Source organism: Bos javanicus, chromosome 17, assembly GCF_032452875.1.
Source record: "Bos javanicus breed banteng chromosome 17, ARS-OSU_banteng_1.0, whole genome shotgun sequence".
Lineage (NCBI taxonomy): Eukaryota > Metazoa > Chordata > Mammalia > Artiodactyla > Bovidae > Bos > Bos javanicus.
In genome coordinates, this window is record NC_083884.1 from 69397651 (window position 1) to 69686008 (window position 288358).

Here is a 288358-nt window from a genome sequence, read left to right on the forward strand (position 1 = left end):
ACAACAGGAGAAACAGGTGGGAAAAGCAGTTTTTTGTTTGTTCATTAGTTCTTTGTACTTACTATTTCCTCTCTCATTCCTTAAAGGCTATATAGTCATATAACAGGAAAGGGAAAACTGGATAGCAGAAATATAAGTAAAGTTACAGAGTTGAGGCAGGAGGAAAAGTCACTATTAATACATGGATCTGAGGGGCCAACAATAGGCCACCATTGAAGTTCACAATTAGCACTGGGCTTTCTGAAAGCCAAGATAAAAAGATACAGGATCATCTGCCTAATACTAATTATCAGAAATGAAGGGCACCTGTATCTGTGAGTCTTGTAGGCAGAGAATATCCTGCTATATCAGTAACAAAGGATATTGTGACCGGCTGCTGCTGCTGTTGCTGCTGCTGCTGCTGCTGCTAAGACGCTTCAGTCGTGTCCGACCCTGTGCGACCCCATAGACGGCAGCCCACCAGGCTCCCCCGTCCCTAGGATTCTCCAGGCAAGAACACGGGAGTGGGTTGCCATTTCCTTCTCCAATGCATGAAAGTGAAAAGTGAAAGGGAAGTCGCTCAGTCGCATCGGACTCTGTGCGACCCCATGGACTGCAGCCTAGCAGGCTCCTTCATCCATGGGATTTTCCAGGCAAGAGTACTGGAGTGGGGTGCCATTGCCTTCTCCTTGTGACCGTCTAGGCATCAACAATTGGCAGCTGCTTCCCCTAAGCTGCACCTTGATGGGATTCAGGGGGCAAAATCCACAATACTAGCGCCAAAAGTTATGGTGCGTTTTGAGGGAATGATTTCAATGAGCCCAGATGGCTTGCATCTTCCCATACATAAAAAAGTGCTAAATTCATTAACTTGAGATGTCTGCTTTTTTCTTAAATTAACAGTGATCTTACGATGTTCTGACTACCTGATTTTTGGTGTAAAAATTCCTATATATTCGGCTCCTCCCTTACCTCTTTGGAACAGTCCCTCAGAACTATCAGAGAGGTTGACTCTCGGGCTTAAGTCCTCCGTATGTTGGCCAAATGAAGCATAATTCTCAGTTTTAAGGTTGTGCAAAGTTTTTTCTTTTAGCTGACAGAGTAAAGCAAAGCCTTTCCTAGCTTTGAACTCTTAAATTTCTTACCTGGGATTTTATTTCAGGCAATGATGCCACAAAGTTGGCAGTACAGCTTGGTGGGGAGAGGAGTTTTTGTTATTAGTAGGATTGTTTGCTTTTTAAAAATTTTTTAGTGTATCTTATCCTAGACTGCAATTTCTTCAGCTGCAAAATGGTGATAATAACAGTATCTACCCATTTAAGCTGTGAAGATTAAATTGGATGTGTTGTATTGAAATTAGCTATTAATCTGAGAAAATTTCCCGCTGTTTGTCATGACCAGTTCTAGGTGCTGGGGATAAAGTGATGAACAAAACAAAGAAGATCCTTATCTTCAAGTAGCTTTTACTTAAGAATAGGACAGAAAGACAACAAACATTTAAAAAAAAAGGATAAATAATTGCAGAGTGCTGTGGAAAAAACAATACAACAAATGCAAGGATAGATTTCATTTGACGGGATTCAGCCATTTTCCAGAAAAGTCAAAGACAAAACGTTAAAATGCTAATCTTACAGGTGAATCTGTTAGGGCCTGAGGGAACTCGGTCCTGGTTTGTAGATTTGTTCTACAAGCTATTGTGTACGCAGAGTCGGACAGGACTGAGCGACTGAACTGAACGTGTTACAAATTTTTCTTTCTTTTTTGCTTGTTTGTTTGAAAAGACTTCTTTTACCTGAGCTTTGGTGGAAGCAGTGTGAAATTGTAGAACCTTGAGCACGCTATATTTACTTGCATCACATTAAATTAGTTTTATTCTGAGCACAATTACAGGTGAAAGATACTACCATTGTTCGAGCATTGTCTTGCCCCTGGCCGTAGAGCTAGGAAAAGATGCCTTGCCCAAAGGTTGACTTCCTCGCCCATTCCCAGATCCTGTTCTGTCTTTTCCAGCTGGAGCGCCCCACCTAATCCCTCGCCCGCCGCGGACGTACGGCTGATGTGTAGCCCCGCCCACCACCGGGGCGTGTCTACCGCCCAGACCACGCCCCTTGCTCCGACCGCCGGCAGAAGGCCGGAGCGTGCGCGCGCGTCCCCGCTCGCGGCCCGGCTCGGCGTCGGGAGCGCGCTCTGTGTGGCTGGTGCCGCCATGTTGTTGTGGTTGTGAGAAGGCGGTGGCGGAGGCGCAGGCGGTCGAGACGCTCCAGCGGCCCAGGCGCTGCCCCCCGCCGGCCCTGGCTGGGCGCCTCGAGGGGTGGCGGAGGCCGTGCTGTGACGGGCCTCGCCATGTTCTGCAGCCCGGTAAGGAAGCCCACCCCCCACACCGCCCCCCCCCCCCCCGTCTGCTCCGGGGGTGAGGAGGAGCTGGAGGAGGGGCCGTCCTCGGCCCCGGCGCCGCGGCTGTCACCCTCTGAGGAGGCGGCGACCCGCGGGGGGCTGGGGATGGCGTGCGTGGCCCGAGGAGGGTGGCCGGACGGCGGCCACGGCCGCCAGAGGGAGGCACGGGGAGCGGGAGCGCCGCGGCAGGGCTCGGCCCGGACCCTCGGCGCGGGGGAGGCGGGGTCCGGCCGGGGCGGCCTTTCCGGACCCGGTGGGGAAGGGCCCACGGGGACGAGGGGTGTGAGGCGCTACCCGGTAGCGTCCGGGGAGATGCCCGCTGACTTCAGGAGGTGAGCGTGCGGCCCTCACCCCGACCGGGTCCGTGGGCGTCCTCTGTGGCGGGAGGCCGGAGGTCGGGGGCCACGGAGCCCCCGGGGCGAGCGGAGCGGGCCCGGGACTTGTGGGAAGGAGGAGTGGCCGCCTGACTGGAGCAGGGCATCCTCCTGAGCTGGTGGTCCTGGCGTGGGAAGGATGGCTCGGAGGTGCTTGAGAGAACTCAGCACTGGTCAGACTGCCTCACGAAAGGTTAGAGTGATTTCTCAGGCGAAAAATCCTGCCGCTTAGGACCCCTAGGATAGTATTGTTGGTTGTACTTTGGGCTGGAAAACTTGCCTCAGAACAGTAAGGGTGAATTTTATGGCCATTTTAATAAACTCCTCCGGGGTCTGATAACCTTACTTGTGAGTTTTGCACAGGAGCTACTGTGGGGGGTAATGATATCCAGGTGTTGTCTCCAGACTGAGGCCTAAATTCTTACCCGTTTTAGTATCTTGACATACACTTTGTTGTATGACAGTGTCTGCCTTTTTTTCCCCCCCCCCACAGCGAGGGAAAAAAGTGGGCTTGCTCTTCCAGTTGAGCTTCACCTTTCGTTTCTCATAATGTGGGCGACGGTGCCATCAAGGCCTGCGTTGAACTGTGCGGGATGATTTTTGTTTTTAGTATAAAATAGTTGGGATTTATAGGTGTAGAGGTGTTGGGGACCTCCCTCTTTCACATCTAAGGCTGTTCCAGTAGGGCCAGAGACAGGATGCATGTTTTTTTTTTTTTTTTGCTCAGAGACCAAGTGAGGGGCACCAGCGTGTGTTGGTGTCACAGTCTTCCCTTCTAAGGCTTGTGACCTGGGTGGGAAGAAGAGCTTAGAGAATGTTTGGAGTAAACCCAGTACAGTTTGTGATATTTAACTAAATTTGGAGGGTTCCAGAATTGTAGATTGGCTCCGTATGAAGGCTTCTTTCAGCTCTAATTAACTCCCTTATTTTCAGGTGGCCCAGAGCTGTTCACGTGACCAGTATGCTTCTGTGGCCCCACTTGAAGTTAGTTAATAGCAAGCCATAGGAGAACCCAAGTTTTCCCAGTTTGTAAACCAGGTTTTTCAGTTTGGTGGTTAACTAATTAAATACCAGTTGTCAGAAATAGTATGGACTGCCTGAAATGCTTATTCCAGGCCTCACGCGGGACCTGGTGAATAAAAATCTCTGAGCCTTACAAAGCTCCCTGAGTGATTCTAGTCAGCCAGGTTTCTGAATGTCTGCTTTAAGTCACCTCTGGTATTCCAAAGGATTTCCAGTAATTACAACTCCTGAGAGTGTTTTTAATTGTTTATATAATTTGAGAGGTATGGAAAAGAGGGGAGCCTGAGCATCTCTTAAAATACAGTGCATTTATGTACGGGAAGCACATTGATTGCCAAAAATTATTTGTGCACATCTTAAGGGACATGCTTCATAAAATTAGAGGTATATCCAGAGATATAATGAGCAATCCAGAGGACAGAAGCAGAGAGGGAGAGGCAGAAAGTCTGCTTGTGGGCCACGAAGAGCTCCACTGAAGCTGCTTTCCAACATCACTGTTGCCCCTAAACTGTCTGATTCAGGTTTCTAGTGAAGTGGGGGTAGGGCAGGTGAATTAACAGTCACTTGAGACTAGGGTTGTGAACCAGGAAGGTTTACTGTGGATTGTGAAAAGTTCTTGAAATATGCCTAAGGCCTTGAGGAGTGGCAAAGTCAGTTCTAAAGTCTGATGTAGTTCTGGTTAACACTTTCGGTTGGTAAAGTGGAGTGCTGAGTTACCAAAGGAAGTATTCATATTTCAGAGGGGGTGTGGTAAGGTTTGTTATAAGTTTGGAGGAGTTGGAAGAAAATGTTACAGTCGTAGAGAGCAGTGAAGGAGTTTGGTCAACATCCTGTTAAATCGTAGTGTAGTACTGTTAGGGAAGCACACCCACCTGTCCACTGCAAGAGCTGGAGGCTTTGCATGGTTTTTTTCTTTGGTGTCTGGAGTAGTTATCATAGTTCTGAGCATATACTATGCCCTCAGGTATTTGTTGAGTAAATGGATAGTATTGAGGTGGGAAAAAGAACAGTTTTGGTGGTTGATGACAGTGTTTGTTATTAAAAGCTATTTGATAATTTGCATTGAGTTAGAGTCAGATGTTTTAGTCCTTGTGGTTTGCCTAAGAGATTCTGTTTTCTAAAGACTGTCATTGGACACTATCCTGTCCCTAGTTTTGGGGTCTTAAATGTGCCTTGGTTTTTTATTTTTTAGATTGTGTTGTTAATTGACTGCTGCTGGGAATGTCACTTCTCTAGACCTCCATTTTCTTATCCGTAAAATTAAAAGGTTTGTAATTATTGACCTAAAGTAGTTTCTCCAGCCTGATTTTGCAAATCTTTATTAATTTGTAATTGTTGTTTAGTATTAATCTCATAGGTAGATGAACCTTCTGTTTTGGATTCTGCTTTTGACTGATGGATTATAGACATTGTCCAAAACTGCTCTGGAAATTGCATGCATGTTGCAAGTGTTACGCAGAAACAACATGCTTATGCTGTTGTAATTCACTTAGTGTTGAAATCAAAACGGATTTCACATAGGGAACTTCATAATTGAGTGTGAAGCCACAAGAGTAAGAATGGTTTGGTGCAAGTTTGTGTAATTTCTGTGGTCAGTTGTTTCTTACAGACCACCCAATTCTGTAATTTTCTATGCTGAATTTATATGTAGTTTTATAATCAGTGAAACTTTAGACAAAATATGAGATCAAATCCATACCCGATTGAACTAGGATTCCCAATTTTAGAAGCTACCAGAATTGCTAACATTGTTATTTTTCATTTTAATTTTGTGCTTTTATCTTCACTTTTGCATCTAGAACCTTAACATAACTTTCAAGTTCATATCAGACATTTAAAGTGAAAACCGTTGTAGCATGACAGTGGTTGACTAGTAAGTCCTGAGTTCAAGTCCGGGTTGTGCTTCTCATTAGCTGTGTTTTCTGGCAAACCACATAAGCCTTCTGAGCTTCAGGTCCCTCATTAGTAAAAGGAAGAAGAGCAACTTCTCTGTGTATTTCACTGTGTCAGTGAGGATGAAATGGAATTGTGTATATGAAGCAGTCTAAAAATGTCAGTGGATGATGATGGAGCCCTATTGTATTAGAATCTTGTTTTCCTGGAAGAGTTGATTTGTGCAGCAGTGGTAAATCTGGTATTTGTTGTCAAGTGCGGAATTTAGTAATATCACTGATAAAGCAACAGAAAAGATTTCTTTTCTGTACTCTTTGCTTGGAAAAACCTTTGAGCAGCACTTGCATCCAGTCTGCCAATAGGAATAGTTAGTGTTTCAAGAAACTTCAGAGGGCCGAGATGTCTTAAATTTGTGCCAAGGTTTGCAGGCTACCCACGCCAGTATTCTGGCCTGGAGAATTCCGTGGACGGTATAGTCCATGGGGTCGAAGAGTCGGACACAACTGAGCGACTGTCACTTCACTTGCCCTTACAGTAGATTGCTGGATTTCACCCATTTTGTTATGTTGGCGTGGTGGTGGAAAGTGATAGGGTCAGGGACTTTGGCACATTCTGTGTAATGTTTTAGGGCTGTGTTTTCTAAATGGCAGGTGGCAACATAATGAAATCAATGTGGTTTCTAAAAGCACATAGAAAATGGTAAAAATAATTATTGATTTGTGAAACTTTTGTTTTATTATACATTACTTATGTTACTATATGTGTACTGTTGCCACATAAAATGTAATTTTATAATTACAGTCCCCCCACCCCGCCAGCGCCGCTCTGTGCAACTTTTGGGATCTTAGTTTCCAGACCAGGGATTGAACCAGACCCCTGCAATGAAAGCGCAGAATCCTAATCACTGGATCGCCAAGAAATTCCCAAATGTATTTTTTCTTGAGTTGTAAAACTTGGAAGCAATTGCTTAGGGACATAGTACCCGAGCTTTGCAGTTAGGATGACTATAAAATAGTGAGACATAAAACATATGAAAAATCACAAGAAAATTGTGAAGTTTGGTTAAATTTAAAGCTGTTTTGTTAAGGGTGAAATACTGTGTGTGTGTGTGTTTGCACACGCGTGCACACGCAGTTACATCCGACTCTGTGACCCTCTGGGCTGCAGCCCACCAGGCTCCTTTGTGGGATTTTTCCAGGCAAGAATACTGAAGTGGGTTGCTGTTTCCTCCTCCAGGGGATCTTCCGGACCCAGGGATCAAATCCACATCTTCTGCTTGGCAGGCGGATTCTTTACCACTAAGCCACCTGGGAATCCACAAAATACCTCATAGCTTTGTTATAAATTGTTGACTTAATGAACATAGTTAAGACATAAACTTACGCTAATATTCTAACTCTTTTCCCTTAAATGGACTGTCTGGTAATTACAAAGATACTGTCTCATGGTGCGGATTACTACATCCAGCATCATGTTGGTTATATGTCCAGACCTAGATCTGTTACATACCTATTTGTTTCTTCATATGTTTCAATTCAGTCGCACAGTCGTGTCCCGACTCTTTGTGACCCCATAAATCACAGCATGCCAGGCCTCCCTGTCCATCACCAACTCCCAGAGTTCACTCAGACTCACGTCCATCGAGTTGGTGATGCCATCCAGCCATCTCATCCTCTGTCGTCCCCTTTTCCTCCTGTCCCCAATCCCTCCCAGCATCAAAGTCTTTTCCAATGAGTCAGCCCTTCGCATGAGGTGGCCAAAGTACTGGAGTTTCAGCGTTAGCATCAGTCTTTCCAAAGAACACCCAGGAGTGATCTCCTTTAGAATGGACTGGTTGGATCTCCTTGCAGTCCAAGGAACTCTCAAGAGTCTTCTCCAACACCACAGGTCAAAAGCATCCATTCTTCAGCGCTCAGCTTTCTTCACAGTCCATCTCTTACATACATACATGACCACAGGAAAAACCATAGCCTTGACTAGACGGACCTTTGTTGGCAAAGTAATGTCTCTGCTTTTCAATATGCTATCTAGGTTGGTCATAACTTTCCTTCCAAGGAGTACGCGTCTTTTAATTTCATGGCTGCCGTCACCATCTGCAGTGATTTTGGAGCCCAGAAAAATAAAGTCTGATACTGTTTCCACTGTTTCCCCATCTATTTCCCATGAAGTGATGGGACCAGATGCCATGATCTTCGTTTTCTGAATATTGAGCTTTAAGCCAACTTTTTCACTCTCCTCTTTGACTTTCATCAAGAGGCTTTTGAGTTCCTCTTCACTTTGTGCCATAAGAGTGGTATCATCTGCATATCTGAGGTTATTGATATTTCTCCCAATAATCAATCTGGCAATCTTGATTCCAGCTTGTGCTTCTTCCAGCCCAGAGTTTCTCATGATGTACTCTGCATAAAAGTTAAATAAGCAGGGTGACAATATACAGCCTTGACGTACTCCCCTTCCTATTTGGAACCAGTCTGTTGTTTCCATGTCCAGTTCTAACTGTTGCTTCCTGACCTGCATACAAATTTCTCAAGAGGCAGATCAGGTGGTCTGGTATTCCCATCTCTTTCAGAATTTTCCACAGTTCATTGTGATCCACACAGTCAAAGGCGTTGACATAGTCAATAAAGCAGAAATAGATGTTTTTCTGGAACTCTCTTGCTTTTTCGATGATCCAGTGGATGTTGGCAATTTGATCTCTGGTTCCTCTGCCTTTTCTAAAAGCAGCTTGAACATCAGGAAGTTAACAGTTCACGTATTGCTGAAGCCTGGCTTGGAGAATTTTGAGCATTACTTTACTAGTGTGTGAGATGAGTGCAATTGTGCAGTAGTTTGAGCATTCTTTGGCATTGCCTTTCTTTGGGATTGGAATGAAAACTGACCTTTTCCAGTCCTGTGGCCACTGCTGAGTTTTCCAAATTTGCTGGCATATGTTTAGAATGATTTTATTATGAGAGATAGTAGGAAGCTTTCCTGATTTCATTTATGTTCTAAATTTATTTTCTTTAGCTAATGCTTCTGTAATTTAGTTGCAGAAGATACATAAAACTATTTTTCTGAAATATTCATAGATTGATAATGTGGCAAATGTAAGGAGTTATAAGTATATTGATAAATCCTAGCATTTGAAAGAATTGATATAAAGACAGGATGGTTTACTTGAAATAGGGTCATTCTTATTTTTTTGTTCACGCCTCTCATGTTTCTATAAGATAAAACAAATTTATAATTGTAAAGTATTTAGACTGATTACACAAACCACATGGGGCAAAGTAGTGTGTTTATAAAAAGCTTTAGAAGTCTACAGGGCAATAATAAGGAGTTTTAATTTCATTTTAAATTTCAAAATGAAGTTTTTATTTCTGATTATGAAAGCTACAGTACATATTTGTGTGAGTGTGTGTGAAACCTACAAAAAAATGGAGATAATGTAGGAAAATGAAAGAAAGTAGAGCTGATCCCTAATCTCATTTAGATGTAATGTTTGGTGTTTTTCTTTTTTACTTATCTACTGAAATACTTAAAGAAGAGCAACTTCCCATGTCCAGTTGATGTTCCCTTAATGGGTATTCAGTATTCTGTGATATGGGTGCAGCATAGTTTACAGCAATTCCCTGTTAATGGACATTTCAATTTTCCCTCATAAAATCATAAAACAGAGCTGTGATGAACTCCTTTGGACTTTTTTTTTTTGGCTGCACCAGATGGCTTGAAGAATCTTAGTTCCCTGACCAGGGATCAAACCCATGTCCCCCGCAGTGGAAGTGAGTAGCCCTAACCACTGTATTGCCAGGGAAGTCTCTTGTTTGAGCTTTTAAAAATACAATTATGCTGCTATTTTCTCAGGCTAAATTCCTAAAAGTGGGCTTATCTGGCAAAGGGTTGTTTTTTAAATTTCAGTATACTCAGGGTATCCTCTAAATAGGGTGCTATTTTAAAGTCTCGGCAACAGTAATATCATTGCTACTGCTGCTGCTGCTAAGTCGCGTCAGTCGTGTCCAACTCTTTGTGACCCCATAGACGTCAGCCCACCAGGCTCCCCCGTCCCTGGGATTCTCCAGGCAAGAACACGGGAGTGGGTTGCCATTTCCTTCTCCAATGCATGAAAGTGAAAAAGTGAAAGTGAAGTCGCTCAGTTGTGTCCGACTCTTAGCGACCCATGGACTGCAGCCTACCAGGCTCCTCCATCCATGGGATTTTCCAGGCAAGAGTACTGGAGTGGGGTGCCATTGCCTTCTTCAGTAATATCATTGTCCGGTTCCAAATATTCTTTCTAGTGATTTACTACCTTTTAGCTTGCCTGGACAATCCCATGGACAGAGGATCCTGGTGGGCTGCAGTCCATGGGGTCGCTAAGAGTCGGACACGACTGAGCAACTTCACTTTCACTTTTCACTTTCATGCATTGGAGAAGGAAATGGCGGCCCACTCCAGTGTTCTTGCCTGGAGAATCCCAGGGACGGGGAGCCTGGTGGGCTGCCGTCTACAGGGTCGCACAGAGTTGGACACAACTGAAACGACTTAGCAGCAGCAGCAGCTTGTTGGTGGGAATTTAAAACAGTTTGGAAATACCTTTTCCTTTGTTCTTTTTTCATCATCGGCCCTTACCCTCTACAGCTTAGCTGTGGAAGGAGCAGGTGAAAATGGAAGGGCAATGATAGAGACTACTTAAAAATTATTGAGCGTTAATCCTCAATCCTTAACTATTTAATTTACAAATAATATATATAGTAACTGGTTATTGTGTGTCTTATTAAATATAGAGAAAAAAATTAACGAGGATGAGAATTAAAGTTCAAGTATCTTTCTCCTTTACTGCAGTGGAGCATCTTGGGTACTCCTTGGGTGTACTGTGTTCTACTTTGGATATAACTGCTTTAGACACTTAAGATGTAATGTTGGGCTTTTATGGTCGACTATTTCAGAGCTTTCCCCCTAGTTCTGCAGGTGGTCCAGCCTAGTTGGATTATGATAGTCTTCACAGTGGCCTGTGCTATCGAGAGCCATGTCTGCAATAAGGGAAACGTAGACCTTGCGCATAAAGCACCAGCTGAGGCGCTTGTCTGTGTCTTTGTTGAGGTGCTTGATTTGAAAAGGGCCAATCATGGGATAGGAAGCAGTCTCAATAAGTAGCCTACTTCTCTTAAAGATGAAGAACTGATATTCTGTAGAGTATATTTTTTAAAGTCTCTGCTTTATGGAAAGCAGTTTGGTTGTAACATTTTTGTTTTCTAAGAGCTTAGGTCTTGGAGACTGAAAAAGATGAATAATTGCTATGTACTATCTTTCCTTTGCTTGCAAAATACCACAATTAACCTGTCACTCTTTAACTCCATTTGGAAGAGCCTGAGTCAGTAACTTAAAAAATGCTTTCTTGGGCCAAAACTTTCTCTGAGTCCTGGATTAAAAGGTGACTTTTTTTCTTAATGTTTGAATATGTTCCTGTTTTTAAAAAATTTAAACTTTTTATTTTGTGTTGGAAGATAGCCGATTAACAGTATCGTGGTAGTTTCAAGCGCACAGCACAGTGAGCCAGCCGTTCATATGCGTTCATATGCATGCACCTGTTCTCCCCCAAACGCCCCTCTCGTCCAGGCTGCCCTGTGACACTGGGCAGAATTCTTTGTGCTTAAGTTCATAAGTTACTTTTGATTTGCCCCTCTCCTCCCTGCTGCTTAGTTACGAAATCTGGAAATGGTGCTTTTACCCTACAAAAATGAGTCTCCCTCTCTCTTCCTATCATGGGGAGTTTAATTTCAGTAATTTTATATGGATCGGTCATTATTGGAGAAAGATGATATTGAAGTCTTTGAGATTGTGAAAAGAGCAACTTGTGATTATTTTTTGCCAGTTAAAAGATAATTTATATTGAAGGTGATTGCTGTATATAGTATTTTTGGAAAAAGGCCAGGTATTCCTTTTTACCTTAGGTAGCATGATTTATAAGGTGTTGTCACAGACATCTTAGATCCTCATAAGGGTTTGAGAGCATCATTTAATCACGGGTAGTATTGTGACTCCTTTGAGGCCACATGCCTCAAAGGAGTGTTTGACATCGTCTTTAAAGACTGTAAGCCTGAAGAAGTAGGTGGTATTTAGTCACTAAGTCATGTCCGACTCTTGCGACCCTGTGGACTGTAGTCTGCCAGGCTCTTCTGTCCATGGGGTTTTCCAGGCAAAAATACTGGAGTGGGTTGCCATTTCCTCCTCTAGGGAATCTTCCCCACACAGGGATGGAACCCTCATCTCCCGCATTGGCAGATGGATTCTTAACCACTGAGCCACCCAGGAAGCCTGCAGAAGTAGGTACTGATGGCTGTTCTCCTTCACTCCTCAGCACTTCATGTACTGCCTGGTATAAAGGAAGCTATCAATTTTATGGACTGTTTAAACTCTCACCTATATATTTACACGTGTAAATAAACTATAGTCTTGTGAAACCAACACATCACTTTCTGTAGTTAGATCGTTCCTTCATCTGATGTGCACAGAAAACATTTCTGGGGGAGAGGTCATTAATTTTACATCAGCCTTTCAGATATCCCCTTACTTTCTCTTCAGGATAGATGCATGGTGACAAAAAAGTCTTGATGTAATTCCTTTCATTGTGTGGGTTCCTCCTACTGGCAAGAGTCGTGTGTGTGTGTGTATATGTATGTGTATGTATCTGTATTTATATAGTAGCTTGCTATTTAAAAAGGAAACATACTCAGTTTTTGTGTGTATGATGGTTCTTCAAACATGGACTGCAGGGTTTGCCATAGTGTGAATGAAAAGGAGCAAATATAATTTCTGTCACTTATCTTATTCTCTCCAGTTCCCTGTACCTGTGGTTTGGTTTATTCCGAAAAGGCTGAAAAAAAATTAGTCTTCTGAAGAAGCTAGTATTTTATTTCCCCTTTGATCTGCTGAACTTAAAATCATGTTTCATAAGTGAACTAATATACTTTTATACATAAGAGAGACTCTATAAAGACAAGAATGGAAATACTAATAGTGATTAATTTCTGGCTGGAATAGTGACCATTTTCTGCCTTATGTTCTTCTGTAGTTTTCCAGTTTTCTGTAATGAACATGTGTTACTTTTTTTTTTACTATTATAATTAGGGAAAACCTGCTACTTTAAAGTACATTTTAATGTCCTTAGTTTTCATTGGCTGGCTTATGAAGATTTAAATCGTAGTCAGCATTAAAGGAATGGGTTGTGGACTTCCTTAGTGGTCCAGTGATTGAGACTCCACACTTCCACTGAAGGAAGTATGGTGAGGAAGTTCCACATGCCATGGGGTGTGACCCCCCCCCCCCCCCCCCGCCGCAAAAAAAACATTAATCGACTCCAATTCCTAAGGAGAGTGGCAGCTGTAGGAAGCAGTATGGGAAAATGGGGCAGGCAAGCGGATTTGAACTTTCTGACTGTAAATTCCACTGTGGCACTGAGGCAGTCTGGGCTTTGGTCACAGTTAAACACAAGACCTCCACCTGATATTTCCCTTCCTAATGAGCTGATTGAGAATTATGAATGACATCTTGAAAAGTCAGATACTGTGAACTTAAACACAGGACTCGGCCAGAATTCCTAGTTTTCCTGCTGACTTGCCATGTGGAGTAAGAACTGTAGCCCTGTGTGTATTTAAAAATATTAAATGGGAAAAAAAACCCAAATAGGATTATAGCAGCCCAGATGTGATACTGATTTTGCACATGTAATTTGAACTGGAAGATACTTAGATAAATGACTTTTATTTTGACAGTTGGGGTTTTGGTGTTAATGTATATAGCTGGGAGTTGAGCCACTGTAAATTTATTTACTCATTCATCTATTGATACTCTAGGAAGATCTATATAATATATCCAGAGTTTAAGTGATTAGGTAAAGCCTATCAGCTTTTGCTGTTTATTGAACATTATAGTAACTTCAGTGCTTGTGTAGATAGATGATATATCATTCAGAATGTTAGATTTCTGGGGTAGAACATTATTAACTGTCTGCCCTTTATTCTTTTAAAGAATAAGATTAAAGTTCAAGGGCAATCAAGGTAATAAAGGTAGATACTAATATAAATTTAAAGGCTTTTTTAGTTTAAAATTTTATAATAAAGATATATAGGTTTATTAAAAAAAATACCTTGTAGAAGTTGATTAAGCCCATTTTTCTGTTCCCAAATCCCACAATCTTGGCTTTCTTTTTTTAAAAGAAAATTTAAATATTTCAAAAATTCAGAAGAATATGGAGAATAATTTAACAGACACCATGTGCCTAAAAGTTGATTTAGATTTAATAGATGTTGATATCTTGTAAAATTTGCCTCAAAGAGGTATTTATATTTGTTTTTAAAAAGCAAAATATTACATAGTTGGAGTCCTTCCTGCATTCATCTTAAATCCTATTTCTATTATCCAGAGGTGGTTTTACCATTTTAGGCCATCCTGTGCTGTTTTATTCTTCCTACAGATGTCTGTGTGTGTTTGACATGTAGTATTATTGTGTTTCAAATCCATATAGTACCTTAGTGTATATATTCTGCTGTTTGAAAAAGCTTGAAATTTATCTGTTAATATATGTATGTTTTCTTAATAGCTATGTAGTACTCAGTTGTTTGAATAGAATGCAATTTTAGTCCCATATTGTTTGTTTTTGATTAATATACAGATCTTAAAATTTCCTTTTAATATGATCAAGCTGTACATGGCTGATTTACAATTTTTTTCTCAGTGTATTATAAACATCTTACTCTATCGCAAAATCAGTCAGTTCAGTTCAGTCGCTCAGTTGTGTCCGACTGTTTGCGACCCCATGAATTGCAGCACGCCAGGCCTCCCTGTCCATCACCAACTCCCGGAGTTCACCCAGACTCACGTCAGTGATGCCATCCAGCCATCTCATCCTCTCTCGTCCCCTTCTCCTCCTGCCCCCAATCCCTCCCAGCATCAGTCTTTTCCAATGAGTCAACTCTTCGCATGAGGTGGCCAGAGTACTGGAGTTTCAGCTTCAGCATCATTCCTTCCAAAGAAATCCCAGGGCTGATCTCCTTCAGAATGGACTGGTTGGATCTCCTTGCAGTCCAAGGAACTCTCAAGAGTCTTCTGCAACACCACAGGTCAAAAGCATCCATTCTTCGGCGCTCAGCCTTCTTCACAGTCCAACTCTCACATCCATACATGACCACAGGAAAAACCATAGCCTTGACTAGACGAACCTTTGTTGGCAAAGTAATGTCTCTGCTTTTCAATATGCTATCTAGGTTGGTCATAACTTTCCTTCCAAGGAGTAAGCGTCTTTTAATTTCATGGGTGCAGTCACCATCTGCAGTGATTTTGGAGCCCCCCAAAATAAAGTCTGATACTGTTTTCACTGTTTCCCCATCTATTTCCCATGAAGTGATGGGACCAGATGTCATGATCTTCGTTTTCTGAATGTTGAACTTTAAGCCAACTTTTTCACTCTCCACTTTCACTTTCATCAAGAGGCTTTTGAGTTCCTCTTTGCTTTCTGCCTTAAGAGTGGTGTCATCTGCATATCTGAGGTTATTGATATTTCTCCCGGCAATCTTGATTCCAGCTTGTGCTTCTTCCAGCCCAGCGTTTCTCATGATGTACTCTGCATAGAAGTTAAATAAGCAGGGTGATGATACACAGCCTTGACGTACTCCCCTTCCTATTTGGAACCAGTCTGTTATTCCATGTCCAGTTCTAACTGTTGCTTCCTGACCTGCATACAAATTTCTCAAGAGGCCGATCAGGTGGTCTGGTATTCCCATCTCTTTCAGAATATTCCACAGTTTATTGTGATCCACACAAAGGCTTTGGCATAGTCAATAAAGCAGAAATAGATGTTTTTCTGGAACTCTCTTGCTTTTTCGATGATCCAGCGGATGTTGGCAATTTGATCTCTGGTTCCTCTGCCTTTTCTAAAACCAGCTTGAACATCAGGAAGTTCACGGTTCACATATTGCTGAAGCCTGGCTTGGAGAATTTTGATCATTACTTTACTAGCGTGTGAGATGAGTGCAATTGTGCAGTAGTTTGAGCATTCTTTGGCATTGCCTTTCTTTGGGATTGGAATGAAAACTGACCTTTTCCAGTCCTGTGGCCACTGCTGAGTTTTCCAAATGTGCTGGCATATTGAGTGCAGCACTTTCACAGCATCATCTTTCAGGATTTGAAATAGCTCAACTCGAATTCCATCACCTCCACTGGCTTTGTTCGTAGTAATGCTTTCTAGGGCCCACTTGACTTCACATTCCAGGATGTCTGGCTCTAGGTCAGTGATCACACCATCGTGATTATCTGGGTCGTGAAGATCTTTTTTGTACAGTTCTTTGTATTCTTGCCACCTCTTAATATCTTCTGCTTCTGTTAGGTCCATAGCATTTCTGTCCTTTATCGAGCCCATCTTTGCATGAAATGTCCCCTTGGTAGCTCTAATTTTCTTGAAGAGATCTCTAGTCTTTCCCATTCTGTTGTTTTCCTCTATTTCTTTGCATTGGTCACTGAAGAAGGCTTTCTTATCTCTTCTTGCTATTCTTTGGAACTTTGCATTCAGGTGCTTATATCTTTCCTTTTCTCCTTTGCTTTTCGCTTCTCTTCTTTTCACAGCTATTTGTAAGGCCTCCTCAGACAGCCATTTTGCTTTTTTGCATTTCTTTTCCATGGGAATGGTCTTGATCCCTGTCTCCTGTACAATGTCATGAACGTCATTCCATAGTTCATCAGGCACTCTGTCTATCGGATCTAGTCCCTTAAATCTATTTCTCACTTCCACTGTATAATCATAAGGGATTTGATTTAGGTCATACCTGAATGGTCTAGTGGTTTTCCCTACTTTCTTCAGTTTCAGTCTGAATTTGGCAATAAGGAGTTCATGATCTGAGTCACAGTCAGCTCCCGGTCTTGTTTTTGCTGACTGTATAGAGCTTCTCCATCTTTGGCTGCAAAGAATATAATCAATCTGATTTCGGTGTTGACCACATTGTGATGTCCATGTGTAGAGTCTTCTCTTGTGTTGTTGGAAGAGGGTATTTGTTATGACCAGTGCATTATTAGTCTTTGCCCTGCTTCATTCCATATTCCAAGGCCAAATTTGCCTGTTATTCCAGGTGTTTCTTGACTTCCTACTTTTGCATTCCAGTCCCCTATAATGAAAAGGACATCTTTTTTGGGTGTTAGTTCTAAAAGGTCTTGTAGGTCTTCATAGAACCATTCAACTTCAGCTTCTTCAGCATTACTGGTTGGGGCATAGTTTGGATTACTGTGATATTGAATGGTTTGCCTTGGAAATGAACAGAGATCATTCTGTCGTTTTTGAGATTGCATTCAAGTACTGCATTTCGGACTCTTTTGTTGACCATGATGGCCACTCCATTTCTTCTGAGGGATTCCTGCCTGCAGTAGTAGATATAATGGTCCTCTGAGTTAAATTCACCCATTCCAGTCCATCTTAGTTCGCTGATTCCTAGAATGTCGACATTCACTCTTGCCATCTCTTGTTTGACCACTTCCAATTTGCCCTGATTCATGGACCTATTTACCTGTTTTTAAGGACTGTAGTTTTTTAAAACTTTTTATAGACACGAGAGTTATTTATCCAGTCCTTTACTGATGGACATCTAGGGATTTTTTTTTTTGGGGGGGGGTACTTTTCCCCGTATTACAAAAAGTGCTGTCTCTGATGGATATTCTTGCACTTTATACTTTTGAACAGCTGTAGGGTAATTTCTATAGAAATAATTCTGCAGAGTAAATTTTGGGGGAGTAGAACTGCATGCAATAAATATTGATGCTAAACCAGTATGTATATTCGTAACTTTCTTACTCCTGATCTGTTCACTTAGTTTCGTTCAAAATTGGGTGCTGTGTAAGAGGCGCTGAGCTGGGTAGTTTTGCCATATAAAACAGCTAACATGTTGAAGTTGCATAGTAGAAATGAGGAGTTCAAGCTTTACTTAGGTAAGGCACAAAGAGCTATGTTTGGGAAATAGTTTTTGTTTTGCTAGCACAGAATAGAAGATTCAGAAATAAGTTTGTAAAGTGCTAAAAATTGAAATAAAATATTAAAGTACTTAAAATTTCTTTTACTCTCTGTACTGAGCCCTTGCAGGGAAGAGATGTCTTGTGGCAGTGTGCATAATTGAGAACAGGCAAAGATTGGAAAGCAGTGAAAAATCTGTCCTGTACTCAGAATTAGGTAGTAAGGACCTGAATTAAGGTGGTGGCAGGGTGGTAATTTAGCTTGCTAACTTAAGCATTCTTAGTTGACAGCCTGAGGGAAATACACAAATACTTGAATGAAGTAGTTGAATGGGAAGTTTAGTGGCAGGGACTTAGAGTTGGTGGGTTTTGGGCCTCAGAGAATAGTGATGGTACAGAAATGTAGAACTGGGAGGGGGAGTTTGGAAAAGGACTGAAATGAAACCCTTGACACATTTAACGTTGAGACCAGGGAATATTCAAGTGAAAATGTCTCGGAGGAGCTCGGAGAGAAAAAATTTGAGGCAGGAAGAAAGGTAGGTCTTATCTGAATGAGATCTTGAACCTAGAAGAGCCAAAGATTGATCTTCTCCCACTCCCCTAAATGTGATCTCAAAATTTTAAAAAGCTGTTAAAATTAGGTTAATGAGGCCAAGGAGAAGAAATTTCCAAATGAGTGATAATTAAATTTGAGTGAGATGGGGAATAAGTTAGTGATCCATACTACTCATCCATCATCATTTTTTATTTATTTTTTTAAATTTCTCCTCTCCACCCCAAGGCCTTTTAAAAATTTATTTATTTGGCTGTGTTGGGTCTTAGATGCAGCATGTGGGATCGAGTTCCCTCACCAGGCATTGAACCCTGGTGCCCTGCATTGGTAGCATAGAGTCTTAGCCACTGAATTACCAAGTCCCCTTTTTCTTAGGATATGCATTCAGGATATTGTAAGAAACGAGGAGTGTGACACGAGACAGCATATATGAAACATGTTGTTCAATAGAAGTTTCTCTGATTCCTTCTGACATTTGATAACTGCTGTTCAGTACATATTGAGCACTTGAAATTTTGGCTAGTTTGAACAAGGAGCTAAATTGAGCATTTTCATTTTAAATAGCCACGTGGTTAGTGACTACATGTTGGACAGCACTGCTTATGGATTCTTAAAATGAGACAGTGATGTAGATTAGCAGAAGGAGAGCATCTCAGGATAAAATAGAAGCATTTACTTATCTAAAAATTTTGTTGCAGCGCTATCAAACTTGCATTGGAATTAAGTATTTTGGTGCAAACAAAATTTTGCAGTTTTGTATTGTTGGCTATAGTTGACAACTCATTTTTATATAAAAGAGCAAAATTATTTTTAAGAGACTTAGAGTCTGCAATTTCTTCATGATGTCCCCTCCCTTTTTTTCTTCTGTCTTGCTTTTTAAAGGTTATAATTCAATTTTATGGATGAAAGGATATTTATTGAGATATTTTGGATTTCTGTTTTCTCCTATTAAAAGTAACTGAAAGTTTCTTAGAACTCTCACTGGGGGGTGAGAGTACTAGTTATCCTTTAAATAAACCAATACCTTAGATATTTTATGGCTTGAGGAATGGTTTGCTTTCAGAATGATTGGTTTAAATTGAATATTTGACGGCAGTGAGAGAACCCTTTTTACTCCATGCTCTTCTATGCTCGGTTGAGTCTGACTCTCTGCAACCTGTGGACTGTAGCCTGCCAGGTTCCCCATCCACGGGATTTTCCACCAAGAATGCTGGAGTGGGTTGCCATTTCTTCCTCACTCCAGGACGGAACCTGTGTCTCTTGCGTCTCCTGCGTTGGTAGGCAGGTTCTTCACTGTTGTGCCACCTGGGAAGCCTAAGTGCACTCCGTCTGCAAGAAGAAAAATTAAGTGTATGTGGAAGAACCATTCACAAGGCGGTGCTAACTGTGTGATTTCACTTTTATAAAGTTACCAGAAAACTCCTGATAGATGGCGGCAGAAGTCAGAATAATGGTTATCTTTGGTAGTGAGCACAGGGAGACTGTGGGGTTGCAAGTTATGTTCTGTATCTTGATCTGGGTGGTAATTTCATGGTTTGCTTTATGAGAATCATTGAGTTGTGTACTTAGAATGTATATACTTTTTTTGTATGTATGTAACACTTCAGTTTTAAAACTTTTAGCACCTCACGTAATTTTAGTGAATATAGTTTTCTTCAGCTTTTTAAATTTTCTTCTACCTCTATTCATACATGAATACACTTAATGAAGAAACCTATTTTATCTTTTCAAATTACAACGTTAAACATGTGGAAGGGTGCATAAAACAAATGTATAGCTTAATGAATTTTTAAAATGAGTATATTGGAGGGACTTCCCTGGTGTTCCAGTGGTTAAGACTCCAGGCTTCCACTGCAGGGGGCAGAGGTTCAGTCCTTGGTCTGGGAACTAAGATCCTGTGTGCCTTCTTGCATGCTGTGTTGTGGGGCCAAAAAGTACATTGGAGGGTTTGGTTTTGTTTTTGAGTGTGTCATACCTGTGTCTCTGTAAGAAGGGGAGGGATTGGTAGAAGGCTAAAATGTTTGAAGAGAACAAAGTTTTGAGGACTCTCAGAATACCAGATCTGTGCCTTGGCTTTGTCTTCACTTTGCTATCTCTTTGGGCAAGTTACTTGACTTAATGTGGGCCTCAGATTTTTCTATACAGTAGGAATAATACCTAACCTTTGCAAGGTGACTGGTGCAATTGAGGTAAAATTAATAGGAACATAGAATAATATTATTAGGCATTTAGGCCATTGAATTTTGGTCTCTGACGTCACAGAACAGAATTGTGATGTGAAAAGAAAATGATTTGTACAAGGACACACAGTGACTAAGATCATTCATTTAGATTGGCTTAAAAATTTCTGAGACTTCTAAGTATGCCAGAGACTATTCTAAGCAATTTGTATGTATTAAGTCATTTAATTGTCTGGGATTATTCCCAGCATGTGTGTGTGCTAAGTCTTTTCAGTTGTGTCGGACTCGGGACTCCTGCCAGGTGGCTTTGTCCATGGAATTTTCCAGGCAAGAACACTGGAGTGGGTTGCCATGCCCTCCTGCAGGGGATCTTCCTGACCCAGAGGATGAACTTGAGTCTCTTTCCTGTATTGACTGGGGGTTCTTCACCAGTGGTGCCACCCGGGAAGCCCCAGTTATTATACTTAATTATAATTATTCCAGTTTTACTGACGAGGAAATCAAGGCAAAATGGGGTTAAGTAACTTGAGAGGTAGTTGAGTTCTTTGCTGTATTGCCCAGTTAAGTGAAAGCTCTTAAAGATTTTAGGCAAACGTTAAGATCTTTTAATAATCTTTTGCAGGTTTTGTAAAGTAAAATTTTGGGTTTTTGAACCGAAATTAGAAAAGGAACCTTATTTGTTGTGACTGTCGTGATTATGGAAAAGATTAATGTTAATATTTACTGTTTGAATTTTATTCCCTCCTTGACAAAGCTCATTTTCTTCTTAAAATGCCTAGGATGTGAACACTAGTTTTCTTTTAAAAATGGATTTGTTTTTTAATCCTCAGTTTGTTTCTGCCTGCAGATACCGTTTAGATTTGTAGGCAAAATGTTAATGGAAGGGAGCTATCAGACTCGGAGGCAGCTCTAACATGGTTTAGTGTTCTGCTGTTTTGGTATCTGGTCCCTGTTTTTCAGAACTATAATACAGATTCTGTCACATCTGTGGTTTGAAAAAATTTAAGCCATGGTTTTTTAGTATAATAATGAAATTTAAAGTATAATCTGTATACAGGAAAAGTCACCCTTTTTGAGTACTGTTCTGCAAGTTTTGGAAGCATGTGGTCAGTACTCTCATCAAGATATAGAAGAGTTCCACCATCTCAAAAATTCTCCTGGTCCTTCAGTTGGGGGAACTCCCACTTCTTGTCTTTGGCAGCTCCGGATGTGCTCTGTCACTACAGTTTTGTCTTTCCCAGAGTTTGATGTAAATGGAATCATGCGGCATGTAACTTTTTGAGGTTGGCTGCTTTTATTTAACATAATGCACTTGGAGACATTCGTAGTTTGTGTATCAGGGGGGGTTACTTTTTATTGCTGAAGCATCCCATTGTATGGATGTATCCCGGTTTTTATATTCACGTTCCAAGATCATTCAGGTTGTTTTCAGAGCTGGTATAAACATATTAACACACATGTATGTGTGTGCCCGTATTAATGTGTTTTCTCATGGTTAAAAAAAAAAAACCTGGTGCCTAGAGGTTTTTTAACTTTACTATGGAACCTTAAAAAGCTTGTAATATTCACAGAATTTTGTTATTTTCTTAGTAAATCCCTCCCAAAATTTCACTCTTAGAATGAGAGTAATTTGTTATATAAATAACCTTACAGTGTAAACTGTAAATAGTATTTTTAAAATTAAGGAAATAGGCACATGTACTTAATCAGTGGGTATATTTACTTATCAAACTCCTTAGTGCATAATTTTTTTTTTAAGTTTATTTTTAATTGGATAATTGCTTTACGATGTTGTGTTACTTTCTGCCATACAGCAATGTGAATCAGCCATAGGTATACCCATGTCCTCTCCCTCTTAAACATCCCTCCCACCTCCAACCCACTGCATAATTTTATATTTTGTTTTTAGTAGCTCTTGAATTGTGAGCCTTTGACTTTCTTTTGTTCCTCTAGCTAGCAGAATGGTTATATAATTGGTTGTGAAAAGTCTTAAGGAGAACAGGCTTAGCACTGTAGACTCCCCCAAGATGACTGGAAATACTAACATTGATGGCCTATTTCATGTGAACATGTCTTGACACTTAGTTTATGGTTGATTAGCTACTTGAATTAAATTATCCTCTTTGTGTAGTGACTGACCTTTCTTTTTCTAATGGTGTGAAGCCAAGAAAAAGAGGTAAGGCCTTTTTACCTTGGAAAAGAAATTGCAGGCAATTTTTGCAAATTACTATTGAGGTTCCAATTCTAACTCTTCAGAGGACTAGAGACCACAGGTGGTATGATTGAGCATAGTATGTGTGTATTTCTTTTGATTAGTCTCAGGGTCTCAGTTTGAGCCTTTCAGAGACTGACTGAGGTACTTGGTATACAGAGCTACAGAGCTTCTTTCAGCAATGTACATTTCTTCTGAGTTAGAAACTGAATGTTGTGTTTAGAACCAAGACTTACTGCACTTCAAATGTGAACCTTTGGTTAAGGGGATATCTCACTTGTGGGCTATCGTTTTCTAGCTATTTCCTGTGGAAATATCTACCTGGAGATGCCCAGTCTTGACAGTAATGGGGGTTGAAAGTAACCATTCCTCTTCTGTGTGTGGTGGTTAGATAGGGGCAAGACTTAGGCTCTTCACTTTTCCTGAGACTGCAATATTGGTGATTCATGTTGAGAATTCCAGAATAGGGTTGCCAGAATTAGAAACATGGGGATATGGAGGTAGCAACTGTTATGGAATCAGTATTACAAATAAAATTTTAATTAGTTGTATTAGTTGCACACTGAATTTTCACTGCTACCTTGTGAAGTAGTCAGGGCAGGTGATACTATTAACTCTCCCTTAACAGGTGAATAAATTGTGTGTAAAAGCTGTCATTACTTGTCTGAGATTGCACTGCTAGTGAGTAGCTGAACTAGAACTTCAACCCAGATCCTCTGATACCAAGTTGAATGCTCTTTTTACTTTTCCAGTTTAGTTTGATGAATAAGAGCTCAGGCTTAGGTTTGAGTCATGGTTCTACCACTAGTACTCTGTGATCTTAGACAAATTTAACTTCTTGCTTCAGATTTCTCCATTTTAAAACAAGGATAACAGTATTCTTGGGGCTTTTATTAGATTCAGCAAGTGCTTTTAACAGCTAGCACTCCATATAGGCCTATTGTGATTGTTGCTACTGTTACTACAGGAATAACACTGCTTCTTTCCCTGAAGGCATTATAACTGTCCAGCACTTTCTTTGGAGCTAGGAAGTTCTGCACTCCTGCTCTGTGGAAGTACTTCAGTTGCACTGCATACACCCTTCCCCCATTCCCAACAGTGTTTTACCTTCTTAAAACTAGAATTCCAAAAATTTATTAGTGAGTTCCTCTTAAAAGGTACAAAAATAGATTTTTCCCCTTAGAGATATTTGTTGAGCCTTCAGAGAATTCCTGGGTATCTCAAACTTTCCTTAACTTGATAATTCTTCAGCTAGCTTACCTGATACAGAGAAAAATAATTTTTCCTTCCTCAAGAGCATAAAAAACTTTAAAATATACCCATTTGCATAACACCTACTTAAACCAAGTTACCAGGAGATTTTACAGGACATTTTTGGACACTTGCACTTAAGAGAATCTTTTAACATGATACTGTATAAACCTGCTTGGGTTATTCCTTCTTTTACTGAGATATGTGAGTGGCTTGCTTGGATATGTATCTGTGTCCTTTCTTTGATAAATACTTGAGGGAGCCTTTTGAAATGCAGTGTTTTGGCCACCCTTGCAACTCTACAGAAATACGGTTTCATGATAAAGTTAACAAAAAGCACATTGGCAGCAGTCCAGAAGCTGACTCACCAAGGAGTAATGATAGACCCTTTGAAGGGAATGGCCTATCCCAGGGTCCTATTTCAAAGCTTCATACTAGGATACCATCAGTGAAAGTCAGCCAAGAAATCAAGATGAGATCTTACTTGTATCTACTGGGAATAATGATAGGAAAGATTTCCATAGTAGAATGCAAGTAAGATTTTTCCCTGATGTTGTAAAACTTGGGGATGGACAACAAGGTGAGGATACAGAATGGTGGTGACCTTTGTGGGGCTGTGGTGCTATTTCCTTTTCTGGGACTGGATGAGAATAGTCTTGTCATGACTTAAGGTTAACTCAAGAAGCTCAGTGCTGGATCAGTTTTCTAGAGCTCAGGGAATATACTTAGCTCAGTAGTAAGCACAAGTATCATGTTCATGTCAGACACTGTAGCTACTGTTTCCTACTTGAACAGACTCGAAGAAACTGAAGCAAGACCAGAGTCAATTCAGTTTAGAGGAGCAGACCCTTGGCCTACTAGCACTGCATATTTTAGGAGTAAAAATGCTCTGAAAGTGGACTTGCTTCAGAGGCATGAAGTATCTGAATTATCAGCTGTCTTTGTGACTTGGGCAAGGTGACTTATGTTCTTGTGCCTTAGTTCCCCCCTTTGTAAAAAGGGATAATACGTTGTAGGGTTGTTTTAAGATAAATGACTAATAAATGGTGAAGCATGTAGAAGAGTTCTCTTATGTGTTGGCTGCTAAAATTGTTATGAACAAGGACCTTCTCCCTTACACTATTTGCAGCTCTATGTTTTTGTAATTTTTCGTAAGCAGTATGACCAGTAGAACTTTGTATTAAGGAATTTCTTTATCATAAATAAATTTGCTACTTATTAAAAATAGAGTACCATTTTATTCCCTCAAATTGAGCCTGAAAGATAAGAATTAGTAGAGTGAGCCTTTTTCTATGTCTTATAGGTACTCAGATATTACTAAATGTAGGTCATCGTTTGAATTGAATTCTGAATGCACATGCAGTTATGTAGAACAGAAACAGCTTGAGTAGGACTGGAAATGCCGGAAAGATAAAAACTGTAGAAGGTAGCAAACTGTGTCGTTTAAACTGCATGGTGGATCAGCAAAGAATTTGGGGTTGCTGGGTTTTCTTTATAACAGTCAGTTGTTGTGAAATGATTAGCCCTGAAACAAAGTAATTTAAAACTTAGAATATGCTGCTGCTGCTGCTAAGTTGCTTCAGTCGTGTCCGACTCTGTGCGACCCCATAGATGGCAGCCCACCAGGCTCCCCTATCCCTGGGATTCTCTGGGCAGGAACACTGGAGTGGGTTGCCATTTCCTTCTCCAGTGCGTGAAAGTGAAGTCACTCAGTCATGTCCGACTAGTAGCGACCCCATGGACTGCAGCCCACCAGGCTCCTCCATCCCTGGGATTCTCCAGGCAAGAGTACTGGAGTGGGGTGCCAGTGCCTTCTCCGTAGAATATGCTAGGAAATTTGATTCCTTTTCACTTAAAAAATGTCTCTTTTAAGGAAGGAAGCTGGAATTCCCCAGCGGTCCAGTGGTTAGGAGTCCACTGCAGGGGGCCTGGGATGGATCCCTGGTTAGGGAACTGGGATCCTGTAGACTATATGACACAGCCAGAAAAGGAAGGACGCATTTCTCCAGAGATATTTAACTCCCCAAGTGTTGTATGATTCTTGGCCATTGCTGTGTTGACTATATGTGAAAAGTGAAATCGCTTAGTCGTGTCTGAGTCTTTGTGGGCCCCATGCACTGTAGCCTACCAGGCTCCTCCATCCATGGGATTCTCCAGGCAAGAATACTGGAGTGGGTTGCCATTTCCTTCTCCAGGGGATCTTCCTGACCCAGGGATCGAACATGGGTCTCCTGCATCGCAGGCAGATGCTTTACTTTCTAAGCCACCAGGGAAGTCCGGTTGACTATATCATCACCAAAGCGTCTCAGATTTGTGCCATCAGAGAGTGGATTTTTAAAATGAGATTGTTTTGTCTTTTGCTAAACTATCATATATATATATATATGTTTGCTCATTAAGTGGACCTTTTCCTTTCCCCTCTCTGTGTTTGGACTTTTTTGTAATTTTAGGTCAGTGATCTAGAGCCAAGGGTTAGATTTCCTTATTTTATACGTTTTGGGTTATATCTGGAGGATTATTGCTAATTCTTGCATTGTGTCCTTAAGCCAACACTTGATTATACTAGTAGTGAAAGGAGTGGGGTTTTCATTGGATTTTTGTTTTTGAGATCCTTGCATTTGAGTTGTGAAATCAAGATAACTTATAGAGGCAAGTTTCTGCTTTTGATTTATTCAGCAGGATTTCTCATTACTCATTTTCTGTTGCATTAAGAGTTGAGCACGTGTTAGACCTGGCCAATTTTGTGTCTGTATCACTTGTAGTACTGATTGGCATTTGACACAAAGGGCCAATAGGTGTTCTTTACTGGTATTGTTACACAGATGACAGGAGCAAGCTGTCAGTTTTCTGGATTTGTGAAGCTGGAACTGCCTCTAGTGGGAGGCAGGAGGTTTCCTTGCAGTGGGAGAGAATGAGAACAAATGAGTCAAGAGGAGCCTGAGATAAAAGAAACGGATCCGGTGGCATTGAGACTTTGAGGCCCTACTCCTGAAGTTCATTCTTTTTGTTTCTGTGCACCACTTTCATATCCTTCTGTGAGCCAGGCAGTTCTGACTTAAAAAAAAGAGAAAAGTTTATTTTTGGCTGTGCTGAGTCTGAGCTGGGTCTTTGTTGCTGTGCAAGGGCTTTCTTGAGGTGAGGCGCGCTGGGACCACTCTCCAGTTGTGGTGCTTGGGCCTGTTGCGGAGCACAGGCTCCAGGCATGAGGGCTTCGGCAGGCGTGGTACTTGGGCTCCGTAGTTGTGGCTCGCAGGCTCTAAAGCACAGGCTCAGTAGTCAGGCACAGGCTCAGTAGTTAGTTGCTCGGAGGCATGTGGGATCGTTCCAGATTAGCAATCAAACCCATGTCTCCTACTTGGCAGAGGGACTCTTTACTACTGAACCACCAGGGAAGCCCAGGCAGTTCTGATTTTAAGTTAGCTTGAGTTTCTTTCATTTAAAAATTCTGATCAATATATCTAATATTAGTCCAATAATGTTTAAAGATAGTTTGGACTTTAATCTCAGGGTGAGCATTTAATATTCATAGGTAAATTCAGTTTGTATATAAAACGATACTCAGAATCAGTGAAAATGATGACGTATTTTCAATTGTGTTAGGATGGGTATAGAATGGATCAGTGTTCTTTTCTGTTTATACCTGTACAATGTAGAGGTTTCCTTTAAAGAGATTATAACCATAAGTAGTAGAGCAAAGATAGAAATTAGATTATAATCATAATTTCACTCATCGTCATGAATATCCTCTGTTGTTTTCTTAAAAAGAGGCCATGGTAATTGTATAAAGATTGCAGAAAGAGGGAGGAGAGAAAAATGAAAAGTAGAACAGATAAAAGGAAGTGAAAGATAAGCTTCATATGCTGAGAATAGTGAACCACTAGTGATTGCTGTGGGTGCCGTGGACTGCCTACTTCTGAGTTCGATGTTAGACGCCTGTGAATGAATTGGTGACAGACATGAAAGGCTGAGGTTAGGATTCATGTGGTTGTTAAGTATCCAGAGCAATTTTCTTGTGTTTTAAAATAAGCTGTTGGCATTATGTTTCCTTACAAAACCTGGTTCTTTCATTACTTGGCCCTAATAGCTTGATTGTAACATATAAGGGGAGAATGAAAGATATAGTTACTCAAAACTTTGTTTGAGAATTGTTTTGGAAACCTTTGAATAATGGGATTAATGTGCAAGGCACTGCAGTGAACATGAAGAACTTTAAAATAATCTATTCCCAAAATAAACTTGACCACTGGTGAGAGCGTCCTAAGCCAAGTATTTGAGAAGTCTGTGCTACACCGTCCAACTTTTAGCCTATCTGTTTTAGCCAGCTTGCCCCAAGTAAACTGAAACTTCCTTTACTGTTCACTGTGGGTTAAATGCAGTTCCTGGAGCTTCATCGAAATGGTTTCAGTTATACAGATTCTCATGGTCATCCTAAATCCTACATTCTGTGTTTTAGATTTACAATAAAATGGTTTGTATCCCCAAACATGGTTTCACCAGTAATTGATAATATGATTTGGGGGCAAGACATTAACTTCTTAGAGCCCTATTCTGAGATTTAGGAAAAAAACTTGCCTTATCTAGAGCATATGTTTATACCTCTGACTTTTTGTTGCTGCTGAGTGGGGTCAGAGGGAGGCTTCAATGAGGTATAATGCACAAAATTCACTTTTTGTTTTTGCCCTGCTGCATGGCATGCAGTATCTTAGTTCCCTAACTTGGGATCAAACCTGCATCCCCTGCAGTGGAAGTATGGAGTTTTAACCAGTGGACTGGCAGGGAATTTCCAAAGTTGACTCATTTTTAACTATATAGTTTGAGTTTTGAAAATTGTATACAGTCATAAAAATACTCTTTCTTATTACTCCAGAAAGTTTGGATCACTGTCCTTTCCCATCTTCAATAACTATGGTTTTGCCATTTTTCTAAAATGTCGTATAAATGGAATAATATTAACGCAGTACATGCTATTTTGTGTCTGCCCTCTTTGATCTAACATAATGCTTTGAAATTCACTCCTGTTGTTAAAAGTAGTATTAGATTGTTCTATTTAATTGTTGTACAGTTGCTTAGTTGTCTTCAATTCTTTGTGACCTCATGGACTGCAGCACACCAGCATTCCCTATCTCTTGAGTTTGGTCCAATTCATGTCCACTGAGTTGGTGATGCCATCTAACCATCTCATCCTCTGACGCCCCTTTCTTCTTTTGCCTTCCATGTTTCCCAGCATCAGGGTCTTTTCCAATGAGTCAGCTCTTCACATCAGGTGGTCAGAGTACTGGAAATTCAGTATCCATCCTTCCAATGAATATTTAAGGTTGATTCCCTTTAGGAGTGACTGGTTTGATCTCCTTGCAGTCTAAGGACTCTCGAGTGTTCTCCAGCACCATAATTCAAAAGCATCAATTCTTCCATGCTTAGCCTTCTTTATGGTCCATCTCACATCCTGTACATGACCACTGGAAAAACCATAGCCTTGACGAGACGGACCTTTGTTGGCAAAGTAATGTCTCTGCTTTTTAATACGCTGTCTAGGTTTGTCATAGCTTTCCTTCCAAGGAGCAGATCAGATCAGTCGCTCAGTCGTGTCCGACTCTTTGCGACCCCATGAATCGCAGCACGCCAGGCCTCCCTGTCCATCAAGCGTCTTTTAATTCCATGGCTGCAGTCACCGTCCGCAGTAATTTTGGAGCCCAAGAAAATAAAATCTGTCACTGCTTCCATTTTTTCCCTTTCTGTTTGTTAATTGTAGTAGTATTCCATTATATGGATATTCCACAGTTTCTTTGTTCACTAGTTGTGGATATTTGAGTTTCTAGTTTTTAGTTAGATAATAAAGTTCCTTATGAATGTATGTATTATTTAGCTAGTAATAAATAAATTTCCTTATGAATGTATGTTATAGGTCTTTGGGCATTTGTTTCAGTTTCTCTCATTTAAATACCTAGAAGTGAACATTACAGAGTCACACAGTGAATGTATAACTTTATAAGAAACTGCCCAACTGTTTTCCAAAGTGACTACGCTGTTTTTTATTCCCACCAGCAGTGTATGAGAATTCTAGTTGTTCCACATTCTTTTTAACACTTGGTATTGTCAGTCTTTTGGAGAAGGAAATGGCAACCCACTCCTGTACTCTTGCCTGGAAAATTCCATGGATGGAGGAGCCTGGTAGGCTGTACAGTCCATGGGGTCGCAAAGAGTCAGACACGACTGAGCTACTTCACTTTCACTTTCATTGTCAGTCTTTTTTCAGCCATTCTTGTGGGTCTGTGGGCTTCCCAGGTGGCTCAGTGGTTAAGAATCTGCCTGCCAGTGCAAGAAATGACTTCGATTCCTAGGTCTAGAAGATGCCATGGAGGAGGAAATGGTAATCCACTCCAGTATTCTTGCCTGGGAAATCCCGTGGACATAGGAGCCTGGCGGGCTGCAGTATGTGGGGTCATAGAAAATCAGACATGACTTAGCACATGTGCATGTGGGTCTGTAGTGACATATTATTGTAGTTTTACTTTACAGTTTTCAGATGAGTAACACTGATCATCTTTCCATGTGCTTATTTGCTATTCATTTATCTTCTTTGAAGTATTCTTTAAAATCTTTTGCCCAGTTGAAAAATCAGGAGTTTTTTTTAAGTTGCAAGAGTCCTTCATCTTTTCTAGGTGGTTGTTGTTGTTCAGTTGCTCTAAGTCATGTCCGACTCTGCGACCCCGTGGACCGCGGCACTGCCAGACTGTCTCTTGGAGTTTGCTTGACTTCATGTCCATTGAGTTGATGATACTGTCTAGTCACTCTCATCCTCTGTCGTCACCTTCTCTTGCCTTCAATCTTTCCCAGCATCAGGATCGTTTCCAGTGAGTTGGCTCTTTGCATCAGGTGGCCAAAGTATTGTAGCTTCACCATCATTCCTTCCAGTGAATATACAGGATTGATTTACTTTGACATTCACCACCAGATACATCAATAACTGAGCATTGGTTCTGCTTTGGCCCCTGCGCTTCATTCTTTCTGGAGCCATTGGTGATTGCCCTCTGCTCTTCCCCAGTAGCATATCTTTTTGCCTTTTCATACTGTTCATAGGGTTCTCGAGGCAAGAATACTGGAGTGGTTTGCCATTCCCTCCTCCAGTGGACCACATTGTGTCAGAACTCTGCACTCTGACCTGTCCATCTTGGGTGGCCTGCACGGTATGGCTCATAGCTCCATTGAGTTACTCAAGCCCCTGCACCACCAAAAAGCTGTGCTCCGCGAAGGGGATTTTCTGGATATGAATCCTTTATTACAGATTTTGCAGATCATATTTTGTGGAATATGTTCTCATCATTTGTGGCTTTTCCCTTTTCATTTTCTTAATAGTATCTTTCAAAGATTGGAAATTTTAATTTTTAAGAAGTGTTATTTGCTGACCTATTATACTTGATATTCTTTACAGCCTATCTCAGGAATCTTCTGTAGGCCTAAAGTCACTAATATTTTCTTAAAACCACAAAACTTCCAGAAGGAAAATTTATGTTTTACATTTAGGTTTGTGAAACTGAAGTGTTTTACAACTTGAAGTAATTCTGTTTAATGAATGAGATAAGGGTTAAGGGTCATCATTTTGTATACAGATTTCTAAAATTTCCTCTAAGCAATGCTCCAGTTGCAACCCACAAATTGACGTACTATGTCAGATATTTTCGAATTTCTCTTGTAATGTCTTGTCTTTGCTATGGATTATTTAGAAGTGTGTTGTTACTGATTGCTAATTTAATACCCTTGTGATCAGAGAACATACTCTGTAGGATTTCAGTCTTTTGAATTTGAGATTTATTTTGTGGTGCATTATGCATACTCTGTGCATACTCTGTAGGATTTCAGTCTTTTGAATTTGAGATTTATTTTGTGGTGCATTTATTTTGAGGTGCATTATGGTGAATATGCTGTGTGTCCTTGAGAAGAATATGTATCCTGCAGGTAGACATCGGTTTTGGTTGATCGCATTGTTGGTCTTTGATATACTTACGTTTCTGGCCTGCTTGTACCGTCAGTTACTGAAAGAAGAGTGCTGAAGTCTCAGGCCACATCTGTAGGTTCAGGTCTGTCAGTTTCTGCTTCATGTTTTTTGAAGTTCTGTCTTCAGGTGCATATGTAGTTCACAGTTGGGATGTGTTCTTAGTAAGTTAACCCTTTTATCATAATGATTTGTCCTACTTTGGTATTATTTGCTCTCCCCAAGGCAGCTTGGGTAAGGAAAGCTATGACCAACCTAGACAGCGTATTAAAAAGCAGAGACATTACTTTGTCAACAAAGGTCCGTCTTGTCAAGGCTATGGTTTTTCCAGTAGTCACGTATGGATGTCAGAGTTGGACTATAAAGAAAGCTGAACACTGCAGAATTGATGCTTTTGACCTGTGGTGTTGGAAAGACTCTTGAGAGTCCCTTGGACTGCAAGGAGATCCAACCAGTCCATCCTAAAGGAGATCAGTCCTGGGTGTTCATTGGAAGGACTGATGTTGAAGCTGAAACTCCAGTACTTTGGCCAACTGATGTGAAAGGCTGACTCACTGGAAAAGACCCTGATGCTGGAAAAGATTGAGGGCAGGAGGAGAAGGGGATGACAGAGGATGAGATGGTTGGATGGCATCACCGACTCAATGGACATGAGTTTGGGTAAACTCCAGGAGTTGGTGATGGACAGGGAGGCCTGGCGTGCTGTGATTCATGGGGTCGCAAAGAGTCGGACACGACAGAGCGACTAAACTGAACTGAAAGGCAACTTTATCTGACATGAGTATGGATAGCTCTTGTAGCTTTCTTTGGACTAGACTAGAATTTGGATGGTCTTTTTCCATCCTTTTAATTTCAAGCTATCTGTGTCTTTTATTTACAGTGTGTTTCTTATAGTTATCATATAGATTTTCATTACTAAAGTTTAGTCTGACAATGTGTGCCTTTTAAATGGGATCTTTAAAAAAGCCAGTTAGCATTTAAGTATTGTTATTGTTGGACTTCCCAGGTGGTGAGAGTGGCAGTCCACTCCAGTATTCTTAGGGCAGAGGAGCGTGGGGGGCTGCAGTCCATGGGGTTGCAAAGAGTCAGACACACTTGAAGCAGTAGAGCACACATTGATCCTGGTTAGTTTAAGTTTTGCTTAAACTTGCTCCTTGTTTTCTGTTGTGGGGATCCGAGTGATACATGATTATTTTGAACTAAAGGCATTTGATATTCAACAATTCAGAAAGAAGCCTTCTTGGAGTTTCCTTTATCTCTAAACAGAAACTTCTGGATTGAGGCTCCCATAAATCCTCTCTCCAGAGAAATTTATGGCCATGAAGAAAAATGGGTAAGACCACCTTATACTTGCATAAACATTATCACAAACTTTCTTCTGTTTATTCCTCTAGAAATCTATATGTTGTTCCCCATGGAATTCTTTTCATCTCCTACATTTTCTTTTAAATTAAGTACATAAGCCTCTGTCTTTCACTGTTTAAAGAGTCACTTCTTTTGTGCACTTTTCATATTGTTGTTCAGTCGCTAAGTCATGTCTGACTCTTTGTGACCCCATGGGCTGCAGCATGCCAGGCTTCCCTGTCCTTTACTGTCTCCTTGAATTTGCTCAGACTCAAGTCCATTGAGTCAGCGATGCCATCCAACCATCCCATCCTCTCTCACTGCATTCTCGTCTTGCCCTTTGCAAGCATCAGAGTCTTTTCCAGTGAGCTGACTCTTCGCATCAGGTGGCCAAAGTATTGGAGCTTCAGCTTCAGCAACAGACCTTCCAATGAATATTCAGGATTGATTTCCTATAGCATTGACTGATTTGATCTTCTTGATGTCAAAGGGACTCTCAAGAGTCTCCTCCAGCAACCTGGGATCAGTTCTTAGGCGCTCAGCGTTTTTTATAGTCCAACTATCACATCTGTACATGACTGCTGGAAAAACTGCAGCTTTGACTATATAGACCTTTGTTGGCAAAGTGGTATCTCTGCTTTGTAATATGCTGTCTAGGTTTGTTATAGCTTTTCTTCCAAGGAGCAAGCGTCTTTTAATTTTATGGCTGCAGGCTCCATCCTCAATGATTCTGGAGCCAAGAAAATGAAATCTGTCACTGTTTCTGCTTTTCCCCATGTATTTGCCATGAAGTGATGGGACCAGATGCCATGATGTTAGTTTTCTGAATGTTGAGTTTTAAGCCAGCTTTTTCACTCTGCTCTTTCACCTTCATCAAGAGGTTTTTTTAGTTCCTCTTCAATTTCTGCCATTAATATGATATCATCTGTGTATCTGAAGTTGTTGATACTTCTCCCGGCAATCTTAATTCCAGTTTGTGCTTCAACCAGCCCTGCTTCGCATGATGTACTTAGCATATAAATTAAATAAGCAGGGTGACAATATACAGCCTTGATGTACTTATTTCCCAAGTTTGAACCTGTCCGTTGTTCCATGTCTGGTTCTTAACTGTTGCTTCTTGACCTTCATACAGGTTACTCAGGAGGCAGGTAAGGTAGTCTGGTATTCCCATCTCTTGAAGAATTTTTCACAGTTTGTTAGGATCTGCAAAGTCAAAAGGATTTAGCGTAGTCAGTGAAGCAGAAGTAGATGTTTTTCTGGAATTCCCTTGCTTTTTCTGTGATCCAGCAAATGTGGGTGATTTGATCTCTGATTACTCTGCCTTTCCTCAACCCAACTTGTACATCTGGTAGTTCTCAGTTCATGTACTGTTGAAGCCTAGCTTGAAAGATTTGGAGCATTACCTTGCTAGCGTGTGAATTGAGCACAGTTGACCATTCTTTGGCATTGCCCTTCTTTGGGATTGAAGTGAAAACTGAGTGTTTCCAGTCCTGTGGCCATTGCTGAATTTTCCAAATTTGCTAACATATTGAGTGCAGCACTTTAATTGTATCATCTTTTAGGATTTGAAATACCTGAGTTGGAATTCTATCACCTCCACTAGCTTTGTTCATAGTAACACTTCCTAAGGCCCACTTGACTTCACACTCTAAGATGTCTGGCTCTAGGTGAGTGACCACACACCATTGTGGTTATTGGGTCATGAAGACCTTTTTTGTACAGTTCTTCTGTGTATTCTTGCTACCTCTTCTTAATGTCTTCTGCTTCTGTTAGGTCCTTACTGTTTCTGTCCTTTGTCGTGCCCATCCTTGCATGAAATAGTCCCTTGATATCTCCAGTTTTCTTGAAGAGATCTCTAGTCTTTCCTATTGTTGTTTTCCTCTATTTCTTTGCATTGTTCATGTAAGACATTTTTTTCTCTCTCCTTGCTCTTCTCTGGAACTCTGCATTCAGTTGGGTATATCTTTTCCTTTTTGCCTTGCCTTTCCTTCTCTTCTTTTTACAGCTATTTATAAGGCCGCCTCAGACAACCACTTTGCCTTCCTGCATTTCTTTTTCCTTGGGATGGTTCTGGTCACCTCCTCCTATGCAGTGTTATGAACCTCTGTTCGTAGTTCTTCAGGCACTCTGTCTACCAGATCTAATCTATTGAGTCTATTTGTTACATCCACTTTATAATCGTAAGGGATTTGATTTAGGTCATACCTGAATGGCCTAGTGGTTTTCCTACTTTCGTCAATTTAAGACTGAATTTTGCTATAGGGAGCTCATGATCTAAGCCACAGTCAGCTCAAAGCCTTACTGTGTAGAGCTTCTCCATCTTCAGCTATAAAGAATATAATCAGTCTGATTTCAGTATTGACCATCTGATGATGTCCGTCTTTTGGATTGTTGGAAGAGGGTGTTTGCCACGATCAGTGCTATATCAGCTAATATCAGTAGCATATTGGACACCTACCAACTGGGGGGCAGGGGGGCTTATCTTCTGGTGTCATATCTTTTTTCCTTTACATACTGTTCATGGGGTTCTCAAGGCAAGATGTTGAGTGGTTTGCCCTTTCCCTTCTCCAGTGGACGACGTTTCTTCAGAATGCTCCCCCATGACCTGTCCTTCTTGGGTCACTGATTAGTGACTGCTCATTCTGTTCTTGTTCTATCAATATAATATCCCAACGCCTTTAGAAAAGGATTTTCTGTTGGTTTTCACCAGCTAGAATTCATTAGAATTCGGAAATAACTCAAGAGGACTAGCCTCTTAAAAGCCCACTTTAACCTTAGAAGAGGAAAGGTGATTCTAAGTGGATTTTTTTTCCCCTTCACTTGAGGGTGGCATTACGTTTTCTTATTTATTGCTTAGAGAAAAAATTGTGTGTCCAAAGGTATCTCTTGTGGCTGGGTCATTATTTAGGACTGCAGGCATCAATTTTGCTTTCTTAGTAGTAGTCTCTACTCCCTCAGCATGTGAGAAAAGACCATTCATATAAGATTTTAAAAGTTGTACTGGGATTTGCATTAAAAGTTGTAACACATAGCTAGTAGACTTTATAATTGTAATGTGTAATTTTCACCTAAGTAGGGACCATCTTTGTTCACCAGAACCGTTATTTCTCTGGAACAAATCTTGGTGTCAGTTTTAGCAATACTCAAGGACTAGTGCTAGCATGTAAATACTGACAGAAGATGTCATTTTGTCATCATTATTTCCTGTGATTTTGTCATCATTTTTTAGTTCAGTTGCTCAGTTGTGTCCGACTCTTTGCGACCCCACGCCAGGCCTCCCTGTCCTTGACCAACTCCCGGAGTTTACCCACACTCATGTCCATTGAGTCAGTGATGCCATCCAACCATCTCATCCTCTGTTGTCCCCTTCTCCTCCTGCCCTCAATCTTTCCCAGCATCAGGGACTTTTCCAGTGAGTCAGCTGTTCGCATCAGGTGGGTAAAGTATTGGAGTTTCAGCTTCAACATCAGTCCTTCCAGAGAACACCCAGGACTGATCTCCTTTAGGATGGATTGGTTGGATCTCCTCGCTATCCAAGGGACTCTCAAGAGTCTTCTCCAACACCACAGCTCAAAGACATCAATTCTTCAGCCCTCAGCTTTCTTTATAGTCCAACTCTCACATTCATACATGACTACTGGAAAAACCATAGCCTTGACGAGACGGACCTTTGTTGACAAAGTAACGTCTTTGCTTTTTAATATGCCGTCGAGGTTGGTCATAACTTTCCTTCCAAGGAGTAAGCGTCTTTTTAATTCCATGGCTGCAGTCACCATCTGCAGTGATTTTGGAGCCCCCCAAAATAAAGTCAGCCACCATTATTACTACTAGATAAAAGAAAGCTATAAAAATATTGTGTGTTATTTAATACTTTTTGCTTTTGTTTTACAATTTTTAAAGTCTCGGTAAAAAGTCATTTTATGGGTAAATTGACATATTGAGTCTCTGATAGGTGGATAGTGAGATCTTTGTGTAGCTTGAAGACAGCTTATGAGTAAGTAATAGTTGGTAACAATGGGATTTGAATAAGTGGCAGAGGATCATTTGATATGGAAATGTTGCTTACTTGAGATTGGAAAATACTTTTTCCCATCTGAAATCATCAGATGTCGTATGTGGCTAAAGCAGACGATTCAAGTGATTGATTTAGCAAAGATGAGTAAATACTGGTGTTATGTGGCATGAGATAAACCTTGAAGGAAGTGTTGAAAGTATGAACTGTATAGAGCTGTTGAGAACTTTCTTTAGAGCTCTCTATATAGCGCGCTCTCTCTATGTGTATATATATAGCTCTTTCTTACACTAACCTTCTGATGTATGCCAAGATAAGGTCTTACTTCTTTTTGTATTGAGAAATAAGTCCATGATGTTAAACAGGCATCTTTAAATTGATCATATAATTTAAAATAACTTCCATGTAGTCTAGGTAACTTTGAACTTTAAAGGTTTTCATTTTGATAGCAGTTTTGAGTTCTCTGAAGCATTTTCTCTGCCTTGAAACATCTTCCTCTTTATTATCCTTGCTTGTTTTCTCTACAGGATTTGAGTGAGTGAAGTCGCTCAGTCCTGTCCGACTCTTTGCGGCCCCAGGGACTGTAGCAGCCTACCATGCTCCTCTGTCCATGGGGCTTTCCAGGCAAGAGTACTGGAGTGGGTTGCCATTTCCTTCTCCAGAGGATCTTCCCAACCCAGGGATTGAACCCAGGTCTTCTGCATTGTAGGCAGACGCTTTACCATCTGAGCCACCAGGGAAGTCACGATTCCCTGATCAGGAATACAGGATTTGGCTTAGGTTTATTAATACAATAAACATTTACCAAATGCCACCTATGTACTGACACTGTTATGTCCTAGGCCTGTGGATACAGTGGGAACCAGAATGACCTCATTCAGTTTGTAGCCTGTAAAGGAAAGGAATAGGAGTTGGGGGATTATCTTTTTTGTTTGTTTTTTAATAAAGTCTTCAAACTGATGAGTGATTAGGACAAGTCTCCTGTCTTTTGTATACTAGGGGTTTCAGCAGAGTCAGTCTGGAAGTTCTCAGTCGGCTGTTAATTTAAAGGGACTATATCATGTCATACGTTAAGAGTGAAGGGAATTTTAACTAAAATGATGTTACTGGTTGTGGATACCAAAAGGTAGAGGTGCACAGTCATACTTGCTTTTAAGAATACAGAGAATGGATAGTTGCTTTGTACGGTTAGTTTTCTTATTTCTTCTCTTCCCATAAGAGAGAGTTTGTATCACGCTAAAATCTAGAATTATAGTTCTTGATGTTTGGGGAGATAGTGTCATATGGCTGCATAGTTTTGGTGGTAGTCTCTGGGCAGTTGATTGTTTCCTCAGTCTGTGTTTCCTGTCCTTTTTTCTTTTACCCTGGGCGTGAAAACAGTTTGCTCAAAGCCCCCCCCCTTCCTAATTCTTCTAGCATAGCACATTGTTATTCTTTATACTAAAGTGTGCATACTAGAAAGTGAATGACATTATCTTGCCATGGATTTCTCACTGACACATTTGGTTTGAAGTGGTTTAAACTGCTTGATTTTATGTGTGTTGACTGCAAAAGCTAGCCAAGAAAGGAGGAAGGAAAGTTTTTATCAAGAGGTTAATAAAATTATTGTTGTAAAACAGTGATATATGCCCAGTAAGAAATTTGGCTCTTGAAAAATAATAAGTGTTTCTGGACTACTAATTTATATTGGCCTTTGGATGTTTCCAATCTTGGTTTTAATTTGTAGGAAATATTTTTCTAGGTTAAATTCAACCCAGTATAATTAGGTTTATAATTTATTTCAGATATCTGACTTTATTAGGATACTGGTTGATGACTTTATGCTTGTAATTTATTTCACCTGTGCTTTTCTTATTCTTGAGGACAGGTAATTTGCTTTAAAATTGGAGAACTCGAGAAGTGGGGTCAGAGGGATGGACTGGGGGTTTGGGATTAGTAGTTTCAAACTATTATGTTTAGAATGGATAAACAACAAGGTCTTACCATATAGCTCAGGGAAATATATCCAATCTCCTGGAATAAGCCACAGTAGAAAAGAATATTAAAAAATGTATATATGTGTATAAATGAGCCACTTTGCTGTACAGCAGAAATTAGCACAACATTGTAAATTGACTATACTTCATTTAAAAACATTCAAAAAATGCATGAGAACACTAATAAAAAAAATTAACTCAGAAACTCAGTAGTTCAGTTTTTTAAAACATTATTAGGTTACATACTATGTTAATTTAGTGACGTATTTATGCTAATTAAACCATCTGTAATAGGCTAGAGAAAACATTTTGTTGGAGTCTTACTATGTAAAACTAAGCCCAGTAAGTTCAAGGCTAATCTTAAGACTTTAGGAGTACAAGGTTCTTAAGCTGAAGTCTGAATGTGGGAATTTAGTAAACTTAGTATTCATGCTGAATTTGTCTATTCATATACTTTTTTAAAAAGAAGCTGCAGGGTTTGTTTTTTTGTGGTGTGTGGGATTTTAGTTCTCTGACCAGAGATTGAACCCATGCCACCTGCATTGGGAGCTCAGAGTCTTAACCACTGGCCACTGGGGAAGTTAAAGTGGTCTATTCAGTGTTGATTCCTACTGGTATTTAGAATATTCTGGTATTTAGAATATCTGAATGTTGTGTTATATTCATTTGGATATTTATTTTTTCCATCTACATAACAAAAAGGAAATGGCTGTTATTTAAACTTTTTGAATGCTAGGAAAAGAATCCTAGAGGCAAAGGAAATCATGTCAAGACCAGTGTGGTACATGTATTAGGAATAAAGATTTTTTTTTTTAACCTCATGTGTAAATAATTCTCTAGCATAGGGATTGTTCAGACTTTGATTTAAAGCACAGATATGAAGTGCATTTGATCTAAAGATTGTTGCTTAACCCACGGAGCCAACTTTGGCTCATCAAAACAGTGTCAGAACTGTTCCAACAGGAGGCGTGTCTTCTCTGAAAGTATGAAGCCAGTGATTTGTATACACAAAGCAGCTTTTTGCCACCGTCATTGGGTGAGGATAGCAGTAGGTTCATATGAAATCATTATTTTTGTTAGAATGTGATGGCATGAACATAATTTCTACTAATTTTGTGATTTTTCAGCCACAGTACTGAGGTGAATGTCCTTGAAGTCCAGTTTCTTTATAAGTGTCTGTATGTAGTGATAATAATAATTTCCCTGGGAATTGGAGTTCTCTACTTTTAGCAGATCCTGGGCAAACCAAGTAATAACCTCACTGATCCTCACCTTCCTTGCTCTTGAAAGATGCACATCCGTACAGGTGGGAGAAGGAACCAAGCTGTGGGCAGAGGTGGTGGGCAGGGGTCACAAGTCCAGGCTCAGTTTTTCCCCTTGTTTCTTAATACACTGTACATTTCTCTCTACATCTTAAGCTTTCTTCAGTAATATGTCTTAGAGACATTTGCTTATTATAATGTTCCCTATATAAACTTTGTTTTGTTGTTACTGTCTGTCGCAGTGAAGGTTTTTCTATATCTCTCTCAGTGCATGCGTGACTACTTCTCAAATTTATCAAGAGAAATAGAGTTACTGGGTTGTATGTTATGCATGGCTATAGTTTTACCACACTGCCAAAATGGTGTTCAGAGGAGCTGTAACAGTTTTGTCCTACCAGAAGTGTATGCTAAAGTAGTCATTTTCCATGCTCATTTCAGAATTTGAAATTAAATAGTATCTTTTTGCCAGTCTTAGAGATGGAAAATAGTTATTGTCATTGTTTTCATTTGTATATTTCTGGTTATCTGAGGTTGACCATATTTTCATATTTGTTGAACATTTGCATTTTTCCTGTGATTTCCTGTTATCATTTGTCTAATTTTTTCAGTTGGATTATTTTCAATCCATATGGATTATAGGAGCTTTTAAAAAGAATATGCTCAACTATTTTCAGGGTATTATAATCTAATCTCTCTGTTAACCATAGATTAGTTTTATAGAATTTAATATAAATGATTATTCCCAGATCTTTTATGTGGATTTCTGAACTTATGATTGTATTCACTTTGTTATTAAGAAAGGGAACTTAGAAAATACTTGTTGGCTAAAAAAATTTTGAAGTAGAGTTGAGTGGTTTCTGAGTAGTTACTTGGCAACTTCACTGTTTAACTAGAAAAAAATTTTTTTGTTTTAAATTGTGCAGTGGAAACACTGACACAGCGAGGTTAACAGTACTTGAATCTCTGAAATGAGATATAGCCCAGTGGAAGGAAGATAGCAGTAGCTGGTCTCCCCTTATCTGTTTCCATACTTGCCTCTTAAATGTTAGTTTTCTGGTTCTCTTTACCATTACATACATTGATTTTGGTTTATATTGCCCTTACATGCAGATATTGTTTTGAATAAAGGACAACATCCAGAGTGTAGTGTTTTAGTTTTTGCCAAAGCTATATTAAAAAAAATTTTCTTATTCCCATAGTCCCCCCAAAAGGGGAAAAAAAACTTGCAAGTTTACTTTTTCAAGCAGGCTAAGACAGAATAGGGGAGGATGTCTAACCTGATTTCTAGCCTTTTTGTAGCATAGTTAATGTTACAGATTAGTCAAGATTAAATGTTATCTGGTAGGAGCTCCTGAGCCATCTCTTCCTTCTTCCTTGCACGTGCCTTGATCTCATTGTGCACCCTTTTCTTAAAAGTTGTGCAGTGTTTTTTTTCTTTTTCAAAGATATCCATCTCAGAGCTCCACTCATGTTAACAAAGATTACAGGGACTGGTTAACGAATCTGAATGCCAGTGCAATATAAGTTAGTCTGTTGCATTGTAGATTTCGTATTTGAGCCAAGAACTTCTCTGAAAGTACTTTTTGTTTTAATTAAAAAACAATTGAGATATGATATGCACGTAATGAAGTTTGTAACCCTAACTTTTGGCAACTTCTTAGCCTATGTAACTACACTCAGATTAAGATGAACATTTGCAGCTCTTTCATTAAGACTCCCTCCCACCCTTTCGCAGTCAGTTATGTACCCTAAAGAGATAACCAACAATTTTGACTTCTGTTACTGCACTGCCTTTACTTTTGTGTTTAATTCCTTGGTAAAAGTTCTTTTTAAATTGTTTCTTTTGTTTGGTTGTAAATTTAATAGAACATTGGCATGGTGGACCTAACTTGTCAGTAAAGTTATAATCAGAGATTGCTTGGAAGACATGGAAATGAGCAAGGCAGATTATGTGATTCACATGATTCATAACATCATTCTAGGGCAGTCTTATGCAGCCTTCCTTGTGTTCAGAATATACAACCTGTTTTCTTGTTTGGATTTTGTTTTTATCATAAGAGAAAGAATGACGAATGTTTGTGTACCTACAGACTATTTATTAATCTTCTTTCACATTTGTGGCAAAGTTAAAAATTTTTTGCTTTGATATTATTTCAGATTTAGTAAAATCTATGGAATTAATATGAGGAGCTTACCAGTGTCCTTCACCAATTGTTTACACTTTGTTTCATGTGTTTTATCATACTCTTTGTTTTTTCTTTTAACCATTTGAGAGTAAGATTGAGGCACTGTGTCGTTACGCTTCTTTAGAGTTTATTTCCTAAGAATAAGGTAGAGAATATATTCTTATATAACCACAGAGCAATCTTTTATGGGTTCTTTTTAAGTTTAATTTTGGGGACGATTTTATATCTGAGTTCCTGGATATACCTCGCAGTTGGCAAAATACTCATGTTACATCCAGTTCCTTTCAGTTCAGTTGCTCAGTCGTGTCCGACCCTTTGCGACCCCATGAATCGCAGCACGCCAGGGCTCCCTGTCTATCAGGGAGGCCTGATGGATGGCATAGGCCTCCCTATACCATCAGAATTTTTAGTATGTTTTAACGTGTCTTGTAGTTGTTGCTTGTTTTGCTGTTAGTCAAGACATTTTGACATTTGAGAATCAAAATCCGTCTCACTCACTTCTGCTTACATTTTATTGTGGTGTTGTCAGCAGGTGTAGTGCATTCCAGCATCTACATAATTTTTTAATTGAGAGGTGCTAATCAGACTTTCCACAGTTAATTGTGATCCATACAGTCAAAGGCTTTGGCGTAATCAGTAAAGCAGAAATAGGTGTCTTTCTGGAACTCTCTTGCTTTTTCCATGATCCAGCGGATGTTGGCAATTTGATTTCTGGTTCCTCTGCCTTTTCTAAAACTAGCTTGAACATCAGGAAGTTCACGGTTCACATATTGCTGAAGCCTGGCTTGGAGAATTTTGAGCATTACTTTACTAGCATGTGAGATGAGTGCAATTGTGCGGTAGTTTGAGCATTCTTTGGCATTGCCTTTCTTTGGGATTGGAATGAAAACTGACCTTTTCCAGTCCTGTGGCCACTGCTGAGTTTTCCAAATGTGCTGGCACATTGAGTGCAGCACTTTCACAGCCTCATTTTTCAGGATTTGAAATAGCTTAACTGGAATTCCATCACTTCCACTAGCTTTGTTCGTAGTGATGCTTTCTAAGGCCCACTTGACTTCACATTCCAGGATGTCTGGCTCTAGGTGAGTGATCACACCATTGTGATTATCTGGATTGTGAAGCTCTTTTTTGTACAGTTCTTCTGTGTATTCTTGCCACCTCTTCTTAATATCTTCTGCTTCTGTTAGGTCCATAGCATTTCTGTCCTTTATCGAGCCCATCTTTGCATGAAATGTTCCCTTAGTAGCTCTAATTTTCTTGAAGAGATCTCTAGACTTTCCCATTCTGTTGTTTTCCTCTGTTTCTTTGCACTGATCACTGAGGAAGGCTTTCTTATCTCTCCTTGCTATTCTTTGGAACTCTGCATTCAGATGCTTATATCTTTCCTTTTCTGCATTGCTTTGGCTTCTCTTCTTTTCACAGCTATTTATAAGGCCTCCTCAGACAGCCATTTTGCTTTTTTGCATTTCTTTTCCATGGGGATGGTCTTGATCCCTGTCTCCTGTACAATGTCACAAATCTCCGTTCATAGTTCATCAGGTACTCTATCAGATCTAGTCCCTTAAATCTATTTCTCACTTTTACTGTATAATCATAAGGGATTTGATTTAGCTCATACCTGAATGGTCTAATGGTTTTCCCTGCTTTCTTCCATTTAAGTCTGAATTTGGCAATAACGCCAACAGAACTGGACATGGAACAACAGACTGGTGCCAAATAGGAAACTGGTGCCAAATATACGTCAAGGCTGTATATTGTCACCCTGCTTATTTAACTTCTATGCAGAGTACATCATGAGAAACATTGGGCCGGAAGAAGCACAAGCTGGAATCAAGATTGCCGGGAGAAATATCAATAACCTCAGATATGCAGATGACACCACCCTTATGGCAGAAAGTGAAGAGAAACTCAAAAGCCTCTGATGAAAGTCAAAGAGGAGAGTGAAAAAGTTGGCTTAAAGCTCAACATTCAGAAAACGAAGATCATGGCATCCGGTCCCATCAGTTCATGGGAAATAGATGGGGAAACAGTGCAAACAGTGTCAGACTTTATTTTTCTGGGCTCCAAAATCACTGCAGATGGTGACTGCAGCCATGAAATTAAAAGACACTTGCTTCTTAGAAGAAAAGCTATGACCAACCTAGACAGCATATTAAAAAGCAGAGACATTACTTTGCCGACAAAGGTCTGTCTAGTCAAGGCTATGGTTTTTCCAGTGGTCATGTATGGATGTGAGAGTTGGACTATAAAGAAAGCTGAGTGCCAAAGAATTCATGCTTTTGAACTGTGGTGTTGGAGAAGACTCTTGAGAGTCCCTAGGACTGCAGGGAGATCCAGAGTCCATCTTAAAGGAAATCAGTCCTGAATATTCATTAGAACGACTGATGCTGAAGCTGAAGCTCCAATACTTTGGCCATCTGATGCGAAGAGCCGACTCATTGGAAAATACCCTGATGCTGGGAAAGATCGAAGGCAGGAAGAGAAGGGGGTGACAGGATGAGATGGTAGGATGGCATCACCAACTCGATGGACATGAGTTGGAGCAAGCTCCGGGAGTTGGTGGTGGACAGGGAGGCATGGTGTGCTGCAGTCCATGCGGTCGCAGAGTTGGACATGACTGAGCAGCTGAATTGAATTTTTTCTCTTAATGCCTAAGTTTCAGTGTTTTATTGTATGTTGTCATATTGGTAGAGTTGGAAAAATCTTACTGTTTTAGGGAAAAACTCTATTCAGGTGATCATTCACATCATGGTGAAGTGTCTATTCTGGTATTTTAGAATCTAGAAAGATACTAACTCTTTGATTTGGGGCAAATTACTTAGTCTTTTGGAGATTTGGAGTCCTCTCTCTGAAATAAGATCAGTTGTCCTACCTCAGCAACCCTATGAAGATTAACTAGGATAATGTATGAAAAGTCCACAGCTCAGTGATTGGCACATAGTTCAGTAAATGTGTGCATGCCAGTTCACTTCAGTTGTGTCTGACTTTTTGTGACCCCATGGATTGTAGCCTGCCAGACTCCTGTTCATGAGATTTTCCAGGGAAGAATTCTATAATGGGTTGCCATTTCCTTCTCCAGGGAATCTTCCCCATCTCTTACATCTCCTGCATTGCCAGGCAGGTTCTTTACCACTAGCTCCACGTGGGAAGCTCCCCAGTAAATACTGGCTCTTAAATATGAAGATAATGGTGTTTATTCACAATGTGGTTTTAACAAAATAATGAGATATTCCTTTAGACTAGTTTGACTAAGGCTATATTAGCTTATTATGATACTATTAAATCAGAGCTCTGTGTTCAACATTTTAACTGTAGTTCTGAACTGTATGATTGATACTTCTGTAATTAAGACCTTTTAAGAATTATTTATGTATATTAGTTTATTCTCCAGTAATTCATGTATTTGTTTGGTCAGGGGAGGTAATTAAATTTTGAGAGTTCAAGAAGGATCATTAGTGTGTGTGGTATAAGGAGTTATTGATACATACCAGGGCATTAGTATTAAGCTAATGTGTGTGATTACTAAGTGCCAGATACACTTCTAGTTGCTTCTGTGTATTAGATCATTTAATCCTTACAATAATACTTTGAGATATTGTTGCTGTCAGAAGCTTATAAATGAAGAGTGGCCTGTTCAAAATGACAGAACCAGTAAACGTCTGAGTTGGGTTTTGAGGCAAGGTTAGTTAGGTTGACTCTGAAGTTGTGTGGGAAGGCCTAAAAACTAACTTTATAATGCTAGTGTATGTTTTTAATTCTTAAACATTAAGAATTAAAAGTTCTGGAGGCTTTGTTTAAAACAGGAGATAATGCAGAGATACTACCCATTCAAGGGGGAACCATATTCCTTTGCTCTGCCAGAAGCTGTGGGGAGCAAACAGGAAAGCAGGAGAGGCAGTGTTAAATGTGGATTTTTGCAAAAAAAAAAAAAAAAAAGGAAAGATGCCTTTCTGGTTAGGTTTACTGTCTGGTTAAATAATCCTTTCTCTCCTGTACTCATTCCAGGGAAAGGCATAGAAGCAGAAGACAAAACTGTCTATCCACTCTGAAACCCTTTAAATGTATTTGTATCTCTTCTTCTTCTGTAGTCTGCAATAATAATTGGAACAAGATTAGATTTGAGAATAAAAGATTCTTTAACTTCTGTGGTTTTGTTATAGTACTCACCCTAACCCCCTGGTAAATCTTCTTTAAAAATCAAATAATTTGGGTATACTTGGGAACTTTTAGGTAATCATAGTCTCATTAATACACTGATCACACGGGCCAGACCCTCTAATCCGGTCACTTTTTGCTTCCTTGCCCTTACATTTGCGCTATTGTGCCGGTGTCCATAACAACACAGGCTTACAGCCCAGCAATGCAGGGCAGGCAGACTTCCTTCCTACCGTGCAGCTTTTTCCTGTACTAGATAGATGCTAGCCCACAGGTTGGTGAGCTCAGGAGTTTAATGGAAAGACCTGATTCCTGACTTTCTCCCGTTAGATTAGATTGCCTCAGTGCTGAAGTAGAAAGTTGGTAGAAAGCAGTGCTCGGCTTGAGGATATCTAACAAATGTTCAGCTTTAGAGTCAATGGGTTTCTTGTTTTAACATCTCAGAGACTGTTAATGGCTTCAGTGTTACTATTGAATAATAATCTGTAGTAGAACATTATTTAGTGACACAAAAATTTCAACTTAATAGCCATTTATTTGCCTTGGTAAATTCTCTGCATTTTCCCATAGTCTCCAATACCTGTTTCTATTCAGTTTTCTGAGTTAATTTCTTTAAATAGAATATAAAATTGTATTATTAAAAAATGGCCTCCTTCATCCTTTCCATTGGAGTTTTTAAATGCTTTTTTAAAATATATGTGTTACTGATGTGGCTGAAAGACATCCTGGATAATTTTTTTTTTTTTTAATTTAAAGACATATTTTATCCCCTTTCCAAAAACTTTTGTCAAGCATCCGTGTGTACAATGGAAAAAACAAAGCTACTTCTTGATAAGTATCGTAAGTAAGGATTAAGCTTCTTTATTATACACCTTCTTATTCTGTTACCTTTTTTCCTAATCATTTCTACTAATTTTTCAGCCTCACCCTATTTTGTCTTCCGTGGATTTGGAGTTTTAATATCCTTATCAGCAGGGCTGAATCTTTTTTTTCCTGAAGAGAGTGCTGACACTTTAAATGGTTGTAAACATTAGATGTTTGAGTGCCTACTGAGTGCCAGGATGCCTTTTCGGGAGACTTCTTTCTTTACCACACACTGTTTATCTTGCGGCTCAGGAGCTGTTTGCTCTCTTATTTGTTGTTTACTTTTGTTTGCTTGTTTACTTGTTCTTTCTTAAAACTTTAAAGACTTTTTAAAAATAAAATACTGGTTTTTAGAATATAAAATTTTGTGAATAATAGCACCGCATATATAAATTTTGGGTGTCAGTGAAAGTGAACATTGCTTAGTTGTGTCCGACTCTTTGTGACCCCATGGGCTACACAGTCCATGAACTTCTCCAGGCCAGAACACTGGAGTAGGTAGCCTTTCTCTTCTCCAGGGGATCTTCCCAACCCAGGGATCAAACCCAGGTCTCCTGCATTGCAGGTGGATTCTTTATCAGCTGAGCCACGGGGGAAGCCCATGTTAGTGAAGTACACATCAAAATGGATTTCATGAATGTGTATACAAGGGCTAACATCATTGACTGGTGGAATACATTAATCAGTTATGAGGCTTCAGTAGATATGGACTTTTTTTTGAAATCTAAGTCTCTGATTCGGAACCATGTGTATAGTTCTGGGCATAATAAGGAGGAAGAAAAATTTGTGTTAATTTGTGAGCCCAGAAGTAAATTTTTCTTGGTCACTGGAGTACTGTTGTTTGTAAATTCGTTTCCTCTTTTCCCATAGAATTGTGGCACAGGACAGAATTTCAGAAATTTAAGACCCCCACCCCAATTTTTTTTTCCCCCCAAAATTAAGAATCTCAGAATGGCTACAACGTAGCATTAAACCAAGTGTGTGTGGGTTGCAGACCCGTGAAGCTGGCCCTGGCCTGAGTAATATGTTCAGTTCTCCAACAGGTGACTTAGAACCTGAATCTTCTAGTTGGGAATACATAGTTGTATATTTTACTGTCTTTATTTGGTGGAAATATGTCTAGAATTTAAAATAGCCTTAAAATGGTTTACATTAGTTTTATTTTATAATGTCAGATCAGGTTAAGGAATGTCACAGTTCAAATGTTTAGTACAAGTTTAAACAAAAGCCTGCATCTAAAAGACAGGAAAGGGACTTTGGTCCTAAGTTGTGACTTAAAGTCACGTGCTTACCTCACTCCCGAGGTATAACCTTATAAATCTTTTTCAGGCATGCTATTTGAGGTTAGCAAAAGCCACATGATACTTTTCCTGTTGAACTACATAGCCTTAAAATCTAAGGATACAATTTTTAAATTAAAGTTTTCAAGGTAGACATTATTCTGGGATGATTATGTGTATGGAGGTATATCTTGGCTATTTTATTCAGAAGAATAACAGTTGATGTGGACTTTCAGATGGTGCTGTACTTTTGATAATACTGTATTTTTAATAGGTGAAAAATATTGATGGGAGTTGAAACTAGAACTCCCCTTTTTCTTCCAGATGGGAAATTGGAACTTTCTCAAAGATCCAACGTTTCTTTAATTGTTGCTTGTTGCCAATAGACTGCTGCTGCTGCTGCTAAGTCGCTTCAGTCGTGTCCAACTGTGCGACCCCATAGACGGTGGCCCACTAGGCTCCTCTGTCCCTGGGATTCTCCAGGCAAGAACACTGGAGTGGGTTGCCATTTCCTTCTCCAATGCATGAAAGGGAAAAGCGAAAGTGAAATCGCTCAGTCGTGCCTGACTCTTAGCAACCCCATGGACTGGAGCCCACCAGACTCCTCCGTCCATGGGATTTGCCAGGCAAGAGTACTGGAGTGGGGTGCCACTACCTTCTCCTGCCAATAGACTAGTGAGTGGTTAAACAATTTTCTTGATGAAAGATGCAGGGTAGCTGATGAAGCCATCACATAGCACATGCCTTTGATCATGTCGTGAACTTGATCTCCTTGGAGGCGAGTTAACGTCATGGAAATTTTAGTACCTTAGAGGAACCTCAGACTTGACCCAAAACACTAGTCACCTGTAAATGTATGCTCTTTGGTTATAGGGGAGGTCAGGAGTTCATATGCATAACCTCAGAAAGAGTCTGGGGACCTTGGGAAGATGGTGCATATGAGGTGGTTGGTTTTTATTTAAATGTTGTCAGGTTCAGCTTTTGTTAAACTTAGTTGTAAAGTCTTTTTCCTTTTAATTTACAAATTTTAAATTAATTTAAAAATTTTTTAAATTTTTAATTTAATTTTAAAAAATTTTAAATTTTAATTAAAATTTTTAATTCAATTTAATTTTTAAAAGTTACAGTTCACTGCTTTTGATGTACAGTTCTGTTAGTTTTGATAAATGCATACAGCAGTATAACCAGCACTACAATTCGGATACAGAACAGTTCTGTTGCCCCAGAAGTGTCCCTCATATTTATTCTTTTTATTTAAACCCTTCCTCCACCCCTCACCTCTGGCAGCCACTAATCTTTTCCCTGTTCTCATATTTTTGCCTTTTCCAGAATGTCCTGAAGGTGGGATCATAATCATGTAACCCATGGATGTACCTATTAGAAAGCTTTTAGAGATGCTTGAATAACTCAGGCATGTGTATTTACTTTTTCAACCACATATTTATGAAATCTAAATACAGATCATATATTTCTTATAAAAATACATAAATTGATTCTATTTGTCCACACTCACTTCAACCAACACAAAATTAAATAAGATACCATATACAATGGCAAAGATCTGTGTACATATTAAAATTACTTATAAATTAACCAAGTGTATGACCTTTGCTAAAGACACTACTGTTGGATGAGGATTAGAGCCTCTGCTTTAGGATACTATTTCAGGATCTTTTTTAACAGTTAAAATAGATTTTATTTAGTGAAATACACAGATGGAAGTGTGCAGTTTGAGTTTCAATAAATATTTGCAACTGTGAAGCCACTGCCTCAATCCTAAAATAGAATTTATGCATCGCATTATAAAGTTCCCTTTTGCCCCTTTCTGGTTATTTCTTCTGCCTAAACTACTGTTCTTGTTTGTCACTACAGATGAGTTTTATCTGCTTTTGAACTTCATTTAAATGGAATCGTATAGCATTCTTTTGTAACTTGCTGCTTTGAGTCAACATAATACTATTGAGTTCATCCATATTGTTGGAAATATCAGTAATTTATGAAGTGAAGTAAAGTTGCTCAGTCGTGGCCGACTCTTTGCGACCCCATGGATTGTAGCCTACCAGGCTCCTCCATCCATGGGATTTTCTAGGCAAGAATACTGGAGTGGGTTGCCATTTCCTTCTCCAGGAGGTCTTCCTGACCCAGGGATTGAACCTGGGTCTCCCGCGTTGTAGGCAGACGCTTTACCATCTGAGCCACCAGGGAAGTTTAAAATTCATTTATTGCTGAGTAGTATTCCAGCAATATTTCTATTCCAGTAGAAATATACCACAGTATATGTGATGACCTGTTACTGAACACAATTATGCGTTCTTTTCAGTTTGGGGCTATTGTGAGTAAAGCTTTGAACATCTGTGTCCAAGCCTTTCTGTGACCACGTGTTTTTCACTTCTCTTGGGTTGATACCAAGGAGTGAAATTGTTGGGTTATAGGATAAATGTACGTGTAACTTAATAAGCCGTTGCCAAACTGTTCTCCAAAGTGGTAATGCCAGTTTACATTTCCATGAGCTGTGTATGAGTTCCAGTTAACCAAAATTCTAGCCAGCATTTGCTCTTGTCAGTCTCTTTACTCACTCTATTGGGTATGAGAGATTATCTCATTGTGGTGTTTTTATGTGCTTTTTGCAGATGACTGACAATGCACATTTTTATCTGTTTATTGGCTTTTTATATATCTTCTGTGAAATTTCTGTTAAAATCTTTAACACATTGAAAATTTTTTCTGTTACTGATTTGTTAATTTTTTGAACACTTCTTAATTTTAAAAAATTTTTATATTTTGCCCACAGTGAGCAGTATGCAGGATGTTAGTTCCCTGACAGGGAATCGAATCCACGCCCTTTGATTGGGATTGTATTGGATTATCAGTTCAGACTGAGAGAATTGATAATCTAGGCTTTGTGATTTATTTTGGTCTTCTTTACTGTCTTTCACAACTTCCTTATAATCCATCTTTGATGGATTTAGTCCTGAGTGCTTGATGCTTGATATGTTTTGATGTTGTTATTTACATACATTATATCTTTAATTTCCCCCATTTTATATAAATTTTTCTTTCAGTCTTGCTAAATCTTTGTAATCCTATGCTTTATATATTTCTACATCAAACTTTAGGTTTATATAATACAGAATCATTGTTTTCTTAGCTTGAACGTATTATCTTTATGAAAGGTTCTATTTCTAGTAATGCTTCTTTCCTTAAGTGAAATTTGCTCAGTTGTGTCTGACTCTTTGCAACCTCATGGACTATACAGTCTGTGGAATTCTTCAGGGCAGAATACTGGAGTGGGTAGCCATTGCCTTCTCCAGGGCATCTTCCCAACCCAGGGATTGAACCCAGGTCTCCCACATTGCAGGTGGATTCTTTACCAGCTGAGCCACCAGGGAAACCCAAGAATACTGGAGTGGGTAGCATATCCCTTCTCCAGTGGATCTTCCCAACCCAGAAATTGAACCAGGGTCTCCTCCATTGCAGGCAGATTCTTTACCAGCTGAGCTACCAGGGAAGCACCCTTTCCTTAAAGTCTACTTTTTTTTTTTTTTGTATAACCCTAACCCTAACCCAGTTTTCCCTTTGTTAATACTTGCTTGACATCTTTCTTCATAATCTGTTTTCCAGATTTTTTGTTTCCTTAAATTTTCAGTTGTGTGTTTGTAACAGCATGTAGTTGAATTTTTTCTTCTGGCTGCGCTCTGTGGCTTGCAGGATAGTAGTTCCCCAACCAGGGATTGAATACAGGCCACTGAAGTGAAGGTGCTTAGTGCTAACCACTATACTACCAGGGAATTCTCTTGAGTTGGAATTTTAAATTTGGGGGCTGCTGAGTTGGTATAACTCAGTCACTCTTCAGTTTCACCAGATTACCCCCAGGACAGATGCCAACCCAAATATTGAACTGGACTCTGAATCTCAGTTTTCTTTTATGTCTCAGGGAATTTGATTTTGATAATAGCTCATTGTCTGTTTAGGTCTTTGCTTTGAAGAGAATTTTAAATATTTTATCTAGCTTTTTAAGTTGTCTTCAGTATGACTGGTGATTTGAAGTATTGGGTGGTGTTGAAAGTATTTTAACCTTTGAGTTTTCTGCTTAGGATTCTATGATAAAATTTTGTCTGTTCTCATTCTTTCCAGCTAAAAATTAGAATTAAATAGGTAGACTTTAGTGAGGGTTGCCTTGGGTTATGGAATTGGGGTTAGGGATGCAATATGAATCGATGTGTTAGAGGTGAAGATATAACTGTAAAATATTATGTGAAATTTGTCAGTCACATGCATTTTTGTGACTTCATCCTGGGATGAAAGCTGCTTTAACTTACCTGATACACTCCCATTGGTTTTATAGTGAGCTGCAAGAAGGCTTGTTCCTTCTGTTGCCAGGTTGAGAAGCATTTAGAATAAAGAATGGATGCAGGAGGGAGTTCTTTGGTGGTACAGTGGTTAGGACTTTGCAGTTTCACTGTTGAGGGCCTGCGTTGGATCCCTGGTTGCGGAACTACAGATCCCACAAGCTGTATGGCACAGCCAGTAAATAGATACATAAATTTTTAAAAAATGGATGCAAGAGAAACATGCAACAGTGTTGGAATGAAAACCAGGGATGAAGGATCCTCAACAAACTTTGAAGCTCCTTGAAACTGCCATTTCATCCCAGTGTGATAATCTGAAATATTTTATAATGTATTTTAAAAATCTTAGCTCTGTTCAAGGTTGGATGAAAATACAAGATGAATTAGAATTCTAAAGAAATCTTGAGTGACTCTTGGGCGAAGAGTTGACTCATTGGAAAAGACTGATGTTGGGAGGGATTGGGGGCAGGAGGAGAAGGGGATGACAGAGGATGAGATGGCTGGATGGCATCACCGACTCGATGGACGTGAGTTTGAGTGAACTCTGGGAGATGGTGATGGACAGGGAGACCTGGCGTGCTTTGATTCATGGGGTCGCAGAGTCGGACACGACTGAGCGACTGAACTGAACTGGATCTGCCCACTGGGTGACAAAAGGAATAATTTTAAAAACAGGCTGCCAAAACATTAGGATGAAAAGAATTCAGAAAAAAATTTCTAACTGATTTGAATGTATGGGAAAGGTTAAAATCAGAGACGTACTAGATAAATTAGGGGTTAACATATTTTTCATTGGGAGGAGGACATGATTAACCTAAATTTATGCATAGGTATCATGGTATAAAGATCACTTGATTCTTTTAATACACATTATCCCCTGGAGCCCAGTTTTCTTTCTCTCTTCATCTCCTGCTTCCATTCCTCCTTTTTCTTCTTGCTTGACTGATTCAGACACTGCTGGGGTGTTGCAAACGGGTGCTCAGACCTCAGTGGCTTGATGTTAAGTACAACGAGATTAATGAGTTCTATTTTTTCTTTAAATGTTTACTTAGGAAAAAGTATAATCTTTTTCTTTTCTCTCATTTCATCTCTAGGCCTCTGGGAATTTATACAACTCAGTAGTCCTCATAGTCCAAATGCTGTTTGTTGTTGTGAGTCACTCAGTCGTGTCCGACTGTTTGTAACCCCATGGACTGTAGCCGCCAGGTTCCTCTGTCCATGGAATTCTCCAGGCCAGAATACTGGAGTGGGTAACCTTTCCCTTCTCTAGGGGATCTTCCCAACCCAGGGATTGAACCCAGGACTCCCACATTGCAAGCAAATTCTTTACTAGCTGAGCCACCAGGGAAGTTGGTCTATATAAATGGTTTATCACAGGGCATAAAAATTCGCTGTAATTGCCCTTATTAATTGGTATAGTTCTGATTTAAGCTTTTCTCACTTTTGAAATGTTTACTTTTCTCTCAGTTGCAATGAATGAGGTGTAAATTGTTCTTATTGCTGAAGTCACTGCTGTCTTTGATTAATATTAAACAGATCCTCATAAAGTAAATATGAGTTCTATATGAATTTATTTCTGGAAATCAATTTATCTCTGGAAATGTATTTAAGAAAATATTTGACTTTTAGTGTTCATAAAATTGAGTGTTTTATTTATTCTTTGAAGCTGTAACTTGAGTATAGTAGAATTTGATTGCTTAGAAATTTTCTAATTTCTAATGTGAGTTTGAAAGAAAAAATGTGGTATGATTTTTACTGTCATCTCATGAAAAATTAATTCAAATGGGTATTTTTGTCAAGCAATGTGCAAAACGTTAAAACTAAATTTTAAGTATACAGAAATAGATGGGGAAACTGGAAACAGTGTCAGACTTTGTTGTTTTGGGCTGCAGAATCACTGCAGATGGTGATTGCTGCCATGAAATTAAAAAACGCTTACTCCTTGGATCCCCTGGAGGAGGAAATGGCAACCCACTCCAGTATTTTTGCCTAGAGAATCCCATGGACAGAGGAGCCTCGCGGGCTGCAGTCCATGGGGTCGCAAAAAGTCAGACACGACTGAGCGACTAATACTAATACTATACTCCTTGGAGGAAAAGTTAGACCAATCTAGATAGCATATTGAAAAGCAGAGACGTTACTTTGTCAACAAAGGTCCATCTAGTCAAGGCTATGGGTTTTCCAGTGGTCATGTATGTATGTGAGAGTTGGACTGTGAAGAAAGCTGAGCACCGAAGAATTGATGGTTTTGAACTGTGGTGTTGGAGAAGACTCTTGAGAGTCCCTTGGACTGCAAGGAGATCCGACCAGTCCATTCTAAAGGAGATCAGCCCTGGGTGTTCTTTGAAAGGACTGATGCTAAAGCTGAAACTCCAGTACTTTGGCCACCTGATGCGAAGAGTTGACTCATTGGAAAAGACTCTGATGCTGGGAGGGATTGGGGGCAGGAGGAAGAGGGGACGACAGAGGATGAGATGGCTGGATGGCATCACCAACTCAATGGACGTGAGTCTGAGTGAACTCCGGGAGTTGGTGATGGACAGGGAGGCCTGGCGTGCTGCAATTCATGGGGTTGCAAAGAGTCAGACACAACTGAGTGACTGAACTGAACTGATCTAACAACATTCTTTGTTCAGTTGATTCAGGAAATAGTAAACAGAATGATTTATATTTGAGTTAAAGTAATGCCCTAAATTGTGTAAAAAAAAAAAAAAAAAAAAACCACACACACAAAAACAAGCAAACCCTGATCTACATTAGTTAGTGATGATTTTGCTAAGAAAATCAGGCTGAATGTTTGAATCATCTGATTTTGTTATTTAGGACTTTGGGTTGCTGGTAATAGAAACTGAATTAGAGCTTAAATAACCCAGAAGAAAGGGATGGCTTTATTGGCAGAATAGTGGAGCGGCTCACATGACTGAAGAACTGTGGCAGGCAGCTTGGGGCCTCTGAGGACTGGGAGTTGGGGTAGAGTGTCTCAGATATTCTAGCTTTGCACCTCTCTAGGCACTGATGTGATTCTCCCAGGTTTCTCCTGGTTCATGGCTGCATAGTCCAAAGTCTCTTGTTAGCTGTCTCAGTAATATTTTCCATGGTGCCTGCCCATTGGCCAAAAAAACAGCTCCATTTGTTAAGTAGTTAAGACCAAGCAACCTAAGTATTTATTTCCTGACAGTTTAGTTATTTGAAAAATTGATTCATGCAATTTGAAGGAGAATATTTTGATTTTCCATGTATGTGGCTGTTGGATACTGCACAGATTCTCAAGCCTTAGAATCAGGTCAGACATTATACCTCTATTTCCTGTTCCACACTGATTGTTACATGGTGCTTGCTTTTTATCATAGCAGCTGCTAAATCTCCTGCTTCTTAAAGAAATGATGTCACTGAAAGGAATGTTTTGTGAGTTAATGTTGAAATTATGAATGACCTCAGATAGTCATTTGTGTGGTCTACTAGATGTCAGTTATTGCTGTTTCCTTAAAAACTCAAAACCGTCCTTACTGTTTTGAACTCACTGTGGTAGGTCCAGGGTGACTCGGTGAACTGATTGTCGTTGAAGAGGAGTCTCATGTTTGGATCATGTGGTTGATGGAATAGGCTATGACTAACCCTAACCCTGGGTTACTCGCCCAACTCCTGTGCTTAGAAGGGCATAATATTCCATTGTATGGTTATCAGTTTACGTATATCCAATTGTTTAAAAATTGTAAACCGGGCATAAATTAACATCTTCTGTATCATTGACGGTTTCTGTAGCATATAGATTCTGTAAGTCTCACAACACTTGAAAAAAGTTTTTATGAAATTAAAAACATGATTATTTGTGCTTTAAAATTATCTGAGTAATTGAGGATCAGAGACCTAAACCTGAGAGCTAGAACTATGGCACTTTTAGAAGAAAACATAGGGGAAAGGTTTCATGACATTGCATTTGGCACTGATTTCTCTGGTATGACATCAGAAACACAGGCAGCAAAAGAAAGAAATAGGAAACACTATCAAGAGAGGGAAAGACAACCCAAAGAATCAGAGAAATTATTGGTAAATTATGTCTGATAAAGGATTAATATCTAGGTTATATAGAGGATCACAACGCCATAAAACAACCCAACTAAAAATGGGCAAAGGATTTGAATAGACATTTTTCCAAACAGGTTACACAGATGGCCAGTAAGCACAGGAAAAGACATGAGTATAACTGATCATGAGGGAAGTGCGAATCCAAACTTCGGGAAACCACTTCATACCCACTATTAGGATAGCTGTCATCACAAATTGGAACAGTATTGATGCAGATTTGGAGAAATTAGAATCCTGGTGCATTGCTGATGGGAATGTGAAATAGTATAGCTGCTGTGGAGAACAATCTGGTGGTTCCTTAAAACATTAAACAATCATAATAGGATCCAGGAATTCCATTCCTTAGGCATCTAAGCAAAGAAGGTAAGTCAGGGACTCCTAAAGATATTTGCACATCAGTGTTCATAGCACTATTCATAGCAGCTGAAAGGCAGCGACAGCCTGAGTATTCATCAGTGGATGAGTGTATAAACAGAATGTGGTGTGTATGACACAGGGAAATGCTCAATATAAGTTGCTGCTGCTGCTGCATTGCTTTAGTCATGTCCGACTCTGTGCGACCCCATAGACGGCAGCCCACCAGGCTCCCCCGTCCCTGGGATTCTCCAGGCAAGAACACTGGAGTGGGTTGCCATTTCCTTCTCCAACGCATGAAAGTGAAAAGTGGAGGTGAAGTCACTCAGTCGTGTCCGACTCTAGCGACCCCATGGACTGCAGCCTACCAGGCTCCTCCGTCCATGGGATTTTCTAGGCAAAAGAACTGGAGTGGGGTGCCGTTGCCTTCTCCGAAATATGTTAGCTGCTAATAAAAAATGCTTAACAGCTGCCACAATTGATACATTAATGTGAAATTATATTTGTTTTGTTTGAGAGTATTTTCTCACCTTGTTCTTTCTGACACTTAAATTATTTTTTAAAAAAGTTGGACTTAATTGTTCCAGGTAGTATGCCAAATAGTACTTCTATGTTTTTTGACTCTGTAGAGTCAGCTGTGCATGTGGGTGCAGTACTGTGGAGGATCTTTGCCAATTATTATAAAGCATTAAATGTATATGATGAAAAAATTATCTTGGCTTCAAATTGGAAAAAACAGCTTTATAATCTCACCTCTGTAAAGAAAAAGTTGAGAAAAGGAAAGGGAGTCCAATTTTGGGGGTAGAAGCAGTTATTACACAAAGAATGGAACATGAAAAGGATGCATTAGGAGTGGCTTGATCAAAGAGTCCTACTTGTACAGTATTAGCAATGATACCTCAAACCTCTTTAGGAAGATTATTTGTGCTTTAAGAAGAGAAATTTCATTGATGGATCAGAACATTTTGAGTAGCTCTTGAGGGAACTTGCCTCTGTATTTGAGAGAGTGAGGGAGAAAGAGGAGGAGGAGGGTGAGAAAATTGGGGGAGGGAAAGTAGTAGACCTAGGCAAAAGAGAATAAACGTTAAATCATGTATACTTGGAAAAATGCAGTGAAAGGTCAGTGGTTTGGATTATTAGTGAAGCTCTAGGGATCTGGTTGGTGGAGAAAGGGCCAGTCTGGGTATAGGAAGTAACATAAACAATGGCAAGGAATTTGGAATGAACATAGAATGTCCTAGAGGGGAAGAATAGGATGTTCGTTTGGGGGAGACCTTGTCATTAAGAAGAAAGATCTTCATTTTGGGGAGGCCTTGTTGAGAGATATGCACTAGATCTTGACAAGTACTGTGAGAGTGTCCTGAGAGTTGAGAATGTGGAGAAAAACGGTTAATATTGCTTGGCTCAGTCAGTTATTTCTTCTTGGTTAGCCTCAAGTGCCTACAACTAAAATTTTTGCTTCAGCAAAATCACATTACTTTTTAAAAAAATTTTGGACTTAGAAAATTTATAATGAATAATGGAAACGTATGCATCTGTCAGTCCCAGGGGTTTCTTCTGTATGAAGAAAGGCAGGTAGAAATGTTGGATTTATGGTAAGAACTAGAATTAGAGGTTTTAAATGGGCATGGGTGTGCTTGAAACATTTATTCAGTGGCTAGTAATAGAAGGCTCTGGTTAATTTCTCGTATTGACTTAAATTGTGCTTTTTTTTTTTTCTAATCCAGAAAGCAGTCATTGAGCATCTTTCTTGTCCTCATCAGAATTAGTATTCATTGAACACTGATTAGAAAACATATTGATGTTATCTCCATTTTACAGATGAGGAGACTGAGTGAACTTCCCAAAGTGATTCAAATAAGTTTGCAGCCAAAATTCACATCCAAAATGGTCTGATTCCAGAACCTGTGTTCTTACCTAGTAATCTGTATTGTAATGCATCTTGTTAACAGGTTGTGTATGGCCCTTGAGTTCAGATGTTGAGTAGGAAAATTACCTATGTAGCTAATCATAGTCTAGACAAATAGAAATGTAAATAATTATAATGGCATGTAGTGAGCTCTGTTATAAAATAGAGCTATGTTGAAACTGTACATTGAACTCTGAAGGGAAAACTTTGATAGTGAAATTACTGTTTTCAAACCAAATATTGAAGGATATGTAGTAAAGTGAAAGTTGCTCAGTCATGTCCAACTTTGCAGCCCCATGGATCTACAGTCCATGGCATTCTCCAGGCCAGAATACTGGAGTGAGTAGCCTTTCCATACTTCTCCAGGGGATCTTCCCAACCCAGGGATCGAACCCAGATCTCCCACATTGCAGGCAGATTCTTTACCAGCTGAGCCACCAGGGAAGCCCAAGAATACTGGAGTAAGTAGCCTATCCCTTCTCCAGCAGATCTTCCTGACCCAGGAATCGAATCAGGGTCTCCTCCATTGCAGGTGGATTCTTTATCAGGTGAGCTACAAGGGAAGCCTGGAAAGATATGTAGGATTTATCCAAATGGATTAGGTGGTATGTGTAAACGAGGCAGTAGTAGTAGCAGTGATAGAAGCTCATGCATGAAGAATCTTAAAAAAGCCTCAAGTTGTTCATTCTGCGTGTGTGTGCCATAGGACATAATCTTTTTTGAGCAGGGACATTTTATTAAAATGTCTGTTGACAGGATGGTTATGCCAGGTAATGTTCGAAAGAGGAATTGACCAGAATCATTTCTTAGCTGGTGATTTTGTTTCTTCAATAATAAGGTCTAAATAAATTTAGTTCAACAAATGCTTGAGAACCAGTTTGCTAGACCAGTACTGGTGGTGTGAAATGGAAAGCTGAAAATGGTGCATTTCAGAGAAGGCAGTGGGAGATGGTGGCAGATGCTGTTGGAAATAGTGTCGGATAGTTTCCAGCCTTGAAGACCTAGGCTGACCAAGATTCCCAGTGGAATATTAAGAAAGAAGATACGGTGTGGAGAGGGAAGGGAGGCCAGTGGTGGCTTCTGTTTGGAACATGTGGAGCTGGAAGTGCTACACTGACAGTCCATAGTAGGTCTGGTATTCTGCTACTGTGCCAGCAGTTGCTGTCAGGATTGGGGAAGTGGTGGAAGTTTTCAGGTAGTAGTAGCAGAAACCTTGAGAGAGAGGCTGTCGTTTCTGTGGGGGAGAACCGGATGTTTGAGGCCCTGCTCAGGCCTGCTTTGAATGGATTCAGACTTTTAATGGACTGGAAAAGTAGGTCTTACGAAGCAAAATGAGAGAATAAAGCAACTCGAGGAGAGACAGGTAAGTAGCAGTTTGTATTATGAAGGATTTGAATTAGCATATAGTGAGATATGAGAGCTTCCCAGGTGGCTCATTGGTAAAGAATCTGCCTGCCAGTGCAGGAGACACAGGTTCAGTCCTTGGGTTGGGAAGATCCCCTGAACTAGGAAATGGCAACCCTCTCCAGTATTCTTGCCTAGAAAACTCCCTGAACAGAGGTGCCTGTGGGCCACAGCCCGTGGGCCGCACGGAGTCAGACACGATGGACACACATGCACGTTATTAGGACACGCATGCAGCGTCTCCCAAACATCTGCTTAATACATTACTTACGTGAGGTGTTTTTTTGCAGTATCTGTATACCAAATGGTAATTCATTTTAAGATCAAGTTTTTTTTTCCTTCTTTGGTGATGTGTAAGTTTAATTATGTACCTTGAATTCAATGGCATTTCAGAGTCAGAATGAAGAGTGGTTTTTCCAGTGTTCATTAGCACAAGTATATTTTTTTAAAAAGGCATTTATGTTACATTTAAATCATCTTCTCACATATCACCAATAGTATGTGTACTATACCATGGAAACAATTGAAAAAATACCTATATATTGTAGAATATAAGTTTTAGGTTAGATGTTGATGTTGTTCAGTCACTAAGTCATATCCGACTCTTTGCAACTCCAAGGACTGCATCACACCAGGCTTCCCTGTCCTTCACTGTGTCCCAGACTTTGCTCAGACTCATGTCCATTGAGTCAGTGATGCCATCCAACCATCTCATCCTCTGCTACCCCGTTCTCCTCCTGCCCTCAATCTTTTCCAGCATCAGGGTCTTTCTACTGAGTCAGCTCTTTGCATCAGGTGGCCAAAATATTAGAACTTCAACATCAGTCCTTCCAAGGAATATTCAAGGTTGATTTCCTTTCTGTTCAAGGGACTCTTGAGTCTTCTCTGGCACCACAGTTAAAAAGCATCAGTTCTTTGGTGCTCAGCCTTCTTGATGGTCCAACTCTCACATTCATACATGACTACTGGAAAAGCCATAGCTTGGACTATATGGACCTTTGTCGGCAGAGTGATGTCCTCTTTTAATACGCTGTCTAGGTTTGTCATAGCTTTTCTTCCAAGGAGCAAACATCTTTTAATATGGCTCCAGTTACCATCTGCAGTGGTTTTGAAGCCCAAGAAAATAAAATCAGTCACTGTTTCCACATTTCCCCCATCTATTTGCCATAAAAGATAGGACTGGAAGCCATGATCTTAGTTTTTTACAAGTTGAGTTTTAAGCCAGCTTTTTCACTCTCCTCTTTCACCTTCATCAAGAAACTCTTCAGTTCCTCTTCACTTTTTGCCAGTAGAGTGGTATCATCTGCATATCTGAGGTTGTTGATATTTTTCTTGGCAGTCTTGATTCCAGGTTGTGATTCATCAAGCCCGACATATTGCGTGATGTGTACTCAGCATATTAGTTAAGTAAGCAGGGTGACGATATACAGCCTTGATGTACTCCTTTCCCAGTTTGGAACCAGTCCGTTGTTCCATGTCCAGTTCTAACTGTTGATTCTTGACCTGCATACAGGTTTCTCAGGAGACAGGTAAGGTGGTCTGGAATTCCCATCTCTGAGAATTTTCCACAGCTTGTTGTGATCCACACAGTCAAAAGCTTTAGTGTAGTCAATGAAGCAGAAGTAGATTTTTTTGTGTGTGGAATTCCCTCGTTTTTTCTGTGATCCGGTGGATGTTGGCCATTTGATCTCTGGCTAGGTTAGATGTTGAAGAATAAATCGATAGAAAAGTGTAAACTCTTCCCAAGGTCTTTATATTTCTTTGCATTTTAGCATATGTGTGTCCTGGGTAAAAATGAAAGTAGTACAGGATATGTTGTCCATTCATTCATAGGCCTGATGCTTACCACAGAGCTTGGGTAACGCATTATTTCTTAGACCTTTTTTAGACTTTAGTTTCGTTGAACTTCAGTTCCTTTAGTTTCATGTTGGAAAACGCAAGAAACATGAGTGGCTCAGATTGATCTTGAAGGTGTGGTATTCTTAGTAGTTATGTTCACATGCTTATTGGAAACTTGAGAATTCCAGTTACTTGTCTGTGTGGATTTTTTTTTTTTTTTTTGCCCATGCCCATGCGGCATGCAGGAACTTAGTTTCCAGCCAGGGATGGATCCAAGTCCCTTGCGGTGGAAGCTTTGAGTCTTAACCGCTGGACCACCCGGGGAGTCCTAGTACTTACATTTTTTGATGTATAAGCAATATACTTAGACTGCCCAGTGTGTTTAGAATAGGTTGATATTAGGCTGTATGTTTCAGCAGTTTTTAATTTTATTTTAGATAACTATTTTACTAATACCTGTATTTTAATGTGTTTTGTATAAGTAATTTAGCCAATGTGCTGTTTTAAAAAGCCTGCATCCCCTTTTCTGATTAATGGCTTAAATGAAATGATAGCTTAAGAATTCTTAAAATTCATGGTTTGGTTTGTGTCTTCAGTTTGAACCTATGACTTGTCTAAGGTTTTTAGAGTGGTTAAGTGCAGTTATTTAAGGAGAATCCTCTTTACTTAATAAGACAACTTTATTTCTTATTAGCTTAGAACTTTTGCTCTCCTTTTAAGTAAAACATTTTCATGAATTCTACTTTTTGACTTTAGCTGAAAAAGTTTTTTCTCCCTATATATATTTCAATGGCAGTTACATGTTTTCCTCTGTTTACATGAAATAAATGTTACTAGTTTAAAAGGGTGGGTTGTTTTCTGGGCATCTGTTGAATTGTATTGGTCCTAAAAGGATTCTTAAGAAGATGGTGTTCTGGTCTTTTGGCTATTTAATAATTGAGGAGGACTGCTTCAGAAGAGTGGGTATTTGAGGTCACCATTTTAAATAGAGCCCACGTTGTCGTGTGTGGTTGGTTATGAGAGGTTATTTGGATCTTCACTGGCTTGTTTTCAAAAATATGAGTAGCCCCCTGCCTAATTGCCAGAATATCACTTGTAGCTCAGATGATAAAGAATCCGCCTGCAATACAGGAGACTTGGGTTCGATCCCTGGGTTGGGAAGATCCCCTGGAGGAGGGCATGGCAACCCAGTCCAGTATTCTTGCCTGGAGAATCCCTGTGGACAGAGGAGCCTGGTGAGCTCCAGTCCATGGGGTTGCAAAGAGTTGGACACAACTGAGCAGCTAAGCACAGCACACATATTTTAACTAGACCAGGGTAAGAGTGGATTCTTTTTGTTGCACATATAGCCTCCACTCTTGGAATTTTGTCTTCTCTGAATATGTCTGTTGGATATCTGGAGTTGGACAGTTTATAATTGAGATGACAGCAGTTAAAATTAAAATCTGTTTCTTCTCTTTATTATTAAGTTGTATGCTTGAAGGATGGATTCGCATTTTCATTCAGCTTTCTGGTCCTTGTCCCTTTTGTTGCCTATTACTCTGCATAAAGCTAAGTAGAGGAGACCGGAACTTTTCTGAAGAATCTGTTTGTAGATGGAGAGAAGACCATTAATATTCCTATATATTGATAAACTGATAAGCAGTATACAGATTAGCTAGGTTTGGAATGCTGATGGCTATTTTTTCAGTTCAGTCGCTCAGTTGTGTCCGACTCTTTGCGACCCCATGAATTGCAGCATGCCAGGCCTCCCTGTCCATCACCAACTCCCGGAGTTCACCCGAACTCACGTCCATCGAGTCGCTGATGCCATCCAGCCATCTCATCCTCTGTCGTCCCCTTCTCCTCCTGCCCCCAGTCCCTTCCAGCATCAGAGTCTTTTCCAATGAGTCAACCCTGTGCATGAGGTGGCCAAAGTACTGGAGTTTCAGCTTTAGCATCATTCCTTCCAAAGAAATCCCAGGGCTGATCTCCTTCAGAATGGACTGGTTGAATCTCCTTGCAGTCCAAGGGACCCTCAAGAGTCTTCTCCAACACCACAGTTCAAAAGCATCAATTCTTCGGCGCTCCACTTTCTTCACAGTCCAGCTCTCACATCCATACATGACTGCTGGAATAGCCATAGCCTTGACTAGATGGACCTTTGTTGGCAAAGTAATGTCTCTGCTTTTCAATATGCTATCTAGGTTGGTCATAACTTTCCTTCCAAGGAGTAAGCCTCTTTTAATTTCATGGCTGCAGTCACCATCTGCAGTGATTTTGGAGCCCAGAAAAATAAAGTCTGACACTGTTTCCATTGTTTCCCCATCTGTTTGCCATGAATTGATGGACCAGATGCCATGATCTTAGTTTTCTGAATGTTGAGCTTTAAGCCATCTTTTCACTCTCCTCTTTCACTTTCATCAAGAGGCTCTTTAGTTCCTCTTCACTTTCTGCCATAAGGGTGGTGTCATCTGCATATCTGAGGTTATTGATATTTCTCCCAGCAATCTTGATTCCAGCTTGTGCTTCATCCAGCCCAGCATTTCTCATGATGTACTCTGCATATAAGTTAAATAAACAGGGTGACAATATACAGCCTTGACGTACTCCTTTTCCTATTTGGAACCAGTCTGTTGTTCCATGTCCAGTTCTAACTGTTGCTTCCTGACTTGCATACAGGTTTCTCAAGAGGCAGGTCAGGTGGTCTGGTATTCCCATCTCTTTCAGAATTTTCCACAGTTTATTGTGATCCACACAGTCAAAGGCTTTGGCATAGTCAACAAAGCAGAAATATGTTTTTAATTCCAAATTTTTCTAGAATTGGTGTTGAACATCCCAAGTACCTAGGCCTAATAGGAAAATCATGTCATTTATACATGGGCAAACTCTTGACTTCCTATGGTAAGTTGACCTTCAAACTAAGTTGCTGTCTTCCTAGAAAAGAAACCTCTTATCCAGCTTAAGGGCAGAGGATTGGTATAAAAAGGGTGGGGTTTGGAGAGTGTTCTTGCCCTTTTAGGGCTGGGTCCAGAAGCAAAGCATATTGGAATAAACTGTGTGAATTTGCAAATTTCAAAATGACATTGGTAGTTGAATTTTGCATAATATTTTAGTTGCCTTTAACAAAAGTAAGTTTTTGTTCTTTGCTACCTATCTCATGATTAGTGGTCTTTTTCTGTTGGAGTACATAAGAAATTGGAGCTCATAATTTAAGCCTTATTAAAAAACCTTTTGAGAACCTATTGTAAAACTGCTCATCTTCATAGGTAGGAGTTGGTCATTTCGGTGTTTTGTCTAAGAAAATGTAGTTATAATTTTATTCTTTGACTTGTAGGAGGCATGGTCAGAGTCTGCAGGCTCTGTTGAGATAATCATATGATGTTTTAAGAGGGGCAGAAGTCATTATAAGGTTATAATTAGAAAATTTTAAGTTTCCATGAGGTATGAATTTCCTGAGTAGGAATCTTTTTTAAAAAATAGAACATTTGTCCTATGATTGCCCATGAGAACTTCATTTTGGGACAGTGTAGGGAGAAAGGGGGACTGGGGAAACAAAATTACTTCTTTCCTCTTCAGGAAAAGTTAACTGAGAGCAAGTGGCAGGACATAAATGACTGTGCAGGAATTTACCTTCTCTTATTAATTTCCCAAAGGTAGGCCTTGGAACTCAGAGAGGGCAATGGCACCCCACTCCAGTACTCTTGCCTGGAAAATCCCATGGACGGAGGAGCCTAGTCCGTGGGGTCGCTAAGAGTCAGACACGACTGAGCGACTTCACTTTGACTTTTCACTTTCATGCATTGGAGGAGGAAATGGCAACCCACTCCAGTGTTCTTGCCTGGAGAATCCCAGGGAAAGGGGAGCCTGGGCTGCCGTCTATGGGGTCGAACAGAGTCAGTCGGACACGGCTTAGCAGCAGCAGCAGCAGGCCTTGGAACCAGTCAAAGAAACAAAAGTCAAGAAACATTTTTCCAACACTGGAGCTGGTCTTTCTGATCTTTCCATAGCAGTTATAAATATTGAACTACCCCAGCACTTAGATAAAATGATCTTACGTGTCTTTTAATTAATTTCTAGTGATTTGAATGCCTGGACTTTCTCTGTCAATAACCAAAACTTAAGTATTTGTTTTCTGATAGTTTGTTTTTTCTTTCTTAGGTGTTAGGGAACATCTCTCCATTTACCATGGTGAATCTAAATGTTGCCTCACAAAGCTAAATTTAAAATTCTTAATTTCAGTAGTAAAATACCTACCTTGTGACTTTTGGTGGAGGATAGTGTCAGAAGATAACATTACAAATTACTCATAGAAGTTTATAATCCTATTAATAATTTAATATATCTGAGTAATATGAAGTGGATGTTTTCTTTATAGAAGTGATTGTAGAGCAAGTCAAAACATTAAAAAAAACTCTTGAAGTTATTTTTACCCTTTTTAGTAGATTGTATTGTATCTTCAGTTTTAATCTTTTCTGGTCACCACCAGAAAATGTCTTTACTGAACTTTTCAGGTCTACTATATCCTTCTACTTTTCTGTATATTTATTCTATTAATTTTTGAGAGTTTGATATTGAAACTCACACTAAAAGTCTTCTACTTAAAAATAATTGTAATAGTGGAACTATATGTAACTTTGTTCTGTATTTTCCAGGTTTCCTGTAAATGTGTTATCATACTTGCATAATTTAAAAAATAGAGGAAAAAAAGAAAATGTCTTCACCAAGACATCATGTATGAATTTAAAAAAGACATCATGTATGATTTATGCTTCCCCTCTTCCTAACTTTTGTGTAAGGAGTAAGTTTAAAAGGGAAACACTTATAAGAAATAGGTGATTTTAAAAGGTACAAATCAAATTGGCTAAAGTTGATTTGATCACAGTTGATCTTTCTGAGAAAGTGGTCAGGGCTTTTGCCTTCTTGAGATGTGAAAAGCAAAAAGGTACATCTGAAATGCAGTCAGATCTTAATATCTAAAAACACTAGAGGACAATTTCTTTGCTTTTGACTTCTCACATTTTGGGGTCCCATTTGGAAAAAGCAGCTGTCAATGTTTGTCATTTAAGTGAAGACAAATGATCTTAAGTATTGATCAGTAACTGAAATTCTGTGTGTTGCAGCACCTCCTTTGAGAAATGTATTCGGAACTTTTCCACATTTGAAAAAAAAAAACCCCAAAACTAACAGAATGAACCACACCCTTGTACTACTAATGTATTCACAGAATTATACAAGATTGATATTTGGTTATTATCTATTGAAACAGAACTTGTTAGAGTGAACATTGCCATAAATATTGCTGGTTCAAGAGACTTACTGCTCTTTGATACAGAAATTAGATTATAACAGAGTTCATCTGACCATTTCTGGACAACTTACTGGATTTTTGTTTTTCAAGAAGGTGGTTGTTTTTTTGCTTAGGGAATGATAATATTTTAACTGCTTATCTGCAGCCTACAGCTGGCAGAGGAATGCATGCTCTCATCACGAACTTGTGTCTGGATCCCTGAAAACACACAGATCTTAATTTTTTTGAAAGAGGTGGGAAAGACATATAGTATCTTTTAATTTTTTTTTAAAGTAAATTGATCTCGTTTGGAAGTGTCACTGCACCAGGACACTGACTCAATTTTACATTTAGTTATTTTTTTTCACTTTTTAAAAAACATGATCCTTATAAGTAGGGGGGAAAAGTCCAACTGAGAGCGTTCAGCCATGCCTTTTGAACTGTTTCTTGGTTTTTATTTTCATTTATAGTTGACTTCAGCAGCAAAAGTTTTAGAAAGCTTGAGGTTTGGGATATTGTACGAGGAGTAAGACCAAACCACAGTAGTTTTACTCAGCTGATAAGTTTTGGGATTTACTAGTGATTAAATCATCTCCCCACCATGGAATAATCTCCCCAACATGCCACGGAATCCTAGTTTGGGAAGGTCATGTCATCCATCAGATATCCAAAAAGTTACTAGGCATAAATGAGGAAACACTGAGAAACTGAAAAGCTTGCCCAAAGTGGTAGCAGTTGTAAAGTCACTTATTAAAAATTACATCTCTTAATTACTTTATTTTGCCTCCACACTCAAGTTTTACTGTCAGTGTTTCTTACTATGTAATACACGTGCAAGAAAAGCCATTTCTTTCACATATGGTGAAAATAAGAGTCTTTTAAAATTACTCAATGTTGTCTTCTTAAAGTTTTGAACTCTTAATTATTCTTGTATTTGAAAGTGAGACAGGTCTGTGGGGAAAAAAAAATGTTTCTTTTTTCTTTTGAAGTTAAAACATACTGTAGCCCAAAAAGTTCTGCTTTAGCTACCCTTTCTTCCCCTGAATCTCACCCCCCCCCACTTGACTTGAGTCTCTGTTTTCCTTGTGTATTTGGTTTAATCTAATTGGTTTTTGTAGTTTAGATTCCCTTATTTTATTACAGAAATGATCCAGATTGGTGTGCCTCTTTGCCCTCTTGAAGCTGATACAGTAGTGGCCTAAGATGATGACAGACTGTTCCATGTAGGTGTCCATTCCTTATTAGCCTTCTCGGGGCCTCCATGCCCTTCCTCTTAATAATTTTCTCATTATCTTCCTGAAGGACCTTGTGTACAGTAATATCTTATATTTTGGTATTTAATAATCAACTATGTCTATTTTTTGTTTAGTTTCCTCTTAAAATAGATAAAATTCAATCCATAGTATATTACATGGTTGTAAACAATTTACCCTCTTAGATCAGGTAACTTCAGAAAGTTCCCCACCCCTCCCTTTTAACACTACTCCCCAGGTGGAACGTAAAAGTGACCATCACCAGCTCTCACTCCACATTGCTGCCCAGGTTGTTCATCAGTGCTGTTCATCAGTGCTCAGTGTGCTTAAGAATCCATGTTCTTAGACGCATTAGGTTATTGCTTAGATTTAACATAACCACTTTACATTCTACCTCTTCAAATGCATGGCTGGTATCACGGGATACTGTCTGGCTTCATGAGACAGTAGCTTGTGGCACCAGAGGGCTTCCTTCAGACTTACTCTACATGGCCTTTTTCTGGCAGATAGTCTGAAGAGCCATGGGCAGTTTTTAAAATTTGGTTGGCAGCGTTTCACAGCGGCATACTTGTTTCCATCTAAGGGGGTGTTTGGCTGTGGTACGAGGAGTCGTTGCTGGCCGTGAAGCGGACCTGCCTGAGCCTTTTGTTGAGTCATCCTGTTGTTTAGTCCATGTCTTGGAGCTTTACACCTCTGGAACCTTTACACACTTTGGTATTAATGGACTTATCCTATCTTTGACAGAATACATTACCAAGTAATTTCTGAAATTGTCAGATGATTCTTGTAGTAGATAGTAATTTCTTGGAAATAAATGGAACACCATCAGTTCATTCTTACCCCTAGATTTGACCTGTCTCCTGAATCTAATCCCATTTTACCCCTAATTACTGGCTGGACATATATTTACTTGTGAGGCCACCTTTAAAGCCAGTATATCCTATCTGGTGTTGCTTCCTTGGAAGCTGCTCTTCGGTTCTTAACAAAACCATTCTTTTTCTACTCACCACAGGGCTTAGAATTTTGCAGTTATCTTTGCCAACTTGCTCTGCCTCCTTTTCTCATTCCTAATTAATTACCAAGCTTAAGCAATTAACGTTTTCCACTCACTTTGGTGGTGCCTCTGCATTTTTACTATCATTAAGATATTGGGCCCTTAGCAGTTCATATCTGATCCACTAGTCTGGAAACATCGTAAGTGACTTTTCCCCTCCAAACCATCCTGCTTGCTGCTTTCTCAAACGACCACTTTCATGTTGTTATTCTCCTGCTTATGAAGCTTTTGGTTTTATGCCATCGAGTGAAATCTAAACTCGTCAGCCTGGCATCAAGGCCCGCAGTGTGCGCTGTCTTTCTAGTCTCATTTCCCTGAAGGTGATTGGTATTCTCGCCTACTCTCTGTTGCTCAAAAATGTGTCCTCTTCCCCCTGTGGCATGAGTATCCATCCTCACTTGGCTTACCTCCCCTCTTTCTTTTTATTTAAATTCCACATAATCTGTAAGACTAAGTCGTTCTCCAGCTCCTGTGAAGCCTCCCTGATTGTCTCTTTCTCTGAACTCTGAGCACTTGCATATCATTGGAGTTACCCAAGAAGTATCAGAGTACTACAACATTTACAGTGAAATGTCTCATCGTTTCTTGCATTTAGTACTTACGTGGGATGTGCCATCATATACTAATACATTGTCTTATCTGGTTGTTTTTTAACAGCTAAGGACAAAGAGACCCAGCATCTGTTCTTTTTGACAAATGTTTTCTTATTATCCTAAATAAAGTTCATAGATGATACAGTGTACCTACAGACATAATTTTAAAAAATCAATAATAACCTTACTGTAGTATAAAGAAAAGAAAATAATTGTAATTTGTATTTCAATTTTCAAATACTAAGCAAAAATTATGCTTTAGCAAGAAAAGTTCCTGCAGATTTAAAACCTTTAAACTTTCCTGCTCTACTGTGTTGTACCTCATTAAACAACAGAACCAATATTGATAGTAGTACAATTTGTATCTCAAGTTGCATATTATGAATAGCCTTAATTGCTGTATAGCATGTTGTTAATATGGCCCAGCCTGAGTTATAAAATTTAAAAGTTACTGGGAGACAAAAATACTACTTGTAAAGTGGTTAGAACCTTTTATATTTACATATTTAGCCTCTTATATGGTTCTTGTATAAAGTGCTTTCAGAGGTTATGTGAATAATGCAAAATGTTGACTGACTCCTTGATTTTAGGACTTTGATATTTTGTGCAGTCTTGTTCATATATGTGACTTTATGTCACATAAACAGATCGAAAGGATAAGTTGTCTGCAAATACTGAGAGAAGTCTTTACAAAGGAAATCCGCCTGCAATGTGGAAGACCTGGGTTTGATTCCTAGATCAGAAGATTCCCCTGGAGGAGGAAATGGCCACCCACTCCAGTATTGTTGGCCTGGGAAATCCCATGGACAGAGGAGCCTGGGGGGCTACAGTCCAGGGGGTAGCTAGAGTCGGACATGACTTGATGATTAAACAGTAGATTGACCCTTTTATCTCTGTAAGGGTCAGATGTTGCCTCTTTGTGACAAGAGGTTTTTGTGTTTAGACTACACTTTCCCCTTCTGATCTTTTTTTCTTACACAAAAAGATCCCTTGGTAGAGAAGCCAATAATGTGTACAAATTACCTTCAACTACCAAGTCCAAGTCTAGATCTCCTGTGATTTTCTTAGTTTTTGAAAGTACTTGTTCCTTTAGTGGCAGAGATTTACCGGAGAAGCCATCAGAAAAGTACATACAAAGTACATACAAAGAGGAGTATTTGTAGGTTCTGGGAAAGTTCTGTCTGTATGGTTCCGCAGTTTCTAAAGGCATACTAAGGCCTGAATTGGCCCATTTTGCACAATTAAATATTCTAAAGCGTGGTTGACTAACTAGTTCACATTATAGCAATTTAAAAAATAATGTATTGTCATGGCATTCCAGCTTGTAGAGGAAAGTCTAGTGGGAAAATCTAAGTGGCTTAATTAACTTGATACTTAGGATATTTGTCATTGTTAAACTACTGGTTTTTCTTCTGCAGATTTTCTTGTGAAACCTTCAAATAGAAAAAGTTCTTCAGACAAATTTCATTTGGTAAGTTTGTTGCCCCTACCCTTCACCTTCTCCTACACTCGGCTGTTTTTAGGCAGCAAAAGACAATTGACAGATTAATTTTGGGGCCCTGTTTGTGAGCATTTAGGTGACCTCTTGTATATTCACTTTAATGTTAAATCTTAAAATTTGGTGGTCTCTCCCCACCATCAGGACTCAAGCAGATTACTTTCCCCATATGTAATTGTGCCATAGTATAATACACTATGCCTAGAAACTTGTATTAAAGTTGAAATTAAATGAGTTGTTGCCTTAATCATTTGTTTAAAATAGTTTTACACATGATCTTTTAAATTGCAACTTGATTCTTACTTTGAGTTTTCTTAAATTGTTATATCTGTTTGAAAATCAAGGCCTTGTTACTAGACTTCAGTTCAGTTCAGTCGCTCAGTTGTGTCCGACTCTTTGCTACCCCATGAACCGCAGCATGCCAGGCCTCCCTGTCCATCACCAACTCCCGGAGTTTACCCAAACTCATGTCGATTGAGTCGGTGATGCCATCTAACCATCTCATTCTCTGTTGTCCCCTTCTCCTCCTGCCCTCAATCTTTCCCAGCATCAGGGACTTTTCCAGTGAGTCACCTCTTCATATCAGGTGGCCAAAGTATTGGAGTTTCAGCTTCAACATCAGTCCTTCCATGAACACCCAGGACTGATCTCCTTCAGAATGGACTGGTTGGATCTCCTTGCAGTCCAAGGGACTCTCAAGAGTCTTCTCCAACACCACAGTTCAAAAGCATCAATTCTTTGGCGCTCCTCTTTCTTTATAGTCCAACTCTCACATCCATACATGACTACTGGAAAAACCATAGCCTTGATGAGATGGACCTTTGTTGACAAAGTAATGTCTCTGCTTTTTAATATGCTGTCTAGGTTGGTCATAACTTTCCTTCCAAGGAGTAAGCGTCTTTTAATTCCATGGCTGCAGTCACCATCCACAGTGATTTTGTAGCCTCTCAAAATAAAGTCAGCCACTGTTTCCACTGTTTCCCCATCTATTTGCCATGAAGTGATGGGACTGGATGCCATGATCGTTTTCTCAATGTTGAGCTTTAAGCCAACTTTTTCACTCTCCTCTTTCACTTTCATCAAGAGGCTCTTTAGTTCGTCTTCACTTTCTGCCGTAAGGGTGGTGTCATCTGCATATCTGAGGTTATTGATATTTCTCCCGGCAATCTTGAATTCAGCTTGTGATTCATCCAGCCCAGCGTTTCTCATAATGTACTCTGCATATAAGTTAAATAAGCAGGGTGACAATATACAGCCTTGATGTACTCCTTTTCCTATTTGGAACCAGTCTGTTGTTCCATGTCCAGTTCTGACTTGCTTCCTGACCTGCATACAGGTTTCTCAAGAGGCAGGTCAGGTGGTCTGGTATTCCCATCTCTTTCAGAATTTTCCACAGTTTGTTGTGGTCTACACAGTCAAAGGCCTTGGCATAGTCAATAAAGCAGAAATAGATGTTTTTCTGGAACTATCTTGCTTTTTCGATGATCCGGTGGATGTTGGCAATTTGATCTCTGGTTCCTCTGTCTTTTCTAAATCCAGCTTGAACATCTGAAAGTTCACGGTTTACATATTGTTGAAGCCTGGCTTGGAGAATTTTGAGCATTACTTTATTAGCGTGTGAGATGAGTTTTATTTCAATCTAGTCTGTTCCCACCCTACAGCCAGAGCCATCCTTTACGTCACCTCATACCACTCTTCCAGTAACAACTGTATAAGGCTATGGGCCCTGCTACTTTGATGGCCTCTGTTTTCTCACTTTCATTGATCATAAAGCATTTGCTTTGGATATCGAATCCCAGACTTCCAAAAATATGCTGTATTCATGGAAGTTTAGTGAACTAGAAATGCTGGCTTTGTGTGTAATGTATCTATTTTATATATATATATTTTTAGAAAGCTACTTATTAAAGTGATAGTGTTCTTAGTAGCCTGCGGCTCTTGTTCGGTATTCCTCCCCCACTATTACAGTTGTTTCTGAAAACGAGGTAAAGGTAGTAGCACAGTTTGAGTTTTCACTGAGCATAGGATATTGGGGTAAAAGACTTTTTTCTTTCATATTTTGTGTAGTAAATCAGTTTGGTTCCCACAGATGGGGAGATCCATTTTGAATTTATGGAATTTACAAAAACATGCTATATAATATTGTAAGAATTATATTGTTATTATACTGTATTTGCATTCACAGGTTGGTTTCGATTATTGCTTTATTATTTTCATCTAAGGTTTATAATATTTTTCATGTTGCTGTCAACTTTAGGAGCATAAGCTTTCGCAACTGTTTTTGCTCAAATAGGTTACGGCCAGGATGATTTTCACAGCCCTTTAAAGGAGTTTGGATTTGACTAGTGGGTTGGCTTGGAGAAGGCAATGGCACCCCACTCCAGTACTCTTGCCTGGAGAATCCCATGGATGGAGGAGCCTGGTAGGCTGCAGTCCATGGGGTTGCTGAGAGTCGGACACGACTGAGCGACTTCACTTTCACCTTCACTTTCATGCATTGGAGAAGGAAATGGCAACCCACTCCAGTGTTCTTGCCTGGAGAATCCCAGGGACGGGGAGCCTGGTGGGCTGCGTCTATGGGGTCGCACAGGGTCGGACACGACTGAAGCGACTTAGCGGCAGCAGCAGCAGTGGGTTGGCTGGGTGATTCTCAGCTTTTTCTTGGCTGACTCTGGTCAAGTCTTTTGGTCCTTGTATATGCAGTTCCTCTAATTAGGGTGCGGCCAAATGGGAAAGTGGGCTTCCCAGGTGGCGCTAGTGGCAAAGGACCCCCCACCAATGGAGGAGATGCACAGGATGCTGGCTCCGTCTCTGGGTTGGGACAATTCCCCTGGAGGAAGGCATGGCAACACACTCCAGTATTCTTGCCTGGAGAATCGCATGGACAGAGGAGCCTGGCAGGCTGTAGTCCACAGGGTCGCACAGTCAGACATGACTGAAGCAACTTAGCACACACATGGAAAATTACCAATTTTGTCCTTTTCCCCCCCAAGTTTCAGGCATAAAGGAAAGAAAAGGCTTGCCAGGATACTGAAGAAGGGACGGAGATCTCTCCTCCTAATCTGGGCCTCCTGTCATGGTAAGTACAAAGAAATAACAAGACAATTGGACTTGAACTCTGTCCTGACAGTTAAGTGAATACTAGTAAGTTTATAGTTACCTGTCCTCAGAACTCTTTTGTCTGTTTTCTTTTATTGTTTACTTAGTATCACTAGTAATCATTTCTAGTGTCTTAGAGCAGTTTTGCTTCTATTTACTTTAATCGTGTGAGTTAGATATTGTCTCTTTTCAGTCAGGTAGTATAAATAGATTCAAGACCAAATGTTTCTTGGGCTTCAGGTTTTTCTTTCCTTTCTGGGAAGGAAGATACAGTAAGAAGCTTTTCTCTGTGTGTATGTGTTGCGTTGTGGAGAATTAATATGGTCATACACATTCTTTATGAATTTTCCTTTCTGGATTAAAGCAGTTCCCTGTCTTCCCATTTTTTCCTCTTTAACATTGTTTTTATCCCAAAGAAGATGAAATAGCTCTGCACAACCCCTGCCTGTGTCTGTGTCTAAAATGAGTATATTTCAGTGACTTGTGAACCATTTAGGACCCACTTTAGGCAGAGAAGTGGGAGCAATGAGCCAGCTACATTTCTATCAGGCCCTAAAATATGTAAACAGTGCTTCAAGGCTTAAGAAAGAAATGGTCTGTAATATTGTCCTGCTTGTACCTTGGTGATGTTAGCTAGATCCAAACTCTGTCATGCTGGCACACAAAGAAGGAATTGAAAAGGCCATGTTAATTTCAAGCATCATTAGGAACATGGGTGGAAAATGCCTTTCAACATTAAAAACAAACTAAAACCAAAAAAACTAGTTGTATAGAAGTGTCATTAAAATGAGAAAGGTGACTGCTGTCATTTTTAATCTTTGCCAGTTTTTTCCTTAGTTTATGGGCACAACAGCTTTCTGATGTATCCTATACCCAAGTACTGATGAGCTTTTCTTTATAATGTATTATTTTATTGGTTTTCACGAGTTTTGAATGAATTGAAGAGGTGTTTGCCTAATATTTATATGATATGTATGCCAGTGCTAATGAGTCGCACGTGGCGGGCTTACGAAAGCAGCTCTGTTGTGTACTGAAGGGTTGTCCTTCGCTGTATCCCGCACAGCTGCAGCAGCGTGGTCCTTGCTCTGGTGCCCTGCAGACAGTCTTCCTGGTGTGCTCTGGAGATACGTGTGTGTGTGTGTGCGCATGTGTGCGTGCACGTGCAGTGTTCAGGGAGCCAGTGTGACCATGTGTTTAAAAAAAAACTCATTAAGCAGCTTTATAATAAGTTTTAGAAGTACTCATTTATAATTCTTGTATTCCTTCTAACTAGTTTATGTGCCTGTGTATAGTTTATGTAGTTGGCATTAAAACATAATTAAATTTCTGTTTTGTTTATTTCACTAAATGAATTAAATATTTTTCTTTGTTGACTTGTTGGACTTCTAATGATTTTTTACCAGCTAACTAACACTTTGCAAATTGTCGAACCATTGGTTTAAGTAGTATTAATTAATATTTTCTGTTTTAGCTATTTGGTTACGTGTTCTTAATCCTTATTTTTCTGTGTAGAGAATTCAGAAGCACTGATTTTTCTTGAATATCATCCTTTCATACTTCTAAAAAATTCTTGAATGAGATTGAGATCTTTTGGGGAGGTTAAGCATTAGGAAAATGTTTTTGTGTTTCATTATGGAAAATCTCAAGCCTATGCAAATTGAAAATAGTATGATGAACCCTCATAAGCCCCACATACGCATCAGCCAGATGCAGTAATCAGTTCATGACCACACTTGTTTCTTCTGACTCCCCACCCCCACCTCTTTGGATTATGTTGAAAGAAATCACAAATATTATATCAACAGAAATTTTTATTTTTGATGACTTTTAATGCCACTCTTAAGAGTGGTAACTAAAATTGACAATGAGACTGATAATCACTTTAAGCTTTTACATTTGTCAAATGTTTCTACACATATGTGACTCTAAAGAGTAGTTTTTTTTTTAAAAATCCTGCAACGTTTATATATAAATTTAGTTTATAGACATTTCCACTGGTTAGCTTCTACTCCCCATGTTCTTTAACTATTTATCTTTAATGTTGACTTCCCCCTGACTTATAGACTGACTTCTGTTACCTGCATAGTTTACCAAGTAGCAGAAGTTAGCCTGGAACTGTGGTGACTGATCTCCTTTCAAGATTTTATAGTGACTCCATACGGAGCTAGTAGGGATTAAAAAGTATGAGGTTCCACTATGCCCGGTGTTCCTCAGCGATATTAGGAAATTGACCATGTGGATTATATTCTGTTAAACTACTGCTTGTAGCTAGCCCAGGGGAAAATTGTTTTCCAGCCTCTTAACAGGTTAACACACCTGCCAGACTTTTGTCTTCCTCGCCTTCGTCTCCTTCCAGCTCTTCCCCCATCATCCATCTCAAGTTTGGCCTCCCTTTTACCTATGAAACTCAGTCGTGTCCGACTCTTTGCGACCCCGTGAATCGCAGCACGCCAGGCCTCCCTGTCCATCACCAACTCCCGGAGTTCACTCAGACTCACGTCCATCGAGTCAGTGATGCCATCCAACCATCTCATCCTCTGTCATCCCCTTCTCCTCCTGCCCCCAGTCCCTCCCACTGAGTCAACTCTTTGCGTGAGGTGGCCAAAGTATTGGAGTTTCAGCCTTAGCATCAGTCCTTCCAAAGAACACCCGGGACTGATCTTCAGAATGGACTGGTTGGATCTCCTTGCAGTCCAAGGGACTCTCAAGAGTCTTCTCCAACACCACAGTTCAAAAGCATCCATTCTTCGGCGCTCAGCCTTCTTCACAGTCCAACTCTCACATCCATACATGATCACTGGAAAAACCATAGCCTTGACTAGATGGACCTTTGTTGGCAAAGTAATGTCTCCGCTTTTTAATATGCTGTCTAGGTTGGTCATAACTTTTCATTGAAGGAGTAAGTGTCTTTTAATTTCGTGGCTGCAGTCACCATCTGCAGTGATTTTGGAGCTCAAGAAAATAAAATCTGTCACTGTTTTCCCATCTCTTTGCCAGGAAGTGATGGGACCAGATGCCATGACCTTAGTTTTTTGAATGTTGAGCTTTAAGCCAACTTTTTCACTCTCCTTTTTCACTTTCATCAAGAGGCTCTTTACTTCTTCACTTTGTGCCATAAGCATAGTGTCATCTGCATATCTGAGGTTATGATATCTCTCCTGGCAGTCTTGATTCCAACTTGTGTTTCCTCCAGCCCAGCATTTCTCATGATGTACTCTGTGTATAAGTTAAATAAGCAGGGTGACAGCATACAGCCTTGACGTACTCCTTTCTGGATTTGTAATCAGTCTGTTGTTCTATGTCTAGTTCTAACTGTCGCTTCTTGACATGTATACAGATTTCTCAGGAGGCAGGTAAGGTGGTCTGGTATTCACATCTCTTTCAGAGTTTTCTACAGTTTGATGTGATCCACACAGTCAAAGACTTTGGCATAGTCAATAAAGCAGAAGTAGATGTTTTTCTGGAACTCTGTTGCTTTTTCATTGTTGGCAATTTGATCTCTGGTTCCTCTGCCTTTTCTAAATCCAGCTTGAACATCTGGAAGTTCACGGTTCACATACTGCTGGAGCCTGACTTTGAGAATTTTGAGCATTACTTTACTAGTGTGTAAGATGAGTGCAGTTGTGCGATAGTTTGATCATTCTTTGGCATTGCCTTTCTTTGGGATTGGAATGAAAACTGACCTTTTCCAGTCCTGTGGCCGTTGCTGAGTTTTCCAAATTTGCTGGCATATTGAGTGCAGCACTTTCACAGCATCATCTTTTAGGGTTTGAAATAGCTCAGATGGAATTCCATCACCTCCACTAGCTTTGTTCGTAGTGATGCTTCCTAAGGCCCACTTGACTTTGCATTCCAGAATGTCTGGCTCTAGGGTTGTGATCACATAATCATGATTATCTGGGTCACGAAGATCTTTTTTGTACAGTACTTCTGTGTATTCTTGCCACCTCTTCTTAGTAGCTTCTGCTTCTGTTAGGTCCATACTATTTCTGTCCTTCGTTGTCCATTTCTGTCCTCTATTGCCTTTCTGTGTGAGCAAAATTCTCTTGGTAGCTCTCATTTTCTTGAAGAGATGTCTAGTTTTTCCCATTCTGTTGTTTTCATCTATTTCTTGGCATTGATCACTGAGGAAGGCTTTCTTATCTGTTTCCTTGCTGTTCTTTGGAACTCTGCATTCAAATGGGTATGTCTTTCCTTTTGTCCTTTGCCTTCACTTCTCTTCTTTTCACAGCTCTTTGTAAGGCCTCCTCAGACAGCCATTTGCCCTTTTGCATTTCTCTCTTGGGGATGGTCTTGGTCACTGTCTCCTGTACAGTGTCATGAACCTCCATCCTTAGTTCTTGCAGCACTCTCTCAGATCTCATTCCTTGAATCTGTTTGTTACTTCCACTGTATAATTGTAAGAGATTTGATTTAGAAGTCAAAGCTGAGAAACCCTTAAAATGTTCATAAATTCATTTTTATACAATACCAATTTCACATAACATTTTTAATGAAAAGTAATATTTTTCTCATCCAGCAATAATTAATGTAAAAGAGTGATGTTGTTTTACATTTTTACAGTTTTTAAAAAAATATTTGGCTTAATAGATGATAGCTGGGTTCTCATATCTACTTCTGCATCCATTTTGTTACAGTGTATTTTTTGAAATAAATGAAGTAAATCCAGCCTTCCTCAGTAGTTAGAAAATGAAAGAGTAATAGTTTTTCCAGGTAGTTGTGTTCTTCTGTTACACATCAAAACTTGACAAGTGTTAGTTCTTTGAAGGTTAGTTGCAGTGTGGAATTTTGAAGTCATGTCAGTGAACTTTTTGTATTATGTTAAAACCATCAGTTGTCTTGCACTTTAAATGGATCTTTTATCCATGCATGATTTTGTAACATCATGAACAGGTCATTTTGAAAATAATGACTAGTGAGAAAATGAGTAATGCACATCTCCCAAAGGTAGACATATTTTGCAATAAAATTTCTTTTAAAAAATCACACTTGGTAGTATTGCCACTGGGCATATCAGAAAAGTATTTGGTACTGGAAAGCTGTGAAGTCCCTTGTGGCAGATGATAGCCTCTCAAAATTCTAATTTTCTCATTAAAACTTCATCACTGGCAACTGATTGCACTTGAAGAAAAGATCTACTGAAGTCTGAATTACCATAGTTGGTCATTTGTTCTTTTCAGTTGCAAGTGGTGCTCATTCATTTGCAAAAGAAATTGCTAGTTCAGCTTGTAACTGAAACATTTGCACAAGTGCTTAACTTGAGACAACCGTAATACTTCACTGTGCAGCAAAAGGCTTTCATGTGTATTTCCTCTTTATTTATTTATTAATATTTTATTGTATATATTTGTTGGACATGCAGCATGTGGGATCTTAGTTCTCCAACCAGGGATTGAACCCATGCTCCCTCCATTGGGAGCTTAGAGTCTCAACCACTGGACCACCAGGGAAGTCTCTGTTTCCTCTTTAAAACAGAAAAAGACTTAAGGGTCAGAATGGAATAAAATTGATCATTTTTCTCCTACTTGTTACCAAGGACATTCAAAGTGCCACTGCTAGATTGTACTAAGGGGCCAGCAGGTTTACCCACTGAGTCTCTCTGTGCTGTTTGTACAAATCTCAGTGCAGAGAAAAAAGGCTTAGTATTATTACAGGCTTAGTATTAAAAAAAGTCTTAGTATTATTGTGACTGTGGTTTTGACCTCATAGAGGCCCTGAAAGGGTCTGGGAATCCGCAGATCACATTTTGAGAACCATTCTATTAGGGTTTATGTGTAAAATTGCTATTGCTCTTATAAAATTTGCTGTGTAAATAATTTCATCATAATTTACCCCTGGACTTCCCAGTAGATTGTTTTTCCCCCTGATCTTTGTATACCATACAAATTTATAATGTAAAAGACTTTTTATGTAAATTATGATTAGTTCAAGTGCCATTTAGATTATAATTTATTATCTTTTGAGATTGCCTTAATAGAAATAAATATGTAATACAAAGATTAAACTAGGGATATGGTTCACACACATGTTTTCAGTTTGAGGATTCAGTTCTTCAGTTTACATTGAGAAGAAAACAGCTTTGTTATGGAAAGTTCCCATATAACCAGAGTAGACACTGAGGTATAGTTAACTCTCACTTAAAGTTCCATGTATTAATCCCCTCATAGACAGTTGTTTCATTTATGCTCCATTCACTTCCTTGTTACCCTTCCCTCCAAATGTTCTGAGTCAAATTCCAGACATTGGTCACATCATTTCATTCTTAAATAATAATAATTCAGAATGCATCTTTAAAAAATAACGGTTATAACTTAGGAGAAAAAAGCCACTATATCTTAGTTTCTCCTAAAAGTAATATACTAACAACTTACTAGCGCTTAATAGAAATGTTCTTAACCTCTTTGACTTTCTTTGATATTGCTGTGTTTTCCATTTAGAGGCACCTGGATTTTCATTGTGATTATGCTATTAGATATGGCAGAAAAACCAAACATGGAGTAGGAGCTTTGAAATTATTTAAACATTTGGGTTTTTTCCAGGATGAAGAGACTCGGCACAGCCTTGAGTGCATCCAGGCCAATCAGATCTTTCCCAGGAAGCAGCTGATCCGGGAGGATGAGAATCTTCAGGTAATTCCAGGCCACTTTTATTTGTGAAACAAGTGTTAAGCATCATAGTAACAATGTAGCAGAGCCAGTGGATTGAAGTAATGGACTGCATATAGGAATACATATTAGAGAAATGTATTTTTTCCCTAAACCACACACATAATAGAAATGTATGCTGGAGAACATCTCTTTTAGAAAGACTTTCCCACTGAGGTGTGGTCATCTTTGTGTCATTCCTTCTTTAGTCTTAAATGTGAATAACTAGGTTTTTTGCATCTTGTGGGTGTAAACCCATCCTCTTTAGGTCCCGCACCCATTTATGTACGAGCGACAGTGTTTATAGTCCATTCACCTGAGCTGTGTTTAAAGGCTTTGCTTTACTACTTCAGGACTCTGAAGCGTTTCTTCTTCCACTTTGAAGGTCCCTTTTCTTGAACTTCATGGAGAAAGCACAGAGTACGTGGGCCGCGCTGAGGATGCCATCATTGCCCTTTCTAATTACAGACTTCACATCAAGTTCAAGGAGTCTCTTGTTAATGTAAGTGCTGTCAGCTGTTTTTCCACTAAAGTAGATGGAGAAGGGAAGTAAAAAACCTTAAGTTTCTCACAAGAGCAATGTGATATAGAGTTTAGCATGAAAACATTGTGTACTCTGCTTTTTTCTCAATTTAAGCACTGAGGACACTACGTTAGCAAGCAGCTCTTATGCTTGATTTAAAATGATAACGTGTAGTTGTCAGCTGAGGTGTCCATTGTTTAGTAACACTGCATGATTTGCAGTTGGTAATGCTGTATCATTAAGATTTGTAATGGTGCAGAAGCTGTGTAGGCTTTTATTTCTCAATATTTAGTAGTTACCAACTGCCTCAGTTGGAGAGAACTTCCTGGACCTTAATGTCAAATGCTAACAGAGTTTTGTCAGAAAAGTACAGTGGTGATAGCAAACATCCTTCACCAGCAACACAGGGAGATGACTCTACACGTGGACATAACCAGAGGGTCAGTACCAAAACTGGATCGATTATATTGTTTGTAGCCGAAGATGAAGAAGCTCTCTACAGTCAACAAAAACAAGACTTGGAGCTGACTGTGGCTCAAATCATGAGCTCCTTATTGCAAAATTCAGTCTTAAACTGAAGAAAGTAGGGAAAACCACTAGGCCATTTAGGTATGCATTAAGTCACTTCAGTCATGTCCGACTCTGAGCAACCCTGTGGTCTGTAGCCCACCAGGCTCCTCTGTCGAGGGGATTCTCCAGGCATGATTACTAGAGTGGGTTGCCATTTCCTTCTCCAGGGCATCTTCCCAACCCAGGGATCGAACCTGCATCTTTTACTTCTCCTGCATTGGCAGGTAGGTTCTTTACCACTAGCACCACCTCCTAAATCAAATCCCTTACAGTTATCCAGTGGAGGTGATGAATACTATAGGCAGAGGTTTATAACATTGTACAGGAGCCAGTGACCAAAACCACCCCAGAGAAAAAGATACGTAAGGAGGAAAAGTGGTTGTCTGAAGAAGCTTTACAAATAGCTGAGGAAAGAAGAGAAGCAAAAAGCAAAGGAGAAAGGGGAAAGATTTACCTAACTGAATGAAGAGTTCCAGAGAATAGCAAGGAGACACAGGACCTTCTTAAATGAACAATACAAAGAAGTAGAGGAAAACAACAGAATGGGAAAGACACGAGATCTCTTTAGGAAGATTGGAGATAGGAAGGGAACATGCGAAGATGGGCATGATAAAGGACGGAAATGGTAAGAACCTAACAGAAACAGAAGAGATTAAGAAGATGTGGCAAGAATACACAAAAGAACTATACATAAAAGTTCTTAATCACCCAGATGACTACAATGGTGTGGTCATATCACCTACAGCCAGACAGCCTGGAGTGTGAAGTCAAGTGGGCCTTAGGAAGCATCGCTATGAACAAAGGTAGTGGAGGTGATGGAATTCCAGCTGAGTTGTTTAAAATCCTAAAAGATGATGCAGTTAAAGTCCTGCACTCAGTATGTCAGCAAATTTGGAAAACTCAGCAGTGGCCACAGGACTGGAAAAGATCAGTTTTCATTCCAATCGCAAAGAAGGGCTGTGCCAAAGAATGGTCAAACTGTCGTACAGTTGTGCTCATTTCGCATACTGGTAAGGTTATGCTCAAAATTCTTCAAGGTAGGCTTTAGTACATGAACTGAGAACTTGCAGATGTACAGGTTGGGTTTAGAAAAGGCAGAGAACCAGAGGTCAAATTGTCAACATTTGTTGAATCATAGAGAAAGCAGGGCTTCTCTGGTGGCTCAGTCGGTAAAGAGTCCGCCTGCAATGTGGGAGACCTGGGTTCAATCCCTGGGTTGGGAAGATCGCCTGGAAGAGGGCATGGCAACCCACTCCAGTATTCTTGCCTGGGGAGTCCCCACGGACAGAGGAACCTGGCGGGCTGTAGTCCGTGGAGTTGCAAAGAGTTGGACATGACTGAGCAACTAAGCACACAGATAAAACAAGGGAAATTCTAGAAAAACATCTGCTTCATTGACTATGCTATAAAGCCTTTGACTGTGTGGATCGCAACAAACTGGAAAATTCTTAGAGATGTGAATACCAGACTGCCATAATCTATCTCCTGAGAAACCTGTCTATGGGTTAAGAAACAACAGTTAGAACCCTATATGGAACAGTTTACAGGTTCAAACTTGGGACAGGACTATGATAAGTCTGTATATTATCACCCTGTTCATTCAATTTGTATGCGGAGTAATCATGCGAAATGCCAAGGTGGGTTAATCACAAGCTGGAGTCAAGATCGCCAGGAGAAATATTAACAGTCTCAGAAATTCAGATGATACCACTCTAATGGCAGAAAGCAAAGAGGAACTGAAGAGCCTCTTGATGAAGGTGGAAAAGCTGGTTTAAAACTCAACGTAAGATCATGGCATCAGGTCCCATCATCTCATGGCAAACAGAAGGGGAAAAAGTGGAAACAGTGACAGACTTTATTTTTGTGGGTTCTAAAATCAATGTGGATGGTGACTGCAGCCATGAAATTAAAAGACGCTTGTTCCTTGCAAGGGAATGTATGACAAACCTAAGTAGCATGTTAAAAAGTGGGAACATCACTTTTCCAACAAAGGTCTGTATAGTGAAAGCTATGGTTTTTCCAGCAGTCACGTATGGATGTGAGAGTAGGACCATAACGAAGGCTGAGCACTGAAGAGTTGATGCTTTCGAATTGTGGTGTTGGAGAAGATTCTTGAGAGTCCTTTGGACTGCAAGGAGATCAAAACAGTCCATCCTAAAGGAAGTCAACCCTGACTATTGATTGGAAGGACTGATGCTGAAGTACTTTTGCCACCTGATGGCACAGAGCTGACTCATTGAAAAAGACCCTGATGCTGGGAAAGATTGAAAGCAAAAGGACAGGAGGGCGGTAGAGCACAAGATGGGTAGATAGTATCACCTACTCCGTGAACATGAACTTGAGCAAACTCCAGGAGATAGTGTACACTACTGTAGTGGCTCAGATGGTAAAGCATCTGTCTGCAGTGCGGGAGACCCGGGTTCCATCCCTGGGTTGGGAAGATCCCCTGGAGAACGAAATGGCAGCCCACTTCAGTATTCTTGCCTGGAAAATCCCATGGACTGCGGAGCCTAGTAGGCTACCATCCATGGTGTCGCAAAGAGTAGGACACGACTGAGCGACTTCACAGGAGATAGTGTAGAACAGGAAAGCCTGGCTTGCTGTAGTCTATGGGATCGCAAAGAATTGGACCCAACTTAGCGACTGAACAGCAACGTCAAATGATGAGATGTACTTGGAGTTCAGTGCAGGCTTCTGTTACAGGATGAAGTGACTCTCATGTCGTCTCAGTGGTACAAGGATAGATGTTAAATAAAATATTTATTTGCATAATATACTGTGTATTGCTGAAGAGAGGGAAAGCTCTCAACTTTTGAGTGCATTTACCCTTTTCAACTAAGAGAGTATCCTCAGTGAACTGGGTCTTCCAGCACTATTGCCATCCTTAATATTCTTCAGTAAACTTGTCTTTCAGCACAAAAATGCCAAAGTTCATGTATTCTAACCAAATGAACGCTGCCTTCTTTCCTCACTGAACAGTGTTGTGGCTCTTTGTGCTTTGGTTCTACCACAAAGAAGTGTACTATGACATCTTATAAAAGCTCATGACTGTCCCTTCATTCAGATAGTGTGTTTGGGAGCTCATTTTGGGATTCTTAGAAAGTTGTTTTACTCAGCCATCCAAAAGTTACCCAATTCCTTCATCATATTTTTCCTTGTCAAGACTCGAATGGCTGACATTTTCTTTGTGGTTGGCATTTATTGTTTTAGTGTTGATTACTGTTCTGTGCAGTTAAGCGTTTACATCTAGGAGTCACTATGGCCTGAATTCCTTCTGGCCTGTAGAATTGGGCTATGATCATAGCTCTTGTCTTAGTTTTCTGTCAGCTAAAAATACACACTGGATTCATCAAGGCAAGAGGCATATTGTGCTTTCATACCATGTACCACTGTTCAGAAGGGTCTGTTTGGAATTGAGTAGCCCTGATAAGAGGGGACAGGATGGAATCTCCTATAACATCCCAGCAACCAGACCCTACTAGCTCCTGTGGAAGTAATGACAGCAATATTTAGTAGAATCACCCAATTTAATTTTGTGTTTAAATGTCTAGAATTGGTGAAATTTAATTAAATTGCATGTGGAGATAATGTAGTTTTGTATCATTGCATTTTTTCACGCAGTCCTGTTTCTCAGCTTTTTGGTTTACGGCCAAGTATTTCAGAGACTGTTTTTAGATCTGTTGGGGTAAAGGATCTATTGGAGAGAAAGCATGGATTGGAGCATGTCATTCACCAACCTAAAGGCCTTCAGTCTTTCTTGATTACTTCTAAAATGAAATCACTTAACACGGTGTCACCCTAAGTGGTGTGATCCTTGGTCCTTCACAGCTTTTCTGTCTCCCTCTCTCTCCCCTTCTCCCCTTTGTATTAGTAAAACCACCCTCTTTGGACTCAGACACACCTTATACCTCTGAGTTCTCTCTTCTCCTACCCAAGGAACTTTTCTTCATCTGTCAGAACCCAGCTCAGGTGATGATATTCTTCTGTGAAGCCTTTCTCAGTCCCAGTTCCCTCCCTGACAGTTTATTACCCTCTCTTCTGGCTTTTTCTGGGTCTTGAACACAGTTTGACAACTTTTACCAGATATGTTGTAATTTTTTGTTTGTTCATCTTTGTATCTTTAGAATCCAATGTGTTTACTTGTGCCATAGTATTCAGTAAATATTAAGTGAATTGGAGTTAATAATGGGTTTGAAATAGATATTAGAGCATTTTAAAATCCTCTCCGGGTTTAAAGCTTGTTGTAAGTCATCTTTTTCTCTAAGCCTGCATCATCTTTTTCTCTGACAACAGCTGTATGAGTAGGCTGCTTAATGCAATTGTTGGTCCCCCAACTGTGATTGAGATACAGTGCTTAAGAAAACTTACCCTTGTTTTTACTTGGGACCCACTTCTTCACCGAAAAGTGTTTTCCATTTAGCATGATAACCCTCTAAGGCACAGAGTCTGCTTGTCACTTTTTTAAAAGCCCAAGATAATGGCTTTGCACCGAAAAATGGTTGTGCAAAAGTATTTTGTAGTTGCACTGATTTTAAGTAATTCAGATTGGGAGAGACTAGGACTTCTTTGTACAAATAAGTTAATGACATCACAGTTAGTGCTGGGCTCCTAAAACCTGTGGTTACTCCAGGAAACCATGGCTCCTCCTATTCTGGTCCTCCCTCAGCAGATGAGTATTTCAGTAAAATCTGTGATATTAAGAGACCCCTCCCGTAAAAGTTACTAAATCTAAATCAAACATGTATCAACCATCAAAACTCAGATGCGTCAGTATGTATTGTGGCATGCTGCAGTTTGCATCATTTTGTATGTTTTCAAATGAACACATGTAACTCTTAAATGACTTACACCATCAAGCTTGACATAGCTGTCTGATATCATATATTCTCTTAATCTCACAGCACATTGAAATACATCGTTATTGTAATGCACATACATTATATCAAGTTTCCAATTTCTAGGGTAAAGAACCTCTAGTACAGTTCAGTTGTAGCATTTAAGGTATGAATTGCTCCTATTCCGTGCTTTTCCCAAACTGTATTTTTACATATGTATAGGTATATTTCTTTGCTCAGCTAATTTACAAACAAATAAGTGTTCAAGTGAAGATAATGAAATTTTAAAACGATTTTTGTTGTGTAATTCAATAGACCGCCTCTCAGTCTGCTGCTTCTGAAATCCCAGTAAGTAGCATGAGAATTGTAGGCGGTTGTTGCACCTGTGCTTGAAACAAACTGGTTTGCGTGTCAGATGCTCCCCTTGCAAATCAGCAAGTGTGTCCTCTCTGCATGAGTCCCTTTCCTCCTATCAGAGACAGTTCTACTGGTTTTGTACATGAGGACAATTTGTGGAGTGCGGTAAAGCCCTATAGTCCCATGAGCAGATGGAATTGTGACTTTCAAAAAATGTCAACTGAATTTCAACCAGAAGTAAAGACAACATTAGTATTTAAAAGGACATTAAAACTCTCATTTCTAGACTGGTCTGTTAATGCTTCTTAGGAATAAGCTGGAAGTGTACCTGGAAACACCTTCCTTAGCATTTCCCACATTTTTTACATTGCCTAATTGTTGTACATTGAAAATCTTGGTTACTCTCCAAGCATCAGAAGTAGGTTATTGTTAACAATGCCCTTTGGTCTTAGCATTCATAAATCAGAGGAAGCTTCTGAAAACCCGTGTTGGAAGAGTACGTTGTAAATACCAGAAGTGAGCAATAAAGAATTTGAGTCTTTAACCTGTGACCATTTTCTTCCGACTGGTTTTTAAATCGTTAGAACCCAGATAATCCACAATGTGTTATATAGATTTTAGGTTAAGACTCATTAAATTATTTTTACTCTGTTACTGCCATTTTTACTTGCCATGTGTATGCAAGGTTAATACTTCCCCATTCAGTCTATAAAAAGGGCATTTGTTATTAAAAAGTATACATTATCCCACTTTTAAATTCTGGTACTTAGTAATTCACACACATACAGACCCAGAATGAATTATGGTAAATACAGTAGGAAATAACAAAATTCCCTCTGGAACGAGTACTGCGACTCTCTTATGCATGTCTATTATGTTTTTAAACTGCCGCTGTCCTGCTCTTTTGGATTGATGCTCTCGTGAGTTTTGGTGTATGTAATGTAACTTTTGACCTTTAGAGGAATTGTTTAACAGCACTGGAGTGTGTTTGATGTATTTTAAGCATGAGTTTGGTAGGTTTTATAAGAAGAAAAGCACTGTAATGGGAGAGAGAATTGCCTGGCAAGTAGAAGGCAGAGAAGAAAGGAGCAAAACAAGGATGAGTTGTTGCAAAGCACTGAGTCATTGGGTTAGGGAGGATATGATTGTGACTTCAAATTTCTTAGAATTGCCTCTGTAGAATCTTGGTTGGTTTACATTCTGTTTTCCTCTTAAGATCCCTGGTGAAGAGGCTGCTTAATAGTGAAAGAAGAACTAAGGTAGGGCTCACACAGAAGGGAATGGCATCCTAGAGGAAGAACGGAGCACCATGTATGTTGGAAGGGCCCTGAGCTGGAGGGCAGTCATGGATTCTGGTCCTGGCTCTGCCACTAGCTTTGGTGGAGTGTCTTAACCTTCCTGAGCTATCAAATGGTCTGCCTCATGAACCTGTATTTCTTTGCTTTGGGGTATGTCTAGTGACAGAAATGGTAAGGATCCTCCTCATATGTGATGAAAGTTGAGAAACCTGAATCCATGGACTTGCCTTTAAAGAAGTAGAGAAGCTTATTTTATATTTTGGTTGGCTGCATGAAGAGGAAAAGCCAGCTAGCTCCACCTTTTTCAAAGGAAGGCAATCTCGAGGTTGGCGTGGGTGCATTGAAGAGTATCATTGAGATGAAAGGGGAAGAAAAAAGAGAGCTGTTCATTTGATACAAAATCAAGTGTTTCTCTTTTATGTCCTTGTTCTTGCTGCATATTAAAGTTCCTTGCATGTGATAATCTGCATGATTATTAAAATCTGTATTCTGTATCTGTGACTTGAATACACATGGTTGTTTCTTGTGATTTGGTAGGATCTGTATACTAGCAACCAGTGTTTTTATCCTTCTTAAGTTTGCAGTATTAAAATATGTGAAAAATTATATATTGGAAGCATGTAGGTAGCAAATGTTTTGCATGCTCTGAAGGGTTGCATCTTTGTATTTTAGAAGTCTGAACCTAGCTAGGCTCTTGGGCTAGATCTAGTCCAAATAGTAGGGATATAAAAATTTATTCTTTGTAGCAAAATAGCACAGGCCAGCATCTGGTAATAATGTTAGTTGGTTTTCAGGTTTTCTGGCTATAAGGTAGGGTGTTGGAGGGGACATGGAGCAAGTGATTGCTGTGAGAGCCTGTGGATTTGTAAAACTCACTCTGACTCCACCCCAGGCTCTTCCCATTCCCTGTGCCTGGACCTTCCTAAGCTGGGACCACCAGAAAGCACAGGCTGGTGTGGTGGCATGTGGGAAGGTTAGAGGATTGTCCAAGGAAGTCGATAAGAAGGCAGAATTTTGGTTGATAAAGTTTTAGAAAATTGAAATTAGAACTCAGGCCTCTGAATTGCCAGTCTGGCACCTCTTTTTCTCTTTGTTTTGGGGGAGTATTGGGGGAGAATGGGGACTGCAGGTTTAAAAACAAAAAACCTAACATGAGTGCTACAGGATATGCAGAGGACTGGCCTGAGGAAAAATCAGTGTCCCCGTCTGATCTCTTAATCTCCTATTCCCCTTCACAGTTTATCCCTACTGATAGGTGGTTGTTTTTCCTTCTTAGATGTACAGGTCTTAAAAGAATTTTTAACTGCTTCAGCTCCAGTTTCTCACAGCACCTTGGGGTAAAGGACTTAAAAACAGAGGGCCAAAGATCCTTTTTCTTTCTCTGAACACAGGCAGAAATTCTGTGTCTTTCTCTTACTTCTGGTCCTATTATAAGGGAATTTTGTAGATAAATCTAGAAGGCTCTATTCTGAGGTAGAACTCTCAGCCATTACCTGAGTAACACTATTTTGTTTTCTTCTCTTTTTGAATCCCTGCCCCAGTTTCTTTTTGTTTGTCCGACATGTCCATCATACGGGCTTCTTTTCGATCTCCACATCCTTGTTCTGAGAGTTCCCAGCCTGCTCTGGTGACCACATGGTGGGGCAGGGTTTGCCGGAAGCCTGCTTCTGAAGCAGGCTCAGCTCGCAGCAGGCCGCCCTGTCAGGCAGTGTGCTCTTGTTTCTGTCTGTGTTGGAGGAGAGTGCCTCCTCTTTCTCATGCAAAACACGAATTGCCAGAATGCTCCTTGCAGCTCCCAGAGCCATATTTTGATTGGGCTTGATACAGCGTAAAAAGATCCTTTTTCAATGAGTAAGAGTATCCACTACAATTTTTACCAGGTTCTCTTTAGAAGTTTTGGAAATTGGAAGTTTTTGAGGTCAAGGGTTGAGTCAGGAAAAGTTGAGGGACAGAAGGAAGATTCTAACGACAGCTTGAGGATTTATCACCCTCTTCAGATGCTTTCCCTCCTATCTGCCTCCCTTCTCTGATCCCCGTCCACTGTCATACTGATCTTGTTTCAGTATCCGATGACCAGATTGGCAGGGAGAGAACCATCCCAGCTTACTCATACCTTGAGCCCTACTTGGCAAACAGGGCTCCTCAGCTTGTCTTTTGAAACACATTAAACCTACCCGATTAGGCCACTGTGAGAGCTGTCCCTCCTCTTCTGCTGAGCAGAGCGCCTGACCAGCAGCTCCGTCTGCTGTCTTGGGTTTTCTGTGCTACCGCAGGCAGTTCAGACCTCCAGTCTTTTTCATGTTGCTGCTTTGCTGACACAAAGGCCCAGGCCCACCTTGTCATTTGGGATAGGCGACAAGTATAGTCCCACTAGAATCTTGATCTGCAGCTCTTTTTTGTCAACAGGACAGGATTAACTGTTCTGATTCCCTTCAGCTTCTGTGTTACCACACATCACAGCTAGCTCTAGCATCGTAAAGTAGTACTTTGAGAAAAGGAGACTGTAAGTTTGTTGCCAGAGAGATGACACATTTCTGTATTTCCTTGTTCTTCTAGATGTGGTGCCTCTTTGTTTGTTGTCCTTGTGCTGTGAAGTGACTTGAGGGCATTGTTGAGAGACTGAGGAAGGGAAGCCTAAGTCACTGAGTCAATCACTTGAGTGCTGTTGGTTCAGATGAATGTGCAGTTCTGTGCTGCTTTCTCCTGTAGAGCTCGCTGATCACTCTTGGACACATTGCAGAACCGCAGGGGCAATGCCTTTTTGACTAAGGGAACTTCATCTTTTTTTAATTGCAGATTCCATTGCAGCTTATAGAAAGTGTTGAATGCCGAGATATATTTCAGCTTCATTTGACTTGCAAAGACTGCAAAGTTATCAGGTATGTGACGTGTTTATGCTGCTGTTTAGTGTGGAAAATACTTTTTAAAGGGTGGATTCATGACTTGATAACAAAAACTGCTTTTGAGGGTCAGCCTAGTTACAAACATTTTCTGAGTAGTTAGTCCCTGAAATATTTTATCTTCAGGCTGCTTTGCTACTGGAAAGATATGTTTTCTTTTTTATTTGGATATAACTGTAAATTTGCAAAATAAGTACAAACATAAAAATCGTAAAGAGCACTAGTACTGTTAACATTTTACCCCATTTGTGTTATTTTTTGTGTGTGTGAGAAATTCTTGTTCTGAACAATTTGAAAGTAAGTTATGTAATCATGGCTCTTTGCCCCAAAATACTTTAGTGTGCTTTCTTAAGAATAGGGGTATTTTCTTACATAACCACAGTATCATTATCAGCTTCACAGTTTTACACTCGTGATACTTTTATCCAGTCTGCTACACATGTTCTAATTCTGTCAGTTGGCCAGATAATGCCCTTCATAGCATTGCCCCTACCTCATTCAGAACAAGATTCAGTCAAGGTCACGTACTATATTTAGTTGCCATGATTCTATACCTTTCTTTAATCTGGAATGTTTTCCATCACCTTTCTTTATCTTTTTGGCATTAGCACTTTGAAGAAAACAATCTTTTATTATAATAGAATGCTTATTTTGTGTCCAGTGTTTCCTCAGGAATAAATTGAGGTTGTACATTTTCAGCTGGAATACTGTAACGTGAGGTTGTGTCCTCTTCAGGATATTGTATTACAGCTGGAGGCAAACAGTGCCCACCTGTTCCTTACTAGTGATGTTAGTTTTGATCATTCTTTCAAGGAATCACCCACTTTCTGTGTAATTCCTGTATTTTCTCCATTGCAACTGATAGCCGTCTGGGAGGCACTTTAAGACTCTACAAATGTCCTGCTGCTCATCAAATTTCTTTAGTGTTGGCTTTATCTGATCTAATCTTCATTATAAGGGTTGGAAAGGGATGACTGAAATGCATTTTAAATTTAGTAGCTCTCCCAGTTTTTAGCTCCCTGAGCTTTTGTTCTATTTGTATGACCTAGAGTGCCAGTAAACATCGTGTGTGGGCGTGTTGATAAGTCACACTAGTTGGGGTAAGAGAGAGGTTTAAGTGACCTCCTTGTTTGTTTTTTTCAAATTTTTATTGGAGTATAGTTGATTCCTCCTTGGTTTTAAGGTAAATATTTAAGTTGCTTTTTAGCCATTGAGATTTGGCTTGCTTTTGATAGATACTGGTTATAACTTACAGTTTAAAAAGCTTGTATATTAATTACTCAATTTTAAATACTGCATTTGAAAAGATTAAGTATTTTTTTTTACACTTTTAATTATTTCAAATTATTTTAATCTCCTAGTTATATATATGCACTGAAAATTGCACTTGATAATAGAATTGTTTGGTCTCTACATGGTCACAGCTGAGAGTTTCAGTGTAATGTATCTTATTTTCAATCTAAAGTTGCTGAGTTATTTTAATTGCTAAGTAGATTAATTTTGAAATTATTCCCTAATTGGCTAAAAGTAGTACTGTGAACTGTTTCTGAGTTTGGCGTGATATGTCATAACAAAACAAAAACTGAACATATTTCTTGAGAGGGACAACCATAAAGCTTTGGTAGGAGATGTGGAATGAAACCCCATTCCTGGAAGAGGGACTCCTATTTTACTTTAATAATTTTCACTTGTCAGTCTCAGAAGAGATTTTATTAGTCTTAAAAACTTTAGTCTTAAAAAAAAAGATTTTATTGGTCCACATGTCTAGCTTTCTTCTTCTCGACATTTTGCATCATTGACTAAAATTTGTTTGATGTGTTTTTTCAAATTATAAATCATAAACATTAGACCACCTCTATCTAGACTAATGCTTTTAACTGTAATTATCATTTCACTGTGAGTAGGCACTCTTGAAATGGTGGCTTCCCTTAGGTTTCATTGTCAGCTGTCTTCTGATTACATTTGTACTTGTTTGGCTTTACAAAGGTGTCAGTTCTCAACCTTTGAGCAGTGTCAAGAGTGGCTTAAGAGACTGAACAATGCAATACGACCACCTGCTAAAATAGAAGACCTCTTCTCATTTGCATACCATGCTTGGTGCATGGAGGTCTACGCCAGTGAAAAAGAGCAACACGGAGACCTGTGCAGGCCAGGTAGGCCTTTCTAAATGTGCAGATGGTGGCTTTACTGAATTACTGCTTGAGACACCCTTACATGAAATGAGACTCCTAAAATTGACCTATTTATTAAGCAGTGTACTTTTCACGGTGCACCTAGCTTGTGCTCATCGCTCTTCTAAGCTCATTATAAGATGTTTTCTACTTTTCACGGGGAAGAATTGACATCCCAATTTACTGAGCCTGACTAAAAATACTGAGGGTATGGGTGTTATGGAAACCCACTGGAAAAGAGCCATGAGTGTTTGTGAAGACTTCACGTTAGAAGTGGCATTTGAGTAGGCTTTGAAGATTGGAAAACTGTTATTGATAATAGAATGGGGAAAAGAATTTTAGAGCAAGTAGATTAACGAAGGTAGAGGTGTGAGGTTAGGCCACAGAATAATGGATTACAAAGTGACCTTTTGCTGTCTTTGAATTTTCAAGACCTAGATTACCTTTTGTAGGTAATCTAGGAGTCTGGGTTCCAGACTTCCTGACTCCTTATGAAATTTCTGTCATATTCACCATGTTTCTCTCTCAAAAATGGCTCTGACCAAGTTTATGTCATTTCTCTGTGTGTAATTTTCTAGAAATTGTGTGTTGCCATAAATAGAAGTTTGCTGATCTAGCACTGAGTCTTAAAAGATATGTTCAGCTTGAAAACAATGACTTGAATTGCTAGGCTGTGAAACGATGTGAGTTTCCTTCTAATACAGTTTACTTTAGAGATTTTTTTTCCTTTAAACCTCAATTTTCAATCCTGAACCTTTGATCTTAACACTCCTGCTCTGGGTTGTGTTAAACATGGGAGGCTAATCTAACTAAGCCTGTCTCCTTTTGTTTCCTGTCTCATTTACTGGTCAAAGCTTTTGGTTCATATGTTTAATTAAATCATAGCAAACATATATATTTTTAAAGGTTCTTTACGATATACTTTTGTTTGACCCTCATGACCTTGTCAAACGGTCAGAGTAGCCTGGTGTTTCTGTTTTGGGAGCCAAAGAAATGAAGACCAGAGGCAAAGCCTATTGCACAGTCCCACTCAATGAAACTATGAGCCGCGCCTTGTAGGGCCACCCAAGACGAATGGGTCACGTTGGAGAGTTCTGACAAAACGTGGTCTACTGGAGAAGGGAATGGCAAACCACTTTGGTATTCTTGCCTTGAGAACCCTATGAACAGTATGAAAAGGTACAAAGATGTGATACTGAAAGATGAACTCACTGGGTTGGTAGGTGCCTGATATGCTACTGGAGAAGAGTGGAGAAATAGTTCCAGAAGGAATGAAGAGGCTGAGCCAAAGTGAAAACAACGCCCAATTGTGGATGTGGCTGGTGATGGAAGTAAAGTCTGATGCTATGAAGAACTGTATTACACAGGAACCTGGAATGTCAGGTCCATGAATCAAGATAAATTGGAAGTGGTCAAACAGGAGATGGCAGTAGTGAACATCGACATTCAGGGTTCAGTGAACTAAAATGGACTGAAATGGGTGGATTCAATTCAGATGACCATTATATGTACTACTGTGGGCAAGAATCCCTTAGGAGAAATGGAGCAATCCTCATAGTCAACAAAAAGAGTCTGAAATGCAGTACTTGGGTGCAATCTCAAAATGACAGAATGATCTCTGTCTGTTGCCAAGGCAAACCATTGAATATCACAGTAATCCAAGTCTGTGCCCCAACCACTAATGCCAAAGAAGCTGAAGATGAATGGTTCTATGAAGACCTAAAAGACCTTCTACAACTAACACCAAAAAGAGATGTTCTTTTCATCATAGGGAACTGAAATGCAAAAGTAGGAAGTCAGGAGCTACCTGGAGTAACAGGCAAGTTTGGCCTTGAGGTACAAAATGAAGCAGGTAAAAGGCTAACAGAGTTTTGCCAAGAGAATGCACTGGTCATAGCAAACACCCTCTTCTAACAACACATGGCCATCAGCAGATGGTCAACACCGAAATCAGATTGATTTTATTCTTTGTAGCCAAAGATGGAGAAGCTCTATACAGTCAGCAAAAACAAGACCAGGAGCCGACTGTGGCTCAGATCATGAACTCCTTATTGCAAAATGCAGACTTAAATTGAATAAAGTAGAGAAATCCACTAGGCCATTCAGGTATGACCTAAATCACATTCCTTACGGTTATACAGTGGAAGTGACTAATAGATTCAGGGATTAAATGTGATAGACAGAATGCCTGAAGAACTATGGATGGAGGTTCCTGACATTGTATAGGAGGCCATGATCAAAACCATCCCCAAGAAACAGAAATGCAAACAGGAAAAATGGTTGTCTGAGGAGGCCTTACAAATAGCTGAGAAAAGATGAGAAGCAAAAGGCAAAGAAGAAAGGGAAAGATATAAGCATGTGAATGCAGGGTTCCAAAGAATAGCAAGGAGAAAGATAAGGAAGCCTTCTTAAGTGATCAGTGCAAAGAAATAGGGGAAAACAATAGAATGGGAAAGACTAGAGATCTCTTCAAGAAAATTAGAGATACCAAGGAAACATTTCATGCAAAGATGGGCACAATAAAGGACAGAAACAGTATGGACCTAACAGAAGCAGAGGATATTAAGAAGAGGTGGCAAGAATATACAGAAGAACTACACAAAAAAGGTCTTCATGACCCAGATAACCACGATGGTGTGATCAGGCACTTAGAGCCAGACATCCTGGCGTGCGAGATCAAGTGACCCTTAAGAAGCATCACTACAAACAAAGCCTAGTGGAGGTGATGGAATTCCAGCTGAGCTATTTCAAATCCTCAAAGATGATGCTGTGAAGGTGCTGCACTCAATATTCGAGCAAATTGGGAAAACTCAGCAGTGGCCACAGGACTGGAAAAGGTCAGTTTTCAGTCTAATTGTAAAGAAAGGCAATGCCAAAGAATATTCAGACTACCACACAATTGTACTCATCTCACATGCTAGCAAAGTAATGCTCAAAATTCTCCATGCTAGGCTTCAACAGTACATGAACCAAGAACTTCCAGATGTTTAAGCTAGATTTAGAAAAGGCAGAGGAACCAGAGATCAAATTGCCAACATCTGTTTGATCATAGAAAAAGCAAGAGAATTCCAGAAAAACATCTTCATTGACTACGATAAAGCCTTTGACTGTGTGGATCACAGCAAACAGTGGAAAATTCTTCAAGAGATGGGAATACCAGACCACCATACCTGCCTGAGAAATCTGTATGCAGGTCAAGAAGCAACAGTTAGAACCAGACATAGAACAATGGACTGGTTCAAAATTGGGAAAGGAGTACGTCAAGGCTGTATACTGTCACGCTGCTTATTTAACTTATATGCAGAGTACATCATGCAAAACATGGGGCTGGATGAAGCACAAGCTGGAATCAAGATTACAAGGAGAAACATCATAACCTTAGATATGCAAATGACACCACCCTTATGGCAGAAAGCGAAGAACTAGAGAGCCTCTTGATAAAAGTAAAAGAGGAGAGTGAAAAAGCTGGTTCAACATTCAAAAAACGAAGATCATGGCATCCAGTCCCATCACTTCATGGCAAATAGATGGGGAAACAATGACAGACTTTATTTTTTGGGGCTCCAGAATCACTGCAGATGGTGACTGCAGCCATGAAATTAAAAGATGCTTGCTCCTTGGAAGAAAAGCTATGACCAACCTCAACAGCATATTAAAAAGCCAGAGACATTACTTTACTGACAAAGGTCCATATAGCCAAAGTTATGGTCTTTCCACTAGTCATGTGTACGGACGTGAGAGTTGGACCATGAAGAAAGCTGAGCACTGCAGAATTGATGCTTTTGAACTGTGGTGGGAGAATCTTGAGATTCCTTTGGACTGCAAGGAGATCAAACCAGTCAATCCTAAAAGAAATCAGTTCTTCATATTCATTGGAAGGACTCAAGCTGAAGCTCCAATACTTCGGCCACCTCACTTGAAGAACTGACTCATTGGAGATGACCCTGATGCTGGAAAGATTGAAAAGGCTGGAGGAGAAGGGGACGACAGAGCATGAGATGGTTGGATGGCATCACTGACTCGATGGACAAGAGTCTGAGTAAGCTCCAGGAGTTGGTGAGGGACAGGGAGGCCTGGCGTGCTGCAGTCCATTGGGTTGCAAAGAGTTGGACACGACTGAGCAGTTGAACTGAACTGCAGGGCATCGACAGAGCCAGAACTTGAAAGCAGTTCTTGGTTATTGGGAACTGATTGTAAGATGTGCTGTGGATATGAGGTGAAAAACAGGCAGCTGCCCTTGGGGAGCCTCAGGGAAAGTCTTAGGAATCTGAGCTTCCCGCAAGCCTGGTCAGCTAGGGGAATCCACAGTGGTTCCCACAAATCACCAACAAGTGGCCTTGGAAGGTGATGAAAATGTGCCTAAGCACTCTCTCACTTCACTTCTTTATCTGTTCCATCTTTCTTTTTCCTTCTTTATATGCCATTGGGGTTTTTTTTGTTTGTTTATGGGTCTTTTCAGGTTTTTTTTTTTTTTTTTTGAGTTTTTAAAGTTATTTTAAATCCAATTAATTTGTGAATTTTACATGTATATTTGCTAAATTTTTAGCCATTACATCTTTTTTTTTTAAGTTTTTATTTGGCCACATCACACGGCATATGGGATCTTAATTCCCTGTGAAAAAGTCATGTCTGACTCTGCGACCCCATGGACTATACAGTCCATGGACTGAATTTTCCAGGCCAGAGTACTGGAATGGGTAGCCTTTCCCTTCTCCAGGGGATCTTCCCAACCCAGGAATCGAACCCAGGTCTCCCTCATTGCTCTGACCAGGGATCAAATCTGTGCTTCCTGCAGTAGAAGCATGGAATCTTAACCACTGGACAACCAGAGAAGTCCCCATTACATCTTTTCCTTTTTTTTAAATGCACATTTCTCAGACTTTATTTTTTGGCTGTGGTGGGTTTTCATGATTGTGCATGGGCTTCCTCTAGTTGACTGCTCTTCATTTCAGGGCACGGCTTCTCCTTGCAGTGGCTTCTTTCGTTGTGGAGCATGGGCTCCAGGCGTGTGGGCTTCAGTAGGTGTGGCTCGTGGGCTCTAGAGCACAGGCTCAGTAGTTGTGGTGCACGGGCCGAGTTGCTCTGTGGCATATGAGATCTTCCCAGACCAGGGAATCTGGATGCAAGGCGGAGTCTTTTTTTTTTTTCTTTTAATATTTATTTATTTTTGGCTGTACAGGGTGCTTGTTGCTGTGCAGTCTTTCCTCTAGTAGTGGCCAGTGGGGGCTACTCTGTTGCAGCGTGCAGGCTTCTCATTGCTGTGGCTTCTCTCGTTGTGGAGCGTGGGCTTCAAGAATTCCAGCACCTGGACTCGATAGTTGCGGCTCCTGGGGCCTGGAGCCCAGGCTCATTAAATGTGGTGCTGTGGGGTCAGCTGTTGCATGGCATGTGGCATCTTCCCAGATCAGGGATCGAACCTGGGTCTGCGGCATTGGCAGGTGGATTCTTTAATCACTGAGTCACCAGGGAAGCCCCCAAGTACGTCTTAAGTATTAGATTGTTTAATCTCTGCCATCTCCTTGGATAATGAAGTTACCGGGTGCACCTCATTGTATCATGTTAAGTTATTGTGTGTACCTTGTATTATGTTATATAAGAACTTTGATTTGTTTAAGGCTCTTAATTCCAAAAGGCATTCCCTAGTTTTGGGCTTTAGTTAACAGTATTTAGTTTTAGTTAACAGTGTTTAGTTAACAAGGCTTGAATTTCTCCTAACCTGTTTCTCTCACAACCACAGACTGCAAATCCTCATCGTTAGGTGATTCCTTATTTCCTTGATAATTTAGTTTCTTTAGGATTTGAGTCAACTCTTAGAATATTCCTAAGATGTACCAGGTCAGAACTTAATTCCTGTTTATTAATTATAGATGGCTTTGTCCTGAGGTGAGATGATTTTAGTTCCCAAACCTTTCTTTCCTTGAAGATATTTGGTATTCGTTGGCCACCAGGACATCCACAGTTTCCTGTTTTTTTCATGGGTTTGTGGATGGAGGCATTTGGGGGGCAAAATACTGATTTAGGGACTAGAAAACCAGAATTCAAACCTATACTCTACCATTTAATTTTTAAAACGGCGCCGGGCAAGCCATGTGTCCTCTCTTTACTTCAGTTTCCTGTGTTCTTCAAAGTGTGGGACATATTTCTTCTTCCTCCCCAAGCTGATCTGTATATTCTGAAAATCAGCTCTGTTTCAGTTCAGTGAATGCTTGAGTGCCTCCTAAGTGTCATGCTTATGAAAACATTTTGAAAAGTATGAATATATAAAATGATACCATTGTAACTGATTGGAACTGACTCTATGACTAAAGGTTGTATTTTGTTTTTAATATGTATGTTCCACACTGAAGTCAACCTGCTGCAGGTCATATGCAGTCTTACTGAACTTCAGTGACTTGGTTTGAATACATATGTATGCCTTTTTCCTTTCATATATTTTCACTGTGAAGTACAGAGGAAAACTCGTCCTCGAAAAATACTATGGTGGCATTTTTAGAGCCAGTCAACCTAGTTCTTCTGTCTCTACCCAATATTGTTGAGTATTGGTAGTGGCTACAGCATTACTCACCAGTTAGGAGCAGACCAGACAACCACATTCTTTTAAGTCATCTTTAGGTGAGACGGCGCCTGAGATGTTTCAAAGTCATGCTATTTTTTAACCTGCCCCAGCACATGAGATTACAGGCATAGATTCTGAAGGGTAAAAGTTGAGTCTTTCAGAAGTTATTAAAACCTTTTATGGACTCTTCTCTGCCTAGCCTATTAAGAGTAGAATGTGTCAGAGAGGAGGGAAATGGGAAAATTATATCATTACCTTGTATTCGTGTGAATCTTAGTTTCTGGCTGTTGAACCTGTCATAGTTAGCCAGCCATCCTGTGGCCACATTGCTCTAAGTCTTAATCTGTTTTGGAGGAAGTCTCCATAATGCTGTTGGAGTTCATTGCAAAACTCCTGACTCTGCTGTTAGCCCCATTTCAAAGTCTAAATAAGAATGGACTCAAGCTGTATGCTCAACATCCTTCTCGTTTTAGCTGTCTTCTTGGCGGTAGTTCTGTATGTGAGCTTTAATCTGGAGTCTGACAGATGACTGGGCAATTGAGTTGCTAGTTTAGTAGCATCAGACCCGCCTCTCTGACCTCTTCTCTGTGAATTGCCTGATAAGCACCTTTTGATTAACCACGAACAGCATGACTCTGGGCCATATACTGTTGTGCAGCTGCCTGTTTAGATGAAGTAAAAGCCCTTGTCAGCAGTCTGCTTTCCGAGTTTGATCGCAGTCCAGTAATTGTACATCTAGACAACTGAACTGGGCCCTTAGTTCACAGAAAAGAAGGGTTCTTCTCTCCATATTTGAAAATCTGGAGGCTGTTTCTCACCTTCTCTGACTCTGGTACTGATCTTCCTCACGTCCTCGGTACGGGCCTGGCCCTTCTGCCCCAGGCCTTTAGGTTACATATGACTGTAGGTGTGAGTGAGTACTCAGAATCACCCCGGGAGCTAGACTTTTGGGGGGAAATTTTTGTAGACTGCTGGTTGATAACTCTATTTATGGTAGAGGAACTTACTGCTTTAAAGAAAAGTTTTTATTATTAAAATAATTGCTGGACTGTATGTAGTATAAGAAATACAAAACGTTAAAGAGGTACAGACCTCATTTGGGGATGGGGAAGGCCCATAGGAAGGGTCGAAATGGAAATAAAAAGCAACAAATAAATTGGGGTATTACAGCATATCTGATGTTGAATTGGTGGAGATAGGAGAATTCTAAGAGGGGAGGGAGTTCTTAAGGAAAACCCAGCAATATTTGTGCTTGGCTTGCACTTTTCTGGCAGGATGAGCACAAGTGAACTTCTCACAGTTTAGCAAAAGCCAGTTGAATTACTCTGTGTATGTAAAGTATGCTGCTCAGTTTTTTTTCAAGCAATGGTTTTCAAACTGCAGGTTGTGATCCACCAGTGGGTCATGAAATTGAAGTTTTAAGAAATGAAGTATGAAATGAAACACTTAGGATAGAAAACATCAATGAGTCGCACACATAGCGAGGGTCAGTATTGTTTTATGAAACTCTTAAAAAATACATTGTGTTGAATTGTGGTGTAAAACATTCTTACTGTAGGTTGTGATGGTCGGATTCAAAGTTGATGAAGTCACTGCTTTAGAGAATACAAAGAATTTAAACTCATTCTTTGTTCTCAAGGAACTTGAAATAACAGATTTTTTTAAATGATGGCTACTCAGTATATGTTTGTTTGTAGCTCAGTTTCATGCTGGGAATGGGAATTCTAAACCCATTCTTGAGCAGTGGTTCTATGTAGAAAACTGCCCGAGGAGAAAGGGAGGGAGGTGGAGATGGTTACTCTTGAATTTATAGGGTTCTATTGAGGGTGTCTGGGTGTCCATTAAGATAGGGGTACTAATGTAAATGACCACTAAGTAAATACCTTTTTACATTTTTCAGAGACTTGGAACTATATTCCAAGTTGGGAGAAAACTTGTCATTAGTTAATGAACTTAGAAGTTGCTATAGTTTTACAGCTTTTGTATTGTGATTATAAGTGAAAAGACTCCCTGTCTAGAATTCTTGATGGTCACCATTCCTTACAGTTTGTAGACAGATGGCACTCCCAATTCAGATAGCTTTTTCCTGTTTGAAAGATTATATCACTTTTAAAACTTTGCCAGAATGGAATAGATTCAGTTGATTATTTCCTCTTGCATCTCTGAACCTCATCTTTTTATAGCTCTCCTTCAGGAAGCATACAATACCTAGTTTAAGCTCAAGAAGAGCAGTTTAAATGGGAAGTAGTTTGATAGACTTGTCCGTCGTTCGGGTAGTTGCTGTTTCCTGCTCTGAAGCTCTTTTCCCGGGGAGAGCAAAGCTTTGGTCACCGTGCGGCTCTTCTGTGCTTTTGCCACGTAGTTTCTCCCGGCCCCGCCAGTGTTTACTTCTCAGGCTGTAAGCTGTAAATGTTAGAGGGACTGCCGAGTGGTTTGTTGTTGTTTGTTCTTCATAAAATTACTGTTCTAGGCCTCTGTTCTCATGGAAGGAAATATTTCAGATTTAATGACTTTTATATTTAGTTCATTTCTGCCTTTGTAGCTCGCTGTCTTTAAGGAAGAAGGAGCCAAATCCACTAGGGCAAATGTAGGCAGATTATACTTGTTTTGGGTGGATGTTCTTTTATGCTCGGCGTTCTGATTAGAAGTATGGTAGTTTCTTGAGATTCATGGATACAGGCAGTTAAAGTCTTATGATCTATTATTTATTTATTGGCTGTGCTGGGTTTTTGTTATTGCTTGGCTTTTCATGGGGGCTATTCTCTAGCTATGGTGCACGGGCTTGTCATTGCGGTGGCCTCTCTCGTTGCAGAGCATGGGCTGTAGAAGTGCAGGCTTCAGTAGTTGGCAGCTTGTGGGTTCAGTAGTTGCGACTCTGGGCTCTGGAGCACAGGCTTCATAGCTGTGGCACAGAGGCCTGGCTGTTCCAAGGCATGTGGGATCTTCCTAGACCACGGATTGAATTCATATCTCCTGCATGGACAAGCAGATTCCTTATCACTGAGCCACCAGGGAACCCCATGATCTTTTAACTGCAATTCTGTAATCTATAAGGTTCTGAAAATCAAAGATTTTAATTTTATTTGGTGATTTGACTTCATCTGAGCTAGCTATTTGCTGCTTTATTTAACCCACTTAGTTTGAGTTATCCATGTTTTGCACTGTAAAGATGTTAATGTTTGTTTAATGCTTTTGAGATCATTAACCCAGCATTGCCACCAAAGATCTGTCTAGTCAAAGCTATGGTTTTTCCAGTAGTCATGTATGGATGTGAGAGTTGGACTATAAAGAAAGCTGAGAGCCGAAGAATTGATGCTTTTGAAGTGTGTGTTGGAGAAGACTTGAGAGTCCCTTGGACTGCAAGGACATCCAACCAGTCCATCCTAAAGGAGATCAGTCCTGGGTGTTCATTGAAAGGCCTGATGCGGAAGCTGAAACTCCCAATATTTTGGCCACTTGATGCCAAGAACTGACTCATTTGAAAAGATGCTGATGCTGGGAAAGATTGAAGGCAGGAGGAGAAGAGGGGACGACAGAGGATGAGATGGTTGGATGACTTCACCAACTCGATGGACATTGAGTTTGAGCAAACTCCAGGAGTTGGTGAGGGACAGGGAAGCCTGGTGTGCTGCAGTCCATGGGGTTTCAAAGAATCGGACATGACTGAGCAACTGAACTGATAATACATATACCACCTTAAAATCCAGAAAGCTCAGTTTCTGAAATCTGGCCCAGAGGGTTTCTCCTGAGGAGTTACAGATCCATATTACTCGTCTTGGTGAACTTACTGATTTTATTTCTTATGTATACCATCAGTCTGAGTGTGGAAATAGGAAGCTAGCCAGTATAGTGACAAGAACATGGGTTTTGGGATCAGACAGAGCTGCTGTAATAATCTCCCCAGTCTGTTTTATCCTCTGTAACATGCGCTCAGTGATACTGCCCTTAAATTTGATAGTAGTGATTAGATGAGATAATATAAATTCCTTTTTAATTTTTTAAATTTATTTTTAATTGAAGAGATAATATTCTTGATCAGAATTAATTTCCTCATTTTTTAAATAATCTTAGCCCAGCAGGAGATTTTTTTTAAAACTAAATATGGTATTTATTATAATACTTAAAAAAAAAAAAACTAAGGATACCAGTGCTTTTATTCCACCTGTTTTGCAAAATCGTACTCATTTCTTCCTTTCTCCTGTCTGCCTTTGGTCCCTAGGGGAACATGTAACGTCAAGGTTTAAAAATGAGGTGGAGCGGATGGGTTTTGATATGAACAACGCCTGGAGGATTTCTAACATCAATGAGAAGTACAAGTGAGTTGTATTTGGTCCCTGTGGCCTGTGTTCCATGACCGCTGCCTTGTCAAGAAACCCCAATTCTCATGTGGCAGAACATTTGAATTTAAAATTTTTCTTCAAAACAGTTTTATTTATTAAATATAAGTGCATGATTTTCAGAGTACTTGTTGAGCCTTCTGTTTCCATTGCTATCACTGGAGTGGAAAGAGATTCTTACTTAGTAGGATCCTGGAGTTTTCCTTCCATTCCCCTCCAGGCCTCTCTTCTGGCACGTGTACGTCTAAATACCTATAGGCAGGCAGTTTCTGTTGTCCTTATCACTACTCGATAAAACACTTAGGAGCTGGTTTTTACGTACTTTTACCACAGATCGTATGAAAAGGCTTAAGTCTTATTCTGTTCTTTAATTCATTGATCTAAAACTAATGTCATAGCTATGATTGTGTAACCTTTAAATACTAGTGTAACCATTATTAAATATTTCCTTGGAACGTATAAGAACTTCGATAGGGAAGGGCAGTTAATTAACTATGATTTTGGTGATTCAGATTTCTATAAAATGAAAGAAAACTGTCCAGAATTTTTAAATTAACGTATCCCTCTCCTCTTAAGTTCCCCTGCAGCAGTTGGAGACATTAATCACTCTCTTATCTTTCCAACTGCCTCAGATTATGATAGCTATTTTCTTGGACTGTTTGTGGGTAGCCATCAGAGCATTTCATTTTTTGCTGGAAAAACTACAGCTAATTACTATATACAGCTCTTAACATGGACCTTGGCCAAGGAGGTGTTGCCAAGAATCAGGAGCTACAGATGAGTCATACCTTGGCCTGTTCTCAGCTGACAAGTCAAAGGAGAGAATGACGGTGGGAGGGGGTCCTCAGGGAGCCTGAGGCTGCAACAGGCTTTGCTCACATATAACCCACCTTTCCTATACTGGAGACTGCTTATCTGCCAAGTGAGCAGCTCTCACTTGGTGAAGAGCTGACTACTGGATAATGTAATACTTAGAGGACAGGAGTATAGTGATCCGAATATTGAGTGAAGTAAGACAAACAAAACACCTACTAATATTTTCCCTAATGAAAGCAGCTTTTTTAAACACAACACTGTAAGTCAACTGTAAGATAAAATAAAAATTAAATTAAAAAAAAACTGGCTTCCCCCCCCGCCGCCCTCCAAGTGTAGTTCTGAAGTGTGTTTTATAGAAATGATGATTAATAGCATACTCACATCACTGACTTGGCTTAATGGGGCTGTGATTGTGTATGCATATGGGGCTGACCCGCCGTGCTGCATCTGTATACCCATAGCTGCACCTGTTACCTACAATTAGGACACCTTGTCTGGTTCACATCAAACAGCATGTTAGTAATCCTATGAGGTCTCTGGGAAGTCGAAACTGTGGGCTCTTGCACTTCTTATGTTTCCCTGAAAAACTGAGGGCCTGGTAGAGTAACAGACTTCCACCTCTGCAGTTGAACTGGGTACCTGTGTAGTTAGAAATGATCCATGTATTGGTTACAATGGTTACAGTAGAGTGAGTGCCTCTCAACTCCCTTTTTTTTTATTGATTGTTAAGATGGCCAGATTTCCAAAAGGCAGCATCAAGTGGAACAATCCAAGATAGTATCACTTGACGTGTATAACACTTAGGGCAACCCACTCCACTAAGCAGGGCGGAACTTCAAGTCTTGCTCCTTGCTGCCTTTTTAACTGGCTCTGGGGTAGCTTGATGCACACCCTTACCCTGGCTCACTCGAGTCTCTCCTCCTCTTTCCCTTCTCCCTCTTCCTCACCAACCCTGTTAGGCTGTGTGGGAGCTATCCACAGGAGCTCATAGTGCCTGCCTGGATCACTGACAAAGAACTGGAAAGTGTTGCAGGCTTCCGGTCCTGGAAGCGCATCCCTGCTGTCGTCTACAGGTGAGGAAGCCTGGCCGGCCCAGCTCGCTCTAGTGCTGCTGCCCAGTGCTCTTGGTCTGTGCTCTGGCGCTGCTAGCCTGGGGGTGGGGTGGGGTGGGCTCAGGGAGCTCTCCAGGCTACTGCATACTTCCTTATTGTTAGAGTTGTTCATCCAGTCATGTACCAGTCAGTACTTCACTGCAACACTACCTGATGATTCAGTTGACACTGAAAAGAAAATTTTGATTAAAAAATGGCTGGATTTGCTATTTTAAGATCCTTCTGACGTTTTTTTTAAATGTTTACTTATGTCTACGCTGGGTCTTCCTTGCTGCATGGACTTTTCTCTGGTTGAGGCGAGTGGGGCCTACTGTAGTTGTGGTGCACAGACGTCTCATTGCAGTGGTTTCTCTTATTGCGGAGCTTGGGCTCTAGGGCAGTGGGCCTCGGTGGTGGCTCCCAGGCTCTAGAGCACAGGCTCAGTAGCTGTGGCGCAAGGGCCTTAGCTGCTCCACAGCCTGTGGGATCTTCCAGGACAAGGGATCGAACCTGTGTCTCCTGCATTGGCAGGCACATTTTTTTTTTACCACTGAGCCACCAGGCAAGCTCTCTTCTGACATTCTGTGGGAAGATAATGTAGTCACTGCTTTTAGCTTCAGTTGATGACCTTTGGATTGAGAGAGATGAGTCCTGGAAAGTGAGAATGGGGGATGTAGATTTGTGATTGTCTTTGTGGTTAAAATATTGCCACATGGAAGAAGTTTGTTTTGAGAGGGAGCATTTAGAGAAGGGTAGCGCTTGGCTGGTCAGAAGATACTGGAGATCAGAGGCAGGAGAGTCAAGGGAGCCAAATTCTAGAAGGGGTGGTGGTGTGATAACAAGCACAGGTGTTAGAACTCAAGTCTTCTCTCTGCCTTGCTGTGGCACCTTGAACAAGTTCCTTGACTGACCTCAGTCTGTTCCCATGATGTTCTCAGTTCACAGGTATGCTGTGACATCTGAATGACTCTGTAAGACAAGGCTTCCTAATCAGTGTCTGGAGTAGATTGTATTCCTGAGGGCTGCTTTTCTGATTCAGTGACTATCTAGCTGAGTTCTCACAAATCATGTGAAGTTTTTAAGAAGTCATTCCCTCATGTTTTGGAACAATTTCAGATGTCCTTGTAATATTCACAGTCCCCATTTCATTTTCCCCGTTTGCAGACTTTATGGACTCTCCTTGAATTTGGGCCAAACCAGTGAGGCTTAGTTAGAAGCTCATGCCAGAAGGAAGTCCATTGAAATACTGAGGTGGTAAGAAGGGGTTTAAAACTTCTTGTGTAATTCCTAGTGAGGTAACCAGCTTGTTTTCTTAGTCCATGGAAGGCAGATTTTAGTGGCCATCCCAAAGAGGGAGAGATGTGAAAGTACACAGTTACTTCTGGCCCAGTGAAAGTCGCTCAGTCGTGTCCGACTCTTTGTGACCCCCTGGACTGTAACCTGCCAGACCCTTCTGTCCATGGAATCCTCCAGGCAGGAATACTGGAGTGGGTAGCCATTCCCTTCCCCTGGGGTTCTTCCCGACCCAGGGATCAAACCCAGGTCTCCTGCATTGCAGGCAGGTTCTTTACTATCTGAGCCACCAGGGAAACCCATTAAATTTTCAATCTCAGTTTTCATCACTGTTGTTTTCAGACACCTCTAGAAAAGTAGGTCACCAAATTTACCTATCATTCAAGTGGTAAGGTTGACACAGGAATTAGAGAGCAGCGCAAGCTGAAAGGATTTAGGAGTCTTATCAGTGATCGGCCCAGCTCAAACAGGGAAAGCCGCCAGCTGCTGCTGTGGGGCCAGCAGCTGTGTTAGATCAGCAGCCCTTGTCATTTGCGGAGTTTGCTGACTTTGAGCGTAAGGGGAAAGGACTCTCATCTCAAAGCAAGGGTCGTTCAGTGAAATTCTTCCTGTTGGTAGAGAGGCCTAAAAGTGTAGGCCGAAGACTTAGAATAAACATGGGAAGCTTCTTTTCCCTTCCAGAGTTTATGCTAGAGGGAATGAATGAGCTTTGTTAGCTCAGGTGGCAGGATGCTTCTGAATCCAACATGTGTTTACTGAATGTAGCTGTCTGTAGATCGCTAATGACTCCTGAGGTTGCTGGCCGCACTTACTTGAAAGCACCACATTGAACCAGCATCTGATCAGTGCTTTCTCCCATGGTTACGAGAGAGTGCTTAATTAGCTTTATTATTGAAGATGGAGATTGTGTTGACACGGCAAGACAGTGCAAAGGCTGCCCATCTGTAGTGCAAGTCACAGCTCTCTCACTCTGCATTGAGTGATTCTTAGAAACTTCTAGTCATGGGGCTGTCTGGTGGCTCTGACGGTAAATAATCTGCTGCAACGTAGGAGACCCGGGTTCCATCCCTGGGTCGGGAAGATCTCATGGAGAAGGGAATGGCAACTCACTCCAGTATCCTTGGCTGGGATATCCCATGGACAGAGGAGCCTGGAGGGCTACAGTCAATGGAGTCACAGAGTTGGACACGACTCAGCAACTTTTCTAGTCATTTAGGGAGTTTGACTAATACTAACTTTGGGATAGTTTAAACATTTGTATCTTTCTCTATGTAAAATTGAAGAATTCACTGTTTAGTAGGGGACTCATCCATTGAACATCTTAAGTTTTATTTTTCCTGGTTCTATTTTAAAATGATAGAAACACTCTAGTGATTTTTAGCTACAGTGTTCTTGTTCTCTTTCATGCTACCTAAAGCATTTAGATGACTGCAGAAGCTGCTTTTTGCAGCAATTCAGTTGTGATCTAGCTATCATACGATGACCCTTAAAACCCAAGACCCAGGCTGACGAGTGCCATCTACTGTTCTTCTCAAGCGTTGTTGGGAAAAATTTCGGAAAAAAAGGATGTGCAGCAGAGGCCCCCCAGCCTATTCTGTAAAGAGCTGCCGCCCCTCAGCTCATTGGTTACCCAGCATCTATTATTGTATGCTAGTAGGCCCTTTAAGAATCACTGAGGTTTTATTTATAGTTCGGCCGTTCAGCAGTTGACCTAATTGTTGTGTTGGCAGTACACAAGTACTTTGTATTATTTGTCTCTCCTAATGAGGGAGGATTTAAAAATGACAAACAAACTGATGATTCCAGTGGAATTTATTGTTGCCAAATTTAATTTTATTGTTTATGAGTTTTAGGATTAAAAACAAAAAACTTTCTCACGTTGTCCTTTGAACAAGACATATAGATGCAATAGTCTGTTAAAAACCCATCTGTGCATAAAACATCCACATATGTTTTATGTGGATGAATGTGTATTTGGAAACAATTTTAATGGGAGTAAAGAACATTGTTCTCTCTAGGATATAGAATTTGGGAGATATTAAAATTTTTTGCTTACTAGCTTTTTACTCATTTTTATAGTGAACTGACTACTTTTATAACATCTAAACAGCTTTATTGAGCTGTCACATACAGTTCACCTTTTTTTTAATGTGTATAGCTCAGTGTTTTTAAGTATATTCACTGTGTTGTACGACCGTCACTACGCTTACTTTAGTACGTTCTCCCCACCCTAAAAAGAAATCCCAGACCCATTAGCATACACTCCCTGTTCCCTCCTCACACTCCCTAGCTCTGGGTTATCAGTAAATCTACATGCTATCTCTATAGATCTTCCTGTTCTGGACACTGTATAAATGGAATCATAATGTGGTCTTTTGTGATTGACTTCTTTCACTTTGGAGCAATAACATACTCAAGGTTCATCCATGTTGTGATATGTATTAGAGCTTGATTCCTTTTTGTCACCAAATTACATTACCCTTACAACTTCTTAGCTGCTAAAATTACCTTACTAAAATTCCTAATTAGGAAAAGCCTGGATAGACAATGAGTATGATTTCTGGTCTTTTTTTTTTCGTGAAAAAGGATCTTATCAGAGTATGGCTTATTGATGTTTATGCTATTCATTTCCTTCTAAGAGTTTACGGAAGGATAACTGGCTCATTGAGCTATCTGCCTATAGTAAGAGCAGTTGTGACTCATGAAATCTCAGGAGGTTTTGTAAAGCAGTCCACTGTGGGCCAGGTAAATATTTCAGTCCCAAATGTGGGATCTTGTTTTGAAAAGAATCCTCAAGCCAGCCATAATTGCACAGTTGCTATGCTGGGTCCTCAGAAGTCAGGAGGAAACAGATGTTTGTCTTAGCATCCATTAAGCTTGGATATGCAGGTGTAGTATTAAAAAGAGATTAATGCTTCATTATTAAGTAGCAGAATTAGTGTGGTGTTGGTATTTTATTTTTTACCTAATTTTCCAAAAGTAGTTATTCATATATTCTTTATGAATATTTTGTTTTCTGTAAGAATACACATTTATCATTTTGTTGGTTATTCTACAAAGGTCTCTAAAATGGTATGATAATCCAGAAAGATCCAGATAGATTTCATTATTCTTGATGGTTTATAAGACTTCTGCCCTGGGAGGCCTTGAAGCTAACCATCACATGCCTGTAGCCAAGCATTCATTAAGGCATTTAAAGCCTCCTGTGGCACTTTGTGTGTGAGCTCAGAATATCCGCATGGGGCCACGGGGTTGGGTGCAGTTGTCGTCTTGTTCCCCGCACAGGCACCAGAGCAACGGAGCCGTCATTGCCCGCTGCGGACAGCCAGAGGTCAGCTGGTGGGGCTGGAGGAACGCCGACGATGAGCACCTGGTGCAGTCCGTAGCCAAAGCTTGTGCCTCCGACTCCCGATCCGGTGGCAGCAAGCCGTCGGCTAGGAACAGTCCCCGGGACTTCCCCTGTGCAGGAGACCTCTCTGATGTGGAGTTCGGTAAGGAGTCCCTGGGCCTCTGGCAGCAAGTTTTTGTAGCATCTGAGAAACTTTTCTTGAAATGGCCTTTTTCTTTTAAGACAGAATTTGGTTTCATAGAAGAGTGAGAGTGAAGCTTCAGTTAGTGGGATTGTTTGAGGAGTCATGGGTCTTGGCAAAAACCAGAAGACCTTCTCTTTCAAACTTGGTTAAGAGCACTAGAGTGTTGTCTTTCTGCCGTCGTGACAAGATGGACTGTGCATGTGATAGGGGACCTATACAGTGTTTCCAGACCATGAGGGAAATACTGGGCTTTCATTGTAGTCATTCTAGGTAGAACCGAAGTATCAGAGATGGTAGGCAAAATAGAAAACTCGGGAGAGAAGTCCCATTGTATTTAGGTAGTGTGGGTTAGGTGGACTTCACTTAATTGAGTTTTTGGGGTACTGTAATAAGTGCCTGTCGTTTTTATTTTGCAACAATTCTGGGAGAGACAGGTTCATTTCGTTTTTTCTTCCTGCTCCTGATGTCCCCAGATTCTTCTCTGTCAAATGCTTCAGGAGCAGAGAGTTTAGCCATCCAGCCACAGAAGCTTTTGATCTTGGACGCACGCTCCTATGCAGCCGCGGTGGCAAACCGAGCCAAAGGAGGAGGTTGTGAATGCCCAGGTGAGGTGCACGGTGCTTCTGTCCTTGGGAGTCCAGCCCATGCCCGACTGGGTCTTAGTTCTCAACTTGAATGCAAAGCCATGTTCCTCGGGCAGTCCTGAGAGAGCCGCAGCTCCTTGGATTCACAGTACTGCATGCTCTTCTCGTGGGAGACATGGAGGAGGGAGTGCAGTGAAACCGCAGATTTCTTCCTTCCTGGTACCAGCCTTTTGGTGATAAGGAAAGTCAGTCCTCTCCCTTAAGAAGGCCTATTAAGTTTGGAAGCTGCTGCTTTGGTGGCTTGATTTCTCAGCCTTCTAAAAGCTTTTTATTGTGTTTGACATTGGGTATGCTCATCACTGGCCCCACAGAAAAGTCCTCACATGGCTTTTACTTGAAAAACATGGGGTAGAAATTGAAGTAAATACAAAACTCTAGTGAAGCACCTCAGTCCTGACTTAGAGCACCCCTACTGTTTGCAAGGAGGGACCTTTCTCCAAGGAGGGACCTCTTGGGTGCCAGTTGTGTGCCAATGGAGCAGGTAGAGCACTAAATTCCTTATTCAGGTGTGAACTAATTGCTGAAAAAAGCAGTTTGAGCACAGAGTTTGAATGCATAAGTACATGGTTCTGGTAGGTTCTTCTTATATAGATTCCAGAGATGCAAGTTAGCAGAGGCCCAAGAAGTAAACCTGGGGTAAGGTAGAAGAGTGTGTGTGTGTGTGTGTGTATGTGTGTGCATGTGCCCTCAGTCATTCAGTCATGTTTAACTCTTTGTGACTGCATCAACTGCAGCTCACCAGGCTCCTCTGTCCATTGGATTTCCCAGGCAAGAATTCTGGAGTGGGTTGATATTTCTTATTCCAGGGGATCTTCCTGACATAGGGATCAAACCCACATCTCCTGCATTGGCAGGTGGATTCTTTACCACTGAGCCACCTGAGAAGCCCTAAAGTGGAAGTACACAGCTTTTTTTTTTTTTTTTTTTTTAAATAAAAGCTTCTGTTTTGTCAGTTTCTTCTTCACATGGAGAAGGGAATGGCAATCCAGTCCAGTATTCTTGCCTGGAGAATTCCATGGACAGAGAAACCTGGCAGGCTACAGTCCATGGGGTCGCAGAGTCAGACACAACTGAGCGACTGACACATCCACACGTCTTTTTCACACATCCTTCCTTTTTGAAAAGATGGCTAAAAATCAAGCTCTGTTTTCATCTCATCATAAAGGACTGGGCTAATAGTCATCCAAACACCAGTATTTCATTCGTCAGCAGCCACAGTGGGTTTGTTTTATAGCTAGTTTGCTCCTTTTGAACTTGGCGTTGTGGATGTTAAATTCACCATATTTGTGTTCTCTCTATTGTTCTCTCCAGAGTATTACCCAAACTGTGAAGTTGTTTTTATGGGGATGGCAAATATTCATTCAATTCGGAGGAGTTTTCAGTCTCTGCGTTTGCTGTGCACTCAGATGCCAGATCCGGGAAAGTAAGACCTTGGCCTTGGCTTTAAGTTTGCAGTGCCCTTTTTTTTCTTTTTTAATGAGTTGGAGGGGGTCTTGTTATTTTTTTGGTAAACTTCAGTTTTACCGTGAGTCCATGGGTAGTGTTCTCCTTCCTGTGTGAGGATCATTCAGCAAAAGGGAGGAGCTGGGAGTAAAATCTAGCCTTTTGAAAGGTTTGAAAATGTGCAGCAGGGAACAGGTCTCAACCCTCAGAACAGAAGTGCCGCTGTCTTACTTTTTCTGGGCCCTCCTCTTTTCTCTTCTCCATGTTTTTGACTCAGAGTAACTTAATTCTTTGTTTTCTGACATCCTGTAGTGACACTTAACCTCCTCTGAACTGGAGTGTTTTACCTGAAGAGTAAGTGTATTCATCATGTTCTAGAAAGGGTTAAACTTTCAAACATGCCAGGAGATCAGCTCCTTTTACATTTGCTTCTGATTTTAAACTACTTTCTTATTTACTAAAAACATTACCATGATTTTTATTGCTTATTAAAAATGAATGGCTGGCATTTGCTGTGAGGAAGGTGAAATAACACCCCTCCCCACAAGGGAACTGTTTGAATACAAGATAAATTAGGAGGAATGCTCTGTAAAAACAAATATGGACAGATAAATATTTAAAAGCCCCTGTTTTACTATTTCAGGAAGCCAGAAATGGTGCCAGAGAAGATAGTTTTCTCTTTTCTGGTGTTTGTGCTAGAGCCCATAGCAGTTTCCCTGAGTTCTGTTCAGTAGATCTCATGATTGCATCAATTTTGCAGCATTCTTTGATTTATTAAATCAAATGGTGGCTGCCTGAATCACTTGTACAAACTCCTGGTAACAAATGATTAATTTCATCATAGTTGCAATCAGCCGAGAGGGTGAAGCAGTTGTCCTTGGGGAAAAGCCTGACCAAAGAAATGATGGCTGTCTTGCCTGAGGGTCAGCAGTTTGCATCTGCTACACGAGCTTAGAGCCCACCTAGTAGCGCTCCCTGCCCTGCTGATGGCACACACAGAGTCTGCTCAGGGTCCAGAGCACCTGCCACTGACTGCGTGACTCGAGTCAAGTGGCTTGATTTCTGTGGTTATCAGTTTGTCCTGCCTATATAAGGGATAGCGTCAGTATTCCCTGATCTCTAATATCTTCCATAGGTTAAAAGTCTTTCTTAAAAAGCTGTTTTTTAAGCTCCTGAGTCAAGAAGATGTAATTAGCCCTTGTTTGGTCTACATGAATGTCGGGGAGGGGAGTTGTAAAGGAAGAAGGAAATGACTTGTCTGTATTTGGCACAGATCATAATGCATTACTGACGCTTCCCTGTAGATAAAGAGACGCTATGGCTGTGGCGGGAGCAGCTGTAAGCCGGCCTCCTGACACTTGTTTGCAGCTGTGGAGGGCCCGGGCCTGGTTGTGTTTCTCTCTCAGATTTTGAGAACAGGACGAGGGAGTCTACAGGATCAGCGCAGTATCAGTACCTCCTCCGCTGGCAGATTTTGGATGCAGCTTCTGTGTTAGGCATGGAGACACTGACTGGGTTGTAAGGATGGGTCAGTCAGATTCAGGAGAACCAGGTTCTCATTTACTGTTTCTCCAGGGGCCAGGAGGTAACTTGGCATTTGTTCTCCTAAGTCCCACCTTTTAGTTTGCTTTTTCAAGACTGTATGAGGAATAAGAATAAAGAATCCGCCTGCAAACAGTGTTTCTCAGGTATTTAATAGGCCATAGAAAGTCTTGAGATAGAATTTTTACCCACGACTTAAAAAGTAGGAACCTTCAGTATATGCTAGGCACTGCACAGGGCAAGTGCAGCTGTGCCTGAGACAGGGTCTGCCCTCTTAGGAGCCGGTCTGGCTGGTAGAACAAGCCAATCCTTGTGAAGCCAGCACTTCTGCATTACGTTGTCTGTCTGCCTGGAAAGGCCCTCTCTTCGGGCTGTTCCAGAAATTCATACTTATCCCCCAAGGTTTAATAGGCCTTTATAGACTCGTCATGGCCAAAGCCTTCTCATAGTCCCCTGACAGAAGTATTGATTCCCTTCTCAGACTCAATGTTTGAAGGGCTGGACTATGGCCTTAACCACAGATCTGATGATATTTTGGAGAAATTTGAGCTTTTTGTGGGGGGTGGGGAGTAGAATTCATGGCAGGGCACAAGAAACAAAATGTCAGTACAATTTAAAAAAACCTATTGTCATTATTCCCAAGGGGTAATTCCTGGGATCTGATACTTTTTGAAGGCCTTTTGAAAAAAGATTTTTTTCAATCCCTGCTGAATCCAGTCTTCACTAAGCCCAGTAACAGTGTGCAGCCATTGGCTACTCATTTGTGTAAGTCTAAATCATTAGTTTGGGCCTACCCAGTTCTAATCCATAAACATTCAAGACTTGATCAGTAGTGGTAAGTGATGTTATCTACACTGTTTTTGGAGTGGCATCCAACTTGTATCTTGTTGTGAAAGTGTTAGTCCCTCGGTCATGTCTGTCTCTTTGCCACCCCATGGACTATAGCCCACCAGGCTCCTCTGTCTGTGGGATTCTCTGGTCAAGAACACTGGAGTGGGTTGCCATTCCCTTCTCCAGGGGATCTTCCTGACCGAGGGGTTGAACTGAGGTCTCCTGCATTGTAGGCAGATTCTTTACCATTTGAGCCACTAGGGAAGCCACTGTATCTTATTACAGACACATATTGCTTTAAATATATTTAATTATTTTATTTGTGTGTGCCAAGTCTTGGTTGCAGCATGTGGGATCTTGAGTTGCATAGGCGAACTCGTAGTTGCAGCATGTGGGATCGAGCTCCCAGACCAGGGATCGAACCCTGGCCCCCTGCATCGGGAATGCAGAGTCTTAACTGGACCACCAGGGGAGTCCCCACAGACATATATATTTGAGTTTTCCTTTTTTTTTGAGAACTTGTTAGGCAGAGTTGCTGATTATTAAATATAAATATTTTCTCTTTTCCATCTCAGAAGTGGTTGCATTTTTTTCTTTAGGAGAAAATTCCAGAAAGAACTAACTTTACTGGGTAGATACACCTCTTTACAGACTAAAAATTATTCATTCTCCCTGGGTAATTAGCAGTAAGATTTTTGGAACAAAAGGTGGCCCTGTTCATTACTGTCCTATTTCTAAGGCTTTCCTGTGTTGCATGGTAGGGCCTGGGCCTAATCCTTGTACATACTTTATAAAGACACAGATTTTCTGTTTGTTTTATTTGGAGGGAAATGTCTTTGGGAATTGCTTTTCAGTTTGACGGGTATTTGGCATGATCCAGTGTCTCATAAGAACCAGCATTTCCCGTCCCCTTGTGTTTGGTTTTTCAGTTGGCTCTCGGCTCTGGAGAGCACCAAGTGGCTCCACCACCTGTCTGTGCTGCTGAAGTCGGCGCTCCTGGTGGTGCACGCCGTGGACCGCGACCAGCGGCCGGTGCTGGCGCACTGTTCCGACGGCTGGGACCGCACCCCCCAGATTGTGGCACTGGCGAAGCTCCTGCTGGACCCTTACTACCGAACCATAGAGGTAGGGCGGAACGCTTCAGGATCACCAGGGGAAACCGGGCAGGGTTTTAGGGGAAGTCTTGGTGGAGGTGGTTCGGTCCAGTCAAAGTGGAATTTCTGTGGTTTAGAATCACTGCTCCTTTACCTTGAGCTAAATTGTGGTAGTACCTACCTCGGTGCCTGTCCCTCTTAAAAGGGGGCGGATTGTAGATAACAAGGTACTAAGCATACAGACATATTTTCCTTTGCAGAATATCTACATGGAAAAGTTTTGGCTACCCCGGAAAATGGGGTTTCTGTAGGAAGGATCTTGACGTGCTTATTAGGATAATGGGTCTAGATATCACCACAGTGTTCTGTGGAGAAAGAACCCTAATGTGAAATATCACCTGTTGGGTTAGAGAGACAAGAAAAACCTTTAAGGTACCCTAAAATATATGTAAGTCTGGGATAGGGAAAGATTTTACAAACATGACTTCATAAGTGTAACATGAAAGAAATTTAAAAATAAGATATGAAGGGGACAAAAGGGTGACTTTTTAATAGTGAATGAAGCACTAAAAATGCAGTCTTAACAAAGACTTAGATAGACGCTCAGTTACCACCCGTCTGCTGACTGTGGAGTGGAGGCGGGGGAGTTGGGAAACCATCCTCAGTATGTGTCCTGTCATTTGGCTCTGGGGCTGGGTCGGGGCTCCTGATGGGCTGAGTGGATTCCTGTTGGTGACCTTGGGTTCAGGACAGTCATGGTTTGGATGGACAAGCACAAACGGGTCTTTCCTGGGTGCTTCCCCACAGGGTTTCCAGGTCCTCGTGGAGATGGAGTGGCTGGATTTTGGCCACAAGTTTGCTGACCGGTGTGGTCATGGGGAGAACTCGGATGATCTGAACGAGCGTTGCCCAGTGTTTTTGCAGTGGCTTGACTGTGTTCATCAGCTTCAGAGGCAATTTCCATGCTCTTTTGAGTTCAATGAAGCATTCCTTGTGAGTCTGTGCTTGTGATTCTTCATTTTGGGGACCTTCTAAATTCATAGGGGTATCAGTGTAAGTGTTAGTGGGCCAGTTTTCACTTTAAACAGCATCCTTTCTAGATTTAATTAAGGGGCTATTCTTACCTTATTTTAAAAAAAAAAAAAGGTGACACAGGTGTTTGTTCATTTAATGAATCCATGTGCACTAAGTTTATGTAAAGTCTTTGAGTTGTTCCAAAGGTAGCTTTAAAAATGGGTAATAGAAGCACTAAACAGTAGTTAAAAATAGAAACAGTAGGTTTTCGTCTGCACCCTCTAGTCAATCATACCAACCCGCCTGGGTCTGTTTCCCACTCTCTGCTCCCATCCTTTGAAGGAGGACACGCTGGCCTTGCCCTCTTCCAGCCTCCCTCCACCTGGGCACCAGCTTCCATGCCCTCCTCTGCTCAGCTTCATGGCTTCAGCGTTCCTGCTTCCCGCCCTCTGTCGGCCTGTTCCCACTTCTCTGGATCACTGCCGTCGGCGTACAAGCAGGGTGCAGTGCCTCCTGCCTCATCACACCTGTTCCTGCATCCTGTATCCCCTCGAGCTGCTACCTCATTTCTTATTTCTTCACAGCAGAGCTCCTCAGGTCTGCTACATTTACTCTCCCAAATTCTTCTTCCCTTCTCTCTTAAACCTGGTTCGGTCAGGTGTTCACCCCATTTTACCAGAGCTGCTCTTGTTAAGGTCACCAGTGATCTTCACATCACTAACCCAGTGATCAGTTTTCACTCACCTTTTAAAAAATTTGCAGTATAATTGATAGATAACATTTTGTTAGTTTCAGGTATACAACAGTGATTTGATACTTGTATATATTGCTAGTTAGTTAGTTCAGTCACTCAGTCGTGTCCGACTCTTTGCGACCCCATGAACCGCAGCACGCCAGGCCTCCCTGTCCATCACCAACTGCCGGAGTCTGCAGAAACACATGTGCATCGAGTCGGTGATGCCATCCAACCATCTCATCCTCTGTTGTCCCCTTCTCCTCCTGCCCTCAGTCTTTCCCAGCATCAGGGTCTTTTCACATGAGTCAGCTCTTCGCATCAGGTTGTCAAAGTATTGGAGTTTCAGCTTCAACATCAGTCCTTCCAATGAACACCCAGGACTAATCTCCTTTAGGATGGACTGGTTGGATCTCCCTGCAGTCCAAGGGACTCTCAAGAGTCTTCTCCAACACCACAGTTCAAAAGCATCAATTCTTCGGTGCTCAGCTTTCTTTATAGTCCAACTCTCACATCTGCTAGAAGATACTGCAAAATCTAGTATTAACATTTGTCACCATGCATAGTGATAAAGTTTTTTCTTGTGATGAGAGCTTTTAAGATGTGCTCTCCTGGCAGTTTTTAGATACACAGCACAGTACTACTCAGTCTCTTAGGACCAACCCCCTGACTTAGATCCCCCTAACTCACGTCACATCCCACTGACTTGTTTTATAATAGGAAGTTTGTACCTTTTGACTTGTCTTCATCTTCTTTGGTTCATCATTAATATTTGGCATAATTGAGTCACCCCTTTCTGAAACACTTTCTTCAGTTGACTTCTATCACACACTCTTAGTTCTCTGCTTCACCAGCTGCTCCTTTCTGTCTCCTTAGCTGGTTCTTCCTTATCCCCCACTTCGGAATGTTGGAATGTCCCAGAGTTCAGGCTCCTTCTCTAGGGATTCATCCAGTCCTTTGGCTTTAATTGCTGTCTGTGATTCCCACGTGTATAGTCTTCAGCCTAGACCTCTGTCTCTACTTAACTCCAGGCTCTGATATCCACTTGTGACTGCTCAGGATCTCCACTTGAATGTCTTAATGATATTTCAAACTTAACATTTTCAGAACTTAGTTCTTAATATCTATATCTCCCCACCTCAAAACTGATCTTCCAGAAGTCTTCCTTCTCACCGAATGGCAACTCAGTCCTTCATTTCATTTAGGGCAAAGCTTTTATGTTGTCCTCAACTCCCCTTTCATATTCCACATTCAGTCTATCAGCAGATTCTGTCATTCTGCTTTAAAAATATATCTAAAACCTGATAGCTTACTGCTGCCTGTGCTGTTGCCCCAGTTGCAGACAGACAGTTCAGCAGCCTCAGAGGTCCTTCTGAAACATGGCATAGACTCTGTCTTTCCTGTCAGGAAGCCTCTGGTGACTCTGCTTTTCCGCACAGTAAAAGCCACAGTCCCTCAAATGGCCTGCAGGGCTCTTGCAGAGGTGACCGTCCAGGCTCATGTCCTCCCGCCCTTCACCTCATGCAGTGTCCGTCCGTCACACTGGCCTCCTCCAGTTGCTCAGCAGTTGCAAGCTTGTGCTCCCCTCAGGACCATCGTGCTAGCGGTCGCTGCTGCCTGGACGGCCTCCCAGCTCCCGTCCCCCAGTGCGCATGTGCCCTGCTCGCCCCTTTTCAGCAGGTCCCTGCCACTGAGGCCTCTCACACTGCCCTGCACGTGCTCCGGCCCTCTTCCCTGCCTTCCTGCCTTAGTGTGCATCGCACTGCTCACACCTCCCCCAGGGCAGGAGAGCGGCCTTCTCACTGCTGCTTCTCTGCACCCATAGACACACCTGGGCTGCTCCACAGCAGCATGTTGAAGAAGCTGTTGTGAAGTATGCGCTCAATTCAGACTTGGCGGCGCACTGACCCGCTCCTGTGCCCAGTTAACTTAGGACCTTGGAAGTTACTTACAGGGAGGCAGAGAGGATGGGGGTGCCAACGCCCTTTTGACTCAGGAGTGATGGTGGTCGGGGTTGTGAGGAGGCTGCAACTTGGTTCCCCCATCTTCCCGAGTGTGAACTGAAGTGCACATCATGGGTGTTGGGGAAGGTAGCTCTGCTGGGCTGACTTCCCCCCAGAAAACATGTATCCCTTGCTTGGTTTTGCTTCATGTTGGATCTCATAGGTGAAACTGGTGCAGCATACCTATTCCTGCCTCTTTGGAACATTCCTGTGCAACAACGCCAAGGAGAGAGGAGAGAAGCACACTCAGGAGCGGACTTGTTCTGTGTGGTCACTGCTTCGGGCGGGCAACAAGGCTTTCAAAAACCTACTGTATTCCTCTCAGTCAGAGGCCGTATGTATCCTTCAGCCTTTTTTGCTCTCAGCAGCAGAGTAAATTCGGGGATGGGGACACATGGGATCCTTTTCGAGAAGCAACTGTTTTCTCAAAGGCCTCTCGGTTGTCTCTGGATAGCTTGGTTCCATTTTTTTCCAACCACTCTGTCCCGAGAAAGGCCTGTTTTCCGGTTATGCTTTGCCCTGCTTCCAACTCCTCTTTGTTCGGGGTGGTTTGACCTAACACATGTCTCTACTTGGCCACTGTAGATAAGAGTCTTTTCTAAGCATCTCTGCCAGAGCTTAACTTACTCCCAGCATCTCCTGACAAGTGGAAGAGGCACTTAGGTCACCCTGGATGCCTGACAGCTCAGAAGGCGCTGCGGACCCCCCGCACCTTCCCAGTGTCAACAGGTGGTGATACCCACTGCAGCTTCTGCCTCAGCGTGACACTGGCATGTCTGTCTGACTGATTCTCCGCTCACATGGAGAACTGGCAGCTCCTTTAAGACTTTGTTCCTCAAAGGAACACCGTCTGTTAAGCAGAGAAAAGGAAGCACGTACATCTGTGCATTGGTCCATGGTCTTGTTCCTCGTGTCAGAATGCATCTTAAATTCTAAGTCACAAGGAGGCCAATCTGAGGTTATATTGATTTACTGGACTATTAATGAATAACTTCTTACTTCAGTTAAGTAGTCCAAGGAAGGATTGAAGCTAGCTGCTTCTCTCTCTCCTGTGCCTGCTGGACAAGTAGCAGTATGGAAGAAAGTTTCCTTCCTTCCTTTCCACATGATTAATTTAGATGATCTTATAAAACAGGTTTGACAGTGTGTTCTGAAGCCAAGCTTTGTACCAGGGAACAGACAATCACCATCTAGCAGAATGACTCACTTTCTTGTGCAGTAAAAGCAACAAATTAAGCTGAGGAAAGCCAGTCATTGAGTAAAGGTGACCTAAGAAATAACTAATGAGAAATGGATTTTTGAAAAACATTTTTAGATTTTCATGCCCACAGAGGCTCTCGGGTGAAATATGTCTACCGCCTGCTCTTGGCCCCAGATAATAGGTGCATTCACTCACGTAATGGCTTTTGGAGATCTTGCAGGAATGCTGGGCATTCCTGCTTGGTGTTTGCTCTTCCCCTCGTTCCTAGACATTTCTGACAGACTTGTGGGAACTTGTTAAGCCCATGCCCCGCTGTCTCCTCAGGTGCTGTACCCTGTGTGCCACGTGCGCAACCTGATGCTGTGGAGTGCAGTGTACCTGCCCTGCCCGTCCCCGTCCACCCCCGTGGACGACAGCTGCGCGCCGTACCCAGCCCCAGGCTGCAGCCCCGACGATCCGCCCCTGAGTCGGTGAGCCTGCGGCTGATGCCGAGTCCTCGGGCCCTTCCTGGGTGTATTCCTGTGTTGGGGTGTATGCAGGGATGGTCAGACATTTTGACATTGTCTGGCTGCACACGTCTTTCTTAGCGCTCTTGAGGTTTTCTTAGGGAAAGTGTAAAGGTTTTGGGCTCTGAGGCTCTGGATAGCTTGAGCCTCGTCCCTGAAGAGTACTGGGCACTGTTTCCACTCTGTTCTTGGGCAGTTTCTCAGTGATGGAGCACATCCCCTGGGTTCCTGTGACCCTCTGGCTTGAGTTGCAGGCACAGCTTTGTGCTCCTGCCTCGCTGCTGTGACTTGTCATCTTGCACTTGAAAGGCAGATTTTATCAGATGATAGTCTGCTTTGCAACCTATGAATTAGCTTTATTGAATTCAGACTGATGAATAATAGAGTAATTTAAAATATTGTACTATCAGAAAATCAGCAACGCTACCTTCCTTTGCCACTAATTGAGAAATGCAGAAGTATCATGAAGATTGTCTTTCTAAACCCGTGTTTGGTGTTAGTTTATCTGTATGTGTTGGGCATGGGGTGCCTGAGAGTAGAAGGTCTCACCCTGGAGCTCTGCCTGCCTGCAGCCTGAGCCTTATTCCAGATATGCCACGGCTCCTTGAGTAGCTGTAATGGAGCCAGTGAGGAAATGACTGCCCGTTAAAACCTGTTGCTCTGACTTCTCCCAGAACAACCTCAGATCCTCATTTCCCCCAAACTCCTTTCTTTAGGCTACCAAAGACCAGATCATTTGACAATCTGACCACCGCCTGCGACAACACAGTGCCTCTGGCCAGCCGGCGCAGCAGTGACCCAAGCCTGAACGAGAAGTGGCAGGAGCACCGTCGCTCGCTGGAACTGAGCACCCTGGCCGGTCCTGGGGAGGAGCCTGTGGAGCCTGACAGCCTGGGGAAACCGACCAAAGTGCTGGGTGGTGCCGAGCTGTCTGTTGCGGCTGGAGTAGCTGAGGGGCAGATGGAGAACATTTTGCAAGAGGCCACCAAAGAGGAGAGTGGGGTAGAGGAGCCTGCCCACAGTGGGGTGCAGGAGGTCAAAGAGGAGGCTCTGTTGGAAGAGGGGAGCAGGGGTAAGAGCCCCGAGGGCTCAGCCCGTGAACTTGATCAGCAGCCAGAGGTGGGGGAGGCTTCCCTAAGGAGTCATCCAGGCACTAGCCTTTCTGGGCTCTCGCAGGGTGTTCCTGAGCAGGGTGGGCACAGTGTTCTCCCCAGTTCTCTCCAGGAGCCCCCCAGGGAAGAGGGTTCCCAGGAGGTCCCTATGGAACCGTCTCAGATAGGAGCTACAGCAGAGGACAGGGAGGAGGCAGTCCTTCCTGTCTCAGCAGATGTGGCGGTTGACTCTGGTACCTCACAGTCAAGTTCTCTGCCCTCCCAAGTTTCATTTGAGACCAGAGGACCAAACATGGATGGGTCTGTGGACATGTTAATGGAAGATAAAGTGAAGTCAGACAGCGGGCCCCAGGGCCATCATAGACCTGGCCCTGTCCGCAGTGGCTGGCTCGGTGGCAAGGACGTGCTTCCTCCAGCCGTGGAGCCCAGGCCTGCAGAGAGGCCCCAACTGGGGCCTGTGGTGCACAGGACTTCCCCTGGCAGCGCCCGGAGCCCAGCGCATTCTCCTAGTGCCTTGCCTTTAGCTGAATGTAAGGAGGGGCTTGTGTGCAACGGTGCCCCAGAGACTGAAAATAAGGCCTCAGAGCAGCCCCCAGGGCTTAGTACCCTCCAGAAGTATCCCACCCCCAATGGACACTGCGCCAACGGGGAGACTGGGAGGAGCAAGGACTCCCTGAGCCGCCAGCTGTCGGCCACAAGCTGCAGCTCTGCCCACGTACACACGAGGAGCTTGCACCCCAAGTGGCTGCACGGACACTCGGGGAGACCGTCGGCCGCTGGCAGCCCTGAGCAGCCTTCCCGCAGCCATCTGGACGATGACGGCATGCCTGTGTACACGGACACGATCCAGCAGCGCCTGCGTCAGATTGAGTCGGGCCACCAGCAGGAAGTGGAGACCTTGAAGAAACAAGTCCAGGAGCTGAGGAGTCGCCTGGAGAGTCAGTACCTGACCAGCTCCCTGCGCTTCAACGGGGACTTTGGGGATGAAGTGGTGAGTACACCATGGTGCCTCCGTAGCTGCACAGGAGATGGGCACACTGTGCCGGGCCCCTTCTGTCCGGATTTCAGAGACAGTCGGAAAGGTTTAGAATAGCCCTGGTGAGAGGCTGGAGAGCGCCCCCGCCAGGTGACCAGCAGTGCGCTGCTTTCTCTCTCCCGCCTGCGCACCCTCCACGGGCATCCTGTCTACAGGAGAGGCAGGAGAGAGTGCGCACTCACTGTGTAGCTGGTCAGTTCTCTGCGCAGAGAGGGTCAGGCCTTGAAGAGCGTGAACTGGCAGAATGACATTCGTCCAGCAACACCAGATATTCCGGTCCAGTCACAGTGCCTGTCCTACCCCAGTAGCTAGTGAGCAGTTAGTCCCTACCCCCCAGTAATGTGAGCTGTGGCTTGGAAGGTTTAGTTCTTTTTAAACATATGTGTACCTATCTTGTGGCAGGTGATGGTGGTAGAGATGGGAAGGAGGATTGGTTTCTAGCACAGTCGGGAGTTAGTGCAGATGGGCCTGGTGACTGGAAGGGGAGGTACCTTAGGGGAGAGTCTCGGAGACACTCTCCTTCCTGGTGGGTCTGACTTGGCGTGATTAAGAACAGGTGTGAGTCTGGCTCTGAATCAGTCAGCGTACATTAAAGGCGGGCTCATCCAATGACTTTACTTCAAACTGACTTGGTTTTTTCATTTTCCCAAAGAGTCCTTCAGAGAAGGGAGGACACGCCCAAAGCACTGTTTCAGCACACAGGTGTCAGTGGCAGGGTTAGATTTGGCAGGTCCACTGGAGCAGCCGACATAGAGTTCCACCTCCACCCTGGTTACCTCTGCCTACCCACTCCCTGGAGCCCAAGGCCTGCCCCTCCACTCCAGAGTCACTGCACCCGGCCTTAGATCTGTGTATCTCTCTTCCAGCTGAGCTCAACCTTGTCTCTGCACCTGCTCAACCCAGCTCTCGATGGCTGAGGCACCTAGAGATTCAGCAGCCCTAACACCCAGGCCCGCCCACATTCCCCGTGCTCCCTTCTTTGCCAAGCTCTTTCTTCTTCTGGGAGGAGACCAGGTTCATTCTGTTCAGCTGTGTTTGTTTGCCAACAGACTTCAATTCCCGACTCGGAAAGCAATCTGGATCAGAACTGTTTGTCTCGCTGCAGCACAGAGATTTTCTCTGAAGCCAGCTGGGAGCAGGTGGATAAACAGGACACGGAGGTACAGGCTCAGCCCCTGTTCTGAGTGCCACCCATGCAACTGTTTTGCGGTTCTTCTCCACCCCCATCGTCTGTCCCCCCTGCCCCAGCCAAGGGAAGACCTCACCGCACACTCACCCTCTCTGAGTCTCAGCACCTATGAATTCCCGTCAAATCTGGAGTTTCTAAGCCAGGGAAACTCGAGCCAGCCCTCTCTCCTCAGTGCCTCTGCACTAGAGCCTTGCCCGCTCTCACAGCAACCAGGCTGCTCTGGCTGCCTCTTGATCTCAGGGGAGTTTGGAGTCCCCTCGAGGGGAACGATTTGGACGCCTTTCTTGTACTGCTGACATCAGGCCTGATTGGCTGGTGCCACTGGAGCCAGTGTGGTCCTTGTGACTCTTGCTGCCCCAGCATGGCTCCGTTGGCTCCAGCTGGATGGCCCATCTCCTGTCACTGACCTGGCCCCGATGTTTTACAGATGACCCGTTGGCTCCCTGACCACCTGGCCGCCCACTGCTACGCGTGCGACAGCGCCTTCTGGCTTGCCAGCCGGAAGCACCACTGCAGGTGCCCCTGGAGGGAGTGGCGGGGCAGGCGGGGTGTGGGGGCCGAGGCTGGGGCAGAGCCTGCGGATGGAGATGGGGGCATCTGGCTGACAGACCCAGGGGTCTTCAGAACCCTGGCCCACCTTTTGTGCCTGTGAAATCAGTGTTTACAGAACTTCATTTGGTGTCTGTCTTCCATTTTAGAGTGATTGTGAGTAAGTTTTGAAATGTACAAATGATGTCCCTTTTCCACCGAAACCACCACTTTTTATTCCTAGAGTGAAAGTGCTTCCCATGCAGCATGGCTGCTGTGAGCAAAAGAGCTTTCCTACTGTGGGCAGGGAGCTTCATTTGCCTGCCCCTTGCCCTGTTCCCTGACCTCATACTCCTTGGGGGTAGGGGGCTGGTGGGACTGGCTGAGAACGCAGTTTTTGGTCCACAAGGCTCTTACTTCTTTCTGGGCTGCAGAGTGAGTGGCTACAGATGCTTTGCTCCAGGTTGGGAGGTGACTGGAGAATAATCAGTGTTCCTGGGATAGGGATTTGATCTGAATTGTGGCAGAGCTCACCCGCATGAGCGGACCTGGTTTAAAATAGAACCACCTCTCTGTCCAACGATGATGCTTCCAGGACTGTGTATCTCCCCGCCCTCACCCCAAGCCCAAATGTCTTTAGTTGGCTTCTCTCCTGAGCTCTCTCTCCCCTCCTTGCAGGGACACTGATCGTGTTGATCAAACGTGGTGAGCATTTGCAACAGCTTGTCTGTGGTGTCTGCACATCTACAGTAACTTCTCCACACTAACGCTCCCATTCCCCCTCTCTGCACTCACTGGGATGAAGCTTGGGTCCAGGAGCACAGGCAGGTGGGCTGGGGGCGTGGGGACAGCACAGCCGCTGGCTGAGGAGACCACTGGGGCTGGTCAGGCTGTAGCCCAGGGTGCGCCTGCTGACCGCACAGGTCAGGCAAGCCATCTGGCTGATGGCAAGAGGGGTGCTTCAGCAGGGGCTGGTCTTGTGAAGTGGCCAGTAGAAGGGGTACTTAGTTGTGCGTCAGTCATTCCCTGAGATTTCAGGATAGTACTGGCATCACTACTCTCTTTTTTTCCCCCCTTAAAAAAAAAAAGGAGCCCAGGATGGAACAGAGGTGGTCTTTCCAGAGAACTGCTAGCACTGAAAACTGCAAGGCAAGACCCCACGTGGCATCCATCAGGATTGCCTGAGAGAGGTCAGATAGACAAGCTTTAGCTCATCAAATTCATGTCAGGCCTTTGAGTTGAATTCCAGCAGGTATGTGAAATAAATGTACACATTCAGAAATAGATTGAGGCAGTTTCTCTCTGTAACCACAGGTTCTTACTGATATATGCTTTTCAGAAACAGTTGTGAATTACTCACTGCATTCCAGAGGATGAAGTCTTGTGTGTTGGTTTTCCTTCTTTCTTTTCATTGCCCCTTTCCTTTTGTGGTATTCTTTCATCCGCAAAGCGTATTCAGCATTCTCTTTCGTGCTTAAGTGGTCCTTAATCCAGCGGTGGGTTTCCTTTCTGAGGAGCATAAAGGAGAAGGTCGTGAGTGATGCTGGCTGAGGAGGAGCTCCCCTTTAGCTTTTGACCCCACGTCATTGGAGGGCTGCATCAGACTCCTTGGAGTCTCCTGTTGGGCTTATTGGGGTTGATTTTAGGGCCTCCCCAGAGTGGGGCTGTAAGGTGAGCATAACCTCAGCCTCTGCCAGTTCCCCTTCCTGGAGGCCATGCAGGGCATCTGTTTCGGTGTGCAGACACCTATGCTGCACACACGCATCAGAGCTGGGCTTTCAAACGTAGGAAGGGTGAGAGGTCAGGGTGCATTCAGGCCTTTAGAGAGCGGATACTCCCTGGAGATGCATGCGGGCAGCAGAGTGACCCACGAGTGGAGTGACTGACCCTTGTCTAATCGGGGGTGTGTGTGCACGCGTGTTCATCTGCATTGTCCTCTCACCCTGAGCATGTGGCACTGGTTGCTTGTCTCCTGGCTTCGCATGCCGGCAGCACAGCAGTCCTAGACGGCAGCAGCCTGTTCTGTTACTGCCTCTGAGCCTTTGGGCACGGGCTCCTCACTCCCCAGGTGGGCCGGAGGTTTCTCTCATCTGAGCGGCTCAGAGACCAATCGAATTGGTCCCTGGCCTCTTTATGATCTCAAGCTACACAGAGGCTATTGCTCAGGTGGGTGTGGCCACAGGGTTTTCCTGGACCAAGACTCAGCCATCGAGCTAATGGCTGCCTTCCGCCCTGGGCCCATTTGCTTTCATGGATCTCTGTTGAGCAGTGTCTTCTGACACCTGGTAACCTTGAGCCATAGTGGTAAGGCAGCCAGGTGTCCTGGACCCTAAAGTGAAAGTGGTGTGCGACTGTGCTCGGGAGGGCTCCCTTCCCTGCCTGGCTTCTTCCTGGGTCAGACCCACCAGAGTGTTTGGTGTAGAGGAGTCTTCAGTCTCCAGCACATCTGAGTTGCATACAGGGAAGCTCTGTCTTCTGAAGTTGGTTTCCCCAGCCTGTCTCTGCTGCTGACACTAACACTGTTTTTGTTTTTTCTCATCTCAAGGAACTGTGGGAATGTATTCTGCTCCAGTTGTTGTAACCAGAAGGTTCCAGTTCCCAGCCAGCAGCTCTTTGAACCTAGTCGAGTGTGCAAGTCTTGCTATAGCAGCCTGCATCCCACAAGCTCCAGCATTGACCTTGAACTGGATAAGCCCATTGCTGCCACTTCAAACTGAAGCTCCGTGACCTGGGGCAGGTGAAGGCCGAGCTGCTCCCGACAGGCCCACGCAGCCTGGGCAGACCTAGAGGCCCGTGTGCTTTGGAATGGGGGCGTGAACCAGCTGTGCAGAACGGCAGCCCTGTGGGGTGTGCCGCTGGGTTGTGCTTTGAGTCCTCTCTTCCCATCCCATCCCACCCCTGTGTTTTTTTCCTCTACATTTTCTATCCTCCTCCTGCCTCCAAAAAAGAGAAAAGTACCCTGGTTGTCTTTAAAAAAAAAATTTTTTTTTTTATTTTGATGGAAGAGCAGAGGTTGCCAGCTGTCAAGCAGTGCTGAGCGGTGCTTTGTTCTTCAGGATGGGAGGAGGCTGGTTGAGTCAGGAGTGGAGGCCTGAGCTGGACAGCGGGGAATAACGCCGGTACTGCCATTTGTGACCGATCCTCGTTAACACCACCACATCAGAGCCAAGGGGAAACCTTTGCTTCTGAGGACGCCAAGAGCATCTGCCCTAAGAGCAGTGCCCCTGTGCCCTCTCTCCCGCAGAGGGGCTGGGCCAGTCCCTCCACAGGCAGAGGAATGGGAGTGGGGTTGGGAGGGGGCACCCTCCAGAGGCCCTGAGAGGGTTGGCCCTGGCTGGCTGGCATCTCCTCTTCCACGGGATTGTCTTGTTATCTTGTTAAGGGACCCAGGTGTCTGGGCTCCCCTCACTGTCAGTGGTCGGCCCCCTTAGGCCAGCAGCGCTTCCCACCCTTGGGCGCCAGGTGTCAGACCGGCCAAAGCACAACACCCCGCTGCTGCGGTCAAGGCCGGAGCGCGTGCTGAGCCCGGGGAGTGCCTCAAAGCCCCCTCCCAGGCCTAGTCCCCCAAACACTCTCTTCCTCGGCCAGCACAGGGAAGTCCAGACTCAGGGTTCCCGAACCGCCCCACTCCCAAACAATCCTGGACCTCCCCCTTGAGGGGTAGAATTGGTCTTTTGGAGTGCAAGCGTCTGGAAGAGGCAGTGTGTCCCACAGAACCAGCCTTCCTCCACTGCCCCTTGGAGCCCAGCCCTGCTGCTGTGCTGCTTGTCAGCCGCGAGGGGCGATGTGGTGACTGCGGGGTTCCTTAAAGAAGGGACATAGCCCATCGGAGATGCAAGGCACCTCTCCTCAGCAAGCTTTGATGTGGCCCTCAAAGAGCCTTAATCAGGACTTGTGGTGGAGGCGGTACGGAGAAGGGTGGGGCAGAGTTCAGGTTTGTGCTTTGTGATCTCGGTGTCTGTGCCTGCCATCCCTCCCTGGGGAAGGGCCATGCTCGGCGCTTCGAAAAGCTGCTAACCGGTAACTGGGCGGATTGTGGTCAGCAGTGGGGGTGTGGCCTGGGAACTCTCCCGACCTTTTGGGAGCAGCTCCCTGGCGAAGGGCAAGTTGTGTCTCAGGAAGGTGGCTCCTGGGTGTAGCTAAGACTTGGCCCGAAGCCTTCCCTGGAGCTATCAGTCCAGGCAAAGCCAAGGGCACCTGAGCACGGCTGACCTTCCAGTGGCAGCAGGCTGCTCAGAATTTGCATTGAGTGAAACAGGGTGAAGTTCTCCTCCACACTGTGTGGTCAGGCCTTGCAGGTTGGGAGAAATCAGTCTAATTGAAGATTGTGCAGTTCCTAGTGACAGGTGCCAAGAGGTAATGATTACGGGTTTCTTGGGTCTGATGTACAGTGTGAATAAATGCTTGCAGCTCTTAGCCCTTTTTTGATCAATGAAGCACTTTTTTATTAATATTTTTCTTTGTATGTAAAGGAGGAACCTTAACTCTCCGTAGCTGTACATATAACCCTTTTCTCCTAAAGAGGAGTTGATCAGCGCTCCTATATTTTTCATTTTTTGTCAAAGCAAGAAGTAAATACTTTAGAACTGTTAAATATATAAATAAAGTGAATAAAGTTTAGTGTTCCGCATGGTAGCGTTTGCTAGCATGTTCTGATTTTTCTCCCTGTGGTTTATTCCCCTTCATCCCATTTCCCTCTGACACTGAAGCAATTTGAGGTGCTGCTGAGAAATTGAACTTTGATACAGGAAAACTAGATTTCTTTTTAGCTCTAGACCTTGGCAAGGAGCCTGCACCGTGATGCCCACACTGAAGCATATTTTCTTGATGGTTTTTGCCCCATGGTCTCCAAAGTTAAAAAGGCAAAGCATCATAACAGTCGGCCATTCTTCCTTATCTGAAGAACTGAGTGTCAACAGTAATTAAAACTACCTCTGTCCTCCAGGCTCTTTTTTCTGTTGTTACTCTAATGTCAGCCAGTGCTCCGGCCCCTCACCCCACATACCAAGGAGCATCAGCAGCGCCTGCAGTGGCGGTGAGCACCGAGGCCTGCACGCAGCAGAGACTGAAGGGGGTTTGCAGCCAGAAAGCACCTCGCCTCTGCCTGACCTTGGCAGGGAATCCTTGGGGCAGAGGAGACCAAACTGGATGTGAGTGGACCGTGTGCATACCTAGAGGCCTCCTGCCTCCTCCCACAAGAGGGAGGAAGCTCCGCCTCAGATCTGTAACCAGTCAGGAAGGCCATAGCTTCCTGTCACTTCCTGACTCGCTCCTGCTCTTTGTAGAGGGATTTTCTTTCCCATGTCACTGTTGGGCACCCTTCCTGTCCCTCAGGCCTCTGAAGGATGTAACGTGGTGCAGTTCTTCCCAAGGGAGGGTAGGTACCGATTAGTGCCCAACTCTGGGGTCACCAGCCTTACATCTGAGGTGAGTTGCGTGCTCTTGACAAGTGGCCTGCGATGAGCGACCTGAGAGCCTCCCAAGGTCACTCTCTGGATGTACTCACTGCTTAAAGTACACACACACTTTTAAACACTCCAGCTGGTTCCAGTCTGAGATCTGTGTGCACCGTGTGGCAGGTGTGTGCGGGGGAAGGTGCCGCTTCAGCAGCCTCAGTCCATCAGGGAGCTGAGTCTGGGCTTAGACCACTTTGTGAAAACCTGAGTGTGTGTCCACACAGAGCTCCCGTTCCTGAGGGCTAATGCTTTAGCCCTTGGTAAGTTAGAAATACTGGTAGAGTCTAACAAAGCTGTTGGGGCCATAGATGGGGAACTGCTGGCATTAGGAAGATGGAGAAGACCTGCACAGTGTGGGCAGGAGGCAAGGAAGTGCCCCATGAGGGAGGCTGTACGTGGAGGAGTTGGTTATCCGAGGACACGGCCAGTTTTCCTCACTCGGAGATATTTGATCTCTGAGCCCTGGAGCTCTAAAGGTGACCTTGAGGTGCCAGGTCGTCATCCTCATCTCCAGATTTGCCTTTCCTGGGTCTCTCAGTATTTCCCTTCTTTCTGTACTTTGGTCTCGATCCCAGTCCAAAAAATGATAGAGTGCAGTGATCCACTAAGACTTCCTAGTAAAGGTGTACAGAAAATTGATTTTGCTAAAATGCTCATTGTTTATTTCTATATTAGCAAATGATATTCTAAAGAAATACTGTGGCACATTTAAAGGGGAATGAACAAAATGCTCCCAGAGCATTTGTTAAACTTCCAGCTATTTAAAAAAAAATCAAAATGGGAGTAGAGTAAACCCTAGAATACAGTTTTCAGGCCACTTGGCTTGATACACCTGACTTGGCCCACAAGGCTGGGTGATGCCCTGCCACTGAAACCCTCCCGTGTAGCGGTATGCCGCATCTGCTGAGGGTGCGGCTAACAGCAGATGACGGCGGGCCTGGGCTGTGCAGCAAAATGACTGACTCTCCACTTGGAGTTTGGAAACCATGGCAGGGGTCCAGCTGTTTGATTTCATCATCTAAGAGCATTTGTTCTAAGTGGAGCTCACTGATGAGCTATCTGGAGGGCAGGACTAGAATTCTAGTGTGAGAGGCAGCGGCTCCGCTCCCCAGCCTCTGACTCCTCGAGACGGTCTCCCTGGCCCGGTACACCGCGGCAGTGCTCCCTGCGTCCTCACCCTTGTTTGGAGTCGTCTGCTGCCTGTTGTGCGGATACCAGCTGCCTCCCTGGTCAAATGGGGCTCTTCTAGGTTAGGCAGTTGGTCAGAGCCATGAGGGGAAAGGGTACCCTCTGAAGTAGGAATTAACAAAGGTTTTAAATGCTGTTGTATTTTATCACTGTCTTTTCTATCATATCCATGTTCTTAGCTTCTGTTAACACTGCTCACGGCAGTTGGCATTTCAGTTGTATTTTCAGTGAAATTTTACATCGGCTTTTAAAACTGACTTAACTGCTTCCAGACTGGTGTTAAGATTTTTTTCTAAATGCAAAACGTAACCCCTGAGGCTTGGATCCTGGTTAAATACCCTGTTGCTGCTGAAAGCAGTACCTGCTACTGCAACAGCCTTGGCTCTGCTGTAGACTGAGTCAGTGTGTAAACTGAGGAGATAGCATTTTCACCCACAGTTGTTCAGCCCCTTGCACTGTGCTTCGCTTGTCAGTCGTGTGGCCAGTGTTGAGGTGCCGGGAGTAAATCCACTCTTCCCTGGTCTGTGCAAGAGACACGGAGGGGACAGCAGGAGTCCACGTTTGTGTCTGAGGCCTGGGACTTGAAATCCTGACGTTAGAGGTGGGTAAGGGATCTCAGGTGGGTAGATTTGTGGTTTTCATGCTCTTCTGTGGGGAGCGGGCCTCCAGCTCTTTAGTATTGGGCTTCCACCTAAGATCTGATTTGAAGGGTTTGGATGATTAAAATTACTGATTTAATCCACCCTCCTGGTTTTACTTTTTACAGTGGTTCTTGTTGGTTATCTGTGTTAACAGCAGTGTGTCCATGTGAATTCCAAACTCCCAAACTATCCTCTCCCACCCCACCCCACCCTTCCCCTCTGGGAACCATACACTCATTCTGTTTCTCTTTTGTAAATAGTTTTGATTTGCATTTCTCTAATCATTATTAATGATGAGCTTTTTTTAATTTTTAAACTTTACATAATTGTATTAGTTTTTCCAAATATCAAATGTGGCTGTTGGCCATCTGTATATCTTCTTTGGGAAAATGTTTAGGTTTTCTGCCCATTTTTTGATTGGGTTTTTTTGTTGTTGTGAGTTGTATGAGCTGTTGGGTGACTAATCCCTTGTGGGTCACCTTGTTTGTGATTCCCATTGTTGTGTAAAAGCTTTCACGTTTAATTGGGTCCCCTTTTTGTTTTTATTCCCATAACTCTGGGAGATAGACTGAAAAAGATATTGCTGCTATTTATGTCAATTCTGCCCATGTTTTCCTCTAAGAGTTTTATAGTATCTGGTCTTACATTTAGGCCTTTAATCCATTTTGAGTTTGTGATGCTTTGTTGAGAACAATGAGATTCAGGGAGCAGCAAAGATTGATCCAGGGTGACCAGTGAAAGCAAAATGTAAACAAAACATTCTCTCCTGATGCCTTCCCTTCAGAGCTCTTGGGCTTCCAGAGAGCAGCCTTAGATAAATAGTTATTCTAACCTGGTTCTCTTTGGATTAGCCAAATCAGAAATCTTGGAGATGAGCCTAGCAGTCACTACACAAAGGCTTAAACTGTAAGTCCTCCGATCCCTGGTACCAAAATCAAAAAGTTTTGATATTATATATAATCCAGTTTTTTTTTTCTTTTAACCTTTCAAGTACCTAAGAACAATGTTAACAGAATGAACTAAATTCAAGTCATAATGTCTTAAAATCAGTGGGGTGGCAGGGGTCAGGGTGGGGAAGCATTTCTGACTAATGCAAGTTGTGAACTCAGTGTCCAATTCATACCTGTTTTTATTTGGAATGGTATAGAGGAAAAAACCTGATTTTTATCTATGTAAGTGCAAATAGTTACAGCTTGTCTGCAGTCTCTGGTTATGGACAAAACTGAAGTAGATGCTTGAAAAAAGGATTAAGAGAGGACTATCCAGGACCTGCTTTCAGCCCTTATCTTCCATACATCAGGTGAGAAACACCCAAAGGTTATTATCACTAAAATTACACGTGGTGACAGCCACTAGCACCCAGGTGTGGTGACCCCAGCACCGACCCAAGAAGCCCTCACAAGCACGAAACTGGAGGCCTTACCTGAGGGCTCCAGCGGCCTAAGCCATGCGTGTTTTGTCTCTGAGCGTACCTGTTACGGATGATTTTCACTATTTAATATGACACTTGGAGTGAGGGAGTGCAGGGAGCCTCTGAGGTGCTGCCACAAAAGCCAGTTTCAAAACCAGTTATTTGGTGTAAAGACTCTGGGGTTTCTGAGCCCACAAGCCTGGGCCAGCTGAGCACCTCCTCAGCTGGAGTGGAGCACTGGCCCCAGGGCTGGGTCGATGATGAGGACCTGGTAAGTGCTCCCCGCCCCTGTCCATGAAACAAGGTGACTTCCACTGCTGGAGGACATTGGGAAAGATCAGAGCCAGACAAGCTCCTGTCTCACTGGTCTTAAAACTTGAAGACAACTGGCCCTGCCCTGGGTCTTCCACCTTACAGAGGTAACATTCTGGTCTAAGTTTACTTACAATATCATGCAGTTGTCACTACTCGAAGACTTCAGAGTTCATCTATGAACTTTAAATACTGATGTATTTTAATGGATGCAGGTCTGCCTTAGAGGTGCACTTAGAATCCTATAAAAGCAATGGGAAAGAGGGGCCAGAGAAAAACTGCTTGTTGGAGTTGAGGTGGCCTCAGTTTGCTGAATAGCTGGCGAGGTTTAGGTTTCTGACTGAGGACTGCACAAGCCAGGAGCTACACAGAGCAGCTGGCTCTGCAGGCTGCGCAGCAGGGGAGGGAGAGGGGGCCTTGCCTCTAAGCAGCGCAGATGTCTGAGGCACGGGCCTGGGCCAGGCTGTGTCTGCTACTTAGCAGGTGAGCCTAAGGTTGCAAGAGAGTGACGACCTTACCTTCAGCTCATGCTCCTTGCCATCTCCAATGCCAGAGGAGCCCAGGGTGGGTGAACATACTTAAGGCTTCATCACCCAAATTAAAACAGACTGAGTTAATTATGAATGGCTCCTCTGCTGTACTTTGCCTGTGGGACAGCCATCCCCTAGAGCTGGAGGTCTTTCAAGTCCCCCTTAGATTGCTGGTACCTGCTGACACACACTACTGGGGCGGCTCCCAGTTTTGAAGTTCTGCCAGCCCTGGGGACCCGACCTGGGTGCCGTTTCTGTTCTTTCATTTGACTTGATGGACCAGCCAGCTGCTGCCTCAGACGTCTGTGCCCAACATGTGTGTTCTCTGGGGTCCCCAAGGACCTGCCGTGCCTGCTGGCTCTTCTGCCGCTGCAGCTGGCCTTCGGGGCTGTGCCATACTGTCCTGTCCTTGCTCCTGTGTGGTGCTGGTGTTCCTGACGTTCAGTTGTTGGCTCTGCTTCCACACATGCTTCCTTGGAGACTTGTATAAATCAAGGTACTTTATTAACAACAGTTCCATCCATGTCTCCAGCTGTTCCCGAGCCAGCGTGCGAGGCCGCCTCACGTGCACACCCTGTGCAGCCCGAGGCATCAGCCCAAGGGACTAGTTCTCAGGGCCTAGGACCCTGCTCACCCAGTCCTGTCAGCTGGAAGGAGGGCGGAGCCAGGAGGCCTGCAGCCCGGGCCTGTCGCCAGTACTCTGCGCACCGGGTCTAAGGCGCGGGGATGGTGCAGTTCCTTCCCAGTCAGCCTGCAGCAGTTGCGAACCTGATGCCACTCTGCCTTCCTCGCCCCCACGTCCAGGTAGGAAGTTAACCTCCTCTTTCCAGACGGTAGCTGAATTCCTCCCCAAAGCCCTGCCCGCCTTAAGAAGTTCTGAGCCACACTAGGCAGGAATGAACCTTGGCAGCTAAAGCCATTGCCCACGGCTCCTGTGCGCTGCCTGAGGCAGGGAGGGCAAGGGGGCGAATCCTTTGCTTCTCCTTACCTGGACATCTGGATCACCCTTGCCTCTCATGTGCTCCGTAGCTCTGCCCTCCAAAGCCCTCTAGACTTTCGGAGATCACTGCCAAGGCCTGAAAAGCTGAGGACAAGAGCCTGGGTGTCTGAAGTCACCTGTTTGCCCTTCATCTCTGCGGCCCTAACTGAAACCTCAGCTTACACTTTGCTTCTGACAGCTCTGGATATACCAGCTGACTCGCTCTTTTAACAACTAATGAGACCGGTGGTTCTGCACAGCCTTCTTCGGTGACTTAGATGCATCCCTATCCCAGGAGATAATGTGGCATTTCTGTCTCTGGCACTGCCGTCTGTTAGGGAAGACTAGGCGGATAAAAGATCCTCATTATCCAGAAAGAACTGGGACCTGGAAAGCCCTTTTAGAGTTAACCCACTGTGGACAGAGACCAGAGTTTCACATGGTAAATAGTGAAAAAGGCTTGATTGGAACAAATATCTATTAGAAGAGTGTATCTGCAACTATGAGCTAATTCTTGAGTATTTTATATATACATATTTCCGTCCTAAAGTTATGTGATTGTACACAGGACATGGTTTCATGTTTGATTTCCGTAGTCCAGCCACAAGGGTGGTTTTTAGTCAAGGCCTTCTCCGGTTTTCCGGAGAGCTTCTCTTCAGCCTTTGATAGTCAAACTGCCCGCCATGCAGCGCTTCACTTGTTCCTGAACCTCATTCTGAGTCCTCACTGGCCAGGGGCTGCACTCGTTGGTAAGTGGCAGCAGACACCGACTCCATCGGGCTTGAGACAACTCTTAGCCTGAAGAAGCCAGAGCTGGGTGTCTGCCTAGGCCCGTGCCTGTGTAGGTCTGTGCTGCCCTGATCCAGAGATCGTGGGACCTGTGTTCTAGCTCTTTCGGTGATTTAGGCTGTGGCTCTGACCACTCCAGTCTGTTCTGATTCTCCTCTGTGGGGAAGTTTGTCTGGTTAACCCACAAAGCTGTGGAGGAACCAATGAGGAAATAGTCGTGTTTTACAGAGTTAATTGCCATGCAGCCTGGGGGGGTAGCATCCTGAAAGCGCACACTTGAACTTATGCTCTGCCGGAGTCCCCCCCATACCTGCTTTCCCATGTCGTCCAGAGTTGGAGGGGGCAGGAACCCTTCTTGTTTGCTAGGCATCCGGCCTGCTCCAGGGCAAGGAACGTCTCTCGCCTGACCTGCCCAACTGGAGGAAGAAGGGGGACGTGTTGGGCTCTCAGTGCTCACAGAATTCCTGGCCACCTCTAGCCAGGGTGGTCCCCAGTGTGAACTAGCGAAGATCCAGCCACTGTGGGAGGGGGGGGAGTGTGACCGGGGACAGCTTCTCTGGCTGGGTGGCCCTGCCCAGGAGCCTCACTTCCAGGGCAGGTGAGGGCTGAGCCACAGGCCGCCGTGCTGGTGCCTCACCTCCATTCTGGGCAGTGGCGACCCCTGAACTTCCCAAATACAAACTTCTTGATGTCTGCCCATTTTTAGAAAGGAGAGCCACCAGAGGTGCCCCTAGGGAGCAGAGTAGTGGGCTCAGACAGCAGGTACAGAAGGTGGGGGGAGTCGAACCCCTGCCCTCAGAGGGGAGCTGCACTCCGTAGTCCGAGTAGGGGTAAACTTCCGGAGGGGCCCTCTGGCACCCTTCCTTCCACAGCACCGCCCGCCCCGCTTCCACAGCCCTCTCTAGGCCGGGAGTCCCTCCTGCCTGCCCACCGCTATGCCCAGGGCTGCTCCTGCTTCTCCCCCGCCACCTCTGCTCCAACCCCCGTCACCCTGGCGAGTCCTCCAGGACAGCCTCACCCGAAGGCAGTGAAAGCACACGAGCTGGAAACAGCGCGGTGTCCGCCAGCGGGGCAAGGGACAAACAGGCTGAAATGCTCACTTGCAGAGCATAACGAAGCAAGAGTGAAGGAGCTAGTTACATACACAAACACATGCATGAATCTATGTAACACCAAATGGAAGAAAAGGAAATTATCTGCTGAATGATTCCATTCTTTAAAAGTTCAAAACCAGGCAAAAGTGTTATTTCGGGTGCAAAGACATGGTAACTACAAAAGCCAGGGCCCTGAACATCTCTAGAGGCTGGAGAGGATGTGACCTTCTGGACAGTGGTGGGTTTCACGACTGCTCATCTCATAACTCATCATCCTCTGCAGATTTTTAACGTACTTTTCTAGTCATGTTATTTTACAAAGGTAAAACCACCACCCAGTCCCTCCATACCTTGGGGTTCTCAGGGCATCAACCCCGTGGCGTGCACACCTCTCCCGTGATCAGTCAGCCTCAGTGGGGAGCTGTCAAGGCCTGAGAAGCAGCGTTGGCTCAACCGCTTGGGTGGCCCTGGGTCCGTGAGCAGAGGGCCGCCGTCACTCCCCCCAGGGGTGGGCTTGCCCAGCCTGACTGTTCCCAGGGAGTGTGTCAGCCTGGAGCACTGGCTTCCTGGCTGCAGCAGCCTGGCCCTGAGTGGGTCTTACCTGACCCAGGTCTGCTGCCCATGAACGGGGTCTGCTATGATGAGTTGCTGCAGCAGCCTGGCCCTGAGTGGGTCCTACCTGACCCAGGTCTGCTGCGCATGAACGGGGTCTGCTATGATGAGTTGCCCCAGCACCCTAGGTCTAACGTAAATCAGGTGGGCTACTCTTGGTTTCCACTGTTTGTTTATATAATGTGGTCATCTGTCCACTTACCTGGAGTTGGTGGGGGAACATTACAGGGACCTCCCCACGCCTGGAAACCTTTGATTATGTACAGGGAGAGCAGTCACATAGCAAAAAACGAACCCCTACTTCATGTCAGGCACCTCAGTAGCTGAGGCAGAGAAAGCCAGAACCCTGTATTCACGGAGAAGACTGTTGACAAGACGGGTAAGTGAGAGAACGCTGCGGAGCAGTCTATGGGTCTGTGGGAAACTGCAGCGAGTCAGGAGAGGTCCCTAGGGAAGCAGTGTGTAAACCAGGGTCTGAGGGATGAAGACGGAGACGACAAGCCAATTCGTTGAGCACATACTATGTGCTAAGCCCCTTTTGTCCAGACCACCATTGTTTAAGACAGGTGTTACCCCATTTTACAGATGAAGCAGCTGAGGCTCAGCGAGCTGAAGAGCCCTATCCAAGGTCACTCAGCTAACCTGCAGCAGAATGCAGACTCAAACTCCAGTCTGGTGATCCAAAAGCCAGGCAGTGAGGCGGCTGCTGTCACAGACAAGGCCAGAAGTGGTGGTGGCCTCAGTGGATCCAGAGAGAAGCAGACGTGCAGGCCCAGCAGGGACCTGGAGGGGAAGTGACAGGACTCAGCGAGCACTGCTGAGGCAGAGGGGCAGGATGTGCTGCAGGCTCCGCCTTGACCCGCTGGATCATTTACTGCGGTGGAGGATGAGGGGAAGGATAGAGGTTTAGAGGGGAAAAAAACATCATCTAAATTTGATATAAAATAAAACCAGGCTAATCCCATGCCTAGAAACTCCCTCTCCACGCCGCAATCCCAGTGTTCTCTCCACCCATTCCCGCCGCTCCTCCCACTGTCCTAAGGCCCCCTGTTCTCTTCTGAGCCTCCAGCCTTCTACTACCTCACCTCGGGCAGGTCAGAGCTGGGAGGCCCACCAAGAGGATGCTGGCCCTGGGCCCCCGGGCTTTGCTCAGGCCTCTCCTGAAGCTCCCTCTGCTACAGAGGCTCTGCCTGGGGAGGAGCTGCTTGTGTGCTGAACTCCTCAGGGTGGAGTCTTCCCCCAACCCCTTCCCTCTCCCCCCACTAGGACCCAGAACATTCTGTGTGCACAGCCTCCACAGTCACACAGGGCTCAGAAGGGCCTTGTCTTGGTCTAATGCGCTTCTACTGCAGTTCCAAATATATTCCTACTGTCTATAATAAGGGGCCCATGTTTTCATTTTGGATTAGGTCCTGACACTAGCTGTCCTGTCCCTGGATTGTAATGATGTAGACCCTGAGTGGCAGACAGCCTTTCCTAGCTGTGGGAGTGAACCTCATTTCTAGCTAGGAAGGCCCACTGTTTTAAAGCAGAAGGAAATAAAAAAGAGCTCTTTGTTTCTATGAAATACACAGTTTTATGTGCAATTTTATGTTTCTTCATGGGTAATAACTTAGGAGGGAACCTTGGGAATAGAATACAGAAATAACAAATTATGGGCCATTAACCGTGGTTAATTGTTTCTTTATAGCCTAGTGTGGAGGCACATCTGGGTTGCTTTGCGCTCACAGTCACAGGTAGGGAAGGAGGTCTGCTTAGGTATAACCTAGCAGCTGGTGCAGAGAAGGCAGTGGCACCCCACTCCAGTACTCTTGTCTGGAAAATCCCATGGACGGAGGAGGCTGGTCGGCTGCAGTCCATGGGATCACTAGGAGTCGGACATGACCGAGGGACTTCACTTTCACTTTTCACTTTCGTGCACTGGAGAAGGAAATGGCAACCCACTCCTGTGTTCTTGCCTGGAGAATCCCAGGGACGGGGGAGCCTGGTGGGCTGCCGTCTCTGGGGTCGCACAGAGCTGGACACAATTGAAGTGACTTAGCAGCAGCAGCTGGTGATCCCAGCCTGGCTCCCAAAGCAGACACTGCCGTCAAGGCCTCACCTCCAGTTAAACAGTGTTTCTCAAAAGCCTAATCATGGACCACTTACCTGAGCTCCCTTCGGCTCTCAGGTGTGGAGGAGGTCCACATGTTGTCCAGGCGTCCTGCAGCAGCAGCCTTTGGGGTGTAACCCACCCCTGTGCCCAATAAGCTGGATGAATCTGCCACTCAGGCTCCAGACAGCTGCAGGTCATTGCTTGCTTTAGTAAACACCTGTTTAAAAGAAAAAATGAATTGAAAAAGTGTTGGACACTTTGCTCAAGAAAGGTACAGAAAGGTTCCCCTGGCTAGCACTATGGGCCTGCCCGTCCTGATGAGCTAACAGATGAAGCACCAGACCACTGAGAGAGAGGTCCTCCAGAGTCACTCCCCCAGAGCAGTAACACGAGAGACGGGACAAGCACACAGAAGAGAAAATCCAGCCCCAAGTTCCTTTTCTCAGAGACACAGCCGGTATCAACCCAGACTGGCTATGGAAGGCCTTCTGGAATGCACTCGGTCATCCTATCACCCTCTGTTGCGCTGATCCGTGTAATTCATCTGTCCCGCCCCAGGAGCGTGGCTGACCTCCTTCAGTTCACAAACTACAACCCAGATTCCTTGCTCTGACAGCAGCTGGCCTCCCAGGCATACTCAGCTGTTCTTCACCCCATGGACCTTCTCCCCTTAACTCTTCTCATCCGTCTCCTCTCCCTCAACTTCCACATTTCTGAGTGCCTGTCCTTGCTAGACCTGGGGGACATGGAGGGAGGGAAATAAGCCCAGTCCCCAGCCTGAGCTTTCCGCCTAGTGAGTCCATGGGTTACGCAGACCTTCATAGTAAACCCTGAGAAGGGCCGTGATGGAGCTCTGAGCCCCCATCAGGACGAGGCTCTGGTTTCGGCATCAGGAAGGGTTTCCCTGAGGAGTGTGATTTCTGTGGATAGAGAGAGGTGGTAACCAGGCACCAACTGGGAGCAGGAGAGGCTGCGAGGACGGCACGCTGTGGCCAGGCCAGCAGGGCTGTGGGCCCGGAAGCGAGGCCCTTTGCAGGGAGGCACTGTAAGGCCGGTGGGGCTGAAGAGCAGGGGGCACAGAGGGAGGTGGGCTTGGCTCAGACAAGCCAAGTCTGGGCTCGAAGAGGATGGTCTATGTCCCTAGAGCCATGGGAAGCCTCTGAGGGGTTTTCAGTGGGGAGAACCCCGGAGTTGTGTTTTCAAGAACCTTCAGGAGCAGGTACAGGGCCTTCGTGCTCAGGGTGAGAAGGAAGCAGCCATACCATAAAGAAAAGTATTTGCCCTGCAGAGAGGGGAGAAGTGCACGGGAAGGACGACCATGCCACCTGCTGGAGGGTTTGCGTGCTCAGAGGGAGGAGTGGGCTGGGGCTGGACGTGGGAGAGTGAGGCAGAGCGACAACGCAGGCGGGATGGGCACATTCTCGCTCACCCCCGAGAGAGGAGGTGGCCGAAGACTGAGCCAAAGGCCAGGGAGAAGAAAGGAGCTGGCAAAGCAGGCCAGGAAGGACAGGAAAAAGGAAAGCAAGGCAATATGCTGCCAATCTATAGTGAAGAAAGTATTTCAGGAAGCACCAACCCTGGAGGATAAACAGAAGCCAGCCCCATGGAGAGAAGAGAAAAGAAAGACAAAGAGAAAAAAAAAAAAGACAAAGAGAACAGGAAGCCCACAGCCCAGAGGGCAGAGAGCCTGGAGCCCTGGCAGCTGGAGTCAGGAAGGAAGCCTGGAAGCTGGTGGATCAAGAGGGGCCTCAGTAAGGAGTTTGGACACAATCCTGAGGGCCAGTGGAGGGCTGTTAGAAGTTTCTTTTTAATTAGGAACAAGATTTATGCTCCCTGTAAATAAAACAAGATGAACCCCCCCCCCGCACAAAAAAACACACAAAATTCTAGCAACAAAGGTATACGTTAACAAGTGAAAGTTCTGCCAAATGCCCCTCCTTCGGTATTATTCCAGAGCTCTTGCTGCCGCTCACCAATATCGTTAGTTATGTGCGAACAGGATTCCGCCACATACAATCTCTGCACCTTTCCTCATTCGGTCAGCAGCCGTCTTGAGCATCCATCTGGGTGGATCCACGCAGACGCGCCCGCGGGTCTGAACGGCTGGACCGTCCGCCACGGCCTGTGGATGGATGTGCTTCTGTCCTGGGTGCTCATTTATTTTCTTTAGCCTAAGCTGGCCGTGGAGGCGCCTAAGGAGAGGAGTGTTCCCCGGGGCCCTGCATCCCGGGTTGGTTCTGCATTAAGTACCTGGCTTTGGGGGTGATGTGGCCCCTCCTGGGCCTCAGTTTCCAGGTTCACTGTGTGCTGGGCACTATCATCTCATCAAACAAAGTGAGTGTTAATATTTCTCATCGGTGAAGAGGACTAGAGGACTGTCATTTGTGCTTCAGAGAGATCACTCGGGTTGCAGTATGAAGAACTGCTCGCTCTTCTCATCCACATTCGTAAAAAAGGAGTCTTAGTCTGTCAAGGCCTAGCTCAGTTTCCTCTTCTAAAGGTGCTGTCTCCAGCACACGCAACCTCTTGACTGGAATTCTCCTCTACCGGTTCTCCCCTGGAACATAAAACCCCTGGAAGTTGAGAATCGTGTTTTTCATCCTTGCATCCTTCACAGGAGTAAGTCTATACAAGGACTTAATAAATCTCGGCAGAGTTGTCCATGCACTAAAGAAATCATTTTGGTTGACAAATAAGTGAGCCACGCAATACTTGTTTGGGACCCAAGCCTCCTTTTGATACGGAGTTTTATCCACAGGCCTTGAGATGCGTATGATTAAGCCCTGCAGGAGGTATTTTCCTGGCTCTGAAGGACTCTGACCTGCCCTGCCTGGAGTGCTGATGTTGAATGAGACTGTCTGGAAAGACGCCCTAAAAGCCAGCCAGGTGTACTGTCCCTGAGCTTTAAGAAGATCCTGCAATTCGGAAGCCTGAGAGCTTCCTTTTCACCTTGCACAATACACTGAGAGCTTTGCCTTCACCGGACTATTGCTGTATAGGAATGAGTGACCTGCTTTTTCTTTGCTTTGAAAGTTTTGCTCATTAAATACAGTTTCCTTAGATCCATGCAGTTTAGTGTTAGGGAAATAAAAAGCTTGTATTGAACACTTGCAACTTGAAGATCAGTTCTTCTGTTTCATAATTTAAAATAACTTACAAAAATGGAAACAAATGGGATCTAATTAAACTTAAAAGCTTTTGTATAGCAAATGAAACCAAAACTGAGATGAAAAGACGACCCACAGAATGGAAGAAAATGTTTGCCAACAGAGCAACCAACCAAGGGATTAATCTCCAAAATTTACAACAGCTCATGAAACTATCAAAAACACAACCCGATCAAAAAACAGTCAGAATCTAAACAGACATTTCTCCAAAGAAGACATACAGACGGCCAACGCCTCATCACCACTGATTGCTAGAGAAAGGCGGATCAAAACTGTGATGAGGTTACCACCTCATACTGGCCAGAATGGACATCGTTAAAAACTCAACAAATAAGGAATGCTGGAGAGAGTGTGATGAAAAGGGACCCTCCCACACTGCCGGTGGGAGCGCAGGCTGACACAGCCACTATGGAGGACAGTATGGAGGTTCCCTAAAAAACTAAAAATAAGAGTTGCCATATGATCTAGCAAGCCCACTCCTGGGCATATACTCAGACAAAACTATAATCTGGAGAGATACACGCACATCTATGTTCACAGCAGCACTATTCCTAATAGCCAGGTGATGGAGGCAACCTAAACGTCCACTGACAGGTGAATGGGTACAAAAGACGTGACATGTGTATTATAATGGGGTATTACTCAGCCATTAAAAAGAATGAGATAATGCCATCTGCAGCAACAAGGATGGGCCTAGAGGTTACCCTGCTGCTACTGCTGCTGCTGCTAAGTCCCTTCAGTCGTGTCCGACTCTGTGCGACCCCATAGACGACAGCCCACCAGGCTCCCCCATCCCTGGGATTCTCCAGGCAAGAACACTGGAGTGGGGTGCCATTTCCTTCTCCAGTGCATGAAAGTGAAAAGGGAAAGTCAAGTCACTCAGTCATGTCCCACTCTTAGGGACCCCATGGACTGCAGCCTACCAGGCTCCTCAGTCCATGGGATTTTCCAGGCAAGAGTACTGGAGTGGGGTGCCATCGCCTTCTCCAGAGATTACTCTACTGAGTGAAATAAGTCAGAAAGACAAACACCATGTGATGTCACTTGTGTGTGGAATCTAAAATACAGCACAAATGAGCACATCTGCAAAACAGACACTCAGAGAACAGACTGTGGGGGTTTAGTGGTGGATGAGGGAGGGAGGCATTGGGAGCGTGGGACTAGCAGTTGCGAACTACATATATATATATGTATATATATATATATATATACATACCTATATATATATATAGGATGGGTAAAAAAACAAGGTCTTACTGTATAACATAGGGAACTGTATTCAATATCCTGCAATAAGCTATAATGGAAAACAATATGAGAAAGAATATATATATGAGTCACTTTGCTGTACAGCAGAAATTAACACATTATAAATTAACTATACTTCAATAAATTTTTTTAAAAGAAATCAATAACAGGAGGTACTGTGGGAAAATCACATATATGTGGAAATCACACAACACACACCAAAACAACCAAGAGGTCAAAGAAGAAAATTAGGAAATTCAAGGAAAATTGGGAAATTCTTTGAGATAAATGAAAACAAGAACAGAGCGTATCAAGTTACTCAATGCAGCTAAAGCCTAGATGGAAAGTTATGGTTATAAATGTTATCCTTAAAAAAACCTCTAATTAATTATTAACCATACACCTTAAGAGGCTTCCTTGGTAGCTCAACTGGTAAGAATCTGCCTGCAGTGCAGGAGACCCCAGTTCGATTCCTGGGTCAGGAAGAGCCCCTGGAAAAGGGATAGGCTACCCACTCCAGTTTTCTTGGGCTTCCCTGGTGGCTCAGATGGTAAAGAATCTGCCTGCAATGCAGGAGACCTGGGTTTGATCCCTGAATCGGGAAGATCCCCTGGAGAAGAGAATGGCTACTCACTCCACTATTCTTGCCTGGAGAATTCTATGACAGGAGCCTGGAGGGCTACAGACCACGGGGTCACAAAGGGTTGGACACAACTGAGCAACTAACGCTTTCTATATACTAAGCACATATACCTTAAGAAACTAAAAAAGATGTGCAAAATAAACCTAAAGCAAGCAAGAGGGAACGATACACATTCTAGCAGAAATAAATTAAGTGCTGCTAAATCACTTCAGTCGTGCCCGACTCTGTGCGACCCCATAGACGGCAGCCCACCAGGCTCCCCGTCCCTGGGATTCTCCAGGCAAGAACACTGGAGTGGGTTGTCATTGCTTTCTCCAATGCGTGAAAGTGAAGTCGCTCGGTCATGTCTGACTCTTTGCGACCCCATGGACTGCAGCCTACCAGGCTTCTCCATCCATGGGATTTTCCAGGCAAGAGTACTGGAGTGGGGTGCCATTGCCTTCTCCGATAAATTAAGTAGAGAACAGAAAAATAGAAAAAAAATGGATGAAATAACAAGTTGATACTTTGGAAAGACCAACAAACTTGACAAACCACCCGTTGGAAAGGCCAAGGGGAAAGAGAAGAGAGTCAGATTATGGAAAGACGGAATGACAGAGAGACATGATGGCCATTCTTATAGCAATAAAAAAATAGGATTTTATGAACAAGTGTAAGCTAACAAATTAGATAACCTAGGTGAAATGAAAATATTTCTATAAAGACACAAACCACTGAAATGGAATCAAGAAGAAAAAGAAAGCCTGAACAGGCCTGTAAAGCAAAAGGACTGAATCAGTAATCAAAAAACTTCCCACAAGGAAAAGCCCAGAACCAGATAGCTTCACTGTTGAAATCTACTGCTGCTGCTGCTAAGTCGCTTCAGTCGTGTCCTACTCTGTGCGACCCCATAGATGGCAGCCCACCAGGCTCCCCCATCCCTGGGATTCTCCAGGCAAGAACACTGGAGTGGGTTGCCATTTCCTTCTCCAATGCATGAAAGTGAAAAGTGAAAGTGAAGTCGCTCACTCGTGTCCGACTCTTAGCGACCCCATGGACTGCAGCCCACCAGGCTCCTCCATCCATGGGATTTTCCAGGCAAGAGTACTGGAGTGGGGTGCCATTGCCTTCTCCGGTTGAAATCTACTAAACGTATATAAATGAGAATCCACGAACTTGTTAAAAACAACAGCACAAAAGGAGGGCCTTCCCTGGTGGTCTAGTGGCTAAGACTCTGCTCACAATGCAGGCGACCTGGGTTCCCTCTCAGGTCCGGGAAGATCCCACATGCCACGGAGCAACTAAGCCTGTGCACCACAGCTACTTGGCCTGTGCTCTGGAGCCCGGGAACTGAATGCAGCTGTTGAGCCCACGCGCCTTAGAGCCTGTGCTCCGCAACGAGAGAAGCCACCGCAACAGAAGCCTGTGCACCACAACCAAGAGTAAGCCCTGCTTCCCACAACTGAGAAAAGCCTGCACGGCAATGAAGATCCAGCACAGCCAAAAAGAAATACATAATTAAAAAAAAAAAAAGATGGCAATACTCCCCACATCTGATTTACCTTGATTCATGGACCTAACATTCCAGGTTTGTATGCAATATGGTTCTTTACAGCCTCGGACTTCACTTTCACCACCAGACACATCCACAACTGAGCATCGTTTCTGCCTTGGCCCAGCCTCTTAATTCTTTCTGGAGCTATTTCCCTGCTCTTCTCCAACAGCACACTGGACACCTACCGACCTGGGGGACTCATCTCCTGGTGTCATGTCTTTTTGCCTTTTCATACTGTTCATGGGGTTCTCAAGGCAAGAATACCAAAGTGGTCTGCCATTCCCTTCTCCAGTGGACTTTTTTGTCAGAACTCCCCACCATGACCTATCCATCTTGGGTGGCCTGCACAGCATGGTTCATAGCTTCACTGAGGAACCAGAAATTATCAACATCCGTTGGAGCATAGAAAAATCGAGGAAATTCCAGGAAATGTCTCCTTCATTGACTATGCTAAAGCCTTAGACTGTGTGGATCACAACAAACTGTGGAAAATTCTTAAAGAGACGGGAATAAGACCACCTTATTTGCCTCCTGAGAAACCTGTATGCAGGTCAAGAAGCAACTTAGAACCAGACATGGAACAACTGGCTGGTTCAAAATTGGGAAAGGAGTACATCAAGGTTGTATATTGTCACCCTGCTTATTTAACTTCTATGTAGAGTACATCATGCAAAATGCCGGGCTGGGTGAATCTCAAACTGGAACCAAGACTGCCAGGAGAAATATCAACAACCTCAGAAATGCAGATGATACCACTCTACTGGCAGAAAATGAAGAGGAACTAAAGAGTCTCTTGATGAGGGTGAAAGAGGAGAGTGAAAAAGCTGGCTTAAAACTCAACATTCAAAAAACTAAAATCATGGCATCCAGTCCCATCGCTTCATGCAAACAGATGGGGAAAAAGTGAAGACAGTGGCAGACTTTATTTTCGTGGGCTCCAAAATCACTGTGGACAGTGACTGCAGCCATAAAATTAAAAGACTCTTGCTCCTTGGAAGGAAAGCTATGACAAACCTAGACAACGCAGTAAAAAAACAGAGACATCACTTTGCTGTCTAGTCAAAGCCATGGTTTTCCAGTGGTCATGTATGGATGTGAGAGTTGGACCATAAAGAAGGCTGAGCACTGAAGAATTGATGCTTTCGAACTGTGACGTTGGAGAAGACTCTTGAGAGTCCCTTGGATTGCAAAGAGATCAAATCAGTCAATCCTAAAGGAAATCAACCCTGAATATTCATTGGAAGGACTGATGCTGAAGCTCCAATACTTTGGTTACCTAATGCAAAGAGCCGACTCATTTGAAAAGACCCTAATGCTGGGAAAGATCAAAGGCAGGAGGAGAAGGGAACGACAGAGGATGGGATGGTTGGATGGCATCACCGACTTAATGGACATGAGTCTAAGCAAACTCTGGGAGATAGTGAAGGACAGGGAATCCTGGTGTGCTGCAGTGTGAGGTTGCGAAGAGTTGGACATGACTTAGTTACTGAACAACAATACTCCCCAATCTGCATATTCAGTGCAATTCCTATCAAAAGCCTAGGTGCCTCTTTTGCAGGAATTGACAAATTAATCCTAAAATTAATGTAAGGGAGGGGCTTCCCTGGTGGCTCAGTTGTACAGAATCTGCCTGCTAATGCAAGAGACAGGGCTTCCATCTCTGATCCGGGAAGATCCCCCACGCCGCAGGCCAAATCAGCCCAGCAGCACACCTACTGAGCCTGTGCTCCAGAGCCTGGGAACCGCAGCTCCTGAGCCCTCACGCCCCAGCTTCGGAAGCCCACGTGTCCCTGAGCCTGTGCTCCACGAGAAAAGCCACCAGCCCCGCTCAAAGCAATGAAGACCCAGTACAAGCAACAATAAATAAATAATTTTTTAAAATTAATGCACAGGACCCAGAATTGCCAAAACAATCTTGAAAAAGAACAAGCACACTTCTCTGACCTCAGAACTTAACAAAGGGCACAGTAATCAAGGCAGTGTGACAGTGACAAAAGCACACACACGTGTGTAAAATAGAGAGAGGATAGAAACTGAGTTTATAAATAAACCCTCACAGCTTTGGTTAACTGATTTTTAACAAAGGTAACATGATAATTCAAAGGGAGAAACAGTCTCTTCAACACTTGTTCTTGGATAAGTGGATGCTGCTGCTGCTGCTAAGTCGCTTCAGTCGTGTCCGACTCTGTGTGACCCCATAGATGGCAGCCCACCAGGCTCCCCATCCCTGGGATTCTCCAGGCAAGAACACTGGAGTGGGTTGCCGTTTCCTTCTCCAGTGCATGAAAGTGAAAAGTGAAAGGGAAGTCGCTCAGTCGTGTCTGACTCTTCGAGACCCCATGGACTGCAGCCTAGCAGGCTCCTCCATCCATGGGATTTTCCAGGCAAGAGTACTGGAGTGGGGTGCCATTGCCTTTCTCGGGATAAGTGGATAGTCACATGCAAAAGAATGAAGTTGGGTCCCTACCTCACACGATATATCAAAGTTAACTAAAAACAGACTGAAGATCCACATGGAAGTACAAAATTCTTGGTGAAAAACCACACTCGTATGTCGTCACCACCTTGAATCGGCAATAACTTCTTAGATAGAGCAAAAGCACAAGCAACAGAGAGAAAACAGGTTGTATCTCATCAACATTAAAGGCTTTTGTGATTTGAAGGGCGTCATCTAGACCATCCACAGAATGGAAGAAAATATTTGAATATCACGTGTCTTTTAAAGGACTTGTATCCAGAATATATAAAGAAGGCTTACAACCACTGTAAGAGGAAAACCCAATTTTTAAATGGGCATAGGATTAGAACAGACAGCTCCCCCCAAGAAATACAAAGGGCCAACAAGCACATGAAAAGATGCTTCCCATGAGTCAATAGGGAAATGCCAATCAAAACCACAGTGAGCTCTCGCTTCCCATCCAGGAGGGCGGCTTGAGACAAAAAGTGCCTGGGGAGATGGAGAGGCCAAGGCCGAGCTGTGGGGAGATCAGAGCCCTCAGGCGCTGATGTTGGGAAGTAAAGCGGTGCAGCTGTGTGCAGAGAGTTTGGCAGGTAATCAAAAAGTTCATATCAGGATTATTTTTAATAGCAAAAAGGTGGTAGCCCGAATGTCCACTGGCAGATGAACAGAACGGTGAACTGCGGTGTGCCCGTGCGGTGGAGCGCCATTCAGCCATAGGGAGGAACGAGCACTGACTGCGGCGCAACGTGGACGACTATCCTAGACAGACGCCAGACACCAAAGGCTGTTCGCTGTCGGATCCCATTTATGATGGCAGTCAAATCCATGGAGGCAGTAGATGGATGGGGGACAGAGGACGGGGAGGAATAGGTGGTGAATGACTTCGAACAAGCGTGCGGCTTCTCTCGGGGTGACAGACATGTCTTGGAATTAGTGGTGATGGCTGCACAACTTTATGACCATGCTAAAACCTACCAATTTGTATGCTTTAGAACTGTATGTATATATAAATAAAAATTACATTGAAAAAAGATGGTTGGAGTTCAGGCCAAGATGGCAGAGCAGGAGGACCTGAGCTCACCTCCTCTCATGGGCATGCCCAAATTACAACTGTTTACAGAGCAACTACTGTTGAGGAAGCCCAGGACCTAGATACAAAGCAGGAACCACGTGGCAAGATGGGTAGGAGGGGTGGAGCGGTACAGCCAAGACCCGTACCCCTGAGTGGGGGACCCACAAACTGGAAGATAAGTACTACTGCAGAAGCTCTCACCAAGGAGCAGCGGGTCTGAGCCCCACACTGGGCTCCCCAGCTCTGGGGTCCTGCCCCAGGAAGATGAGCCCACAGAACATCTGGCTTTGAAGGCCAATGGGGCTTACTTTGGGGAGTCCCAGAGGACTGTGGGAAAGACAGACTCCATTCTTACAGGGCGCACACAAAATCTCACATGCTGCAGGCCCCAGGGCAGAGGCACTGGTGGGTGAACACCAGCCTCAGGACCACCGCTGCCCTGCAGGCTGCCGCGGCAGGACCTAGCCCACCTATCAACAGGCCAGCACTGGCCCTGGGACCACCTGGGCCCCTGTTGCCCAGCCGCAGGCCAACACCAGCTCTGAGACACTGTGGGCCTATCTGCCAGCCACGCTGGGGTCTGGTCCCCCGACCCGTGGGCCAACACAAGGCTTGGGACACCCCAGATCCTGTAGCTAGCTGTGTCAGGAAATGGCCTGTTTACCAGCAGACCCACACAAGCTCCAGGATCCCCAGGGCCCTGCGGCCAGAGCTCTGGGAACTGGATCTGCCCACCAGTGAGCCAGCCCGAGCCCCAGTAACCCCAGGCTCTCGGCTACACCGCCCAGCAGTTCAACACTAGCTCTGGGGCCCCTGGGCCTTGCAGTCGGAGCCCACAGGACCTAGCGCTGCCTGCCAGTGTGCAGACACCAGGCCCAGGACCCACTTGACCCACTGATGGGAGGCTCCAGCACGGTGACCCTGGGCCCTGACCTTGCCCACCAGCAGGGGGACACAAGCCCCAGGATGACCACAGCTCCACAGCCTGCCTCGTCAGGACCCAGCCAACACCCCAGCAGCAGCTCCGGGACCCCCACCCCAGACCCCCTGCACCCAGCCCTGCCCACCAGCAGGTCAGCTCTGGGATGCCTTGGGCCTCTCAGCCAGCGGCCCTGGAATCCATTCCCACCCCCCAGCAGGCCAAGACCACCTCCACAGGACCTCAGTCTCCTCGGTTAGCTATGCCAGATCCAGCCCACTCACCACTGCCCCAGAACCAGCTTTGGGACACCTCGAACCCACAGCCAGCCACGTAGGAACTGACCCCACCTACCAGAGGGCCAACACTAGATCCAAAAACCCTGGCCCCACCACCTACTGTCCCAGAACCTGGCTCTGTCGGTGGGCCGGCACTAACCCCAAGACCCGCCAGGCCCTGCCAACCAGAGGCCAGCAGCCTCCTCCCCTGGCAGGGCCTGGCAACCTGACTGGACCAGGGACCTGCCATGCCCACCGTGCCGCCCTCCGTAACAGAACGACCTGTGCAGCCTACACGGGGCACCCCTAGAGCACGTGGACCTGGTGACCAAGGGGCGCAGTGCTGGGACACAGAGGATGTCGCCCACAAAAGGCCACTTCTCCAAACTTGGGAAACAGAACCAACTTACTAGAGACATGGAAATAAAACCAGCAAATTCAGCAAAATGAGGCAACAGAGGAACACGTCCCAAACAAAGGAAGAAGATAAAACCCAGAAGAACTAAGTGAAATGGAGACACAGGCAATCTACCTGATACAGAGTTCAAAGTAATGATCATAACGATGGTCAAACAACTCAGAAGAATGGATGAACACAATGAGAAGTTGAACAAAGAGTTAAAAGCTATAAAGAAGAACCAAATAGAGCTGAAGAACACAATAATTGAAATTTAAAATACATTAGAAGGAATCAATAGATTGGAAGATACAGAAGAATGGATCAGTTGAGATCACTGAAGCTGAACAGAGAAAAGAACAGAAAGAAATGAGGCCAGTTTGAGAGTCCTCTGGGACAACGCCAAGCATTCTAATATTTGTATTACAGAGATCCCAGAAGGAGAAGAAAGGGGTGGAGAGTATATCTGAAGATACAAGAGCTAAAAATTTCCCTAACCCAGGAAAGGAAACAGACATCCAGGTCCAAGAAATACAGGACAAACTGAAAAGGGATCACATCAAAACACACTGCAATTAAAATGGCAAAAATGAAAGATAAAGATACTATTAAGAGCAGCAAAGGGAAAGCAGCAAGTTCTGGACAAAGGAAACCCCATTAAGCCTGCCAGCTGGATTCCAGCAGAAGCTCTGAAGACCAGAAAGGAGTGGTACTATATATTTAAAGTGATGAGAGGGAAGAGCCTACAACCAAGAAAACTCTAGTCGGCTAAGTTTTCATTCAGGATTTGATAGGGAAAACAAAAGTTTTACAGACAAGCAAACACTACAAAAGTTCACCTCCAAACTAGCTTTACAAGAAATGTTAAAGGGACTTCTCTAAGCAAAGAACAAAAGGCCACAACTAAAAACATGAATACAGAAATCAAAAGCTCATTGATAACAGGAAACACACAGAAAAGGTAGTCAACCAATCACATACAAGCTAATAGGAAGGTTAAAAGACAAGCAGTAAAACCAGTCTATGTCCACAATAAGGATTTAATGGGTACACAAAACAGAAAGATGTAAAATATGTCAAAAAAGTAATCATGGGGGGAGGGGAATGTTAAGGAGGGGTCATTAAAATGCATTTGAAATTAAGAGATCAGCAACTTAAAATGATCATGTATACACATGTGTTGTTACATACAAACCTCATGGTGGCCTCAGATCCCAAAATAATAGATACAGCTACAGAAAAGATAGAGGAATTCAAACATCAGATCATAAGGACAGTCATCAGATCACAAGGCGAGAGAACACAAGAGGAAAGGAGCAGAAATGAACCACAGCAACTCCAACAGAACAATTCACAGCGGCAACAAACACACATCTGTCCACAACCACTTTAGATGTGAATCGACAGACAATTCTCATAAAAAGACACAGAGCAGTTGCACGGATGAAAAAACAAGACCCATACATACATATGCTGCCCACAAGAGACTCACTTCAGCTCTGGAGACACACACACTGAAAGGGAGGGGAGGGGAAAGGTACTCGGTGAAAATGGAAATCCAAAGAAAGCCGAGGTAGCAATACTTAGAGCAGACAAAATAGACTTTCAAACAAAGACGGTAATAAGAAACAAAGAAGGGATCAACCCAAGAAGAAAATGTAACAATTGTAAGTACCTACGCACCCAACACAGGAACAGGAAATACATAGAGCAAACAGTAAGTGCTGCAATTCATGAGGTCGCAGAGTTGGACACGACTGAGCGACTGAGCTGAAATATTAAGTGGCATAAAGGGAGAGGTTGACAGTAACACAATAATCGTAGGGGACCCCACTTAATCAATGGACAGATCATCCAGACAGAAAATCAGTAAGGAAACATTGCCTTAGATGACGTACTAGACCAAATGCAATATACATATATATATATGTATAGAAAACAGTCCATCCAAAAGCAGCAGAAAACACATTCTTTTCAAGTACACACAGAACAGTCTTCAGGAGAGATCACATGCTAGACAACAAGTGTCAGTAAGTTCAAGAAAACCGAAACTGCATCAAGCATCTTTCCAACCACAATGCTGTAAGACTAGGAATCAACTACAAGAAAAAACTGCAAAAAAATGCAAACACGTGGAGGGTAAACAATATGCGACAAATATATGACAAAGGTCCATGTAGTAAAAGCTGTGGTTTTTCCAGCAGTCATATAAGGATGTGAGAGCTGGTCCATAAAGAAGGCTGAGCACCAAAGAACTGATGCCTTTGAACTGTGGTGCTGGAGAAGACTCCAGAGTCGCTTGGACTGCAAGGAGATCAAACCGTTCAATCCTAAAGGAAATCAGTCCTGAATATTCATAGGAAGGACTGACGCTGAAGCTCTAACACTCTGGCCACCTGATGCAAAGAGATGACTCATTGGAAAAGACTCTGATGCTGGAAAAGACTGAAGGCTAAAGGAGAAGGGGTCGGTAGAGGATGAGACAGTTAGATAGCATCACTAACTCAATGGACATGATCTGAGCAAACTCTGGGACAGGGAAGCCTGGCATGCTACATTCCACAGGGTTGCAAAGAGTTGGATACGATTTGGTGGCTGAACAACAAACAACACGCTACTAAACAAGCACTGAAGAGATCAGAAAAGAAATTTAAAAACACCTGGAGATGAGTGAAAATGAGGACACAACAATCCGAAATCTGTGAGATACAGCAGAAGCAGTTCCAAGAGGGAAACTTATATTTATACAAGCCTACCTCAGGAAACAAGAAAAATCTCAAATAAGCAACTGAACCTTACACCTAATGGAATTTTAAAAAGGAGAACAAACAAAACCCAAAGTTAGCAGAAAGAAAGAAAGAGCAGAAAAAATAAAATAGAGACTTAAAAAACAATAGAAAAGATCAGTGAAACTAATCTTATCTTTGATAAAATAAACAAAACGGATAAACCTTTATCTGCTGCTGCAGCTAAGTCACTTCAGTCGTGTCTGACTCTGTGCGACTCCATAGACGGCAGCCCACCAGGCTCCCCTGTCCCCGGGATTATCCAGGCAAGAACACTGGAGTGGGGTGCCATTTCCTTCTCCAATGCATGAAAGTGAAACGTGAAGGGGAAGTCGCTCAGTCGTGCCCGACTCTGAGCGGCCCCATGGACTGCAGCCTAGCAGGCTCCTCTGTCCATGGGATTTGCCAGGCAAGAGTACTGGAGTGGGGTGCCATTGCCTAGACTCATCAAGAAAAAGAGGGCCCAAATCAATAAAATCAGTAATGAAAAAAGAGAAGCTGCAATCAACACCACATAAGTACAAAGGATAAGATTACTGTGAACAACTATATGTCAACCAAATGGACAACCTAGATGAAATGAACAGATTCCTAGAAATGTACAGTCTCCCAAGACTCAACCAGGAACAAACAGAAAACATAAAAAATTTACCAGTAATTAAATTGAATTAGTAATAAAAAAAGAAATCCCAACAAACAAAAGTCCAGGACTAGATGGCTTCACAGGTGAATTCTACCAAACATTTAGTGAAGAGTTAATACCAACCCTATTTCAAAAAATTGCAGAGGAAGGAAAGCTTCCAAACTCACTCTATAAGGCCAGCATAATTTGAACATATCCCAGTTAATCACTTGGATATTCGGGGTTCTTACAATAACATATGTGCATTCACTCGATGTGTTTACTGAGTAAGTCCTATATCTAGTCCCTTTTCAACAAATAAAGATTGGTGGAGGGAATATCCCAGCTTATTGATGGAGCCACACTTTGAATTTTCTCAACGCCTCTTTTAACTACAGTCTTTCTGTGCTCTGCACTGAGGTGACCCAGCTTAACACAACCCCTGGCAAACATGAGAACATGACTTCAGAGAAATCTGGCTTTCTGGTATAGCTTTTCTAGGTGTAAGTTACAGCAAACCTCTGAATGATGCCTTCTTGCAATTCTCTCTCCCTTTCATTTTTAAAGCTCTATTGGTAATTTACTGTGTAATATCTTACTCACTTTCCAGTTGTTTAACCTTTCTCTTGGCAGGAAGCAGTTGCTTTTTGTTTGTTTAATGAGAAGAGATGTTAGAAAGGCCTGCCCCAGATGTCTTGTATTATTGTATTCAGTTCATGCTAAGACTGGAAGTATCCTGAATCTTAAATTAGGGATCTTCTCAGTCAGAGGCTATTAGTACTTACATATTTGCATTAGGTTAGTATGAACTAAAGGAAGGGGGAAAAAAGCCTCTCATGGGGCTGAGTTGGACTATGTTCTCATAGGACTTCTAAACCAATTTTGGTAACTGTCATTTTCCGCATCAGAACGTAGAAAGGGCCACACACAGTGTGGCAAATCACCTCTCAGACCCAGTACAGATGTACCAAGGTGCAGTAACAGAAAGGCAGTTTAAAAATCTATTTCCTTTGAAATCTATTCTATTAAATGATAAACATTGAGAAGAATAAAATCATTTTACATGTCAACAAAGTTCATAGCAGGAAACAGAACTAAGTAGCCATACAGAACATTTCTACAATGTTTGAGCATTCAACACCTTCCCTAGGGCACTCAAGCAGGCAGCAGCCTGTCACCATATAGCCCCAGTCATTTCCTGCTCCAATTCATTAAGCCCCAGGCTTTCCCCAGAAACACACAACCCATATGGAGATTCCTCTGCCAGTCAGAAAAGATCAATTCAAAGGATGCAGAAATTGATACGCCACTCTAGAGTGGGTATGAACGCCATAATCAATTGCTGCCTACACATGGAATTGTGCTTTAGGTTGATAGCGTGTGGGCAAAAGCAGCAGGAGCATAAGTTTAGACCTTATATTCGGGGTTTCTTTCGTACTGACTGGCTTCTCTGTGGCTGCCAATGAATGGATCAAGTTCAAAAGCTAAAGCCAAGTTGGCAATTTTTTTTATCTTTGCCTTCCTCTCTAAAAAAATACAATAAATAAGTAAGGATATAGCCAATTTACGAACACAGGCTTGATGAAAAACTTCAATCATTTGTCTCTCTTTCCTTCTCAGTGATACTTAAAATTCTAGGATTTCAGAGTCACATTCACAAACACTTTTATAAAAACCACTGATCCCCCCCCCCAAAAAATCAAATGGCTACTGTATGCCCCAATGGAAATGAGGATAACAGCCTAATGCAGAAATGAGAGGGCTCAAAACAACCTAGCTGGCATACTCCTCTTAACCGTGAGCGAGGCACCAGGGATGCGGAGGCAACAGCAAGCTTTCAGAAGCTTGTTGCTGACAGGAGTGGAAAGACAGGCTCCTCCATCTCCCTTTCTTTCCTGGTTCTAAAGTCGTGAGCAAAATGTCTGCCTTTATTGTTTTGAAGTGGCCAAAACCACTGCCATAAAATGTGCAAAGTAAATTATATATACACATTCTCCTCCTAAAATGCCACCTCCTTTGTGAAGCTGTCTTGATTCCCCATTCAGAATGCAGAGCTCCCTTCTCTACATGCTATAATTTATACCTCCATTAATGTTTGCAAACTCTTTTCTATATGAGTAATGTGTTTACAGGTCTTCTACCAAACTCCCTCTCTCTGAAAAGTTCCACAGCTCAGGGACCAAGTCATTATGTCTCTGCTCCCTACAAGGCCAAGCAAGAGTTCTTTATAAATGGTAGGAGCAAAATAAATGTTAGGAGCAAAATAAATGTTTGATGAATGAATAAATATCGTGGTGTCAGACTTATGATGGCTAGAAGTTATGATGATGTTAAGAGCAGTTACTCCCCCACCTCAATCTCTTTTCTCTGCATTTGGCATCATGATTATGTGCACTGAAGACGGAGAAAGATTTAGAGATTACATTTTATATTCAATATGTCTATTTTGATAATGCTCAAGTAAAAACTGTCTTTTGGAAAAATTTCCAGTGTTAAACTGATTTTGGTGGGGGGAAGTTTCAGTCAGTCAGACAAAAGGCATCTCTGCTTTCTGTGACGGCAGTGTGCTATCACACACCAGGAAAAAAACCGGCAAAATACTAAAAGCTGAGAGGACTCCACAAGACTCTACTAGGTAGCACACCAGGTGCTACCTACACAAATTGCCAAGAAGAAAGAAGGAACCCTGAATGGTCTTTGGGTCTCAAAAGCAGAAGTCTACCTAGACACAATGCGTGACAGCTGATTCAGGTACATGGAGTGAAAGGAGACACACGTGTCTAAAGAAAGGTCAACTTGAGGCAATGAAAAGCCATCTCAAAAAAGACTTTCCCCCTCCATTTTCATCTGTTTCACACGTTATTTTACTACTGGACACGGGATTTGGCAAAACTTTAACAACTGATTATTTGTAAATTTCTAAACAATGATCACTTTCTCCTACAACAAATGTTTTTTCCTTCCAAAACAAACAAGATACTTTGCTTTGACAGGGGCAATTTCCAATCTCTTAGCACTGAAAGGCATAAAAGATGGAAAATTGTTTGAAATACCATATAGCACTTTTGAGTTTATCAGGCCATTATCCCAAGGGCTGGATCTAATCAAAAGATGAAGAGTACAAGCTCAAAAGCTTAGCTGACAAGAAGCAAGTCTTGCGATTTTTGTGTTTAAGCTGTAAGCCAGGTTCTCAGAAAAGTAATCAGAAACTAGACTGGCTGGAAATAAGAAAGCGCCTTGAAGTGAGAGGTGTGATACCATGGGTTGTAGCTGTGACTTGGTCTCTCAAAAACCCTGGCAACCTTGAGCAAATTACCCAAACTCTCATCTGTAAAGTTCCTTCATAATTTCTAAAGCCCCATCAATTTTTTTCATTATTTAAAAAAATATTTAAAATATCTTTTATTTATTTGGCTGCACCGGGTCTTAATCGCAGCATGCGAACCCTTTGTTACGGCACGCAGAATCTAGCTCCCTGACCAGGGATGGAACCCAGGCTCCCCGCACTGGGGCATCTTAGCCACTGGACCACGAGGGATGCATATGTACATGAGAGCTCAGTCATGTCCAACTCTGCAACCCCATAGACTATAGCCCGCCAGGCACCTCTGTCCATGGAGTTTTCTAGGCAATACAATGGGAGTGGGGTGTCATTTCCTTCCTTCTCCAGGGGATCTTCCTGACCCAGGGATCTAACCCGTCCCTCTTTTGTCTCTTGCATTGGCAGGCAGATTCTTCACCACTGCGCCACCTGGGAAGCCTAGCATGATCCATTTTTAATTGTCTAATGTTGTTCCTTAAGTCATCTATTAGTTCATCCAACAATATGAATACTTATTGAATACCTTCAATAAATATAATAAAGGACAGCTTCTGTCCCCAAAGAGTGGTTAAGTCAGTGAGGAAAGTGATGGCTTCACCCACAGATGCTAGGTGCTCATTTATCCATTTCAGTTCTAAACAAAGGTCACGAAGGAGCGCAGAAGGGACAGTGAATGGAAAGGAGTAGGAGAAACTCCACAGAAGCTCTTGGGAGGAAAAGAGGGTAATTTATCATTTCAGTCCATCAAATGTATTGAGTGATTACTATGTGTGAGCCACTGTGCTGGGCACTGGGGATCCTGTGGGGACCTGAAGAGATGAGACCTTTAATGAAGCTTACTTGTATTCTTGGTGGTGAAGAAAGAAAAACAGGCTAACACATAAATGAGATCCAGATTGCACTTAGTTCTAGGAAGAAAACAGTGATAATGAGAGAGAATTGGCATGTGTCTGTGGTGTGGACTTCATCAGCACAGGGAAGGCTCTTTGGACATAGTGGTGATCAGCTGACTGAGACCTGAAGGCAGGTGAGAATGAGCACAGCCAGCACAGCGGGGCTAGCAGCCCAGCTAGAGGGAAGCAGGAAAATGCCTGGACCGCAAAGGGCTAGAGCAGAGAGACCATCTGCATGGTCGGCTCAAAGAGCAGTTACTTCTGGAAAATGTAGAATTAAAGCGGAATGGCTGACCCTTGAACAACATGGGTTTGAACTGCATGGGTCCATCTACAGGCTGAGTGTTGCCAATAAATACTCTAGTAACTCTACGACCCACAGCTGGCTTGAACTTCAGATGCGAATCTCAGACGAGGGCTGCTGCTGCTGCTGCTAAGTCGCTTCAGTCGTGTCCGACTCTGTGCGACTCCATAGACCGCAGCCCACCAGGCTCCCCCGTCCCTGGGATTCTCCAGGCAAGAACACTGCAGTGGGTTGCCATTTCCTTCTCCAACGCATCAAAGTGAAAAGTGAAAGGGAAGTCGCTCAGTTGTATCCGACTCTTAGCGACTCCATGGACTGCAGCCTACCAGGCTTCTCCGTCCATGGGATTTTCCAGGCAAGAGTACTGGAGTGGGGTGCCATTGCCTTCTCCGCAGATGAGCGAGGCCGACTACAAATTTACACTCGGACTTTTGACTGTGAGGGCTGTCAGTACCCCGACACCCCAGCTGTTCAAGGGTCAACGGCAGTTCTCAACCAAGTGTGATTCTGCCGCCCAGGGGACATCTGACCATGTCTGAAAACATTCTGAGTTGTCAAACGATTTGGATTTGAGCCGGGCGGGTACTACTGCTGAGACTGAGAAAACCTGCACTGAAGGAATTAACTGCCCAAAGATGGATTTTAGTTGTTATGTTATAAACTCACGGTTTTGCCAACTTGAATCTTTTTTTTTTTTTTTAAACTGTGGAAACAAATTAAAAATAGGTTTCAAGGGGACTTCTCTGGCAGCCCAGTGATTAAGAATCTGCCTTCTAATGCCAGGACACAGGTTCGAACTCTGGTGGAGGACTAGAATCCCACATGCTGCGGGGCTGCTAAGTCCGCCAACTGCAACAAAAGATGCCACAGTGAAGACGCCACGTGCCACAACCAAGGCCAGACACAGCCAAAGATAAATGAAATAAATATTAAAAAAATAGATTCCAAGTGACCCGCCGCTTCATCTACTCTCTCAGGAAACCCCACTGCAGAGGTTCGAGGGGCTCTGCGACCTGCTGAGTAACTCCACAAGATTCTACGTGTGCAGCTGAACCCGTGGGAACGGGGCCTGAGGGGACGCACCCCACTGTTCACCGGGGTTACCTCTGCGCAAGGGACGAGGTTAAGGGCAGTGTAAGAGGAGTACATGTTAAGTGCTTTATTTCCAAAATTACCAACACATACTATATGCAGAGTACATCATGAGAAAAGCTGGACCGGAAGAAACACAAGCTGGAATCAAGATTGCTGGGAGAAATATCAACAACCTCAGATATGCAGATGACACCACCCTTATGGCAGAAAGTGAAGAGGAACTAAAAAAAAAGCCTCTTGATGAAAGTGAAGTGGAGAGTGAAAAAGTTGGCTTAAAGCTCAACATTCAGAAAACGAAGATCATGGCATCTGGTCCCATCACTTCATGGGAAATAGATGGGGAAACAGTGGAAACAGTGTCAGACTTTATTTTTCTGGGCTCCAAAATCACTGCAGATGGTGACTGCAGCCATGAAATTAAAAGACGCTTACTCCTTGGAAGGAAAGTTATGACCAACCTAGATAGCATATTCAAAAGCAGAGACATTACTTTGCCAACAAAGGTTCCTCTAGTCAAGGCTATGGTTTTTCCTGTGGTCATGTATGGATGTGAAAGTTGGACTGTGAAGAAGGCTGAGCGCTGAAGAATGGATGCTTTTGAACTGTGGTGTTGGAGAAGACTCTTGAGAGTCCCTTGGACTGCAAGGAAATCCAACCAGTCCATTCTGGAGGAGATCAGCCCTGGGATTTCTTCGGAAGGAATGATGCTGAAGCTGAAACTCCAGTACTTTGGCCACCTCATGCCAAGAGTTGACTCATTGGAAAAGACTCTGATGCTGGGAGGGATTGGGGGCAGGCGGAGAAGGGGACGACAGAGGATGAGATGGCTGGATGGCATCACCGACTCGATGGACGTGAGTCCGAGTGAACTCCGGGAGTTGGTGATGGATAGGGAGGCCTAGTGTGCCGCAATTCATGGGGTCGCAAAGAGTCGGACACGACTGAGCGACTGATCTGATCTGATCTGATTAAAAATAACGCAAAGCGGGGTCCACACAGGGAAGAACTAGAGATGCCCTCCGGCGCGAAACCTCTGTGGCCTGGGTCTCCACCGCCCTTCGTCGTCGTCAACCCGCTCTCTCGGGCGCTTGCCTCCGGTTCCCTGCGCCGCCTCCACGCGGGCCCCCTGGCCTCTCTGGGGCCCCTGGCTCCGGGCCTCGCCCGACATGAACCCCACAGTCCCTCAGGCTCCAACCCAGGACCCTCGCTGCCCGCGAGATGCTCACCGCCGCTCTCTCACCCTTGCCGGCAGGCGTCTCCTCGACGGAAGGTGTACCGCGCGGAGCGGCCCCGAGCCGAGAGCCCCGTCGAGGTCCGTGTGCGGCGCCTCGAGCTCGGCGCGGGTCCCTTAAGCCGGAGCGAGCCCTCAGAAAAGCGAGAAACGCCGCAGAAACAACGCCGCGCCCGCGGGCTGACGGCTCGGCTCCCGGGCTGCGAACCACCGCCGCGCGGGGCACGCGGACCCGGCGTGGGGGGGCGGGGCGAGCTGGGGCGAGCCAGTCCCCTGTCGCCCTTATTTGCATATGCATGAGACGGCGCGAGGCCGGTCTCTCAGGAAAGCGCCAGAAGTAATGAATTATTCACGAGGCTTCTTGTCTCGCCCCGCCCAGGAAGGCCTCGTTGACTATTCACAAGCGCCGGAGGCGAGTTTCAGCCAGAAAAGGCGGTTGAGTCCCAGTCACCGGAAGGTGTCAACCGGCTGAGGTGAGAGCTGCCCAAACGCGAGGAATACGGAGAAAAACGGGCGCTTTGAACGTTGTTAGCTGTCTTAGGGTTGTTTTTTTTTTTTTTTCGTTTCTTTTTACCTGAGGCTTTAACTTTGATTTGAAAGCATTTCTCTTGAGGCCTGAAGTACTCTGAGGAGTAGCGAGAAAGCCGGGGCTGAGAGGAAGGACAGAGAAAACCCCCAGGTTCCATTTTCCCCCAAAAGCTTGATGATGAAAAATGTCACATTTACTGAGGGGTCGGGGCGGGGGTGGGGGGTGGAAAGAATTGTACTGGAAACACTTACATTTCCACTATCAAGGTAGCTTTTAAATGAGATATCGGTGGAAAAGAAGGAATCAGTTCTGGGCGGGGGCAAGGGGGGCAGTGGCGGGTAATCGGCCCCCCAAACAGACCGATACCTGCGTGTTGCAACACGCAGTCGGGGAGCTTTGGGGGATTATCTTCTCCATCAGGTTTTCTCCAGCTGTGGAGGCGTTTTGCCAGAATCAATGGCTGGTGCAGCCCAAGAAGGGAGCGAGGAGGGTGAGTCCCCACGGGCTGACCTCAAGCTCGTCTTTCGCCTTATCCAGGATTTGCCATTTAATCTCCTGGACTTTAGTTCCCCAAACAGTGCAGAGTGTATCTTGAAACTCAAGACTAGCCAATCACCAAAATGTGTTCAGTTGTGCAGAGCCCTGGACTCGGTGTGCAGTAGTACATCGTGTACTTGGCTGATGAAATCGAAGAAAAAGTAAAGGAGTTTTAATCCAATTAGGATAATCTGATTTCTCCTCCACTGGGCCATAAATCTCTTGAGATGGGAACAGTATTTTACATCTTTGTAAGCCTACTCAAAGATTCGTGCATGGTAGTCACCCAGTAAATGTTGAATAGAATGAATAATTGAAGTAGCATGAAGAAGATATTAAAAAACCAAAAGAGCATGAACAAATACCCAGTTAATACGGTGGAAACCATTTACTCTGAGTGAGCAGGGAGTAGGGGAATTAACAAGACCAAATGGGATTTGTTAAAATAGAGAATAATAATTTGTGGGACCAAACTCTGTGAAACCTCTGAGTAACATGGTGAATTTTGGCAAACAGAGTCCCTTTGATGGATTTTCCTAGTCTTTGTAGTTTTATATTTTACATTTAAATCTATGATCCATTTTTAATTAATATTAGTATGTGATGTCAGATTTAGGTTGAAGGGTTTGGGGATTTTTTGGTCTATGGATGTCCTGTTGTTCCAGCACTATTTGTTAAAAAGACCACCCTTCCTCCACTGAATTGACTTTCCTTTTCTTTAAACCTGAAGGGATTGGGTTAGTTGCAGAGAATATCTCCTCGTCCTTCCAAATTTATGATGCAAGCCCATTTATGTTGACATGTACTTCCTTTGAGTAAAGCCATCCTTCATATCATATACATGTAAGGAAGGTCATCTAGCTGCATTTTAGAATCCAGGTATTGGATATTATTCCTTTGCTCAAAAATGGATTTTCTTGTTTAAAAAAAAATGGTTTTGAAAGATTGGGAAAGATGGGTGGAAGTCAACTGTCACTGTCTTTGGGCGTGTGTAATGAAGCTTTGTTTCTTTGTGTGTCACTCAGAATGCCACCTCCTCTTCCACACACACCACCCCCCTCCCACCCTCCTAGGAGGCTTAGGCCTTCAGAAACTAAACAATAGCTGGTTAATCTTTATCTGAATCTTGGATTCACACATTAAAGGGTAAAGTAGTTATTGTGTCTCCATTTTAAATAGGGCAGTTGACATGTAGGTCAACAGGTAAGCCCAGAGTGAGTCTTTATCTGAGAAAACACAGAAATTTTCCCTTTCTCAAGAAGATCATAATCCTCGTCAGAGCAGACACATCAAGAATAAGAATGAATGGTATTGAGGCCCAGTGAAGTTTCAGATGTGTGTGAATCCAATACACAAGCAAAGTGTAAGACAAATGTCAAAGACATTTGAAAGTTAGAGTTCTGTTCTTAAAACTCACAGTTTTGAAATCTCTCTTAGGTTTTTAGATAATGAGTCAGAACAAGGAGATAAAAAAATCAGAATAATTCTCTGAGAATACATGATCTATGGAGTCATAACCTCCTGGGGCTGTCAGCTGATAAGCTTTCAAAATTCAGCAGAGTTTATACTTGAATAGGAGACCTCCACAAAACACCTGCTCAAAGGGAAAACAGTTGCAACAGAATAGTTAGAAGCTGAAAGGAAACTGGCTATTTAAAACAATTACTTAGATCTTTTTTGCCTTCCTGAAGCCAGCTTATTCTAGATACCACCATGCTTAGAAACCAGCAAGAAAGCCCAGCAACTAGGCAGGTGCTGGTAGTGCATTATTTTGGATGCACTGAAAGCAAGGGAATTTAATTGTGCTGAGTCACTCTAGGAAAACCCCTAAATTATGAGTCAGATTTTCTTGGTTTTTATTCTCAGTTCTGTCACTAAGTGGTTGATTGACCTTGACTTCTCTGGACCTTGATTTTTTTCATCTAGAAAAATAAATGTCTGGACTAGATCATTTAAAGTTCCTTCTGCCTCTAAAATTCTATAATTCTTTTCTAGACCCTTAATTCTTCCTTGTCCCGGTATTACTTCTCTATTGATTCAGCATATATATTTTTTTAGCACCTACCTACTTTATTCCAGAACTGCATGATGCAAATCATTGCAGATGGTAACTGAAGCCATGACATTAAAAGATGCTTGCCCCTTGGAAGGAAAGCTATGACAAACCTAGACAGCGTATTAAAAAGCAGAGACATCACTTTGCCAACAAAGATCTGCATAGTCAAAGCTATGGTTTTTCCAGTAGTCATGTACAGAGAGAGAGTTGGACCATAAAGAATGCTGAGTGCCGAAGAATGGATGCTTTCAAACTGTGGTGCTGGAGAAGACTCTTGAGTCCCTTGGACTGCAAGGAGAGCAAATCAGTCCATCCTAAAGGAAATCAATCCTGACTATCCATTGGAAGCATTGATGCTGACGCTCCAATACTTTGGCCACCTGATGCAAAGAGCTGACTCATTGGAAACGAGCCTGATGCTGGGAGAGATTGGAGGCAAAAGGAGAAGGAGGCAGCGGAGGATAAAATGGTTAGATAGCATAATCAACTCAATGGACGTGAGTTTGAGTAAACTCCAGGAGATAGTGGAGGACAGAGGAACCTGGTGTGCTACAGTCCATGGGGTTGCAGAGTCAGACCACTTAGCAACTGAAAAACAACAACCGACTTTATTCCAGTATTGCATGATGCTAACGACTCCAGAATGATCTAAACTAGACACAAAAGTTTATATATGATTCCACTTATATGAAATAAATGTCCAGAATAGGCAAACTGATAGAGATGAAAAGTAGATTAATGGTTGCAAGGAGTCAAGGGAGGGGAAAATGAGGAGTGATTGCTAGTGGAAATAGGGTTTCTTTTAGGGTAACAAAAATCTTCTGAAATTAAATAGTAGTGATGTTTGCAAAACTTCATGAATATATGAAAACCTACTGAAGTATACCTTAAAACCTTAAAAAATAACGAACTAGGCAGATACAACTTTGCCCTCATGTTATCTCACAGCAGGGTGGGATGGATACATAAATGCAAAATGATAGAGTGTATATTACAATGTGCACATAAGCGGGACTTGATGGTGAACCAGGGATGGTGAACTTGAGAAACTGACACTAACCCCATGTCTAGAAGGTGAGTAGGAATTGGAAAGGAGGGAGGATATTTCAGGCAGAGGGAACATTGCAAAAACCTGAAAGCTGAGAGAATATAGATTAATTAAAGAAGATAAAGTTCATGGGGTTGCAAAGAGTCAGATCTGACCAAGCGATTGACACTTGTTTTGGGCTTCCCTGGTGGCTCAGTGGCAAAGAATCTGCCTGCAGTGCTGAAGACCCGGGTTCAATCCTGAACTGAGCGGCTAACACTTTGAAAATAGACAAGGGACTTCCCGGTTTGGGAAGAATCCGCCTGCCAATGCAGGGGACGTGGGTTTGATCTCTGGTCCGGGAAGATCCCACATGCTGCAGAGCAACCAAGTGCATGTGCCACGCACAACTACTGAGCCCGTGTTGACAGCCTGTCAGCTGCAATCGCTGGTGCCACGCACCTCGAGCCATGCTGTGCAAGAAGAGAAGCCAGCACAGTGAGAAGCCCACACACTGCAACTAGAGGGTAGCCCCCTCATGAGCAATGAAGATCCAGAGCAGCCAAAAATAAATACTTAAAAATTTAAAAAGTAGATAAGAATAGCTGATGCATAAAAGTATAAGGGAAAATGGTTAGAGGCGTGGCTAAGGAGGATTGAGCCCGATCTTGAGAAGTTTGGATTTCATCCTGAGAGCGCTGGGGGCCCACTGAAGCATTTCAGTCCAGGAAATTACAGAGTCTGGTTGGTAATCTAAGAATACTCTGGCTGCAATACCAAGAACAGACTGGAGATGGGTAAGGCCAATGACAGACTGGTGGTTGAACAAATCCAGGCGAAAGATGAAGCTGATCTGATCTAAAGCAGAGATGACAACCATGTGCATAAAATGAGGAGTGCACGCTTGAGAAATATTAGGAGACTGGCTGTAGGAATGAGGGAGGGAACAGAGCTGAGTCAGAGTTTTTAGGCTTGAGCAACCCAGGTATTTGATGCTTGTCATCCACTCAGCTAAGGTACAGAAATCGGTTTAGAGCAAAAGGATTCACATTTGGATATGTTGGGAAAATCCAACTGAAACTGGTTCATAGTCAGAGGTACAGATCTGCAACTCCCCAGCAAAACCTAGGTTGGGGTATACATATAAGAGTTGTTAGAATAGAAATAGTAATTGAAATAGTGAGAATGTATTTGTTCGCCCAGGGAGTGTATTTAAAATGCTAAAAGAAAAAAACTAGGACAGAACCGTGAAGAACACCAAAAGCTTAAAAGGGGGCAAGGAAAAAAGCCTGAAGATGACAATGAGAAGAAACAACTGGCAGGTGGGACGAAAACAAGGAGTTCAGATACTAATATCAGATTTAAAACTAAACATGCGTATAATGAAATGTGTATTGGACAGTGTTCCAGACGCCTTACAAATAATGGCTAAATCTAGGACTAAATATAGTCCTCACAACAAGCCTGGGATGTAGATACTATTCAGTTCAGTTCAGTCGCTCAGTCGTGTCCGACTCTTTGCCACCCCATGAATTGCAGCACACTAGGCCTCCCTGTCCATCACCAACTCCCGGAGTTCACTCAAACACATGTCCATCGAGTCGGTGATGCCACCCAGCCATCTCATCCTCTGTCGTCCCCTTCTCCTCCTGCCCCCAATCCCTCCCAGCATCAGAGTCTTTTCCAAATGAGTCAGCTCTTCGCTGAGGTGGCCAAAGTATTGGAGTTTCAGCTTTAGCATCAGTCCTTCCAATGAACACCCAGGGCTGATCTCCTTCAGAATGGACTGGTTGGATCTCCTTGCAGTCCAAGGGACTCTCAAGAGTCTTCTCCAACACCACAGTTCAAAAGCATCCATTCTTCAGCGCTCAGCCTTCTTCACAGTCCAACTTTCACATCCATTCATGACCACTGGAAAAAACCATAGCCTTGACTAGATGGACCTTTGTTGGCAAAGTAATGTCTCTGCTTTTGAATATGCTGTCTAGGTTGGTCATAACTTTCCTTCCAAGGAGTAAGTGTCTTTTAATTTCATGGCTGCAGTCACCATCTGCAGTGATTTTGGAGCCCCAAAAATAAAGTCTGACACTATTTCCACTGTTTTCCCATCTATTTCCCATGAAGTGATGGGACCAGATGCCATGATCTTCGTTTTCTGAATGTTGAGCTTTAAGCCAACTTTTTACTCTCCTCTTTTACTTTCATCAAGAGGCTTTTTAGTTCCTCTTCACTTTCTGCCATAAGGGTGGTGTTGTCTGCATATCTGAGGTTATTGATATTTCTCCCGGCAATCTTGATTCCAGCTTGTGCTTCTTCCAGCCCAGCATTTCTCATGATGTACTCTGCATGTAAGTTAAATAAGCAGGGTGACAATATACAGCCTTGATGTAGTCCTTTTCCTATTTGGAACCAGTCTGTTGTTCCATGTCCCATTCTAACTGTTGCTTCCTGACCTGCATATAGGTTTCTCAAGAAGCAGGTCAGGTGGTCTGGTATTCCCATCTCTTTCAGAATTTTCCACAGTTTATTGTGATCCACACAGTCAAAGGCTTTGGCATAGTCAATAAAGCAGAAATAGATGCTTTTCTGGAACTCTTTTGCTTTTTCCATGATCCAGTGGATGTTGGCAATTTGATCTCTGGTTCCTCTGCCTTTTCTAAAACCAGCTTAAACATCTGGAAGTTCATGGGTCATGTATTTGTGAAGCCTGGCTTGGAGAATGTTGAGCATTACTTTACTAGCGTGTGAGATGAGTGCAATTGTGGGATAGTTTGAGCATTCTTTGGCATTGCCTTTCTTTGGGATTGGAATGAAAACTGACCTTTTCAAGTCCTGTGGCCACTGCTGAGTTTTCCAAATTTGCTGGCGTATTGAGTGCAGCACTTTCACAGCAACATCTTCCAGGATTTGAAATAGCTCAACTGGAATTCCATTACCTCTACTAGCTTTGTTCGTAGTGATGCTTTCTAAGGCCCACTTGACTTCACATACCAGGATGTCTGGCTCTAGGTGAATGATCACACCGTCATGATTATCTGGGTTGTGAAGATCATTTTTGTACAGTCCTTCTGTGTATTCTTGCCATCTCTTCTTAATATCTTCTGCTTCTGTTAGGTCCATACCATTTCTGTCGTTTATCGAGCCCATCTTTGCATGAAATGTTCCCTTGGTATCTCTGATGTTCTTGAAGAGATCTCTAGTCTTTCCCATTCTGTTGTTTTCCTCTATTTCTTTGCATTGATTGCTGAGGAAGTCTTTCTTATCTCTCCTTGCTATTCTTTGGAACTCTGCATTCAGATGCTTATATCTTTCCTTTTCTCCTTTGCTTTTCACTTCTCTTCTTTTCACAGCTATTTGTAAGGCCTCCCCAGACAGCCATTTTGCTTTTTTGCATTTCTTTTCCATGGGGATGGTCTTGATCCCTGTCTCCTGTATAATGTCACGAACCTCCGTCCATAATTCATCAGGCACTCTATCATTCAGATCTAGTCCCTTTAATCTATTTCTCACTTCCACTGTATAATCATAAGAAATTTGATTTAGGTCATAACTAAATAGATACTATTAGTGACTGTATTTTACAGATGGGGAAACTGAGGCAAACATGTGCATGAAACAATATGGCAATTGGATTGCAGACTGGGATTCGATCCTAGGCAATTTGGCTCCGCAAAAGTTCATGTGCCTAAGCACTATGCTGTGTTTCCTCTCCAGATAAATACATGTCCTGATAAACACTAAAAGAGCCCTGAAAAGCTGGATTTACTGTCTTCATTTTACAAAAAGGATACTGAGGCCCAGCAAGACTAAGTAATTTGACCAAAACATAGAGTTGCTAGGTAGTTGAGCAGAATTCGAACCCAGGTTCCTTAACTCCAAAGACTTTCTCCCAGATTGCACTAGCAGTGCAATTAATTTTCTCTGTATACATAATACATATGTGTATGGAAAATTTAACTTCACTAATTTTATAAATGTTAATTCCACAGATAAGTACCAAATGCTTAATAGTGATTAGCTTTGAATCCCTTCTCAAAAGCAAGTATCCTGGAGGTTTGAGCTTTCAGCAATAATATCAATTGAAACTAGGTTATTCATATAGTCCAAATACATAGATGTAGTAAATGCATTGTGTTCTAATAGCCTGATACTATTTTCAGGACTTGATTTCTAGAAATGCCATCAGAATAGCTTGCCATCATAGAGAAATTATTTAAAAACCCACCAATATAGAAAGCCACTTGAAATCATTATTCCCTATTATTTATTGTCTCTAATAACTACCCCAATGAAGTGAAGTGAAGTGAAGTTGATCAGTCGTGTCTGACTCTTTGCGACCCCATGCACTGTGGCCTACTACACTCCTCCGTCCGTGGGATTTTCCAGGCAAGAGTACTGGAGTGGGTTGCCATTTCCTTCTCCAGAGGATCTTCCTGACCCAGGGATTGAACCCAGGTCTCCCTCACTGTAGGCAGACGCTTTCCCGTCTGAGCCACCAGGGAAGTGATAGTTTATCTTGGTTTACTGGGTCAAAACTGGAGTGTAAACTCTTGTAGTTACTTATTTTTCCCATTTTATTTCTTGAAGTTGTAAAGGAGACAGTGATCATGTTGAGTCAGTTTTGAAGGTTATGCTCAAAAATGAAGGTTATAATCTGAAGTCAACAAAAGACACCTTGGAATCTTTAAGGACCAAAGGACTGTCCGGTGGTTGTCAGTCTCATGTAAATCCTGTAAAAGAGTGTCCCCCAGTGCTGCTCTGAAGAAGTAAAGTGAGAGAAATTATTACCTGTTTATGATCTCTATCACCACCTTGTGGCAGTGTCCTTAAATAATTCTGCCCTCTTATATTTGCAAAATCTTCCAGAATCTTGCATTAATTTATACACAAAATCAAATCACAGGCTATCCTAGGTGATCCAGAATTTCTTTAAGTGGTTTATTTTACTAATATTTTGGTCAGAACTCCATAAAATCTTGAAAAGAAACTACAATTAAGTCCTTTAAAAAGAAAAAGGGAAATTTGCTTCTTTTTTGTTAGTGAAATGATGTAGTAAAAACTATATATTTTTAAACATAAATGCTTTTTTATTGTGGTAAAATGTGCATAACATAAAATTCATCATCTCAGTCACCATTGAGTGTATAACTGAGCGGCACTAAGTGTATTCACAGTGTTTATACAACCTTTACCACTACCCATTTCTAAAAATTTTACATCATCCTGAATGAAATTATGTACAAATTGAGCTCCCCATTCCTTCCACCCTCTAGCCCCTGGTGACCTCTGTTCTATTCTCTGTCACTATGAATCTGACTCTATTCATACAAATGGAATCATGTGATAGGCATCCTTCTGTGTCTGGTTTATTTCATTTAGCATAATGTTTTCAAATTTACCCATGTTGTAACATATCATAATTTCCTTACTTTTTGATACTGAATAACATTTCATTGTATATACCATATTTAAAAGCCCATTCAGCTGTTCCTGGACCTTTGGGTTGTTTCTGTCTTTTGGCTATTATAAATAATACTGCTATGAACATTGGTGTGTGTCTGTCTGAATCCCTCCTTTCAATACTTTTTGGGCTTCCCTGGTGGCTCAGATGGTAAAGAATCTGCCTGCAATACAGGAGACATGGGTTTGATCCCTGAGTGGGGAAGACCCCCTGGAGAAGGAAATGGCAACCCACTCCGGTATTCTTGCCTGGGAAATCCAATGGACAGGAGCCTAGTGGGCTGCAGTTCATGAGGTCACAAAGAGTTGGATACAACTGAGCGACTAACACTTCTTGATACTTCTGAGTTTAGAAGTGGAAGTGCTGGATAGTATGGTAAACCTATTGAACTTTTTGAGGAACTGCCATACTGCTTTCTACAGCAGCTGCACCACTTCACATTCCTACCAGCAGTGTACAAGGATTCCAATTTTGCCCCATCTTCACCTACACTTGTTATTTTCCATCTGTTTGAATAGCCATCCTAATGGGTATGAAATGTAAACTTTAATTTTTGAGTTGACTTTGTAAATCAATTATACGTGAAGTTAATTCAAGAAATACTTTTTAAGCCCCTGTTGTATAGAGAGCGCTGTTAACACTCTGAGGGAATAGTAAGGATGAGTAAAATACATTGTTGAACCTTTAGGGGGTTTGTAATTTATTATTCTCCTCCAAATGTATTTGGGAACGAGTAAGTCAATTTATATTTTCCTTGGGTGGTTGGAAAAACTAATCCAGAGATCTTACTCTAATTTATAGAAAATTGGTAGTGGAGATGTTTATTAAACTGATTTCCCAAAGAATACAATCAAATGCTAATTATACAGTTCTTTGGAAGATTCGCAATAAAAGGATTATGTTAGGCAAGGTCTCTAATTAATGTTTTTTTCTACAGGTTAGATTTGTTAAAAAAATCCTGATACATTACTATCATGGCCACTGTTCAGCTCTCTCGCTCTATCAGAATTCGCAAGACATCTAAGGTATTTATTAAGAATTAAAAGAAAATCAATGACTATTTAGTGAGTTAATTCAGAATCATGACTTTAATCTTTGGTGTTTTTTAAAACAGCAGCTTTATCAGTTAATTGGTACATAATATCCTGGCAGAGTGTATCTACATTTTAACTGGCTAATGGATTGAGGATGTTCAGGAAATTAGAATAGAGTCCTACTAAGTAACTTCCTGGGTGCTTGTTTCATGTTTATATATTTAGACTTTCTAGAGTAAAAGAGTTTTGTGAAGTTATGAGTCCAGAGAAGTACCAGTTGAGGGAAGAGTTCTAGATGTCAGGCTCGAAGCATCTTCAGATGAAGGTTCATCTCATGAGACATTCAAAAAACAAAGATCATGGCATCCGGGCCCATCATGGCAAATTGATGGGGAAACAATGGAAACCATGACAGACTTTATTTTCTCAGGCACCAAAATCACTGCAGGTGGTGGCTGCAGCCACAAAATTATAAGATGCTTGCTCCTTGGAAGAAAAGCTATGACAAACCTAGAGTATTAAAAAGCAGAGACATTACTTTGCCAACAAAGGTCTGTATAGTCAAAGCTACCATTTTTCCAGTAGTCATATATAGATATGAGAGTTGGACCATAAAGAAGGCTCAGCGCCAAAGAATTGGTGCTTTTGAGCTGTGATGTTGGAGAAGACTCCTGAAAGTCCCTTGGATTTCAAGGAGATCAAACCAGTCAATCCTAAAGGAAATCGATCCTGAATATTCATTAGAAGGACTGATGCAGAAGCTGAAGCTCTAATGCTTTGGCCACCTGATATGAAGAACTGACTCATTGGAAAGGACGCTGATGCTGGGAAAGATTGAAGGCAGGAGGAGAAAGGGACGACAGAGGATGAGATGGTTGGATGGCATCACTGACTCAGTGGACATGAGTTTGAGCAAGCTCCAGGAGACAGTGAAGGACAGGGAAGCCTGGCGTGCTGCAGTCCATGGGGTTGCAAAGAGTCAGACACTGAGTGACTGAACAACAGCAAGAGTAAAAGAAATCAGAAACAAAAAAGAGATTTAAAGAGAAAGGTTCTTTGTTAGACATTCACTTCCTGACACAGTTAGGAAGCTTCTGATACACACTGTGATGCAGTTACAAGAACTGAAGGGAAGGGCACTGAGAGCAGCTAGGACCCTGGGGGAGCACGCCGGGGCCAGGCAGCCTTGCTGGGCTCACCTGGGCAGTTTATCTTGTCCTATGACAGCTGTTAATGAGCCATTCAGTTATTCATTGAGAGCTCAGTATTACATAATATATATGTAACACTGTGTTCTTTTCTGAGAGAATTAAAAAAAAAGAATCTTCATGTTCCAGAAGTTTATAATCTGGTTGGGGAAATGACTTACAAGAGGTAAGTCAGTATACAATGCAGTATATGCATTAAATATTTGTGACAAGTAAAACAATACAAATGATAGAAATTTAGAGATTTTTTGTATAGACTGAAATGGTTTGTATATTCCTCAGGAAGGAGACAAGATTTAAGGTGGGCCTTAAATAACGAAAGGGATTAGGATGGAGGAGAAAGAAGAGAATTCCATGAGGAAAAACTAGCATATGCCTTGGCTCAATTAAGTAATGAGCATGGCATGTTTCAGAGAGTAACAAAGAACCCATCCCCACTGGAGTGGAGCTTCATCATGTTGGACAGAAGTAGGAAAATTAACTGAATAGGAACTTTGGGAACAAATTAGTGTGGATCTTAAAAGCCAGGCTAAGCAACTTATGCTTTATTCTGCAATCAGTGGAAAGTCAGCAGTTTTACCGGGACAGTTGAGTAAATTGTTGTTTTAAGAATATTAAGCTGTAGCAGAGGTAGGAAGGATTGAAGCTGAAGGAGAATTAGGGCAGAGAGAAAGCCGTCATCTTTCTGGCTTGAATTCAATATATTCAACAAGCAGACTCCTGATCTCATCGGATTTCCTAAGTGTGCTTCCTTCCTGGGGTGAAAATGCTTAGCTGGGTAGATGGATTGCAATCAGTTTGGCAGTTATTTTTTGCGCTGTCAATTAACAAATTGACCTTTTGATATAAACAGATCTTTGTAGTTTGGACTGCATGAACTACTTCTCCCAGCAAATTTCAAGTGACTGTATGATTTTGCTATTTTTTTTACTGAAAACAACAATAACTACTATAGAAGCTAACATTTATTCAGCACTTACATGTGCTGGGCACTGTGCCAAGGGCTTGGTATTATTATTTCAATAGAGCCTTGAAATAAGGAGAAAACTGAAGCTCAGAGAAATACTATAACTTGCCATACAGCTGCCCTAGTGGCTCAGATGGTAAAGAATCTGCCTGCAATGTGGGAGACCCAGGTTCAATCCCTGGTTCGGGAAGATCCACTGGAGAAGGAAATGGCAACCCACTCCAGTATTCTTGCCTGGAGAATCCCATGCACAGAGGAACCTGGTGGGCTACAGTTTATGTGGTTGCAAAGAGTTGGACACGACTGAGCAACTAACACACACACGTAGCTTGACAGCTGAGCTCTAGAGCCCATGGAGTCACAAAGAGTCGGACACGACTGAGCGACTCACATACACATAGCTTGACAATTGAGCTGTCAAACATTACATCATTAGCACATTTTCTTATTAAAATAACTTACAATAGTGTTTTCTATTATTAAGCCATACTATTTTCATGTATTAGACATTTATGAAAATGTGCATGATACCTCTTAAAATATTAGACCAGTTGAGCTGAGAAAAAAATTCCTGGAGTGTAGAAAAATAACAATCCTAGAGGCCTTTTCCAGTCCTTGATCTTCATTACTACAAATGGGCTTTTTGATTCCATATTTAAAATAAATGTCTTTATATTTTTAGATTATTTAATTTTACAGATGGTTATTAAGTATTTTCGCTAAGTTTTGGCATGTTTTCAGTAAGTTATTATATATATATGTCATGCCAGCTATTACCCAATTAACCCCAAAGAACCTTAATTTCTCAGAATCTATAGGTACAAAAAGCAATTTTCTGTAAACTTTTACACACTTACATGCAGACACGTGCACATTCCATATCAAATTCCCTTTAAACTGTGATCTTTCCTACTTCTGCTATCGCTTACTATTCCTAAAACAAGTATTCTACTGACCCGATCAAACCTGCTGCCTTTCCACTGGTTACAGAATACAAATAAAAAACCTTAGGCTGGCTTTAAGATCTCTATTAATTTCCACCCACCCCCCCCAAATTCCTCTCATACATACAAGAGTAATAATTACATTTTTTAAAAAACTGAATATAATGTGGTTTGACCAAAAGGATGAACTGATAATTCATTTTCACTATATAGTGTACCCAAGAAGCAGCTTAAATTGCAAAATCATGTCCAGAAGACATTCTAGAACCAGATCTAGATACAGAAAAGCTTTTGGGGCGATCTCTTTCATCTAAAGGCATATTCATGGGTAATACCTGCCTCCAAGTAACAGAATTACTAAAACTGAACAGTTGAAACTGCACGCCATAGTTTAAAGACCTCTGAATTTGAACAAGGTTATTGGAGCTTTACCATCCTGACTTCTAATAACATGGATTCATCTCACCTGCTTTTGTACTTTATATAAGAGCAATCATGCAGTAGTACTCATTTGTACCAGGTTTCCTGTGCTCAGCTTCATGTGTGAGTCACCTGCATTGCAGAACTTTGGCTTAAGCAAAGCACAAAACGTGAAAATACGTGGTAGCAGAATAGTCGATGAAGAGTAGTTCCATGTGGCTAAAGAGAAGGGTGCATGGGAGAGAATGAAGGAGGGGAGGGCTGGGAGATGAGGCAAGAAAATTGGGCAAAGATAAGGTTTTGACAGTTCTCAAATGCCACACTTGAGCTCTATCCTGTATGAACACTGGGAGTGTCATGATAAGATTTGTATTCTTTAAAGTTAATGATGACGGCAACATGAAGGACAGATTGAATGAAGAGAACAATTGGCAGGGAGGTCAGAGGCTACTGCAGTAATAAAGGGGAGAAATGAGCACGTCCTGAGCCAAGTCAGCGAGAAGAGAAAGGAGAAAACGAGTCACTTCTAGAATTAAGAGTACTGTGTTACTGGATGGAGAAGGCAATGGCACCCCACTCTAGTACTCTTGCCTGGAAAATCCCATGGACGGAGGACCCTGGTGGGCCATAGTCCATGGGGTCGCTAAGAGTCGGACACGACTGAGCGACTTCACTTTCTTTCACTTTCATGCATTGGAGAAGGAAATGGCAACCCACTCCGGTGTTCTTGCCTGGAGAATCCCAGGGACGGGAGAGCCTGGTGGGCTGCTGTTTATGGGGTCGCACAGAGTCGGACACTACTGAAGCGACTTAGCAGCAGCAGCAGCAGTGTGATTGGATATGGAGTAATTAAGAGTACTGTGTGATTGGATATGGAGTATGGAGGGGGGCGAGAAGCCAAAGGTGACTCTACGTCTGGCTTGGATGGTTTGACTGAGGTGGACGCTGGTTCATTTGTTTGAGATTGAAACTTGGGATCAGGTTTCAGTCAGGGTGAGAGAGAGAAACTGAGTTTGAGAGGTCTACAAAGTGGTCTGGGCATAGATGTTCGGAAAATAGACATGGAAGTCAAGCTCAGAATAGAAATAAGGACACTTTCTCTGTACTGGCTGCAGATGAAGCAATGAGACTAGATGAAATGACTCAAGAACAGAGAGCTATGGAAAGAGAAAAGACTGAAGACAGAATTCTGGGGTGCGAGCAACACCCAGAAAACGCAGAAAAACTGAAGAAAAAAAAGAGACTGAAATAGCTATGGAGGATAGATGGGGGAAAAAACAAGAAAATAGTGTTATGGAAGCTGAGAGAGAGAGTGTGGGTAAAAGTGTCAGACACTGCAGTAGAGCCACATGGTATGAGGGCTGAGATGAGGCCAGCGACAGGATGTGCTTGGCGACTGGAGAGAAGAGTACAGAATGGAGGGGCGAAGGGCGGCTTGCAGCGCCTTCTGAGGAGTGTGTGAAAGGGAAGATCACATCATCAGAGGAAAACGCCCAGTTTTGCCTCAAATCCACAGATCATTGTAAAATAAATTATATTAGTCTTGACTTACTTGAATACCTGTCTCTACCTTTCTTCTCTCCCTTGCCAGTGAAGATCTAATTTAAAGCAATATTCAAAACCTTGTTTCCTTTTGATTATCTCAAAAGGTATCAGACTTGAGGTCTTGAAAAGTCTTTCCATTTTGCTTGTGGTAGTGATATGATGGGCTGAATATATGAAAGAATACTAATCTTTTTCATTTTTTCCTCCCTCCTAGAAAACAGTTTTTCCATCTCAAATCACTAATGAGCATGAATCACTGATAATGGTGAAGAAACTTTTTGCTACTTCTATCTCTTGTATAACGTACCTACGAGGCCTATTTCCAGAGAGCTCTTACGGAGAACGCCATTTGGATGGTAAAGTCTAACTAAATGGTTACTTTGGCTGGTGGAGCCCTTTCCCTCTGTTTGGCAGGAGTAAAACTTTAATTTCTCATGGAGTGTGCTAATTCCAGGTCATGGGCCTGTTTGTCAGGATCAATTTGCTAATTCATTTTCCATTTTAATTTCACTTTGTGTAGTGGTTTTACTTGTAGGAACCATTAGTTCCTGGCCAGATACCAAATGACAGGCTGAAGAAAAAAGAAATCTGTATGGACAAGCCCAGTAATTCTAAACTACACCTACAAAAGCAGCAGCCAGGTTGAAATCTATGTGGGTGCTGTACATTTGCACTATTTTTTGTCTCAACTTTGAGACAGACTTCCCCATTGAGGAACTGTAATTGAGAAGTTTTTAAAAATTCTTTCTGTTAGCATATAGAAATAAGCTCGAAAAAAATGCATACCCATCCCAAACCCCTCTACTGATTGACATGGAGATGTCAACAATTACTATTCCAATCAGTTCTGTTCTTTTCTCAATGTTCTCTCTTTTCCAGTTTTCTTCCTTTTATTTCTTATGTCCTTAAATTTATGATCTCATTTCCTTGTATTACAAGCTGTTTCTGTCTCCTTTCCTTCTCTTGTATTAAGAAGAATGTACCTAGGACTCTTCAGTTTTTCAAAAATCTTATTTTTTTAAAAAGCTAGATTATGATAACCATTCAGAAAATCTTGCTGATTTGTCACCAAAGTGGGAAAGTATCATTTGGAAAATAAATATAGAGGGCTACAAGTTTCCTTGTAAGATGTTATTTTTCAAAATCTAATTTTACTTTGTTTCTCACATCTGTATTTAATGATAACTTAGGCCTCATTCCAATTTATGTTTTCTTAAACACCATTTGCTTCTCTACATGAGCATCAATGAAATCCATGTGTGCTATAAACACAAAAGCATATTTGTAATTGCGACAGCCTCATTTGTTTTATGCTCTTCTGGTCAGGATAGAAATCTGTAATAGTGAAAATGTTTATTTGCAGCACATAGTTGCCGTTTCTCCTCTTGTTTGGAATATAGAATTGGAGAAAGACACGTTTGGGGTAATTAATTAAGCACTTACTGTGTGCCAATCACTAACCTATGCATGGAGGGCAATACCATTGTTTACAGCTTTATTTTTTGTGATAGTTTTAATGGAAGTTATATATGTTCCTCTCGGTGTTTGTACTTAAAGTAGCACATGACATTAAAATGCCCAGTAATAATTTTCATATCCCTCAACAGCAACAGAGGTAACATCAATTTTAGAATAGGAAAACACGATGAAAAGGTGAAGTGATTTATACGAAGTCATAAATGAATCAGTAATCGATTTTAGACTAATCTAAACCAAAACTTTTAATGCTTTTCTTATTCTTCCTTCCTATAGTAAAGTGGTTGAATTTCAGATGGAAATTAATATCTGAGAATAACCCATGAAAACATTTTTTATCCTTTTTTTCCCCCCACTGAGAGAGAAATACCAGAGAAGTGATTTGAGATTGAGGTGTATATTTTAAATTGCTTGATATAGCTGGCTGGTCTCAGTACTACCTTATGATAACTTAAAATTCAGCAGAAGCAGAGCAGTGACACAAATTGATTTCACAACCAACTCAGTTGTGTATATTGTAGAAGAGGGGACTGCTAATCTATAATAAAAATGGGAACTAAGCCAATTATCAACATAGGATTTGTTTTAAAATTAGACATTTAGAGATTCAAAATGTTTTTATAAACTATAAAACTAAGTAAGTTGTATAAATAAAATCATGAAAGGAAATACCCTTACTTAGCATGGACAATTTTAGTACAGCAGACTATGTTTCTATTTTTGTAGACCTCAGTTTAAAAATCCTCCGAGAAGATAAAAAATGTCCTGGGTCACTGCATATTATCAAGTGGTAAGTAACTGAAATTCCACCAAAGTTGAACAACATTATTTTTATTATAGCTGAAATTACCCATAAGACTTTATTTGGTAAGATCATTTCCTTAAAACTATTGCCTTCTTCCTTTCTTTTCATGTATTTTTTTTTTTTTTTTACAACTTCCTAGAAATGTGCAACAGTTATCCAATATTATTTTAAGGTACTGACATTCAGGTTTTTTTTCTTTTTTAAGAATACAGACTTTCTTTATACAAGGAAGAAAAATATCAATCAAAATTTGATTAGTTATCAAATACATGTCAGTGTGCTAAACATTACCGGATGCAAAAAGAAAAATAAGATGTGGTTCTTACCTCAAAATTGCTTACCTATTATTTATTATAAGTACTGTAAATACATTAAAACATACTAGGAGTTTCTAGAAAATGATTAAATGGGTGAAAGGTGAGATGGTTATCAACTTAAAGTATTTCAAAGCAAAAAAAGTAAATTAGTTTTGTACTTGGGATTCTTTTTGGCTTTGCGTCTGATCCAAATTGACATCAAGCATTTATTTCTTGACAGGATTCAAGGTTGTTTTGATGCTTTGGAAAAGAGATACGTAAGAACATCTTTAAGTTTATACCAGGATCAAAGACTCACCCTTTATCCCTTTAAAAGAAAACTTTAGCCTTTATTTTGTTGTTGTGTTTAAGAGCACAGCAGTTCCTACGTGCCTTCCTTAACCAGTTTCTTTTTACTTTACGTCTCTGTTGTCCTGTTGGTGTCTCGTTTACATCAGTTAGAATTGACACCCTCACTTTTCTCTTTTACATACTCATATCTTTTTGACCACAGAATTTCCTCTGAAGTCACTGGAAGAGATCACAGGATGTGGGACAGGGGAGACAAGAATCTGGCATTTAGCACATTGAGTGGCGATGCAGTGTGCAGATACGAAAGGAAAAGATGGAATTGAATACTTGATTTTTATTCTATGTCAGTTATTTCATTATCTATGTTTGGCACATGTATATAACCTGTTCCCTCAAAATAGCTAGTATTATAGCTTGAATTGTTAAAAATGCAGCCTGAATTTTAAGTGCATTAGATTTTTCTCACTGCCCAAGACAGCTGTGAAGGGTATAAAAATTAGAAGCTCCAGTCTAGTGGAAGAGATAATTTAATAAATGAACTTTGTGCCACTGCTTCCTCCTTTTCCCCATCTGTGTCTTTTTACCCCTTCTCAATTCCTATTTCTTTAAGAAAACTTAAGGTGAGTAAGCTTTACATTGGATTATTTAGTTGCACTGATACACTTCCTTTTTCATTGGACAGTTATTACTTATGAGTTATTCAACGCTGACCAGGAGGTTGAGGAATGCAAAAATAAAACAGACATGAGGTTGTGCACACACAGAGCTTGTAGACCAAGGCAGAAGATGAATGACATTCATGTGCACAACTGAGGACCAGCTAGTGAACGCTGGTGTAGCTGCACCTCTTGTTAAAATACTGGAGTACTGTATATCCAGCGCTAAATAAATGCTTCTCTGAGGCCCCACACGACTCCCACCATGTCCTCCCCCTCACCCCACCAGTCTCTGGGGAGTCGTGGATCTCCCCAGACTATTCCACAACCTGGCAACTAAAGGGCTGACAGCTGGCTCAGGGGGAGCTTCCAGGAACCCAGCCGAAGGCTAAGCTGGCACCTTTTCTGATTGCTCTCTACCTGTGCCAGGTTGGGCTATTAAATTTGGAGTTTTTTCATATCAGTTTGATATTTTTATTTAAAAAATCATCTTTATCACAAGTATAAATAATCATAATATTCATTAGAAAGTGATGCAATGCCAAAGGCAAGATATTGATCATGTGCAAAGGAAATATGGAAAAGTGGGATTACAGCCAGTGAGAGGCAAGAGGGAAATCTTTGGGAGAAAATGACTCCTGAGATTTGAAGGCCCTTAGTATTTAGATGGGTTGAGAGGGGTAGAAGGTCATCACCAGTACACCAAACAGCACTCATTCATTTTCCTGTCCATTCATCGAGCAACATTTCTTGAGTGTCCATCATTGAGGGGCAGTGCAAAGTAGTTAAGAGCTCAAGGCTTGGAAAAAGCCAGCCTGAAGTGAATCTTAGTTCTGCCATTTAATTCCTGTGTCTTGGCATGTAACCTACCTCTTAGGGTTTCTTTACAGTAATATTAGAACCTACCTCAGGGTTGTTTGAGAATTAAATGAGTTAATAATCCAAGGCAGCAGTTTTCAAATGTTAGCTTGCGTCAGAGTCACCTGGAGGGCCTGGTAAAACACACATTGCCAGGTTCCACCTCCAAATTTCTGGTGTGAGAATTTTCATTTCAGACAAGTTCCAAGTGATGCTGAGGCTGCTGGCCTAGGGATCACACTTTCTAAGGCATCACTCTCACCATTGTTCACCAAGTTCAAGCCACACAAGGATTCTAGAACATGCTGAGTGCCTTCTACCTTTGTACATATTATTTTTCCTGCAAAAGTTTCTTCCCTACCCCACACCCTTTATCTGGCTAATTCCAATTTATCCTTCATGTCCCAGCCTAAATATTTACTTCCTCCGAAAGGCTTTCCTTGACAAGCCCCGGCCCCCTGCCACCCTTCTCCCAGCCTAGATTGTCCATCTGTTTAATGTTCACAACCTAACTGCTTCATAGCAATTAACACACTTGTGATGATGTACCTATGTGTGTGGGTTTTTTTTTTTTTTTTTTGTCCTCTCCTGCTGGTATTCGTGTTCCCTGAGATCAGGGGCCATTTCTACTTTTGAATGAATGAATGAGCTATTAATTAAATAATGTAAGTTAGAGTTTCACTGGGTAGTCTTAAAGTCAGTTGTATGCAGTAACCAAAATGGCCACACAGCGTCACTAAAGTTTTAGTCCTTTGGGTGAAATAGGTGAATAATTTGATAGGAAGTTATGGTCCTGAAAATTTTCTCATCTGTGTCATAGTGTTTAAAAGTTGGTGATAGACTTGATTCTGTCTCTGTATCTATGTATTCTGTTATTCTTTCAAACAGAGAGAATCTGATCTGTAATGTATACGTAGGGAGGGCAGGGGTTTTGTAGAACTCATATCAGACTTCAGATTTTTAACTCTAGTAGATTCCTTTCAAAGGGCAAAATGTTTTAGAGATGCTTATGGCATATTTAACTCTTATAATGAATTATTTTGTGTATCTTTTCCCTCCCAAACTAGAATGTAACTTATAGAGAGTAAGTATAGTTATCTTTTTTTTTTCCATCCTTCCCCTCCCCAGCAGAACCCTGGGTATGTAATAGACACTCACTTGGATGAATGGATAATTAGTATCCATTTCTCTGACCTTCTGAATATTTTTTCTACTCCAATTCTTGGAACCCCTCTGACGTCATAGTTTAACTGAAAAACAGTAACACAGGTGCAAGTGTGTAGTAACAACAGTTTCTTTTCTCTTACAGCTCCGCATGGCAGTGCTGACAGTAAGTACGCATTTAAAGACGAGCCCTCTGCCTCTGCTTCATTATCTTTTGGCAAGTGAGAGGTTAAACAGTGTACTCTCTCCCATCCTTCCTGAATTTCATTGTCCTATGACATTTTGGAATTAAAAAAAACTCGATCAAAGCTTTTACTAAAATGTCACAGTCTATATATTTCTTTGGCATATTATAATAACTGAGGAAATATATAGGATATACTATCTGTTCTATCTACTAGCTATCAGGATTTCATTTTCTGAGTTACTTTACAGACTCAAAGTTCCTTGTTTTTGAAGTTCTGCAGATTTTTTTGAAGTTTTGTATACTGCTGGGTATAGCATGGTATATGTCATTAAGAACAGAAAGAAAATGAGACAATACTACTGAGAGTCATAGGTATATAAATTATTTTAAAAATTTAAAACCATAACCAATTATTTAGAATTTATTTGTAGCTCAGTTACAGTAATTATAAATACCTGGCTATCAATTTCCTTATAGTCAATGTTCATGGAATACTATAAAGTCTGTGTTCACAAAATTAGAGCTTATTCCACCTCTACCTTGAAATATATATCTCCAGATATATATAATCTATGCATATATGTATTTCAGTACTCGATTAATATATCACAAACTGAACTCCTCACATAGCAAATGTATTCTGTGAGGAGTAATCTAGTTTCAGAAATTAAATGCTGTTTATTTTTCTTTAAATAGCTTTACACAAATCCCAAGGAACCTGAGGTAAGAACACATAGAGATGGGCAGTATATGTATATTTAAATATGTTTACCTGAGTTGAGGCCATAGATTATGTCACTAGACTACCAAATGAGCAAAGTAACTCATAGTGAGCTCTTTCTGTGTGTTTTATTATAAATGTCACCAATTCTTTATTATGCAATTTTAAAAAACTACCTAGCAGTACTGGGGAAAAACACTGAGTGGAACTGAAGCCTATTCCCTAACACCTTAACAGTGAGAATCTGATTTATGAAGACTGCATTTCCTTTTCATTTTGACTAATGCTGAATCCTTTCTATTTGTGGTCTTTGGGGCATAAACATGCTAAACCTTTTTTTTTTAAAGACTAACTAAATTCTCCCCGTCTGACCTTCTCATAGATTTCCAAGCTTTACCTTTTTCCTTCTCTCTGTAAATTTCTTCCCTCTGCTTATTGAATCCTACTCATCCTCAATGCCAACTTGTGTCTGAAACTTCATCTGAAACTTCCATGAGAGCCTCTTTGATTATTTTGTTCACACTAAGTTCTTCCTTCTCTGAATTCCCTTTTCCAGCAGGACCTCACAATTCAACACTCTTGATTCCTATAGATTACTTTATCTTCCTAGCCAGACTGTGAATTCTTGAGGACAAGGTCCTTGTCTTCTTTTTATCCCCCAGAGTGACTGTCATCGTACTGAGTACACGGTGGTTACCTGTGCTGCTTTGAACAGCAGCCGAGGTCACAGCACAGGAATGGAAGGAGATGCCCTTCCTCCTTTCTTCTCATTCTGACCTCTATTTTCCTCTCAGCTTGCTTTCTTCTTCCCCTTTCCTTGCTTTCAATTTTCTTTCCCTAAGCCTATGAATTTAGCCTAAATGGTGACCTTCACAACTAAGCTGAGCATTATTTTAGCCTTTACTATCCACTCTTTGGCAAGATTATAAATAGCTGTTTGAGCAAGGCTGAAGAAAACTGGTGCATGCAGGTGGGTAACAATTCCTCAGTGCCTAAGCTACCTCTGTATATCTCTATCTTTAGTTTAGTTTTCAGGGTTTTTTTTCCAGTACATTTGAAGAGAAGTTTCCCAAAGTAAGATCTCCAATAAATTGTTAATAAATTGGTCATTTCCTTCATGCAATAAATTACTAAGTTTTCTTCTGCATGTGAAACTCCGAGTCTGAAATTTTTTGAGGCTTTTTGAGGTAGTACTGTGCTTAGGAAATTGGGCTTATCTACAGAAAAATATTACAGAGTGGGAAGAAAACTGTTAAATGAAATTTGATGTAGGCAATATATATAATAAAGTTAGAAAGCAAAATCAGCTTATTATATGATAAGTTCTGAGCCATCATTTATGACCTAGAAAAAATATTCTGAACTCTTACATATTGTTTCCTATAGCAATGATCCCTAACCTCTGTGTTCATGGAACACTTTTGATTACTAGATAATTTGGTGGCATGTTTAAGAGGATGAAAAGACTCAAAAAGACTCCACACATCTCAGCAATAATTATGGTATAACTATGGCACAGCGATGCTCATAGCCTGAGAGTATCCATGGGTTACACTGTTTCATGATTGCTCTTTAGCATCAAGTCACTGAGAGAACTATTTATGTCTTTGATCTCACTCTTTTATATACTCTCAAAACACCATTCTCACATAAACAGTCTTATCTAATATGGTACCATGTTTCTTAACTCATATTGGTAGAAGTATAGCCTCCCCTAAGCAGAATTGCACAAACAATAACAACATTAATATTTACCTGAAGCAAAAAAGCATGTTACACATGGACTAAAATTTGCAGTGCTCCTGTGAAGAGTTGTCATGGTACACCAGTTGCGAACCTCTGGCTTAAACAAGTGTGCTTATTCTGTCCAGAGACCAGCAGTGTTGGGGGCATTGCACAAAGCTGTGGTGCTTCTACACCTGAGGTTTTGTCCTGGTTGCTCCACCTCAAGAAAGATGAACTGGCAAAAGTAACTAAAGTAGTGAAGAGGGCAGTGTAGCTCCTCTGCAGATTCATGCTACAGAGTGGGTGAGGGTATTAATGAGATGTGTGACCTAACACATGATAGACCCATAAAGAATTACTGTATTTGAATAAAAGACACTTGTTCCTTGGAAGAAAAGCTGTGACAAACCTAGAGAGTATAAAAAGCAGAGACATCACTTTGCCAACAAAGGTCCGTATGGTCAAAGCTATGGTTTTTCCAGTAGTCATGTATGGATGTGAGAGTTGGACCATAAAGAAGATTGAGTGCCAGAGAACTGATGCTTTAGATTGTGGTGTTGGAGAAGGCTCTTGAGAGTCCCTTGGACTGCATGGAGATCCAACCAGTCAATCTTAAAGGAAATCAGTCCTGAATATTCATTGGAAGGACTGATGCTGAAGCTGGAACTCCAATACTCTGGCCACCTGCTGTGAAGAGCCGGCTCGCTGGATGAGGATGAGAGGATGAGATGGTTGGGTGGCATCACCAACTCAATGGACATAAATCTGAGCAAACTCCAGGAGATAGTGAAGGGTAGGAAAGCATGGCATGCCACAGTCCATGGAGTTGCAGAGTCGGACACAGGTGACACAACAGCTCAGCTCTTAGCGTTGCACCATCCGGTTTTCTTTGTGACTACCAGAGGTGGTCAGCGCCACTTTTAATAGATCATTGCAGGAACTGAACTACAGATGGTCCCTGTTTCTAGCCACAATATACTTTTGGAGACGTTTTTAATTCTGTAAGATGAAATCCAATTGAATGTGAACTCTATTCTGGCTGACTATTCATTAAGCAGGTATTAATTAGGTTCCACTTATGTGTCTGACACACAGGAATTAATGGGATAGACAAGGTCCCTGCTGTCTGGAAGCTTACGTTAAGCTTATGAAGGAGGGTAAACAATAAACAAGTAAACAAAAGTTAGCGACAGTTTCAGATACATCATAAGGCTACGAAAATAAAAGAAGGTGGTATGCTGGAGAGTGCCAAGTGGGAATGGAGGAAAAAAGATTGGAGAGCAGTCCCTGGAAGGTCTCCCTGAGGGGCCACTGTTTGAGCTGAGACTAAGTGGCCAGAAGAGCCGCCCTGTGCAGGATCGTGAAAGGCAACAGCATGGGACTGGCATAGCAATACAGGAGTTAACACTGCAGACGCCAGAGTCCGATCCCAGCTCTACTGCTCACTAGCTTCATCTGTAACGGTGTAATGCCTGCTCCCAGTCTGGCTATGTAAGAATGAGCAGATGTAGAGCATTTAGGGAAGTGCCCAAGTATCATGATTACTGTCATCAACTGGAGACAGCATACCCCAGAGGGCAGTTGTGTGAAGGCCTGAAGGCAGGAAGGTATCTTCATGGACAGAGAGGCTGCCCTGGGCCTGGAGCTGGGTGAGTGGGGTGGAAGGAAGAGGCAAAAGAGAAGGTCAGAGAGGTTGGCAGGGCACAGATGAGTCAGGCCAGTGGACCAAGGTAAACCGGATTTTATCCTGAGGGCAGTGGGAAACCATTAACAAAGGAGCAACACGGTCTGCTTTGCATTTTCCAAACTTTTTTTGGCCATAGAACAGAGAATGAATTTGGAGGAGGAGGAATAGTTTGGAAGCAAGCAGATCAGATGGAAAGAGCTGGTCTTGGCTTGGATGGGGTGAAGAGAATGGAGGTGAAGAGAACCAGATGGCCTGGGGATGCGCTTTGGAGACAGGCCTGAAAAGTCTTGCCAGTGGGTTGGAACATGGAGGGAGAATGAAAGGCTGTATATGTTGCTGTTGCTCTGGTCCATGTGGATACATTCAGTATGATTAATAGAAACTATTGGTGAGCAGCTTAAAGGCTCATCTTTATTAGGCAACACATTAATCTGAAAAGCAGGAGAATGTTTTATGAGGTGTTAAGAAGAGACTAGTGCCTGCTGTAAATATACCTTCTTTGATCAATCAGACACAGATTGAAGTTATTAAGCATGAGTATCTTCTGTAAAACAATTGGACTTTCCTGGTGGCTCAGACGGTAAAGAGTCCGCCTGCAATGCAGGAGACCTGGGTTCAGTCCCTGGGTCAGGAAGATCCCCTGGAGAAGGGAATGGCTACCCACTCCAGTATTCTTGCCTGGAGAATGCCATGGAGCTAGAGATTCCATGTAGCCTGGTGGGCTGCAGTCCCTGGGGTCGCAAAGAATCAGACACAACTAACACACACAGTGAAAAACAATTACAAACATGACTCTAATCAGTTGCCCTACAGACCAAATAAGAAAGTGTCAACTTTTTATCAACCACTATGGGATCTACTCTTGATACAATTAAAAGATAGCTTGGAGCATCAAAAAGCTAGAGCTGGTTGGGAAACACGGGCGGGCAGGAAGAACAGGCACTGTTTACCTGACAGGGCAGCTACACCCTCATCCACGAAGAAGGGTGTTGTGTATCTAGCCTGTTGGGAGAAAACCTGTTGCTGTGGGCTCCTCCAGTCTCATACATCTCTCCTACTGGACTCACAAAGCAGCCTTCTGATCTTGGTTTGATTTCTCACATAGACTGTTTTGCTAGAAAATTTTTTTTATCTTAAAATTAACTCCATTGCAAATTAGTCTTTTAAGAATGTAAGCAGCATGAGCCAGTATCCCCAGAACCAGCTGACTGTGATTAATGGGACACCAAATCTCAGATAGAAACAGGTAACAAGAACGTTGTGATTTTTTTCCTCATCAATCTAACATTCCCATTCCCACACTGTCAAGGAACAAAACACTGAAACGATGAAGGAAGTCTTTTTTGTGTTCTGACTTAAACTCACAGCCTTTGCCTGTCTGTCTTCAGCACCTTCTCCAGCTCTGTGGGTAGATTACTGTTGACTCTCTAGCAACGAAGGGGTTGGGGTGGCGGCCCCATGCAGTGGAAGGCCATGCGAAATTCATGGCAGGCCCTCCTTGCACAGAGTTCCTCTGTATTCTTGGTTCTGCATGCTCTGGATTCAACAATCATGTATCACATACAGCTGTAGTATTTACTATTGAAAAAAAATCCATTTTTAAGTGGGCCTGCATGGTTCAAACCTGTGTTGTTCAAGAGTCAACTGTATGTGTATCTGGGTCAAATGTTAGCTTCAACTGCTAGGCGATCATTTTATTTTAAATGGACTACATCTCTCACGAGGAAATCTGTCCCTCTCTATTTCTAGCTTATTTATTTATGTTTGTCTCTATTTATAGCTGGCAGATAGCAGTGGTTTCTAGTTTTTAGTGCAAGATCACGAAAGTAAAAAAAAAAAAAAGATCTGATACCACAGACTCTGGTTGTTTTTCAAATTTTTCTAGTTTACTTGCTGCCATTGTAGTCTTCCCTGAATTACTACCATCTTAATTATTTCATGGTTCCCACCTCTCTGAACTCTTAAAATAGCCAAGGTGATCTTTAAAAATTGCAAATCACTCCCATGCTTAATACCACTCACCATTCACTTCCTGTTTACTTGGAATAAAGTCCAAGCCTCTTAGTTACAAGGCACCACAGTTTCCTCTACAACCTCATCTCCTACACTCTCCCCTTTGCTCACTCATCATCAGCCACTTGGCCTCCTCTGTAATCCTGAAGGCGGCTTCCTTTCCTCCTCTAGAGCATTAGCCTCGCTGTTTCTTCTGCCTGGGGTGCCCCGCCTTCCCCCACATCTGCGCAGGACTGACCCTTGTCAAGGAGGCTCAGCTCAAACATCACCTCATTAGCGAGGGCTTCCTTGGCCCTTCCCAACCCAGTCAGCACCTCGCCCTTCCGTCGTCTGTCACAGGCTGTGCTTCATATTGTCTACAGCACTTATTACTACCTGAAATTGTTGTTTGTTTACTTATTTACTGGCCATTTCTCCCACAGTCTGTGTACTCCGGAAAAACAGGGACCTTTTCTGTCACGTTCACCACAGTGACTCCAGTGCCTGACCCAAAGTAGACATTCAATAAATGTCTGTTCCATGAATGAATGGTTTCTTAGCTGGTTCCACTGTTACTGACCAAAGCCAGGTCAGACACTTGACTCTGGACTTTAGTTTCTCCAGCTTTAAAGCAGTAACAATAGACTATGCCATCTAAGTCATTTTTAGCTTGGAGGAGAAAAACTGTTATCTTTTTATCTGGAGATATCACTCCTGAATAATGTCATGCTATAAAACAAACAAGTATGAAGGGTATAGAAGGGAAGCAGTGAAGGTGTATACTGTTACTAGATAAGAAAACACCTGTAACACCTGATAAGTAACACCTGTTACTAGATAAGAAAATGCAGAGATTTTCTGAAAGCAATTTCTTTCTTTCTTCCCTTTGATATTTCTAGAAAGTGACTGAGATATACCAGTTCAAATTCAAATACACAAAAGAAGGAGCCACTATGGATTTTGACAGGTAGAATCTGTTTAATAAATATAAGAAATACATAGGATTGAGGTAAACATATACCTCTTGAGGCCAGAGATAGGCCTTACACTTTCTTGTAACTTCCCCAATAATCTTACAAAAAACTTGCTATTATAAAAAGGGAATGTAATAATTGTTTAAATTTCTGAAATCCATGGATGAAGGTGGTGGGAGAAGAGGCTTCCTTTGCTTCTTTCCCTCTTCTCCTTGTAGGTGATACTGGTAGGTCGAAAGGCAGTTAAGTTTAGTGGTCAAGAGTCCTAATTCTTAAGGCAGAAAGATCTAGCTTGGATCCCCAGCTCTGACATTTCTGGTCATATAATTTTGTACAGAATATTCAGCCTCCCCAGATGTTAGCATTCTCATCTGCACAGTGGAATTAATAATATCTACTTCATATGGGTGCTGTGATTGTTAAATTATAATGCATGGGTAAAGCTTTACCAGTTCCTGGCAGGTAAGAAGCACACAGTAAATGATACCTAGTGGTCGCGGTGGTGATGGTGGTGGTCTTTACGGTGGCTGCTGGGTAGCCCAGCAGTAGAAATAACATTGATGGGGCTGTGCATGTGGTGTTGATTGAAGAACTCTGTGAGGCTCTATCTAACCACTAACCCAAAGCTTCTGAACTGCTATGCCAAGAAAGCAATCCTTTCTACCCTCAGAACAGCCAGATGGGGACTGGGATAGGCGAAGCCCCTGCTCTTTTTACCTGTAGACACAAATATTCTCATCTGCTTACCCCCGTATGTCATACGAATACAACCGTCTATATTGTATCCTTGTATGGAAAAGACTGGAAAGCACTGCATTTCCCTATCAAGTCTAAAATTTTAAGTTTTAGGTGCACTAGTGGATTAAATAGCAAGGACAAGGACAGTTGCTTCAGAAGGTCCTCGGTACACGGAGATGTCTCATTCCCCGCCCAGCTTTTGGATTCAGATAGAGCTGAGTATTCCTAATGAGACGGAATAGAAGTGGGGCGGGTGGAGGATGGAGAAAAGCCCTGGCTGGCAGAGAGCTCCACCTCAGAGGCATGAGTCTCTCTGAAAGGAATGACTGAAGAGAAATATGGCCTTATTCTCAATTTTCCATACGATGAGCTCTGTCTCATCACTTACTACAAGTTTTACAATTTCTCTCCAAGATTCATACCCTTATAATCCTCTCCCTTGTAAAATTTCCAGACAGCACTAGGATGTGAAGAGGAAGTAGGTTCTAGGAATAAGAATTAAGGTACTAAACATCATTAGCTAACATCTGTATAATACTTTACAGAGTGTTCAGAGCTTTTCATATATATACTCTTACATAAAACAGCTGCCTTTTGCTCTCTAAAATTCAAATCTAAGTGCCACTGACAACCAGATTAATCTCTTTTGTCGTGAAGGCACATATATCTAGAGGTGAGCAGTATAACAGAAATGGCCAAATCTTTCTGCTACTCAGGAAGAGAAGGTAATGCATACTAGACCAAAGCTGGGCCTTTGCTCGGGTGACTTAATACAAAATTACCTTATCACCTCTTACATAGTAAAGATGATTTTCCTTTTAAAAAACAGTACAAGGAAGTCTTGAGTATGATTTTACATGAAACAATTTCATGACTATGATGTATACTGGAGGATCCCATGAACTTCATGGCTATCACCCTTCCCTCTGGTTACTTATTTCAAACTGACTAGATCCTGGCAGACAAAACTTTAAGTTGTTCAGAACTGAAAAAGGAGCAAATGTGTTTACTTAATAATGTTTGTTTTATGAATTCATACTACCTCTAGTAGTTCAGTTACTAAGGATTATTTTTCAGTATTGCGTACTTACTACGTGAAAGGCATTGTACAAATATATTGTAGTCATAGTCCTTCCTGGAAACTACTCAAATGTGAGACTAATCGGGGGGAAATTTTTGGAGAGAAATAAAAAATGTTTAGAGTTGGAAGGTAATTTAGCCCAATTTGCTCATTCACTCAATACAACAAATGTTTATTGAGTACTTACTGGGGTTGGGCACCAAACTTAGTACTGTGGAGATGAAAAATGCAGCCACTCAGTCTAGAGGGCACAGGGGTGAGGTGTAGGCATGACCAGAGAAGACTTCCTGAAGAGACGACACACAGGTGTCAGGAAGACAAGTGGGAAAGCTCAGTATAAGCAGAGTGAACAGCATACACAATGCATGGGAGTAAGAAGGAATCGGGGACTAGTTACAGATGAAGGTGGAGGTGAGGGTGTGGCTGGTGAAAGGCCATTGTACACACTGTTCTCGAATTTCAATGAAAAGTAATGGATACAATATAAGAAACTTAAGACTTGAGTGACACGAGTGGATTTTCCTTTTAGGAATATGTATTACAGTGGTGTGGAGAATGTTTTGCAGTGTGAACAAGAAGGAAAACAGGAAGAATAGTCAGTCATGGTGATAATCCATGCAAGAGTGAGAAGGGGATGCCTCTGAGAGATACCCAGATGGTACAAAGGCCAGAGACGACGACCGATTTAATTTGGAGAGGTGTAGAAACATGTAAGCTTATCTCACAAAGGAGCTAACTCACCTGGTGTGTCTAAGTGACTTGACCGGAGTCATTCAGCTAGGTAGCAACAGAGCCAATATTAAATGTCAAGTCCATTGTTCTCAGTATTAAATTATGTGGTCATTTATAAATCAAATAAAAAAGAATCAGGTCACATTTAAAATGCCTTAAGGGAACTTGCTACTTAAGAACCCCTTTGTACATACATTGCAAAAAGTGCAATAACTCCTTTGATTTACATTCTAAAATAGTCTCAAGAGTGTCCTGCGTTTAGTTTATATTTATCTGCTCATACAGTAAAAATTTTTGTTCTTTTTGAAATACATTTTCAATATTATATGTGATTGAAAAGTGTGCTGTTTTCTTACATGATTACAGCAGTAACACAAGCTTCGAAAGTGGGATGAACAGTGAAGATATTAAGAAAGCCAGTGTTCTGCTGATCCGCAAACTGTACATGCTGATGCAGAACCTTGGACCCCTTCCTAACGATGTTATACTGACTATGACACTCCATTACTACAATGCAGGTAGGTGCAGACCTCTAGTCAAATCCCCTCTTTAGTGCTGAAGTAGTATTTTGGATAAACAGAAGGATTTTGGCAAGCCTTTGAAAGAGATGGCTGTTGTTACACATAAAAGACTAACCTGACTTGTTCTCCTGAAACTCACAGTTTTCTTGGTTTTCTGCCCTCTCCATTTTGCAGTGACCCCAAATGATTACCAGCCCCCTGGCTTTAAAGAAGGAGTAAGCTCACACTTCCTGCTGTTCGAAGGAGAGCCTGTAAACCTTCAAGTGGGAATGGTCTCCACTGGCTTTCACAGCATGAAAGTAAAAGTCACAACCGAAGCCACCAGAGTGTCTGATCTGGAGAGCAGCCTCTTCCAGGAGAGCGGCACGACGGAGATTGCGCATCAGGGTCTCGACTGTGATGAGGAGGAGGAGGAATGCAACACTGAGGTAAGGCAAAGCCGCAGTGCCCCTCTGCTGCTTTGGTTAGACCCAGCTGAGTGTTTCAGCTCCCGCACAGCTCGTATCACAGTATAACCGTCCAGTGGAGTGTGCTGGGTATAAAAACAAAAACAAAACTAGCCCCTGACCTCAAGTCTTTATTCTAAAAAAGCACTATATTCAAGAAGGAAATAGACTTTGTTAAATGAAACTGTCCATGGCTAGGAGGGAAAGATAGACCTTCTGTTGGGTTGGCCAAAGATTTTGTTTGGGTTTTTCCATAGCACCTTATGCAAAACCCAAACAAACTCTCTGGCCAACCCAATAATATACTTCTTTTTACAAAAAGTACCCATGAACTTAGAAAATTCGGGATTTTCTTTATCTTAAAAGAGCATATTAAACATTTAAAAATATTCTAAGTGTTTATTCATACTCACTGTAAGTATAATTAAGTTCTTGATGACCGGGGTACAAGTGTTACGGATAACCCTAAGTTAGAGTGCATTCGTCTTCACTGCTGTAGGATATTGTACTCTTGATAGACATTCTTTCTCTTTGTAATCGTTATAAACATTCATGTATACACCTCCTTGTACACATGCAAGAGCGTCTCAGAGGACTGTTCCCAAGAGTCCTAGGGCTTGCACATTCTCAGCTTTCTTAGGTAGTGACAAACTGTTTTCCACAATGGTTGTACCAGTCTGTGCTCCGGCACCAGTGGAGGGGGTGCTTGCCATCCTTGACAACACTTGGTATTACCCATGTTTATGGTTTCTGCCTAACCGCTGGATGTAAATGATTTGATTTTGATTTGCATTGCCATGATTATTAATGAGCTTAAGCATCTTTTCATGTGTATTGGCTGTTGTGGTTTTTTACGTATATAAAGTAACTATTCAAGACTTTTATGCATTTTTCTATTGGGTTATTTATCTTTTCCTCATTGATTTAAAAAATATATCCTAAATAATAACTTGTTTCCATTATTTATGTTACAGTATTTTTTTTTAGGTTTGTGGCTTATCTCTTCACTTTCTTTAAGCTCCTTTTTGCTAAAGAGATGTTCTTAATTTTAACGTAGTCAAACTTTTCCTCTAACGTGCTTTTGGATGTTAAGAAATCCTTCCTTATCTGAGGTCATTTATGATACTTTCGTTTGTTTTGTTATAAAAGTTTAAGGTTTTTCTTTTTTACAGTTAAATTTTTATTCTACTTGGAGTTAATTTTTATTTGTGGGGTCAGGTAGACCAGACTCCTTTTACATTTTAAAACCCAAGTATAATACACATACAGAAAACAACATACGTCATAATATATATCTTGCACAAATGCTCAGTCATATCTGACTCTTTGCAACCCCATGGACTCTAGCCCACCAGGCTACTCTGTCCATGGGATTCTCCAGGCAAGAATACTGGAGTGGGTTGCCATGTCCTCCTCCAGGGGATCTTGCCGACCCAGGGATCAAACCTGCATTTCTTTGTGTCTCCTGCATTGGCAGACACATTCTTTACCACTAGTACCACCAGGGAAGCCCATATATCATAATGATACAGCTCAATAAATATTCACAAACTGAACCTAAGGACTGGGATGGGAGGTAGGAGAGAGTGCCGCCTTCAGTGCAGCTCCCTAGGCGTCTTGCTTGCCTCACCCTATTCCAGCCCTACTGAAAACACATGGAAATCAGCTCCCAGGTCAAGAAACACAACAGTACAGCACTCTGAGAAAACTCAGTCCTGCTTTGCAGTCACTGTTCTATTAGAGTCTCTCTCCTGGCTTCTATTAGAATAGGTTAGTTTCTCTTGTTTTTTATTTTGTAGATGTGGAATCATGGAGTGTGAGACATTTTTTCACTTCTTCAAGTATTCTGAACATGTTTTTTAGTAAAATATACACATTTCTGGTAGGAGTAGATTTGCTAGGAGTAGAATTGCTGGGTCACAGGATATGAGTGGCTTTAATAGATACTACAAAACAACTTCCAAAGTGCTTGTGTCAACTTACACTTCCATCAGCAGGTTTTGGTTGCTCCACATCCTCACCAACCATTGGCATTTTCCATCTTTTTAATTTTAGCCATTCTGGTGGGTGTGTAGTGGTATGTCACTGTGGTTTTAATTTGCAGTTTCCTGATGACTAAGGAAGATGAGCACCTTTTCATATGTTTCTTGGCCATGTTGGATGTCCTCTTTTGTGAAATTTCTTTTTAAGTCTTTTGTCATTTTTCTGTTGGGTTCTATTGGGTTTGTCTTTCATTCTTATGAATTTGTAGGAGTTCTGAATATATATTCTACATAAGTCCTTTGTCAGATACATGTATTGTGAATATCTCTTCAACTTTATGAATTGCCTTTTTACTGTCTTAATGGTGTGTTGTGATGAATAGAATATTAATTTTAGCATAGTTTAACTTATCAGTCTTTTCAGCTATCTTTGGCAGTTTTTATTAAAAAAATTTTTTCCACTCTAAAGTTTACAGAGATATACTCTATATTTTTCCTCTAACAAGGAGAAATAGCTACAGAAACAGAGGTGAATTTTAAAATTACAAGATACCTCCATGAATAATATCACACCAAAAATATAAATAACTGACCTTTCTCCCCTGTCTTCAAGTATTCATGTTTTGGTATGATATTATTCATGGAGGTCTGATAATTTTAAAAATCACTTCTGCTTCTGTAGTTATTTCCCTATTTTTATATCTGGTATTTATTTGTGCCTCATTTGTTTTTCTTGGGTTATACTGACCCAAATCAGTACTTTTTTACTTCTCTCTTCAAAGTCATCTTTTGGTTGTGCTGATCTCTTCTATGGCTTTGTTTTTCTATTTTGCTCATGTTTTGCATTCATCTTTGTCTTCTTCTGTTTCTCTGGTTTGGTTTTGTCTCCCTATTCCAAACTGACCTCTCCATCAATATGCAGACATATTTATTATACTTCAAATTGGTGAATACTTCAAATTCACCATCAAATGGAATTTCAACTTCTAACCAAACATGCTCTTCCTCCTCCCAGGTTCCTTATCTTTGTATTGCATTAAATCTTTACCAAACAGCCTGATCCGGAATGTGTTCAGCTCCTAGTTTCTTCTTACTTCTCACATGCTTTTGGTTACCATTTCTGTTTTGTATCTGAAATACTTCAGACCATAATTTGGTCATGGATCAGAAATGATGAAAAGAGACATACTTGAAATTTAAAAATTCTTAAATGATAAGAACTCTTAAAACCAAACTCTACTTGAGAAATAGGACACAGAACCCAAGTAAAGAGACCAAGGAATCCCAGGACAAAACAGGTTTATGTAGCACTGTCTGAAAAATCCTATTCTAAATATGTCCTTATCATTTCGTGTACTTTGGCCACATCTTCAGGACAGGTCTTCCTTCCTCGCAGGCTGTTTTGAGCTTTAGGCCTTAGGTAGTAAGGGCCACAACACAGTGTCTGTCACCTCACAGTACTCTGTGAAGTGGGGCCTGTTCTCTCTGTTGCAGTCAGCTGGGTAGATAGCAATAGTCATGTACCCTAGAGAGAGACTCTTGGACAAGCTTCTTCTTTAAAGAACTCATCTGTATGGTGACAATAACCTGTGGATATAGAATTTTTAAAAAATTTTATGCTAAGTTTAAATCCTGAGGGAAAAGTACTTCTTTCTAATACAGGTAGTTAACCCAAGCTTCTTAAATGACTCTAGTAATTACTAACACATCCAAACAGCTATAAAAAGATGGCCAGCTAATGTTGTACCATGTCAATTGTAGAGACCGATGTTCTTAGTTTATTAAGCCATTAAAGCTTTTGGGGGGCTTTCCTGGTGACTCAGATGGTAAAGAATCTGCCTGCAATGCAGGAGACCTGCTTCAATTCCTGGGAAGGGAATGGCAACCCACTCCAGTAGTCTTGCCTGGAGAATCTCATGGACAAAGGAGCCTGGTGGGCTACAGTCCATGGGGTTTGAAAGAGTCAGACATGACTGAGTGACTGACACTGGTGGCTCGGTGGTAAAGAATCCACCTGCCAACGCAGGATACACGGGCTCCATCCCTGGTCTGGGAAGATTCCACGTGCCGTGGAGCAACTAAGCCCGTGTGCCACGACTACTGAACCTATGCCCTAGAGCCCAGGAGATGCAACTGCTGAGCCCGCATACTGCAACCACTGAAGCCCACTCTAGAACCTGTGCTCTGTGACAAGAGAAGTCACCGCAATGAGAAGTGTGTGCACTGCAACCAGAGAGAAGCCCCCACTCGCCTCAACGTGAGAAAAGCCCCAGCAGCAATGAAGACCCAGCACAGCCAGAAATAAATAATTTTAAAAAGAAAGCTCTTTGGGAATTTGTATTTTTATCAATTTTTAAGTGGGGATCTACAGGCGGTAATTTTCTAATTTTGTGAGCTCTTTATGAGTCTTTGTACCCTTAGAAGGGGTTGCTTTTTCTTCTTGATGAATTCCACAAAAGAATACACATAACAATATATGGCTTACCTGAATGCATTTTTTACCCTGTGTGAAGGCCATTTCTTACCTTTTGTGCTAACACATTGGATTTAAGTATAAATGATTTGTTTTTGAGAAATTAGAACGTAAAGTATATTTGTGCCCAAGTAAATGGTACCATTTAAGTGTGGACTAGAAAGATATTTTCTGAAATTCCTTAGAATTGCTATGTATTCTAGTCAGTGGATTAAAACAAGAGCCTTTTCACCCCAAACCCTATTTTCTCCCACTGAACTCTTAAGTTTTGAATTTTTGAGGTATAGGCTGGTGATTTTCATATCATTACATCTCATGAAGCATATATGCCTTGTCTGATACAGTGTAGTGTTGGCAAGAATATCTTAGATTCTTGGAAATGGAGTTGATTATTGAAAACGTTGGAGGAGGCTCATTATCTACAGAAAATATTCAGACTTCAAAACCACACATCATTCTCTTTATCACAGGGCTATAGTCCTTTTCACAAAGTTTCTTTTTGTCTAATAGGACATTTTTTTTCAACTAATTTTTCTGTTCTGCATTACAGAATATAATTGTTATCCTCTGTTAACCATGAAAAGGAATGAAAGTTGGTTGACTTTCCCATCAGTCATATAAGTCATCTTTTTTTTATATATGAATCACTCTTTAACATATCAGAGAATTATTTCCTTCCTGTTGTAAGTAGGAATAGCCACTCTGATGAGCTGTGTATGTATCACTTTTACATAAAGAAAAAAAGAGTATATTGATAGATGTTGTTGTTTAGTCTCTAAGTCATGTCTGAGTCTTTTGAGACCCCATGGACTGTTGCCCGCCAGGCTCTTTTGTCCATGGGATTTCCTAGACAAGAATAGTAGAGTGGGTTGCCATTTTTTTTCTCCAGGGAATCTTCCCAACCAGGGATCGAACCAGCTCCTGCATTGGCAGGCGGATTCTTTACCACTGAGCCACCTAGGAAGTCCATATTGATATATAGGTATGTGTATATGTATATGTGTGTGTGTGTGTGTGTGTGTATAATAGCAGAAGAAAAGCATAGTGAATAGTCTCAGGTAGTAACACTTTGGATTTTACTGTTACTAAAGCCTAGCCTAAAAGAAGTAAGTTTTGTTGCTGTTGTTGTTTTTAAAGGAGTAAGACTGAGAGTGTTGTTTGGTTTAAAAAAAGTGCCTGTAATAACCTGAAATACAATGTTATCATTATACTAAAACCAGTGTAATATTAGGTTAGGAGCAATCTTCTACTGTTTGGGAAAATTTGTGAAGAGTTGGGATCAATTTTTCTTTAAATTAAAGTAAGGCATCTGGGTCTAGGCTTTTCTTTGTGGGTAACTTTAAACATACTAACTCAGTCTCTTCAGTTATATAGATCTATTTAGATTTCTATTACTTCTTGAGCCAGTTTTGGTAGTTTGTGTCTTTCTAGGAATTTATTATTTCATTTATCTCTACGGACATATACAGCAAATGACAAGGGATTTATATAGTACCTCTTTATAATGCTTTCCTATATTTTTGTAAAGTCAGTAGTAATTTTTGCTGTTCTAATTCAGTGGCTTCCCTGGTGGGTCAGATGGTAAAGAATCTGCCTGCAATACAGGAGACCTAGGTTCGATCCCTGGGTCAGGAAGATTCCCTGGAGAAAGAAATGGCTACCCACTCCAGTATTCTTGCCTGGAGAATCCCATAATTTGAGTCTTCTCTCATTTTCTTGGCTATAGGTTTGTTGATATTGTTGATCTTTCAAAGAAGCAGTTTATGGATTCATCAATTTTCTCTATATTTGTTTTTATATTCTCCATTTCACAAATTTCCAATATAGTCTTTATCTCCTTTCTTCTGCTTGTTTTCAGGTTTAGTTTGCACTTTTCCAGTGTCTTAAGTTGGAAATTTAGGTTCTTTGAGGCATTTATACCTATAAATTTCCCTCTAAGCCCTGCTTTAGCAATATTTTTGTTCTATCTTCAGCAACTAAGCACAGCACAGCACATGGTTGCTTTACAATGTTGTAGACAAAGTGAATTAGCTATATGTATATATATACTGTCTTTTTTCCTTCCTCCCATCCTACCCACATTCCACCCATCTTGGTCACCACAGAGCACAGAGCTGAGCTCCTGTCTTACACACGGCAGAGCACATACATCAATCCCGGTCTCCCAGTTCATCCCACCTCTTCCCGCAGCCCAGGGCCACACATCTGTTCTCTACATCTGCATCTCTGTTCCTGCCCTGCACCTAGGTTTATCTGTACCATTTTTCTAGATTCCACATATTCATTAATATATTTGTTTTTCTCTTTCTGATTTCTACAGCAACATCTTTTTTGACCCAAATCCTAGAGTAATGAAAATAAAAACAAAAGTACACAAATAGGATCTAATTAGACTTAAAAGCTTTTGCACAGCAAAGAAAACCATAAACAAGACGAAAAGACAGTCTGCAGAATGGGAGAAAATATTTGCAAACGAAGCAAATGACAAGGGATTTATCTCCAAAATATACAAACAGCTCATGAAGCTCAGTACCAAAAAAACAAACAACCCAATAAAAAAAAAAGGGGGTGTATCTCTTTTTTATTCATCTCAAATAATCTTCTGACTTCTCTTTTGATTTCTTCTTTGACCTATTGGTTATTTAGGAGTATGTTGTTTAATTTTCACATATTTGTGAGTTACCCAATTTTATTCTGTTCTTTATTTCTAATTTTATACCACGGTGGTCAGAGCTAAAACTATAAAACTTCCAGGAGGAAACAAAATGTCCAACAAAATGTTTTTAAGCAGTTCCCTGAAAACACTAACGATAAAAGGAAAAACATTGATATATTGAGCTTTATCAAAATTTAAAACTTCCCTTCCAGAAAGATATTGTTGAGAAAATGAAAAGGCAAGCTAAAAACTGAGTGAAAATAGTCTTGCTACATAAATCTGTCAAAGAACTTGTATTCAGAATATATGATTTTTATATGTACAGATTATATTTATACAGATTATTTTCAACTCAAGAAGACCAACCCCATTTAAAAAAAATGCCCAAGAATATGAACAGACACTTTACCAAAAAATATGTACCAATAGCCAAATAAGACATAAAAAGATACTTTATGTCATTAGTCATGACAGGAAATGCAAATCTAAAACCAAAATGTGATACTAGTCTACATTCACTAGAAGGACTAAAATTAAAATTGAGAATACCAAGTGTTGTCAGGATGTAGATCTTTTGGAATTCTCATATCTTGCTCGTGGGTATGTTAAATGGTACAACCACTTTGGAGAACATTTTGTCAGTTTCCTATAAAGTTAAATATATGCTTCCTATGTGGTACAGCAATCTGACTCCTAGTTATGCAAGAGAAATGAAGACATATAGTCACAAGAATCAGTGCAGTTCAGTCGCTCAGTCGTGTCCGACTCTGTGACCCCATGAATCGCAGCACGCCAGGCCTCCCTGTCCATCACCAACTCCTGGAGTTCACTCAAACTCATGTCCATCGAGTCGGTGATGCCATCCAGCCATCTCATCCTCTGTCGTCCCCTTCTCCTCCTGCCCCCAATCCCTCCCAGCATCAGAGTCTTTTCCAATGAGTCAACTCTTCGCATGAGGTGGCCAAAGTACTGGAGTTTCAGCTTTAGCATCATTCCTTCCAAAGAAATCCCAGGGCTGATCTCCTTCAGAATGGACTGGTTGGATTTCCTTGCAGTCCAAGGGACTCTCAAGAGTCTTCTCCAACACCGCAGTTCAAAAGCATCAATTCTTTGGCGCTCAGCTTTCTTCACAGTCCAACTCTCACATCCATACATGACCACAGGAAAAACCACAGCCTTGACTAAACAGACCTTTGTTGGCAAAGTAATGTCTCTGCTTTTGAATATGCTATCTAGGTTGGTCATAACTTTCCTTCCAAGGAGTAAGCGTCTTTTAATTTCATGGTTGCAGTCACCATCTGCAGTGATTTTGGAGCCCCAAAAAATAAAGTCTGACACTGTTTCCACTGTTTCCCCATCTATTTCCCATGAAGTGATGGGACCAGATGCCGTGATCTTCGTTTTTTGAATATTGAGCTTTAAGCCAACTTTTTCACTCTCCTCTTTCACTTCCATCAAGAGGCTTTTTAGTTCCTCTTCACTTTCTGCCATAAGGGTGGTGTCATCTGCATATCTGAGGTTATTGATATTTCTCCCGGCAATCTTGATTCCAGCTTGTGCTTCTTCCAGCCTAGCGTTTTTCTTTCTTTTTTTTTTTTTTTAAAGTAGACAAGTGGTAGTTACAGGGTGAGGGGTAATATAATGTGGGGAAGTGAGAGGTACAAAGCATTGGAGGTAAGATAGGCTCAAGGATGTATTGTACAACATGAAGAATAAAGCCAATATTTTCTAATACTGTAAATGGAAAATAACCTTTCAAACTGCAGTTTAACATGTTTCAATTTTGTAAAATAGATAAGACCGCAATAAGCATTATTGTTGTTCTTGCTGTTGCAAATACTATTTCTATTTGTTCCTCTGTCAACTATGAGAAAAGAGAGCCAAATCAAGATACTCTTTTAAAAAAACAGACACTTGCACTATTACAAGCAAAGTGGAGGGAAGAGGAACTACCCATGGCAAGGACAAGTTTTTTTGTTTTTTTTTTTTTGAGTAGAGAATAAATACTTTCTTGAGGATCCATTTATTTTAACTAACTGATTAGCCTACTATTTTGTGTGGTTCTCCCTACTGACCAAAGATGTTAACTCATAATACCTACTTGATTTTTTTATCTTTTTTTTTTTATTAGGATTTTTATTACTATAATGTGGTACATCTAGAAAGCAGAATTCACCATAGCTCACTGGGTTGTATTTGCTTTCATCTGTTAATATAGACTCATGTAATAGTCCATTTATTCTGAATCATTTCCAAACTACTTTTGCAAAGAATATTCCTTGTTGTTGTATGTGATCACTAGAGTTTCTGTTCCTGTAACTCTTTTTTTTTTTTTTTAGCACTTTATTTATTTATTTTTTTTTATTTGATAAATTTAACGCCTTTTATTGCCATACCTCATTTTACTGTGCTTTGCTTTAGTGAACTTTATAGATACATGTTTTGTTTTGTTTTTTTTCCTTGTTAATTTTCTATTTAGTTGATCTATCCATAAGTGTGAGTGGGGTATTAAAGTCTCCCACTATTATTGTGTTATTGTTAATTTCTCCTTTCATACTTGTTAGGATTTGTCTTACATACTGCGGTGCTCCCATGTTGGGTGGATATATATTTATAATTGTTATATCTTCTTCTTGGATTGATCCTTTGATCATTATGTAGTGACCTTCTTTGTCTCTTTTCACAGCCTTTGTTTTAAAGTCTAATTTATCTGATACGAGTATTGTGACTCCTGCTTTCTTTTGGTCCCAATTTGCATGGAAAATCTTTTTCCAGCCCTTCACTTTCAGTCTGTATGTGTCCCCTGTTTTGAGGTGGGTCTCTTGTAGACAACATATGTAGGGGTCTTGTTTTTGTATCCATTCAGCCAGTCTTTGTCTTTTGGTTGGGGCATTCAACCCATTTACGTTTAAGGTAATTACTAATAAGTATGATCCCGTTGCCATTTACTTTATTGTTTTGGGTTCAAGTTTATACACCATTTTTGTGTTTCCTGTCTAGAGAGTATCCTTTAGTATTTGTTGGAGAGCTGGTTTGGTGGTGCAGAATTCTCTCAGCTTTTGCTTGTCTGAAAAGCTTTTGATTTCTCCTTCATACTTGAATGAGATCCTTGCTGGGTACAATAATCTGGGCTGTAGGTTATTTTCTTTCATCATTTTAAGTATGTCTTGCCATTCCCTCCTGGCTTGAAGAGTTTCTATTGAAAGATCAGCTGTTGTCCTTATGGGAATTCCCTTGTGTGTTATTTGTTGTCTCTCCCTTGCTGCTTTTAATATCTGTTCTTTGTGTTTGATCTTTGTTAATTTGATTAATATGTGTCTTGGGGTGTTTCTCCTTGGGTTTATCCTGTTTGGGACTCTCTGGGTTTCTTGGACTTGGGTGATTATTTCCTTCCCCATTTTAGGGAAGTTTTCAACTATTATCTCCTCAAGTATTTTCTCATGGTCTTTCTTTTTGTCTTCTTCTTCTGGAACCCCTATGATTCGAATGTTGTAGTGTTTAATATTGTCCTGGAGGTCTCTGAGATTGTCCTCATTTCTTTTAATTCGTTTTTCTTTTATCCTCTCTACTTCATTTATTTCTACCATTCTATCTTCTAATTCACTAATCCTATCTTCTGCCTCTGTTATTCTACTATTTGTTGCCTCCAGAGTGTTTTTAATTTCATTTATTGCATTATTCATTATATATTGACTCTTTTTTATTTCTTCTAGGTCCTTGTTAAACCTTTCTTGCATCTTCTCAATCCTTGTCTCCAGGCTATTTATCTGTGATTCGATTTTAATTTCAAGATTTTGGATCAATTTCACTATCATTATTTGGAATTCTTTATCAGGTAGATTCCCTATCTCTTCCTCTTTTGTTTGGTTTGGTGGGCATTTATCCTGTTCCTTTATCTGCTGGGTATTCTTCTGTCTCTTCATCTTGTTTAAATTGCTGAGTTTGGGAGTCCTTTCTGTATTCTGGCAGTTTGTGGAGTTCTCTTTATTGTGGCGTTTCCTCGCTGTGTGTGGGTATGTAGAGGTGGCTTGTCAAGGTTTCCTGGTTAGGGAAGCTTGTGTCGGTGTTCTGGTGGGTGGAGCTGTATTTCTTCTCTTTGTTCAGTCGCGCTATGGGGAGGGAGGGAGGGATGCTGCAAACAAATGACACTGGCGTGCGCTCGCAGTGCCTCAGCCACACTGGGTCTGCCCCCGCTCACGGCGCGTGTAGCCTCCCTGCCCACAATGCTCAGGCTCTAGGTTGTTCCGCCGGGAACAATCCGAGGCTGGCCCTGGGTTGCATGCACCTCCCAGGTCCAAGCCGCTCAGGTTCAGGCACTCAGGTAGTCCTCAGAGGCGCAGACTCAGTTGGGGCTGCGTTTTGTGCTCTTCCCAGGTCCGAGCAGCTCAGGTGATGAGGTGTTTGGCGAGCGCCAATGCTGCGACTTATCGCCTCCCCGCCACTTGGTTATCTGGGTGTAAAACCGGCGCACCTTCTCAGGCAGATGTTGACCGTCCAGACCCCCAAGAAGTTTTAGTTAGCAAAGAAGCCAGTTTTATAGATAATGTCTCTCTGGGGCTGCGATTGCCCCCTTCCGGCTCTGGCTGCCTGTCACCGGAGGGGGAAGGTTTGCAGCCAGCTACTTCTGTTTAGTCCTTTGTTCCGTGCGCGGGCTGGCGGTGTCTTAGGTTAGGGCTAGCTTTTCGCATGGTAGATATCCCATAGTCTGATTTGCTAGCCCAAATTATTTCGCTCAGATAGTGCTCAGGGTATTCAGGCCAGATTCTTACTCTCAGCGATGCAGCCCGCGCCGCGCCTCCCTGCCCAGCCCCCGCTTGCTAATGGCGGATGCAGGCGTCTGCGCTGCTTCTCCGCTGGAGGAGTTACCGTAGGGCTCGCAATCTGCGAGTTTTAATTGTTTATTTATTTTTTCTCCCTGTTATGTTGTCCTCTGTGCTTCCAAAGCTCGGCACGGATTTGGCAGTGAGAAGGTTTCCTGGTGTTTGGGAACTTCTCTCTTTTTAAGACTCCCTTCCCGGGATGGAACTCCGTCCCTCCCTCTTTTGTCTCTTTTATTGTCTTTAATATTTTTTCCTACCTCCTTTCGAGGAGTTGGGTTGCTTTTCTGGGTGCCTGATGTCCTCTGCCGGCATTCAGAAGTTGTTTTGTGGAATTTACTCGACGTTTAAATGCTCTTTTGATGAATTTGTGGGGGAGAAAGTGTTTTCCCCGTCCTACTCCTCCGCCATCTTGGCGCCTTCCCCCAGCCTAGCGTTTTTCATGATGTACTCTGCATAGAAATTAAATAAGCAGGGTGACAATACACAGCCTTGATGTACTCCTTTTCCTATTTGGAACCAGTCTGTTGTTCCATGTCCAGTTCTAACTGTTGCTTCCTGACCTGCATACAGGTTTCTCAAGAGGCAGGTCAGGTGGTCTGGTATTCCCATCTCTTTCAGAATTTTCCACAGTTTATTGTGATCCACACAGTCAAAGGCTTTGGCATAGTCAATAAAGCAGAAATAGATGTTTTTCTGGAACTCTCTTGCTTTTTTGATCATCCAGCGGATGTTGGCAATTTGATCTCTGGTTCCTCTGCCTTTTCTAAAACTTAAACTTTTTCTAAAACTTTTCTAAAGCTTAAACATCTGGAAGTTCCTGGTTCACGTATTTGTGAAGCCTGGCTTGGAGAATTTTGAGCATTACTTTACTAGCTTGTGAGATGAGTGCAATTGTGGGGTAGTTTGAGCATTCTTTGGCATTGCCTTTCTTTGGGAGTGGAATGAAAACTGACCTTTTCCAGTCCTGTGGCCACTGCTGAGTTTTCCAAATTTGCTGGTGTATTGAGTGCAGCACTTTCACAGCATCATCTTTCAGGATTTGAAAGAGCTCAACTGGCATTCCATCACCTCCACTAGCTTTGTTCATAGTGATGCTTTCTAAGGCCCACTTGACTTCACATTCCAGGATGTCTGGCTCTAGGTGAGTGATCACAGTATTGTGATTATCTTGGTCATGAAGATCTTTTTTGTATAGTTCTTCTGTGTATTCCTGCCACCTCTTCTTAATATCTTCTGCTTCTGTTAGGTCCATACCATTTCTGTCTTTTATTGAGCCCATCTTCACATGAAATGTTCCCTTGGTATCTTTAATTTTCTTGAAGAGATCTCTAGTCTTTCCCATTCTGTTGTTTTTCTCTATTTCTTTGCATTGATCGCTGAGGAAGGCTTTCTTATCTCTTTTTGCTATTCTTTGGAACTCTGCATTCAGATGCTTATATCTTTCCTTTTCTGCATTGCTTTTCGCTTCTGTTCTTTTCACAGCTATTTATAAGGCCTCCCCAGACAGCCATTTTGCTTTTTTGCATTTCTTTTCCATGGGGATGGTCTTGATCCCTGTCTCCTGTACAATGTCACGAACCTCCGACCATAGTTCATCAGGCACTCTATCTATCAGATCTGGTCCCTTAAATCCATTTCTCACTTCCACTGTATAATCATAAGGGATTTGATTTAGGTCATACCTCAATGGTCTAGTGGTTTTCCCTACTTTCTTCAATTTCAGTCTGAATTTGGCAATAAGGAGTTCATGATCTGAGCCACAGTCAGCTCCTAGTCTAGTTTTTGTTGACTGTATAGAGCTTTTCCATCTTTGGCTGTAAAGAATATAATCAGTCTGATTTCGGTGTTGACCATCTGGTGATGTCCATGTGTAGAGTCTTCTCTTATGTTGTTGGAAGAGGGTGTTTGCTATGACCAGTGCATTTTCTTGGCAAAACTCTTATTAGTCTTTGCCCTGCTTCATTCCGTATTCTGAGGCCAAATTTGCCTGTTACTCCAGGTGTTTCTTGACTTCCTACTTTTGCATTCCAGTCCCCTATAATGAAAAGGACATCTTTTTTGGGTGTTCTAAAAGGTCTTGTAGGTCTTCCTAGAACCATTCCACTTCAGCTTCTTCAGCGTTACTGGTTGGGGCATAGACTTGGATTACTGTGATATTGAATGGTTTGCCTTGGAAACGAACAGAGATCATTCTTTTGTTTTTGAGATTGCATCCAAGTACTGCATTTCGGAATCACAAGAATATTGGAACACAAATGTTCACAGAAGCTTTATTCATAATAACTCCTAACTGGAAACAACCCAGATACCCAACAACAGGTCAAGGGATCAGTAAATTGTGGTATCTCAGTACAAAGGATTAGCAGTAGCAATAATAAGAATAAAGAATAAACAACTGTGCAAAACCGTGAATGAATTTTTAAAAGTCAGATAAGAGTACATACTATATGATTTCATTTGCATGAAATTCTAGACACAAAACTAATCTAAAATGAGAGGAAACAAACCGATGTTTCCCTAGGTGTGGGGGTTGGGTGGGATTTAGCGCAAAGAAGCATAAAGAAACTTTAAGGTGATGAAATGTTCTGTACTTTGATTGTAGTGTGGTCACAAGGATATATACGTTTATCAAGGCTCCTAGAAATGTATAATATACGTAAAATAGATGCACCAGTATATGTGTGCTGCGTGTGCTAAGTCGTTTCAGTCATGTCCAACTCCGTGCGACCCTATGGACTGTATCTCTCCAGGCTCCTCTGCTCACGGGATTCTCCAGGCAAAAATACTGGAGTGGGCTGCCATTTCCTTCTCCAGGGAATCAACAGTATATATAATAGTATATAAACTTTGTCTCATTACAGTTAAATTTTAAAAAGCAGTGATCCATGGTATTAATTATTACCATTAAAGCCCTGTTGGTAACTGTTCCACATTGGAACGAACCTGTGTCCCTCATTGAAAGACTGGCTCAGTAAGCTTTGGTAGACCAAGCGAATGAGGCGCTACCTAGCCATTAAGAACATGGTAGAGAAGGAAAGGGCTTCCCAGCTAGTGCTAGTGGTGAAGAACCCACCTGCCAATACAGGAGACATAAGAGATGCAGGTTCAATCCCTCGGTCAGCAAAGTCTCCTGGAGGAGGGCATGGCAACCTACTCTAGTATTCTTGCCTAGAGAATGCCATGGACTGAGGAGCCTGGCGGGCTATGGTCCATAGGGTCACAGAAAGTCAGACAGCAACTGAAGCGACTTAGCACAAATGCAGAGAAGTAAAATTATTGATCTGGAGAAAGTATTTGTACCTTTTTTGGTAAGTGAAAGTAAGATAAAACAAGCCACCTAATAACTTTCCCAATATGTAATATAATTTGGGTTATATCATTAATTTGCAGTAGATTCTTTCATCTATATAATTCTACAACGAGCCGAGTTATGCAGTAAGTCATGATTGCTTTTCTTGCATAAATTTTTGCTTTTCCTGCAGTTAATAATTGTTCATTTGCTTAGCTTTTTCTCTACTTATTCCTAATTCAGTTCCAAACTTTCTGCAAATTATCTAGACCTGCACTGTCCAAAATGGTAGCTACTCACCACATGCAGCTATTGAAATTTTAATTAAATAAGTTTAGCTACTCAGTCAGCCACTTCCAGTGCTCTGGCTAGTGACTACTGTGTTGGACAGCACAAATGCAGAACCTTACATGTCACAGAAAGACCTGCTGACAGTGCTGCTCTAAGACCCCTCTCAGATATTCAGATACAGTAACTCCGTCCTCACTGAGAAATTTCTCCTGGAGCTTTTCACCTTTGACCAAATCTGCACGACTGCTCTGCCTGGTGCCTGCCTCTCATACTGAATCTCCCTTCCATAGCTTCTGGGGAATTCTCTGCCTCTCCTGTGTTAGACCTTTTGTTTCCTGATTTGTTTTTCTCCCTTGTTTCTGTGGAGCCTGTCCTTTAATAACTTCCTTAGAGAGGGGTGATCGGTGATAAGTTTTTGAGATCCTTCAAGCCCTAAAAATATTATTTTACTGTTATATTTGTTTGTCCAGAAATAAAGATCTAGGAGGACAATTATTTTTCATGAGAATTCTGAGGCATTGTTCCCAAAATATTATAGTTTCTGATATTTCTGTTAAGAATTTCCAAGTCATTCTGATTTTGAGCTTTTGTCTATTATCTGTTTTGGTTTTTTTTTCCTGTCTGGAAGCTGCTTCCTCAGATTTCTGAAATTTTATTAATTATTTTAATTAATTATTTATGTTTGTCACTCTGGCCAATTTGAGTCTGGTAACTTGGGTGCTCCTTCGGTTCTGGGAAATTCTCTTGAATTATTTCCTTGATGAAAATTATGTCTGCTCAAAACTCTCTACTCTTTCTTTGTGGATCTCCTAGTATGATATTCAGATAGCAGACCTCCTGTATACAGTCACTCTATTTTAAACAATCTTTTCTCTACCATTTCTGTGTCCCTGCGCCCTCATGTTGTGCTCTTGGGGATAACTCTTAACATGTTAACAGGATCCCGCTCTTCTGTCGAGTCTTTGTTTGTGCTATTGTGTCTCTGTTTCCAAGAGCCTTTTGTTGCTGTTCTCCGGGTGTTCCTCCTTAGAGTTACTGTGCCTGCTCCTGTTCACGCTCACAGAATGGTCTCTTACCTCAGAGGACACTGATACTCTAGATGCAGTTCTTCCCTCGGCATGTCTTTGTTTCTTCTGTTTGTTTGCTGTTTCCCCCTCCACCCTTGTTCGCCTTCCCGACCTCTCTCCCCTCAGAGGCCAAAGACAGCTGGTGGTCCTTGGTTGGCTACCTGTGCTTAAAAGTGCAAGGACTAGAAAGCTCTGAGTTCGTGGGCCTTCACTGTAGAGTGGCACGATCAGGCCTCTGGGGGAATGCTCAACATCTGTATTTTTAAGTGCTTCCTCTTGGTCACTTTGCTCCGTCTGTGTTGGTCATCGGTGTTTGGGAGCCAAACAGAGATAGCGGGCTGAGGCTCTGTACGTTCACTGTGCCTGCTTTCACTTAATCCCATTTCCGGCACCACAGCCCTGCCTCAGCTGTGATTGAGATCTCACTACCTTCTGCAACCTTCTTCAGGGAATTTCCAGTTTTATGCCTGGGTGGGCAACTGTTTGGTTTTGCAAAGTTGAAGACGGGGTCTGAGGAATCCAACTGCTTCATAAATGTCTTTTACTAGGTCTTTAGTTAGCTGCAGGCTTCCCTCATAGCTCAGTTGGTAAAGAAGCCACCTGCAATGCAGGAGACCCTGGTTCGATTCCTGGATAGGGAAGATCTGCTGGAGAAGGGATAGGCTACCCACTCCAGTGTTCTTGAGCTTCCCTTGTGGTTCAGCTGGTAAAGAATCCATCTGCAATGTGGGAGACCTGGGTTTGATCTCTGGGTTGGGAAGATTCCCTGGAGGAGGGAAAGACTACCTACTCCAGTATTCTGGCCTGGAGAATTCCATGGACTGTATAGTCCATGAGGTCGCAGAGTCAGACACGACTGAGCAACTTCTTTTTTTTTTTTTTTTAGAGCATATTTTATTTATTTATTTATTTATTTTAATTTTAAACCCATACCATCCCTCTGGGTCGTCCCAGTGCACCAGCCCCAAGCATCCAGCATCGTGCATTGAACCTGGACTGGCATCTCGTTTCATACATGACATTTCACATGTTTCAATGCCATTCTCCCAAATCTTCCCACCCTCTCCCTCTCCCACAGAGTCCATAAGACTGTTCTATACATCAATGTCTCTTTTGCTGTCTCGTATACAGGGTTATCGTTACCATCTTTCTAAATTCCATATATATGTGTTAGTATACTGTATTGGTGTTTTTCCTTCTGGCTTACTTCACTCTATATAATAGGCTCCAGTTTCATCCACCTCATTAGAACTGATTCAAATGTATTCTTTTTAATGGCTGAGTAATACTCCATTGTGTATATGTACCACAGCTTTCTTATCTATTCATCTGCTGATGGACATCTAGGTTGCTTCCATGTCCTGGCTATTATAAACAGTGCTGCGATGAACATTGGGGTACACGTGTCTCTTTCCCTTCTGGTTTCCTCAGTGTGTATGCCCAGCAGTGGGATTGCTGGATCATAAGGCAGTTCTAATTCCAGTTTTTAAAGGAATCTCCACACTGTTCTCCGTAGTGGCTGTACTAGTTTGCATTCCCACCAACAGTGTAAGAGGGTTCCCTTTTCTCCACACCCTCTCCAGCATTTATTATTTGTAGACTTTTGGATCGCAGCCATTCTGACTGGTGTGAAATGGTACCTCATAGTGGTTTTGATTTGCATTTCTCTGATAATGAGTGATGTTGAGCATCTTTTCATGTGTTTATTAGCCATCTGTATGTCTTTAGTTAGCTTCTTTAGTTAGCTCCAGGTGGCTTGCCTAGAAAATTCCATGGACTGAGAGGCTTCTCAGAGCCTGGTAGGCTACAGTCCATGGGGTCGCAGAAAGTCAGACATGACTGAGCGACTTCACTTTACTTTACTTTTAGGTGGCGCTAGCGGTAAAGAACCCGCCTGCCAGTGCAAGAGACAAAAGGGATGCAGGTTTGATCCCTGGGTCAGGAAGATCCCCTGGAGGAGGGCATGGCAACTCATTCCAGTATTTTTGCCTGGAGAAACCCCATGGACAGAGGAGCCTGGCAGGCTACAGTCCATGGAATCTCAAAAAGTCAGACATCACTGAGCAACTAACACTTTCACTACCCACCCTTCTCATTCCTTATTACAAAAGCACCTGATGCTGCAATTCTTTATTTTTATTTATTTTTTTAAATTTTATTTTATTTTTAAACTTTACAATATTGTATTAGTTTTGCCAAACATCGAAATGAATCCGCCACAGGTATACCTGTGTTCCCCATCCTGAACCCTCCTCCCTCCTCCCTCCCCATACCCTCCCTCTGGGTCATCCCAGTGCACCAGCCCCAAGCATCCAGTATCGTGCATCGAACCTGGACTGGCGACTCGTTTCATACATGATAGTATACATGTTTCAATGCCATTCTCCCAAATCTCCCCACCCTCTCCCTCTCCCACAGAGTCCATAAGACTGATCTATACATCAGTGCCCCTGTACATGTGGGTAGTTCTCGGTTAGCCCCACTGCTGGTTTAAGTTACCAGTGACATTAGTTACTCTTATCTGTCTGCTTTCCAGCTTCCAAACTCTCATTGCTGTTGTTTTCTCTCTTATTCTTCCAGTCCTTTGGGGTTTCTACTCTTAAATCTCTTTACTGTCACTCTAGCGAGGTTTGGGGAGGAAACTAAATAAATATTGGCAGCGTGTCAATGTACCATTTCACCCAGAAATCAGTAAATGTACTCCTCAAAAAATAAATATCTCAAGAATTAATTTTTAGGACCAGCAATGCATTTTTTTCCTTTAAGCATTTTGGTTTGAAGAATAATGGTTTGGTCTAACTTGCTTTAGACAGGACTTCTCAGAATTGGTGAAATATTGCTTAACAATTTTAACATTAAAAACACTTCATAATACTATAAAGCTACTTTAAAATCGCATTTAAAGTATTTAAGTCTGAATGGTCTTAAGAAGAGAATATTAGCTCATAGTCTCCGACTTGGAAATAAATATCTCAAATGTGTAGAAGGCCACTGAATATAATAATGATATTATCTGAAAATATTTTCATGTTTTAAATTTGTCATGCATACTCTGTCTTTTTGGAGCTTCTTGCCAGGACATCCATAGTCTCAATTTAGGGGAAAAGATATTAGTAAAAGATAGTTTGAAAGTCCACCAAGATACTTTCCTATTAACTTAGAAGAACACACAGAGATAAATTCTTCCACTTGGTTTTGGGAGCTTTGTGTCACAATCCTGACTCTGTTCAAAAGCAGGACTTTGACATTCTTGCTGTAGAAGGTGAGGAGGAAAATTTGGATGAAGCTGTCCAGACATTAGGTAGAAGAAAGCTTCACGTGATCCTGATCGTCCTAGTTAACTGTGCTCTTTCCACACCCAGTCTTTCACGAGATGCTGTCCATTTACTGCGCCCCTTCTCACCTGCTCTTTGAATCAGAACGTGCGCTTTCTCCCTCTTCTTCACCTTCCTTCACTTTTTCTAATAATGACTTTTCCAATAAGAGATCTCACAGTCTTTCCTCTTTTAGTTTTCATTCTTCTTGACCTGTTTTATGATGTTGACTGTATATTCTCTTTTAAATGTTCCTTCTTATTCCTGTGACATTACACTGTTCTCACTCTCTTCCACCCTCCTGAGCTGTCATCCATTTCACTCTGTTACTTTTGTTCCTTCTCCCGCCTCTAACTGTGGGCAAACCCCAACCTGTCCAAGGTCCTGACTCCATACTCTTCGATGTCTACATACTTGACTCCGGAGGATTCATCCATTCTCAGGGTTTTGATCATCACATGTGTACCGTTGGCTCCCAAATGTCTCATCTTGTGCCCTGACCATGAGAACTGAACAGAGCTTCAGTTCTGTATCTTTAATCTTCTATTGGGCATTTCCACCTTGATGTCCCACTATCATGTCAAATCCAGAATGCTTGTCTTTTTATTCCTCACTGCCCTCTCCTTCCCACACCCAAAAGAGCTTTCTTTATCCAATTTCCCTGCCTCTGAGCATCAGCTTCATCCTCTTAGGTACAGAATCTTGAGATCATTTATTTAGTCGGGTATCAAAATTTCCCCAAGCTTTCCTTTTTCAGTCCGTTCTTACTGCCAGAACTTGAGTCCAGGCCTTTGTCCCCTTGCACCTGAATTGCTGCCACAGCCTCCCAAGCTCTCCCACTGCCTCCTGCTCCGTCCCACATCTTCTTTAAATGCAACTCTCATCATATCACTTCCTTAATCAAAATATCTCATGATTCCTATTTCCTACTACGTCAAGTCTAAACACCTCTACCTGGCTTTCAGGATGCTCACGATCTGCCTCCACGTTACCTGTCTTATTTCCCACTATTACCCAACCCCTTCCCCCTTCCTTGAGTCAGTTTTCTCACTGTCACGAGAACAAGCCAAGTTCGTTTCTGCCTCCATAACTTAACAAGTAATCTTCCCTAGCTTGGAATGCCTTTCTTCTTTCTATTGACCTAAATCATATCCACCTTGCAAGAGAGTTGCCTGCGCTTGCTGTGCCCACTTCCCTTTCTCTTCTCTTTGCATGCCACGGTAATCAGGCCTTCATTCCCACTCCTCCTCCACTGTCCAAGACACAATTATTTTCCTATCATGAATCTGTGAATTCACACCTCTACCACCAGTTCCCATCTAATCCCATAGAAATTCTGGTTTTATCTCTTTCCATATTTGTAACTTCTTTCTCCATCAGTGAGAAACCTGGGCCCCATTATACTTAACATATTACTTACGGTATCCATCCCCTCAAGTGTAACCAAGCTCCCATCCTCGCCATCTTCCCCACACACATATAGGTACCCATGTCACCCTGCTCAGGCTCTGACGCCCCAAGAGTCTCCCATACCTGTGAGCCATCCCCACTCCATTCAGCCTCTGACTGCTTGCACCAGGCCTGTCCTCCATGGGGACACCCTCCTCACCCTGCCCAGGCCCTGACACCCCGCCGTGCACGAGCCTCTCTGGCTTTGCTACACCCGACACTGGCATGAGGGCCGAACTGCTCATTGAGGAACAACCACTAGGGTCAATATTTTATTTAGAGAAAGCTTTCCAATTCGTTTCTGTTTCCTTTCTCCTAAAAAAGTACCTATTTTCAATAAGTCTGAAATACCACAGAAAGCAGTGGACAAAGAAACCGAATCATTTCTAAAAGAATATACAACCTACATCAATGTAGAAACAAAACACCCAGCTTTTAAAAAAAGAAATATTTCTTCACATTCTCCATCTCTTGCTCAAACAGTTTGATATTATGGCCACAGCCTCAGAATCACTATCAAGTGCCAGTGCTTTTGGTAAATTCATGAATTTTACATTTTTTGAAGATGGTGGTTTCTGATGCCTGAGGTGCAAAATTAACTTTATCTTTTAAAACTGAGAAATAAAAATATTTCGTCACCTTACTGCCATTCAGTTAGACCTCTGCAAGATCACCCTTGATAACCAGTTCACAGAGACGAAGCACTGACAAGGAGACAGAAAGTAGTCATCAAAGAGCCTGCAGACAGTCCCTGGAGACCACAGCTTTCCCAGGACAGAAATACCCAAGTCTGCCTCCAAATCCTTTAAAGACATAAACTAACCATTCCAAGAAGCAGCTTTCTCATTCCTACTCTTAATCCCAATTTTCTTTGTCTGAGAAAGGCAAATTTAGCCCTTCTTCTAAATCAAAATACAATATGACTGGACTTTTGTTTAATTCTAAGCCAAAACATTCCCAAACTCCCACTGCATTCTTGGGAAGCCCTGCATGCTGCTGAAGTGCTCCCTCGGCCCATGTCTCATTCCTTCAGGGAGTCGGCTCGCTCCATCTGTGCCCACTCAGAGGCCATGGGAAGGGGGCGCAGCCTCCATGGGCACTCCCACCAGGTGGGTCCAGATTAGCTCTATGGCCCACTCACAAGGAAGTGAACAAGGCTCCTCTGTGGGTGTCTGAGCACACGTTACCAAACTGCTGGTGACCTCATGAGCCAGAGAAAGCAGGTCTCACATTGTGGACTAAGCCTAAATATTAATACTACTTTATATTTATGTAGTGTCTTTTTTCCAAGGAGCTCCAACCTCTTTACAGACATTATGTCATTAATCCTCAAAGCATTGCTGTTTGGTCCATGGCAAATATGATCCCCCTCCCTTTTTTTTTTTTTTACTGTGATGGAAACTTGCAAGTCAGTGATGGAACCCAGCCCCCTAGTTCTGAGTCTTTGCACTATACCGTGAAAATAACCAGATGAATAATTTTTTAAGCTTGTTCATGGCTTCTTGGGTGGGATTTGAGAGGATGTCTCCGTTTGTATGCTTTTCAGTGCCACTGTTGCACTTATAAGAACACTACAGGTTTGCAGCTGAAATTTGAAGTGGAGGACTGTTATTAAATATATAATTTCACTTATCACTCAGAGATCCTGTATACTTCTCATACCTCAAGAGAAGGTAGATTTTTAAAAATTCGTACACCAGTTTAGGGCACATTTCACCTATAGCAACCACATATTCACCAAAATCAGGCAAAATCAGTCAAGTAGATACAATCAATTTATATTGAGTGATTAACATGTACCATATACTCTGCCAAATGTTTTCAAATCCATGATCTTATTTTACATATATAATATTCCATGAGAACCTGTAGATTAAGTCTTATGTGTATGGAAACACTCCGAGTGGGGCAAGAAAAAAAAAAGGCACTAATAGAAATATGGCCTCAGCTGCTATATCCCTTCCATCATCCCCCCAACACACACTCCCCAAAGAGCTCTATTAACTCCAATTCCCTTAGTGGAAATCCCCAGCGTAAATATTTCCACAAAAAGGGAAAATGTGGGTAAACTCTAAAAACCACTAGGAATTAGCTCAATACCTACCCACCAAAAACAAAACCAAAAAAACCCAGCCCCAACAACTTAAAAAAGATCAGTGCCTGCATATTCACCAATGAATGCAAAACACAGAGAACAGGACACAACTGTATCTAAGATGACAAATATTTGATTTCACTTGGCTAGATGCGTCCTAACCAGGAATATTCGAACCAGGAACTATGAACCATGCTGGCATAACTTTAAACGTGCACAGAAACTTTTTCCACATTGTTGTTTTATTCTCTCACGTGACCCACCGTCATATGGTTTTTCAAATGGGTAGATGTCTTTACCCTGCTGGATTTGACAATGGCCATGAAAAGAGACATGCTGAGGGGAATCAGGAAAACTCTTCTGAAACTTTCAACTTTGAATCATAAAACCTAAAAGCCTCAGAATGACAATGTATGTGCCAGACGCCCTGCAACAATAATACTATTCCACCCTGCTCTCTGGCCGACTTGATTTGAAATAGCCTTACATTTCTGAATAAATAATATTTGAGACCGAGCAGCCCTACCCCATCATGGAAAATCTTTATGCGTTGGAAAATATGCACACTATGCCATATTTTAGGTATATAATCTAGCCACATTCTGTAGCATAGCTACACTGCAGCTTATACTCAACAAACTTGCAGTTTTAAGAAAGCATATTCATATTTCTAAATACCTGATTTCTTATCATAGAAAATATTAGCCCAAAGGAAAATCTTGTATCCCAAGTAAAAATTTAGTGATGGGGAAACTTAGGAAGTGGTCTCCCAAAAAGTGATGTTTGCCCTCATAGGGTTGCCATGCACGGTTATGTCGACAATGTTGCACAAGTCCAACGGCTACCGAAGTCACGGGCAGCGATGTGAATGGCGCCCCCTGGAGGCGAGCAACGCCTGGCAGCCTCGATTTTAATGAATTAGTAAAGCTTTTGAAAATGAGTGTTTTGTTTTGGTTCTGAGTCCAGTCGTAAGCTGCTGGGGGACTTATTATTAATCCCTATATTTTTGTGCGTGTGCAAGTTCTGAGTGCTTCCTCCCCATATTGGTTTTTAAAGGCTTCCCTACTGACTGAGCTTCAGCACGTGGGTCTGGCATTCTCCCAGCTCTGGGTTTTCATGAGTCAGGGAAAAACGTGTGCTGTTTTGAGAAGACGCTCATCAGACATGCTCAAGCAGCCCTGGGCTGATTGATGAAGCCCCTCCCGCCGTTCTCTCTCTCCCTCTGTGTACCTACAGCATCCTGCTTGCATCTTGATTTAGCCCTCACTTCTCCTACCTGTGGGAGATGCTGGTTAGAGCTCATTGTCCCACGTCTGTGTTCCTCACTACCGTGCATCGCTCTGCTGCCCGAGCCTGCCGCGTCATCCCCACCTGGACACCTGGGACCTGAATCTGGTACTCAGCCTGCTACCTGAGCCTCTGCTTGCCTGACCCTCATTCTTACCCTCCTACAGTCTGGCTCTCTCACTTCCTTTAGTCAGGAGGAAAACATGGGGTCTCCGGATGGGGAAGATAACTGATAACTGGAGGCAGCGGGAAGAAAGCGCACCTTCACGTGCTATGAGACCAGGCGTGACCCTGCAACGAGGTCGGTGACCTGGTCACAGCCCTTCACTTCCTCACCGGTCCAGGCCTGACCCAGCTCTAGTGAAGCAACCTAGGGGATGATACCGTGAACTTTTTTCTAGCAGTTTAAGTTTTTTAGCAGTGCGCACGTGCTAAGTTGCTTCAGTCATGTCCAGCTCTTAGCAACCCCATGGATTGTAGCCCATCAGGCTCCTCTGTCCATGGGATTTTCTAGGCAACAATACTGGAGTAGGTTGCCATGCCCTTCTCCAGGGGATCTTTACAACCCAGGGATTGAACCCGCATCTCCTGTGGCTCCTGCATTGGCAGGCAGGTTTTTACCACTAGCGCCACCTGCAGAGTTAAATTTCAAAATGGAAACAGCACAGTTTCTGGGAAGTTGTCCAAGAAACTGGTGGAGGTTGCCTTCTAGACAGGGCCCTGAGTGGCAGGGAGAAGCTCACTGTGCACCTTTATTTTGCATTTTGAATTTCATACCATGTGACTGTACTAGTTATGCAAGAGATAAATAAAATCCAGAAAAAGGAATCAGGCAGTTAAATAACTAGATGTGAACTGAACTGATGCCATGCAAAGTTCCGTTAATTATAGGAAAGGATTCACATATATTAGCAAATAAAGGTAGATCAGAAAGAGAGGTATGATTATTTTCATTTTCTGTTTAAAACTTGGAAAATGTTTCACTGTTTGCTGAAGAAGCAAAATACAACTTAAGGTTAGGTGGCTGTCCCTCATATAAAACCTGTCCACACTCTAAACACTCAACTACTTCTTTTTAGTTTTCTTTTTTTTTTTTTTCCTTTGTTTCTTCAAGTGAACTCAGGGCCAGTTTAAAGTGAAAATCTGACTTCTCAGTGAAGGGATCTTTGCCATTCTGTCTCCACCTTGTATGCAAGAACTGTTTGGGGGTGCCAGAGCTCCTAAGTGTCGTCAGCTTCGCCCTCTCTTTCCTGCCAGCAGGAGCAGGCAGTCATGACCCAGGGTCTGGACATCACACCAATAAGAGCTCTTCCACCTCAGACAGTCCTCACAGCAGAGTGGCCCTTTTCTGCCTGTTTTACGGGGCCCGTCTCTATAGAGTCATTTCTGTACTTACGGTTATACTCTATTTCTTTCAACACCTGCTGAAGCGCTTTTCAGAGACTCAGACTCAAGCAAATGACCTACATAGCGAGTCTGTGAGAAGCGGGTATCATTTCCAATTCTGTATCTGTTATCTGTTCATCTCATTTTTGAAGAATCAGCAGACCTATGTCAAGTTTAGCACATCTAGTAACATCATCATGTCGTCGCCTGTACGCTTCCTCCTACATGCTGCAAACTGAAAACGACTGTTTCATTTTTATAATTACTTCAAGTATGTGCTTGAATGTGTTTATATGTGTTTTATATTTCTACTTCAGTTACCACAGAATTAATAGTTAATTACTCAGGCATGTGGAAGTAGGAAAGTAGCTGACATTTTTCTATTGAAAAGTATCTAATAATAGTTTAGAATATTTTGCAATTGTAAAAGGTAAACCACAAAAATTTTAAGGCTTTTAATGTTCTTTTATGACTTTCCCAGTTTATGAATTAAAATAATGTAGTAAAACTTTGATCACATTGAAATAAAGGAAAACAAAGAGGTAAAGATTGTTGATTATAAACATAGCAATTAATAAAAGATATAGTTTTAACAGAATAAACAGATACTTCAAATTTTTAATGCAACTAATTATATTGGGTTGGCCAAAAAGTTTGTTTGGGCTTTTCTGTAAGATGTTTCAAAAAACTCAAATGAACTTTTTTGGTCAACCCAATACAATTTACACATGAATACATTCTCATAGATAATTTAAAAAACACCAATAAGGATGCATATCATTGACTTTGAATTTAAAACATACACACAAGCTGTGCTACCCAGCACGGTGGCCAGGAGTTACATGTGGCTGTAAACCACTTGAAATGTGGCTAACGTGGGTTGAAATGTGCTGTACGTGGAAAATACATACCAGATTGTAAAGACATAGTATAAAAAATGCAAAATATCTCAATTTTATATTGATTACATATTAAAATAATATTTTTTATATACTGGATCAAATAATTATTAAAATTTAATTTCATCTGTTTCCTTTTACTTTTTACAATGTACCTACTAGAAAATTTTATATGTGGCTTGTAATGGTGTCTTGCATCTATTTCTACTGAATAGCACTATATGCACGTATAGGAATGTATGCATATATGGTATATATACATACACATATATACACACATATATGCATATACTTATGGATATTTTAAAAGCATAAATGGGATAATGGCATCTTTTCCTGAAACTTGCCTTCTTCACTTAACATATGGCTTAGAGATTTTTCCTTGTTAGTATATTTAGAAAACCCTATGAGTGGAATCATACACTAGTTGTCCTTTTGTGACTGGCTTATTTCACTTAGCGTAATGTCTTCAAGGTTCATCCATGTTGCAGCACGTGTCAGAATTTCCATCATTTTTAAGACTAAACAATATTCCGTCATATGTATACACTGCATTTTGTTTACCCATTCATCCATCTCTGGACATTGAGATTGCGTCCGCTTTTTGGCTATTGTGAATCATGCGGCCATTAACATGAGTGTAGAAATATCTGTTCAAGTTCACACTTTGAGTTCTTTCGGGCATATACCTAGAAGTGAAATTGTTGGGATCATACGGTAATTACATTTTTGATTACATGAGGAGCGCCATGCTGTTTTCCGTTGCAGCTGCACCATGTTACGTTCCCAGCAGCAGTGAGTCAGGGCTCCCATTTCTGCACGTTGTCCCTGGTACTTGCTGTTTTCATATTTTTGACTAATAGCCATCCTAATGAGTATGAAGTGATATTTCACTGTAGTTTTGATTTGCATACCCCTAATGATTAGTGATGTTGAGAGTCTTTTTCATTTGCTTTTGTGCCACTTGTATATTTTCTTTTTTGCCGACTTTTTAATCAGATTGTTTTGTTGCAATTGTAGTTTTTTATATATTCTGGATGTTAATATCTTACAAGATACGACTTGCAAATATTTCCTCTTATTCCATGGGTTGTCTCGTCCATCTCTTGGTAGTGTCCTCTGGTGCACAAAAGTTGTTAATTGTGATGAAGTTAGATTTATCTGTTTTTTCTTTTGTTGCTTGTGTTTTTGGTGTCATGTCCAAGAAAGTCTTGCCCAGTCCAATGTCACGAGACTTCCCCCTTCATTTTCTTCTGTGGGTTTTGTGGTTTTAGCTCTTATGTTTAGGTCTTCAGTTCACTTTGAGTTGATACTTGTATGTGGTACAAAGGTCCAGCTTCATTATTTTGCACATGGATATCCAGGTCTACCAACATCATTTCTTGAAAAGACTTTCCTTTCCCCACTGGGCATCCCCTCTGTCAAAAACCAATCTCCCTTGGTCATCCCTTCTGGACATCCTTGTCAAAAATCATTTGACTGTATATGTGAGGGTTTACTTCTGGACTCTATTCTGTGTCTTGGTCTGTGTGTCTGTCTTTGGGCCAATACAACATTTGGATCACTGTAGCTTTGTCGTTGTTTTGAAATCAAAAGTGTGAGGCCTATACCTTTGTTCTTCTTTTTCAAGGTTGTTTTGGCAATTCAGAGTCCCTTGAGATTTCATATGATTTCTGGAATGAAGTTTTCTATTTCTGAGGAAAAAAAAGTCACTAGGATTTTGACAGGGATTATATTGAATCTGTAGATTGCTTTGGGTAGTATTGACAGCTTAACGACATTAGGTCTTCCAATTTAGGAACACAGGATAACTTTCCATGGTTTTACCATTTTATATCTTGCTTAAAAAGGTCTTTGCAGGAACTTCCCTGGTGGTCCAGTGGCTGAGACTCTGCGCCCCCTAAGGGGCCCAGGTTCAATCCCCCATTAGGGAACTAGGTCCCACATGCTACAGCTAAGACCCGGCACGGCCAAGTAAATAAACATTTTTTAAAAAGGTCTCTGCAATGCTAAAGCTATAAACTTGTTTTTCCATATTTTCTTCTAAGAAGTTCTCCTATTGATACATTTTCTTCTAATAAACTAATTTTAGTTTTTACGTTTGGCTCCCTAAGCTCGCTGGATTTTGTTTTTCCTGGTGTGAGAGAGTCTTCCCATTGTGTTGGTGTTGAATTGCTACCCTTCCCCTGCTAATCTGAATGCTGCTTGTGTCATAAATTAAAACCCCAGATAGTTTGTCTTTAGCCTTGCTATTGTATTTTACTGTATTGATTCATATGTCTATTCGTATTGCCATTGTGTTTTAATTACTCTGTGTTTGCAGCCTGGAAAACCAACTCTTTCCCCCACCTCATAGTTCTTCTTTTTTAGTATTTTAAAGATTTTTCTGTATATTTTCACTTCTAGACAACCATTAGAATCATCTTCAGTTCCAAAAGACATTAATGGGATATTGATTGAGGTTGCATTGATTTGATAAAGTAATCTTGGAAAATTGTGACTTTTTTACAATAATGGGTCTTTGAGTTTTTGAGGAGATTTTATTTTCTAATTTCACTACTGTCACCACAGTCCCTAGGAAACTTGTCTGCTTGGATTAGTCACAGATTGCCTCTGTGAAGCAGCTCTGTGCAGGAGAACTTCAGTGACGATGACAATGTTCTGTATCTGTGACGTCTGATCCGTGGTTATTCTGCGCTTGAATTGAGCAGCCACAGGTGGCTTCTGAACACTTGAAATGTCACTAAGGCAACTGAGGAACCGAATTCTAAATTTTAATTAATTTTGACTAAATTTAAGTGGTCACGCATGGCTAATGGCTGCCATATGACAGTGCAGCTTTAGGATGTGTGAATAACTATGTAATTTACTTTTGTAAGTAGTTCAGATAGATAGCAAAAGAATTGCTGATGTGTGTAAAAGACACTCTGTGAAGCATCCCGGGGAGTCTAAAAATCATATTAATACAAATTCAGTCCTAAAGAACTTAAACCCTGTTCTAGGTAAAGGACAAATTGTTTATAAATATTAATGCTGTCAGGAAAACATAATTACAAAAAATGTGCTGTGAGTATTTGCTCAAGAAAGAAAATTCATATCAGATTAAAGAAACAGGAAAGACTTTGTGAATGAAATACTTTTAGAGATTGACCTTGAAAGAATTACTCAAAACCTAAGAGAGTAAGTATTAATAACAGAAGATTTCTGTCTTCTGAAATGTGGAAGAAATAGAGAAGAGGGGAGAGAATGAGGTGTTTAGGGGGAATAACTGTGTTAGATTCCTAGGGCTGCTGTAACGAAGGACCACAAATCTTGTGGCTTAAAACATCAGAAATGTATTCTCTCACTAGAGGCCAGAAATCCCAAACTCAGTCACTGGGCCGAAAGCAATCCATACTCCTCTAAATGATCTAGGGGAGAATTGGTTCTCCGCTTTCTCCAGCTGCTGGTGGCCCTGGCATTCTTTGGCTTATGGCCACATCACTCTAGTTTCTCCCTCAGGGGTCACATGGTCTCTTCCTCATCTGTCAGTGTTCCAGTCTCCCTCTTCTTCCCTCTCATAAGGATACACGTGCTCATGGGTAGGGTCACCTGGATAATCCAGGATAACCTCTTCATCTCAAGACCCTCAGGCACACCTGCAGAGACTGCCCCCCTGCCATGCCTTTTTTGCCATATAAGGTATTGTTCATAGGCTCCAGGGACTAGGACATGGACATCTTTTGGCGGCCCTTCTCAGCCTACCACAGGATCCAGTCTGGCTGGAGTAGGAATGACGACAGCCACCAGGCACTGAGGGACTTGCATGTGGGGGATGGACCAGGCGCTCCATCTGTGCTGTTTCACGTGCTCATTGCAAGAGCGCTGTGTAGGCATCAGGAAATGAGAGAGGGGTCTAGGGTGACTGTGTCTTCCACCTTTGATGACTGGGAAATGGTGATTAACAGAAATCGAAAAGTCAGGAGGAAAAATTGGTTCCAAAGGAAGATTAATGAACTCAGCTTTGGCTTTACATTTGAGGTCCCAGCAGGCTGTGCCCAACAATGGTCAGCCTCAGACAGAAACCGAGGAGCCCTACCCAGAGTTCTGATGGCTGGGTTCTCCTACCTTTGTTTCCCCTTTGGGTTGAAAGCAGATGATAAAAAGTACTGAATTTGAAGTCAGGAGACCTGTGTTCAAGACTTCCACTTACTAAATGTGTGAAGTGGACAAGTCATTTCATTTCTCTGAGCTTCAGTTTTTATATCTGTAAGAGAGGAATAAAAAGCCCCTCTCTGTCCTCACATAGTTGTCGCAAGGAATAAATGAGATAGCATTTGTGATGTTTTTAGCAAGTCTATTGTAAGCATTCAGATGGTTGTAAAAAGAAGAGCAAAATGTTTAATATGTCAAAGTCACATTTTTTCATTTGAAGGTGCTGTATCTTAAAGTTACCTGGATCCTAAGCAGTAACTATTAGTTTTGAAAGTCCATCAGTGGCTCCTTTCCACTGTCCATGCTTACACCATGTAAGTGTCTTCAGTGCCACCCAAGACAGTTGACTCCCTTGCTAAACAGACGACCTGAACTCTACTTCATAGAACTGACTAAGCCCAGCAGGAACGAATCATTCAACCTCCTGCCCTCCTGTTTAAAGAGGTATCTGTACCTACAGCCGCTTCAACCACCGTCCTGCCGGAGCTCGGGTAACAGCCCGTCTTTGATGTGAAGTGAATACACCCTCCCTGTGCTCCTGACATGGTGCCCTCCCTCCTCCTGGGCTCCAGATCACCCAGCCGGGGCCTTGGGGGACATCTGCATTTGGAGAGCTCACCTCCAACACAGAATCTTGGAACCAGAGTCAGTTACTTCTCTGCCCACCCTCCCCAGCTTGCTTCTACCACCCACCCCCTCAGCTTCCTCTATTTCCCATCTTGATTAGTGGCATCATTGATGATTTTTGTCATTTTGTTTTACTCCTTTCTTTCCTTTGCCATCTCTGTGCCCATCATAATGAATGGCAAGGATGTGTCAGGGTCCAGGTTCAGACCCTCACTCTTTCTCTCCTCTGCCCTCTGCCCCCATTGCCCACCCCAGTCTAGCCTCACTGTGGCCCTTGTTCTCCCTTGGATCAGTTCTCCTGAAGTAACCTTCCTGCTCCTCGTCTCACTGCCCCCGGCTCACCCCTTACACTGCAGCCATCAGGACCTTTCCACAACACACCTGCTCTAGGGCTCTTTGGAGGCACTCCACGACAGCACAGAAAGTCCAAACTTGGGAGAACGACATTGCCTGGCCCAGCCCACCACCCTATGCCCTTTCTGTTAGTCCCGCTGAACGATTCCCAGTCCTCCAGGGGTATTCTGCTTTCTATCCCATCCCTGTGCTGCTTTTGTCTAGAATGTTCTCTCTAATGCCATCTACCTGGTGAATGTCTGCTCATCTTGCCATTCTTAGTTCGGGTTTTACATCCTCTCTGAAGCCTTGCCATCCCTCCCCAGGAAGAGCTGATAAGATCTTTTTGGAACCTTCACCGTGCCCTACACAGGACTCTATCATTTCATCTGTAGCCAGTTTGTTTCCCCACCATTATCTCTTGGAGGACATGAAGTATGTCTTGATCAGCTTTGTGTCTTTCGTGCTCAGCACAATATCTGACACAGAGAAGATGCCCCAAATATTGGCTGAGTAAATGAATGAATTATGGAACTTTTAAAGCCACATGATGCATTAGAAAATGTACAGGAAGGAAGAACTGATAGAATGAACTTTTTAGAGATTAATGGAAATATGTGATTTCTAAGGAGACTACATATTTACTTCCCAAATAGAGATAAACGTGGCCCAGAACCCTAAGTCAGTGAGCAAACTCTTCATAAATCCCAGGAAAATGCGAGACACTTCCCAACACATCAGAGAGCTCACAGCTCCACTGGAGCTGGAGGTCAGCAGTCCCTTTAAGAATTTGGTTTCTTAACCACTCATTCATCACAATGTTAACAACAAGCTCCATTCAGGCTAGTAGCATTTATTGGATAATCACTGTTGATCCACCTTTCACTGTGCAAAAAAGATACATTTTAAGGGAGACGATTTGCAACTAACATCATGGCTGTATAACTTAGTTGTAAGAGAACAAACCCTCTCTGAACCATAAATGTCCTTGATCTGGGAACTTCTAAGTCCAGAGATCCCATACTTCACACTTGATTTTATATATATATATACACACACACACACACACACATATATATATACACACACACACACATATATATATATACACACACACATCTGTCCTGGCAAGGACTGCCTTTCTAAACAGAAAACATTTTGCCAGATCTGACCTGGCAGATAGTTTTGAAGTAATAAACAAAATTTTCTGCACTGTCACCCCAGGCACAAAAAGTTCTCACGGTATTTCCTGGTTGTCTGGGGCTGCCCCCCGGCTCTGTTCCCCAGACGGATCAACCTCCTAATGCAAAGCACGGTGCCCTGACTGCTCTTTCTGTATTGATACTTATCTGTCTTCTTCCCGAAGCCTGTGAGAAGACCATTTGATAAGTTAATTTACACTAATATCATACTGAGTAATAATTACAGGGGAATTTGCATTTTTAACAGGAGAGTGTTGATATCTAACGCCTCACCCTAGGGCCAGTCTAATAAAGGGACATTTCTCACTGTTGCATGTCCCTTCCATGTCTTTTCACATGGAAGGGACATGGTGCTTTAAACATGCTGAATGAACCTTCCGCCTAGAGTGACCTCGCTTACCCACTTTCCGCATCTCCAGTGCAGTGAACCCATACTTTAAGACCCATCTCAGTGTTTCTCTTATGCTTAGGGGCCTTCTCTAAATTCCCCAGGTTGAGCTGGTCACTCCCTCTTGACTTTTTATAAAACTTTGCATACTTGCTGTCTCAATGTCTTTAACTTTTTATGCATTCTTCAGCTGACTTCAAGGTGACATCTGCCCCCCAAACTCCAGTGCAGCTAGTAACTTCCCTGTCTAAATCAAGTAGGCATATTTCAGTCCTTATCATCCTTGACTTCTCAGCAACCCCTGACACTACAGGGGAAAAAAAGCCTTCATCGCTAATTTTTTCTCTCGTCCCTCTTCTTAAACCTCTCTTCCCTTGGCTTTCTTTGTAGGACAATCTAGACTTCTCTGTCTCTTTCTCCCCCTTCTTTGTTGGCTCTCTTTCACCTAATCTCTAAGTGTTGGAGTTCCTTATGGCTGTATCCTGGCCTCCTTTCCCTTCTCACGCTCTGATCTCTCAATAAGCAAACTCTTCCACACCCACGGCATTAATTAGCCTCCATATGCTGATGACTGTCACATTTACATGTCCAACCCAGACTTCCATCCCGAGTTCCAGTCCATACATAGCTGCCGATCCCCTATGTCTACTTGGGTTTTCTCAAGTACTCCAAACACAGCAGGTTCAAAACCCTCATTGTTCTCTGCCTGAGAGAAGAGTCCCTCCATCCCTGAAGTTAGCTGAACCAGAAATGGGGAGTCATTGCTGACCTCCCCACCTCTCCTTTACCACTGTGTCCAGTGGATCATCCTACCGACTCTACCTTCTCAGTACTTCTCTCACTGTTGACGTCTCTCCGGCATTGGTACCCAAGGTTATCACCTGACTACTCCAGTAGCATGACTCACCACCCAGCATCCACTTGATGCCTCCACACACCTTTCTATACAGCAGGCAGTGTTGTTTGAGGATAGATTCATTCATTCATTCATAGAAAAAAATGTATTCAGGCCCTACTATATGCTGGTTGTGACCAAGACAGGCAAGTGCCCAATCTCCTGGGACTCTATTAACAGCATATGATTGGGGTACCTAACTTAATAGGAATAGGGTAGGGAACGCTTTTTGAGGAAATAATGTTTCATCTGAAGAATGAGTAGGAATTAATTAGGCCAAAAGAGGACTGGTGGAGGAAAGATCTTGTCGAACAGATGAAACATCGTGTGCAGACGTCTAGAATCAGGACAAAGCTTTTGGCTTAGTGATTTCCTGTGGCATCTCACCACTTTTAGGCAAAGTCCAGAGTCCCTACCTTGGCTTTTCATATACCATCGGTGGTTCTGGGAAAAAGAGGGGCCACAGAGGGGCTCTAAGACCCTGACGGCAGCTCTGCACTCATTCCTTTGGAAAATGCTCCTCCCCCCAACACACACACACACACACACACACACACACGCGCGCATGCATCCACTGTGATGGGCCATTTGCCATTCGTGGGGGCTGAGAAAACTGAGCGGGCAGAGAGTGAGAGACAGTGAAAGACAGAGTAGAGGAGATGCGGCGGATACTGCTGGACACAGCCAGGCCCTGGCAGGTGGCAACTCGAACTGGGGGTGTCCAGGGGGTAGCAGCCCCCACAGATGGCAAATGGCCCATCACAGCGGATGCGTATGTGAGTTGGGGGCAGGAGCATTTTCCTAAGGAATGAGTACAGAGCTGCCGTCAGGGTCTTAGAGCCCCTCTGTGGCCCCTCCCTGGAGAAGGCAATGGCACCCCACTCCAGTACTCTTGCCTGGAAAATCCCATGGGCGGAGGAGCCTGGTAGGCTGCAGTCCATGGGGTTGCAACCAGTTGGACACAACTGAGCGACTTCACTTTGACTCTTCATTTTGATGCATTGGAGAAGGAAATGACAACCCACTCCAGTGTTCTTGCCTGGAGAATCCCGGGACGGGGGAGCCTGGCGGGCTGCCATCTATGGGGTCGCACAGAGTCGGACACGACTGAAGCAACTTAGCAGCAGTAGCAGCAGTGGCCCCTCCCTTTCCCAGAACCACCAATGCTGTACAAAAAGCCAAGGTAGGCACTCTGGACTTCGCCTAAAAGTGGTGAGATGCCATAGGAAATCGTTAAGCCACAAAGTAACATGGCCAGATTGTAAAATCTACAGGGCGAGGGTTTTTATCTTGTTTGTTCACTAATGTGCCCCAAGCACCCAGAACAATACCACGCACAGAGCTGGCATTCCATTAGTAATTGCTGAATGAATGAATGTCTATTATGTTGTACTGCCTTATTTTGCAATCATGTGCTTAATGTCTCTCCCTTACAAGATTCAATCCTTGAAAACAACTGTGTCTTATGCACTCTTGCATTACCAGAGACACGGTATTAGTGCCAGCACCCGGTGACAGAGCAGGAGCAGAGTGTGGGAGCAGACACCAGAGGCCAGGTCCAGAGTGGGGCAAGCAGGGGCCATGTGAGAACTGCAATTGGCCAAGGAAGGCTAGAGCAAGATGGAGCTGCAGAGATGGGCCAGGGCCATAGAGAGTGTGGGCTTTGTCTTGAGAACAGTGGGAAGTCACTAACATGGGTGATGAATCAGGAGAGCCATGTAGTCGGATTTAACCAGAGACTACTTAGGCTCCGGAGTGGGAGAGTGGATTGGAGAGGCAGGAAGAGTGGGAGTCTGAGATCCAGGAGTTGGGAGAGATGATACTGGCCTATGGCAAACTGGAGGCAGGGCAAGAGAGAAAAATGGATGGATCTGAAAGATATTAAGGAGGTAGGCTCAACTGGAATTAGTGATTAGTTAGACTTCAGGGTGAGGATGATGGAGTAGCCGTGGATGAATCCCAGGTTTTCAACTTGGACACCTCCAGTGGAATGCTTGCCTGGGTGGCTTTGGCACTAACAGTGCAAACTCAGCGAGCTGGAGCACACCTGAAAAACGTTTCTCACATGTTGCTTTGCATGGATAAATTTGTGGGTTTGTATAGTTCAGAACACGGACTATTTATCGATGTTAGGAAGCATCCCGACTGATCAATGCTTGCTTTCGAGCCCACTGGTTTCCTGTGAACCGCTGGACTTCCAGACCGCGCTAGCTGCCTTGTATACGTCATGAAGATGTTTCAGTGAACTCGCCGCAATACAAGTAAAGCCCTGAGGCTTGTAACGGAACTCTGGTTGACTCGAGCAAAGAAGAAAAAGAGAACAAAACTATCAAACCATCAAGCCAATTTGGACACCCATCTTCTCTTCTTCCCAGTGTAACCTGACTTGACAGAAGTGGGGATGATTTCATTTGAATGGAAAGCATGCCCACGCAGCATTTTTAGAAAAGCTAGATTTTACCAAGTACTTTTTCTTACAGCTACACTGAAACAAATTCACTTCCCAGATAAAGAAGTCGGTTTTTGTGCTTTGGGTTTTTGTGTTGCTATTTCCTTACCTTTAGGGCAGACCTTTCAAGCTTTTGTATATCTAAGCAAACCAGTTACTTGATGAGCAGCTCTACTTGTTTTCTCAGAGTTTTGCTGTTCCATATAGCCAGTGTCTTGGTTTAAGCCAAAGGGAATTTGTGGTTTCTGAGATCAGAAATTCAACTACTTTGTAAAATGCAAAACTGGTGATGAAATTAGGTGTTTGTAGAAACAATCTTTGGTTCTAAATGGTACTTAGCTGCTTTACTGATACTTCCATTATTTTGTAGTAAAAGCATGTCAACAATAATAACCTGTACCTATAACAAAAGAAAAGAATAATGTTGGAACTTCTACTAGATATTCTGACAAGTCTTGCTTAAAAATATGTATCTTATTCCATTTTCCTCCAAACAAAGGACAGAGAACATGGAAAAACCTTTCCTCCCATCTAGTGGCTGGAAAATATAAAAATGTCCTCCATGCTGGTCTTGGAATTCCAGGCATTAGGGATTGTCTGACATTGAGTTGTTCGCTCGGTTAAGCAAAAATAAATTCTAAAATCTTTACCAAAGCTGAGCCCAGTGGAGAAATATATATCCATGATGATTCACTAACTGAATTCTCTTTAGTCAGTAACATAATTCTCATCAAGCAGAAAGAAGGTCATGGTCCCACCTTGTTAATCTGAACCTATAGTTAAAAAAAGGTAAGACTGTACGATTCTGCTCACTGAAAAGGTGACTTGAGTTATATTTGCCTCTAAAGCTGTATCAGTGCCCCAGATCTCTCCTGACCCTTAATGGCTCCTTGTTGGCCCCACCTCTTGACAGCGCTTTTTCTCAAGAGCTGGATGTGCTGAATTCACTAAAGAGAGCCAAGAAACTGTCCCCGAACCTGGCTGCCTCCAGGGGCCTCAGCTCCTGAAAGCTGGAATGCCAGGCTCCGCTCCTGGCAGCTGGGCCTCCGAGCAGGGCTAGCCCAGCCCGCAGCAAGGCAGGTTGGGATCCGTTATGCCGCCCAGGGGATTAACGCTTGGTCTGTGTTGTGTGCCTTGAGCAGATATCAGAATCTCTGCTGAACTGTGCCTCTCTCTGGTGATTCTCACAGATTCAAAAGATGAATTTCGTGTGCAGTCAGCAGAGTTCTGAGAGATCCAGAAAGAAGAGGAAGGTCAGCGAACCAGTGAAAGTCTTCATCCCTGACAGAAAGTGAAACTTGGCTGCCTTTGCTACTCTTATTCTAAAATAAGTTCATTTTGCAACAAGTGTGCATGAAGTGTTTTAGTAGGAAAGTAAGTTTCTATCACCAAAGCCCTTTACTAAATGTGTTGCTCAACTTTCTGTGTTAATTCACTAAGTGCTGAATGACCGGGTAGGACATGGGTTCACTTGGCCACAAGGAAACGAGGTCACCAGGACTGCTTGGGGCCAGCATTACTTTGAGGCGGAGTTGGAGATGAGACACCCTTTATAGCTGGAAAAGAACCACAGCAGCTCTTTGGAAGAGAAACAAACTGTCCTTCTCAAAGGAAAGAGGATTTTCTTTGCATAATTCAACTCCCCAGGTACTCAGACAACCGCAAAAGGTTTTAACTTGTTGTAACCTGTGTGCTGGAATCCCTCTGCAGTTCATTAGAATTCCCACAGAATCGCATAGCATGTGTGAGGCAGTGCTGATCCAGGTGTGATTTCTGGGTTAACTTCAATCACGAGGTTAATCAGCTAAGTGTTGGACCAAAGTGTAGTCTCTCTGTAGAGTTCCCCAAAGCCGGCCCTGCGCCCTCTTCTGCTGGCCAGCCCGAGACGGGGACGGGCTGCAATGCAGGAGCCTGGTCCCCTTCCGAGAGCCCCTGTGACACACTCCCCCACCCAAACTTCAGCTCGTCAGTCTGTAACCTGCACATGATACCCCCAGTCCTCCCGTCATTCTGGGAGAATTCTGATAGACTTAACGATTAGCATCAGATGAATAATAAATGTCAGTGTTATTTGAATTATTTCTATACCATGAAATTTAATAATTTAAATGGATAGGACCAACAAGTTAAATGTAAGTGTGTGTGCTTTCTGGTTAAATAAAATCAAAACACAAGGTATTTTTTGGCTCATCTACTTTTCTTCATTCAGATCAGTGTAGTAAGGATATCAGGACCTGGAGTGCTTGTTAAAATGCAGACTCCTAGGCCTGCCTCATTTCTATTCATCAGAACCCCAGGGGGCCCCTCTGGAGAGCTCCCTGGGTTCTAATGCACTTGAAAGACTCAGAACCCAGGACAGACCTCTGATCTGGGCTGAGAGGAGACCCTCAGGGGCCAGACGTGCACTCAGCCAGCGGCAGCCTGTGGTTGTCACACTCCCCTTCGGGAGGCTCTCCAACTTCCGATTGCCCACAGGCAGCCCCCCAGCTGGGGTCCTGAGCTGGGCTGTGGCCCCGAGGCCTGCCAGGGAGGAGCGAGTTCCCTTCCCCCAGCATGTGGAGTGTCCTCCCACGAGCTCGCCCTGCCGCTAGGAGGAGGAGGAGGGGGAAGGTACCGGCTTATTACATCCTTGAGAGAGCCGGAGCCTGAGTCACCGTAACTTCTCTTAAGAGAATCCTATGAAGAGATTAGCTGTCTAGTAGAGGGATTAGGTTTGTTGTGTGTCTCCAGAGCGCAGAGCGTAGACCAGACTGGCAAAGGCTCTAGGAGGCCACTCGCGCTCAGTGCCAGGAGGAGCAGAACTCCACAGGCTGGCAAACTCCGACAGGGCAGACCCTGTGAGGCCGAGAGCCTGCCCCGGAGCCTCAGGTGTCTGAACACCAACAGCTTCGTCAGGACCCCAGGGGGCTCTGACTCTCAGAGCAGACGAGTTATAGGCAGCAATTAGTCAATCTGGATTTCAGAGAGAACCATTTTGTTTAAGAAGAAGCTCTCAATCTATAATTTTCATAAACTTAGCCTAAGGTGGGCGATCCTTTAAGTCAAAGTCTAGAGCCTGAATCTGTCTAGATAGTCTTTTAGTGCTTTTACTGTCTCTATTAACACCCCTCTCCTGCAGTGGGTGCCAACAGGCGGGGTGTGTGTGTCTGATGGAAAGAGGGAGAGAGACAGAGAGTGTGTGTGTGTGTCTGTGTCTCAGCAGCAGAGAGAAGGCGCTGGACCCGTGCCCTGGCTGGGCACATCAAGGAGACGTGTTGTCAAGAGGATCCGAGAACCATGAAGACGTGAACTCGCTGATTTGACATAGCAGAGCTCAGATGTGCAGCCAGCTATCAAGATGGGAGGGTGTTCAATTCTATTTACTGGATAATTTGTTGGGATGGGGAGAGGAAAAATTTTTTTAAAAACCTTTTTGTAGCTTATTCATTTCTGTCCTTAATAATAACGGAATGAATAACCACAAGTTCATCAGAAGCTAGAAGTTCAGTGAAAAGAAGGACAACTCAGACCCCAGCTGGGGAGCCTAAACCGCAGCGCTCTCGCCATTCCCTCACCCCAACAGCGCTGGCGCTTGCAAAGATCTGCTGCAGGTTGCCTGGAAACTGGGATGTCGTTAAACTGAAATCTATGCAAGGGAAATTTGACTTGGGCTGCCTGCGGTTTTTCTGTCTTTACAGAAAATTGGTCTAGCTGGAAAGAGGGTTGGTGTAGCTCACGACTGCCACCAGCCTTTGAAGCCAGGCACCAATGCCACACCTTCCTTTCCCTTCTCAAAGGTCTCTCTGGCGTCAGGGTGCTTTCTTCTCCAGCTCACCTCTACCAGGAAGAGACTGGAAAGATTCACCAGTGTCAAAGTGACCTTCACACAGGTTCAGAGTTGTGTATGTTTTGTTCTTTTATTTTTAATGGGAGGATAATTGCTTTACAGTGCTGTGTTGGTTTCTGCCATACACCAACGTGAATCAGCCACAGGCATACATACGTTCCCACCCTCTTGAACCTCCCTCCCACCCCATCCCACCCCTCTAGCTTGCCACAGAGCACCAGGTTGAGCTCCCTCTGTTAAGCAGCAACTTCCCACTAGCTGTCTATTTTCCACATGGTAATGTATATATTTCAGTGCTACTGTCTCAGTTCATCCCACCTTCTTCTGTCCCTGCTGTGTCCGTAAGTCTGTTCTCTATGTCTGAATCTCTATTCCTGCCCTGCAAATAGGTTTATCAGTACCATCTTTCTAGATTCCACATATATATGTTAATATATAATATACAATTCTTTTAAAAAATAACACTAACAGAGCCAGTTCTCAGAGTGTCTTAACATTGTCAGTTCACGGTTTCAAACCCAGTAGTACTGGATCTTTAGAGATTCCCAGGAAGTTTCCGGGTTTATAGTAAAAATAATTCTCAGTGGTGGTGACCCTCAGTCAGAAGGAAGACCCAGACGATAAAATGAGACCCGCACTGTACTCGTAAGAGTCAAGGCAACGAGCAGCCCCGCCACGGCATGGTCCGAGATTCTGTACAAACGAGGAGATGCCTCTGTTTGTTCCAAATGTATCCTCTTCAGAAATTATTAGCGCATATATATGTGTGTGTTTTTTAATGGTAATATTTTCAGTGTGGTTGTGTGTTTGTGTAATGAGGCCCTGGCTGAGACTTGCTATGTAGTTTGCAGTTTCCGTTAGGATGAGGGCCTTAATTAGTGGGCTCTTTGGTTAGGCAATGGTAAAGCCAAAATCCTACCCAGAAATGGAAAGACCTGAGGTGCTAATCGACTCACATCACTTCCCCTGGGTGACTACATCTCTACAAACAAGGAATGTCAAAGTCGTTGAGACTAACTCTTGGAGGTGGCAGACTCACGGTTACCAGTAGCCAACTGTAGGGGAGGCAGAGGGTCTACTGACCCCTACAGCCCAGCCGGAAGTTGGACATGAGATCTGCTCAATAGGACCCCCTTGGGGACAAGCCTCCCTAAACACTTTATCTGGTCCTAACTGTGCCACGAGGTTCAGCTGTGAAGGTTTCCCCGAGATGGGAGTGGTGAGGCAGCAGGTTCAGAGAGCCAGAAATACCCAAGACAGACTGGTGGGGCACGCGCCATTCCTCAGGGGCTCAGATACTTAGGGACAGAAAGCTGGTATAAGAGCAGGGTTCCTTGCTGGGTACTGCAGGACTCCTGAAGGCTGGAGAAGTCGGGGACATCTGGATTCCGTCTGAATAATTATTGATCAGCTCCAGGGTAAGCAGACAAATTTAGGTTTTCATATTTCTTTGAGCAGGGTTGTTAAGGAAAAGGCTAGGGTGTGGCTGCCTTACCTGGCTGGCATTTTTTAGGCTATTTCCCTGCTCCAGCTCGGGTTATTCAGGATAACAGTGGCACCTACCTAGTGACTTGTGGGGATTAAGCCAGGCAACTCAGGCTAAGTGTCCAGCATGTATACAGCTGGTGCTCAACAGGTGCTCATCACTCGTCCTATTTTTAGCTCTTGGCCTGTCCCATTGCTTCACGTCAGGAGTTCAGGGTCCCAGCGCGGCTTTTTGTCTACCCCCGAGGTCCTGCGTCAACACCCGAGCCACCCTCCCCTCTCCTTTCCCAAACCCAGACTCTCTTTCCCGCAAGACAGTCTGATGGGAGGCAAGTTTCAGATGAAGCTCAACGGGCTGCCCTCCCCACATCTGCATTTTAAAATGGAAGCTTGTTGGTAAGAAAAGTGAATCTCACATTGGGAACGCGACATGAGAAGAGACTGGATAAACAGGGCAGAAGAATGTCTAAGGAGAACTTCACAGCTGTCTGCAAACTGTGAGGCCAAGTCGGGAGATGAGGGAACCACAGACCCAATCTGGGTTGTTTCAAAGACAGAGCACAGACCCATTAGGAAGAGGCTGTAGGGAGGCAGGTGTGGGCTCCACAGCTGGAGGACTTTCTCCTTCATGCCCCAGAACGGCGCCTGGCTCGAGGATGTAATCTTTCCATTATTAAAACTGTCAGCCCATGACTGTTTCCGGCTGTAATGAGTTTCCCATCACTGGAAGTGTTCAAGTTGAGTTGACCAGGACGTTGCTCTTTGGATAAGAATCAAATCAAATGAGGGGACTTCCCTGGTGGTCCAGTGGCTAAGACTCTGTGCTCCCAACGCAGGGGCCCCTGGTCGGGAAACTAGATCCCACACATTGCAACTTAAAGGCCCCACACAGTGCAGACTGAAGACCCCACGTGCCACAGCTACGACCTGGTGCGGCCAAATAAATAAAATAACTTAAAAAAAGAGAAGAATCAAGTAAATACTGAGAATATCGAAGGCTCTCCAAGCTGTAAAGTGCTATTCTATGACATTGTTATTAAAGGTAGAATTTCAACAGAGATGGAGCAAAGGAACATTTTCTAAATGCTTTTCCCAAAAGACAGTAGATAGAAGTGGTTAAAGCTGAGGGTTCTGCTGCCATACGTCCCAGCAATCCCACTGCTGGGCATGCACACCAAGGAAACCAGAATTGAAAGAGACACGTGCACCCCAATGTTCATCGCAGCACTGTTTACAATAGCCAGGACATGGAAGCAACCTAGATGTCCATCAGCAGATGAATGGATAAGAAAGCTGTGGTACATATACACAATGGAGTATTACTCAGCTATTAAAAATGCATTTGAATCAGTTCTAATGAGGTGGATGAAACTGGAGCCTATTATACAGAGTGAAGTAAGTCAGAAAGAAAAACACCAATACAGTATATTAACACATATATATGGAATTTAGAAAGATAATAACAACGACCCTATATGTGAGACAGCAAAAGAGACATAGATGTAAAGAACAGACTTTTGGACTCTGTGGGAGAAGGCGAGGGTGGGATGATTTGAGAGAATAGCACTGAAAGGTATATTATCACATGTGAAATAGATGACCAGTCCAGGTTCGATGCATGAGACGGGGCACTCAAAGCTGGTGCACTGGGACAACCCAGAGGGATGGGATGGGGAGCGAGGTGGGAGGGGGGCTCGGGATGGGGACACGTGTACACCCGTGGCTGACTCACGTCAGTGTACAGCAAAAACCACCACAATATTGTAAAGGAATTAGCCTCCAATTAAATAAATTAATTAATTTTAAAAAAAGAAAAAAAAAAGCTGAGGGTTCTGGAGTTTAGACGCTGCCTGGGTTCAAACCCTGGTCATCCTGTTTCCGAGCTGTGTGACCCTGGGCACGTTGGCTGTGCCTTAATTTCCCCACGTGTAAAAGTGGGGGCCATGATGGTGCCTCCCTTCAGAGTTGTGAAAACTGAGTGACCTGATTGAAGTAAAGCCCTTAGGAGAATGCCTGGCACAGAGAGAGTTAATGCTTCAGACACATTAGGGACAAGGTATTATCCCATGCCCTTGCCACGCTGCAGCTTTCTGCGTCTTTTCAGTATGTGGAAGAAGTCCCTCATACCGTAATTGACCCTGACCTTGTTTTTTCCCTAAATCATATGCCAGGCCCGGCCACTGTAATTACCCCGGGCCCTTTCTATCTCCTGTAAGCAAGCTTTCAGGCTGAACAGGCACACAGGGCCTGTGACGCACCGTTTTGTGAAGGATCGCACGGGAGAAACACAGCCCTGGACACCTTCCCCTGCTGCCTGCCTGGCAAGCGGTGGGTGCCCGGTAAATATTTGTCGAACGGACGGACGAACTCGGCAGGGTTCTTGTTATTGCCTACGTTTTATTTATTTATCTTTTTGATTAGGTTAATTCATTCACGGGATTGAACATTCAAAAGGAACAAAAGGCAATAGAGCGAGACACATCCCTCACGCCCTGTCCCGAGGTCCCCTCCCCACCGGTGACTAAGATAAGCACTTTCTCGTATGTCTTTCTAGAGTTATTTTAAGGCATAAACAGGTAAACCAACTAGCACGTCTGTTTCTTTCCCTCCTTTTTAAACAAACGGCCACATACGCCGTTCCAGGTGCGTTTATTGACACGGTCACAGCAGCGAGGGCGAACACGCGCACACGAAGGGGCGTTGGAGAAGAAATCGCTCAGAGACACAAAATCAACCGGGCAGACTCTGCATGAGCACAGACGTCAAGTGGTCACATGGCCTGGGCTGATACATGGAAGGGGGTCATCAGGGTAAGAATGGTCTGAGTGAGTTGTTTTTTTTTAAGTTTACACCGGGGTAACCGCCACCACAATCAAGATACAGAGCCTTTCTGTCACCCCCAGAAGTTCCTTCATGTCCCTTTGTAGCTGGGCCCCACCCTGGACCCACACGCCCACCCCTCTGCTCTGTCAGAGTTTTTCGGCTGCTGTGTTCCAGGCCTGCGTGTTGCGGTGCGACCTCCACTCAGCCGAGCTAATCGCGGTATTAGTCAGCATCGGTGGGGCTCGTGCTGGGCCGGGCGCTCTGCTGAGCACCCACCCACTCATGCTCATTCATTTAATCCCCCCCACAACCAAAGGAGGCAGGTCCTGCTGTCATCTCGATTTCAGACAAGACGTCTAAGACAGAGAAGCAAAACCACTTGCCCAAGGGCACACAGGCTTTGTTGTTCAGTCACTCAGTCGCGTCCCACTCTCTGCACCCACATAGACTACAGCATGCCAGGCTTCCCTGTCCTTCACGATCTCCCAGAGCTTGCTCAAACTCATGTCCATTGAGTCGGTGATGCCATCCAAGCATCTCATCCTCTGTCGCCCCCTTCACCTCCTGCCCTCAGTCTTTCCCAGCATCAGGGTCTTTTCTGAACCCAAAACAATGTGAAAATAATCAATACTCAGACTCCAGCAGAAAGACTTCATTCCTTTTTTTTTTTTTTAAATATTTATGTATTTGGTTGCTCCAGGTCTTAGTTGCAGCATGTGGGATCTAGCTCCCTGAGCAGGAGATTGAACCCAGGGCCCGCTATGTTGGGAGCATGGAGTGTTAGGGACCACCAGGGAAGTCCCAAGAAAGATTTCATTACTATTTAACAAGATCAAGGCGGATGGGGAGTGGGGGGAACCCTGAATTTTACGTTACTCTAGAATGGATTTGTCCAGCAGCCTCAAGTGTATTTTAAGTGGCTGGTGGCCTTTCTTCACAGGCATCAGTCAGCGCAGGCAGCGTGTATACTCACCACGCCGCTCTCTTCTAAGAAATTACAACATTGAGAACTATCTCTTAATGTTAAAGAGCTGGTGTGGTCAGGGTATTACTGAGAAGACAACTATCTCTGACTATCTACAGGTCCAAGAACATGCATGTCATTCTGAAACCACAAGGAATGTGGTTAAGTCCCCCGGTCACATCTCTCAACAAAGATCGATCTGTTTCACTGTTGCCTCTAAGGGCTTTTCTCCTGGACTCAGATGTTAATTCATAATGATGTCTGCTAATGGGCCTTCCCTAGAGAGGAGCCTATTAAAGGAATTAATTACACTGCAGGTTCAGAAACTTCCTGGCACATAATGAAATGGCTCCCCAGCTGAAACAGTCTGAGAAAGAAACCACCGTTCTAAATCCTGAGGCCAGTTCCTATAAAGGGAGAGGCAAGTTTGCTCAGATAACTGCACATCCTGGGAGAAACAGGATAGTGAAAATGTTAGCAATGAAACCAATGTTCACTCACTTATGTGAGTATGTGCTAAGTCGCTTCAGTCGTGTCCAATTCTTTCTGACCCCATGGGCTGTAGTCCTCCAGGCTCCTCTGTCCATGGGATTCTCCAGGCAAGAACACTGGAGTGGGTAGCCATTCCCTCCTCTAGGAGTTCTTCCCAAACCAGGGATCGAACCGGAGCCTCCTGTCTCCTGCATTGGCAGGCGAGTTCTTTACCACTAGGGTCACCTGGGAAGCCTTCATTAAATATAGATCACATTTTTCTAAAAATGTCTAGTTCTTTATTACCTCCTCTTATTTGAGACCTATGCTTGCCACTTACAAATATTGCCAATTAACCTTACAGTGCAATTTCAACGTACTTTCTTTTTAATAAGAAAATAGTTCTCAGGACTCCTCTGGTGGTTCAGCAGCTAGGGTTCCCCACTGCCAATGTAGGGGACTCAGGTTCAACCCCTGGTCGGGGAACTAGATCCCACGTGCTGTGACTGAGACCCGGCACAGCCGAATAACTAAAACTATATATTTTGTAAAAACCAGTTTTCTCCACTTAACACAGAATAAGCGAAAGTGGACCTAGGATTGGGAGGACGGATACATGTGGATGTGCGGCTGAGTCCCTTTGCTGTCCACCTGAAACTGTCACAACATTGATATTCAGCTATACTCCAATGCAAAATAAAAAGTTTAATAAAAAGAGAGAGAGATGAGGGACTTAGGATGGATTACGCTGCATTCAAACTCAAGAGAAGGTGGTAGAATTACCCACTCTGGAAGTCTACATAGGTTTCAGCACAGCCTAAAGCCTGGGGAGTAGATTAGATGACTTTCTGGCCTCTCTTTCCTCTGTATGGCCTGTGTGACACAGTCCAAATCTCCGGAAACGACGACAGCAGAAGAAAGAGATAACGGCAGATGAACTACAGCTCTGGTTACTGATGAGCCACCGATTTGTTGGTTTCTAGGTAAACTGAGGTGGGGGCAGGGTAGCGTGATGTGCAAAATTGACTAGAGATCCTGTCAAAGTCGGTTTTCATCGTAATCTTGGTTCTCCCTATATTTCTGGACAAGGCCTTTATCCCCTCTCTTCTTCTGTTCCATTAGCAGCAAAAAGCAGACGGCGCCCACCTCGGCCTTTGGACCACCGAGAGGCAGAAGCAGCAGTGCTGACAGGCCACTCTAAATGCAGCCTGGCGCCTGGACGGAATTCCTCAGCCTGGCCTCGGGGCAGTTTGCAGGGAGGGAGGGAGAGCTCTCTTGGAAGCCCAGCTGGAAAGATTAAGGGCAAAAGGAGAAGAGGGTGGCAGAGGATGAGATGGTTGGATGGCATCATCGACTCAATGGACATAAGTTTGAGCAAACTCCAGGAGATAGTGAAGGACAGGGAAGCCTGGTGTGCTGCCATCCATGGGGTCTCAAAGAGTCAGACACCACTTAGCGATTGACCAACATCTAGAGAAAGCCTGATCCTCACGAGTCAGAAGGGACCACACCAGTCCTCTGGCCCCTCCTCCAGAGACTGAGGTTACTGTTGAGCAAAAGTGAAATTTATCTGAACCTAGTCTATGGTCAGCTGTAACATGGGCTTTACTTGGAATGAACTCAGCCATACGGATGGAGCCCAGGGGAAAGGGTTTTTTAAAAATTATTATTGTGAGTGAAACTCATTTACAATTATAGTACAGAGAATGGTCATTTGCATGCTTTAAACTCTTTAGCAGATAATGGTGACACACTGTGCTAAGTGACTGAAAAGTTACAAGATGATTAAACACTGTCTGGCAGTTGCTTGGATTTTTAAGTATTTCTTAGAATGGGCAAGCTACATAAAACCTAACCAAGTTCCAGCTAAAAGTCTAACAGTTCTGATGGAAACTGTTAAACCAGTTCTGCAAAAAGAGACAAACAGCTTCAAACTGCCAGGTATCAGTATTATTGTAATATTCCCTTTATCAAAAACCTATAACTGAAATTTATAGGTAAGAATTTACAGTAAGCAGCAGGTACTTGGAAACTTGTCAGTTAAGATTTCCCATTAGAGAAGAGATTCTGCTGTAAGCTTTTTAACCCTCTAATGTCAGAGAGAAAAAAAAACTTTCACAATTAGTTTCTAAGGAAATTATATAAAAGTCATAATAACTAAGAGGAAAAGCTTTAGATTGTCATTTCCAATAGGACACAACCTCCTAAAGAAAACACACCCTGGTGGGTTGTTTTCAGAAGACTGTACATAAACAAAAATCAAAATCTATATTCTTTATATATTTCTAAAGAAAATAGTTAACAAAATCACCTTAAAGTGACTTCATTTCCTGCTGCTCTCCCAACCTCCTCAAAACTGAGAATATAACAAATATTTGCATAGGTTTATTATTCACATTTAATCATGAATAATTCACTTTGTACAGACAGCTGGGTAAACAAGAGTTTTGGAGTTTCCTTTTTCTAGAATATTTTCCCCTTGGCTGAAAGGAAACAGCTTCAGTGTGGTTTGACATGGTTTCCAGTGCCATCCTGTCCCGTCCCCTGAGCAGGAGGGATCCCCTGTTTCAGGCATTTTCTCTTTTTTCCTTTCTTTCTCTCTTTCTGTCAGTTCTTAGGCTACAGTTCACAACCATACACACACACACATATATATATATAATTATTATGAAATGAAAAATGAGCTCCACCACTCAAGTCTGTGGTCGGCAAAACAAGTGAATGGTCACAGATGTGCTTTTGGGTGGATCCTCTTCTGAGTGCTGGGAAAAGATCTCCCCAGCTCATTCTGCCTCGTCATTAGCTCCTTCACCTTCTCCTATCAGTTCATGAACAATTTCACAATTATTTGACTATCTGCCACAAAGCCGGCTCCCATTTCCCTCTGCTCCTCCCAGGCCTACGTGAGGAAGTGAAGCACGTACCACTGTGCACAGGTTTACCCAGGGCATTTCAGTCTGGGCAAGGGGGCATCGTTTACCAAAGGTCAAGGATCCTTCCAGCTCTGTGGATGTCACCAGCCAAACTGTGATAGTATAACTTGCGGTTTAGGAGACAATTAGGCTTGCCGTCACTCGGCTATGACCGAATCGGGGGGGTTGGGGGGGAGGAGGTCATAGTATACCCTTGGGAAATCCCTGCTCTTTGTCACGACCTGGCAAAGAGCTTTGAGAATCTTAGCCACCCAGCAAATCCCACGTGTCCACCCTAACTGTTAGTTGAGGGCAGACACAGGCCTAGGGATATTTGTACCCTCTCTTCAGCAGTCGGTGTCATGAAGCACGAATGCCATGGCCGAGAGCGTTCCAAAGAAAATTAGCCACAATTCGACTAAATTAGAAAAACGGTACTGATGAAAATAATGATGAACCTATTTGCAGGGCAGCAATAGAGACGACGACAGAGAGAACAGACTTGGGGGAGGGGGAGGGGCAGAGACGGTGGGACGAATGGGGAGGGTGTAGCCACAGTCCCGCGTGTGAAGTAGACGGCCGGGGGAAGCTGCTGCATGAGCGGGGAGCTCAGCCCGGCGCTCTGCGATGACCTAGGAGGGTAGGGTCGGGGCGGGAGGGGCGCTCCAGAGGGAGGGGATACGCGTATACACTACGGCTGATTCACACTGTTGTACAGCAGAAGCTAACGCAACATTGTAAAGCAATTATACTCCAATTAAAATTTAAAAGAAAGTAAAAATTTTCTTCATTGAACAAAAGTGTTAGACATGTTCTAAGCACTTTACACACATAAACTCTTTACTTGCTATAACCACCTTATATAATAGGTATAATCCTTACCCCCATTTTACAGAGGAGGAAAAGGAGGCACAGAGAAATCAAAGAATTCACTGATTGTCAGGAAGTGGGAGGGCCAGGACTCAAACCAGGCAGTCTGGCTCCGAAGTCTGAGCTTCCACTCACCATGCTCTGCTATGGGCATAAATCCCTGCTTATGGTAAAGAGTTTAGAAAGAGAAGAAAACATGAAGAAGAGAACAATTACTCCTAGTCTCACCACCCATTTCAGAGTATTTCCTGTGTGTGTGTGTGTGTGTGTGTGTGTGTGTACGAAAGCATTGAACTTAGTGGAATTTCTCATCAACTCCCCTCTTTCAATTTTCTGTATCTTATGAACATTTTCTCCCATGGAAAGATATTAATTTGAGTGAACATTCAATTTCCTGAGTCTACTTTGTAAATACCCACCCAGTCAACTTAGGAAGCACTTATGATTGGAGGTAGGTGGGGGGCGGGGGGCTACCCAGATGGCACAGTGGTAAAGAACCCACCTGCCAATCCAGGAGACACAAGAGAAGAGGGTTCGATCCCTGGGTCAGGAAGATCCCCTGGAGAAGGACATGGCAACCCACTCCAGTATTCTTGCCTGGAAAATTCTATGGACAGAGGAGCCTGGCAGCCTACAGTCCAGGGAGTCGCAAAGAGTTGGACACGACTGAGCCATGGAGCGCACATACACATATATGACTAGGGGAGGGGGAGGTCGGGGGCATCTGGTTTAGAAGAGGCCTTATTTCCCCAAATACAAAGAACTTCTCTGAAAATGGACTCAGCATGGTTTCTTTTAAGTGACCTGGAAAAAAAAAAAAAACGTGTTGTGTCTGGAAACATAGCGTGACTTTCCCCTTCAAAGCGTTTTGTGTTGTGTCCACTTCATATTGTTCAGTTTCCTCGGGGCGGGGCAGGGGGAGTGAGTCTGGGTTCACAGAGATATGCAGGCTAGTCAACAGGAAACCCGAAGTCCCTGATACAGCACGGTGGCCTCTAATCACAGCCCGGCCTGGCCACTTTCTCTGACAGGTGTTGCAAAAATAATAATAAATGCTCGAAAGAACCATTTGCCCAGTAAACAGAGCTGTTATTAAAAACTGGCATCATATACCAAGACACTGAAGAGCCGTCTCGGAAGCCAAGACGGTAGTGGCCACTGCTATGACACAGTGACAGCGTTTGGCCGAGTCACATGCCATCCCGTCAACAGCCAGAGAAGTAAACAGCACAGCGATGGGCTGACCTAACCTCAAAACCTCTCGGAAGCACCAGGAAACTGGCTTGAAAAGACCGTTTCTCTTTACCCCGCTCCTTGTTAATTGAATTTCTAGCTCTAATCACAACAGCAGAAACAGAAAATATCCTAAAGGGGAAGTCAAAGAACGACCCGTTTCTGAAAAAGACGAGTCACGCAGTCGTTAGAGACACAGCTGCACCCGCCCTCACGCTTTCCTTGAGCTGTTTTGCCCACCTACAGATGAGGCCGCTGAGAGCGGGGGCCCAGGGCCAGGATGTTCAGAGAGCCCTCACTGGGAATCACTCTCACATGCACATATATTTCCCCAATAAGCACCTTCTCGAGTTTGCATACAATGGAGTTAAACGCTTCAGAGCTTCCTGTCCAATGTTCTAACTTGAGTTGTGCAACCAGAAAATCAGGTAAGCATCTCGACTGCTAGGTCAGACTTGGCTTTTTCTGGAAACTAGATCTCACGAACTTGAGCCCCTAAACCCACTGCCCTGTCTTCCCTTTAAAAGATATTTTACCCATAGTCATTGGTCCTAGGTCCACTTGGAGCTAATGAGGCAGGAGCTGTCTGAAATATAAGGTGCAATACCGAGCAGCCAAAGGAAGAAAATGAAATTTTTCTTTGACCCTAAAACTCAGGTCAAATCTGTTTCCTCTTCCTTTCCGTTGCAAGTGTTTTGAAAACTAGTTCTACTTCTTTCGGTCTGAGTCTTCTCATCCCAGGGGAATGACAAGACACTGGGACAGGAAACTAACCAACTCTTCTACCCATCAGCCTGGCAAGGATGGAGGGTTCCCACGTCTCCCAGATTCCATAGAGCCTCCTTCAGGGAGGGGTTGATCTGGGAGAAGTGAGAGGTGAGGACCAGACTAATAACCTGTCCCTAGAGAGGACCTGAGCAGATAAAATAACCAAACCACAACTCAGGACCACACAGAACTCGCCTTCTCATAGGATGCACAGAGTACCTCTAACATCCGTTGTTTCTTTGAAGCTCCGTAACTATCTCAAGGTGGGGAACGACTATCGCCTGCAGCCTGGAGAGGTTGTGTTGGCTGGCCTGGATCACAGCATTCACCTAGGACCTGAGTGTGGCGGCTGCAGGGCCTGCACTGGCCTTGCTCCCCCGACCCTCTGTCTGCTTGGTCCGCACCTTGTCCAGCTCAGTGCAGCGCCTTCCCTACAGTTGAAGGCTGTCTTCTTAAAAATATATATTTATTTATATTTAATAAATATAAACCCGACTCTGCTGGGTCTTAGTTGCGGCATGCAAACTCTTAGTTGCAGTGGTGTGGGGTCTAGTTCACTGACTAGGGATCAAACCCAGGCCCCCTGCATTGGGAGTGCGGAGTGTTAGCCCCTGGACCACCAGGGAAATCCCGAAGGCTGTCTTTCAGTAAGGCACACCGATTAATTAAATGATTCTGCTCAACAGTCAACATCTGATCTTCGTGGCTGTCTACTCCATCCTGAAGGCCCCTCTGCTAGGACCCCGGAGGCAACAGCAAGCACACCAGGCCCCCGTCCTGGACAACCACTTGGGCCATCAACTTAGGCCTTTTCTCCCATGATTAAACCCACTCGCTCTGAGCCTCATCTCTCCAAGTCCCATGTAGGGGGCAATTTGTGCTAAGAGGCTATAATGTCCTAATACCCCACTGGGAGGTTGGGACTGACGTATATACACTACCATGTTTAAAACAGGCAGCTAGCAATAAGCTGCCATAGAGCGCAGGGAGCTCAGCTTGGTTCTCTGTGATGACCTAGAGGGGTGGGATGGTCCAAGAGGGAGGGGACATATGTATACACACAGCTGATTCATTTTGTTGTTCAGCAGAAACTAATACAACCTTGCAAAGCAACTATATCCCAATTAAAAAAAAAAAAAACATTCTGATACCCCGAACCCTTGCTGGCTGTGTGTGCTCGGACAACCAACTCAGCGGGCAACCCCTCCTCCGGAATGTCACCAGCAAATGGAGATACTAGTGCTTTACAGCCGAGGATCGAGTGAAGTCACAAGTCAATGGAATTCCTTCTCTTCCCTCAGCCTGTCTTTCCCTCCTAAAGCGAATCTCGGAGCACCGCCCTCTCTCACTCAGATCACTGGTAGCGTCCTCTGACCCGTCTCTCTCTGCTTCCAGACAAGGCCCCACCACGCATTCTCCACCCGGCTGAGGCAATCCTGACAGAGAATAAGTATGGACAAATTTACCCTCCCGAAAACCCCCAGCGGCAGCCCAGGGCCCCAGAGTCAAGTCCGGGCTCCCGGCTCAGCCCACGCACCTGCAACCTTGGCCCGTGTTCACCTCGCCAGCGTCCTGTGCTCAGAGCCCAGCGGGGACCACGCGCTCCTCTGCCTCCAGGGCTCTGAGCGGGCTGTTGGCCTACGACATTCTCCCCGTGGCCTCTCTCATTCCTGTCCCTTTTTTAGCATCATTTCCTCGAGGAAGTCTCCCTGAGTGGACTCCGATACTTCCCCTGCCGTCCTGTCTGTCTCCGCGTGCTGGCATCTGTACCACACCATCACTGCCTGGCTGCTCACCCCTGGCTTGCTCGTAGCTGTCTGGGGGGCCCCCAGCCCTTCTCCTGACCCAGAACAAGCAAGAGAGCAGTGAATATTCATCCTGGAAACTTTCCTGAAGCATGTGATTTCCTTTAAGAGTATTCTACTCTTTCTTGAAAATATTTGCATTTCAAAATGCCCACCCTTTCCTTTGCGTCTCAGAACGCCCTCAGCCTTCAATGCCTTATGCCACAGAAAAGAGTAACTTGGGAATATTAAGTCTAGCCAGTGAATATAGTACTTTTTATTCTAAAGGGAGAGGGGGGCCTCATATAATAACAATAAATGAGGGTTAATACTTCTATGATGTGAGCTTCATAAAAGTGGTGCAGTGGTAAAGAATCTGCCTGCCAATGCAGGAGATGCAGGAGACACAGGGTCAGGAAGATCCCCTGGAGGAGGAAATGGCAGCCCTCTCCAGTATTCCTGCCTGGAAAATCCCATGGACAGAAAAGCCTGGTGGACTACAGTCCATGGGGTTGCAAAGAGTCAGATACGACTGAGTGACTGAGTACGCACCTCTATGGTGTATTCATACAAATATCTCAATTTATTCTTAAAAATTCTATGGATTGGATTCATCTGTTACAGGATATTTTAGTTATAATTCTGCAACTGCAAGTGGCAGGAACCGTCCTCAGTTTGCTTAAGCAAAAAAGAAAAAAGAAAAAAAGAAAAAAGGAGGAGAGTTTGTTTTACTTGTGCAGGGGTGGAACCCCAGGCTTACAGACAGAGCTTGGGAAGGAATTCTCAGGCTCCACTCCCAGAGACCAGATGCAAGGAGTTTGAGATCTTCCCAGGAAGCCCAGCCAGTTCTGATACAGGAGCTCCTCCAACACCCTTTCGCAGGAGCCACTGGGCCCAGGTCACTAGCTGCAGAGCCAGAACGGAGACCCAGGTTCCCTGATGTCCAAGTCACGGCTTTCCCCACCATACTCCACTGCCTCTTCAACTCTCCATTTGTTAAAAATAACAATACTTTAAAAAAAAATCAAATGACAAGGAAGGGCTAAATAGAATGTGGTCTATACATACAGCAGAGTATCGTTCAGCCTTAAGAAGGAAAGAAATTTGACATGTGCTACAACAGGGAGAAACCCTGAGGACACTATGCTAAGTGAAATAAGTCAGTCACGAAAGGACGCACGCTGTGTGATTCCGCTCATACGAGGTACTTAGGGCTGTAAAAACCACAGAGACAGAGAGTAGATCGTAATTTTCAGGGGCTGCGAGAGAGAGGATGAAAGTCATTGCTTACTGGGCATGGTTTCAGTTGGAGAAGAGAAAGTTCTGGAGATGGGAGCTGGTGTTGGCCACGTGACAGCTGTGAATGTACTTACTGCCACAGAACTGTATACTCAAAAATGGTCAAGAGAGTAAAATTTTAGGTTCTGTATCATTTTACCACAATTTAAAAAAAGAAAAGGAATCAAACGTTTCTCTGCCCCACAAGCAGATTTCACTTTTGGGTCAGCCCAAAAGTTCATTCGCGTTTTTCTGTAAGACGTTACACTTTGTGGGTGGGAGACGCACTGACAGGTCAGCTGGCTTCTGGGCCAACAGGAGGGAAGGCCAGACTCACAGCAGGCTGTTCATTTAGAAGGATGCAACAGTGACGAGCCACACCGCTTCCGGAATCTGTGTTCTCTCGCAGAGAGCCTTATCAGTTCAGTAATTCCAGTTCATCTACCCAGACAATGTAACTACATTTCATTCTGTACAGCATTCTACAGCGCGCTCCTATTTCGGTGTCAGTGTTTCAATAAAATTTTGATTAAGGCCAAAAAAAATCAGCTGGCTTCTGGATATAGGTTCTGGATGTGAAGTTCACCCACTGCTTTAATTGTGTCTTCAGCTACCCCCAGAACGGTCCTCTCCCATGCTGCTGACTCTGAATGCTGCCAGGAAGCTCTGCGTTGGCACCAGCTCTCGCCTCAGCCTGACACCTGCTCAGGGGGCAACAATGGCCCTGGGGTCCTGGAGGCTCACAAGGATCTTGTGAAACAAGGGAGGGGAAAGTAGGGGCTGGAGAGAAACTCCAGAAACGGTCACAGTGGTCTTGAGCTCACATGGAGCGACAAGCCAGGGAACGCGTCAAGATGGGAAACTCTGTCCTTTTGTTAAGAACTGCTGTAGGTTTGTAGTGTCCTAGGAATATGGATGAGGGTGGTGAAGCCAGGAGTGAAGATCCCTGGAAATGGGCTTCCTCCTGATCTCGGAACGGCCAGTCACAGAGAAGTTGTAAGAAAGGCCAGGCTTCCTTGATGGCTCAGCAGTAAAGGAATCCACCCGGCACTGCAGGAGACGCAGGTTTGATCCCTGGTTTGGGAAGATCCCACATGCAGTGAACAACTAAGCCGTGAGTCACAGCAAATGAGCCTGTACTGTACTGTAAAAATTAGGGTTGGGGCTGTACGCCTGGGGCCCAGGAGCCGCAACTCCTGAGCCCACGTGCCCCGGAGCCTACGCTCTGCAGCAAGAGAAGTTACCGCGATGAAAAGCCCATGCAGCAACAAAGACCCAACACAGCTAAAATAAATAAATAAAAAATTTTTAAGGGGGGTGGTGGGCAAAGCTGGAAATCCACATAAGTCCTTGCTGATAGCTGGGAACCCAAATTCCATTCTTAGTGGGAAAAAGGGATGTAAATTGCCTTGAGCAAGAAGAGAGTGAGGTAGGAGGGGAAAGGAAGAGGGGAGAAGTCGGGGCTGACCCTGGGGTGAGTTTTCTCTCTCTGCCCGGAGTTCACATGGTGGTCGTAAGCATCGGGCAATTTCCCAAATATTTGGGGAAGTTACTCATGAAGGAGAAGCCACCTCCAGACAGCCAGTTGGGAAATGTGGAGAGTCAGTGCCTGGGTGGTTTTCATACTAATCCCAGATTTATTAAGGTCAGAAAGCAAGCATCAGAAAGGGTTTGATAATCAGAGTCGTCAGTGTTTTGATAGAAAGGAAATTTCTCTCTGGTCTGAGGGAGTTGGCTGTCTCAAAGCCTGGGATGAGGGAGGGCTCCTTTAGTGACTGGAGGGGCAGAATCGCTCCCTTCTAAGCCCCCTCCCCGAAGGGTACAAGGTGTTCCATTGCAGTTGAGAGGGAGTGGACTCAAAGATCTGAAACAGCTAACTCCCCCTCACCCCAACCTAGTCCCCAAATATGGTATGATGTGGCATCAGCACCTTCACCAGATTCTTTTTTAAAAATGTTTATTTTTATCTATTTGACTGCGTGGGGTCTTCGCTGCACCATGCAAACTCTTAGTTGAGGCATGTGGTATCTAGTTCCCCGACCAGGGATCGAACCTGGGCCCCTGTGTTGGGAACACAGAGTCTTAGCCACTGGACCACCAGGGAGGTTCCCCTGTACCAGATTCTGATGCTGCTGGAGGGGGGTGGGTGGTGCAGTTTAAACAGGAGGATTTCATTTTATAACATCAACTTTTGATTCCAAAGTTATATGGAAATTAAATTGTTTTAGATCTACAAAGGTAGTTCAAGAAACCCTACTGGAAATCTCTTTGTAAATCTGCTTCTGAAAGGCGGAAAGTATTTTGCATGTGGCTCTGCGTTTTGATTCATCTCCTTTGCCTGTGCAACATTCAGGATGTTTGAAGTGTTGCATTGGGACCATCTGTCATGACCTAATCTTGATTTCCCAGACTGTTACATCAACCAGGTTGGTTTCCCTTAGTTGATGATCCAGTAAGTCTATGGCTTCCTTGGAATTTTACAAGATACTACATTTTTATTCTAAAAAAAATTCTTTTTTCAAACACGCTGGAAGACCACACCACCTGGCTCTAGAGCACAGCTTAGGCTGAAATTCCAATAAAGGGCTAATCAGCAGGCGTAAGTGGAAGCTGGTTTTCAGCGGTCAACTCAAGCCATACACCTTGTTGGGAGAGGGCTTGGTGTGAGGCCAGGCTGAGCATCATGAGAGGAAGATCCGAAAGTCTGCCCAGGTGGCAGCAACAAGCCCCGAGGAGGAGGGAAGTGGATAACGAATTCCACGAGGACCCACAGCACAGAGAGAGCTGGAATGCGGAGGGGGCCCCCTTCCAGCTAGATCTGGAAAGGAGGTCAGGGTTTAGATACTCAGAGCCGGACAGGAAAAACCTTTCCTACAGAGGTGTGAGGATAGAGGTGTTACATTTGAGGACAGATAATGGACCCATGTGGCAGGGTTTCCAGGAAGGTTAGATCCTGGAAACGTTACAGAAGAAATTAAGAATTAAAGGTCTGCAAACACTTATGAGAGAACAGTAATTGTTAGGAATCACTAAGCATGGATTCACTAAGAACGAGTCATTTCCTGTTTTTTCTAGGATCACCAGACTGGTAAACTAGAGGGTGTTGTCAAGGCCGTTCTTGCCATTGGCTGGAAGTCTCTATCGTCCTGGGCAGGAGTGGAACAGGAGGCCCTGAGTTCTAATGTGTATCTCATTTCAGCAGGGCGCCTGACACAGCCAGGCTGAGTGAGATGCTTATCAAGAGTGGGGTTTGCATGAGAGAACATTCATTCCCAAAGGCAGCTGGTGCCAGACTGATGGCTGGATGGAGGACAGGCTGCAGTATGGACAGGGGCTTCACATTTGACCCTTTCCCCGTCTCCATCAATGTCTGCCAACGGCAATAAGGAAACACACACAGGCTGATCTATCAGGAAAAATAAATGTATTCACTGATATATCAAAGAAAGGTCTTTGGGGACTAGAGCAACGTCTAAAACAAGCAGCAGAAATACAACGGGTATTCAGCATAAAATGCTGGGCCTGTGGCCAAAAAGTCAACTGCTTAAGAAGCAGATGGAGAAATATGTCTTAGAAGAGGTGCTGCAAGAAGAGACCTGGGGCTTTTAGTTCACGGCAAGTGAAACCAGTGTGATGTGCCTGGAAGACTATATTCAGGAAGCATCCAGTGTCTATATGGGGCTACCCTGACGGCGTGGCTGGTAAAGAATCTGTCTGCAATGTAGAACACACATGAGATGCGGGTTCGATCCCTGGGTCGGGCAGACACCCTGGAGGAGGAAATGGGCAATGCATTCAATATTCTCGCCTGAAAAACCCCATGGACAGAGGAGCCTGGTGGGTCCAGGCCAAAGGGTTGCCAAGAGTTGGACACCACTGAACGACTAAGCACGCAGTGTCTATATATTCTCTGATTCAGCAAATCCTTATTTCACCATGCAGTTTGTGCTTCAGGCACTGACTGAGTTGGGCAGTAAATATACCAGAGGACCATTCAGGTGAGGTACCTACCCGCATATGGTCCATAGTTTTCTAGGGCAAAGAAGCAAACACACACAGATTTGCTGAAACTTGTGACGGACATAAACGAAGGTCAGAAAGAGTGTGATGAGGGATGTACTTTTCCTGGGGTGGCCAGGCCAGGCCAGGCCTCTCTGGGAAAGTGGCATTGAAGCCAAGACCATATGAAGGGGAAGGGGAGACAGGGAGATGGAACATTCCAGGCAGGACAAGGGGTCCATTGGCCATGACCATGGAAGGAGCTTGCTGTCTTTCCAGAACTGAAAGCCCAGTGAGGCCTGTCCATATTCGTGGCTGCCAACGTCCATTCCCCAGTTCCTCTCTGGGGATGGTACCGCCTTCCCAGCCTCCCTTGCAGCTGAGTACCTTGGGCTGAGTTCTCAGCAGTGAGATGCTAAGAGGTGGTCTGTGTTGGGACCCGGGGTCCTAAAGAGGTGGACACGCCTCCTCACTCTCTGGGTTTCCTCCTGGTTGCATCTGGGACCTGGCAGCCAGGCAGCCTGGACCCCATGGAACTGCGGTGCCCCAGCTGGAAGGGCCCTGGGTCCCTGAATGACTGCAGAGAACCAGGCCACTTGCCGATACCTGGATCACTCACCTCACCCAGGTACTCGGGACAGAGAAAAAACATCCTGTATTCTTTAAGTCACTGAGTTGCCGTCACGTCTCTTGGCTGACCTATCACAGAAACGGGAGGCACACCCACGGGTACACGTTTAGAACACTGCATTTGGTTCAAAGTCTCATTTTGTTTTCTTAAGGGACACTGACCATTTGAAGCGTGTAAAGCACATCAACATTTAGGATTCCAAAAAGCAAGTCAACGAAAATCTGTTTAAGACACCACAGTTGTTTAGTCTGGAAAAGAGGTTTCTTGGGGGTGGCACGTCTTCAGCACTGTGAAGGAGGAATGAAGCTGGAATGGAGTAACTTCTACAGGGGCGACGGGCGGGTCGGATTTACTCGACGAGGCAGATTCTGAATCAACAGAGGGGAGACGTTCCTAATGACCAGGGATGATTCGGAAGAGGCCAGATGGCTTCAGGATCCGAGGTTTCTCCCTGCTGCTGTGTCCCAGCAGGGATCAGCTGCCCACCTGCCCACCTGTAAGGAGGTGTTTACAGGACTGATTCTGAGAGCCCACACTGGTCATTCGATGCTTGCACTCGCATCAAAGTAGCCTTTTAAGGAAAGCCAAGAGTAACGAATTCAGATTTTCATGACTTTATTCTTGAGATAATCCAAAAAATATTTGGAGACTAGCATTTTTTTTTTAACTTATCTTCGGAGATGAATGATCCATTTAGCCCAAGGAACTCAAAGTACTTTACACCCTTGTCTCATTCAGGCTTGTCACATATCTGAGCTGCTGTGTCAGGGGCAAGACCATCAAACCCCCTCTCTCAGATAAGGAGAAGGACTCACAAAGAGGGCCAGTGAGTTGTCCAAGGTCACAGTGAGTCACGGGCACGGTGGTAGGGCAGGCTCCTCACCCGAGGTCTCCCACGCTGCTCCAAGCCCATGCAAAGGGGACCCTCAGCTAGGAAAGTCTCCCACGGACAGGAGGAACCAACCTAAACCAACAGTCTTTCCAGAGTTGGAAATGACCTGAGACATTTCAAGTTCAATCAGTTTCATTTCGCAGGTGAGGAAACTGAGGCTCACATGAGGTCACCTGGAGTGAGGCAGAGCTAGGACTCAAGCCCAGTGCCCAGGATCACATCCTGCCTACTCACAAATGGCCCGGGAACAGCCCCTACACAATTACCTGGAATCAACTGGGTCATCACCATTAGCTCTGCTGTCTGGAAATCTAAAGGCTCATATTGGCTTTGGCCACCAAAGAGAGGAAACACTCTGCAATGCTCGAAGACTCACAGCGGAGGGGGGCGGGGAGCATCGTTTGTGCCTTGTATTACAAAGTCCAAAGGCAAAACATATGTTTCCCATTTGTCCTGGGATGGGAAAGAAAAACTTTTCCTTTCGCTTAATCTCGGTTTAAACAAACAGAGAGACTGCCCTTTTCGTAAACTCACCCAACGTCAAATATTGTTCACTCGCCCAGCATCGGCTTACTAAGCCACTACACAGCGCCTTTGCCTCATGTAATCCCCTCATGAGAAGGCACTTCAGCTCCAAGAGGGGGCAAGTAAGACAAGACACGTTTCCTCTGATGAACTGAACAAGAGTCAGCTGATGGGAGTCAGGTTTCCAAATCTAGAACCTCTGTTTCAGCCAGAGACCCGAGGCAATCCGGCTTCAGTCGTGACTCAGGGTTCGGGTAGTGAAAGCAAGCACGTCAAGTGATGTAAGAAAATTCCCCCCCATTCCCCCACCCCCTGGCATCCTCCTCCCCCAGGGAGCTGGGGCCAGGCCGGGGGGGGGGGGGTGTTGGGAGTTCAGTCTGGGAGCCTCCGAGCAGCTGCTGCCCAGGCACTGGGTCCCATCCCCATTGCAGTGGCAAAGGGAAGTACTCAGTTACAATTACTTTCCTGTTGGCCTATGAGCTCGGATAATTGCTTTGCGATGTGTGTGTGTGTGTGTGTGTGTGTGTGAAGGAGAGAGCCTCATAAAGTAAACCAAGAAACAGAAGGGCCAGGTCTGGCCTAAAGAGAAGTGTCAGGAGAGGGAGGGAGGCTGGTGATGCAAGCCTGCCTTTGAAGTCACTTTGTTTGTGAAAAGTCTGCTGTGCGCCTCTCTTAAGGAAACTCCGCTGGAATGAGGTTCCTGTGCATGTGGGGTTTAGGGCTATTGTTTTTGGCTCCGATGTTCACCTCAAGCCCTAGCTAGGACATGTATAAATCCCGTAACAACAGCCTGACATGAAATTGCTCACCCTCGCATTGCATCAGGGGACTTTTACTCAGGCGGAGTTTGAATGCCTCATTGTTTAATGGGACAGGAAGTTTACTCTTGATGCAAATGAAGAATCTTTTTTTTCCCTCCTTACCTCCTTGGAAGATTTTCACAGAAGCCTGTCCGTCATCCCTTGCTCCTTCCATGGGAGCAGCTGCACCCAATTTTATTCTCAGAGTTGGGTTTTCTTAGGACCGGAGGACCAGTTTGAGGCTGGCTCCTCCGTGAAGGGGACACTAGGAGATGGGCCAAGGGCCCCCCAGGAACACAGAGGGTGGGGTCTTCTGAAAAGGGCTGGATGTTTCTCTTTTCAGTTTCTTTCATCCTGATCTCAGACTCGGTTGGTTTCTTCCACACACAGAGAGGGAAGCCCCATCCCCAAACTTTTTCAGGTTTGGCGTTTTTTTTTTTTCCTCTTAAGCTTAAGCACCTGCTGACCAGCTCACACTGTGGTCATGGGGCTAGGACTCTGGCATCCACAAGATGCCTCATTCAGAACCATGACTCCCACCTTCCACTGGAGCAAATCCCTAAGATAGAAACTTCTAGAAAAAGCCTTTGGGGGTTCCCCATCTCTGCATACTCTTTAGGCAAATTCTCCAAAAGGCATTAGAGGATCCCTCTTAACCTTCTGCTGATGCCCCCTGACCAAGAGATAGGCCAAGAGAGACCCTCAAAGAAAGAAAGGGTTCACTACTTTCAGTCAAAGGAAACCAGATCAGGATCATGATGGGTGAATGACCGGAACGCTGACCCAAAGCCCTAATTTACTTGGTTCCGTATTTCCAGAATCTTTTTTTTTCCCCCTATACATCCAAAAAGAAATCGTTCATGGGAAGGAGGGAGGAAAGAAAGGAGAGAGGAGGAAAAGAAAGAAAGAACTCGCACGCTACGGGCGTATGCCCTAGGGAATAGCTGAAGGCTGCAATTCCACTGCAATTGTCTTCTGCCCCCCAACTTCATCAGCATGTTCCCAAAAGTCACAATGCTGCCTGACAACATATATGCTAGATTTTGTTTGCTTAAAATGACAGGGTTTTTACATGTCTATATACACGCATGTGGGTGTGTTTTACCTGTACCACATCAAGTGCAATTAAGCAAGAAGGACCACCTCACTCCTGGCCAAGCCCTGTTCTCTTGCTGGCTTTCACCTTGGTGTCACCTGCAATGCCTGAGCGTCTCCCCTCCAGATTCCGATTTAATCAGGCAGCGCTGCGATCTGGACGCAGATTTGTTTTAAGCTCCCCAGGTCACTGTGAGGCGCATCCAGGGTGACCATCCACTGACCGCGGCCAGCCCCCGCGCGGCCTCCCTGCACGGGCCCACAGTCAGCCACACGCCTTGCACAACTTCCCTCTTACTCAGGCACTGGCACTTCTCTCTCTGGTCCTCACCCTGGCTTCACCCCATCTGGGATCTGGCATCCCCTGTGACCATCAACCATGGCAAAAAAAAAAAAAAAAGTTCTGGAAATGCCCACGAGCATAATTTCACATTCGAAGTTATTCCTTCACACTCCATAAAAACGACTGTGTTTGTAACACATCTGGTCATTCTTACATGAGGAGGTGGGAAGCACCAAGCTATGTTCAGTGGCACAGACAGCCTGGCTGCACCGTTCCTTGGCGAGTGCGCGCCCCAGCGTCCTCGGTGGGCAGTGAGAATCCATCCCGTGTATGGCACACATCACGATCTGTCGCCAACCTTCTGGGCTCAGGGCCTGGCACATCAAAGAGGCTCAGCAAACTTCTGATGAAACAGAGACGACTGAGTCTGCAGATTCTGGGTGCTTCCCCAACCTAATTTAGGTCTGGAAACTCAAACAACTGGGTTGAGAAAAAGATGTCCTGGTGATTACAAAACCCCATCTCTGAGAGCACAGCAATGGACAGAACCAGCCAGGGAAATGCAGTGATGATCAGCAGATATGCAGAGATTTCACCCTCCCTGCCTCTCCCCCTTTCCAGCTCTTTCGTGGGGCTGGGTGGGAGGAAGAGCCTCTCCTGTCTTCACAAGGCCTTCTTCCCCATGAGTGCATCTGCACATCTCTAAATCTCTTTGTAAGGATGCCAGTCACTGAATCTGGGGCCCACCCTACCCTAATATGGGCTTCCCTGGTGGCTCGGACGGTAAAGAATCCACCTGCAATGCAGGAGACCCGGGTTCGATCCCTGGGTCCGGAAGATCACCTGGAGAAGGAAAAGGCAACCCACTGCAGTATTCTTGCCTGGAATTCCCATGGACAGAGGAGCGTGGTGGGCTACAGTCCCTGGGGTCACAAAGAGTTGGACCAACTGCGTAACTAACACTACTCCAACATGGCCATCTTGACTGGATGACATCTGCAAAACCCCTACAAGGTCACACTCACAGGTGCCAGGGGTTAGGACTTTAACCTCCTCCAACATCCAGTATGCTGGTCTCTGATCAGGCTACACCTAGAATTTGGGGTCCAGCTCATGAGCCATATTTTAAGATGTTCAGTGTAAAAACTGCTTAGATTTGTATGATATGAGGAGCAGTTATGGGATCTATATTCAGGCTAGATCCAGGAACATGTCTAGAAAACCATAATTTGAAACGATACAGGCACCCCAGTGTTCACTGCAGCATTATTTACAATAGCCAGGACACGTAAAGCAGCCTAAACGTCCACTGACAGAGGAATGGACACAGAATATGTGGTATATAATGGAATATTACGCAGTCATAAAAGAATGATCGGATGCCATCAGCAGCAACATGGATGGATCCAGAAATTGTCACACTGAGTGAAGTCGAAGACAAATATCATATGATATTGCTTATATGTGCAATTTTTTAAAACAGTAGAAATGAACTTATCTAAAGAACAGAGATAGAATTACAGATGTAGAAAATTTATGGTTGCCAAAGGGTAACAGGTGGGGGGGATAAATTGGGAAATTGGGATTACTACTATATATATAGTAGGTGAGTTGTAAGAACCTACTATATAACACAGGGAACTCTACCCAATACTCTCTAATGGCCCACATGGGGAAAGAATGTTAAAAAGAGTGTATATGTATATGTATAACTGATTCACTTTGCTGTATACCTGAAACTAACATCCTAAATCAACTCTACTCCAACAAAAATTGTAAAAGAAAAATAAAAGAGGAGTAAATGTTTGTGATCAAACCAGTCAATCCTAAAAGAAATCAACCCCGAATATTCACCGGAAGGATCAAAGCTGAAGCTCCAATACTCTGACCACCTGATGCAGACCCGACTCATTGGAAAAGACCCCCGATGCTGGGACAGATTGAAGCCAAAAGGAGAAGACAGCCACAGAGGATGAGATGGTTGGATGGCATCACTGACTCAATGGACTTGAGTTTGAGCAAACTCCAGGAGATGGTGGAGGACAGAGGAGCCTGGTGTGCTGCAGTCCACGGGGTCACAAACAGCTGGACTCAGCGACTCAACAACAGTATCTTTGCCTTCATTTAGTTATGGCTTTTGTGGTACACCTAATCTGTACTGACTGAGGGGAACACATTTTGGCTCAATAGAATTTTACTCAAATAACCCAATGATCTTTGGATGAAGGCCATCTACCAAGGGCTGTCGTCTACCCAGCCGTGAGTTACCACATCCTTCATTCATCGGATAAACTTGTACCAAGGCCCATTATGCAGCCACGCAGCAGGCTCCTGGCCAGACGTCTGGGGCAGCGACAGGTCTTGCTCTCAGTAGGCTTACTGACTAGCGACTCCAAAAAGGTCCGGGCCACCTGGGTGGGCAGATGCTTAGGGTGTTACCCAGAAGGTTCTCTGCGGAGAGGGTGTGGACCACCGCATCCCCTCAGAGCTAAGGCACAGCACTCTTTATGATCCCTGAGAGGCGAAAGAGAGGAAATTGGAGGTTTGGAGCCGGGAGTGCGGGGGCAGAATGATTGAAGAAAACATTTTAAAGGGTTTCAGTGAGCCCAGAGCGGTTTTCCCTGGTGGAACACGTGCAGAGAAGCAGGTTCCCTCGCACCATCACGCAGAGGAGGGTTTTTATCTCATAAGCCGGAGGCTCCCTCTCCCCACCCACCCTAAGGAGCAGACACTCAACAAACAGCCCAAACCCACCAGGGCTGCTAGAGCTCAGCAATGGGGAGTGGAGAGGAACCCCTCTCCACTCTCAGCAGACAAAACAGCCCGGGCCCTGGGTGCTTCCCCTCTGCCGGGACTCCCAGCCCCGAGGAGCAGAGCGAGAAGCTTTAAATCAAGTGTTTTCAGCAAAACCAGGGCCCCCGGGGTGGAAGGGAGAGGCCTGCGCTCTCTGCGGCTGCTCCTCCATAATGAGCCTAAACAAAGCCGGTGCCAGGGAAGTTAATCTGCGCTGAGATAGGGGAGCCACGCCCGGGGTGGAGCGGGAGCCCCGGACCGGGCACGGCGGGCCCAGGAGCTGGGCCCGCAGAGTCCAGCCGCTGGCCAAGGTAAACCTTCCTGTGCGATGCCCAGGGTGGGCGGGCCCAGCCCTCCAGGAAGAGAAACCCCCTCTTTGCCTGCATGCTGCCCTTTGACCACGTGAGAAGATAAATACTTAAAAAAAAAAAAAGAAAGAAAAAAGAAAAAAAAGATCTGTCCTCGGTGCTGGGAAGCGCCTGGTACAAAACACCAAGGAGGTCTCGCAAAACAAGGAAACCATCTGGTCGCCATTACAGCGCTCCGCCCCGCACTGTCCATCCGAGCCCAGCTTTCCACGCATGCGCAGACGTCCTCACGTGCGTGCGCAGCCGCACTCGGGACCACACGTCCTCACACGCGTATGCATACGTACACACGGGCGCACACACCAGCCTGCCAGCGTTCACCTTGTTTCACCCTGCCACACACATTCTCACACATACAGACACATGCCTTCACACAGATATGCATATACATCCACACGGGTGTGCACACATCCACCTCACACAGGACACACATGTGTACCGTCGTATACAAACTTGTGTGCACGCACATCTTCGAACACAAGGCACACGTGGCCTCACCATGCACACAGTGTACTCTCACACATACCTGCATCCACAAACATCCACTGTGCATACACAGACCCTCAGTCTTCATGCACGTACGCCCACTTGTATGTGCACACACACCCTCACACATAAATGCACCTTTAACAGAAACACATGTGGGTACACATGTTCATACCACAACATGTCCTCACATGCAGCAAAGGTTCACACCCATATGCGCTTCCCCGGACACACACACATACACACACCCTAATATAAACACACATCCTCTTCTGTACAGTACAGGGAAGTCTGCTCAGTGTCACTGGGCAGCCTGGATGGGAGGGGAGTTTGGGGGAGAATGGAGTCATGTGTATGTATGGCCCAGTCCCTCCGCAGTGCACCTGAAACCATCACAATGTGGTTAATCAATCATGCATGCGTGCTCAGTCACTCAGTCGTGTGCGACTTTGTGACCCCGTGGACTGGAGCCCACCAGGATCCTCTGTCCATGGGATTTCCCAGGCAAGAATACTGGAGTGGGTTGCCATGCCCTTCTCCAGGGGATCTTTCCTATCCAAGGATCATATCCATGTCTCCTGCATTGGCAGGCGGATTCTTTACCACTGAGCAACCTGGGAAGCCTGTTAATCCGCTATTCTCCAATATAGAATAAAAAGTTTAAAAAGAAAAGAAGAAACTAATAAAGCGTGAAACAAGTTAACAAAAACAAAGAAAACACACCTTCACACCTGGACGCACACTCACCCTCATGTGCACACACCCGTGCTTCGCTGCTGCTTCCCTGGGCCTCCAGCACATCCAGGGGAGGACCAATGAAATCCTAGTACTGAAAGCAGGTCATGCTGTTGCTGGTAAAAGGGGCATTTTATGAGGTATCTGGCTATCCCCCGGGGGGGCCCTCCCTTTGTGAAGTCTGGCCAGTTGGAGGAAAGAGAAGCTGCAAGAAAGGAGATCCAAAGGAGCGGAACCTGAAAGAGCTCCACGGCTACTGCCTGAAACATCTGGAAATACGGGAACGGGCATGAGGAAGACAGCCCGGCGCCAAGCCACCTCCTGGCAGGGGCGCTGAGAGCCGCCCCGGGAGCTGGAGCTCCTCTCTGAAGCCGCCCAGTGCAGTGGCTGAACCAGCGAAACGTGCTCTGAATTCTCTTCCTACCAACCACCACCACCTGCACTCAGTTTCTCGGTCTCTAAGGCAAGAGGCTCAGGGACAATGACCAAGCCCATACGTCTGGGGAAAAAATTGTAATATCGTGAGTGCCAGGCACCTTGCTGTGTTCTACACTCGCATCATCTGGTGGTTATTAGTATGCCCATTTTACAGGTAGGATAACTGCTCAGAGAGGGTGTCCGCCTTGCCAAAGATCACATAGCTGGCGAGGGGACAGGGTGAGGATTCAAACCCAGAGCCACTTGTCGCCTAACCTCCATGCTCTCCTGCCAAAGAGGAACAAGTGTTCATCTGGCCGTCTCTCTGCCGCCCACAAGGAGCCAGGAAACCCTGGGACTGAGCCGCCGGAAATGGATGACCTCAGCCAGCCTCCTTGTTTCACAGACGATGGGGAAAGTGGAAAGGGCCAGGGACTGGCCCAAGGTCTCGTCCTGCGACCCATTCTCATTCCCGGACTTTACTCTCCCCGGCAACCCCCGGAAGGAGCTAGGGAAAAACCTTCAGAGACATCCCTGGGGAAGACAGCTGGAAGGCAGGGCGTGCCAGGGCTGTAATGGTGTGGTGATGAGGTGGTGACGATGGGACTGTTTCCCCCTTTTGAGAAATGCTCTGGCGTCAGACAAGTCCTGGGGGGCGGAGGTAAGAGGAATTTGGCAGGATCTGGTGAGAAGGCATCTGGAGGCCGATGTGAGTACCAGAAAAGCCTCTGCGGGGCCAGTGTGCGCTCATTCCTGAGCGTGTGCACAGCCCTCTGCTCCTGGAGGCTCCGCGGGGACTGGGGAGAGTCAGAGAGTGGTGGCTCTACCCACGACCCCAGGCCAGGCAGGGACATTCTCCCTACCTGTCTTGCAGCCTTTGTCCTGGAGGGCCAAGCGGGGCCCCATTACACACTTGCCCGCCCGCCTGGGAACAGTCTCACGTCATTGCCTCGAAGGGGTGGGGGTGGGGGGGGGGTCCTAGCACAAGTCACCATTGTTAAGCAATTCTGTCCCGGACTGTGATCAGCGTCTTACCCACATTCTTGCTTCATCTTCACCACCGCTTGGTGGAGGTGGAACCAGTACTGCCTTCCCACTCCCACCGCATTCCCACTCCAGGACGCTGAGACCCAGAGAGGTTTCATGAGGTCTCCCAAAATGATAACGATGGAGTCAGAACTCAAATGCTGAGGTAGCTGAGGTCCCGGCCCAAGTTCCCGGCCACGAAGTCGCGCTGCACCTGTTTCACTATTTCTTGGCGCCTCGAGGGATACCTGAGCATCCCTTAAGCCAAAAAAAAAAAGCTTGAATCCGGGCCATCGCCCCTTCCCACCCCCGCCCCACTTTCCCTTCTGAATTGGGGGGGCCTGGTCGGAGGCAGACCCCAGGAGATTCCACCCGTCCCCTCGCGTTGGCCTCGCTCACCCACGGATGAGTCAGCTGGAATTTTTGGACACCCGGGCTCACAGCCGCGGTACCAGGAGTTGTCAGGGGGCTGGAATGCGCGGAATGCGGCTCCCTGGGCTCCCGCGTGCCCCCGCCCCGCCCCGCCCCCAGGTTGAGAAGGTGAATGACACAGTGTTTGTCAAGGGCTTGGGACGACAGGTGCACGCGAACATGAGGACAAAGACCGATTCTTTTCCGCAGGGCTGCAGCCACAGTTCACGTCCCTCCCACGCACGTCCGCGTTCCAGGCCCGGATGCTCCGCGCCCCGGGCTCCGGCGAAGGGCACGAAGCCACTGATTAGGAAGCGAAAAGGAAAAAAAAAGTCCCGGCTTCTCGAAAGACTGAATGTTCGACCCCTGCCTGAGTCTGACTCGGCCCTGCAACGCCACCAAGTACACGACCTGGAGTTTGTCGCCTACCTGCTCACACGCCTCGGCGCGCGCGTTAAGGTGGTGGAGACGGCGGCCGCAGCCCTTCCCTCTCCAGTTTGCTTTCTAGAGGCAGGTTGAGAGAAGAAACGTGTGAGCGTGTAATTACAGAATGGGATCAGGTGAGGAAGGAGACAGACCAGGTGCAGGATGGAAATGGGCAGGCGGTTCCTTTAAAATGAAATCTAACCCTTTGGGGCTGCGCCGGGCTGGCTAAATTTGTCACGTGTCTGAGGCCTTAACTCCTGCCAGCCACCCAGAGCCCTTGTGGCCCGCCTGTCACTTTGCCGGGTGGATCCTGGGTCACCTTCTGAACTCTCTCCCTGCCTGGTGAGCCCCTCGGGGGCCAGGAAGCCTGGTCGTATCTCACACTCTGGAGACTCATGGGAATTCCATCTAACGCATGTGGCCCAGATCCCTTTGGTTTCGAAGCCAGGCACTGGTGAGACACATAAAGAATACTTCTTGAGGGGATGGGCGTCCCCACGCTCCAGCTGACTGTAGGAAGGACAGGAGGAAGAAGGGCTGTCAGCAAAGGAATCATGCTCAGGAAACCGTCCATGCCGGAAGTCAGCCCGGGAGCCCTACTGGACCCAGAATGTCCACGTCACACACACAGGCTGGTGGACTCAGAAAGGCACATCACACACACAGGCTGGCTAGGAGAGACGAAGGGTTGAGGGCAAAAAACTGACTGATCAGCCTCTCCTCCGGAAGTTTGGGCCCTCAGATGTTGCCTCGATTACCTATCGCAAGGAAGAAATGCCAGAATTCACCCAGGCCCTTGCTGACGCAGGGCACTAGAGAGAGAGAAACCACTGGGCTGATTATCTTGGCTTTATCCTCCACATCTGTTTCAGCTCAGCATCTCTGCTTCTCATCTTTAAAGAGATGGCTGCAAGACTAGAGAATCTCAGAGCTGGAAAGGGTCTGAGAGACCTCACATCTCACCTCCTTCTTTCGGAGATAAGAGCCGTGTCACTTGAGAGGCCGTGACTCACTCAAGGCCACACGGCGTGGGGGGTGGGGGGTGCGGGGTGGGGAGCTGGGATTGCAGCTCTCCCTTCCCAGGCCAGAGCTTTTCCCAGTTCTCCAAGCTGCCTCTCGGATCCCGCCAAGTTGTTCCCACGCTGGCCTGGTTTAGGCCTCATTAGTAAGAAAAGCTGGCTGTGGTCCTTTCTCATCCCCCCACCCCCACTGCCTCTCGAAAAAGGAAGGAGATGCTCTTCCAGAACAGAGCCAGGATGGTTTTGCTTGTCATCTGATGTCTGGGAGTGCCCATGCCAGGCTCCACTCCAGGGGTACAGCTCCTTGCCCTCACATGGTGTCATAAAAGAATTCACCCTCCTGCCAACCTTGAGCATAGAAGGCCGTTTCTCAGCTGGGACTCAAGCCACCTTGGGGGCCAAGACATCAGAGAGACTGTGCTCGGCTCTTACCAGCTGTGTGCTCCTTGGCCAAGGTCTGTCCTTGGAAGGCAGGTGCTCCCCAAGGAGTCCCAACCCCATTTCCTGGCCAGTCACCTTCACCCAAGCCAAGTCGAGACTCTCTCTGGAAGGTGCTCCACATCCATTCTGGAAGGGAGGAATATTCCCACCTCCAGTCCTTTTTTTATTTCCAGCCACACTTCCAGTAGTCATGTACGGATATGAAAGTTGGACTATAAAGAAAGCTGAGCGCCGAAGAATTGATGCTTTTGAACTGTGGTGTTAGAGAAGACTCTTGAGAGTCCCTTGGATGGCAAGGAGATCCAACCAGTCCATTCTGAAGGAGATCAGCCCTGGGATTTCTTTGGAGGAAATGATGCTGAAGCTGAAACTCCAGTACTTTGGCCGCTTGATGCGATGAACTGACTCCTTGGGAAAGACCCTGATGCTGGGAAAAATTGAAGGCGGGAGGAGAAGGGGACGACAGAGAATGAGATGGTTGGATGGCATCACCGACTCAACGGACGTAAGTTTGAGTGAGCTCCTGGAGTTGGTGATGGGCAGCGAGGTGTGCTGCAGTCCTTGGAGTCCCAAAGAGTCAGCCACGGAGGAGCGACTGGACTGACTGACACTGCGTGGCTTATGGGATCTTAGTTCCCCGGTGTACATGCTAAGTCGCTTCAGTTGGTTGACTCTGCGACCCTATGGATCATTGCCCGCCAGGCTCCTCCATCCATGGGATTCTCCAGGCAAGAATACTGGAGTGAGTTGCTATGCCCTCCTCCAGGGACTCTTCCCACTCAGGGATGGAACTCCCATCTCTTGCGTCTGCTGCATTGACAGGTGGATTCTTTACCACTAGTGCCACCTGGGAAGCCCCTTAGTTCCCCTACCAGGGGTCAAACCCTGGGCCCTTGGCAGTGAAAGCACTAACCACTGACCACCAGGGAACTCCCCCTCCCTATTTTTTTTTTTAAACAGATGTGGAAATCCAGGTTCAGAGCGGTTAAGTTACCTGCCCATGGTCACCCAGCTAGTGAGGGGCAGAGTCAGAATTTGAACTCTGGTTCAAACCCATCTCTTTCTGTGGCACCCCTCCACGTGCCCCAAAGGAGCTCGAGGCATCTCAAGACACCCTTCCCGTGCTCAGAAGTAGTCCCCCCTGGCTTGCCTGGGTGCCTGAAACCCCCCCACTGGAGTCATCTGCTGCTGATCCCAGCCTTTTAAGCAGGAAAGGCCAGGGATGGACAGGGGGAGGGTATACAAAGGTTTGATCAGGGTGGGACCAACCTGGGCCCCAGGGGCGAGGGCTTGGGGGCAGGGGAAGTGGCCCAGGGGAGAAAAGGCTGACTGGGGGAGGCGGGGCCCAGAGGCTGGCAGGACAGGGCATGAGGGAGCACCAGTGGGAATGAGGGAGGCTCCCTCCAAACCCCACAGGGCCGGCTCTGGGGCAGGGACTGGCTTTGGAGTGGAAGGGCCCAGCGTGACTGGGAGGCATTAGTCAGCGGTGGAGGTTTATGAAAGGAGGAATTGTCCGGAGCCTCCTTACTCACCAGGCCAACTGGGCTGTCCCAGAGAGCGGGAGCAGGGCCGGTATCAGAAGGGGACCGGGAACTCCGAGCTGCTCACTGCCCAGGTTGAATGGCCCCAGGCATCTGGGGGCCACGCTCGGGGGCCCTGTCCGGCCTCACGGCCTGTGAGTCACAGTCCTCGGCTGGCGGGCTGAGTGTCTTCATTGTCCTCTCGGCCAGGGGACAGCGGGGCCCGACTCCCTCCTCCTGGGAGAAAGGACGCCCCAGGCTGATTCACCAGTTTATCACCCTGCTGCCCCCTCCGTCTGAGGCCCCCAGCATATTCACCTCCCATCCCTTCTTCAGTCTTTCATACAGTCATTCTTTTTCTTATTGTTGTTTTGCGTCAATCTTTATTTTTCCAATTTGCAAAAGTAATCTATTGACTGTTATTCCGCCTTAAAAGGGGATGAAATAGTGACCTACGCTACAGCATGGATGAACCTTGAGGACACTATGCTAAGTGAATAAGCCGGCTGCAAAAGGACAAATTCTGTATGAGTCCGTGCATGCGAGGTTCCTAGAATAGTCAAAATCTTCAGGGCAGAAGTTAGAGTAGAGGTTGACAGGTCAAGGGGAGAAGGCAGCAGGCTTTGTGCTTTAAAGGTGCAGAGTTTGAGTTCGGCAAGGTGGAAAGTGTTCTGGAGATGGACCGTGTTGATGGTGGCAAAGCAAAGCTGATGTACTGAGACCGTACACTTCAAAATGTCTAAAACCGTAAAAGTTTATATTTTGTATATTTTATCACAAAAGCAAAGATGATCTATTATCCAAACGATACAGAAAAGTAGGAAAAGTAGAGACCTCCCTGTTGGCTAAGATTCCGAGCTCCCAATGCAGGGGGCCTGGGTTCGATCCCTCGTCGGGGAACTAGATCCCACCCGCTGCAACTAGGAATCTGCCTGCTGCCACGAAGACTGAAGATCCTGAGTGCCGAGACTAAGACCTGGCTCAGCCAAATAAGTAAATCAATTAAAAAAATTTTTTTAATGTTTTTAAAGTAAAAGGTAAATGTCCTCACCCCAGCCTCTGGAATATTTCAGACTTAACTTCTGTTCCTGTATAATCATAGATGTGACTTTAACAAAAAGTCAGTGTGTGATGGGAAGGGTGCCCGCCACACTCCTGGTCTTTCTCCCTTTGAAGGACACACGCGTCTCACTAACCCCAGGTGCCAGCCCAGCGCCAGGTGGCAAGGTCGATAACCACCATCTGGCAGGAGCTCAGCGGTGTCTCCTGTGGGGCTTAAACCCTCACACACATGAACTCACTTCATCCTTCCACCAGCGTGGTGAGGAAGGGGTTGTTCATGCCCTCCTCAAAGCCCAGTTCATAAATGAAGACTCAGAGGCTTTCAGAGTTGAGGGATGTGCCCAGATCGCATCACTAGATGGAGGCAAAGCAGGAGGTATTTCCCCCCTGAGCCGTTAGGTTGTTCTGTAGACAGAGATGGGCCACGAGCAGAGTGATGGTTTGTAGCAGGGGTCCCCAGCCTCCAGGATGAACTGGGGTGGGGCTGAGGTCATGACAACAGGAATAAAGTGCGCGGTACATGTAATGTACCTGAATCATCCCGAAACCTCCCCCCCACCCCGAGTGCAAATTGTCTTCCACGAAACCGGTCCCTGGTGCCAAAAAGGCTGGGGCCGGCGGGTTTACAGCACATTTGCTCACTTCATAGTAATCCCTTAATTTCTGGCTTCCCTGGGGCAGGGCTCCTGTGGTCTCTCTCGCTAACTGGCCCTCCTCAAGCCCTGGAACACAGTAGGTGTTCAACAAATATTTGCAGAGAGGCTAGTTCTCATTCATGTCTCTGTCTGATCATCCCCCACAGCCCTGTGAAGTAGATAATTAGGAAATCTGATGGCTGCCGGTCTTACTCATCCGGCTAGCAGGCAAGATGGTCACACGGCCGGGCTGGGCTGCTAAGGTGGAGCCCCAGGCTTCTGGCTCCCTTCCCAGGCCTTTCCAATTCAGCTGTCGAGGCCTGGGCCCCTGATGTTACAGAACAAGGATAATTAATTGGGAGCAGGAACACTTTGAGTCATAACCAGCAATAATAATAATAATAATTGCAGTCATACTCATTGCAATCTTTAACTCATATAAACCTGTATCAATAGCACCAATGAGGCACTAATGTTATCTCAGGGCTTCAGTTAGGCCTGGAAGTTCAATTGTAAGTGCCTCAACATCACACACAGTTCAGAGGCGGCGGAGCTGGGATTCAGGCTCCAGCCGGCTCCAGGGCCCAGAGGCCACACACCACTAAACACTTGAGGACCGATTAGTATTGTCAGCTGGACCCACGGCACAGCCAGGCTGAACTTTGGAGAGAGATAGGGCCGAATCCCACCCTCATTCATTCTTTTGGTCAGCAAGCCTGTACTGAGCCACACCCTTGAGCTCGACCAAGTGTCTGTCCCCAGGACTTGACCTGACCTGGACGGAGGCTCGCCCCACCCCAGCAGAGCCTTTGGCCTGGTGGGAGAGGCCGATGTCTTAATGACACGGCTAATTGTCTCATTAGAGCAAAGATGAGTACCACTCGAAGGGTTTGGGTTCTGCCAGCCTCCTAGGGCACAGGCCTGGCCTGGGGAGCTAACATCTCTGCTGAAATTTGAAGGGTGGGCCGGGGTCAGGTGAGCGGAGTGGGAGAGCTTTCCAAGCAGAGAGGGCAGTGGCGTGGCTCTGACTAGAACAAAACTGCTGTGGCTGGAGCTGGTGAGAGGATGGGAAGGAGTAGGGGGGTTGGGGGTTTTGGGGGCGTGGGGGCCAGCACCTGAGTCCTCCCCTAGCAACTCGGGCTCCTATAATCAGCTCACTGGCACTGTTATCCTTAAAGAGCAAGTGTGAAAGGGAACATTAGAAATTCCCATTCCTCAGGTCTTCCCTGGCAGTCCAGTAGTTAAGACTCTGCATGTCCACTGCAGGGGGCACAGGTTCGATCCCTGGTCAGGGAACTAAGATCTCACTGGAAAAAAAAAAAAAAAGAAGTTGCCATTCCCCCCCCAGTTGGTGGGGCTGGATGGGTCCTCCCAGGAGCATCGATTCCACTCCCCACCGCGCGTCTGCACAGCTGTTTGCACTGGACACCACGCTCTTGGTCCTGTTTGACCCTCATGACCACGTGGAGGGAGCAAAGGTGAGCAGGGCTCAGACCCCCACGCCACCCCCACACAGCAGAGGGAATCTAGGCAGGAAGAAGGGCCGTGCCTCTGGGTGGGCGAGGCAGGGGAAGCCCAGGGGGGATGGAATCTGAGCTACACTTGGACCAAAGCTTGGCCCTCGGGAAGGGAGAGCAGGTTGAGGACTTCAGGAACACCTCAGATGGTTAGGTGGGTGTCCCCCGGGGGCTGGGGCCGACGTAGCTGAGGCTGGCGCGTTAGTGAGGGCATGGTGAGTGGGTGTGCAGGGGGGTTGGGTCTAAGGACCACTGCCTGGATGATCACGGTCAACATAGCCACGACAGCCACACGCCACATCCTTCAGTGAGCCCAGTGGAGCAGATCCTTGTGACGATAGCATTTGTTTGGAATTCTGTTCTAATTATACACACAAATGATGTACAATGTGGGAAAGAGCGAACGCAAACACACACCACGGGGAAAGTGTCCAAATCATTTGTAGCACATGCATCCCCACCCCCACCCACCCGGATAGCCCTGGTCAGCCCAGCAGAGCACACCCTCCGAGCCTGCTGTTTGTAGGCCGAGTGCTGGGAGGCGGAAGCCTGGGGAGGTGACGAGCCTGGGGCCAGACGCCGGGCTGGCTTTGGGAAGAGGGTGAGGTTCAGACGGACCCTGTAGGAGGGGCAGGGTCTGAAAAGACCAGAGGGCTTCCAGGCCAGGGGACGGCACTGCTGAAGCACAGGGCTGAGGGGCTGGGTAAGGCACGTGAATAAATGGCACCTTCCCGCGTGCCAGCCTCTGCTCTCACGAGTATCACGTGTGACCTCACTGGGTCTTCCCACACCCTGTGGGGAGGAGGCAAGAGAAGCCCCATTTTTAGGGCGAGCAAATGGAGATGTGGCCACGGTCCTGACTCAGGGCTGGCTTGGTCTCGACCCCAAGGAGCCAGGAAGGGGATTGGGGGCGTGCTGCGGGAAGAGATCCCCCTGAGCTCCACGCCCGGGACCCTGGGGTGCTGGCCGTCCTCATGGGGAAGGCAAGGGAGCTTAAGCACCCGGGGCAGTCAAGGCCAGCAAAGGCAGGGGTGGGAGGCACCCTTGGGTTGTCCGGTCCCGTGCTGCGGCGGCTTTATCAGGGCACTACAGGCCCTGACTATCACCCTGCCCATCTACAGTCCGGCTTCCCGAGCAGGGCCTGCGACCCTGGAGGTGATAAGGCAGCCCTGATCACGGGGCTCTAACCGTCGAAGCTGCTGCAGAGCCGATGGCCGGTTGGAAGGGAAGCCCCTCCAGGGTCTTCTGACTGCCTACCCAAGCGACACCCGCCCCGAGGGACTGGGGCAGAACCTGAGGAGGAAAACTACAGTAAGAAGGATCTTCGAAACCCCTGCTGAGTGTGCCTTTTGGTTCACAAAGCGCTTCTATATCCCATTCTCAGCACGAAACAGAAGGGTAGGGCCTGGGAGCCAGGCTGCGGTGATACAGGCCTCAGTTCACCCCTTTGCTGGCCTGTAACCCCCAGACCTCACCTCTCTGAGCCTCAGTTTCCTCCTCTGCCCAGTGAAAGCAGCAACGCCACTTCTCTCTTCCCATGGCTCACGGCTGCGTGTCTGGCCAGCCTGTGGCTGCCTCGCTCCTGGCCCTGCTGCCTCCTTCCCCCCCGCCAGGGTGCTGCCTTTGCACCGCACCAGACACCCGGCCTCTGCCAGGCGGGGAGCTGACTCAGACCTCGGTCCACCAACACGCTGCCGGGGTGGACGGGCCCAGACAGCCAGGGGATTCTTGTCCCGACTCCCCTCCGGCAGCCAGGCAGCGTTTGGCAGGCCCGGCTGGGGCCTGGGTGAGAAAGAGGGAGGCGGGGAGGGGAGCCCCCGATGGGAAGGCTCGGATTTAGCCAGCGCAGGCTTTTGTGTTCTGAAATGCCAGGCCAGGGCAGTGAGCTCTGCCAACGAGGAGACTGGCCTCCAACAATAATGTTTTTCCCTGGGTTTCCAGAAAGCATCAGCTGCTTTCTAATTCAAACCATCAGGAGGAGGTTCACATGTGCTGAGTCTCAAAACCCCCGAGAAAGAACACGGCTGCCCCTTGCCAGACAAGAGCTGGCCTGGATGGGACAGGGGAGGTGGGGTAGGGTGGGCATGGCCAAGGGGTCCCTGGATGCGAGACTGAGCACCTCCCTGGGCCCCCACGTGTCCATCCCAGACCCGCAGCTGGGATCTCCCCAGGGCTGGCTTGCTGGTCACTCTAGCCATGTCCACAGGGGTCACTCCCCCTTGTGCCAGAAACTGCCAGGCGTTGGAGTGGTCACTGTGTCTGTTAACTGTGGTTCACACTGACCGAGCACATGTCTGCCAGCATTCACGCCAACTGCTTTCCAGCCACAGTCTCTGGGCCACCTGCTATTATTCCATTCTACAGACTAGAAAGATGTTCGTCTCAGCCAGGTGAAGTTCCCCGGGCTTCCAGCCCTGGGGCTGCCTCCAGCGCTCCCCTGCCAGGCCTTGCTGCTCGGCACACAAAAGATGTAAGACTCGCCACTTCACAACTACTAGGCTGGCAAGAGTCAGAAAGTCAGATAATGACAAGTGACGGCCAAGACGTGGAGAAATCCATCCTTGCACGCTGCTGGTGGGAATGGGAAATGGTTCAGCCGCTTTGGAACACAGTCTGGCGGTTCCTCAACTAAACACAGAGTTACCGTATGACCCAGCAGTGCCACTCCTGGGTATCTACCCAGGAGAAACCAAAACACACATCCTCACAAAGACTCATACGGGAATACTCACAGCAGCGTTATTCATCAAAGCCAAAACGTGGAAACGAGCCAAAGGCATAAACATACTGTGGTCTGCCCGTACAATGGAATATTATTCAGCCATACAAAGGATGAAGTGCTGATACACACTACAACATGGATGGCCCTTGAAAGCATTGTGCTGAGCGAAAGGATCCAGTCGTAAGTCCACATATTGTACGGTTCCACTTGTGTGAAATATCTGCTCTAGGGAAATCCACAGAGACACACAGGAGGTTAGTGCTTGCTCAGCGCCAGGGACTGGGGGTTAGGGGGACCATGTGGGGCGGGTGAGACAGACAAAAGGTCCAGGATCTACTTTTTTGGGGGGGGTGATGATCAAAATGTCTTAAAATGGACTGTGATGGTGGTTGCCCAGCTCTGTGAATACACTAAAAAATCATTTCAATGGGGTAATTGCATGGTGTGTAAATTCCATCTCAGTAAAAATGTTTAAGAAAGAAAGGATTTATGGTGTAGCCTTTAAGGAGCTCACAGATGAGAGAAGAAAGCAATGAGAGAAACGCCAACAATTCCATTCATGACCTTAGAAAGCACAGGTCATTCCATCTGAGACTCTGAGGGCATAGTGCTATGGGAAGGGAGGAGGACTGTCTCTCAGCCCAGGGAGCTGGAGCAAAGAGGGAGGCAATCCAGGGAAGCTTCCTGGAGTAGGTGACACTGGACTGCCTCTTGAAGAATGAGTCGGACAAGAAAGCGAGGGGGTGGGAAACAAAGTCCCAGGTGAAGCGGGCAGAAGCATATCCAGAAAATGTCCTGCGGGGCGGCAGTGGGGGACGAGCTGAGAGAGGGTTTAGGCCTGGCACGGTGGGAGAGGCAGGGGACTCCCAGCCGCCCCCTAACTCATCCAGCGTTCCCCCAGACAAGCCCTTGTCTGTCCCTGGGCCTGGATTCCAGCAGACACGCTCCTGTCTCTGAAGCTGTGAGTGGGTCTCAGAGCCGGAGATTGAAGAGGGCAGACTGACGACAGATGGGGAGTCAGAGGGGAGGAGGTGGCCGGATGTCAGAGCCTGGAAACAGGGGGACCGCGCTTCCCAGCCTGATGGGTGGCTGCCCGCGGGCCCCAGCCCCCACCCCGGCCCTGACCACCCCAGGAAACGAGAAACACGGGGCCTGAGGGGAACTCGAAACAGAAACGCAGGTGTCTCTCCCTGGGCAGATTCCAAGAAAGAAAAGAAAAGTGGCTGGTAAGGGAGAGAACCTGTGAGCTTTGAAGTGAGGAAGGAAGCAGGCCTGGAGAGGAAGCGGAAGAGGAGGGGGCGTGTGAAAGAGGGCCAGGTGCCCTGCGTACGGGTGCCCTCCACCCCGGCGTGCGGGTGAACCCGGCTCCGGGAAGCTTCAGAGGGGAAACAAGCCGCATGAGGGAGGTGCTTCCCAGAGCTGGTGCCCGCAGCCTGGCGGCTTCTCACGCCGACGGGCGCCTCTGCCGCCCTCGGCCGCTGGCTCTGCCTCTCGTGGTGCTGAACTCGGGCCCGAGGGCCAGATATCAGGGCTGCGTTTTTGAATTGAGATATAGCTGATGTGCAAGATTGTACAAGTTTCCGGTGTACAACACAGCGATTCACCATGTTTAAAGGTTATACTGCATTTGTAGTTATTAAACTATGGGCTATACGCCTCGTGTTGAACAATATAGCCTCACAGCTTAGTTTATTTTTCAATCTATTTATTTATCTGGTTGTGCCGGGTCTTAGTTGCGGCCTTCAGGAGGAGAGCTGAAGCATGTGGGATCTGGCTCCACAACCAGGCATGGAACCCAGGCCCCCTGCGTTGGGACCTCGGACTCTTAGCCACTGGGCCTCCAGGGAAGTCCCCATCGTAGCTTATTTTCTATATAACAGTTTGTACTTCTTTATCTCCTGCACCTATCTTGCCCTTCCTCCCTCTGTCTCTCCACTGGTAACCACTAATTTATTCTCTGTGAGCCTGTTTCGTTTTGCTTATTCACTAGTTTATTTTTTAGGGTCCACATAGAAGTGACATCATAGAGTATTTAGCCTCATCTGACTTATTTCGCCTAGTGTAATACCCTCCAAGCCCATCCATGTTTTTTGCAAATGGCAAGTTTTCATTTTTTATGGCTGATTATTGGACAGTATCCCACTGAGGGCTCTACTGCATCTTCTGTATCCATTCCTCTGTTGATGGACACTTAGGTTCCTGCCGGCTCTTAACTGCGGTCTCTGCCCCCCCCCAGTTTACTCCTCTGCGAAATGGGATGATGATGGCGGCTCTCCCTCTGCGATCAGGGAATAGGAAGACCTTCACATACATGAGAATACCCGGCCCACAGTGGCAACCTCTTATCCTGTCTTCTCCTTTCTAAATCTTCCCACCTACTGTCGCCGTTGAGCATCGTGGCACTAAGCGAAAAAAGGCCAGGCTGTCTTCCTATCCACTTGACGGGAGACAAAACTGAGGCTCAGAGAAGCCACATGACCAAGAGCATCAAGTGGCAGCAGGAGAACCCAGGGACATGGGGCTCCTCGGGTCTGACCTCACCACTGCTCTCTGCCAGCGACTCTGGCTCCTGAGCTGGGGTGCTGAGATCCTTCTACTTTTTATAGAGACAGGAGACCATCCCACACCCCATGTCAAGCTTCGTGATCACGTAGAGGGGCCTGAAACAGGGAAGATTTACGAACATTTGAAGGCGTCTCAAGCTGATACTCACTTCCCAGGTGGTTCAGTGGTGAAGAATGCACCTGCCAAGCAGGACACCTGCACTCGATCCCTCGGGAATGGCACCCCACTCCGGTATTCTTGCCTGGGAAATCCCATGGACAGAGGAGCCTGGCGGGGTCCAGTCCATGGGGTCCCAAAAGAGTCAGACACGACTGAGTGACTGAAGAGCAACAGCAGAAGCAAGCCGGTGCTCGGCTTAGGCGAGCTCTGAGGTGAGCACTAGAACAAACGCTCGCAGGTTAAAGGGACGTGAGAAGGGACTTCAAATCATGGAGAAGAGGAACACTGGGAACACACCCAGAGTACGGACAGGAACAGGCTCCCTGGCGGTAATGAGCTCCCCGCCCCTGGGGGTGATCAAGTGCAGTCAGTTGGTGGAGCCGGTTCAGAGAGCAGGGAATTCTGAGGGAGGTGGGCTTAGAGCCGGGCTTCTCAACCTTGGCGCAGCTGACATTCTTTGAAGCAAGTTCCGTCCTTAGCATCCGTACGATGTTCAGCAACATGTCTGCCCTTCATCCCTAATTCCAGCAGCACCGCCCTCCCCGATTTTTGTGACAATCCAAAATGTCTCCAGACATTGCCAAATGTCCTCTGGGGCAAAATCATGCCCCTCCATTGCCCCTCTTCCTGGTTGAGACGCGTCGGCTTAATTATTTTTACTTTTCTTTTTTTTTTTTTGCCACACCACATAGCATGTGGGATCTTATTTCCCCTGCCAGGGACTGAACTCACCCCTGCAGTAGAAGAGTAGAGTCTTAACCACTGGACCACCAGGCATGTTCTCTGGGAAGCACTGGCTTTGATGACCTTTAAGATCTCCCGAGAGCCCATGATTCCGTCATTCTGGACAAGGAGCTGCAAGCGTTACTTATTTTCAGGCCCCCCTGCAGCTGAGCATCTAACACACATCACCGTGTCGTAATCAGCCGTGGTCATTCTGTATTCTCACACCATGCTCCCCCACTCCTCTGCCTGGCTGACCCCCGTTCCTCCCAGATCCAGCATCGCTCTCCCTGGAGTCCCTCCCTGCCCCCTCACCTCATCTATGTCCCCCTTCAGTGTTTCAGTCCGGCTCCCCACTGCTCCCCTAAATAGCAGAGCATCTGAGCACCTCCACCTCTGTCTTCCTACTGGACAGGGGGCTCCTGGAGGGTCACTGAGTCTTGCTCACCTCTGAGACCCCACATGGCATGGGCTCCACACACACACACACACCCCTAGGGAGAGAGGCTGAGTGTTAACTCAGTGCCTCACTAAGCCAATCCCGCCAGTGGTCGGTGGGGCTTCTGTGACCACCCTGTGCTGTTCTCAGGAGCCCCGAACTCCCACTCCGGACACTACCAGGCCCTTTTCTTCAAAGCCAGAGGGAGGTCCGTCTGGGATACCCGGGGAAGCCAAGCTAAGTCCCATCCGGGGGTGGGCAGGGCAGGGCAGAGGGTGTTCCGATTAGGTGGGACTCGAGGTGCGGGATGGTGGGAGACCCACTGCCCTTCATGGGCTCAGGCCGGGCCTGGGGGCCCAGTGATCAGAGTGCAGTTGGCCAGGTGGCCTCAGCGAAGGTGCTTAGGGCCCCAGAGGTGTCCTTTGTCAAGTGAGGAAGATTTGAACTATGTTGGTGGTTTCTGACCTTTTACGGGTGGTTTCATTTCGTTTTTAGCAAACGAAGCCCCCCTCCCTAAGGAAAAATCTCACATAATGGCCCGATAGATAAGACCCTGAGCTCTGCCTTCTCAGTGCGCCCAGTTCCCCCTCCCCCCGAAACAGCCCTGGGTCACTTCCCTGCCCCCCACCAGGGCTTCTCAGGGCCCTGTTTGAAACCCACCAGGGCTTCTCTGAGGTCTTTCTAGCTCCCGTGTCTGAGGTTCTATAACTGGTCCCACCAAATGGTGAAACGCAACCAAACGTGCCAGGGACGGGGGTGGGGGGGAACGTGGATGTGATGGTCCCTCGGGGCGTCTCAGGGCCCAGGGGATGGCCTGGGACCGGCGTTATCCTCCAACATGCTGAGATGGAAAATTCCGGTCATCTGAGTACGGTGTTTACTTGTGTGGGTCTCGGGATAAACAGGAATGCACAGTACCCAGCAAAGATAAACGTATGGAACTCATTACCCCAGAGAGGGTGACAGGCCGAGGACGTGAGCACACCCAGGCAGGCCCCGCCGTCTCCGGATGACAGACACCCAGGGCTGGTCCCAGCCCGGGCAGCAGCCACGGCCCCCAGACAACAGCTGTCAGGAGGCCAGGAGGCTGCAACTCCCTGTGAGATGCTGCACAAGCACTTTCTCAGCCCTTTGAGGTTTGCTGTGCATTCTCCCCACCACCACCCCATTTTTTTTAACTGATTAAGAAACCAAGGTTCAGGGAAGTAGCATCGTTTGCAAGTGGCTGAAGCCAGAGTTCTCACCTCCTTGACTGGAGGAGGTCGAGGGCCTCCTCCAAGTGCCCCTGAGCAAACCCGGGCTCAGTCTCCTAACCTGGACGCTGGGGGGTGTTTGACGGGAAGGCGTTTGCCTTCCCATGAGCACAAGTGATTGATCAGGGGCGGGGATTGAGTGAGGCACTAATGACAGAGAAATGAACAAAGACGTGGCCCCTGCTTCATCAGAAGGAAGAGGGGCTGAGGCTTTACTGTGCCAGGCAGTCGGGGGGTGACTGTTTGGAGAAGGTTTCATGAAGACGGGGGTGTTTGAGCTCATCGAGAGACTGAGTAGTCAAGTGGCAGATGGAGACGGTCGGGACAGTATGCCCCCACTGCATCGCCACGGAAATCCCATAAAGCGCGTATTTCTTAGCACAGGCCAGATACTGTTCTATCTTGTACATCTGTAGAAGAGGGGAGAAGCACAGAGGGGTCCAGGAACTTGCCCAAAGCCACACAGCCAGTCTGTGGTCCTACACTCCCCTGCTGGGGACGCCACGTGTCTCCTGGTACACAGGAGTCGGTACACATTGTGAGTGCCGGCTGTGGAATAGTCCTGTGTGCAGCTCTGATAATGCCAGGATAGAATGGGGCCTCAGAGACACACATAAGAGTGTCAGGGAGGGCTTCCCTGGTGGCTCAGTGGGAAAGAATCTCCCCCCCCCAGTGCAGGAGACACAGGTTTGATCCCTGATCCAGGAAGATCCCACGTGCTGCAGCGTAGCAAAGCCCTGTTCCACACCCTAGAGGCCACGCTCTGCAACCGGAGAGCAGCCCACGCACAGCAATGAAGACCCAGCACCACCACAAATAAATAAGTAAATAAAAATTTGAAAATAGAATGGTGGGGAGACACCAGCTTGGGGGTAAAGGGGAAATGCTCACAAGAGAAGAGGCCCAAGTAGGAGTCCCAGTCAGGGGGAGTGAGGTCATAGAGAGATAAAAGAATGCGAAGGATGCTCCAGGAATGGAGCGCGGAATGCTGGAAGTGCAGGGAATCAGGGATAAGCACGGCGGGTCCTGGAAGCACAGGAAGTTCGGTCTTGCTGGAGTGTGAAGCAGGAGGTGATGGGGAATGAGGCTTGGGGTGGGTGGAGCACAAACTGAGGCCGCGGACTTGATCCTGAGGGTACCAGGGAGCCACCGAGGGCTTTAAGCAGAAGCTGTGTGGGCCAATTTGTATTTCAGAAAGATTACTGGGGCCCCAGCCTTGATTCAGGGCCCCGGGGCCAGGGCTAGCACGTCTGGGGGCATCTCTACAGGGACCCTTAGCAAGGGCGCCATGTGCCTGCCCTGGAGGTCAGCTCTGGTCCCTGGCTTAGCAGGTGGGAGATCAAACTGAGATTTAGGGCAGAAGGACCTGTGCCTGGTTGGCTCCCCTCTGTCTTCCATTCTGTTCAGGAAGCCCAGGTAGTGCGGGAAGTTTGGGGAAGTGGAAGAGAAGAGTCTGCAGACAGAATTCATGTGGGGTAGGCAGGCGGAGCCCTCTAGGAAAGATGCCTCACAGGACACTCAAGGAAGTGGGCAGCTCAGTGCTCCCCAGACCGCGTCCATGGAATACAGTTCTAGAAGATCTATGGAATGGTGCACGCACCCCTCCCACCTAACCTAAAGGCGCCGAGAAGTCCTGAGACAAAGACTTCTTTTCGATTTCGTTTAACACAGTGTTTCCCAAAGTTTTTGATGTGACGTCCTTTCATTCTCTGAACACCAGTGAACTTCCCCTGAGGGTGAAGCGCAGTAGATTTCGCCCGTCCTCCTCCTCGCCCAGGGCCACACTGGTCCCTTGCAGGGACACCTGCCACATCTCTGAGCCTCCCATTTCCTCCTCACTGTCTCCTTTTGAGCAGTTGTCTTCTGTATTATGGGCTTCCCAGGTGGCGCTATTGGTAAAGAACTCGCCTGCCAATTCAGGAGACGAGAGATATGTAGGTTCCATCCCTGGGTCGGGAAGATCCCTTGGAGGAGGGCATGGCAGCTCACTCCAGTACTCTTGCCTGGAGAGTCCCGTGGACAGAGGAGCCTGGCGGGCTACAGTCCATGGGGTTGCACAGAATCAGACACGACTGAAGTGACTTAGCACGCATGCACGCTTCTCTGTCACGGTGTGTGGTATGTCTTCTGTACTACGTGGCCTCCTTTTAAAAGGGATCTTGTTTTTATTTATTTATTTATTTTTCAGTATTTGTTTGTTTGTTTATGTGCTGCAGTGGGTCTTAGTTGCGGGATGTGGGCTCCAGCTCTCCAACCGGGGATCGAACCCGGGCCCCCTGCATTGGGAGTTCGGAGTCACAGCCCCTGGACCACCAGGGGAGTCCCTAAAAGGGATCCTGTGTTTTTACCACCCCACTCCACCCAACCCCCGGGGTTCTAGTACCCGGCACAGAGCCAGGCACTGAATAAATACATGAATGAGAGTCTCAAATGAGACCTGACTCTTCAATTGGGCTATTAGGAAATTAAGCAAATGAATGCCTATGAGATGAGTTTTACATTAGTAAACTTTATAGCCCTGCTCACCTAAGGAACTAGTTTTTCATACACACTGTAATCCAAGGGTCTTACCCCCTACAGACTTGCCATGTGTCTAAAATTCCACCATTAGTCACTCATTTGCCTTAGGGCGCCAGAGACCCCAATTAAAATGTAAATGTGTGACTTAGTGGTGTCTCTGCTGAGCTGCCAGCACCCCTTGGCACAGCATCATGCCATCATCATTAGTAACTTGTGCATCAGATCGATCCAGCAGAAAACCAATCCAGGTGAAAGAATTCAGAACTGAGAGGCTCCTCAATGGAAAAGGGAATAAAGCCATGTTGCTGGAGATTCTAGGGGCGCAGGGAGCATGGGTGGGGCTACATGGCAGGTTTGACAGCTGTCACACACCCCCTGTCAACCACCACTCCCCTCCAGACAGGGCTGGGCCGGGTTCCTGACCTCCTAGGGTGTCCAGGCCAGGCCCTTGGAGGGGGACAAGCCAAGGCTGGGAGGAGCCTCTGACCCACTCTGCCCGGGGCTGTGGGTCAGCCCAGGGGGGTCTGAGCTACGCTCTGTAGGAAGCCCCCTTAGTGAAGCCCTCCTGGTCTCCTGGCTTGGCCACAGGGCTGACCCCAGCTTGGCCAGCTACGGGCTCAGGACAGGACACTCCTGGGAATGGGCGCAGGAAACCAGGAAGAGGGTAGCTACTGGCCACGGTCAGAATTCGGGGCTTCCTCCATTCCCCCAGCTCCCCGCCTCACCCAACTCCCCCAAGGGGGCAGTGCTGCTGGCCGGCAGCTTCTCTCCAGACCAGAGGAGAATGTGACAAATCCCCCTCTTAGGGTTCTGATGCAAAGGGGCTTAAGAAAACGTTGCCTCTTGGCCAGAGTCAATCCCTTCCTGCCCTTAGCGACCCCCAGGAGGCAGCAGGTGGGGAAATCGTGGGCTCCTCCTCCATCATGGTCTCTACTCACGCATCTCTTCCCATCCCCAGGTCTGCCACAGCTTCCTAGTCTTCGCCTCTCCTGCTGACACCAGCCTGTGGACACGTGGGTTTGATCATCCTCTCTTACCCCCGGGAGAGCAGGGACACGGGTCCAGCAGCATCTGTACATGTAAGCAGTTCATGTTTAATAACCATCTGTGGAGCAAATGAAGGAAGTAAGAACTGGGCCCAGTGGGGCTACCCTGGCGGTCCAGTGGTTAGGACTCCGAGCTTCCAAGGCAAGGGGACAAGGGTTCGCCCACTGGTTGGGAAACCAACATCCCGCAAGCTGTGAGGCTTAGGCCTGGACCCGGAGCAGAGAAGGGCCTTTTCCAAGGTCACTTGAAAGTCAGAAGAGGGCCAGGTACAGAACCCCTGGCCTCCGTTCCCTGAGGCCAAGGCTCTTTTTGATTTCTTGCAGGTTGCGGCCACAGGGTAAATGAAAGGGCCCACCTTCCTCTGCACGTAACTTCCCACATTGCCCAGAAAGGGCAGCATTTCCTTCATGGGCTCTAGACACACTCCCACTGCCCTGAAGCAATCATTTCCCAACTTAGGCCAGGGTTCAGCATGCTTTTTTGTAAAAGGATCAGATACTAAAACTATTTTAGGCTTTGCAGACCATTCAGGTTTCTGACTCTTATTATAGCACAAAAAAGCAGCCCGAGACGATGTGCAATGAACAGGCAAGGCTGTGTCCCAATAAAGCTTTATTTGCAAAAGGAGGCAGTGGGCCAGAGTTAGCAAATAAAAATACAGGACATCCGGTTAAGTTTGAATTTCAGTGTGCTGGATTTTATCTGCAACCCCAAGCTGCTGGGTTGCAGCACGCCAGCCCGGGCAGAGATTCTGGGTCGGCATGAACCTCGGAAGTGACAGGGAAGGGTGCCATCAAGGAGTGCCTGCCACGAGGCAGCACTGGGCTGGGAGGCGCCCTCCGTATGCTATCTCCTTTCATCTTCCCAGCAGCCCTCTGAGGCAGGTTGTGGGGTCCCCACTTTACATACGAGGAAATGGGACTCAGAAGAAAAGTAATGAGCCCAGGTTCCCATAGCTGGTGAGGAAGAGAGCCAGGATCTGATCTCACGGCAGTCTGGCTGAAAGCCTGCGGTCCCCTAAGCCAATCTCTCTGATGCAAAAACCAAGGCTCAGAGAAGAAAGGGGGCAGGTCCAGGGCACACTGAACCAGGACGAAGGCCTCCTGGCCCCCATCCTCGGAGCTGCCCCGCACTTCTGTGTGTGAACTCACCTTGTCGTTGCCCTCTCGGATCACTTCCTATGTGTTTGCTTACCTGCATGTGCTCACACAACACGAGGCCTGAAGCCACGGTCAGTTTTGGGGGGCTGCATCTTGTCCAGGAGCAGATTAGATGCCGAGAGACGAGGGGTTTGTTTGATGGAGTCGTTTTGAACTGGGCTGAGCCTCTGCACGTTTGACACTGCAGCCCATGAGTCCTGCAAGGGGGGCCGTCCTGTGGTTTATCGGATGTTTAGCCACAAGCCTGGCCTCTACTCTCTCGATGCCAGTAAGGGGCACACCCACCAGCTCTGTGTGACAACCAGCAATGTCTCCAGGTGTTGCCGAACGTCCTGGGGCCGTGGGGAGGGGAGGGTTGGGATGAAATCATCCCAGCTGAGAACTACTGGTCTTGACTAACTCTGAGATACGTGCGTGTGTGTTCAGTCGCTTCAGTAATCGTGTCAGACTCTGTGATCCCATGGACTGTAGTCTGCCAGGCTCCTCTGTCCGTGGGATTCTCCAGGCAAGAATACTGGAGTATGTTGCCATTTCCTCCCCTGGAGGATCTTTCTGACCCAGGGATCGAACCCACGTCTCTTGCATCTCTTGCGTCAGCAGGCGGATTCTTTACCACTAGCGCCACCTGGGAAGCTCCAACTCTGAGATTTGAACTCCTCGAAAGTCTCCTGAGGTTCCCTGTGCTCACCCATCCTCAAGGCCCACGAACCTCCCTAGGCCTTTGGCAGAAACATTCTGGCTATCTCGACCAGTGTGATGGGGAAACCTTAAAAATCAGGAGAAAGACTTTATCTTGGCCAAGCTGTGGGCACAGAATCAGCCCAGCCAATGCAGGCCGGGTTCTGGAGGCAGCAAATAATGCCTGGAGCTGGAGGCTCTGGGCCCTGTCTGCGCCCCGAGCATCCTAAGCTTGTTCAAAGGTCCACTCTGGGCCTGTCCGCATGGACCCACTCAGATGCTGAAAGGTGGTCTGGAAGGGGGTCTGTCCTGTGTTTCCACTCAGCCCACCCAGGTCCATGCCTCCAACAGGTGTTTGGGGGCCGCTCCTGCGGGCCCCTCGGAGGGCGGGGAGTGGAGGGAGTCGGGGGCCCAGGGCTGCCGGGAGAGGAGGCCTGGATGGGGGACTCCAGGATGGGGGGTGTGGGAACCCTGCCACGTGGGTGGTGCTTCTCTGCCTCGGGCTGGTCTGGTGGAGAGAATGACCTCACCTGCTTGGAAGAGGCCTCGTTGGTTGCTTGGATCTGGGGTCGGGGAGGGGTCCTCAGGGCGAGACGGAGAGGAGCTGGGGGGCTGAGAATGCCTCCCCCAGGCCTGGCAGTGACCCAGCGTGGCTGCCTGTGGTCTGGCCCTGGAGCAGGGACAGACCTCCGCCAGGGCTGGCGCTCACTCAGCGGCCTCTTCCAGGGAAAGTGAGAGGGGCTGACGTGGGGGCTGACCTCATGCCCAGCCCCCACCCCCCTCCTCCAGTGCTTCCCTGGGGGTTCACTGCTGCTAGGAGGCGGGACCTCCCCAGGGGAGGGGGGGTCCCTCGGGGGAGGGGTGGTGACTAGAGGATGCAGCAGGCTGAACTGAGTGGGGGGTCCTGGGGTCCCCAGCCCGGGCCAGGGGTAGGAGGGGGAAGATGAAAAGGCCCCCCTTGCACCCCAGTACCACCTCTGCAGCCTCCAGGATAGCCGAGGTTTCCCTCAGGAGGGTCACCGTGGCGGGAGGCTTTCAGAAGGTCTGGAAATCAATCCAGAACAGATAGTCCCTGTGGTCAGGGTAGGAGGAGGCAGCTAGGACTCGGATAATCAGACGCTACCTGACTGGCCCACCCTGTGCGCCGAGCATTACGGCCTCTATTTCTTGAAAAGGCTACCGGAGAGTCACGAGACAGAGGAGGAAAGTGAGGCCCAGCAGATGGCAGAAACTTGCCCGAGCTCCCCCCGCTGGAAAGGGCTGAGCCAGGATTCAAACCCAGGGTGTCAGAGTCCTGGCCTGTGCTGGGCGCTGCAGGTCAGCCCTTCTCAGACTCCAGCGAATGGGATCCTCGGAGACCTGCACGGAAATGCAGCTTCCAGCGGGCTTGTCCAAGGTGGGGCCACGACTCCGTGTGGCTGTTGTTCATTTGGCTGTGCGGGGTCTTCCTTGTGGCACGCAGCATCCCTAGTTGCGATGTGTGGGATCTAGTTCCCTGACCAGGGATCGATCCTGGGCCGCCTGCATTGGGAGTGCGGAGTCTCAACCACTGGGCCGCCAGGGAAGTTCCAAGATTCTGTATTTCTTAGCTCCCAAGAGCTGTGGACGAGGCTGGTTTCACTTTACATAGTGTAACGTGGTTAAGTGCCCAGCACGGGCCTATTATTTTTATTATCCATGTAAAGTGCCTACTGCATGCTCTGTGCATAGTAGGTACACAACCAACAGTAGGTATCATTATCCTTGTGAAACATGGTCATGTAAAGGAAGAGTTTGGCGAATTCTAGAGCCCTGTGTGAATATACGATTGGAGCTAAAATGGACTTAGGATGGTCAAAGTGAAGGAGTCAAGGAAGACTTCATGGAAGAGGTGACATTTGAGCTGGGCCTTGGAGGACCAGAATTTCCCACGTAGCAGAGGAGG

The 288358-nt window shown here is 44.0% G+C and overlaps 2 protein-coding genes and 2 non-coding genes across 21 annotated transcripts; 2 read left to right on the top strand and 2 right to left on the bottom strand.

Moving 5' to 3' along the window:
• The first annotated feature begins 2142 nt into the window (after window positions 1-2142).
• MTMR3 (myotubularin related protein 3) lies at window positions 2143-132034 on the top strand. 16 transcript variants are annotated; one of them, XM_061385305.1, is made up of 22 exons: window positions 2144-2337; window positions 72421-72473; window positions 75494-75579; window positions 82139-82228; window positions 82629-82745; window positions 88487-88519; window positions 92623-92705; window positions 94713-94879; window positions 105673-105769; window positions 107566-107679; window positions 112276-112481; window positions 112997-113128; window positions 114479-114590; window positions 117913-118108; window positions 118885-119070; window positions 121991-122161; window positions 123353-123498; window positions 124251-125637; window positions 126732-126842; window positions 127299-127387; window positions 128078-128104; window positions 129945-132034. In XM_061385305.1, exons 3-22 carry the CDS (start codon window positions 75577-75579, stop codon window positions 130114-130116), a joined length of 3639 nt encoding a protein of 1212 aa, XP_061241289.1. In that variant the 5' UTR covers window positions 2144-2337; window positions 72421-72473; window positions 75494-75576; the 3' UTR covers window positions 130117-132034. The 16 variants fall into 16 exon arrangements, with proteins under 16 accessions (XP_061241298.1, XP_061241295.1, XP_061241303.1 ...); XM_061385306.1 differs by lacking the exon at window positions 2144-2337 and adding an exon at window positions 2558-2705; XM_061385314.1 differs by lacking the exon at window positions 107566-107679 and having other exon boundaries at window positions 2143-2337.
• TRNAC-ACA (transfer RNA cysteine (anticodon ACA)) lies at window positions 37838-37909 on the bottom strand. The gene has a single exon. It is a non-coding gene; the product is annotated as a tRNA-Cys (tRNA).
• A 32774-nt stretch (window positions 132035-164808) lies between the features above and the next one.
• Window positions 164809-235851, top strand: HORMAD2 (HORMA domain containing 2). 3 transcript variants are annotated; one of them, XM_061385324.1, is made up of 11 exons: window positions 164809-164951; window positions 175026-175113; window positions 180421-180562; window positions 182409-182472; window positions 183025-183061; window positions 185919-185939; window positions 186657-186683; window positions 192985-193052; window positions 195977-196128; window positions 196306-196559; window positions 234864-235851. In XM_061385324.1, exons 2-11 carry the CDS (start codon window positions 175063-175065, stop codon window positions 234966-234968), a joined length of 921 nt encoding a protein of 306 aa, XP_061241308.1. In that variant the 5' UTR covers window positions 164809-164951; window positions 175026-175062; the 3' UTR covers window positions 234969-235851. The 3 variants fall into 3 exon arrangements, with proteins under 3 accessions (XP_061241308.1, XP_061241310.1, XP_061241309.1); XM_061385325.1 differs by lacking the exon at window positions 164809-164951 and adding an exon at window positions 165314-165497; XM_061385326.1 differs by lacking the exon at window positions 186657-186683.
• Window positions 235852-254119: 18268 nt separating this feature from the next.
• On the bottom strand, window positions 254120-254191 carry TRNAG-CCC (transfer RNA glycine (anticodon CCC)). Its single transcript has one exon. It is a non-coding gene; the product is annotated as a tRNA-Gly (tRNA).
• Between the last annotated feature and the right edge of the window lie 34167 nt (window positions 254192-288358).

What these genes read in the sequence shown, in the direction of transcription:
- MTMR3 (XM_061385305.1), top strand. An exon ending in AGCCGGAAGCACCACTGCAG is followed by an intron (nt 127,388 to 128,077) that starts GTGCCCCTGGAG and finishes CCCTCCTTGCAG; the next exon opens with GGACACTGATCGTGTTGATC. An exon ending in GATCGTGTTGATCAAACGTG is followed by an intron (nt 128,105 to 129,944) that starts GTGAGCATTTGC and finishes TCTCATCTCAAG; the next exon opens with GAACTGTGGGAATGTATTCT.
- HORMAD2 (XM_061385324.1), top strand. Translation starts at nt 175,063, where the DNA reads ATGGCCACTGTTCAGCTCTCTCGCTCTATCAGAATTCGCAAGACATCT. An exon ending in ATGCTTTGGAAAAGAGATAC is followed by an intron (nt 183,062 to 185,918) that starts GTAAGAACATCT and finishes TTTCTCTTACAG; the next exon opens with CTCCGCATGGCAGTGCTGAC. An exon ending in TCCGCATGGCAGTGCTGACA is followed by an intron (nt 185,940 to 186,656) that starts GTAAGTACGCAT and finishes TTCTTTAAATAG; the next exon opens with CTTTACACAAATCCCAAGGA.